The following is a 243090-nucleotide window of genomic DNA, read 5'->3' on the forward strand; positions in this document are numbered from 1 at the left end:
GGCACCAGGGTGACGCTGCCCCTGCCCCAGAGCAGCACCCGCAGCCCCAGCATCTGCTTTGTCCTATTTCTGTCCTCCTTCCAGAACTTTCCTGGCTAAATGCTGCTGCTGGTGGGATGATGTAACCCAGTGACTCCCAGGCTGGCATTCTGCGGGTGAGATTGATGGCAACGTCTCGTCGATAAATCCATACAGACCCCAAACCTGTGATGAACGTGCAGGAGGTAAAGGCAACGGTTAATATCTTCAAAATAGGCCCCAGAGCCTTCGAGTGCAGGCAAAAAGGAAAGAACGGTGACCCTTGTTAATCTTTTTATTGGCTCCAGCAGCTATTGGCACCTTTCGCTGGCCAGAAATTTGCAAGTCTTTGGGGAGCAATGATTTCACAGGCGGGGGCTCTGAGAGAGAGAAAAGAAATCCCTCTGCTCCTAAAATGGGACCATTCTTCCAGATGAAAATTGACATTTTGGTTTGAACTTCACGACCCCCAGTAATCACACTAATGGCCCTGGCTGGCCGGGGGCTGGCTGCGGCCAGGACGGACGGGCCGCGATGGATGGCTGGAAGCGGGCCGGGAGATGGGGACGGCTGAGGTGCTGACAGCCTGCTCCAGCTGGCCGGGGTGCTGTGGGTCATTGCTGACCTGCTCTGTGGACTCTCATCCGAATCAGGTTTGACCTCGGTTCCTGGCAAACCTTTGGGGAGGCAGCGGCTGGGAGAGCTTGGGGAGTGCTCTCGGCCATCCCGCACCAAGCCCCTGCCGCCCCTCCTCGCTCACTTTTTTAAGCAAACGCACGTCTCATGAACTCTTTCCTTGGAGGAAGGACGAATTGCTTGCTCCCTGCAGTAATCCCTAAAAACAAGAGGGAAGAAACCCAATACACCCTAAAGTCTCCCTGAGCAGCCCCAGGCAGGTAACGTTGACTTCCAGGCGGAACAAGAGGAATTAATGCTGCCTGGCACTTAGCACGTCCCTTCCCTGAAAGGCTTGGCAGATATTTTGGCTGGGTTATTTTCAGCCCCTCGGGGTGTTTTCCCTGGGAACATGGGAGGCTCTCGTCCCCCCTCTGGGGAACGGTCGCAGCCCTGGGCGGCTCAGGAGGGCCCAGACCGCGGCCAGGGCAGCTCCGCTCCTCCGGCACAGCCGAGACTCCTGGCAAAGCCAAGTCCTGGCATCAGGTAAAAAACCTGGGATGGAAATCACGGCGGGTGGCATGCTGTTGTTACTCACCTGCATCGCGTAGCTGGGGGAAGCGGCTGTAAGTAAGGACGCAGGAGGGTCCTTCTATTTTCTAAATACCTCATTTAGTAGGTTAATATTCTATGTTATTTTAGGCCGCTTTCTTCATGCATCTGCCGCCCAAGCCTGTGCAGATGTTTTAGGATTCTTTAATCCTGACAAAGGACTTAGCGTTAAGGAAAAATGGGTTACATAAAGATCCTTATCTCCTTAAGGAAAAAAAAAAAAAAAAGCATGTTTGGGGCATATTGTGTACAAAACAAGCCTAAAATAGAGGCAGAACATCCCTGGGCCACTTACCAGACGTGCAGGTTGGATGATCTGGGTCTCGCCTGCCCGGAGCAGGCACACGGGACAGGTCCTTGTGCAGGCACAGGGCTCTGGCGTGGTGTGGGGAGATGCCGAGCCCTGCTCAGGGTGACGGCACCTTTTCAGCAGCCCCACAGCAGGGCTGCAGGTCGCAAGGAGCACCAGGAGGGCACCATGGCCGTGCTCTGGGCTCTCCGGTGCCTGCAGCTGTACCACAACTCATCACACCGCTGCTCAGCTCTCTGCTGCGGACAGGACTGCGGGAGTTTGCTCAGAGAGAGCTGTTCTCCTCGCCGCTGAGGGCTGGAAAGGTGACCCCAACCTGTCTGTCTGCCCCAGCCCCGAGCTGCCCGAGGTTCCCGCCTGGCGTACAGTATTTCAGCCTGTAAAATTGACAAAGTTCTCGCATTTTCGTGACTCTCGTGATTGATCCAGCCCACGTAAATTACAAAAAGGAGTTGCAATCCTCTGGGGTCTGATGCAGAATATCAAAAGAGCACGGGCTCATGCTGCTTTAATTAAAACTTAGTTTAATTAAAAACCTTGAGAGCTTTATTAGACTCAGTAATTGATTTAATTTTCTTGTGGAATTCTATTACAAAACACTTCCAAGCACGCTGGCTTTGGGATCCCGGCCCCAGGACCGTCCTCCTCCCTGATCGGTGCCTCTGCCCTCTCCAAGGGATGGGGGACACACATATGAGGTCCTTGGCCAACAGAACCAAGCTTTTGGCTCTCGGGGGGCATTTCCACTCAGTGAGGGACAGTGGATGCACCACAGAGAAGCCTTTCTGGCCAGGACACGGGGAATCAAACTGTAAAATAATAATAATAATAAAAAAAAAGCAGCACACAATGATTGTCTGATCTATATTTATTTCATAACATCCAGAATTAATAGGATACAGGAGTTAAAGCAACCATGGCAACTGAATGCAGAAAGGGCTGTCCTTGTAAATAAATGAATTCATAAATAACTCACAAGTGCTGATATAGAAAGTCATGGGAATCTAATGCAATGCTAATGCAATTCAAGCCTTCCCTTTTTTGCATGCGGTATTATAATACGAGGTGCGCCATGCTTTGCTCTGTGCTACAAGTGTCATTCTTAAGATAATAGAACTTGCTAATTGTACCCGCAGCCAGGCTGTGATTGATGAGGGCTTTGGTTTTTTCTCTTCTCTGTGTTCTCACCAGCAAAGTGCTGTTAAGTTACGGGCTGGTCTGCTGGCGACAGACGAGGGAAGTTAGGGAGAAAGGAGTGCGATTTGCCCCGCTGTGCATCCCGAGCTGGGCATTGTGGGGTCCCCTCCCGGCTCTGCCAAGGCAGCGGTGCAGGCACTGGCATCAGGCAGTGGGGCTGCCACCTACGTGGCTTTTGGGGTGTTTATTGGGGTCACTTTACTTACCAGATCTGACTCTCATACCTTGAAAAATGCAGGCACACAGCTGAGAAATAGGTAAATATGGCCACCGAGCAGACTTCCGTGTTCCATTTTCAGAAGAAATGTTCCCAGCTTTTATTCCTCTGCTCCCTGCAGTGATAAAATGATATTTCTTATTGCAGGAGGTGCAGTTTGTCGTGGAGACCCACATTTCCCCAGTTTGGAGGTAATTATAAGGAGAGGGGCAGTGCTCCAATCTTACAGCAAAATCAGCTTTGACCATTGCAGTAGTTTTCCCCCATTTGGAAATATACTGTTATTAAATACGGATATAATTGAAGATGGTTTTGCCTTATAAATCCTTTGTTCCTTTTTTCCTGATCGTTTTTATTGATAAGGATGCCGCTGCTGTAATGATGCTGGAAAGTCATTTTCTCCTTTGCAGGACGTAGTCTGAACATAAGCAAGGTCAAAAAGACTCCCGACACGTGCTGAGCACCAGAAGTTTCTCTCAGCCTCCAGCAAGGCATTTCTCTGCGTCGGGGCCGAACTCTTCCTTGGACACCGTGGGCAGCCGGTGCCACTTCCCGTGAGAACGCAGCGGCAAAATCCAGCCGGACAGAGGGAGCAGTTCGCCCAACACGAATGCAAGAGTTTGTTTTACCCCCAGGAGCCAAAGAGGTGGAGATGGCTCAGGGGCCAGGGAGGATGCACGGGGTCCTTCCCTCCTGCACCCCGCTCCCATCTCACACCTTTGGTACTCCAGGAGGGACGGGACGGGACGGGACAGGACAGGACAGGACACCCCCACCACCGTGGGGCTGAGGACAGAGGTGAGCACCTGCTGTTGATGATGTTTGTTTGCTTCTTTGATTGTTTCCCTTCCCCTGCTTCTGCCCTGTGGCTCCTCCACAGGGACAGTGTGGTGGCCACACTCACCCCCCCAGTCCCTCTGTGCCCCCCTGGTCCCTCTGTGCCCCCCCGGTCCCTCTGCGCCCCCAGCCCTGCGGTGACAGCAGGGCCCAGGGCTGCTCCATGCAGGCTGCGGTGCTGTGCTGGGGTTTGGACTCATCCGGTCAGCTGGTGATTTCAAAACAGTAATCAGAAGGGGAAAAAAATAGGAAAAGAAAAGAACTCTTGCAATAATTTACCTTCCAACAGCGTGGACGCATTTTGTGCACCCTGATGGAAAGCACTGGAGGATTCCTGACGCAGTGGACCCCCTAGCGCTGGAAAAGCTGCCATCGCAGCTAATCCCGGCGAGTGGTGGGTTTGGGCACTGACTGATGCCCTGTAATGATGCTTAAGAAATACAGGCAAACTCCGCTTTCCATTGATCTCAGAAAAATGAATGCTGTCTCTAAATTTGACGTTTAGCCAATGCACGGAGTAGATGGCTCCATTGATTCGCATCGGAGGGACGGAGGCGGGGGGAGCTCGGGGAAACACACCTTTGGCAAGCGGAGGTTTGTCTCCGCTCTCTCCTGTCACTCTCCATCTTTCCCAAGCACCTGCCCTTTTCCAGAGGGGAACGGAGAGCAGGGGGCAGACAAGGGGGCTTTGGCATTTTTAAGCTTGAATGCAGGTGGGGGGAGATGGAAAACTGAGGCTTAAGCATCTGGAGAGGGACTTAAAAAGAACTGGCTGGGGTAACAGTGAGAGTCTGCCTGGGCATCTTGGGGTCATAGGTGTTTTTCCCTCACCATCTGTATTTCTCCAGGAAATTGTTGGGGAATGATGGAGTGGGAGCTGCTCTGCATCTTCTGGCTGCGGAGCTCGGCCTGAGCCCTCTCCCCAGGGCCCCGGGGCGGCCGGTAGCATGCAGCTGCTGGAGGTGCTGGCTGTGGCCCTGCAAACTCCCTGCCCCAAAGCCCTTCTGATCTAAGTGCTGGTGTGGTGCTGGGCGCCCACCTGGGGTGTCCGAATCCCTCTGAAAACAGTGCACCAGAGACCAGACCTGTCCCAGCTCTGCTGCTGACCCGGGGGCCAGGTTGCTGATGTTAAAATGACCTCAGAGCAGATCGATCCCGGCTCAGACCTGATGGATCTATGCAATGTGCTTAAGAGGACCCGCCCGCTACCACCATGATACGAACTGGGACACGTTATTAAGGAATCGAAACCCGAGGAGCTGAGATTCCCAGAGAAAATGTTTCCTTTGCCCTGAAATGCCACCCTCCTGCTTCTCGAGGAGACGCGGTGCCCTGAAAGGGCTTTGCATGCCCCCCAAGTGTGCCCACCAGCCCCCCGCTTCCCATGGGAGGTATGGGCTGGGTCTGGGACAATGCCGCACGCTTCCCCTAGGCCTAGCCTACTGATGAACAGAAGGCAGTACTGACACTTCTCTGCGAGAGTTTTCTGCATAATCGGCAGTTCTGACACCAGCCGGGTCGGGGCTAGCCAGCATGATGCAGCAACAAGCGTTGGCAGGAGGCCTGTCCCTGGCAAAGTGGCCAATTCTATTTTCATTTGTTTTAGAGACAGTTCCTCTCCCACCATATGTGTGCAGCTGGCTCCCGCCCCAGCCCCCGGAGGTCAGCAGGAATCTTTCCATGACTCCAGCGTCTCCAGAATAACCACTGCCTGTTCCCCGGCCGTGGGGGGGAAGCCGGGCTGGGAAAGCTGCGTGTTTCGCTACGTTATCCGGGCAGTTAAGTGTCCCCACTGCAGAACAATGCACATTTTCTTATGTGTATCAAATTTGGGGGGGTTCACTGGCATCCCACCCACACCAGCATGAGCCTTTCTCTTTGCATGCTGTTCCACGTGGCGGGGGAGCCCCCACGAGCTGTTTGTGGGGGCAGAGGGAAGGAGGCTGTCCCGAACCCCACCGAGCATCCCCCAGGCTCGCCTCCTGTTTATTGTCGTGAAGGCTCGTGGCAGCAGTGGGCAGACTGCTTATCATGCCAGAAAACATGCTGATGTGTCACGTATATTGAATACATCAACCGTTACTGTCTCACCATGCCTCACGTGAACCGTGTATCATTTATTTCTTTACAAACTGCAGACTGGTCCGGTTTTATATTTCACAAGTCACCTCTAAAATATATACGTATAAAAGTGTTACAGGAGCTAGGACTCCTGCAGGGAAACCACAGTGCACTGCAACCTCACCATCTGTGCTTGTCATTGGTACCTGGCACTGCTGTGCCCAGCTCTGCAGTGAGGAGGGAGAGGCGTGCTGCGGGCGGCTGTGTTCGTCGGGGCGTGCTGATGCATGGACTCCACTCCTTCCCTCTGCTCCCTCCGTTTACGCTGCTGCTGGACCCTGAATAACCCCACAAGCTCCGCAGCCCCGCTGCCCTGCCGGGGAGCCCGGGGCTCTGAGTGCCGCGGGGGTTGCACACCGGTAGGGCAGTGCTGCAGAAGTGGGAATCGGTTCCGCTTTCTGCCACTTATATTTTTATTTGATTAGTCTAATACACTGTGTTATTATTTACCACATGCAAATCTCTTCCAACTGATTAAAACTGGCATTTAAACTAAGAGATCAGATCTGGAAAGAAGTAATAAGGCAAAATTATTTCACAAGGATTTGCAGGGTGGATCGATTATGTTTAAAATTTAAGGTCCAGACTTGACCCTAAATCTCCTTTAAGGAAAAGGAAAGAATTAATTCCTCAGTTTGTTATATTTCAGCTTTACAGACCGGTTCAGCAAAACCCAAGGGAATTTGCACAAGATGCCGTTGGTTTTGGATGGTGTTTTTGGATGTGACAGGTTGCCAGCAGTGAATGCTGGCTTGAAAATATCCCGTTAACATGTTTATTATCTTTAAGACCTCTGAAACTATGGCTATCTATACGGCTATAGACTTACTGTGCAGGTAGTTGTTTCTGGGTCACTGAAGGGAACTTGTTAGCTACCTTTCTGGATATACTTTTCAGCATGCAGGTTTACAGATTTATGCTGGTAGCCAAACAGTACTAGGTGCTATACATATATAAATGTACACAGCACCCCTGTTTCAAAGAAAAGCTTTCAGAAATGTAAAGCTAGCCACTGGAGGCTATATTTTGCAGAAAGGGAAAAAAAGAGAGAGAGGAAGAATATTGCAATAATGAGTTAATTCCCACAGTAGCAATACGGGCATTGTTATTTTTTGTAAAACAGATGTAGAAAGGTTGCAGACCAAATAAGGGTCTGATTTTCAGAGGTCCAGGTATTTTACAGGGTTGAATACCTTACAGCCTCCTTCAAATGAACCTCTATATGAGAACCTCTCCATAAAACCTTGCTTACGCTTGCAAAAATCAAATGTTTAGCTCTCCACAAGTAATAGTATTGAAAGCTTTTTCTAGACAGGGGTCAGAAAGTGCAGATCCATTCTAAGTGCAAAAGGATGGAGCTAAAGGACATCTCGATATTAGAGGGTTGTTACTCCAGCTCCAGCCTAAACGACTTGACTGAGGCCAAAGTGTGAAGCGGTGCCAGCAAGCAGGACTGGAAGTCGCAGTCCCTTGCCTTGTGTTCAGAGCAAAAGATCACATTCACAAAATGAGCAAGAAATGTGGAGCGAATGTCTACATTGAACTGTTTCACCTCTTAAGTCATCTCAGATTGAAATGGGATTGACTCAGTGGACTAACGTTAAAGCCATGCATCCAGACAAGATCTATCCATGAGAGATGTTTTAGGTTTTTACTGAAAAGAAGTCTCCCCCAAAAATCGGGCTAAAAAGATGTTTCCATTATAAATGTTTGTGATAACTCGGCTGCTACTTTTTTCCCTCAGCCTAGCAAGCATTTCTTGCATTCTTGTCTTAGCACACTACCTTAGCGGCTCTTCATGTGCAGCACCATAGTAATTTATCATTACCCAGTCTCCAAATTATTCTAGTGTTGATTAAATTAGTAAATGCAATCACAATCTGAAGCAAGTTAATTGAGAGAATTTATTTGGCCCTGACAGTTTTATGCATGTTTGATTAAGTATTATAAGGTTTGTTTTTGATTTTGCATAATTTAACTTTAAATCCTGCACTGGGGGGGGGCATCAACTATTAATGACTGAAATAAACTCTTTTAAGATGCATATATTTATGATTTATTTCTAAACGCAATATCTTCCAGATTTTTTTTGTTCTGTTGCCAAAGTGACAAATATGTTTAAAGTAATATTTTGAGCAATTCGGTTCATGCTATAAATCTCATGAAATGTATACAATTCATTAAAAGTTTTGAAAGAAGTACAAGTTAGCATTTATATTGCAACAAGTGACATATAAATGTGTATGTTTGTCTTCGAAGCGTGCCATAAAATATATCAGCGCTGGCTGGCCGCTGTGACTAGTACTAATGGCCCGCTCTCTGGGCTGATGATAAGTTTCATCACAAATCTTCAACGCTGTCAACACAAAACTGTTCAATCAACAGGAATATGAGTTGTGTCTTTAGTAAAATTAGCACAGGCAAGAAATACAACCGAGAGCCCCGCTGGAGTGCTGTGGGCGGGTTCTCTTCGGGCTGCACCACAAGCATTTGCTTAGGACCTCACCTCTTTGAATGTCAAAGCTCCAATTCATGCCTGACCCGGGGACTGTATATTTTTTAAGATGATACACATTTATTTAAGCAGTGAAGTGGTCAATGTATTTCAGGCTGAATAGTGCCGCCTTGCTTTTTGTCATCCCGACCTAAGAAATGAAAAGGGTCGGTCTCAGCACTGATGTTGCGGTGTCACCCCCTTGTGCTTGTGTACGGGTTTTGGGTTGGGCAGTGGAGCTCTCTGGGTGTTCCTGGAGGCAATGGCAGACCTTGCCTGCCTGGAGCAGTTCCTGTGCGAAGCCCGGAGCCCCCTCTGCAGCGCTCGCATTCAGCAGCATCCCCATCGTTCTCCAAGCCAAGCTGGAAAGATCTAAGTACCCTCATAATGCTGTTGCTTGGGCTGAAATTCCCATCCCTGGCTCCCTGTTCCAGGCAATGGTGGAGCGAAATCAATGAAACGTGGCTCTCGTGCTAATCTTAGTCACCGAACAGATGTTCCCATTTCGTGCTACTGGGAAAATGCATCAGCTCCACACCTCCCCTTCTCCCTCCCGCCAGAAGGTACGTGGGAGAACAGAAACGGGCAATTTACGAGGAGAAAACCCCGCACCTCGCCTTGGCTGTAATTTTCCCTCGCTGTACATCCAGCACCTCGGGCCCCTCGTTGTGTTTGCGGAACAAAAATGCTCTGCGGGGCAGAGGCTGCTGCGAGCGAGCAGGGAGCGCCCAGAGCGGGGCGCGTGCGTCGGAGCCAGTTGGTGCGCTCGGAGGTATTTGGCCTCGTGCCTTCAACTGCCTGTGCAGCGCGGCACGGCTTATTGCTGGCAGATGGCTCGCGTTATTATTATTTAATGTTTTTCCACCGCGATAATGCCTAGATGGCAAGTGGGGCAGGGGGCCAATAAAAAAAAAATTAAAAAAAAAGTTTTGTGTTCTTTCCATTAGAGAAAGTAATTCCTAATTAAATCTAAAGGGAAACAAAAGGGAGGATGTGTTGTTTTTTTTTTTCCTTCTTTTTATTTCGCCTCTGACCTGTCCTCCCCCTGTGTGTGTTTTAGGAACTTTTGGTGTCTTTTTGGCGTCTTTTTGGCCTCCCCAGAAGCCTGGGTCGCTCACACCGTGACTAACAACCTGGCTCCTCCGCGCCTGCCCGAACCACCCCCGAGGGGCTCGGTGCTCCGGGGACAGCTCCGCCCCGTCCCGGTGCCCCCCCCCCCTCCCCGAGGCCTAGGCCCGGTCCCCGCGGCCTGAAGCCTGCCAGGCCTCGTTACCATGGCGACGCGCCGCCCTTCCCGCTTCCGCCTTGCGGGCGCTGCGTGATGACGCCATCACCGCGCGCCGCCCCGGCCGCTCCCTCCCCGTCGCCGTCGCCGCCGCCGCCGCCGCCGCGGGCCGGAACCGGAGCGCGGCCGCTCCCCGCACATGCGCAGTGCGGCGCCCGCCACTAGGCCCGGGCCCGCCGTCAGCCCGGGCCCGGGACGCTCGGGCTCGGCGGCCGCCGCCCGGCGGGAGGCCATGGGCACGGCGGTGAGTGCGGGACGGGGCGGCGGGGCAGGGCCGGGGGAAGCGGGGAGGCACCGGGGGGGGCACGGGGAGGCACCGGGGGAGGCCGCGGCCCCTTCCTGAGGCGCTGCCGGGGGATGCGGGGGTGTGCCGGTGTGCCCCGGCCTCTCGTTGTTGGTGGAGGAGGAGGAGGGCCGGGAGCCCGCCCGGCGGTCAGACCCCGAAGGTCCCCCGCTAAAAGCGGCCGCGGGGCCCCGGGCAGCGGCAGCGCGGCTCCTGCTGCCCGTACCGAAGTCCTTCGGGGCATGGGCAGGGGCAGGGTGCTGTGGGGCAGGAAGGCCCCAACGGAGCCCCCGAGCAGCGGGCGGCCTGCCGCCTTCCTCCCCTACGGGCTGGGCCCGCTCCTGGGCCCGTCCCGTTCTTAACCCTCGGCAGCGTGTGCTCGCCGCGGTGTTCGGTGTTGGCCTAGGTGAGCGCTTCCGCGATGAAAGGAGGCGACCTGCGGGGGTTCCTTCCCTGTAATTTTCTCGTACCTCTCTTTGTTTTTGGCACGGGCTAGGTGATTCTGTCCGACGTGCATCAGTAAGCTGCAATATATTGGTTACCGAGTACATCGTGCTTCTGAAAATCATTGTGAGGTTAAAAAATCACGCTTGGAGGCAGACCTTGCGATTCTGAACTTGTTAACGCACAAAATGAGCAAACTGCAACCTAATCTCTCCTTTTATCTTTTAGATCAACTCATGTGTAGGATGTTGTGGGTCTGTGAAGCGCCTTAGCCGTTTCTTTCCCTCCTCCTAGAAGGCCGGGGGTCTCAGGAAAGCCGCGCTTTTTTATCGCAAGAATTAAGTGGCACCCGGGAACAGCAGCGGATTATCGACCTGCTGGGTGGATGGCAGCGCCATTAGCAATGTAATACTTCAGAAAGTTTCCTATTTGCACAGCATCCCTCTGTTTGTGGCTGGCACGGTATTGGCGTTTCAGTTTATCTGAAGATACCAAGCTCCCAGAGGCTGTTTATTTATGTGGTGGGCACAGCAAATGTGAACCAGTCGCTGCTGTTCACACCAAATAAGTTCTGGAGCTGAGCAGTTCTCTCAGATTCACCTATTGAAGGTTTTGGCAGAGAGAACCTGAACTCCTCTTTAAAACTGATCAGACGCGAGGCCGGCGTGCTGAATTTGCCCCAGAAACCGTAGCTTATGCCCATGGGGGTTGTGCTCCGCTGCTCAGGCGTGGTCTCGCCGAGTGTTTTCTTGTGTTCGCACTGATTTCTCCGTGGCTGCTCAGGGAGTCAGGATAAGTAGCTGTGCCGGAGTTTGCTGGAAACGATAAGCTGCCTTCATGTCCCAGTAAAAGAGGTTGTAAGAAGAGGCGGTGTTACCAGAAATGCAATGCTCTAAGTCCCCAGTATATGAATTTTTAACTTATCTTGTTAGTTTATTCCTCCGAAAGCATCTCTGAAGACAGACACTGAGCAGCTGATGCACAGCACGTGGCAGGCATGCTCCGCTGCACGCTCCAGGCACAAAGCTGTTGTCCTTAAGCAGTGTTGGGTTAGCGTCTGACCGCCTTATATGCCTTGCAAAATACATCCGTGTAACATACTTCCGAGCTACCGAGCATTTCCTCTTCACCGGCAGGAAATTATGGCAAGGAGGCACTTAAATTACACGGGTCGTTTTGGTAGTTGAGAACAGACCTCAATTATCACAATTCCTTAATCATAAGTTAACTCTTACTCCTTTTCATTAGCTCGGTTTGTGTAGAGCCAACAGATTCCTTTTCTCTGTTACGGAAATTTTAGGTAATTAAACCTGGGACCTTGCAGAAGTGCTCAGAGCTGTTATTTCCACGCCTCTGTAATTTGAGGCAGGGAGCAGTGAAAAGATTTACTCAGTGGCACACGTTGCTGCAGAGAAGGTTTTTGTTATCAAACTACAGTTGCCTTTAGCCTTATCGTTTACTCTGTGATTAGTTTAGTTAGTAACAACAACAACAAAAAAACTGAATTAACTTTTAAATTGCTCTCATTTTAACAGTGATAGGATCTCTTGTTGAACAAAGGTCTGAGAGCCTGGGTGTGCGAGGAGGCTGGGGAAGTCCCTGTTGTTCTCCAGCATTATCTGATGAGTGCATTGTCATTTCATAATTCCCGGAATTTGGCACATCCTAAGCCTGGGGTGAAGCAGAGAGCAGCTAACAGGCTGCCGCTCATCACTCCGATAACAACAGTGGGCGTGTGGAAGGATGTTAAGATGGTAAATTCTAAACACTCCAGAAGATCAAGATATTTCATGTGTCTCTGCAGGTCACAACAGGAGAAATAAACTGTTGGGTATCTTTGAGGTGCTGGCTTGTCATTGGGTGCAAGGACACCGGGACCGCAAGGCTCATCTGAGCAGGGGAGGCGCATCCTGTAGAGTGTGAAAAACACGATTGCCTCATTGTTCGTGCGGGACCTTCCATTATTTTCGGTTTGTTTATTCGGTGAAGCTTTACCAGGATCTGCAGTGGGCAGAAATGTAGAAGCACGGCCGTGTCTGGGCCGTAGAACTCGCTTGCAAAAGCACTTGGAGAACTTCTTCAGAAACAAAACAACTGAAAACTGATCCAATGCAAACGCACACGTTAATATTACTTTTTGCGTTGGTGGGCTGTTGCAGGACTTCTGTCTGATTAAGAAGAGCCCTAATTAGCCAGGATAGTTCCGGAACAAAGCTCCCTTCTTTCCTCCATTGGCACTGTAAGGCTTGTAACAGGTTATAGCTGGTGCTGCTGCTTGGGTGCTTCTGGGGATCTGCCTGGGTGATGACAAACGGAATTGTGTTGCTGCATGTCTGTCTGGTGAGCTGTAAGGTGTTAGCAAGGTTGTTGTAAGCGAAGACGTGGAGTTGTGCAAGGCAGCTGTACGTAACCGCCGAGCTGCGGAGCGTCTGTCCTGCCGTGCGTCCCCCTGCTGGGGCTACTTAAACGTGTTTTCCTTCTCTGCCTTCCTGCAGGTCCCTTCCTTCCTGGAAACTCAGCAAAGAGTTAGCGTTCCCAGGCTGTTGGAGCTCTTCCGTGTTAACGGATGATATTTGCTATGTGCCCTGTAAGTCCTGCCCTGGGACTCGGTGAGCGGTGGGGTGCCCGATGCCTGTAATCCCCATTCCCCGCCGGGTCCGCTCGTTCCACGGCCCCCACACGACCTGCCTGCATTCGGCCTGTGGCCCGGTGAGGACCACTCACTTGGTGCGCACCAAGTACAACAATTTCGACATCTATCTGAAATCCCGATGGATGTACGGATTCATCCGTTTCCTGCTGTACTTCAGCTGCAGCCTGTTTACCTCCATCCTCTGGGTGGCACTCTCGATCTTGTTTTGCCTTCAGTACCTTGGCATCCGGATCTTTCTGCGTTTCCAGTACAAACTCTCCATCATCCTCCTCTTACTGGGGCGAAGGCGGGTAGACTTCAGCCTCCTGAATGAACTGCTCATCTACGGAATTCATGTGACCATGCTGCTAGTGGGGGGGCTGGGATGGTGCTTCATGGTATTTGTGGATATGTAAATAAACCAAGCGCATGTGGGCTAAGAAGGTGACTTTTCTTCTACCCCCAAATGTGTCAATTATCCTCTTTTCTTTTTTATATAAATTAATTTATTTATCAGTGCTACTTTTTATTGATAAATTAATGTACTTGTCTCTGGAACTTGTATTTTTTTTTTGAGGGTTAAGGTGCCATTTCGATTATCGAAGTGCAACACTTGATTGGGTGTTTTTTCTTTGCGTAGTGCAAGTTAATAGACACTTCTTCTTGTCCGTAGGCGCCTGCGTTTGCTGCTGTTCCTGTAAAAAAGCAGTGGTTTTTCTGGAGGGAAAGAAGCCAGATAACTTTGCGCCCCACGCTCTGAATTGGTCTTCACCCTTTTTAAAAAAAAAAATGTTCCTCCATGTCTCAGGCATGTAACGTGTATCCTGTCTGACCAGTGCTGTCCTTTCTCTGTGTAGTTTGCTTTTTGCATATTCCCAACTAAGAATACAGGGCCAAATTCAACAGACTGGTTTTGTTTCTTTGTTTTGTTTGGTTTTGTTTGTTTTTTTGTTTTTTTTTTTAAGTTTTATGCGAGACTTGCATTCAACACTGTATCGTTTTGTTCGCTTTACTGTGATTTGGATGGTTTTGTCCTTTTCAGGCAGTTAGGGCTGAGCAATTGGAGTCTTCCCCCCGGCAGAGCGAATCCACTGGAGTGAGGGGAGCAGAGTTCAGTGTCAGTGCTCTTGAAATTCCCAGTCGTAGCAAAGACGTTATCATCTTGCAGCGATTCTGGGAACCCTTTGCGGTGGTCCTTAGCGTTCAGATCTTGGTGGTTGGTTCTGTTTTTCCCTGGATTGACTAGCTGCGGTCTCCTCACAGAGGTGCTCCTGTCTTACGGAGCGCAGCGGGGTGAGGCTGGCTGACCTAGGAGAGCTTGAAAGCGTTGTGCTGTCTGCAGTGGCAGTGGTGGTTCTCCGCAGTTACAGAAAACCCCTACCTTTGTGGCAGTGCGCCTGGAGAGCTTTGCTAGCAGCCGAGGCAGAGAATTAAGCATTAAGCTTGGTTTTAATGGTCTCGGTCTAAGATCTCAGACTGTTCCTCTGCAGTCAGTTAAATAACTCTGTATTTACGGAGACCAGAACCTGTTCTAAAGTTCATTTTGATTCTGTTTTATATGGTTTGGTTTTGTTTCTTGTAATGGAATATTGCTCTTTTTCTTTAAAGAACTGCTAAAAACCAGTTGGTAAAAATGAGACCCTCCTTTTTTTCCCCCTGAAATCATTGGAGTCAATCGCAGTAGAATAAGCAAGACTGGAGGTACGTGACCGTTCCCTAACGATCTTCGCTTTGCCATAGGAGTGTGGGTGAGAACAAAGTCAGCGTGCGCCCAGGGGAGGCCACTCAATATTTCAGCCTGTGAGTGTTTTCAGTGCGCGTAGTGGAGCCTTTTGCTGACATACTTTGATTTGTAGGCTTACAGATGCAAAATAGGGAAGCTTCTGTCTGAAGCCCTAAGCTAAAGCAAAACCAGAAATTATCTCATTATCGAGCATTACGGATAATGCAGTCTGAACACACAGAGCTGAATAAATAATGGGCAACGCTGGCGTGAACTTTAGATTAGCCCCGTGAGAGCCAGAGGCTGTTCCTGCAGGAAGGACGTAGCGCAGCGCACGCCGCAAGCTGCGGTGTCTGGAAGTTTCCTCCTAACCTTGGAGCTCCCCAGGGCTCCGTGCTGGGACCACGCTGGGGACCACGGGACCTCGTGTCCTGCAGGTCCCAGCTGCAGCCCGCTCTGTGGGCAGAGGCAATTCCCAGCAGTTCCCAGTAATTCCCAGCCCGGTGCTTTCCTCCTCCCCAGTACGGCTGTCGGCCCGCAGCACCGTGCGGGCTGTGGGCATCCTGGGGTGGCTGCGCGAGGGAATTCCTGCAGGGAATTGCAGCCAGAGAGCAAACAGCCCCAGGAGGCACTGAGAGGGCAGCCAGGAGCCCAGCAGCAGCTCTCCCTCGCCCTCTGGGTCAAGCAGCACGGGCACCAGTTGAAGGTAGGACCGTGTTTCACCCTCTAATGATGGGTGAAAAGGTGACCCGCGGTGCCTGTGGGTGCTGCTGTGCTCCCCACCCGCACCTGCCCCAGCTGCTGGCTGCTCCCGCAGCAGCGACAGCCCAAACAAGATCAGCTTTGTCGCGTGGGCTTCCCGCCAGCCCTCTGCATCCCGATTTGATAGCGCATACCGAGGAACAAGTACAAATCCCCACCAAATCACAAAAAAAGGAGCGTTTGCCAAATCTTCAACTGTTCCTCGAGAGAGAGCTCGGGGAGAGGTTGCTTAGAAGACAGTGGGAAGCGATCGCCCGTTCTTCTGCAAACATAGCCAAACGTCTGCTGTCAGAACGCCCTGAATCTTGAGCGCGGCTGCGCACAAAGACAGACAACCTGAAGATTAAATAATTGAGGAGGAGACCTTGGAGGCAAGGTGAGGTTCAAAATACTCTCCTTCTTGGTCGTTACCAGCACTTGGACGCCTTGCAGCGCTCAGGCAGTCTGATACGACCAGCCTGCGGGGGGAAAGGAGCTCCCTTTGAAGTCACGCTGGCAAGGAAGAGGAGTTAATTTTCAAATGATTTGTTTTATGATGTAATAATTTGAACATTTTAGATCTACATGAGTAGAGCAGCATTTGGCACCTTTACGGCACTTTTCTTCAGAGCGTTTTCCAGCTAGAGCTAATTAAACCTCACAACATCCCCAGGAGATTGCGGAATAAGTAAGATCTTGGTAATGATTCAGAATTTAAATTCAGTGTTTTTGAGATATTTTTTTTTTAAAGCTTTTAGGATTGCTTTGCCAAAACATTTTTTTCTCAAGGAGTTGAGATTCTACAAGTTCCTTACAAGCTTAAGGGGAGCCAAGCCACAACAGGGTGGGAGGAAAAGGCAGAATAAATGTTAAGTATGTGCAAAGAACAAGCTGTTTATTTTCCCCATAATATTTTCATTGAGAAACCTGGCATTTTTAATAAAGAGGGGAAAAACATTTGCTATAATACGGCAAATAAGGAAACGGATGGGAGCTGGACTTTCTGCTTTTCAAGAGTCAGACAAATGGCTCGTAGTGCTCCTTGCCAGCAACGCCTAATGCGAAGCAGGTACTGGCAGCTGTGGGGAAGTTTGTGCTCTGTTGGGATTTTTTTTTACTCTTTCCAAACTCATTGATGCTGGAAGGGGTAGACCAGGCTCTGAAGTACGTTGTCTTCCCTGTCTAGCTATTTAAATGGCTACAACTTCAAAATCTTTTGGAATTTACATTTTAGCATTCCTTCACGCTGATGCCGTCCTGAACAGCGAGAGCAGCTAGTTTGTTCCCCCTCATGCTTTTTTGTTTGTTTGTTTTCTTGCTGCCGTGTTTGGGCTTTAAATATTGCTATTGTACTTACCGGCCTGAAAACGGCCTTAAGGGCACTTAGGAAAAATACCAGAAGTGCTGATCTGGGGGAGCGTGTCCCTCCCGGCCCCGCGCCAGCGCTGCCCTGCCCCTCGGGAGGGCTTCCCCAGCGCCTCCTGCCCACCGGAGCTCCCCAGGTGCCGAGCGCGGTGCGGGCAGGGAAATGCCGGTGTGTGCGGTGACAAAGCTGCCTCGGCCTCTCGTCTAGCCTGGGAATGCACAAACGAGACCCAAGTGTTGGAGCTTCACCTTGTTAACGCTTCACAATATGAAAACAGTTGGTGTTTTGGGTGCCTGTTAAATTCTGTATGGAACACGCCACCTACATTAAACTTATTTTTTTTATAACACGCTGATGGGTCGATTGTTTGTGGAGAAAAAGGAACAGTTCTGTGGTGCTGGTATCGTTCTGATGCGGGAGTAGCTGACATCCTCTTCCTCTCTGTGCTGGTGCAAAGGCAGCAGGAGCACGGCAGAGGAGAATCAGGCTCTCTGTGGTTATGGCTCAGAAACATAACTGAGGTGGGGAAAATGCTGCTTTTATCTCCTTGAAAGGGCGTTCACTGATGCGCTGGGAGGGCCGGGTACAGCCCAGATTTCTAGCTCCTAGGCTTTGGCTCTAGCAGGCAGCCTGTGTTTGCCCATCATGGGCGCTGGAGTGATTCGAAGGGCTGTCGCTTCTTGTTGGGGCGCACGTTGGTTACTCGCTGGAGGAGCTCCTTCCTCCGGTGCATGGCGCTGAGCCGCGGCGCAGAGCTGCGCTGCTTCAGAATGCAGCAGCGACGTTTCCTGGGGCAAGTAAAGAGCGGTCCTGCTCTGATGGACGTCGTAATTCCTATTGCTCTTACGTGGAAGGTACTACCGTGGTGTGCAGCAACGTAAAATCCATAAAACAGACGGGATTTGCTCACCGGTGACTGGCAAGGCACAGAGAGGGCCGTTGCGGATGGCACTGGGGCTCAACTCCTGGAGAGGAATTTGTGTGGCTAGAGCAGCCACGGCCCTCCGCGTGGAAGAGATGCTCCGAACCGAGCAGCTGAAGAATCACAGTGGAGGACTCGAAAGAAAGGGGAAGAAGGTTTGCAACACGGGATGGCTTGGGCAAGGATGGATGTATTCTCCTTTTTAGGACTGCATGAGGAGCAGTAAGCAGTGCTCAAAAATGTGCCTGGTGGCAGATGGCAACGTTGGTTGGGTGCTGTGGAGCGTCGTGCTCAACGACAGTAAAAGGCTCGGGGAAGTATTGTATAAGAATGCAATTTCTATTATTAATGTTGTATTTAAATACACGAGCCTTTGCCATCTCCTAGGGAAGGCCTTGTTTGCTCAGTCCCTACAGTGAGCACCTACCCGGGCACCTCGGGGCGCCCCCAACCCGAAGGGTCCGTGGGCAGCGGCCTCGGGGTTTCTTCACATGCAGGCTCTGTGCTGTGCCAGCACATTCCGCTTACTCCCTGAGCCTGCTCCAAAAGCTGAGCCTTTGCCTTCTGTCTGTACAGCTTCAGGATCAGGGTTGCATTTTGCAAAAAAGCAATTTCAGGCGGGATTCTGACACAATCTGTAGGCATACGTCTTGGAAAGGCACTGGAAGCCCCTGCCTTAAAGGGCCTTAGCTGGCTAAGAGCTCGTTGTAATTCTTCCCAGGGCTCTCCAAAGGCTGTGATTTTTTTTTTTTTCTTTCCCCTCTGTGGGGCAGGAGGAGGCAGCATTTATTCCCAGTCACAGAAAGCGGTGTGGCGCATTTACTTTCAGGAACTGCTTTGGCTGTTGTGGAGGCTCTAGCACACACAGATAGCGTGCTGTTCCAGGGAAGACGTTGCTGGAAAATATGAAGCCCTGTTATCTTTCCATGATTTGATTTAGCCAAACAAGGTTTCCATAGCTCCTGGACAGCTCTGCTGCCGGGAGGGGGAAAAAAAAAAAAAATTCTCATTTCTTCACCTGCCAACTCTCTGCACTAATTTTGTCTTCCTGCTTCAAAGCAGTCGTCGTGCCCAGAAAATGTCACTTCAAAGCGAAGTTTTGTCCGGTAATGAGTCAGTGAGAATTGCTCAGCGTAAGAGCTTGTGCAGCTCTCCAAACTGCGCCGGGGTGAGGCAGAGCCGCGCTGTCAGGGCCTGCTCTGAGCTCCCTGCTCGGGTGGCTGGGCTCCGCGCTGCTTTACCAGCTTCTCAGCACGGATAAAAGGAGCTTGCCCGCGTCTCCTCTTCCTTTCCCGAGCAGCGAATTCATCTGCGAGGGAAAACGAGCACCAGACTTGCCCTGGGGCTGTGCAAACTCTGCGCTGGCCCGAGCCGAGGTCTCAGAGAGCCTCTTTTTCCCTGCTGACCTCCAGCCCGCACTCCCGGGCCGCGGAGCGTGGTCAGAAGTGTGCGACGTTGGCCCAGCTGGGAAGTGTGCGAAAGGGAGCAGCTCCCGGAGCTCCCCGCCAGCGCCCGGCCGCGTGACGGAGCCTCCGAGGGCCGCATCCTGACCTTGGGCGCGCCAGGCTGGAGTAAATCAGAGCCGCTAAGGCGCGCGAAAGCCAACTTTCCCTTGCATGGAAAATGCCGTATATAACACCAAGAGACAAATACCAAAGGCCTTAGCTGGTTCTTTCAGAAAAATAAAAAATAAATCTCCCGTTGGCCCTGGTGAGAGTTTTGCCTGAGTAAGGACGTCGGGATTATGCATGCTAATTAAATGAACCACCCATCCCTTCAGATTCTGCTCTCTGCTGGGAATTCCCCTCTGAGTAACTTGCTCCCACTGAGGAAAGGAGTTGCATGAAAAATTTCCCAGATGGTGAATCCGTTAGAGAAAATCACAATCTGTTTGTGGCTTTTTCAAACAAAAAGAAAAAAAAAAGAGCACAGGAGACGCTGCGGAATAAATTTGCTGTTGCAAACCATTTGCTCAGTAATGGGGAGAATTTAGATGGGCGAAGAGGTTTTTTCATAGGAGCCTTATCTCCCTGCCTCGAAAAAGCGAGCAGCGGTTTGAAACAGAAATTACGGCGCTCTGTGTTTTAAAATCCTAATGCGACTGCTGCGACGATGCCTGCTCGGTTGTCCTGGCATCGAGGGGGGCTGAAGCTGCAGGGGGACAGTGGGGGGTGCACGCAGACCTTGGAAGGGCTGACTGCTGCTGTGTGCTTCATGGATGGTGTCCCTGCTGTCACAAAGGTGCCATTGTACACCTCTCCGCCACCAGCACCCCTGTCCTCAGGGACCCACGCGGCCCCGGGACCCGCTCACACCGAGCCACCCCGGGCAGGCAGAGGTGGCTCCGAGAGGTGCCGGGGGGACCCTCAGCCCCCCAGGGCCTTTGGGCTGGGGCAGGCGCCGTGGTCGTGGATGGGGGCACGTCGGGGTGCTGGGATCTGCTGGGGTCGGTCCTGCCGGCCCTGCCGCAAGGGGACAGCGGCTGGGGATGGAGGGGACCCGTGGGTGGCTGCGTGGGGACAGCTTGGACCCCTGCTGCCTCTGTCAGAGCCCAGGATGGCCCCTGGCTGTGCGCCGCCTGGCTCTGCGGCACCACGGGCACGTCTCACTTCAAATCTGCATTTCGTAAAAAAGCTCCAAGCCAAGAAAAATTCTTCCAAGGTTTTCTTTCTTTTTTTTTTTTCCTTCTTTTTTTTTTTTCATGTAAACTTCAAATGAAAGCTGCCGAATAGTTTCTTGGAAATGCGTTTGCTTGCAGCCGTGTGCGGTGTAGGCACTGCAACTTCCTTCTTTTCCCCGTGAAGCTGTGTCTGGAGGCAAACACGAAACCGGGCATTGTGCAACGCCGCGGGGCTGGGGGCGAGCGGGGAGCAGCCCACGTGGCTCAGACGCGCCGAGCCTTCCCCGCGAGGTTTCCGTAGCGAAGCCGATAGAAATTCTTGTTGAGGACATGTGGAATTACTCAGCCTGTGTCCTGTTAACAGCCCGATCCTTATTGCTAAGGGCTGCCCAAACGCGGCCTCTCAGTTTCGCCAGGTTCGGTTTAGGAGATTTGTGTGTCCTCGGGGTCTGTGAAACTTGCTGAGCCTCCAGAACCGCGGGTCCGTCCCGTTTCTGCGGGCACTGCGCGCCGCCCTCCCTTCCTCCAGACTCTCCTAACAAACCAGGCCGGCAGCGCTGATTTGCCGACAAATTTCCTATTTACTGTTCACCAGAGCATCAGTTGTGACAAATAAACAGAAGAAGGCAGCATTTCGCTGAGAGCATTTTATGTGCTGATTAAGAGGGCACACAAAGGGAGCTCCTCGGGGTCCAGGCGAAGCCGCTAGCACGGCAGATACCGCGGTGTGCCCGGGGGCTGCTCTGCGGGGCTCGGCGGTGCCAGCCAGGTCGTGATCGCAGCCAGGGCAGCTGGCGGTGTGGTTCTGAAACCTGGCTGCCCAAAGCCAGGGGCCCGCCTCTCTTTGTGAGAGCAAAAATGTTGGTTTCTGCAGAGATTGTTTAAATTACGCCTATATTCACACGTTATGAATGCCTTCAGAAGGAGATGAATGCGCTGCTTGGTTTCGAGAAAACAGGGTGATTTTTGTGATCGGTAGCAACGTGATAGCGATGTGCTACGATGAGGGCGAACAATTTTCACGCCTCAAGACCCATAAGTGCCTCCCCAGGAGGGCAGGAGGGGACTGATGCTGCTTTTTTCTTTCTTTGGGAACGTTGGGCGTGCACGAAAGGGCTAGAGGATTTGTGGAGTCTTCCTTTAAAGCATCAAACGTCAGCTAAGAAGTGAAGCAGGAACCGAGACCTGTAACCTGGTTATAGCTCGGGATAAACGTCTGGTTCCGCTGGAGTCAATGGCAAACCCTCAGTGCTTTCAGCGAGGTCGGAATTTCACCTTGCGTTCTCCTCGAACAAAACTGCCTGTTCTCGGGGAAATAAATAAAACATTTGAAAGCGATGCTCGTAAGGTCAAGTCGCAATGTGCGTACATACAGAAGGTGTACTCTGATTTGTGTCAGCGCGTACCGCAAGAAATATGAGGCCAAATCCTGAAGTCCCTCGCTGCAGGCCACCGCTGCGGGTTTTGCCCCAGGCTGGCTGTGCCGCCCTTGGAGCTCGCGGCTGGCATCAAAAAACCCGGCTGGCTCTGCACGGGTGGGACCCTCGGCAGGAAAAGGAGCTTGTTTTTTTACGTGTGAAAGGCAAACACAAGGGCTTGAATTCAGACCTGTGCACGCTGCACCGCCGTGGCGGGGTCCAAAAGCACACGGCGCGGTGGGAAGCCGAAGCCCTGGGGTGAACCCCTTGGGAGAAGGCACCGCGGTGGCGCGAGAGATGGGCAGGGGGGGGTTCGCTCGCCGGCCTCCCACGACCTTGAACATCTTCTGCATCCTTGCAGCACATGATTCGGGGGAGAAGGCAGGGGCGGGGGAGGCTGCACAGCACCGAAACGTTTGTTCAGCAATTGCCGCAAAAAGAAAACTCGCTTCAATCTGCAGAGATGCCAACTGAATTTTGTTTTGTTTTGGTATTTTGGAGGCGCGCCAGCAGCAGGATGTTGTGAAGTCTTCAGCAGCTACTGCCTGCTTGTTCCATACCAAGCATAACTTTGTATATATTTTTATCGGCAAACTCGGTCCCACGCATCGAGATGTGCAAACAAGAGCCCTGGCTGCAGGGCTGCTCTTGGGAGCGCTGGGGGAACAGAGCCATGTGCCCCGGCTGCTTGCTTAAGTCAGATTTTCAGGAGCTGGCCTGCAAAGGTATCTTTTTTTTTCCCTGCCAGCTGCCAGCTGCTGAGAGGAATAGCAAGTGGTTGGTTTGATTGGAGAGAGGGGAAAAAAAAAAAAAAAGAACAAGTTCAGCACCCGTTGGGGTCCCGGCTCCTCCTCCTCGATCCAGGGGAGACCTCAGCACGGTTGTGGCTGTGATTCTGGAAAGGTTGCGGCGAATTTAGGGTATTGCTTTTTTCCATTTCATGTGGGGATGAGGCGCGTTTCTGCTTCGTCAGCAGAAGGGGCTGTTCTCTCCCTTGCACAATGGAAAGCCGCTGGGTATAAATAGCCTTTCATGCCTGTCACCTCGGTGACTTTAACGGCGATGCCCTGATTTAAGCCCTGCTTCCAGAGGATGCTTCAGGTGTGCACCGTCCCCAGGGGCCTGAGCACATAGTTAAATTAAACGTGTGTTTAAGAGGCGACACGCTAAGCCCGTGTTTTAATGCTTTCCTGGGCTGGGACTGGCACGAGCCGGGGGAGAAGCGGGCCCGCTGCCTCTCTTTAAGCACTACAACTGTCGCCTTCACAAAGGATCAGCGCTCGGAGCAGGGAGACATCTTAAGAGTGTCTGACAAATATATGTACATGCGGGGACCGCGAGCCTTGAATTCCTAACACGGTGAGGCGTATCGAACATGACAGGGCGGCCCGGAGGACGGAGCCGGCGCTGTGCCTCCTGCCACGGCGGAGGGAAAGGCCCCAGGTCTCCCGTGGCGTGGGACGGGGACGGCGAGGACACGGGGTCGGAGCTCTCTGCCTTCTCCTCTCCTCGCCTCCTGCCTCCCCACGGAGAGCTTCAGAGGAAGCAGGAGCTCGCCGTGTGCCGGTTGTGTTGCAGCACCAGCATCACCCAGGTCGGGAGGTGCTGTCCGTGGAGTAGCAATGCTCTGGGGACAGCTCGGGCCACCGAGGACATAGGCTGAGAGGTGCAGAGTCCTGACCTGCCTCAGCCTCAGCAACGGGAATTTGGGGCCGGGCCGGGCTGGGTGAGAGCACCCTGAGGGGTGCCCAGGTCCCACCTCATCCTGTTTGCCCTGCCTGCACCCTGGTTTTCCCTTTGTTCCTCAGGGAAGCGTCAGAGGTGACTATGGATGCCTTTTTAAATGTTCGTCGTCACATTATCCATCAGATACATATTTACAATCATTCATTAAATTAGGATGTACGTTTCATTCTTCTTTCTTGGAATATTAATGCCTACTCCTGGCTGAAATGCCATATGAATATTCATTAAAAAATCAATCAATTCCTGTGCCAGGAATGATGTCATTTGAGCAATAACTGAGGCAGTAATCGAGCATGCTATGAAAAAACGATGAATGCCATCAGATCTAATGTTTATTGAACCTCGTGTGGGTAAATCACGTAGGGTTTTTTCCACGCTTCCCTGTGCGCAACCAGGCCCTCTGATTCCCTCGGTGCCGACCAGGAGCAGCAGCACCTCAAGCAGGTATGTGTTGTCCCGTGGTGATGGACAAGCCAGGGACCGGGCAGGACGTCGTGTCTCTGCTGAGCTTCCAAGGAGGAGTAGATCAGAATTAAATCCCCCTTTAACAGTGGGAAAAAAAAGCTCTCAAACTATTGTGGGAAATCTGGAGAATTAATAGGCTGAAGTCTTCTTTCCAGTAGGCCTCGGGCTGGTGGAGTTTTCTCACCACTCGCAGCATTGTCCAGAGAGAGAACAGAACAAAGAGTAACGCCGCGCTTCAGGAGCGATCACCGCTACTCGAAAATTTCTCAAATTGAGATTTTCCCTACAATAGTGAAGTGGCTGTGCCAACGTGCGGGCCCTGACTGCAGCTCCCGTGATAAGATCGTACTGTTTGTGTAGAAAACATTAGGAGTTTTGGCTTGGCTTCAGCAGCAGGAGTCGTTTTGGAAATCTTTTGCGTGCAGTGCACCAAGATTATAAGAGAGGTCATCTTTGGGATCTGCCGTTTTAAAAACCTCCGTCAGCTCTGCAGAACAAATGATGTGGAACGTTTATCCTGGGGAGAAGTTGGTGTGACTGAAACCAAATACCGTAACTCCCGGCTTCCCGGGAGGGCTTCACAGGAGCGGCCTTGCAGTGCCACGGGCAGCTGGGGAGCAGCGGCGAGATGAGGCCCGCAGGTAAATTTCAGCCTCTCTTGTTTTTCCAGGTGCCTGGGGTCTGTGCCCCGTTTTATGGTTGCTTGCAGCTGGCCGTCCCGGCAGAACGACCTCTGCCCGTATCGGTATGCAAATGGGAAGGCGCTGCACGATGCAGTGTGTTTTCTCCTGCCCTGCTTGTCTCAGTACAAAAGTACTGGCCAGCCCAGACCTGCTGCTTTAGCTCTCCACATGCCAACGTTACTAGATAAAATCTTTGGTGAGTGTCAGTGTTAGTGTGAGCCCGTTTCCAGGGGTGAAACAGCTTCTTCCCTGCAGCATCTGATGGGGACACCAAGCACGGGCCCCCTGGGCTTGCAGCCCGCCCTGAGCCAGGGGTGCTGTTTGCTCCTCCAGCACCCAAATACCGCCTGGGAGCTGCCGCTGCGACACGAGCGACTCGCTGTACCTGCCGCATCACAGGCGTTTCAAGCCCAAATGTTCTTCTGCAGAAAGGAACGGGGAACACAGACCAATTATACCAGTCTGTCATTTACGTGCTTAACTGGCAAAAATTAACCGCCTGACTTCACCCCGGGCAGTTTTACCTTCCTGCTGGTGATGGGGCTGTCTCCTGCAGCACGGACACAAACCCACCTGGCCAGCATTACTTGCCCCTCCAAATGCACCCCAAGCTGCCCGATTTTAAGCATTTTGGTTGTGTTGCTGTGCATCTAAATCGCAAAACGGTGAGGGATGGAAGGGAATCTTTAGGGAGAGGCTGAACACCCTGCAGTTAGTTGCTTAGTGGTCTCTTTTGGGCTTTTTAAGTTAATTGGAATTGCGGTTCAAGAAAGACATTGAAAAAGTGTTGGCTGTGTCAGCAACATGCTGCAGGGAGTTGGGGTGTGAGATACATCATCGGTGCTGCTCCGTGTCCCCAAAAGCCCCGAACTGGCAGCAAACACCCCTCTGCACTACACAGGGACACAGAGCCCAGCCCACATTCTGCTCCTTGCTCGAGCTTCGGACTCCTTAGAGCAAACAAATGACCCCAAATACAACACAACGCAGCAGGAGCCAGACCTGCCACGTATCACTGCGGTCAGCGGGCGGTTTGGCAAGGCACTCACGCTGTAGACATGTTGTCACACGTGTGGGGAGCAGAGAGCACAGCCAGACCTTAGGGCTTGTGGAGGAGAGGAGAGGACTTGTAGGGACGTCCTACAGCAAGCGGCGAGTGCTTCAGGATGGGTGAGATTGAATGCAGGAAGCTGCGTCCCAAAGAGATGCCCAGGCTTCGAGATGGGCCAGGAGGCGCGCGGGGAGCTCAGCAGAGCATCGCCAGAAGAGCTGGGGCTGGGAAACAAGCTGACGAGCTCAGTTCTTTCATTTAACTGAAGAGAAAGTTGAGCAGCTGGGTCCCTGGGCGTGGAAGAAGCATCTGAAAGCGAAGGTATTTTAATCTCGTGAATTGTGCCAAGTCAAATTAAATAAAATTTCTGAGCAGTAAAGGCAATTAACCATCAGGATCATTTACAAGAAGAGGTATCTATCCACAAACACTTTGCATCTTCAAGATGAAAGTAGATATTTTTCTGAAAAATTTGTTTTAATGCTGCTCCTGGGAGAGGAGCCTGCAGCCTGTGTACAGGGAGGTCGGGAGCTGCGGTGCTTCCTTCCAGCATCGGAGCCCAGGAAATTCAGCAAACCGAGGCATTCAGCCCCTGGTGTGTGAATTAATGCAGCCAAAGTGAAAATGCCTCCTGGGGCCAGGTTTTCTCTTCTCCTGTTTCACGGTCACTGTACCATTACGTAATGAACGGCTATTTAAAAGGCCAATGATACATTATTTTTGTTATTGTCATACCCTCGTCTCTTGGGAGGCCCAGAAAGGAAAGAAGCAATGCCAGGCACTTCTGGAGCAATTCTCATGACAGGAGCTCAAGGCTTTCTGCATGTACAAAGAAGTAAAGCCTTTTTACACACGACCTTGTACCGGCTTAGTCAGGACAATGCAGACCCCTTGGAGGCACTCCCAAATTCTGTTTATTTTAACTTATTCCTAATCATTTTAATGTAAAACAATAAGCCTGGCCGTAGTCCAAACAACCGCCGCTCGCAGCGTGCTGTGTATCACTGAGATGCCTGCGCCTTGCCTTGCTGCTCCGCAGAAGGAGCTTTATTTCTAAAAACCGACGACTCTTACAGTCCAATTCTCGCCGGGCAGAGCCTTGTTCCGCGAGCGACTTCTCTGTGTGAGTGGCGATGCAGGAGGAGGCCCTGCCCGGGAGCTGCAGGAGGCACCAGGCCACGCTGCCCACGCTCCCTGCCCGGCACCGCGCGGGCTGGAGGGCCCGGCCTTCACGCCGAGGAGGGACAACGCCGCGGGGAGGCTGGCAGGCAACCATCACTGCCCGGAGTGAGACCCCCGGTGCCCCCGGGGGGGAGATTCACTGCGGCGGGGTTGAAGCTTTCCCAGTGAGATCCGTGCCGGCAGGGCTCCCTGATGGGAGCGGGGCCTAGCTCCGGGGGGGGAAGCGAAATGAAGACACCACGGGGCAGTCGAGGAGCAAAAGACGAAGGCTGCAGAGCGGCCGGATGGATTCCTGTCATGGTCCCGGGTTGCCATTTAACCTCTTTATCTCCAGGTCCGAAGGGAGAGGCGGGCGTAGTGCCTAACTGCAGGCCCATTTCGAGCTTCGTGGCTGAGCGGGGTGTAACTGGGTGCCTGCACAGCTCCCCATGGCCAGAACCTGTGTGTCTTCCCACAGCAAACCCCCGGGATCCCACACTTTCCTCCCTTCGGGTGGCCGGGCTCTGCGCAGGGACGTGTAAGGCTGTCCCTGCTCTTGCAGGCTGGAGCAGGGCACCCGGCACTCATCACCCAGCCAAGCTCACCTGTCTGGTGTGGTGGGGAGAGGAACAGGCAAATCCCTCTGCCATAAACAAATAAAATATGTAAACAAGGGTTTCGGATACATTTTGCTTTGCCGTTTACTGCTATCCATGATGGTATGTTAATCCCCATGCACTTTGCACGGCTGTAATACAGCTGCTGTGTCCTCTCCTCTCGTATGAATACCAATTACGCTGAAGTGTTAGCTAAATGTACCATCAAAAGAAAGGTTTCTGGTAGCAAGTAATTTTCTCTCCTTTCCAGATTGCCTGGTAGTTCACAGTGCAAGACAAACACCGGTTGCACGTGTTGGACTAAGTAGATATCGCTTTTTCTACCCACAAAGCAAACTTGTGTCCCAGCTACAAGAATGCGTCCTGTTACGGCAACGGATCTGGTTTTCAGCCCTCTGAAGGTGTGAGGATTGGAAAGATCCTGTGGGTCTTGTTCATTATGGAGTTTGCTTGAAAGCCACACCTCTACAAAACGAGTTGGTTTTCCCTGGGTTTGTTCAGAGTCGTGGTGCAACACGATTTTGCCATAGGCTCCCTGGCAGCTCCAGGTGGGGTACCCAGGCAGCCCAGCTCCCTCGTGCAGGTGTTTAGAAGTAAAGCTGGGAAGCGCCATAAAGAGAATCTCAACTACCCTCAGTGTCCTTCCAGGCTGGGATTTGGAGAGGGAACAACATCTTCTCTAAAGCCTTGCAGTGGATGGCTAACGTTTAACATGAGAGCCGCAGCCAGGAAGGGTTAACGCAGATGTGCCGTGCTGCAGTTTTATTTCCTATGCTGCACTAACTACTGTTCAGATGGAAAAAAAATAAAACGTTAGCTTGTCTCCTGCAAGAATGTAAATGTTGGGTGTTTTATCAAGTGATTTCTTCAGCCCTCAAGCCGTTCTTCAATTTGAAATGCTTGATTAAAAAAAATGCAGGGAAGAGCGAGAAAGAAAGAAAATATTTTCGTCAGCCCAAGAACACTTTGCAGACATTACGGAAAATGTTGCCTATTTTGTTTCCTCTAGTCTCTGAACCAATCTTTTGCATTAAATTCAGCACAGTAGTAAATAAACATGTTTTCTCTAGCCCTGGAGCCATTCTGAGACATCAAATGGTACTTAAGAAATGTTTCTTTCTCCATCACAGAACGTTTTTAAAATGCCCATGGCTGAAGGGAGCAGCGGCGGTCTCCGGGCTGGCGCATTAGCAGGCTTCCTGCTCTCCTCCAATGCCAAGGGAAGGCCCTGGGCAAGCCGCATTTTCTGTCCCACGTAAGCACCCGGGGAAGGGCAGGACTTCCCCAGCCCCCCCTGGCTGCTCCGTGCCCCCGGGGTGGGCTGCGCGCCCCGTTTGCCCCCCGTGAGCCAGCGAGCGGGCGCCTGGGTGGGTGCAGACAGACCTGGAGCATCGCGGTGAGATCCCTCAATGAAGCACGGGGAAGAGGAGCGGGGAATGTCACGTTTAAGGGGCTAGGATTGCTTTATCTCCGAGCGCGGTATGGGGACATATTTCTCATGCATCATTTCTAAAAAAAAAACAATTTTATCTTGCGCAGCAAAGAAAATGTGTTTGTCCTGACCTGACACTGTTTTTTAAAGTGTCGAGTGCTAATGAAATTCCTCAGCCTTGAGCAGCTCTAAGGATCCGATGTTGATTTTTAAAATATGGGGATATTTCTTTGCAGATTTTAAGGCAGCCTCAAAATGATAAATGTGTGAGAGAAAAGAAACTTCCAGATTCAAAGAAGTTCTGACACAATCTTATATGCAAAGCAGACAGAAAGAGGCTCATACTTTAAAGAGGTTTTTGTTATTCCTTTGAAATTTATTTCGAAGGCATAGGGCTAACACTGCTCACTTTAATCATGCAAATAGGTTCACTGATTTTAATGCTTAGGGCTTAGAGAAGCAAGAAAACAAAACAAGACTTTTTAGGCTGTAGAGTGAAATTTGGAATGAAAATTTCCTCGTGTTCCCAAGTCTCGAGCAGTGCTACTTTGGATAATTCTGCTTTTCTTTGTGATGCTTCCAAGGCTTTTTGTGGCAGGGAAACGGCGCGGAGGAAAGGGGCAGAGCTGGAGGCAGCCGGCAGAGCCGAGGCCGTGCACACGGGGCCGGCCGGGCTCTAGCCCGCGATTGCAGTTAGAGGTCAGCGCAGGTGTCAGCTTACTGCGGACGCTGAAGTCTGGGCTGCGGGACTTTGTCAAAAACAAATTCCCCCGCGATTTATGGGGAGGCAGCATCCGTGCTCTCGTGCCAGCGCCGCAGCTCGCTCGCCCCTTCCCCAGCGAGAGCAGGTGCTGCACACGTTCACTCCAAGCCCCGTCCCTTGGGATGCTGGGGTCCTGCCAGTGCCCCCCGCCCGGGGGAGCCCCCCTGTGGGTCGTGCCCCCTCCGTGGGACGTTTGCGCAAGTGTTCATAGGAGCAGGGCCCAGACTGGGGAACGTGCCCAGGACCGACTGTGATAGCACAGGTAGGAGCAAATGAAAGCGGGAAGTCGTAGGTGGCAAGACAGACTTAATGACAAAAACAAACCAGATAAGGTGCTGGGAAACCACCGCGCTGGCTTTGGTGGTGGCAGCAAACGGGATTGCTGCAGACAGCGGGTAGTTCAGGGCTGCGACCTGGGGACACGTGCAGGTTGCGCCGTCCTGTCCTTCAGCGCGACCTCCGAGTGAGTCCTGCAGGATTTCCTCTCCGAGGGGACAGCGCTGGAGCTGGCCTGCACGTGGGAGCTGCGCTGGAGCATCCCAGCCACCGAGCACGGCCATGCGGCGCTTGGGGCGGCTCACGAGCTCCTGCCTGGTCCCCGATCCCCGATCCCAAAACCACAAATCTCAGGTGAGCGATGGGCACAGGCGAGGGGGCAGAGCAGCGAGTGCCCCCTGCACCGCAGCCCACCTTGTCACAGGAAACGGCCCTGTGAGCGCTGCCGGCAAGTGGGCTGTGCCGTGCTGCGCTGCGCAATGCACTGCAGTGCTGTGCTGTGCTGCGCTGTGCAATGCAGCGCAGTGCTGTGCTGCCCAGTGCCATGCAGTGCGGTACTGTGCTGTACCGTGCCGTGCCATGCTGGGCTGTGCTGTGCAGTCCTGTGCAGTGCCGTGCCATGCCATGCTGTGCAGTGCCGCGCTGTGCCGTGTAATGCAGTGCTGTGCAATGCAGGGCAGTGCAGTGCCGTGTAATGCAGTGCTGTGCAATGCAGGGCAGTGCAGTGCCGTGCTGTGCCATGCAATGCAGTGCCGTGCTGTGCTGTGCAATGCAGCGCAGTGCCGTGCCGTGCAGTGCCGTGCCATGCCATGCTGTGCAGTGGCGTGCTGTGCCGTGCAGTGCTGTGCCGTGCAATGCAGTGCTGTGCTGTGCTGTGCTGTGCAATGCAGTGCAGTGCCGTGCCGTGCCGTGCCGTGCCATGCCGTGCCGTGCCGTGCAGCACCTTTTCCAGTTTTTAATCCCGGTCCTCACACAACAGCGGGATCCCGCACAGCACCTCCACTCCGCCACACCAGCTCTGTGGGGGGGTCCCAGAACCACCCCCCCCACCCCCACCCCCCCACTCCCTTCACACTTTCCCCTTTTCCTTCCCCAAAACCACCTCCGGACGGGGCCTTCCCGAGGGGACCGCAGCCAGCACCGCGCCCCCCAACCCCCCCCCCCCTCATTCCCGGGACCGCGACCCCCCGGCACCCCACGGGCGGCGGAGCGGGGCCGGGTGCCCCCCCCTCACCCCCCCCCCGGTCCTCCCCCGCCCCCCCCCGGTCCTCCCCCGCCCCCCCCCCCGCCCCTCCCCTCCCCTCCCCCGGCGGGGCCGGCCCGGCGGGGCCGCCTGTGCGCGGCGCCCGGCGGCGCTGGGCGAGGCCGGGGCCGGCCGGGGCGAGGAGCGGCTGGAATCACTTCCTGCCGCCGCTAGGCCCCGGGCAGCGCCGCGCCGCGCGTCCATGGGGCCGGCGCCCCGCAGGTGAGCCCCCCCCCGCCCCCCCCGGCAGCCTTCCTCCTCCTCCTCCTCCTCCTCTTCCTCCTCTCCCTCCTCGCGGGGTTGGGGGGCGCGGCGTGTCCCCGTGGTGCTGGGGGGGGGGGCGCAGCCCTTTGGGACCCCCCCCCCCCCCACCACCACCACCACTCCTGTCCTCCTGGGGATGCGGTGTGGTGCGGGGACCTGGGGGGGGTTATAAGAGGTGGGGGGTTATGGGGGTGTGGGGGGGTCCCCACGCGTGTCCCGCTCCGTGTCCCCGTCCTGAGGGGGGGTGCACCCCTTGGGACCCCCCCTGCACCCACCGGGGATGCGGTGTACCGGAGGGTGTGTGTGTGTGTGGGGGGGGTTATAAGGGGTAAGGGGTTATGGGGGTGCGGGGGGGTCCCCACGCGTGTCCCGCTCCGTGGGCTGCGGGGGGGGGGGGGGGCGCGTTGGTGGTTGGCAGCCGGGGGGCTGCGGGCACACGGGGAGAGGGGGGAGAACTGGGGGGGGGGGGGGGCTGCGGAGGAGCAGAAAAACAAAAGCAAAAGGACGGCGGGGAAAAGCCGGGCCGGGTCCGAGCTCCGAGCCTGCCGTGCCATTGCCTCGCGTCCTGCGTAATCGACGCTCTCCGGCACGCCGCTGCACCTTCTCGAGCTGAAATATTAAACGGTAGTAGGAGGCGCGGGCGGCAAACAAACCGGGAGGCAGCGCCGCCTCCTCCCAGCGCCTGCCCTGGAGGATGGGGTCGCGTCGTGGGGGGCTTCCAGAGCCACGGCTTCCCGCAGGAACCGCCCGGGACACGCGGCTCGGGAAGCTCCCCGCTCCACGCGACGCTCCGACGAGAAAGAATAAAGCCAGACGCTTGCTGATTAGTTGAATTTATGTTGCTTGCCTTGCCTGGGACGGTCAGTACATGACCTCAAGGTGTGGATAATGGAGGTAATAATAGTCCGATCTGAAGTAAGCAGCAAATGTAAAATAATTAGGGATCTTGACCTCCTCCTTCTGAGAACAAATGTCCGTCTGCGGTGCGCCGAAGACAGCTGTGGCTGTCGTAGGTTCTTTTATTCTCCTGTAGAGGTCTTGTAATTAAGGCTTCTGGGAGCAAAGTTGAGATATTTGAACGTTAAAGGGTAGGGAGGGATTTCTCAAACTTAGAATTTCTGGGAGAAAACTTCCAGCGCTTGCTAAATAATTCAAACAGTTGGAGAGAAATCAGATTGCAGTAAGTGCATAAACGGGAGGTCTCCGCGTAGCTGCACGGGGCCCGCTGTGGCAAAGCGTGTCGCTTGTCTTTGGAAGAGCCTGGGCACTTGCACGGCTTTCCCAAGGACACCTGTGCTTCCAAACCCCGGTGTTCACGCTCTCTTTTAAACCAAACTTTTGCAGCTGCCAGAACCGAGCCTGCCTGGGAGCGCCCGCCCGGTGCCGCTGGGTTTTGCCGCCGAGGGCACCGGCACCGGGTGGGTTCCGGTGCTCCGGGCGCGGGGAGCTTCGTTTCCAGGCTCCTGCGTGGGCAAAGGGCCCTGCACACCACCTGGGGGTGGCCGTGGGGTGGTGTCCCCATCCTCGAGTTGCCCTCGCTGGGTTTTTACAGGTTTGGTTTGCTCAGAGCTCCTCCTTCCTTTCTCAGCCACCCTGCCCGTCACCGGGAGATGGGCACGGTTAAATAAGATCCCGTGTCGGGTGAACTCCAACAGCGGCTGCTTACACGAGTCCAGAGAACAGAAATCCTCTCGCCCTGCCCAAGCCCTTCTGCAAAGCTCAGGGGGGGTCGGGCCAAGACCTGGAGCTGCGGTGCTGAGCCACGCGGCTCGTGGTCAGCGGCACCGCTGCTGGGTGCACGGGGAAGGGCCAAAAAGCTCCCGCGAGGGCCTGCTCTTTGCAGGCCGGGAGGGGTTTGGGTTTGCTTCAGAGAAACCTCTGGACTTGTGTGTGCTTATCCGAGTCGGGATGCAAACCATCTCGCGCTGGAATGGAAATATTTATTTTAGACCGTCTTATTATAAAGTCAGATTTCCCTGCCAGGCCTTCTGGAGGGCTGGAGCTGGGCTGCGTACCTCTGCAGATATGTACTTTATTTGAAAGCTGGCTTTATTGACATAATAGCACTTAAATTGGTACATGGCTCTCGGATGCGATAGGCGGGCGTGTTATAAAGGATTGTGTGGAACCATTGGATTGTGGATAAACATAGCAAAACAACCCCGCAAAACGATGATGTGACTGTGCCGGTGGTTTGCTCTGTACAATGCCTGTGTTTAAAAATACCCAGGCCTGACAAAATGGGGTTAGAATGAGGCTTCAGCCTTAGGTCTGAGTTTTTCCCAGGTTTTATGAGCCAGGCGGATTTTTAGTGGGACCTGCAGCGGGGAAAACAGCGGGGCTGGGCTGAAAGGAGTGGGTCCCGGGGAGCCCCAGTGATGCTGAGGAGCGCGGGGCAGAAGAACTGAAGGGAAGGGCCGCACTTTAGTTGCTTTTTCTTTTCTTTTCTAATTTTATTTTACATTTCTTTGAGTCTAGTCGAATGAAATGAAAGAAGCAAAATGCAAACATTCCGCTGAAATATAAAAATAAAATAAAATTTTATCAGGAAAATAAACTGCATTGGAAGTTCCCCAGCGTACCTAACGGCCGGAGAGCTCCGCACCGTGCTGCAGCCAGCCCTGGGGTTGGGCCGGGGGCTTTTTGCCACCTGAGCATCCCTCGGGGTCTGCAGCACCTCGGGAGGTCGAGGCAGGGCCGATGGCCTCCCGCTCTCACCAGGCTTAAACAAGTTTGGATGGAAACACCTAAAGGGCGTGTGTGGCGCAGGGCTCTTCTTAATCGAGCCTGTGCAGAAATTGAGAAATAGGTTAAGCATGCTAAAGAGGGTGAGGCTGTTGGTTTTCTCTACCTGACTTTATTTGCGAAGTGACAGGAATTTTGACAGCCTTTGTGTCTTTTTTAGCAAATCAAGTGTCATGCCAGGTTTGCCTGTGGATGAGATCATTTGCAAAATATGCTTCCCAGCTTGCTTCAGGCATAATTCATTGTGTCAACTGCAATTGCTCATTTGCTAGGAACTGTGATTCATTAGCGATTTTTTTAAGTTCAACTTGTTTTTAAGCAAATGTTTGGAGGCAGAACAGAAAATTAAAAAAAAAAAAAAATACATTAAATCCTACAGCGTTTGTACCCACAAATGCTGCCGTTAAGGGAAAACTTGTTAACGTGACACGATCCCGGGCAGGGAGAAGCAGTCCCGGGGAGAGCTCGGCTGGGCGGCGTTGCGCTCCTTTTTGTCATGTGATGGCTCCTAAATGGGGACGGAGGTAATAAAAATCATCCTGCGGGGACAGCCTGTGCCGCGAGGAGCTGCGGGTGGATGGAGGGAGCTCGCCGGGCTCCCTTCCTCGGCCGGAGGGGTCTCGGTGGGCTGAAGCCCCCGGGGACAGCGGCGGGACGGGCGCCTGCAGCTGCTCGCAGGACTTGGGCCACGCGCGTGCCGAGCGCGGTCGTTTGTTCGGTGCGGTGACGGAGACCCTCCGAAGCTCGCCGCCCCTTGCAATGAAGATAAATAGCTCTTGGCACGGGCTCGGTGCTCCATGTGCTCCCAGCGCTGCTTGCAGGCAGCCTGCTTCTGCTTCAGCCTTCTGCAGGTCCTCGCATCAGACTTTTTTTTCTTTTTTAAATTTGCATGTCAAGTACATTTTTATGTTTTCGTTTCCTATCAAGGCAAATATTTCAGTGCATTTTTTCCCTTAGGTGGGTGGACGGGGCGGAGAAATCGCTGCCGCTGCTGCTTCAGCAGCCACCGGCTGCCCTCCAGCAACAAACCGGCGTGGGGGGGGGGCTGCATAAACGGGTACGGTTTTCAGAAAAAAAGACGGGTTTTCAAACTTCTGGGCGATTCCGATCTGTCCACTTAAACATAAGTAACTTGGCAGGTCCCACCCCATCCTGACGCAATGATTCTCTACGGGACAGTCTCGAAACGTGCTTTTTCCTCGCTCTCCCCTCCCGGCGAAGCTTCCTGACGTGCCGGGGTGGGGGGGGAGCGTGGGGTGGCTGCGTGCCCGGCGCTGCCGGCCGGCCGCCGAGCGCGGCGCCAGGAGCGGGCAGCAGCGGCGCGGCGGGGAGGTGGCCCCGTCGGGGTGGCCATATATAGGCACCGGGGCGAGATGCAGCGCCTCGCCTCGCCGTCACCCCGCCGAGATACGGCCGGCATCGGGGTCTGTGAATCGCGAGGGGAAAAAAGGAGAAAAATCCTCCTTCCTCGCGGCGTCCGATCTGGGGCGAGCGGGGCTCTTCGGGATCTGTCGGGCCGGGGGAGGAGACGGATGTGTTTCATCCCGGGGTGTCTGGAGCTGGAATTTCGGCGGCAGGTTGAGGAATAGCGTGTGCGAAGCGTTGCGGGTTAAATGTGACCGAGCTTGTGCTTCGTCAGGCTCGTGGGCCCGATGGCAGCGCAGTTGTGTGGAAAGGGTCCTGTGTTCCGGTGCCAGCGCTGGCTGGGCTCCACGAGCGCGTTCGTATCATGATATCCACTGGGGAAGCATATGGCAGCCTCGGTTATATATATTGTGTGGGGGTACATATTTCACATGCCAGTTCTCGCTGTCATAGGACAAACATTTACGCTCCGATTGTATGAGGCATTAGAAAAACAAGAGCAGGGTTGGAGAATACCATAATTTCCTGCAGAGATGTTGCAAAAGACGCTGTTTAGCGAAGATACAGCAGTGGCAAAACCGAGGAGCGATAATGTTCCGTCCTCAGTGCTTTCCAGCGTGCCAAGCTGTGAAGGGATTACGCTGCGCAGAGGTGCGAGGTGCAGGTGTGTAAACACGCGGCTGGCGTTTCAGGGCATCCCACGTGGAAGGCAGTGGCCTGACAGAGACGGGGAGAGAGGTTTTGCACACTTGGAGGTGGCTGGAAGGGCTCGGTTTGGGAGGGCAGAGGCAGCTGGGGCCGGGCAGCGTGGGGCGGGAGGCACCCACCCGCTGCCCCGGCACCCACGTGGCCCCGTGGGCACAGGCGTCTCACGGAGGTGCCGGGCTGAACCTTCACAGCCGGTGGGATCGGGGTGCCCACGAGCAGGGGCTCACCCTCCCCGTAGGTGTTTGTTCCCTGGAAAGCTTTCGGAGGGCTGCGCCAGCAGGAGCTGCCTTCGCAGGAGCAGATGTGAGCGGGGTGATGTGCCGTGGGTTACCTTTCGGGATCATGTTCTCACCGCAGACCCAGGTTTCTGTGGTTTGCTAACAGCCGTACGGAGGGTTTGAATGGCTCCGACTGATCTCAGCCCTCCTGACAAGTTTTGACAGACTCCGAAGTAAAAGGCTGCAAAGTAAGGCGATAGTTTTTGCAGCGTGTCTGAGCTGCCGGCCAGCCTCCCGGGCGGGGGCCGTGCCATTTGGTCCCTGCTCCGCACAAAGACAAAGTTGTGTGAAACTTCATCTGCCCGCTCTGCAGCTCCCTCCTCTTCGTACACACAGACGTCATGGGTGCATGCCTGCGCTTACCGGAACATCGCTGCTCAGCTTTAGCTGTCTTCCAGTTAAGAGTAAAGTTTGCGCGGGGGTTATAACCGCGTTCCTCACGTGTGAGCGCCGCCGTGGCCACGGTACCTGAGCCTGCAGAGCAGGGACGAAGCCATCCGTGCACAGGGCCGTAGAGAACGACAGCAGAAAAAAGCCCGTACCCCGGTCTGGTATATCACCGGGAATAAATCAGGTGAATTGACAAGTTTAAAATGCTTTTTTTTCCATAAAAGTGTGCCTACCTCCGGTCGTGCTGCCCGGGGCCTGCTAGGAGGCTGAGGCTGCCTGGGGAAGGGGCGCCTCGGGCGTGCGATTGTAGCGCTCAGTTTTTGACTCTTGTTTAAGCACAATCTCTGCTCTTAATGCATCATTAACACGGCTTTCTGCATTTCGTTCGTTTCCCATTACAGCCCGAAGTTCTGTCTGTTAATTTTTGTATGTTGATATTTTTGTTGTCAGCAGTTTTTTTTCTTTTTTGAAGCCTGTAAAACCATTAGTGTGAAAGCAGATTAAAAAGATACGTTACAATTAAAATGTTAATGAAATCTGCATCATACAACTTTTGAAACCATTTAGGCATTAATCTTTTTTTGGTCCTGTGTCCATTAACTCTGGCGATTCTTATTCTACACTGACCCCTGCTGAGAGAGCTGCGCTATAATTGGATTTTAAAAGAGTGGGGGAAGAAAAGGAGGGAGAGGGGGAAGCCTTTTAGAAAGCGGAAGCTGGGAAGTTCGCTTTGGCTCTCTGGGGGTGTCTGTAGGAATAAAAAGCCCACGAGATGCGGGGGTCCTGCTGCCCGCGGGGCTGTGCACGGTGAGGGCGTCGCGTCGGGTGGTGGTGAGTTTGCGAGGCCCCTGGAAGAAAGGCGCGTGAGAAGAGCAAATAATTCGCTGTATGGCTTTGTGTTTTCTCCCGTCCTCCAAAATGGTGTTTCTAGAGGTTGAGCGATAATTATTACTAATTATTTTTAATAGGTTTTCTGCAGTTTACACAATATTTGGATGGGGGCCAGTGCGCCCCCCCCCCCCCCGGCTCCGGGGTAGGCTAAAGAGAAGGGTTGACTAATTCTCGGGCCGTGCAGTGAGTCGAACAACGGGACTTCTTGACTCATCAGACAGCTCCTAGGAACCGTGCCATGGCTTCTCCAGGTCCATGGGCTGCGCCTGGCCGTTCGAGCCCTGCCAAGCCTCCAGCCCATCTAGAACACTCTGTGCTGCTCAGCCCGAGCCGTGCTCGCTTTCTGGGCGCCTTCTCTTGAAGGTTTCTGGCCGTTTTCCTTCTGTGCTAAGAGCTTCCCGTCGCCTGCACCTCTTGCAGGGTGTTGGGGAGGGTTGTGAGCGCGGATCTCCTGGCGAAAGCTTTCTCAGCGCCGGGACGGGGCATGGGCTTGGCAATAGGCTTGGCAATGGGCTGGGTGTGCCGCTGAATGAGGCGGTACCGTGAGGGGATCAGCCATGAAGTCAAAGGATGAGCGCGTCCCGATGAGGGAGCTGGCTGGCAGCCGAGGGGAGCGGCGTCCCAGCCCAGCTCGTGTCTGTGCTGCGAGCGCGGGTTCAGGGAAGCTACGTGGGAACTGGGAGGTCGCAGGGCAGCGGGCCTGCCCGTGCGGGGCAGGTGGTGGTGTGGTGCTGAGCAGGAGCCTCCTGAGCCCCCAAACCATCTGGAGCTGGGACTTCTGCAGGGCCGGAGGGAAAGCGGTGGTGACTGCTTGGGGCCGAGTTTGCGTCCTGTGGAGCCGTGAGCACCGAGCAGGTCCCCACAAGGAATCCCGCGTTGGACGGCGTTGGGTGATCCAGGGGCCGCCTTGAGCTCTGAGCTCGCTGTTCGCGTGCAGCAAAGGGCAGATTTTTAAGTGTTTTATCTCTCCTTTTGAAGTGGGTAAATAATTTATAACGTTGTTGTTCCGTGTCAAGTGGTTAGGCATCGCCTGAATTTATAACCTGAGAATTCAGGACAAGGATTCAAAGTCATCTCGTGTGACGCGAACCCGAGGGTAACGGAGCGTAGCTCCACCTCGGCGCAGCTCCGTGGGTCAAACGAGCTCGTGACGTCCTGCCGGCCGCGGGCGTGCACACGAGTGCAGCACCCATGGGCGAAGCCCGAGGCTCTTCTGCTGGTCGAGCAGGCTGCCTTTGGCAGGGAGGTGGCAGCGGGCTGTCCCGGTGTGTCCCTGGTGTATCCCAGCCAGTACAGCACCCCCAGGGCATGGGGCCGGCCCCGGGAGGCGCTGGGGGCCGCGGGGGTTTGCGCACCCCTTCCCCTGGGGCACGGGGGCTTCCCCTGCTCTCCCCTGCTCTCTCCCACCTCCGAGCGGTGGCTGGTGCCTGCGGGCAGGGAACAAAGGCGTCGCTGTTGGAAATCCCTGGCTCACTTCAGCGATGTGCAGTCGTAGGCCAAGGAGAGGGAGCAGAACAAAGCAACCCCAAATGTCCCCCCCCCCCCCCACGCGCGCTGCTGGCGCGGCGAGCGAGCGCGGCTTCTAGCGAGGTGGGCTTCTGCGCTGCAGACCTGAAAAGAAGCACGCCAGAATCAATACCCGAGCAGCCCAATAAAATCTGTGGAAATTTCATTTTGAGTCACTTCAAGAAATCCAATAACCCTCTTTTTCAGACAACTGTTTACTTCTTTCCTCTCTTTTTCCGTTGCGCAACTGTAAACATGTTACTTTGGCCTCAATCTGCATCTAGTGCTCCGGCTTTGCAGCGCAAGCAGCGAGCAGGATTGCGATACCTGCAGTCAGGGCAGAGCCGAGGCATCTCGGCTCGGCTCTGCGCCGGGTTTCGGACCCACCGGTGCTGGTGATGCTCCAGTTCCCAGCCTGCAATGCCAAGTTTGGCACGCAGGCCGTTTTATAACCTTACACAGCATTGTTGGGGTTTCTGTCCTGTAGCCCTGATGACTGATGGAACGGCCGGGGGGGCTTTTCCCTCGTGTTGCCCATTGTGCTCCCGCCCATCGTGGAGAGGAGCCAGGTGTGCCTGCTTCCAAGGCGTGTGTGCGCGCTTCCTCCTCAGTGGGCACTCCTGAAGAGAGTGGCTGCAAGTTCCCAGCCACTCGATATCTTCGTGAATATTTTCACAGTCAAATTTAGGAAGTTTCCTCGTGTAAGGAGCGATGCAGAGGGAGGGCTCGCGTCTGCTGCCTGGGAGCTGCCTGCACAGATAGATCCTTCTCTGCAGGCAGCCCAGAGCTGTTCAGCTTTTATCGAGGCTCCCAGATCTTACCCAGACCACCGGGTAAGGATCGCTCGCTGGACACCGGCTGAGCTCTGGGGCTCGCTTGTGGGCTGCATCTCGAGCAGAGCCTGCAGTGTGAGGCCGTCCGGCTCGGCCGTGCCCCCCGCCGCAGCCTCAGCAGAGCTCGGAGCATCATTTCTTCACGTGGCCACCAGCAAAGCAGGGAGGACCGCTGCAGCTGTACGTGTGCTCGGTGGTGCGGTGTCTGATGGTGCTTTTCGAAGTGATTTTTTCAAACGTCAGAAACATTCCGGTAGCATTTATTACCGTTTTGTAAGGTTTTAAGGTTTTAAATAGTGAAGGTCGTGACTTATTTAAACGGCCTTGAAAAACCAGTGCAGGCCTCCCACCTGCAAAAACTGCTCATTCCTCCCGTGTTGGTGAAGCAGTTTATGAGCTTCCCAACTGGTCTTGAGGCTTGCAGGGGGCAAACCCGTCGCCCACCCCACACTGTCTGCATCGATTCCCTTCCGCAGGCCAGCTGGAGCCGCCGCCGGGTGTGCAGCCCCAAAGCAGAGGTGAGAAACCCAGCAACACACCCTCAGCGCTGCGTTCTGCCCCGCCGTGTGCTGGAGACGTGGGTTGTGCTGGCGGGACGCTGGTGTTGCCCACTCTGCTCCCGAGGACGGCGGCTGGGATGCCCGCAGGGGCTTCGCCGTGCAGCCCGCCTCCCGCTGCCTCCCGCATCTCCTCGGTCGTGGGGCGAGATGGCTGGGTGGGACGCTGCCCGTCTCTGCTTAATTGAAGTTCACAGCTTTGATATTTGATGGTCTCGTGCAAGGCTTGTCCCAGGAACCCATCTGAACCCCTCCCACCTCTCGATTTTCGTTTGGGGAAGGTTGGCTCCGGTTTGAGCCGCTTGGCTGTAGCTGTAAGGCACGTTACGCGTGTAACACACCAGTCCGTTACCTTCCCACCCGCGTCCCCCATTTGGTGCAGGCAAGAGGGGAATGCTTCGTGCCCACATCCAGGAGCTGCCATGGGGCTGCTGGAGCAGGCGGCCTCCTCCCGGCCCTCCCCTCGTCACGGCCAGCTCCCGGCCCGATTAACACCAGCAGAGGCCTCGGCGGCACCCGGCGAGCTGCTGGGGGACTCGGGGGGCTGCCAGCAGGCAGCTCGGGGTCGGGAGCATCCCAGACAAAGTGTCAGGGGTTGTAGGGTCCCCATTTCCAGCGCCCGCAAGGGGCTCTGCGGCCTACTGGGGGTGTCACGGGCACGGAGCCGCGCTGCCGCCACCGGCCCGGTGCGGGGAGCGCGCCCGAGCTGATGCGGCGTGCCTAATTGTGTTACGGCTTAATTTGTGGCTCCTTGCTTAACTCGCGGAGAACATCAGAAGCTCTTGTGAAATCTAATGTGCTGTAGCATCGGCACAGGAAAAAGCTCTGCCTTCTGTGAAGCCAGACTGTTGCAGCGTAATTTGTTTTGTAAGATTTTGAAAGGCGGTGTTGCAATATGTAACAGTAGAATAGTGGGAAGATGGTCAGGTGGTTCTGAGGACTTCAACAGACAGATTTCATGTCTGTGTGTTTTTGCAACACCTTTCTATAAAGGGAAACATAATTTAAAATATGATTACTTAGTGTTGTAACAGTCTTCTCAAACGTTTTTGCATTATGCAGAGATCATTATCAGAGGCTGATATTAACTTGCAAAGAATATTATGCAAATCACTCTCCTGTTCTTCTAAAAAGAAATTTCCTTCATAATGCAAAGCGTGACAAAAAAAAATTGTGCAGAAGCTTTTGGCAAAATTACATTCAGAAGATGTAACAGTTTTTCTGCTTACTAGCACAATCCATTTGTGCCTTTCTGCTGGATTTTCTCAACTCAAGCTGATAAACTATGAATTTTAAAACCAGGGCAGGGTTGCGCGAGGGGGGGATATTGTACCTCGTGGGTTCGGGGAGGGAGGGGGAGAACTCGTGTGCTCAGGTCATTGCTTCAAGCCCCCGTGAATGGTCGCTGTGGGCTGTGGCAGTGATCGGCGTGGGGCTCGCGTGGCTCTGAGCGTCGAGCTGAGCATCAGGCTGCAGCCACCAGCGCACATCGAGGGCTCAGGCACATCGAACAGCACCAGATTCCCCAAATTCCAGCACAGCGCACGGCGTGGCAGCCTTGGCGGCCTGTCGCAGGCTGGAGCATCCCCAGCGAGGGGCAGTGGGAGGCGTCCACCTGCGGCCCGAGGGCTCGTCCTGCCCCGAGCCGCTCCAGCCCTGCCCGCTTCGTGTTTCTGGGCATCAGCACGTTCCTGCAGGAAACCCCAGCCCTTGCTGAAGTCACGGTGAATTGGCCGCCGACTTCATCCCTCCTCCATTATTTTTTTTGTTGGAAACTCCTTGTATCGGTTCAGAGCTGCTCCTGATGCAGAAACCAGACTCCACTGGGTCGTGCTATAGGTATCGGATGTTCTGCTGCTGTATGGATTGATTGACAAAAATAGACCCTAATGAATATTGTAACCAGCTCATATGGCTAAAATATTTACAGGCTGTGGATGGCAGTGGGTGCTGAAAAAGTTGATTCACTGCAGAACCCCGTTTTTCAGGCACTTCAGATCATTTTGAAAAACCGTAGCCTTTGTCCTGAAATTTCTTTAGGCATTTCTCAATACAAATGCGATTGAGAAAGGTCAGTAATATTCAGAGATATATATTGAATTATCCTGTCGTAAAACGGCAGAGTGAGTTTTCACCAGCATGGGAAATTTTCAGACTATTTTTTTTGTCTGGTTAGATAACTCAATATTTTAGAATCAAACCAAATTAGATAAATAAGCTGGAAGTCATAGTTAGCATTCATCAAGCAACTTAGGCTGGATGCTCAGGCACCGACCGACTCCACCTCTAGCTGCAGGGTTTCCCCGTTATGAGCGGGTGAATACTAATCCTTGTTCCTGCTCTGCTGCAGTGTGCAGAGGAGCAGATCCGTCGGGGCCTGTCCATCTTGGAAGGACGCGTGTGCGCCGATGCTCAGCTGGGTGCCGCCGCCTGTGCCGGGTAACACCGCTCAGGAGAACTTGTGGCACCCCAAAAGTGTCTGCGGGGTGCAGATGCTGCAGTGGTGAGGGGTGACAGGGGCAAGGGGTGGCAGCAGCTGGCCTGTGGTCGGCCCCGGGCATTTCCCTGCAGCCTGTTTGCTGAGTTTCGGGAAAGCAGTGTTTGGTTTGGGTCTTTTTTTGTTTTGTTTTCTTTTGTTTGGTTTGTGTAAAGGATGAATCAAAGCGGCGAGGTGTTTTGCTCTAACCGCGGTGGCAGGAAGGAATATCTGATCTTCGGGGTTTTCGTTTCCTGGATGTTTCCCCTCGCAGCGCGGGTTTGTCGGGGGAGCTCTGCGGAGCGCGTTTCTGCGAACCTCTTCCTGGTGTCCCCTTGAAAACGGTGACGCTGCCACGCACACGTCCAAGCACAGCTCCAAGCCTCCCCGTTTCTGCTCCAAGGCTCTTCTGCTGGCACGTGCTCATCCCGCGGTGCGGGTTGGGGGCTGGTGGGCAGCTGCCCTGCCAAGAGCCCCCATCCCTGCAGATCACGCAGGGCTGGAAGAAATGCTGCACGTGTCTGCTGCAGCTCGGGCAGGATCCGTCCCCAGGGCCGGAGCTGGGCTGGGGCGTTGATGCAGCACCCGTGCCCTCGTGCACGTGTTCGGTGCTGGGTTCGCCCAGACAGCAGGATAATCTGTCGCACCAGACCATTAATTTCCGTTTCCCAGTGTTCCCCTTGTATTTTCGGCCGGACGCAGGAGCCGTCCTTCTTCCTAAATTGCCGCGCTGTTGCCGTTCGCCACCAAGCAGCTGCCGGTGCTGCGCCACGGAGGCAGCAGGGATGCTCTGCGCAGCGTCTTTATCCAGGAATGTGGGCTGTAAATGGGGCAGAGGGAAGTTTGCTCCCCTGAACTGCTGCAGTTAGAGAATAAAACAACGCTCCTGCATATAAATGGCCGATTTTCCTTTTCTTTTGGAAAAGCCTGTAAATGGAAGCCTCGGGAATGCTACTTGGGGGAGGCTGGGGGTGGTGGCCACAACTCCCCGTCCTCATGTGCATCGCACCCGCTCTGGGTGCCCGGGGACGGAGGCAAGGGCTCAGGAAACCCTGCCCAGGAGATTTAAGCTAAAGGCAGAATTTTCTGGCCTCTAACTTACTTTTCTTATAGGTAAGCCTAAGCTCTGCGTGAAGGCTGCAGTAGAAAGAGGCAAGTTTCCTTGGGTTTGATGGTGTTTCCTAGAAGAGCATCGGCAGCACTGACCACCAAGTTCCCCCCTGTTGTTTTTCCCCACTTCCCAGTTAACCTGGCGTTAGATCGTGCACATCAGGAGCGTCCTCTGTCCCCTGCTGCTCTTCTGCAGGCTTTGTCCCCACCTGCCCCGCTGCTGCCCGGCCCCTGCCTTTCCCTGGTGCCCTTGGCTGGGGTGGAAGAACCTTGACTCAGAGCCTGGCATCAGCGGACGGCTGAGCTTCAGCCCAGAGAAACCAAAGCAGATATTGCAACCTTGAAGAATCTTGTAGGACTTAAAAGTTTTAATTAAAAATCTGGCTTGGTAGAGGGTATTTTGTTTTAGTATGAATGTCTTCATTTCTTTTGCAAAAGAATTAAATGAAACCCTTGGTATTTTTTTTTTTATTTCTGCATATTTATTCTTCAACTTGAAGCATTAGAAAATAATTGAGTAAAACAAAATCCACAAGGCTTCAAATTACCTCTAGCTTAATGTTTTATTTAAGAGGTTTGCTAACTGACATTCTTTATAATGAATTAGGTCACACGGCTCTAAAGAGTGTTGTGGGTTTTCTTTTTTACATTTCAATGTGAGCGCTTCCCCCATCGCGCGGCGCGGGCTGAGCTCCGTACAGGGCTGTGCGGCCGCGGCGTCGCCGCCGCTTTGTGGCTCCCGGTCTCCCCAGCGCGGAGAATCTCGCTCTAATTATTCTCAATCACACTGGTGCAAATGAATATATCCATGTTTGGAGGATTGAAACCGTGTTGTCATGGCAATCTCTGTAAGGTCATGAGAAACTCATTGATATTGTTCGCTGCCTCTCCCGGGAGACCTTGTCTACCTTTGCGAAACTATGGGTTTGGGTGTTTTGTCTAATAACTTTAAAGCATAATTTTGTCACAGTTTGGCTAAAAAGGACCCTCTGGTGAATAGCGTGCTTGTGTTCTGAGCGAGGCGGTTGTGGCCAGCCCGGGAGGGGCGTGTGGGAGGACAGTCACCGCACCGCCCCAAAACAAGCGCCGCGCTCCGCAGCGGGGCCCAGTGCCGGGCTGCCCAAATGGCCCCAGTTTGTACTGGGTGGCTGGGAGCACCACAGCTTGCAGGTGTCACTCGGTCCCCTTCTGTTGGGAAAGCCTTTGCTTATACACAGTTAAAAAAAAGAAAGAAAAAAGTGCTTTCTCGATTGCAGGAGGTGCAGCAGCAGCAGGAGCAAGCCCTCGCGGCCGCCCCTGGTGCGCTGGGTGCCAGCCCCGGTCCCCCGTGGCCACGGGTAACGTGGCAGGGCACGGGTCCGTGCGAGGACGGCGCTGGGGGATGCGGTCACTGCCGAGGAATGTGGGCAGAGAGACAAGCTTGGTGCTGGGCCGTAACGCCGCGAGTCACGCGTGCAGCGCGGCCGCTCCCAGCGCGCCGTGCGGGCGGGGGTCATTTAAAAAATATGTGGTCGGTAAACACGGGCAGAAGTGGCGCGAGCAGCAAAGCAGGGCTTCTGTCCCGCTGCCCGGGCAGAGCCCGAAGGAGATGATGGGGAAGTCGCAGGCTGCCTTTATTCGGGTTTTGAAAGGTAAAAAATAAAGGAGTGGAAAACAAAGTGCATTTGAGGGGGTGAGCAATGAGGCTTTAAAGGTACAAGGGTGAGTCTCTGCTTTTGTGAGCTGTCACAGGGGAGAGGTGCTAACTCTTAAATTTGGATTGAACTGAACTAAAAAGTTACCCAAAAAGTAGTTTCTTCTGTTTAATAACTTTTATGAAAACCTTTTGCATGCTTGGACTGCAGCAGCAGCTCAGATGACGTTACAGATGCCTTGGGTAACAGGCTGAATTAATTCACTAGAGCTGGCATTTTGCAAGTCTCGGTTGAAGTGATCCTTGTAGTTGTGGTTTTACGTTTCTGTGCGTCCAAGTTTTTGGTTAGAACCAAAAAAAAAGACAGAACTGATTGCTGTTGGTAGAGAGCCGCTGAAGCATTTTGATTTGCAACTAAACGCATGTGCGGGTTAAATGCAGAATTCTTTTGCTAGCCCAGAGAAGCTGTACACACACACACACACACACATCCATATTTAAAAAATATATATAATAAATAAAATAAAAAACACCCTGCACCAGCACCCCTTGTCCCGGGCCTTGCCTGCCCGTCACAGGGATGGATGGCTGCGACCTGACTTTGTGCAGAACTTTACAAGTCTCTCAGTTTAAAGGTCTTAAATTATAATCCTGGGTAATTGCTGTAGTTAAGGAAAGGTTTCGTGGTTCCAGGTGTAATTATGAGTTGGGTTTTAAAAAAAAAAAAAAAAACAACCACAGAGCAAGTGTAATTTAAAACTAAAGGCCTATTTACATTTTTAACAATTATTTTTAATGATCTCTTTTTTCCTGCCCGTGTAACTACAAGGGGACAGCAGCACGGGGGAGCAGAGGGCTCCTGCCTGCAGCACGGTCCCGTCCCTGCCTTCGGTGGGCTCCTGCTGCCGGCGCGAGCTTCCAGCAGCGCTTCTGCCTGCGGATCTAAGCTCTCCTCTCGCCCCTGGGGATAAGCTGCTTTTTTCCCCAGGAGAAAAGTGGCTTTTTGCGGGGTGACAGCTGAGCACCGCCTGCCAATTCCCCCGGCGCAGCCCGGCCGTGCTGCAGGGCTGGATGGAGATGCTGCCGCTGCGAGCGCCTGGGTCTGGCCCCGGCTCTCCCAGTGCTCGGCTTCAGGGGGGGTTTCAGCGGCACTGTGCTGCATCCGTCAGTGCCTCCAGGTCTTCGGGGCTTCCCGAGAAGTCCTCTGAACTTCCTCTGATCTGCTCTCGCTTTTATATTTAACACCTGAGAACGTGGCAAGGAAGCTGTGTGAGGGGCTCGGTGAGCCTGGCGAGGTTAACAACGGCACGCCGGAGCCTTTGATGCTCGGAAGGCAATTAATTGCAACTGCTGTAATGTTTGCCTTGTTTCCAAAACCTCAAATTATTCCTCGCATTGTCTTTTGTTGATCGTTTGCTCGACGAGCGTGTGCCTTTCTGCTTTAGTGACAGCAACATGCAAGTAAGCAGAATACCCAAATTTCTGAACAATGTCTTGTGGTGATTTCTTAATTTCCTGAGCGAGCACAAGGTTCTTGGGGTTTCATTCCTCTGCCAGAGAGTCTATATGCTCATGCAAAGTTCTTCATTGTAATAGGGGAAAAAATCAATTTGATTACTTTCATGTCAGCATGCATGTCTAATGGCTTAGAAGTTATTGCAGCCATAAAATATACAGTATCATTTCTCTCTCACTCTGAGATTTGACAGGATTAATATAGTCAGCATGAAATCTTAGTCATAAAGTCGACCATAAGTGATGGTAAAATTAGCTGCTGAAATCGTCTGCTTATGGAAAGCATCTTCTGTTTTTCCTTCTGGGAAAAAATACCAAGGGGCCGGCGTGTGAATCGGCACAGCGGCGCGCTGCGCTCGGGGCCCTGCTGCCTCCCGCCTCTGGGGCAGGCAGCGAGCGCCCACCGGTGCCGGCTCCTTTCTCTCGGCTGTTTTGGGTTGAAAAGCCGCCTTTCTGCGGACGGGTGGCGCGGCGGGGTCGGGGGGGAGCGGAGGTCGGGCTGAGCCAAGCTCTGCTTCACTGTGGCCTTTGGTGGGCACCATTTGTGCGGGCGAGGACGGCCTGGAGCCTCCTGCTCCCCCGTCGGGCCTGGCGGTGCCGAGCTCCCGCTGGCTGAAGGGCCGCGATGGCTGCATCCAGCCCACCTCAGAGCAGGGGCGAGCAGCTGGGGCCAGGCCGTCCTCCTGCAAATGGCTCAGGAATGGTTTGTTTCACCGCGTCCCGTTTCGGCTGCGCTGTGTGAGGTGCCCCGTAGCTGTTCTTCCAGCATATAAAGGTGGTTCCTGAAAGAAGTACGGAGCCGGGTGCGGATATCTTGGTTATCCACCTCAGAACGGGAGTCGGGGAGCCCTGGTGGGTTGGCTGAGCAAAGGGGACGTCTCCTGCCCCGCGAGGCCCTGCAGGGGCTGGGGCCTGTGCCGCTTGGTTTTAAAGCAGCTTGCTCCTTTGGTGACGGGAGCTGCACGTGCCCAGGGGATGGTGGTGCTCAGTGCCCCGTCCGTCCGTCTGTCCGTCCCTGCCACATGGCTCCCAGCAGCCTGTCAATCAGAAAGCACCGTGAAGCTGCCTGCCACCCTTTTTGGTGTAGAAGGGTCCCAACGAAGCATGCTTCTGCAATTGCTGTGCTCCCGTATCCTTTGCTTTGGGCAGAACATTGCCTGTCAGGGCTAAACTTAAACATTCCTTTAAAAAATGACTCTGCTGCACGCCAGCAGTACGCTCTGAAACGCAGCTAAAATGTAATTTTGCATTTCAGGGGAAGGGGCCTTCCCTCCACAGGGCGTGCAGTGCAGTGGGTCCCTGCGTGCCCAGCCCCTCTGCGGGGCTGAGGGTAGCAGCCAGCGGAGCCTGCAACAAGTTAAGCGTGGAGGCACTGCTCTGCTGCTGCTCCTGAGCCCTCCTGCCGCGACTATTTCTGTGTGTGCTTGTCACATACAGATTGACAGCCCCAGAGACTCCTCGTGGCGCTCACCGAAAGATGTAGGAAAGAGGAAACTGAGCCAAATTCTGGGTTGGTGCCTTTTTTTTTTAATGAAGTCAGGAGCTCGCTTTGTTAGCAGCACTAGGGTGTAGTTACCCTGTTCCTCCCGGAGCTCTTTTGAGTGCCAATTCAGCCCCCCTATGTCGTGATGCTGCTTTTTGTGGTGGTTCGGCACACCGGTGCTTACGTGTGGGACAGGGCAGAGCTGTGGCACGGTGGCCGTGGTCTGTCCCACGTGAGCACACGAAGGAAAGCACATAAGTTTTTACCGTGCCAGTCAAATTTCCGTCCTCCTTGCCACCAGAGTGGGGTATCGCGGCAGAAATCAAGGGTCAAGGGAGCCGCAAGGATCGCTAAGGCGCGCAAACTTGAAACCTCGTAAATTTTTTAATGCCAACATGTTCTGGGAGATCCGTTACGCCGAAGCATCAGCCGAAGCGTGGTGCAAGGAACGTGAAGCCACAGGGACCCGTGCTGCCTCTGCACGACAGGCAGCTGGCTGGGAGGAATTTTGGGGGCCCCGCTGCCCCCCGGGTGCTGCCTCCCCATCCTGCCGGGGGAAAGTCGCAGGGCTGCGCGGGATGTAGCTGCTATAACTCTTAAATTTTAATAATAGATTACCATTAGTATCAGCCTTATATAATGCACGCCTCATTATTGCTTACTCAGAATAATTTCTCAGCCTCCTTATAGAACCTTGGAACTTTATTTGCTGAGTATAAAATATGCAGAAATGCATGAATAGTTTTAAGACTTGGTACCCTAAACTAATACAGTGCGCTTTTTTTCCTGAACCGTGATTGAAGTCAAATTAACATATTTACCTTCAGTGCTCCCAGGAGTAGCATTAAAAAATTCAAGAGGTGATTCAGAATAGTCTCCGATTTACTATGTTTAAAGCTGGATTTCATTTCTCAATAAAACCATGCAAACATTTGACTCCCTTTCAGCTGCGCACTCTGCTTCCTCCCCATGCAGGTCCTTGGACTTATCAACAGATGGTAGCGGCGTTATTACCACCGCGTTCCCAAAAGGAAGCTTTTTATTTTATTTTATTGGCTTTTTAGGATGGGGGAGAGGGAAAAGCAGGGAGAGAGAATGAGAGTGGGAATGAGTTATAATAAATAACGCAGAACCGTAGCTGCTATTTTAATCTGGAATAGGGAAAGATATTTGAGCATAATTGTGTCTGGCTGCCTGTGAGCTCTAGTTCAATGTGTGGTGCTGGTTATGTTATCGTGCTCTGCCTCAGTTTATCTGTAGATGATAACTGTTTCCTAGGGCAAATCATGAACCTTAATTTTTCTTATATTTTGACATCTTCCCAAGAAAAAAAAAGAGCCCTGTAAACGCTGAGGTTTGAAATTGAACCAAGCTGTCTGCGTTGTTGCCCAGTGGCTTCTTTATTCTTCCCAATTACTGCCTGGGAGCTGTCCTGCCTGTGCCGTGATTTATTTCTAACGCAATAGGGTTCAGCCCGGGTCCTACAGAGGCAGAGCTCAGCGGTGCAAACCCCCATCCCGAATCCCCTGGCTGCTCCTGCCATCGCCTCCGCCGTGGGCTCCCTGAGGAAGCGCCATCGTTCCATACACCGGTGCCCGGGTGTTGCGGGGAAAACTCCCCGCGTGCCAGTTTTCCTGAGGAGCTGATGCGCTGGGGACAGGGCCCAGGACAAGCCGTGCACTCAGCCAGGGTGACTTCGAGGTCTTCTGGTGGAGCTGCTCTGGCTGGAGATGTTGTTTACCACGGGCTAGAGATACTGCGGCGGCTCTTTTTCCATGCCTGCTCCTAGATTAGGAAGTTATTTCAGCAGATGTCGTTTCCTAAGAAATGGGTTAATGCTTGGTGGTTAGAATGGTGTGGCAAAAAAGCTTATTTGTGTGAGGTTTTTGGCTAATTGCCTTGCAAGTATTACAGAGTGTTGCAGCACATTTCCTGGATTTCGCAATTGTGATGGTTCTGGTCTAACTGGCCAGAAAGATTTTAAAAATATAGAAATAAGTGGGAAAATAGAGGGAAATCACTTGCCGTGTTGTTGCAAAAAGCAGGAGGGCTTTGCGGTGACAAGCGTCCAGGTCTCCCAGTGAGGACTTGGCACTTGGGGTTGAGCAGAGCTCCACGTTTTAGGGTCTTGCTGGTGTCCCTCGGGGGGCAGAGCCGCAGGAAGGGGAGCTGAGCCCGGGGGGCAGCCCTGCCCCGTGGGGAGGTAGCTCATGGCTACCGACATGGCCAGAGCTGGTTCAATTTATTGCCGATTAAAAATCGAGTAGGATAGAGAGAAATAAAAGTAAAGCATCCTCCTGCCTTCTTCCCGGGCTCAGCTTCACCCTTCCTTCCCAGCTCCTCCTCCTCCTCTTCCCAGGAAAGCAGAACGGCGTTGGGTCGTGGCCCAGTTGGGCTGTGACCCAGGGGAAGGCTCCAGGTTTGCAGAGCGTCCTCTGCTCGGAGGGCAGGGGTGGAAAACCCCACGTCTGGGCTGAATCCGGCCACGTGGGGGGAGCGAGGAGGGCGGCACTGATGAGCCCCATATGTGCAGGGTCTGTGGGGACTTGGCCACAGGTTGGGAACCAGCACCGGCACCAGTCCCTGCGCTGTGCGAGGCTCGGGTTGGGTTCTGCCCAAGAAGCGGCACCGAGCGGGAACAAATGGACTTGGCTTCCTAAGCGTGGCATTTCAATGTTTTCCCAGGCAGGAAAAAAACATTTGCTTTTCATGCAAAACATATAAATCTTGGAAAAGTTCCCGAAGTTGCGTGTTTAACTGCTCACTTCTGTGCGTTTGTAGAATGGGAGTGTTTATTCCCCTGCCTAATGATTTTTCTTTTTTAAAAGGAGGTTGAAACGTTTGTGAGCAGGACGTTTTCGGAGACTGCTGGGGATGAGCGAGGCCAAAAGGAGAAGCAGGTTTAATGAGGGTTGCTTCACCTTGCTGCTGCACAGCTGCTGGGAGCGAAGCCCCCTCCCACAAGGACTAACGCCAAATGCCGTGTTTACTGGTGTGGTTTGGGGCTTTTTATGCTTGTTTTATGAATTCTATTGAAACGTACCTGGTTGCTAGCTTCCTTTTAAATCCCAGGTGTGCGTGTGTTGGCTTGGGTTTGGTTTGGATTTGTTTCAACGCCTGCAGTTTGCTCCCACCGAAGTCCCTCCCTGGGGTCAGCACAGATCTGGCTGCCTCCAGCCCGGCCCTGGCTGCGGGCACTTCTCTCACCCGTTTCTTATCACTGGACTCCCATCTGCTAAAGGCGCAGAGAATGGCTTCGTTAGAGCTTGATTAGAGCAGTTCCTGGTTTTATGAGCTGGGGGTGGCAGGGATGGTTTTAAGCTAAAAGAGGGGAGGTTTAGGTCAGATACTAGGAAGAAATTCTTTGCTATGAGGCGAGGCCCAGGCCGCCCTGAGGAGCTGTGGCTGCCCCGTTCCTGGCAGTGCCCGGGGCCAGGCTGGGGGGGCTTTGGGCAGCCTGGGCTGGTGGGGTCTTGCCCACGGCAGGGGTGGCACTGGCTGGGCTCACCCAAACCGTTCGGTGACTCCTGTCACCGTCCTCAGTGCACATTTTGGGGCTGGGTCCTGCAGTGGGTCCCGGCTGGGCTGGGTCAGGTTTGGGCTCCATGGGGGCGTGGAGCTCCCTGCGGCTTGGTGGGCGGACAGGACAAGGAGCCAGCTGGCACCGTCAGCGGCTGCTTTGCCACTGGGACCAGGCCGAGCTGGGCAGGACTGGGATGTACTGGGGCCTCGCTGCGGTACGATGGCCTGCGTGCGCCACACATGGCTGGGGCCAAGCTGGGAAGCAAGGCCTCACACCTCTCGAGGCCGCACACCTCTCGAGACCACACATCTCTCCGTGCAGACAAAAACTCCGCAAGGCACATCTCATGGCTCCCCTACGAGCACACCCTGAAGGCTCCGCTGCCATCACCAGCGGCCTTGCCGGGCCTGGCGGCGTCCGGTTCGCGCCTCGTGCCGCCTGCTGTCCCCCGGCCCGCAGGCAGCGCGGCCGCGCCGCCCCTCGGCATCCAGCCGTGAATCGGAGCACCTTTTTTTTTTTTTCTTTTTTCTTTTCTTTTTTTTTTTTTTTTACAAAACGAGATTCTCTCGCAGTTGCGAAAGAGCTTTGGGGAAATCTGGTTTTTGTGGTTAAGGATCTTAGTCTGATGCACCAGGAAAATTATGTGTAGCTTTTATTTGGCCCAAAGGATTCTTACAACATTATCCGTATTTCCTTTAATTTGTGGGATTTCTAGTAAATGGGCTTAAAAATAGGTCCGGGCAAAATGCCAGGGTACATATGAACAGCAAAAAAGCTCTGCACACTGAGCAGCTCGCTTTCACTTCTCTCTGTATGCCAGCTGTATTAACCGGGACAAAGGAGTAAACACTCACCTTTCGGGGTTAAATTTAATTACTTCTCTGGAATTCTTTGGAGCTAGATATTGCAGAAAAGATACTTTAGCTCTGTGGTAGAACAAATACGGTATTTTTCTTGAACTGGGAAGAAGCCTGGCGAGGCAGCAGGAAGAAGCGCTGGTGTCATACAGGAGCCTGGGGGTGGCAAAAGGCTCTGAGCCCGCCAGCGAGGGGATCTTGGGGTGCTGCAAGCGCAGCATGGGGCTGGGAGCAGAGCGTGGCAATGATGCGTGTGCTTTTGTAAGCTGGGGAAATCCAACCAGGGGGACTCTGTGGCTCGGATCCCTGTTTTCAGCCGAGGCAGCTGCCGGTTGCCTTTCTGCCTCTGGTGAGCTTCAGGTTGCTCTGTCTCAAGAGTCAGTCCCAGCTGAAGTGACTTAAAAGTGCATTTTTCCCTGAGGACAGCTACCCTTGGCAGCCCTTCCTTACGCCACGGTGTGCAGCTGGGGGCCCAGTGGTAAAAGAAAGGTGAGCACAGAGGTGGTTGATGGTATCGCTGGGCAGTGAGCCCTGGGCTGCCCTCCTCTGTCCTGCACATGGGTCTGGGTGCTTCCAAAAACGCCTTTTTGCAGAAGCAGTTTTTGCCCCACTTTTCTGGAACCTGGTTAGGTACATTTTAATGAAATTGTTGGGCATGGATCTGCAGAACTTCATTCAGAGTGCCGCGGTCGCTGCACTTCCTTGTTGTTAGCAGCAACTTGGGAGCAGAGGAGGAGGAGGAGGATGGGGAGGAAGGCTCTGGGCATCCCCAGGCAGCAGCCCTGGGTGCTGGGAGCAGCTTTGCCACAAGGTGTGGCAGGGCTGGGGGGATGCTTACAGGGCCGTGGGTGCTGGAGGTCTCCCAGAGCCACCCAGACGTGGTGCTGAGCACCCAGCTGTGGGCTTTGAGGCCGCTCCCCAGCCGTGAGGTGTCCGTCCGTAAGGGCTGTGTGTCCCTCCGCACCCGCACCGCCAGCAGCAGCCTGCAGCACTGCAGCACAAGTTAGATTTCAATCCGATTCTCCAAATTCGCCTCCTCGGGTTAAGATTTCCCGGCCGCCCTGGGGAGAAGGGCTGCTTTTGTTCCCTCAGAGCCCAAGGTCAAAGGAGCGGCTGCAGCACGGCTGGGTGGTAGATGCAGTTCTTGGGCGTGTGAGGCACAGGAAAACAGGGAAGCAAACACGGCACAAACCTGGGGCGAGCACCAGGCCCAGGGGACAACGGGACGGGTGGCGGGGTCGCTGCAGCCACATCCAGGCACACGGCGACGGGCCCAGCTCCGGCACGGCAGCCCTCGCTCAGAATAGGGTCATCCTGGCCCCGTGCTTATAAGCCGCTTTGGATTTTCTTCCTAAAAAATAATTGGATTGTTTTGGTTTTTTTTTTGTAATTTATTTTAATATTTTAATGGAGAGACAGCAAATTTAATATTTTCTGTCTTGGATGTGCTGTGATTTACATTTGATTTTAGGCATAATTAGAAATGCAAGTAGAGCGCTTTGTGTTTTACCTCTGCTTCAACTATTTATGGCATGATATGCAAATTAAGCAAGCTATGAATATTAAAGATTAGAGTATGTTACAAAGTATCACTGTCTTTAATGAGTTCAGTAATGGGCACAGGCTTCGTGCACACTTTAATATGGACGTATTTTATGTTGCGTACCGGCTCCGCTGCTCTGCAGCTATTTATGCCGTGTTTGGTTACATCCCGTGGGAGCGTGGCCATTATTTAAAACCTATCGAGCCCTGTATCAGCTGCAGGAGGTAGGTGCTATTTCCAAACGTGCCCATGACAAACGCTGCTGCGGCTGGAAAAGGGTGTTGATGGATTATTTCACAGAGCCCGTTTCGGTTCTCGTATAGGTCAATCCGTTTCATCTGCTGCAGTGTTGTAGATGGATCCGAGAATATGAAAGTGCTCGTCGACCTTTCAAGGTGCTCTGCAGCACCGGGAGGGAATCTTAAACATGCTTCAGCCAAAATGGAGCTGCTTCCTCTCAAACTGCGTGTGCCCGAAGAAATTAATTTTGCCATTCCTCCCCAATTAGACTTATTTGCATAGAATTATTTTTGGTTTATTGACACATCCGAAGTCATGTGAAGGAACATCTTAACTGCTGGTTAGCGCGGGGCTGGGCACTGGGGCTCCTCGGCTTAACCCTTCCTTGCTGTAGGAATCCGGGCGGTTCGCATGGGTGCTCCCCTAAAGTATGGGGAAAAGGGGAGAATTGGGGTCTGGGCGCTGCGGTGTGCGGGGCCGGTTCGTCCCCCAGTAATCTGGAGAACCATCGTGGAGGCTTTTTGTGGCCGGAGAACCGTGCGGCGGATCCCCCGTGGTGCCCAAGGACGATGGGGGGCGATTGGGGATGCTGTGGGATGCCGATCCCTCCATCGCTGATCCCAGAGCAGGGCTGGGGCGGGGGGAGCTGGGTGCACCCCAGGGAGCCGTGCGCTTCTCGCGTTGGAGGTATTTAAATTACAAATTTTGACGAGGAAGATTGTCAGCAGTATTCAAAACAGCGCTGGAATTCTTTTGAAACGCTGTCGAGCCGCGCCGCGGCGGTTGGGAAGTTTGGCACGCGAGAACTTGGCCCGGGAGTTGCTGCTTGGGTTTTTTTTTCCTTTAAAACTCAATTCATCTGTATGCAAGTGTCCCACATGCTTGGGGAAAAACCCAGGGCTCAGCTGGCCTGAGGCAGAGCTGCGTGCCAGCGAAGCTGCAGAAAGATAGGTCTGTAATATTGGGGGGCTTCCGTCTTGGTTAATGAGCATTAATAACGTCTTGTGCGTAAAGAAACAAGAAATTTTTAGTGCTTGCGTTTTCATTAAAAAAAAAAAAGAGCAACAACCCGAAGTGGGGTGTGGAGTCTGCTTGTGATGCCCAAGGTGGCTCTGGCTGGGAGGTGCCCGGGGCTCCCCGGGGCCGCTGCCCCAAGGCACGAGGCGGGCTGCAATCAGCGCCCCTACAAGCTTCATTAGCGGCTTCATGGGCTCACAGGAACCTTGTGGCACTCATGGAGGTGCAGCAAAGCGCAGGCATCGTGGGCTGCAGCGACCACCTCGCATCCCATCCTGCCAGTGACGGCGCCTCCAGCTTTGTCGGTGGCTTTGCCCCGTGCCCAGCAGCGCCGCTTCTCCAAAACATCCCGCGCAACCTCGTGTTTGCTGCTGTAAGCCTGCGAGTACAGAGTTAAATGGCTGCAGTATGTAACTTTCCTTATCTGCAAGCTTATATTTCCATTAAGGATCAAGCTCAGATGCAATTGTAGCTTCGCTTTATAGAGTACTAAAAGTTTAATGTGTAAATGTCTGCCTTCGCCAGAACTTTTTGGCAGTATCACTCCCCAGTGCTAAAATTCCTCCCAAAACATGGAGGTCCTGCTAGCTCCAGGGGCTCAGCTGCCCTCAAAGGGTTAATTTATATTATGCCTACTTTTTTTTTTTTTGAAAGCAGGGAGAATAAACTGTAGCCAAAAGTAAGAAGTCATTAATTTTGAGACAGAGATGTAAGCAAAGTTTCCTTCCCCTATGCAGTTTGGTAACGGTAGGCTATGCAGTAATTGAAAAGTAAAGGCAATTGAATTACAGGCTCCTGTCCAAACGGAGCGCGATTTTTTTTTTTTTTTACAACCTCCATTGCATCAGAACTAGGCAGTATTCCTGATGTTCTCATGTGTGTTAATGCTGACTCACAGACTAACTTGCACAAGAAAAAAAACACACAGGCAGCTCCACCATACTAGGTAATGAGCTCTAGCAAGAAGCAGCGTCTGATGTTTTGTAAGCTTTTCTTAATTGACCTTTTAAGATATTTACTTTATTTTAAGGCTTTCTGTTCCGTAGTGGCATGGTGGTAGGACTGAGTCATGCATGTTATATATTGCTAGCTCTGCTGTTGTGTGCGAGGAGTGAGGAGAATACGATTCAGCATGACACTTGTCTTTTTGATGCGTTACGGAGGTGAATTAGTGTTTGTGACGGGATGCAGGAAATGCACGGTTTTGCAGCAGGCGTGGTAACGGGGTGCTGCGTGCTTTCTGGTGCTTCAGGGGCTTGTAACTTTGGCTGGATCTTGAGGAGCTGTGTTAGGTTGTAAAAAAAAATGAAATTCTGCAAAATAGTTTTATTTTCTAACCATGTCTTTCTTTTACCCCTTTCCCTGTAGTAATCCGAAAAAGAAAAATTAGATGTTGCATTTTCTATTTTTGCATGTCCTTGCTTTGCGAGCTCTTAAAACCAGCGGTAGATAAGGAGGAAAAAAAAAAAAAAAAAGCTAATTAAAAAAATAATGGCAGCAACGCGCCTCGCCTTGGCCGAACCGCTGCGCTTGGGAGGCAGGAGCCTGCCCGGGTCCGTGACCTCGAGCGGCGGCGGCTCACGGAGGCTGCGAGTGACTCACCTTGCAGCAGGACGCATCCTGCAGCCCCGCTGCCAGCGCTGCAGCGGGAGGGAGCGCCGGGCGCTGCCGGGAGAAGCGCTCCCCGCGGGGACACGCTGCCACCGGCGCTGCCACCGCTCCCCCCGGGAGCAGCATCCCGAGCCGCCCGCTCCCCGCTTTCCGTGCGAACTTCCAGGAGCAGCCGGCTGTGCTGCGCCCGCCCTGCGCACGCCGCTTCTCTTACTTACCCAGCTTTGCACATTCCCTTTCTCCTGCCTTAATAACGGACCAGAAATAAGCTCGCTTCGCCGCTCGCCGCCGGCTGCCAGACTGAAGCCGGGGGCTGTTAGCTCGGGGCCCCGCTTGCCACTCGCAGCCGCTCGAACCCAGGCGCTTTGGAGCTGCGGGAGCCCCAGTGCCGCAGCACGGAGCCGGCTCGCCGTGCCTGGCACCCGAGCACCAAACTTAACCTTGGCTCCTTTCCCCTGCCACAGATGTGGCAGATGCTTTGCATCTGTGACCCCAGTCCCTTCCCCTCGTGTCCCTGCCCCAAACCGGGACTTCCAAAATGGGGGGGCATACCCCTTTTTTTTTTCTTTTTTTTTTTTGGGTGGGGGGGAGGATAAATACTTTTTTTTTTTTTTTTCTTCTGTGTCTCCTGCTGCAGGCACATCCTGGGAGGGGTGCGCAGCACCCGCCCAGCACGTTTTGTCCCCCCAGGAGTGGCAACAGCACGGCTCTGGCACTGAGCAGCACGCTTGTGCATGCTCCCCCTCGGGTAAAAAAGCGCATTCCCTCCTCACGAAAAGGGGGAAAACAGCCCCAAACCCTGCAGCCGGAGCCGGGCCGTCAGCGAGCATCCCTGCTGCCAGCAGAGACGGCCCCGCGCCATCGGCACCTCCCAGCTCCAGCCCCGGCAGCCTGAAGCCCAGGGGTGCGATTTTTAAAAATTTGATTATTATAATCATTTATTATTTTCCCTCCCTCTCCTCATTCACAGAAGAAAGGGAAGTTTCTTTTGACCCGTTGGGGCCCTCCAGGGCCGGACTTTTCAGCTGTTTTCTTGTGCTCCTGGGACGGCCGGGGCAGCCCTCTGCGGCGCTTTGTCCCCGGCCGCCGGAGGGTTTCTGCTGCCTTTGTCCTCCCGCAGTCCCGCTGCTGCCTCGGCCACCTCACCTCCCAGAAAGTTACGGGAGGGACCCTTTTTTAGGAACCCTTTTTGCCTTTTTTTTCTTTTTTTTGGTTGAGTCTGCGACTCCCCTTTCCCTGTTGGCTAAGGAAAAGACAATTTAAATAAATTATCTAATTATTTCTGATTACTCCCGTGGGAGATCTGATGCCAGCATCATATTCCAGGTCGATGCATTTTTCTTTGTTGTTGTCTAGCCCTGACATTTCAGGCCTTTGAGCAGAAAAATACTTCAGGACAGAGCAAACCTGCTTTTTTTTTTCCCCCCAAAGCATGTGAATGCAGAACCTGGAAACTCTCACAGAAGTTGTATCAAATGACAGCTGAATTTTTTATGAACTTCTTGTGACAAAGGCTGTGGCTTTACAGAAGTCATGCAGAAACGTACAAATTGTCCTGGTATATCTAACAGCTCACGTAAGAGGCTTCCATTAGAAAACAAAACGATGTTTTGTTTCGGTTGTCACATACCTTAAATAATTAGGAGGGGGTGGTTTGTTTGTTTTCGGTCTGGTTTTGTCCAAGGGTTCTGGGGTTGGGAGAAGTCTGATCACCCTACAGGGACTTGCTGCTTCACCCTCTCGCTGTGGTGATGGCTGGTTGCTGCTGGTTTTAGGGGATGCGAGGTGTGGTGGTGGGCAGCTTCTGCTTGGCTTCCAAGACGACATTATCTCATTTCTTGGTCTTATTTTGGTTACCCGTAGTCCTGCCACGAAGAGGTGAGGTAAAAGAGGAGGAAGAAACAAAAAACCACCACTCCTGGCCTGCAATTTAAGTCATCTGGGCTTCTGAAAGCTCTTTAGTGTTTGCTTGTGTTCTGGGTAGTGTTTCCAGACCAGACATCGGGTGGTGTCGCTGCTTTTACCATTATTTCTTCATTTGCCGGAGCCTTTCTCTGCCAGGGGCTGGCAGTGCGGGCGCTCACCTGGTGGGGTCCGGCTGGTTTGTGAGCAGAAACCTGCCGGGAGCAGGGGGGGAATGGAGAGAGCATCTTGCTTCAAACTCTGATGCTTCATGGCAAGTTTAAAATGAAATCTGCCAGTAATTTGCTAGGCTGGGGCACTGGTTTCATTGACTCGCCGGCGTAGACATATCCCGAACCAGCACAATTCTGGTTATTTTTGAGCCGTGGGTGCCTCCTGGCATGCCTGGCCTGTTCGTAGAGTAAATTCGAAGCAATGGTAATAATTCTTATCTGTTTTAAGTTAGTTCGTTCTGTGCCACCGGGGCTGACTCCCCTAAGCAAGCCTCCCCGTGGAGGCCGGACCTCAGAAGGAGGCTTGCTATGGGGCCGGCGTGGGCCGGGGGGGACTGGTGGGGGAGCAGGGACTCGCACCCCATGGAGACCTTTGCCCTGAGCTGCCAGAAAGGATCCCTCGCTTAAATGTCAGTTTTTGACTTAAAACCCCAAAACACGGCCTGCCCAAGCCCTGCCGGGCCTGGGGACCCGTGGGCACTGCTCTGAGGTGAGGCTGGATGGGGATGAGGCCGCCTTCGCTCCATGTCCCCTCCTGCCACCCCAGCTGATGTGACGAAAGCAGAAAGCGTAAAACACATGTAAAAATTCAGGAATTTTTACAGATCTGGAGTCAACCTGCGTTTGCTGGGGGAGGCTCAGTGACTTTTTGGACGAGTTGTCAGCGTCGTGGTTGGAGGAGGCCTTTGGGCTTGGCCATTGCGGTGTCTTCTCCAACCTCCTTGTGGCGATGTGTGGTCGCCTTGGCCACCTCCCCACGCCTTTACTTCCCTCATCGGCAAGAGGCAGAGGCGACCTGGGCCGAACTGGGAGCTCTGCCGGGCGGTGGCGGTGCTGGGGGACGTGGGGAAGTCACCGTGTTTGAGGGCGGGCACCCACATGGGGATGGGGGCGGCTCGCCGCGGTCCTGGGGGCACCGCTCGGTTCACCAGGCAGGTACCGGGGCAGCAAAGCGGAGATGTGGGCCAAAAATCTGGGGACGGACCAAGATGGAGTGCCACAGGCCGTGTCTGCACTTCTGTTGTCCTTGTCTAAGGGTGGCTCGATCTTTAATCTCTTAAATTCGAACTGCGTGTGACCATCTGAGCAGAGCCATTGAAACAAATCCTAGAGCAATAATTGAGATAAAAATGCTCTGGGCAGGAGATAAGTAAGCAAAGTAAGGCCCCACCCTCTTTCCCAGAAAATAGCACCAAACATGCTCAATAAATGCGAAGGTAATTTAAAATCTGAATCCAGGAGACAATGTGACTAGGATTTCATTACTTAAGCAAATGGATTTGCTTTTAGTGGATTCAGCCACAGACTGAAAGAAGCTTTCCCCAAGGGGTAAACATTTTTCCTGCATTTGAAAGGCTTTCTTGTATGTTCGGGGAGGGGGGGGGGGCTGGCGGGAGGTGGGCCATGCCTGTGGCTGCCCACAGAGCACCTTTATTTCTTTATTTCCTGCTGACCTGGGCATTCCTGCGCCCCTTTGGGGTGGCGGCAGGGGGATGCTGGGGCTCAGGGCAGGATTTTGGGGCGCTGGGGTGCGGGGTGGGGGTGCTGGGGTGCGGGGTGGGGGTGCTGGGGTGCGGGATGCTGTGCTCGCCGCCCCTTCCCCAGCCCGAGGAGTTACCAGCAGCAGTGCCAGCGCTGCAGACTGTTTGGAATAGTTTAAATGCTTTGACACTCTGGATGTACTAGATGGCAGGGGAGGCAGTTTACAGCGTAATTCATATGCAAAACTGCACTATAAATTTAAAACCTGTCTCAGTTGCCGTGGCACCACTAAGCATTTCATCAGCATACAGTACAGTATTTCTGCCATCTTTGTTTGCATTGCAGTGACTCATCAAAAGTCTGTCTTGTACCAACACTGAGAGCATTCCTCTGGCACTGATATTTCTCTGTTTTTAAAGCTTCGGTTTGAAACTGGCATTTACTTCAGGTCCCTAATCAAAGGGCTCTATTCATTGCAGAGAGCAGCCTGAATGTTAATCTGCATCCGGCCTATTCATTTAGATGCTGTGCACTGCCGTGGAGATTTGACTTGGTAAAAGCTTGAGCTACAGCAGATACAAACGGAGGGGCTGATACTATTTTTTTTTTTTTTCCCCCTGAGCAATCGCCGTCGCCGCACAGAGCGCAGCCGGCGGGGCGATAAGGAGGGGCCGGGGACCCTCCGGCGGGCGCTGGATGTGCGGTCTGTAAGGTACGTGCCCGCGCAGGCGGCGAGGGGACCGAGAAGTTCCTCGCTCGGAAGAATTTTTTTTTTAACCATGCAGATACAATTAAATTGGCTCTGAGCGCGTTCCCTTTTCTTCCTGTTACCCCGTGGCCTTGCAGATAGGACTCTTTTTTTTTTTTTCCCCCTTTTTTTTTTTTTTAATTCCCCAGCACTGGGAACAGAGCAGCTCTTTGTGGGTTATTCTCTTTTCGGAACAGATTTATTTATTTTTTTTGATCTTTCTCTGATGAACTTCTTTTTTTATTATTATTATTATTTTTAATGATGGTCTTGTGATCTTTCGGTACTAGTTAAACGTAGTTTTTGTTCAGCAGCGTTGAAGGCCGGGGGGGGGGGTGGATTTTAAATCTCCTGGACCGTGGCACGGAGCTCGCGGGGGGTGGATGGGGTGGGGGGGTCCTGGGCTATGGCTGCGTGCCGCTGAATACGCAGTGCTTTTGCTTCGCCGGAGTTTTAGTGCCCAGAATGCACTAAAATTAACCGCCTCGGCGTCGCGCAGGGCTCGCGCACCGGCTCCGCGTTCGGACAAGCCTTCCCCTGGGATGTGAGAGGCGGAATTGCCCCCGCCGCAGGAAGGTACCGGGGTGGGGGGACAGAAAGAGGGGGGGGGGGGGCTGTCCCAGGCTGTGCCGGGACCCCCAACCCCAGGGCACGTGTCCGGGGGGGTCCGGCGGCCGGTGGGCAGCTCCCGCAGCACCCGTCTGCCTGAATTTGGAGACGAGCGCCGTTTGGTTCGGGGTGATTCTGTCGGGAAGGGGGGTTGACTGTCGAAACGCTTCCTCTTTCTGGCGCAAATGGGAAGGTCGCTTTGTGGAGTGCTTTTTCATGGGAGCTGTTGCTCCGACAGAATCCTGTATTTGTTTCAGGCAAAATGGCACGGTGCTTTATAAATATCTTTTCTGTAGTTTCGACATCGCCGGTGGTTGTTGTTGTGTTTCTTATATAATGCTGCCCAAGGTCTGTCTATTTTACGTGTGCTTTACTGTTCTCTCCTCTCCCATTACGGTTCAGATTTTCCTGCATAAAGTAAACCCCGGGGGGAATAAATCAGTGGTGTTTATTTAAACAGACCACAACTTTAAGAAAATATTTGAATTTTGGAATATCCCTTGCCATCCTCCAATAGCATTTTCAGCATTGTTTAGAAACATCGATAAGTGATTTTATAAGCAATTGCTTTTCTGCATTGGCTCTAAGCTGAGTTCGGAGCCTTTGATGTGCGGCGAGGCTGGTTCCTCTGCTTCTGCGTGTGCCGGTGGACTGTCTAAAAACGCTGTTCCTTTCTCCCTGCCTTCTCCCTTTTTCAGATGTGCCCTACTTTGGATATCCCTGCATTGAATGTCTGAGGAGCTCCAGCTGATCCTGAGCCATGTCGCAGATGTTGCACATAGAGATTCCCAACTTCGGGAACACCGTTCTGGGCTGCCTGAACGAGCAGCGGCTGCTGGGGCTGTACTGCGATGTCTCCATCGTGGTGAAGGGCCAAGCCTTCAAGGCTCACCGGGCGGTGCTGGCCGCCAGCAGCCTCTACTTCCGAGACTTGTTCAGTGGGAACAGCAAAAACGCCTTCGAGCTGCCGGGGACGGTGCCCCCCGCTTGCTTCCAGCAGATCCTCTCCTTTTGCTACACCGGCAAGCTCACCATGGCTGCGAGCGAGCAGCTGGTGGTGATGTACACGGCGGGCTTCCTGCAGATCCAGCACATCGTGGAGAAAGGGACAGACTTGATGTTCAAGGTGAGCTCTCCCCACTGTGACTCTCAGACCGCCATGATCGAAGACCCCAGCTCGGAGCCGCAGAGCCCCTGCAACCAGCTGCAGTCGGCCTCGGCGCCCTACGTCATGTCCCCCTCCATGCCCATCCCGCTCCTCACCCGCGTCAAGCACGAGAACCTGGAGCTGCAGGCGGCCGCCGTGCCCAGCTTGGCAACCAAGCGACCCCTCGAGCCGGCCGCCCGGGACGGCGCGGGAGGCGGCGGCCCCGCCGCCGGCCCGCTGAAGCTGTCCCGCGTCTCCTACTATGGGGTGCCCAACCTGGCCACCCTCCTGCCCAACGTGCAGCAGGTGCAGTACTCGCAGGGGGAGCGGACCAGCCCCGGCGCCAGCAGCATTCCCACCACCGACAGCCCCACGTCCTACCACAACGAGGAGGACGAGGAAGACGACGAGGCGTACGACACCATGGTGGAGGAGCAGTACGGGCAGATGTACATCAAGTCCTCGGGAGGCTACTCTGGTAACGAACCGTCTCTGTCCTTTGGTTTTCTGCTCTCCCCAAGTTTTCGCTCGGTCCTTTTCCAGGCAGTGCAGGTAGCTGGGGGCTGTTGTCAGGCTGTTGGCTTCGGGCGCTTTGCTCGTTCACGTGCGTTGCAGAGCGCAGCGCCGGCGGTGGGCTCGGTGCCGGGGGACATCTGAGCTCAGCAGCCTGGGGCGGTGGAAGCCTCTGTCCTGGTATGGCGTGGGCAGGTCCCCCGGTGCCACCGCTCACGTGCCGTGTCCCCAGCTGGGACACTTTAGGTCAGAGGCTACGTCACCCAAACTGGGCTCGTCAGCCTCCAAGCAGGCCGTTGGTGAGCGCCGCGCAGTGGGCGCCTGTCCCCGCGGCCGATCCCCTGTGCTGTGGGGCACCCGTGGGGCACCCGTGGGGCGCCCGTGGAGGGCGGCATCAGCCCAAGGCAGCCTGGCTGGGCCGTGGGGTGTGAGGCACCCTCCCTCTGTCCTGGCCCTTTGAAATAAGTGGCAAGTGTGTTCTTCTGCCTTCCTCCGAACGTCATCGAATAAATCATCTTCACAGAAGATGCTCGTTAGGGATATCTGCAGAAAGGAAAGCAGGGAGGCTTTGCTCCCCCCTGCTTGCAGTAGCACCCGTTTCCTGTGCCAGAGCAGCCTGGCGCATTGTAGTCGAGCAGGGAAAAGCAAATTGATAACGTTTTATTTCTGTATTAGAACCGCTGTGCCCATAACTAACTGGAATCCCTCTCTTTCCCCTCTGGCTGGGTGAGGCTGCCGGTCCTGCTGCCCGGGCATGGTGCAGGGCTGGGGGGCGCGGGACCGAGGGGTGCCAGCGGCGGCGGCTCGGGTCTGTGTGTGCTTCCAGGACTGTCTGTGTGTGCTTCCAGGGCCGTCTCCACGGGCTGAGCGAGCCGCTGGGTCTGGTGGCCCCGAGCCTGGGGCCGCCTCTGCGTGCCGCTGCTTTGCTGTGATTGCTGGGCTAATTTTGCAAATATTGAACTCGTTTGTTGAGGAGCTGGCATGCTTTCCTCAAAGCCGTTTGGTTTTATTCTTAAGCAAGGGAAAAGACTTGACAAACGCCACCTTTTCCCCTGCCCAAAGCCTGCTTCGCCTGGTCCTGAGGCTTGGCGATGTCCCACCCCTTCCCAAAGAGCAGGAGCCCGAACTTCCCTCGGCACGTCCGCCTGCCAGGCAGCAAACAGATGAGCGGTAATTCCTAAACCCTATGCAAAAGGGGGAAGGCACGCTAGTGGCAGTGATGCTATTTCAAGATCACAAATATCTGCTGAGAAAACGAGCCTCTAAAGCCTCTCTGCTTTCTCCGCCGCGCTCTGAGCAGTGTCCACGCCACCCGTGCCGGGCAGATGGGGACAGGGTGTCCCGCGGCCGGGTGCCCGCTGGGCACGGGGCTGTGCCAGCAGCCGGCACTCCGACGCTGGTGTCGAGCCGAGCAGAATTAAGGCTGTTTTCCCGCATGCTGGTTTTGTTTTTATTTTGTTTTGTGTTTTCCCACTGTAGAGCACGCAGTGAGTAATATGGGCTTGTCCTCAGTGCTGAGCGCTTGGAGCATTATTCTTCAGAGAAATGGGATTATAGCCTTGTACGCTGTGTTTGCCTTTCTCTGTCATGGGGCCAGTTTATATAGCAGCAGAACAAAACCAATTCTGCAGGACGCCAGGAGGCTGTGGCAGGACAAAGCCGCGGGATGGAGCAGGAGGCAGCTATTACCCAGGCGGGCGATGGTGCCCGATTCTCGCTGCCGCGCCACCAGCGTGCTTCCAGCTGGAGAACTGCAAAGGCGAGCAGCTTTCTTGGGCGTCGCTGGCAGCGCTTCAGCCGTCCAGCCCTCACGTGGGAGCTGGTCGTCCCAGGGAAGGAAGGTTTTCCTGCCTGGCTCCTGCAGGGAGAAGCCTGGGACCGCTCGGATGCGCCAGGAGCTGGCACGAGGTGGGCAGCGCCCCAGCCGTGGCTCTGCCCCGCGCCGAGCAGCCCCGGCGAGGCTGCGCTATCCCACATTTCTGCTAAAATGTCTCTTCCGCACCAGCACATTTCAAGGGAGTTTCCTGTTTTAAATAAGCCAGCTATAGTATCAGGCTTCCTGGAAAACAGGGCACACAAAAAAGAGATTAAACAACAACAACAAAAAATCTAAGCTATTCCATTATGGCTGGGACTTGTACAGCTAACTGTGTTTTAATTACTCGGGATAAACTGTACCCTCAAAAGGTGCAGAATAACAACACCGTAAGATGGAAGAGAGCGAGCCAGCTAATCCTGCTGCTGGCATGTAGAGCCCGCAGCCTCACAAAGGCCTGGGGGAGGGGGGAGCCGCTTAAAACAGATTGCCAAGGTTTCCAGGAGCCCCATTTGTAAAAACAAAAACAAAGCCAGAGAAGAGCACAGCAGCTTAAGCCCTGAATTTCCGAGATTTTTTTTTTCCCCTCTCTTTCTGCACTTTCTCCCCGCCCAGCAGCAGCGGCGCTGGGCCTGGGTGCTGGTGCCGGCCCCAGCCGCGGGTTTCGCCCACGCCTGGCCGGGGCAGCACCAAGTCCCAACCGTGGGCTTTCTCATCTGTTCTTCTTCGCCCCCTTTTTGCATTCAGAAACGCTCTCCGAGGCTGGGATCCAAGAGGCGACGAGCACATCTCGACCTTGGCAAAGGGTGGTGGAAGGGGGAGCAGGAGAGAGCCTCGCGCAGCGACGGGGATCTTGCAGCAGCGGTGGCATGCACAGGAAAAAGCACAGGGCGTGCAGAAGGGGCTGCAGATAAATGCAAGGGCAAGTCCACACCTTAAGCATGGGTGGCGTGCCGCGTGGCTCCTGATCCCGTACGTTGGTCTGGACCTGGAGAACACAGGCCTGGAGGACGCTGGGGAGGCTGCTGAGGCTCCTAGCATCTGATCAGAGGAATGCACAACTCGGGGAAAATATTAAACAAAAGCAAAGTATTTTTATCCTTCTTAATTACAGCGCCGTGGGCCTGCTCTGAAGTGGGCTGCAGCAGGACTTGCAGATGCTTGGCGTGGTTTCTGCGTTCCTGTCAGTCAGCTTGCTGCTTAGCAGATGCCTTTAATTCGATTTTGACAGGCAGCGGCGAGGTTGCGCGAGGCGAGGGTCCCCCTTCCCTCCCGCTCGCCGAGCACTCCTTTGCAGGGGAGAAGAAATCTTTATGCAGCAAATCGCTGGGATGTAAAGGCTGGACTTGAAAGTTATGAAATCCCGAACTGACAAGAGCACGCTTCATTAAAAATTCATCTAAAATAGCCATTATAGAATAGTTGTGGTAATTAGCTGAGAGAATAGTTTTCTCTCCTGGCCTCTGATTCCTGACAGTAAGGAAAGAGGGCAAGAAACAACCCAGAATCTGTAATGAGCGGCTCCGGCGCAGGCTGCGAAGTATCCCAAACTGAGCTACGAAGAGAAACGCTGCAACAATTGAAGTCGCAGCCAGTAGCGAAGAACCCATTAACATCTCGCAGCCAGCTAATTGCGCTCGGAATAAAGTAGCTGGTGTTAGCTGTGGAGCCGGCGCGTGGCGCAGCCGGGAGCAGCACGGTCCAGGGGCCGGTCAGACACTGGTGCCGTGGGCAGGAGGATGCCCTGAGCAAAGGATTTGTGCGTTTTTTAGGAACCAAAGCGCTCCCAAGGGCATGCCCTGGGTGTTACCCAGAGTGCTTTTGCTCTGGCTTTGCGCGGGGGCTTCTCAGGGCTGCGAGCTGCGGGTGCGGAGGTGCTGGTGAGGGTGACAAACCTGCCCCCTGCCACAGGAGCACGTCCCCGGGCTGGGGACAGGGGACAGAGCCAGCCCCAGGGTCAGGCAGCCGCTGCCCTTTTTAGGCAGTGAACTGGTCCCGGTTTCCGCACCGTAAAGCACAGATGTTTAATTTTAGGCTGGCAGATGTTTCACTCCTGGCTGAGGTCTGCAGCAAGGCAAGATAGGGGTATTTATAAACCAGTAATATTTTTCCTATACTAATTCCAGATTACCTCCCTGTATAAATAGGTCACAAATCAAATCTCTGCATTCTAGCGCGCTGTTATAAATGTACCATTTGTAAAATGTAAACTGTCCCGGCTGGGTCTGCATCGCACACCCAGCCCACGCGTGCGGCCGGTGCGGGCAGGCACACCAGGCTCCGGGCAGCCGCTCCCCGCAGGGCCGCCGTGCCAGGGGGTGCTATTTTTAGGGTGGTGTATTTTGGGGGAAAATGGGCTAGCGGGATACAAACGTTGGTAAAGCACCGCCGTTTGGAAAGGAACTTCTCAGGAGAGAACGGGGGAAATTATCCAAGTGTTGGCGCAGAGCGGATGGAGGTGATTTGGTGGCAGTGGGCTCGCGACTTGTGGCTCTGTCATCTGGATTTTGGTGAGCTTTTGGTGAGGGTTCATCGCTCCAGTCTTTCTGCGTCTCAGATTCCCATCCCTAAACGAAAAGTTGCCGTTCCCTGCCCGCTGGTGTGGTTTATGTTCAGCGAATGGCCAAGAGGAGAGCGCAGGCTGGGAAGCGGGGGCTCGGGAGCGGTTCTGGGACGTGGCAGGGAGGGCACGAGCCAGGAGCAGACGCTGGGCGCCTGCTGCAGCCTCACCACGTTTCCCACCCCACACTGCTCATGACAAGCTGCAGCATCCCTACAAGTTTCAGAAGAAAGTGTGTATTTGAAAAAAAATAAAATCCCTCAGCGTCCGACGTGCGGCCGTCGCTGCTTCCTCTGCAGCGATTTCCTGCAGGCCGCGGGTAGGCTGCTTTCTTGGTCGAGGACAAAACTGCACCAAACAATCCTTCGCATTGTTTGCCCTTCCATTGAAAGGGAAGGAGCTGCTGCCCTCCGAAGATACACATTAATTAGAAGCGAATACTATCCTGTTCTTCCGCGCACAGAGGCCAAACAGACTTGCTTTCTTTGAGAACATGGGACCAAAGTGTCCCTTGTGTCCCGTGGCTTTACATAACTGTTCTGTGCGCGGCGATGGCTATCTGCTGGCTGGGGGAGCTGAAAGCCCTCAATCTTTGCTAATTTTTCTTTGGCGGCATTGAATTTGTGCTAATGCTTGAATCGAGACGAATTCCAAAAATCGGTTGTGCGCATGTTTAGTGAGGGGTTTGTAGACGGCAGGAGAGATGTGCCCAAATTATAATAGTGCGTTCAGGCGTGCTTGGTCTTTTCAGATCAGATTTTGGGTTGTTTTTGAGAAGTATTTGATTTCGCCAGAAGAAACGTTAACTTCTCCGTGGCTCCATGTGTGTAAGACGAACTGACTTCAAAAGCAAGGAGTGCTCGTGAGGCAGGATTGCCACCAGCTCTCCCCGGTGCGGGTTTCCGCGCGTCGCCGCTGTTTCCCTCAAAAGCCGCTTTTCCTTCAAGAAGCGGGTTTGGCACCTCATTCTTTGAAATTTCTCCAGGAAAAGTGCTGATGCAGCGCTTGTTCTCTTCCCTCCTGTGTGCCTCGTTATTGCTACGCTGGGCTCTGTGGTGCCCCAGCCTGGTTTTATGTGGAGCGGTTGCGTGCGGCGGGAGGTGGAGGAGGTGGGCCTGGCCTCGCCTGGTAACGCACCAAAGGAGCTCCGGTTCTTCAGCCGGGCCGAGCTGAGGAGGGCAGGGCCGCAGGGGTGCGGGGCACCACCGGGTGGGTGCTGTGGGGCGAAAGGAGCCCCCCAGCCCCGTCAGCCCCGTCAGCCCCTCAGCCCCCATGTGCCGCGATGGACGGCCGGCGCCACGCGGCACCCCTGCAGCTCTGCCTGCTCCTGGTGCTGCCAGCGGGTTTTACCCAACGCAGCCATCTGAAGGAACACCGGTGTGATCACAACAGCAACCCGTTGCTATTTCAGTCCCAAGCCTGACTTCTTTTTATTTTTTTATTTTTTTCAATTATAGAAGTATTAGCTCAGAAGTAGTGAGGACCTTCTGGCTGTCCCTTCTGCTCTGAAGTGTTTGTATTGATTGCAATTGCTTCCTCTGGAGACCTGCAGCCTTCATACCTGCAAAAAAAAAAAAAAAAATCACTGGAGGCCTCTAAAAACCTTCCTGAGCATCGGTATCTGCCCAGCTTCTCTTCAGCAGCCTAAGATCTGCTAGTTTGTAGGTGGTGATAAATATCTCGGGGAATTCTTACCTGAGTCATTAGTTTAAAAAAATAAATTAAAGTGTGGTTTCACACAAATAGGGCAGAGCATCTTGCTTCTGTTCGTGGTGGGGTTTTGTGGTGGTTTTCTGCTCGGCAGCGTGGACGCCGTGCGTGTGCAGAGAGGATTGGGAGCAGGCATGCTCTCCCTCTCAGCATTTATCACAATTATCGCAATTATCACAAGCCATGTGCGCCGACGTGGCCCCATTGTCACCTCTGCCTTGTGACCCGCTGGTTCAGGGTCGTGCATGCAAGACAGAAAGCTGTTGGCAGCTGTCGGCAGCCGCTTACCCCAGCAGCATGGTTTGCCTTTCTCCCATTGCTGCTGTTAAAGACCTTGGACATCCCAAGGTTGCTGGGACTTATCAGCAGAACAAGTGCTGTGTGTGGCCCATGGAATCTGAACGTGATGGAGTCTGGTTCGGTTTGTACGTGGCAGAGAAGCACGTGGGGGACGCTGGCCGGGAGCTTCCTGCGGTGCCTCCCAGGAGCTGCTCATCCTCTCCCCCTCCACATTTGTGTTTATTTCACGGGGGCCTTTGTGCTGCCGTAGTGCTTCTGTGGCCGGAACCAAGTGTCTGAAGGACGGCGGAGCTGGCTGTTTTTCTTCTTCCTGGTATAAATAGGATATTTGCACCCCTCTGCTTTTGGTTTGTTTGCTCTGTGCCGAATGGGATGCGCTCTGCCCATCCCCGTCGGGGCACACAGGTCCATCAGGTCTCCTGCCCGCAAACCCGCACGGCAGCAGGACGGAGCACGGCCACTTTGTGCGGGTAACGGGGCTGCGATGGTGAGGGGCACGGGCGTGAGGGTGTGCACGTGGGTTGTGCTGCTGCCATCGGTCCTGAGTCACACAAGGAAGCGCGGTGCGGGGCATAGGGAAGAGCCGTGCACCCCTCGCAGCCCCAGCGCAGGGTCTTGGTGCTGCAGGGAGGAGGGCGCCGACGGGTCCGGCCCCTGCGGTGGTGGCAGGGAGCAACTGGATACGGTGGGCACGTCCCAGCTGGAACACTGACCCTTTGTGCCGTTACTGCAGCAACAGGCCTGCAAAACCGGCCGGTTTATCTGCAGAGAGGAAGCACGGCCCACAGGGCGTCGCGGCTGCGGAGCACGTCGCCTCCTGAGGAGGGAACGTCTCGAGTTCAGAAACTCTTAATTGCTGGTCTTTCTTTTATCGGTATTCACGGGTATCGCAGCATAGAGCTGGACTTGATTTCGTGCACGGCGCTTGCCACGTTATCAGCCCTTCCTGGGGGGAAAGGACAGATCGCTGTACTGCTGGGATGAAACCCAGGAGCTGTAGCTGCTCCCAGCCTGTCCCGGTGCATCCGCAGTCCCTGTACGCCCGTGTCAGCCCTGTTCTGCTGGGATTTGTACTTTCAAGCATTTGCGTGGGCTTTCCAGCACCGGTGTTTGCTGATGGGCAGTGGTGGGCTCTGGAGGTGCTGCAGGGGTGGCAGCAGGGAAATGGCAGCCGTGTAACTGGGTCCTGCAGCCGCCGCTCAACGCCACTTTTTGGTCTGTTGGTTGGGGTCACGCTTTGTCGTGGCGAGGGAGGTGAGCTGGTGACTGTCCCTGGGGCGGTGTGTGCCTGCGAAGCCTGACCGTAACTTCAGCGGGGAAAACATCAGGAGAAGCAGTTACGGTACTGAGGTAGATATTTATGAAATCCGGGCAGTTTAGTGGCAGTGTTAGAGACCGCTGTTGGATTGCCATCCTCTTCTTCTGCGAGTGCTCGGGGAAGCCGGCGCTGCATGCTTCATTTCCAGACTGGCGGCAGGTGTGCAGAGCTGCCCACTTTCATAAATGATTAACCTAGAACCAGTTAAAGTGTAATTAGGCTCCAGGAGTCCCTCTCGCAGCATCCAGGCACAACCGCGAGGCTGCTGCCGCCCGTGGAGAGCCCGGTGGGCCTCCACATGGGGCTGCGGACCCGAGGCAGCGGCCGCTGGAGGGAGGGGTGACTCCAGGAGCTCTGTGAAAAGCTGAAACCTGACCTTCTCTTAACGTTGTGCCTGCCTAATTATCCGTGTTAATGTCTTTCCCTTTTAATTCTGAAGTTGCTCAAGAAAAGCCAGAGCAGATCCCGCTGGAGAACCGCTCCTGTGTCCTCATACGCCGGGATTTAGTTGCTCTCCCAGCCAGTCTTATCAGTCAAATTGGATACCGCTGCCACCCAAAACTCTACTCAGAGGGAGATCCTGGAGAGAAACTCGAGCTCGTTGCAGGTAATAAGGGGGGAACTTTCCTTGGCTTGGCAATTGCTGGAGATCACTGATACTTTTCTTCTTGAAATGCGTTCTTCATCTTGCGCCATTGCTGGAGCCGTGTGCTTTGTGTGCCCTTGCAGTGTCTTTCTGGATTATTCATCACCAATCATCTTTTTTAAAAAAAAAAAGTTCTAAGTTTCCTTTAATTTGCTGATAGAAAAATGTGTCATTAACAGGATTTATTCAATTGAATTAATTTAGCATTTTAATTGAATTCTGCAGCTTGTGTTCTTCCTGATTGGTGTGGGCTGCATTGCAATTGTATTTTGATTTAGATGCACAGATCTTAAAAAAAAAAAAAATCATCACACTATAAGATTTACAAAGCAATAGAAATTAAATCTGTGTCAGTGAACAAGCTTTGAAAAACCTGTCGAAGTTTTTTTTTTTTAAATGGGGGATGTTTTAAGCTGTCGTACGCTGCGGTTGGAAGGAGGAGAAGGAATCAATTTTGCTTGGTCCTTTCATGCATCTTTATTTTCGGGTTTGGGGGCAATTTACAGTCCCTGGAGAATTCAGGGCTGCTCTGTGAGGGACGTAGGGGCGTTGGGGTGGGAGGTGGTGCTCTTCAGCTTGCGGGGGTCCCCGTGCTGCAGGGCTGGGCACAGGGCAGGGCAGAGCGGCCGTGCTGCAGTGTCCGCATCAAATCTGGTGTGAAGAGCTACAGTCCCCTTCGGGAAGCACCCCCAGATCCTTTTTGCTGCCCCCACAGCGTGGCAGTTGCCTGTTTTCCCCCAGTGTAGCTGTGTGGGTGAGGTGCCCTGTGTGCCACGTCCCTTACCTGCAGCCTCATTTACACCTGCAAAGCTCTTGCCGTAAAAAGGAGGTACGGCAGCGCAATCAATCCAAACCAGCAGTCCCTTCCCTCTGGCCTCTTATCTCTGGGTGAGTAGCAGGGTTTTGTCTTCGGTTTGCAGAGGGAATCTTAATTTCAGGGATTGCCCAGAACGGCTCCTGTCTGATCAACGGTGGGTTTGCAGGGGCAGGCAGGAGTGAAAAGCACTCACCATAACGCAGCACAAAGCCACCAGTATTTATTTTGTATCTGGAATATTCATTTTGTACCCATTTACATTTTATGTGAGACTTCTTAAAAACATCAAGTGGTGCAGGTTATTTTCACAGTGCGAGCTGCAAATTGGCTCGAGGCAGCTCTGCTTGATTTACATTTTTCAATCTGGAAAAAAGTAGATTAATATCTCTAACTGATAGCGGCTGCCTGGGTTATTTTTTATTTATTAAAGTGAAGTTACCCTTGGTAGGGTCTGGCGTTCTCTCTGGCTCATGTGTTAAAATACTGCTACTGGGGGCAGAAAGGCGCCGCGGCTAAGTGCTGTCCCCAAGCCGGGGGGGCCGGACCCAGGGCTCGTGTAAACTCTCCGTTCCGAGCATTTTCCTTTGTCTCGGATTTTTCGTGCCATAACTGATTCTGCAAACTTCAGCAGCTTTCTCTGAGAGGGTCTTAAACCAGCCTTGCAGTGATCACAGTAAATCCGACGGGCAGATGCAGTGCGCGGAGCTGCTCTGAAACCCGCACTGGTGCTCGCTCGCCTTCTGCAAGCTTTTTTCCACGAAGGTCGGGCTCCAGCGCCCCCGGGCTCAGTGGGCACACTGCCCCATGCAGCAGCAGAACCGGGGCCCCCCCAGCCGGGGGTGCTGCCTTCCCCCAGCACAGCCACCCCCCTCTGCAGTTCTGCCTTCATCCCGGAGATTAAGGACAGTAATCTGAAGGCTGTGCTGGAAATCCAGGAGGTAATTTTATTCCTCCGGTGGATGTTTTTATATCTCGAGAGCGTAGGGTGTACTGGATCTTGCTATCGCCCGTTATTTAACCCTAATTAAAAGCAAGCCCCAGCCCCAAGCCCCAGTTTCCCCCTGCCCCCGGGGCAGTGTGCTCCTGTCCGCTGGGCGCTCGGTAGGGAAGGGGAAGGAAGCTGCAGGGTCTGCTGCCAAACCTCTGCACGGGTAAAGCCGCTTTGGCAGGGCTCCTCCAGCTGCCGGAGAACATCCTTAAAGCCCGTGTGTTTCGAAGTCAGCAGTTCTGTGCATTAGAAGCAAAAATTCCCAGCTCACCAGAAGTATCAAGAGGTTACGGGCTGGGATTTTTGGAAACGGTTAGATCTGTAGCTTAATGAGTGCTGCCTTCTGTGCTAGGTGGGTTTTTTGTTTTCAGTTTAGTTGTGTTCTTCGATCTTTCACTGGAGAAAAGAAAATGCCAAACGGTTTGGGGTTTTCTTCCTTCAGAAAGAATAGATAATCTGGTTGTATATATAGAATCACAGGATAAAGCCTTGTCCTGTGTGCCTTTGGAAAAAAAAAAAGAGAGAGAAAAATTCCACTCATTTGACTTCCACAGACCTCCTTCCTGCGTGGCTGAAATTGGGAATGCCACTACCTGGCTCTTGCCAAGACCCCCAGGGGCTGCGGTAGCGACCCCACCAGGCTTGCCCAGGCCCCTGCTGGCTGCACGCTCCCTTCTGGGCTGTGTTGGGGCTGTGACCGAGCAGCAAAGCAGAAATCCCGGGTCGAAGGCAGCCCCTGTCAGCAGCACTAGGACTTAACTTTGAATTCTCCCTCTCTTCCAGGCTCAGGTGTTTACATCACGCGGGGGCAGCTGATGAATTGCCACTTATGTGCCGGTGTCAAACACAAGGTCCTCCTGAGACGTCTTCTGGCCACGTTCTTTGATCGGTATGTCCTCTCGCAGCCCGTGCTCCCTCGAGGGATTCAGTTTATTTTCTGGTGGTTTAACTACGTTAGCAGATGATGTGTGAGCACGCCATCCTCTGTGTATGCCACGCTCCTTTCTCTGCTGTTTCTCAGCAATGCCTGAGCCTCGACACCAGGTTTTCCAATTCTGCGCCTTAAAATCTCGTAGCCTGGTGCCCCCTGCACAAACTAAGTAGAAGAGGCCGGTGTCTTTGTGCGGGGCTTCGGACGGCTGCTGGGCCCGGAGTCCCCAGCGTAAGGATCTTCCTTTGCCTCTCTTGCAGGAACACCCTTGCCAATAGCTGCGGAACTGGAATCCGGTCCTCCACCAGCGACCCTAGCAGGAAGCCCCTGGACAGCAGGGTCCTTAATGCAGTGAAATGTAAGGAGAGAGGTTTACTGCTGCTGTGTTGGAACAGCATGCCGGGAGCAAAGCCGAAACCTCAGCAGGGAAGGCCCTCTCTGTTGCGCTATAGGGGGAACTTATATGGTGAAATTAGGTTACAGGGAAATTAATTTTTCATGTCATTTTTTGGGTCTGATTTTTTTTTGTTGTTTGGCAGTATCTGAACAGAAAGCATTATTGCTGCTTAACTGTTTTGCTATGTTTCAAGACCAAAATTTCCCAGTTAATTATTGGGTGCTCTAAGAAGGAAATCAAAATCAAGCTTTTGGCATCAAGCGGAGCTTGATACTGCAGGACCAGGTCTCCGTGCCCTGGCTTTTATTGCCCTAGGGCTCAGGCTCGCATTCAAGTTCATCCGAGTGCAGGGATCTGCCCAGCACGCTGATTTGCAGGAGCAGAGCGTGCAGCTCGAATCCAGCCCCAACCTGCCCTCGGTGCAGCCCTGGGTGCCGCTCCCGGCCCAGCTGTGCCCTGGCCGTGTTTCGGTGCCCCGAGCTTCTGCTGCTGTTGGTCTTGAGCAATAAAGGGGTCCCTGGCTGGAGGGGTCCTCTGGCTGCTCTGGCCAGTGTAGCATGGGATAAGCTGCTCTCACCATCTCCCTGGCAATGTTTCTTCAGTTTTACAATTTTTTTTCTTGGATATGCTTTATAGACTTTTTTTTAAACGATTGAAGGGAGCCCTGCTGCAAATAATTTCCTCTTTAAAAGACTGCGTAAAGCAGCACTAGCTTCTGTTTTTAACGTTTGAACCCCAAACAAAGCCCTGCATCGTGCCGCGTGGCTCAGCAGGTCTGTCCGTAGAGCAGCTGGGCCGCCTTAGAGCTGGGGCCCGAAAGGTTCAGCTGTTCAAAATGAGCACCCCTTCCCCCGTCGTGCAGGTAAGGTCCCCGTGTTTCACGGCTTACACCGCGCTCTGACTTTGGAGCCAGTGTGGGGTGCCTGACGGATTGCCCTTCGCTTGGCGAGCTTGTGCCCAGCAGCCAGTGCTGATAAAAGAAAGTTGTGTTACTCGCACCGGGGTGGTTCAGTTATCTGCGGCAGAAACCCGTGGTTAAAGGTGACCACCGAGCTCCCCCTGCGTGCCGGGGCGCTGCCGACACGGCGCCGGCTGGAGCCGGAGCAGCGCGGTGCTGCGGGCGGCGCTGACGGTCGGCACAGCGGAGCCCATCCAGCGCGTGCTTGATATATGGTGGAAAGCAAATGTTCTCTCACCCTCGCTGGATTCTGGATAGTAAATCTTTATGTAAATATTGTGCTGGAAAATGAAACTCTAAGCTTTTTTTTTTTTTTTTTGAGAGAGAGAGATTTGGAAGATAAATCTTTTTCTCTCCCTGATTGTTGCTGTGCTGCTGAACTCCAGGGGCCTTCCAGCCACCCTCTGAGACCTGCAGCACGTGGAGGAAAGGGATAAACCAGCAGATGTTCACTACATGAAGAGAAAATCACTAGGCAGCGCTGTTGGCGCTTGCCCATTGCCTGTGCGTGGAGCTCTCCGAGAGCCCCCCGGCAGCCCGGGCAGGCAGCGTTTCAGCCAAGCTGTGCTCCCTGTTGAGGCTCAGAGGTCATTTTGGAGGTTGGAAAGGCTTCGTTGTCCAGTGACAGTGCCTGCAGCACGCTGTTGTGTGCAGGGCGTAAGATTTCTTGAGTTTTAGAAGCAGCCAGTGCACAAGCTGCAGCTGGTGGCTGTTTGTGAAGGCAGCACTTGGACCTTGCTCCACAGCGTCAGGAGCCTGACCCGCACGGAGAGCAGGGCTGCCCGAGGTGCTGCAGGGCTTGGCTAGGGAAAGTCCTGGCCCGTCCCCATGCACGTGGTGGCATGCTGAAGCTCACCCCTTCCCATTAGCCATGCAGTGCTGTGGTCCTCGGAGCCATTGATGAGTTTTCAAGAGCCTCCATTGCCCTCTTGTGCACCCCGTTCTCCTCTGGGCTTTCCCTGCTGGCGGCTGGGGCCGGTGGTCAGGAGCTTTGTGACGCCAGGGCTCTCCAGGTCCCCAGGGAGTGCTTGGTCTTTCTCCACCCCACCTCCTCCAGTCCCTTTGGGGTTTCTGTGCCTTCCCACTGCATCCCTTCCCAGCTATCCCTGGAGCTGAGGAGTCCTTTTCTGCGGGTCCCAGCTCCTCCGCCCGGGAGCACCCGCCGGCGATCGGCGCGTGTGCAGGTCGGGCGAGGCTGCAGTCTCTCGGCCTCATGGTGCTGCTTCTCTGACTCCTCAGCTCTGTGTATCCCTGTCTTTGCAGTGTATTGTCAGAATTTTGCCCCGAGCTTTAAGGAAAGCGAGATGAATGTTATAGCGGCCGATATGTGCACCAACGCCCGCCGGGTCCGCAAGCGCTGGCTCCCGAAGATTAAGTCCATGCTGCCGGAGGGGATGGAGATGTACCGCACGGTCATGGGCTCCACCACAAACAGTGTCCCCCTGGATCCCGAATTCCAGCCCAACTCTGCTCAGGTCTTTGAGCAGCGAATCTATGCAGAAAGGAGGAGCGATTCAGGAACTATAGTAGCTCTGAGAACTAACACGGTGAACGTAGATCTAAGCAATGGATCCAGCCAGTCCTTTGAACAGAGCGAGGATGCCGAAGGGGCTGGCTCTGTTATACAAGAGGCAGCTGCCACAGATGCTATGGCATCGGATACCCAAAGCACTCCGCAACCTTTTGAACAAGGTTCTGGCTCCTCCAGCCGGCCCGAAACTCCAGTGAGAAGACAAGATGGTACTTACGGAGGGACTTTATAAAGAGAGCAAACGTTTTGTGACCTATAAGGGATCTGTAATACTAAAGCTGCTTGCATGCATTACTAATACAAAACAAAAATGTGATCAAGCCACTTACCTACTGAACTGCTACTGTTGCCTGAAAAAAATGTGATTTTTATTCTGCTTGTATTTAAAATTTATGAAGGAAATAATCGCATTCGTTATACTGTAAACGACTAGGTCTGTGGCGACCTACTTAAAAAAAGAAAAAACTATTGGGCTCCTTTTTTGATATTCCTGAGGTTAGTCTATAAGATTGTAGCTTTTTCCTTTTTTTTTTCCTTTTTTTTTTTTTTTTAAGAAGGGGAGGAGAAAAGCTAGACACCCCCCCAACCACCCCCGCCATCACCACCCCATCCATTACTCAGCTCAGAAGTAAAGCCATCGTTAACCTTTTCCTTGAAAAGAGAGTTTCACCGTCGCTTCACAGGAAAGCAAGATGTGTTAGGGTACGAGTGGTTTGACTGGCAAGGATTTTCTCTCGCGGAACGGCTCTAGCCAAGTGGCACAGGGTGGGGGAAATTGTTCAACGCTTCTGTCGGTGGAAGGTCGGCGAAGGACCCGGCGCAGGGAGCGGGGGCTGCCCCCGCGTCCAGGCGTGCGTGCAGGGAGGATGCGTGGGCTGCAGGCTGAGCCCTGCCCTTTTTCCTTTGGTGTTGTTTCTCGATGCGGCTGGGTTCTGGGTTTCGTTCCTCTCGCTCTCCCGCCCCGAGCGGCTCCTTGTCTGCTTCTCCTTGCTCGGCGCCCCATGGGGGGGCTGCCAAAGCCGCCTCCCTTGGTGGCTGCCGTAGGCTGGGACCTCGCTGGGGCCAGCAGTCTGCTCTTCCGTCTTTAGCTGCAGTGTATTGGGTACAAAAAGGGTCGTTTTGTGTTTCTTTTTTTTTTTTAATTAGCTTTGTGCCCCTCCATGAAGTGGTCGCTGGGAGGAGGAGGTGTTTCGCCTCTGGCTCGTCCTCCAGACGGGCCCTCCTGGGAAGAAGCCCTGTGTGATTTATCCGCCTGCTTGTGGTTCAGAGCTGCTGTCCCCGGGCCGGGCTGCCTGCGGATACCCAGCTGGGCGAGGACGGATCCACGAGGGCACCCAGCCGTGCTGCGGGGCATCCCCCGAGGGATCCCGTTCCATCGTCCCCAAAGCCGCGGCTCGGTGCGGCCTCGCTGCCCGGCCCCATACACCCCAGCTTGGGATGGGGAAATATGGGGTGCCCGCGGGCACCAGGCTCGTGCGTGATGATGCTGAGGATGGGGGCAGCCATGTGAAAGCCAAGTATGGCTTTTTTTTTTTTATTATTATTATTTTTTATTTTTACTGTGACTAACAGGCCTGCTTTAAAGGTATTTACAGTTTGTCCTGTAATAAGTGTGGATCTCTGAACAAGTGCACAAATAGTCACTTTTGAAGGCTCCTGTGGCTGTGTTCTTCTGTTTCTTTCCTGCTTTGGTTCCTGAATCCAGACAGCGCTTTGCTCAGGGTTTTCTTCCGTCTTTGTGTTTGAGTTAGGGAAGGGGAGGGGTGAGAGGCTGACCCAGCCTTTGGCCGCGTGTTTTGTTTTCTTCGATACTTGAAGCTGTTTTTTTGCATCGTGATAACGAAGCTGTCCGGCACTTCGTGCGTTCCACTGCTCTTTGCCCTCAGACAAATGAACGCGGGGCTCCCCTCTGCCTCCCCCTCGCCCCGCGGTGTGGCCGGGCTCGGGGGGCAGCCGGTGCCCCCGGCCCCGTGCGGAGCCGGGCGCGATGCCGCAGGGCCGCGGGACCGGCACAGCCCGGGCCCTGTTTGCACTTTACCCACGTCAAACGAAACGCCCGCGGCCGTGGGCAGCGGGTGGGCAGCGGGAAGGGTTCTCCTCCCCTTCGGCACTTTGGGGCTCCCGGCCGGCTCAAGGTGTCCTGGACCAAACCAGCTCCCAGACGGGCGTCCCCGGGGGACAGCGGCAGCAGTACTTGAATGGCTTAGGACAGAGAATCTGAAGAGAGTCGAGTTGCACAGTGAAAATATATATTTTTATACCTAGCACAACTTCCTGTATATTTTTGGGGTTCTTTCTTTCATTTTTTCTTTCTTTTTTTTTTTTTCCTTTTTTCTTTTTTTTTTTTTTGATTTGGGTTTGTTTGTTTTATTAATTATTATTATTAGGAAGGCAAACTTCTAAAATGTGAAGGGCGTTGGGTTTTTCCTTATCTGGTAGATGAGGGCAAGCATTTTGCACTAATGTTTCCTGTGTGTGGAGGATTAATGATATGTTTGAAAATGTTATATGGATAATGATTGTATTCTTCCGAAAAACAAAACAAAAAAAGTAACCCCTTTAAAATACTGAATGTAACGTGAGAACAGAGCAGTCCATCGATTGTATGCGGCTTTCCTGAGTGCCTTAGAATTTTTTGATCATTTTTTTCCAAGGAAAACAAATTAAGAGAATCAGATCATAACCGACTCCTTCCTCCTCTTTGTTTACGACACTATATTAAATTATAGAACTTGGGGCTGCTTTATAATGTGAATAGGAAACTGCATTCATCTAGGTCTGATAGTGTAAAATCGAAGCATCAGTATTTATGGTATGTCTGCACCTTTATTCCTATGCTTGACTATTAGCAATATTACATGTATATTATATATCTAAAGTTATACCAAGCACCTTTAAAGAAATCGCAGCGTGAGCGTACGAGCTCCGCGCAGCCGTCGCGGCGCGTGGCCGCCGGCCCCCGTCCCCCCCCGTGGCACCGGGTGTCCCCGTGCCGTCCCCGTGCCGCCACTTGCCGAAGGGCTTGCATGGCCTTCGGCCTCGCTGCCACGCTCCTCATGCTTCGGCTGATGCTTGGGGACGGTGCTTGGCGGTGGCTCCGGTGCTGGTGGGCACGGGGGCGATGACGGCGGGGCAGGGCCAGCTCGTGGGGTGCCTGGGATGGGGGTCCCGTGGTCGGGGGGGCTCGCCGCGCACCGCTTCGCGCCTCCGAGCGCCGCATCGCGGGCGTGGTGCTCTGCGAAGGACTGGCGGCGCCTGTCCTCGGCCGCTTTACTGCTAAGGTTTTGTTCGATTGCTTATTTTTATGGAAATAACTCGCTGCGAGTGGAGAAGGGTGTATGGCCCATTAACCAACTGAAAACTAAGAGACAAGCCCTGTTTGCCTCTGCCGGCAGTAAATCCTAAACACAAAATTGAGAGTTCATAGCTGTCTTGGGCTCCAACTGCTGTTTCAAAGTGTTCCTGCTGTATAAATTTGTCATTTTGTCAGCGAGCAAGCTGCAAACGTGCGTATTACCCTGCCCGAGACAGCCGGGGCTTGCTGTAAGGTGGCTCTCAGAATGAGGGAGTTTTGTAGCAAACAAGCAGAAAGTGCCCCAGCAGCCGACAAACTGGATCCGCGAAGTCGAGCGCGCTCGAATTGGAAAAACCTTCAAGTGTTCTGACGAGTTTCTTCCACTGTAAGCGTTTTGCACACCATTGTGATTTTTATGTCAAAATAAAAGCCAAAACTTGCAATACTATTTTTAGCAGACAAAAAAATAAATAAATAAATAAATAAACAACTAAGTATAAATGTATAAAATATTTTTGACTTGAACATTTGGATGGCACTTGATTCAAATAGAACATTAATCCTTTGGACAGGATGTTTGGGAAAAAGGACTTAAAAGTACAAGGTTGTTTTTAAAGCGTCTTCATAGGGTATTAAGTAGTACTGTAATTCATGACTGTTAAAAATACTTTCTGTGCTGTAAGAAAAATCTCACAGTACCACTGAATTATGTTTCTCAACTGTCTCAGCCACGAAAGATGCTAGCTTTTTTTTTTTTTATCGTGCATTATTCACTAGTATTTATGTGCTCTTACTCTGTATAGTTAAGACTGTTATTTTGTAGCCATGGCTGACACGATATATCAGTAACTAAAAACAAAAAAAAGGATTAAGGACCCCCCCCCCAGTTGAAACTGTGCTCATAGCTGTTTTCATATGATGAAAAATCCATTAAAAAAAAAACAAACAACAAAAACGTGATCATTAATTGTAAAACGCTTTGTAAAATTCACATTTACAAAATAATAAAGTAAATTACAATTAAAAGCCTTCCTTCGCTCTGTTTGCTCTGTTTTCTGGAGGTCACTAATCGGCGATGGATGTTACCAGTGCTGCAGGTAGGGGATGCCCGGTGCAGGGGCGATGTCCGGTGCAGGGGCGATGCCCTAAATGCCTCGTACCGACGAGGAGGGTGCTGGCAGGGCATCCCATGGCCCTGGGACGGGTCCCTGGGGCACGATGCAACAGGTTTCTGGGGACTCAGGGGCAGCACGGGCTCCCCACGAGCCGCGGGACCCCCAGCTGGGTGTGACGGGGGGAGAAGGGACCAGGCTCGGCTTCGGGGTGTGGATGTGGAAGAGCGCCACGCGATGCCACCGCTGTCACTCGAGCGGTTCTCCCAGCATTTGGGGTTTCAGAGGGTCCTCCCCGCACTTCGCCTGGCCGGGCTGGCGGGTCTTCTGGCTTTGGGTTTGACACCCCCCACACATCACACGCTCCTCCTCGGCTGCTCTCTGGTTGTTGTGCTTTAAATCCCACCCGCAGCCCCGCAGCCGGATCCGGCCCTTGGTCAGGCTCAAGGGCTGGGGTCGAGAAGGATGCAGTGTCAGCCAGAACACGAGGCCCCTTTCATCTGCTGAGCACTGCTCATAAAGGAAGAAGACATTCGGCAGGCTCGAGGTAAAATGGGGTGGCACAGGGCGGGGGCAATGCACGAAACACCCCGGTGCACGGGGTCCCTGCTGAGCGGGGTGCTGGCGTGTCTGGGTGCCGTGGTACCCAGCGTGGGCACGGAGGATGCTTCGGCACGGGGGCCTGAGCATCGGGACGGGCAAGGAAAGCGCAGCTGGGGGCGAGCTGAGACCCCCACGCCAGCGAGGTGACCGAGGCAGTGGGATGAGCAGCAGCGGGGTGGGCTGACGGGGAGGTAATTCTGCTCGCTGTCGTTTTTGTCTTTTTTTTTTTTTCTTCCCCAACCAAATTGGCCATAAAATTGCTGAGAAGCTGCATTTCCTCTGCTTTGAGGAAAAAAAAAAAAAAAAAAAAAGGTGCCCCAAACCACTTGCATTTGGGGTTTCATTTAATCTCATCTTACTGAAAGGAAAAACACAGAAACTTGGATGCTCGTGCGCAGCACATACCGCCGTGTTATATAAACCATTTCAAACTGATTTATTCTAAATGAGTTGTTATAATCAGAATTTTCCTTATGAGCAGCTTTCTTGCAAACGTCAGTATTTCAGAAAAAAACCGTCATACGACTGCTCCAATATTTCAAACTGATTACTTATAAACACCATTTCTAAAATTAGGTCTTTGGTGTGCGGTATTGTCAGAGTGGGTGTATTATGATCTGCAGAGAGTATAAAAAGATAAATGAGTTATTTAACCAAGTAAACGACGTTGCTGTAGAAATGTGCAGAGGGAGAACGTGCGGGGGGAGGGCCGGCCCCGAAGCCAGGCAGCTCGAGTACCCTGGCAGCTCCGGCTGGGGCAGAGCCGGGGCGAGAGGAGGGAGATCTGTTGGCACTAATGGCACTTGCTGCGGTTGTGAGGTGCCCCACACGCCCCTCCTGCCCCGGGATGGGGTTTTGGCAGCGCCGGGTGCACCCCGTTGGTAGTGCCACGGGGCTACGGGAGCACCCAGATCCCCTTGGGTGCCGCAGAGGGACCAAAGTGGGGTGGCACGGGGAGCTGGGGGGGGTCCGTGGCTGGTTGCCGGAGCTGGGGGCAGCGGGAGAAGAAACCCGCGGCTCTGCTCTCGGCTGCTGCCCCTCCACCAGGAGAACAAACCGAGAGAAAGCTGCTCTGCTTGCAGCAGGCCCCGCTGGGCTGACGATGTGGGCTGCTTCTTGTTTTTTTTTTGGAGTTAAGCTTCTCTTCTCCAGCTGCCCCGGCTCCTGGCGGTGTGCGGCACTCAGGGCAGACGGCCCCGAGCACGGCCGGCAGCGCAGGCCGTGGCACACGGCCTTGGCTTTGCCATCGCTGCCCTCAGCTGCCGGGGAAAGAGGAGCGAGCAGGAGCCGAGCCTGGCCGCAGCAAGGCCCAACAGCGCTGGGGCTGTTAAAGTCCTGCCTTTATCAGCTTCACAGGACGCTGTAAGTACCACACAACCCCGACTGCGACACCTAGCCCGAAACAAACCCCGAAGAAGCGAGCCTGCCCCGGCTGCGTGGGGATGGTTTCGGATATGGCCCTGAATTTCCAACTCACCCAGGCCCAGCAGCGAGATCAGCCGGGGCCAAACCGCTCGGGACAGGCCCTGCCCCAAGGCTGCTGCCCCGGGGTGCGCACCCATGGGTGCTGGGGGTGCCCCCGCTGCCCCTCCGCAGCCTCACACATATGAAGGAAGGGCAAGATTTATGTCAGGGAGCGGCACCGAGCAGCTGCCATAAATCACGGCCGCGATCGCTGCCTGCATCAGCGGCTGAGGAACACTTCACGGCTTCTCTTATTTATATGCGTCTTTTGCACCGAGCCATTTTATAATAGACTGTGAAGCAGCACTCCAGCGCCGGCGATGGCTGATATATATCGTGCAGGACAGAAAATACAAATAAAGGGTGAAGGGTAGGAACTGCATCATTCCCAGCGCGCGCCGCCGTGCCCGTGCTGCTCGGCGGCGCTGACTCGGGTGCAGCGGCACTGAATTAAGCTCGCCCCTGGGCCCATAAATCAGCCCCCGAGCAGGGGCAGCGGGCGCTGTCTTTGGAGCGTTATTGCAGGGTACCTTAGGAGCGATAATAAAGCGGTGATGATAACGCCCCGGCCGTGGGTGACGGCTGGCGGTGGCCGTGGCGGGGCCGTGATGGATTTGATGCTCTCGGGGTTGCGCCGGAGCAGCGACAGGCAGCATCGCTGCGGCAATTAGCGGGTTCCTGGAGCGAAGCCGCCGCCAGCAGGCAGGTAATTAACGCAGGTAATTAACGTGAGGCCGCTCCCACAGTGCCCGTCCCACGGTGGGACGTGGGGTGGAGGCTGCGGGGTGAGCCCGAGGCTGACGGGGTTTGGGGCTCGCTCCCCCCGGCAGCAATCGGATCCGCTCAGTGCAATGCAGGGACAAAAGTTACATAAAAAAAAGGAAAAAATGCCAAGCCACAAACCGAGAGGACAGATAAATCTAGGAGGGGAATGTAATCTCACTCACCGGGCCCAAGCAGAAGTTACAATACATAAATTACGGCTCCTAAAAGCTTCTATAATTTCACTTCTGTTTGATTCGCCATAAAGCACCGCCATGCCCTCCGCATCGCGCCGCCTGATTGCACGTTGGTACCAAGGCACGGCTTGTGCTTAAAATAACATTACTGGAACAGGGATGGACAGGAGGATTCATCTGAATGGAAATCGATTTGATTAGAAAAGTAAACTGCCTGGAGCGTTTGAGCAGCACGTTGTGGGGCTGAATAATAATAATAATAATAATAATAATAATAATAATAATAATAATAATAATAATAATAATAATAATAAATCAGTGGCAGCACGGGGCCTGAAATGGTTTCATGAAATTGGACGGAGCTTTAATGGGGGGAAATGGAGGGCCGTGGCCTCAGGGGATGCCCAAAAGAGTGCCAGGGAGGCCAGCAAGGACGCGGGAGGCTGGTGGCACCCACACGGCCAGCAGGTGAGACCCCATTTAGTGGGTGAAGGGGCCTTTTCTCCGCACCAGCTGCTGTGCGCCGGGATGGCTGAGCCGCACACTTTGCTGAGCCGGGATATTTTATAAATAATCAATTGGTATTTAATTCCCATGTGATAACTGTCTTATTAAATCTAAATTTAATGTGTATTTGGGAAACCCTAATTTAAAGTGTTACTGCATGCACCATCTGGTGTGCTCTCTAAATACAAATGCAATAACATAATTCAGAATTACATCATAAAAGTAAGTTATAAGAGATTAAAATGCACAACTATGTTCTTCAGTCGAGGCAGCTTTTATGCTTTTTCTCCTGATTTAGACACAAATCACAGCCGAAACATCCCTGCCCTGATTAAGTGATTTTCTGCAGGGATTTTTTTTCTAATGGCAAACAGGAGCACACGGGAGGGAGGTGGGGGAGCAGGAGCAGGCTCTGGGCCCTGCCAGCATCAGAGGCACCTGAGGGTGGAAAGCTCTGTCTGGGGGGTGCCGGGTGGTTCGGGACCCCCCCAGGGGTTCCCAGCACCCCGGGGAGCTGCGTGTCCCCCCATCCCTTCTCGGGGTGTCCCAGCAGCCTGGCTTTTGTTTAAAAGCTGCTCAGACATAAACCGGAGTTAGGTGCATCAATGATCTTTTATAGCGGCAGTAAATCTAATATCTGTGCAAAAAACCCTATTTTCTCCCTACGTTGAATGAAACATGAGATTCCTTAATAGAGAGGGAAATTAAAATCTAGTTTTATTGCAGTTCCTGTAACTGGTATCTAAGCTATTAATAATCAATCCATTCTTGCTTAAAAGCTAGCATTTATCACACCGGCTAAGATGAGCTGACGGGCACTGGGGGGAAAGTACAATTGACTGCAATTACACTTTGAAAAATGTTATCTGTGCCACTGACCACTGGGGATAAATGATGAGGTTTCATTTGTTTCTCCGAGCTTGAGATTCTTTTTGCCAACTTTTCTCTCTGATTGTTGTTCCTGCCGCTTGCCCCTGGCTCGGCCGGGCGAGGAGCTGCCGGCGGCTGAACGCCTGCGGGAGCAGAGGGGAAGGGCTTTGGGGGACCCCAAAAGGGACCCTCGATGTGACACCCAGGGCCACGTGTCACCCTGGTGGTGGTGGTGGCACCTTGCACATTGGGCTCGTGGCCACAGTCCTGGGGGCTGTGGGGCTTTTAAGCCTCGGAAGGGAACTGAAGGGTCCCAAAGTGGTCGGGACAGGCAGCACCCTGCTCCCACCCCATGGGCAGGGGGACACTGCGCATGGGGACATCTCAACTCACTTTGTCCCCCGGGACACTGCACATGGGGACATCCCACCTGCCTCACCCCCAGGACAGGCAGCGATTGCTGCAGAGGGGACAGCGCTCACCCCAAGGGACACCCACGGGTGCTGCTCAGTCCAGGGGCTCCCAAAATTGGCCGGGGTCGGTGTCCACCCCACTGCCCCGTCCTGTTCTCAGGCCACCAGAAATCTTCTCCCCTTCCTCCCCTGGCACCACGTCCCTCCAGAGCCTCTCTCAAGCCCATGTTTCCCATTCTGCAACCCGACCCCACGCCATGGTTTATTTGTTTTATTTCTGCATTCTGCAACGGGGAGGAAGAGGCCGGTGAAGGAATTGATTTGCTTGATTTACTGGTATTAATGAAACATCTGACCGTAGATCTCCCGCAGCAATACCGCGTTCCCCGTGATAATTCTCCAGACTCCAAACTTTTCAAATGAGTTTTTGCAATTTAAAATTAATAATTGTTCTGTCTAGAACAAGGATAATTAAATGCCTGTTCATCCTCATTATTGTCAGCCTTGTGATTTGTTGTTTTCTCTGTAATAAAATTAACCGGTTTAACTAATGGGTGCCAAAACTTGATAATTAAAGCTGAGCAAATAATTTGCAACAAACAATTTCCCCGCTGGGTTCGGCGGGGCTCGTGGCAGGCGCGGGGTGGGCGGCGGGGCCGTGCGGGGCCCCGGGACACCTTGCGGCTCTTACAGTGGTCATTTCTTAGCCTTTCTAAGAAAAAAGATCCCCATAGCAGGCTTTTTCCTATGTTAGCATCAGTCCATCAGGCCAAGCTGTGCACGGTTGGCCATCGGTGGGGGTCCCAATAAATACCGGCTGCTCTTCAGCAGTGTCCGAAATGGGGTTGCACAAGGGAGTCCGAAAACAGCAACGGGGAGCAAAGAAATTAAAGCAAAAACCAAAGCCAGCCAAAGGGATTCGGTCAGACACCATCTCTGAACAAGAACAGCCTTTAAAATTACGGTTATTAGCCAGGTTTCATTCCGCAGGCAGTTAAAGAAGCTGTAGAAGGTGCCGCAATTAATTTCTAAGTTTATATCACACGTTACAACGCGAGGGGCCATTAACGAGGCGGTGACGTGAAATGCGATGTGCTTGGTGGCCGAGGCGTTTGTCTCTGCCTCCCGGCCCCGCTCCGGGGCTGGGCAGTGCCGTGGGACCGGGGCCGTGTGGGGCCGGGGGTGTGCGGGGCCGGGGGCTCCTTGGTGTTGGCACGGGGCTGGGGGGGGGCACCGGTGCCAAACCGATGTGCGGGGCGCGGGCGAGGAGCAAAGTTTTGGCCCCAGCTCCACGGCACGGCCAACAAGACTCAGATGGATACAAGGGGGATAGGAAATGTCTCCTACCTATAACTTTAAATTAAAAAAGCAATGTACTGTTTATTGGTTCCTGCAAGTGTCTCTGGAGCGGCAGGCTCATAAAGATCATATTACAGTACAAGCCATTATGCAAAGAGTTTACTATATATACATTTCTAAATGCTTCAGCAAACAGCAGCCTACTTACGAGCAGAGAAGGATAACTGGTTCGTTTGGGGTAACAAATGATCCTTGATTTGATTTTAAATGCAATGACAGCAAAATTTATTTCTTATTTAATCACTTGCCAGAGCTGTTGAGGATGGGATGGTATTAAACCACACAATGCAGCATATGACTACTGAATCAGTTGAAATAGGCATAAGAATATATTATGTTTATAGGACAGAAAAAGATTGTACAGCAATGCGTATAACTAGAATGGGTATTTTTGTCATTTATACAGTAGCTTATATCATTATTTCTTCCCGCTTCCAATTTTTCAGTAGTAAAAATACAGGGGATGTGATTCTCTTTGCATTACAGATAAACCATCTTGATTCTTTATTAAATATTTTTATTAATCTGAAGTACTACAAAGCATTTGAGCAGATAAATCAGGCTCCGAATAGTCATTTCCTCTCTGCTATGGCTCTATAAAGTGGATTCATTTATGAGCGCGCAATACCAGAAAAGAAGGTTTCCATATTCATTAATGTGCTCCCTTATGCTCCTATTTTTACACCCCCCCGCAGCGCGCCGAGGCTGCCCCTAAGGGGCCAGCAGCTCCCCCAGGTGAAGCGGGGGTGCCCTGCCCGCGGCGTGCCCGCTGCCAGAAGGGATTTCTGCACCGAGGCCGCTCTCCCTTGGTACGTGGGCACCCGTACCCAGACCCCGCGCCCATCACCAGCCACAATTCAGGGGATTGAGGCTCAGGACCCCCCCGCCCCCCGGCAGGCCCAGGACCACGTTTCATCGGCAGCGCTCAGCCCCAGCGGCTGCCGAGCCAGCAGCCGTCGGAGGAGGCTGCGGGAGGCGCCGAGGGATTCGACCTATTTAAAACACTGCCAGGTGTGCAAACAAGTTTATTCTATTGTAGCAGCGAGCGCATGAATCACGGGCGCTGCGGAAAGGTTACGGTGTCATTTAGGGCTCCCGGGGAGACGTGACATTTGGTGCCTGCCTGTGCCGAGGCCGATCCCCCCCGGGGAGCCCACGAGTCCCCGCTGGGACCCCGCGAAGCCGCTGCCCCGGGGCCGGCCTCATCCTGCCCCTCGCACCCTGGGGGCTTGGCGTGGCTTTGACATTTCCATGCGGCAGCTGCCTGGCAGCTGCGTGCTGTTTGGAAACGGGAGTCCCGGAGCGGGGCGAAACGCTGCATCCCTCCCAGCCCCGCGGCCCAGAGCATCCCCGCGGCGTCTGCTGGCCCTGGGGAGCTGCGAAGGGCCGAGCCCCCCTCCCACAGCCCCCTCCTGCCCTCCGACTGGAGCCGATAAGCATTGTAGGGAGACACAGGTGCTGTTTTTTCCCCCCTTCCCCATTTTTATCCCCCCGCAATAACCCATGATTGTGCTGGGTGAGGGCACAGGAGAGGTTTCCTGCGTGGCGTGGGGCTGCCCGTGGCAGCGCACTGGGACTGATGGTTCCCAGAGGTTCACCAGCAGCATCGGAGCCACCCCAACCAGCCCGGGTCCCAAATGGCTTCATCCAGGTCCAGTAAGGAGGTGGGAGAGGGGAGACCCCGCAGCACGGCCGGGCTGGGCAGCGCAGGGCTCTCACCCCGCTCCTGGTCCCGTGGGCAGGGCGCTGGAGCTGGACCCGGCTCAATCCTGCCCAAAGCCTCCTGGGCACCTGCTGGGGTCGGGCACGGGCACGGCTGGGGAGGCGCTGGAGGTCCCAGGTGAGGCTCGGTGCTTTATGGCAAATCGTCGTCGATGTACAGCGCCTCGCCTCGCTTCCAGGACATGCCCGGGCTGTTAAACCCCGACAGGAGGAAGCGGAAGAGTTTTTGCACCTTTGCACAACAATGCTCGAGAAGGAAATGAGCAGCCAGTGCTTGTAATTGAGATGGATGAAAAGGCGTCCGGCTTCCCCCAAAGCGTTTCAGGCAACATACTTGAGAAGAATATGAAGCGCGCCGCTCTCTAAAGATCGCCACGCTGCGGCTAAATTATTAATGACGAGGAATGATTTCATATTTAATCTAAAGACTATTAATTACACTGCAGAAGAGCAACACACCATCCTGAGAGCCCCTCTCGCCAGCTGAATAATTCAGCGGTGCCCCGTATTTTACCTCCACGTCAGGGCGGGCGGCGACGCCCTCCCGTGCAGCCCGGCGGTGTTTGGGGCTGGGGTGACAACCCGAGGGGACAACGGGGACGAGGACAAACCGTGGCCCTTGAACATCCCGGTCCCATGAGGGGTGCTGGGTGCGTGGGGCTGCCGTGGGGCCGCCGTGGGGCTGGGACACGGCCGTTCCCATGCCCGGTGGCAGCCCCGCCGTGCAGATGCCAAAGACAGATGTTTATTTGCCCGGGATTATTTGATGATCACTGTTACGGTGATCCAAGATGATCATTAAAAAGGGAAATGGGCTGTTTAATAATAATGCTCAGAGCACGCAGTGTGCCTCGCATTATGAGGGTGTTTAAGCATGAGCCCAATTAAGTCCCTCGCATCCCTACAGAATTACCCCGGTTGTGCAAACTATTAGCCAAACTCCAGGCTCCTCGCACTTGAAGGCAATCCCGGAGCCTGGCACTCTGCTAGAGACCCATTTCTATCCTGAAGCTAAATTAAAATCCTATTGTGCTGGTGCTGCTAATATTTCCTGCTCTTGTTTTCAACAATTAAATTGTGACATTCTGCCAAAGCCCGCGAGGAAAGTGGGAGAGGCTCGCGATGGGCTGGGAGGGGAAGCCACAGGTAACTGGTGGGGGGGAAGCAGAGGGAAATAAAAGGTTGTTTAAGGAAGAAACGACTATTTGGTCATGGCTTAAAAGTTGGTACTTACAAATTCCATGAATTTTAAAATAAAGACATTGTGAGATTTGAACTTTCCTCTGAGCACTCCCAAGCAGCAGTGCCTTAATACCTTCCCCGGCCATTAAGGAGCGGTGCTGGGGAGCAGCGAGCGCTAAGCACGGCGCTGATGGAGCAGTTACGCGCGGTAATGGAATTGTGTTTGGAGAGGCTGCAAAGCCAGGTATGGAGACCATACATAAACAAGGCCATTACCAGCCAGGGTAAGTGGTGATAGAATTTCATGAATATCCCCACAAAAAAAAAAGCTTTGTATATTTATAACAACCTACCGAGTCGTTCGGAGCACAGTCAGGGGCCTCTCAGAGTGATTCGGGAGCTGAATTGTACTCGGGGATGTTTCTCAGTGCGGGGGTGCCAGCCGCAGCCGCTGCAGGGGGAGCGCGATGGGACAGGAGCTGCGGGGTGCAGGGCGGGGGAGCAGGGCTGGTGCCGTGGGGCAGCCCCGGGGGCACCCAGGAGGAGCTCTTGCTCCCCTCTCTGCCCCAGGGAAGTTGTCAAGGGGCAAGAGGCAGAAGTTTCTTAGTCTTAGGAAAGGAGAAACCCAGGACCCATGGGTTTCGAAGCACCAGGACAGGGCTCAGGACCCGCACCGCTGGACGGGGAGCCCGTGATGCAGATCCCGTTCTAGGGACAGATCCCACTGCTTCCCACAGCTTCTTCCTGGCGTTCCCGGTCTGGGTCCCACGGCTTTCCCCAAGCAGGCTGCCCGAGGCCAGCAGGAGATGCGGGCACAAAGCCGGAGCCAGGGCGAGGAAGGGACGCGGGAGCCAGCGCTCCTCTGCGCCCATGGGAGCCCTGCAAGGAACCCGCGCTCTTACCCTCTGCAGGTTAGGAACAGGAAAGCAGCAACTCGAGCACATTTATTGCTTTCATTTAAATAAACGGTTACTTTAAACTTACAAAAACTTAACTCTGCAACTTTTGGCAGACCCGAGCCCAAGCCATGCTAGGTACGTAGCCTACACGAGCCTAACAAAATGCTAATTGCAATTCATAAATTATGTTGGGACGCCTGGGACTACTGAAGATCCTGGATGAAGTGTAGTGTTCAATTTATCCTGTGCATGTTACCGACAGTGCTGCCAGCCTCCTTCTTGTCCCCCTGTGTTGTTTTGTCATCTCTGTACTATCACCAATTCATCACAAAGGCACCTGAACTCTCCGATGTCCACCCACCGGGTGACTTTGTCTTCGCTACTCTATGACTTCTAAATTAAATTGTCAAAACACATTACCGGGAAAAATATTGTGAAGGGAAAGTTCTTTACCCTTTTATCCCGTCTTAGGAGAAAATCGGTTTGATTTGAAGAAAACATGTCTGCTTCATTATCCCTCCCGCTATCATATTTCTTCACTCAGCTGCAGCAGGAAAAGAGAGTCAATACGGAAGTCTTGGATGACATGATGGAGCATCCCGCAGGACTTGTCTCAATACATTCGGAGAGTGCCCAGAAATACTGGAGGGGGGAGGGGGGATGGTGGTAATTTTCACTCTCGTTTATTCCTCCCACTCTCAGACAATTTAGAAGAGATTACGGGCTTGCTGGAAGGTCCCTGGTGGAGACTTCCCTGCTCCTCCAGCACTGGGGGGTCTGGAACCAGCTCCTTGGGGGCCCTCCAGCAGAAATCAGCCCAGGGCTGAGCCCAGTGCATGTGGAGGAGTCCTTGGACATGTCACCCCCCCAGAGGACCAATTTCAGGCATGGCAGCAGCCCCAAAACTGCTCTGATTCGCACCAAAGGAGAGCCTCGGCAGTGTCGCCAGCTCCACCACGCTCCCCTTTGGTTCCTGCAGGAGCTGGCACCGGCGTTAGGCTGCTCCCCGGCTGCAGCCCAGCCAGACCCGGGCACTGCGGGGCTTCTTTTGGCTGTGGTGGGCTCGGTCCCCCCCTAGTCTGGGTCACTGTCCCCGCTGTCATGCAGGAATCCCTGGGCCAATGCCCGCAGTCACCGAATCCATGGGAGTTTTGCCGCTGTCTTCGTGTGGCTGGTATTGCCCTCGGTACTGCAGGAGATTCCTGCTGCTAGCTGCAATCACATAAAATAATTCATCCGGAGACATAAAACAATAGAAGCCATTTCTCAAAGGAAAAGAGATGTTGATTTCCACCTTTTCGCATTCACGCGCTCGTCTCTGGGCATAATGTATCAGTCATAGGAGGCAAGCAACACATTGTGCACTCATTCTTTTGGCTTTGGACAATATTAACATAATAAACATATATTGTTTATTTATTCTGCTATGGTGCAAGTAAAGGAGGTAATGCCCCACGTTTAAATGGGATATTTTTAAATGCTCGCATTTCCTTAGCCATTATGATGCATTAGCCATCAATAGTCAAATTGCCTTGTATTTGCAATTTTATGGCTACATTTTATCAAGCACACAGGAGCTGCATTCAAAGCAAGAAAATAAAGTATTCCACTTGTGTTAGGCAAGTACTGTTTTGATGCAAGATATGGCTGGCCAGCAGAAATCTTTTTTTTTTCATTTTCTTTCTGCAGCAGCTCCAGTTTCATCTCCAAATATTGCTTCGACTTGCAGTAAGGACGGCTAAGAGCCCCCCTGATGGCCGTGTAACATCCATGCCTTCTCCCTGCACTACGAGCTCACGGCTGAATTTGACCTGCCTGGAAATCACCGGCCGTTTCTTTGCCGTTTCGAAGCACCTCCTGACAAAACTGCGGGGCGACTGGCACGCCGCAGGGGCAGCCGTGCCGGTGTCACCGTGTCACCTTCCCAAATCGGCGCCCAGACTCCCAGCTCCGCTGGTGAAGCAGCGCAAGTTCCAGCGAGCAAACGACGCCGTTCACCACAAGCGGAGCCATTCAGGGATTTTCTCCTTGTCGTGGTCTCTCGGAGACCATCTCTGCGCGGTCGGGAGCCCTCCCTGTTGGTGGCACCACACAGTGGCTCACCGGGTCTTTCACCTAGCCCCATTATTGCCCGTTTCTCTCACCTAGCCCTGTTATTGCCCCTGATTCTCTCAGCTAGCCCCATTATTGCCCCTGATCCTCTTGCCTAGCCCCGTTATTGCCCGTGATTTTCTCCTCTAGCCCCGTTATTGCCCCTGATTCTCTCAGCTAGCCCCATCATTTCCCCTGATCCTCTCGCCTAGCCCCGTTATTGCCCCTGATCCTCTCGCCTAGCCCTGTTATTGCCCCTGATTTTCTCCCCTAGCCCCGTTATTGCCCCAGTTCTGTTTGTGCCTGGGTTTATTTCCCCCACCGGGCTCTCGCTGCCCCTCAGCCGGCTCCAGGCCGAGCAGCGTGCCGCCGCCACGACCCCATCCGTGCCGGCCCAGTATGGCTCGGTGCGTTCGTTCACCCAGGAGGTGGTGGAGTCCCCGCCCCTGGGGGTGTTCGAGGAAAGGTTGGATGTGGTGCTTGGGGACAGGGTTTAGTGGTGACATTGGTGGCAGGGGACGGTTGGAGCAGGTTATCCTGGAGGTGTTTTCCAACATTTATGACTGTGTGACACACAAATAAACCGCAGCGGTAGCTGGGGCGCCGTGTCCGCTCCCAGCTCCTTTTAGCAGGGTATTTAAAAGAAATAAAAAAAAATAATAATAATAAAAAAATCAGCCTGCCGGGGTGCTGGCAGGAGCTGGGCACCGAGCCCACTGCCGACCACGGGCACCGAGCCCCGGGCCCGGCCTCGCCCTGGGCCGCGGGGGGGCGCCGGAGCGGCCGGACTACAACTCCCAGCGCGCACCGCGGCGGGAGGACTACACTTCCCAGAGCGCTTCGGGGGGGGGGGGGAGGAGGCTCCGCGATTCCCACTGGGAAAACGAGACATTACTATTACTTTTAAAACCACAGCGAAACAGCAGAGACACCCCCTGGCGGCTCCCAGCATCCGCGGCTCCCACCGCGGCTTCCCCTTCATGAGAGGGGGGAAATAAACTACAACTCCCAGCACGCCCCGCGCCGCCTCCACCTCTCCTTCCGCTTCCGCCCGCCGCCTCCGTTGCGCCCCCGCCGTCCCCCTTCCCCCCCCCCCCCCCGTCCCCGGGCCGGGCCGGGCGGAGCGGGGCCTCCGAGCTCCCTGAGGCGGCCCCGGGCCCTGCATGGGCCGCCCGGCGCCATGTTCGTGCAGGAGGAGAAGATCTTCGCCGGGAAGGTGCTGAGGCTCCGCGTGTGCACCATGGAGGGCGCCGAGTGGCTGGAGGAGGTCCCCGAGGACACGACGGTGGAGAAGCTGAAGGAGCGCTGCCTCAAGCACGTAAGGAGCCGCCCCGCTTGGGGGGGGGGGGGCGAGGAGAAGTGGGGGGCTGGGGGGGGCTGTGAGAGGGGAGGGGGTTCCCCCAGCGCCCTCTGAGTGCCTTTAAAGTAACGCTGAGCTGGACTAGGCCGGGGGTTTTGTGCACCGCTGCCCCTCGTTGGCCATCTCTGCCAGCTTTCTCGGCCCCTGAATTGTGAGCAAGGTCCCCGCAGAAAGAAATCGCCGATCTGAGGGCTCTGTGCAGTGCTGAAGGACGGCTTGGTGCGGGGGAGACCTTTCCCACCTGCGGTTCCCCGCTGCAGCGTGCCCGCCCCAGCAGCCCCTCTCCGTGCGCTTTATGGGCCGCTGAGCACAGGCCGTAAGGCACAGGTGTGTCTGGCCTCTGAGGGCTTCCCCTCCGAGCCCCCTGCTTTGGTTCTTCTTCGCGTTTAACAAGCAGTTAAAATGGTAAGTGCGGTGGGAGCTTCCCTTTTCTGACACCATGCTCAGCGCTGCCTGCCCCTGGGTTGGCGCAGTAGCTGGTGGGGTTCTCTGCGGGGAGGTAACGGGCTTCTCTAGTGCTCTTCCTGTGCTCTGAGCACTAAGGCTTAATGGACGTGTCCAAAGGGTAAATTACCAGTCGCTGTCTGGAAGAGAAAACGCATAAAAATGCATAAAAATACGGTCTGTGAAAGGTGAGCTGGAAGACACAGGCTCTTTGTGCTCGCTCGCTCAACTCCCGCTTCTGTTCGTGGGCGCTAAATGGTAAAACCAGCGGTTGCAGGACTGTTAGGCCGAATTTCAGAGATCCGCCATGACTTTTAGTTTAAAGCAAAAACATCAAGCTGGACCCGTGACCGGGCCTGACCTCAGGCCTCCCTTCTGCAGCCATGTCCGGCAGCCTGGGTGGGCAGCCGCCGAGAGCCCCTTGGCTTCTCATTTCAAAAAGCAAATCCAGTCCCCGGGAGTGGAGCTTTATCAGCTGCATTCAGTAGTGATTTTTGTCTTCAAACCATTACAAAGATGTTAAGAAATGTTCTTTGTTGTAGTAAAACAACGCTACGGTACGAGAACATGCCCGTAATGTGTAGTGACTTGGCTGTTTGGAGACTAGCAGGTTTTATTTTTGGAAGGAGCGTGCTGTGAAGTGAAGGTGGCGGGCAGCCCAGGTGCCCTCTGCATCGTGCCCTCTGGCTGTTTGCTTTCAGCTACAACCCCGGGAAACTCCAGGTCACGGTACGCTTTGTTTTTCTGGAGCCCGAGCCTTTTTTAAGTGCTTTTTGATTTGGAGAGGAGAGCAGCTGCAAATGGATTTGCTTCGGTTGAGGTAGGTGGGATCCTCCGTGAGGCAAAATGAGGGTGCCCTGCTGAAAAGAGCTGAGCGTGGGGCTCCCCCCGCTGTAGTGTTCCTGGAAGAAGTCTCCTGCTCCTGTCTTGTCCCCTCTTCGGTGCAGCTGAGGGATTAAACAAAGGCTGCCAAAATAGGGTGGGGTAATGATTACATGCATATGTGCAGAGCTGAAAGGCCTTTAATTATCAGGAAACATAATTGAATAGATGCTTGCGTTGCAGTGCAAGTCAGGGCAGAAGACAATTGATAACTTGGCAAGACATTTGATTTCATTTTCTCAGCTGCTCCGTGCTAATGGTATGGATTTGCATAACCATTATGGATAATATGGAGTTTTATGGAGGGGAAAAATAGAAATGGAAAAATCATGTCTCCTGATCACGGGTGTGTTGCAGTGAATCTTGATAGCACCTTGAGATAATTTATGCAGCCATCTCTCACAAGATGCTGATTAATATATTCTCTAAAGTCCTTGAAATCCTCCCTGCAGGAGGCGGAGGAAGATAATATCCATAAGGGTGCCCACTTCTCAATTAGGAAGGTGGACGCTCTGTCCCTCTGACGTTCAAATGCTTACTGAGCTCTGAAGTGTCACTTTTGATGTATATTTTGCTGAATTTGGTGGGTGTTTTTGCTACGGATAAAAACCAGCGGGAGGGGTTTTTTTTTGCCTTATCTGTTGACCTGTAACAATGTAATGGCGATTACGTGCCATTAAACTGCTGCCTTCGGTGGCACTGCCTAGTCTGTGAATAAATAAATACCTGACAGCAAATTGCTTCCCTTCCTAGCTATTTTTTTTGAACTCGGGTTTCTTGGAGCGGTGACTTTTCTCAGCGTGAGGTCCCAGGCCGAGGTCCGTGTGCAGTGCAGCAGGCAGCATCGGGCCCCACGCTCTGTGGCCTCCTTCAAAAGCGCACCTGGGCGCACGGGTGCGAGCTGTCTGTATGCTTAAGCCCCACCTGTGGTTCTTGTGGCGTCGTGGGGCGAGCTTCTCGTGCTCCCGTGCTTCTGCTCCCCTTCTCCTGAAGCTGCCTCAGCGCTGCCCGCCTGGCTGTCGGGATGTGCTGAGGAGTCCCCGTGGAACAGAGGTGCGAGGTGCTCAGTGTGCAAAGGCACGGTGGGTTCGTGCCCCGGAGGCCTCCTCTGTGCGTGTTTTGAGGGAAGCGGATGGTTTAAGCCACCCAAGCTTAGTAGTAGGGAGGGGCAGTACTATTTTTGAATGTTTCTGTTAATAAAAGCAAAAAAAAAAAAAAAAGCAAGGAGAAAGCCTTGTGGTTGAGCAGGATTCCAAGCTCTGCAGAGAGCACTCAGCAGCACCGGGGCTTGCAAGCTCAGCCGTGGCTCAGGCATCTGCGAACAAAGGTTTCTCACCTGCCTGGCACAGCAGCCTGCTGTAAATTCCAGCGCTAAAAGGAAATGCAAATATTTACGCTGGAAGCAAAACCATGAAACAGCAGATCCCTTCCTTAAAACTCCTTTTGTACAAGAAGAAGCAGGAGAGCTCACCTTCCAGAGTGTGCTCACCTCTGCTGGTGGAGCAGCGCCCGTGGGGTGAGCCCTGGGGGCTTCCTCTCCCCCCTCCCTGCCCTTCCTGTGGGTTACTGCTCCTGTTCTGGGCAGGAAGATGTCTTCAGTTACGCTTTAAAGCATTGTATTTGATACAAAAATCCTGCGTTTTCTCAGATGTTCTCATGAAGCAAGGCTCCCCAGCGAGGTCTCATCGTTATTGGTGGAGGTTCGTGGTGGTTTGCTGAGAGCCAGCAGAGGCACTGCCTTCCGAGGAGGCCTTCCTGTTTCCAGGGCATGCTAAAATAGGCTAAGATATGCTAAATATTTCACTCAGCGTTCCCTTTGCTAGAGGTTCTGTTTGTGTATGCCTCACTGGTCTCTGCAGTTGTCACATACTGGTCAGGGGAACGGGAAATAGGAATAGGTGTCCCAAGGACTTCTCTTTTAAAAGAGCTTCCTTATGAATTCCTGGGGTGTTAGGGGTGACTGAGTGGTTACCTGCAACCTCTAGTTTTTCACATGCGCTTAGATGTTATTAGTAAATACTGTGATTGCATGCACAGCTTTGTGCGCCAGGGAGAAAATAAATAGTAGGTACGTGTCGTGTCCTCCTGCCCCCATCAGGGTGCCTCCCAGCTCCCGTTTTCAAGTTCTTCCTTTTGGAGTCCGACCCTAAGAATGTGTAAAAATACTATTTTGAGTTTGTTCGGAGAGATGTTCCACTGGTGTGCTTTTACGCCTTTTGGGTAACTTCTCAGATCAATTTCAGTAGCTGCTCCCAGTCCCTTCTAAGCCTTAATGCATTCTTTGGCGTTCATTCAGCAGTTAATATGCTGAGGGATTAGTAAGAAGCTCCTGTTAGACAAAGCAGGGCTCGAACGCCCTCACCTCCGTCCTGCTGAGGCATCAGAACCGTACCCGAGTTCAGATGAGGAGCTGAAGAGCCACGCTGAAAACAAGCGTGTTATCTTTGGAAAAAGAACAAGAACCTGAGTTCTCCAGCAGCTGCAGGCACACCAGGAAAAGCGATGACGGCCTCTAAAGATTCCTTTGAAGGAGGCTGGCGGCACGCGGTGTAGTTACCAGGACTAAGTGCCACGTTTGAAGTGCAGCACCGATGTCAGCGGGGTTTCTGGAATGGCTCTGTCACCTGAGGGGCGAACGCGGTGCTCTGCAGACAGGGCAGAAGTGGCTCCGTAGCAATGTGCTTTGAAAGAAGTGTCACCGAGAGCCATTTCCCGTGAGCGGGAGAGGTGAGGTCAGCGTTAAGTGGCCTATTTTGTGGTGAGAACAACAGCCTCAATTTCATGGGTTGGTAGGCGGTTATTTTTAATTCTGCCTTTCTGGAATTGCAGCCATTACGCTTGCTTTTTCCACTCAAACAAATTAGAAGTCTCTCAATGCGCTGATGTAATGCTCTTGAAGTCTCTCGCTGTGGATCCGTGAGCCACTCGTGTGTGAAGATGAGTCAGTTCAAGGTCTGTGCGCGCTCCCTGCTTCATTTCCTGCTGCAGCACCAAAATGCCAGGAAGTTTAAACGCTAACCCAAACTTTGTAAAGCTCTGCGGGGGCACGGGCGCTGGGAGGCTGATGCTTATTTAGGTAAGTAGCGTGGCATTTCAGCTTGGAGCTGTCTTAGAAGCCCAGATGAAAAAGGGGGGTCCTTTGCCTTGCTGCTGGGGTAGCACAGGTCCGTCAGGCTCAGTGACAGCAGAACTTCGGAGCTGTAGGCAGAACATGGATTTGGTACTGGGGAGCAGTTCTGTGGACCTGAATCTTTGTGCCAGGAAAGAGGTAGGGCGTTGTTTGTGCCTACGTGTGTGGATATACCTGGTGCAGTCACAGAACAAACCTCTGACAGTGCTCGTGTTGTAAGCTTTTGGGATTTGAGCTTGATTCTTGTAGTGAATTAATCGACGTGCAATTTAGAATTGTAACAAAATATAGAACAAAACGTTCATACGTGGAAAAAAATTAGCGTATGTTGGTAATTTCTGGCTGGGAGAAAAGTTGGGAATGTAACTTCGGTTCAGCACTTCCAGCAAGAGCCAAGGTTAGGGCTCCAGGAGCCCAGCCTGTTGATTTCGTTCTGCACCTCGAAACAGGGCGCAGACGCTGCCTCCTTCCCAGCTTGAGGTCAAGTGTACCGAATTCACTGCTGGCAGTGGCTTGCGTGCTCTGACAGTGCCTGTAAACAGTAATTACAAGATGAAGCAGAGAAGCTCTCTTCTCTTTCGACGCTAGTTACAAATGAGAAACCTGCTGCATTATTGCAGCTTCCCCTTCTGCAGAAGCACAGGGTGCTCACGGGAGATTTCCACTCCGGTGTCGTGCTCGTTGCTACCCCCGGACTTGGCGCTACCGTAGTGATCTGGTGAAGAACTGACGGAGCTGTGGGTCCTGGGGTATCCATGTTTGTTCCGAGTCTGCACGGGCCTGAGCATAGGACCAGGCACTCAAAATAAAGCGTGATGCAGATGTACTGTGCTGCAGAAGTATAAATCCACCTGTATAGACGGGCTCGGTGCCCTTGAAGGGTTTGTTTGGGGTGACGTGGATGTAACATGAAGTCTTTGACTGTTGTAGGGAAGTTTTTTAGAGTATCACAATCTGTTGAACTTAATGGCAGCTATTAACAGCATCGAGGAAGGCAGGCTGGAATCCTTCCTTTTGTTGATTATTCATCCCAGCCAGCAGCTTGGATATGCAGGCAGGAACCTACCACAGAGCATCGTCACAGCACGATTCAAGCCTCGGTTTCTTTAATAACACGTGTCCTGTGTGCTGGCCTCTAGCAGAGCGTGCCATTTCTTAAGGCGTTAAGAAGCTCATAACCGATGGCACCGTTTGTATGCGCAGAATCCTAAGTGCGCAGCGCCGTGATTCATGTAGAAGGCTTATTTCTGTCTCTGATCTTCAGTATTTATCTTCTGCAGTGTGTACCTGGGAGCTTGGAGGATCCAAAAACTGTGACGCATCATAAGTTGATACACGCTACTTCCGAGAAGGTGCTGACAGACACAAAAACAGTGTTGGAGGAAAACATTCAAGATAGAGGTAAGATTGTCTTTCTTATCCTACCAGCCTGGACATGGAAGACTGTTTAACTACTTGAATTCCAATTTTCTTTTTAATATCTACACTCTGCTTCAGCATAGGAAGCTAATTAGGTGGCAGGCAAAAGAAGGGGGGGGGAAAAATACCTTCCCCCGATAACGTACAATGAGCAGTTTGCTTTCCTTAACTGTTCCTTTCGAGTTACAAAACAACCCAAAAACTTCTTGGGGATTTTCTTGAGGTCTCCAGGTCAAGCAGAAGGATGTTTGCTGAAGCGTGTCCAAGTGTCCACAGTTTATATCTTATTCAGTCCTCTGCAAGTGTGGGGCAGAATTCCTCACACTGTAGTGTCGCTGACCACAGTAGCGTACGTGAGGTGTGTATGTGCTCCTGAACCTTAAAGGTGTGGAGGATTAATGTGAAACAAAAGATCTAAAGGTAAAAGCTGTCGGGATTGCTGGAGTCAGTTTTTACAGGACAGCTTAAGCTCCTGGTCCCTGCTGGAGATGACAGGCCGTGTTCCAGGAGGTGTGAGAAGCAGGGCTGCTGTAGAATGGAGCATTGTCTGAGCCAGAAGCTCTACAGCAGTAGTGTTCTGGTTTTGCCGGAGCTCACACGGGTTGGAGAGCTGTTCCTGGAATCGTGAGCAGCAGTTTGGTCTCTTTCTCTTCCAAGGCAGCGTCACCTATCGCCTCCAGAGCTGACCAGGAGTTGAGAGCTGCCGTCTTAGGCAGAGGCGAGGGGCAGCTTTTTTGCTGCTCGGTGGGGGGTTATTTCTAGGCAAGGCACCAGCTCCTCCGGAGCTTTGAATTGCAGCGTACGGCAGCGAAGCAGTACTGAGCTGTCATGCGAATGCCTCTCCGTTCCTCCTTCCCCTGCAATGTGCTCTGCCTTTTAAGTGCCCTGCTGCTGTCAGGGAGGCGAGATCGCAGCCGACAGCTGACTGCTGCTGGCTGGCTCCGCTTGCCGCTGCACAGGACAGCCAAAAGGCAGCACGTGGGTCCTTTCATGTTCTCGTCAGCTGGGTGAGGGAGGGTTAACAGCCCTCGCCAGCTGTTGCTCCTGGCTGTTCTGTGCTGAGCCAGACCAAGGAAACTTGTTGCACAAAGCAGGATTTGTTTGCTTTTTACCTGCTTAATGTGCTGGGCTAAAAACTGCTCTGTCTGGCTGAAGGACTGCAGATGCCGTGCAGGCCTGCTCTGGGCTCAGAGCGGTGCAATGACACAGACATCTTTATGTGTGGGGTAATAACTCAGGTGCTAGAAACTTCTAAACCATCATATGATTTCTAGAAAAAAGGGTGCCTTGAAAGGGGAAAGTATTAGTCCAAAAGCCTTAAGCAAGCTCATGCCTCGTGGTGTGGGTTATCTGGGACTGAAGACTTGTTTGCCCTTGAGGCTTGCCTCAGTTGGCTCAGTGATGCAGCCCCATGGTAGGCAGTGAATTGCTCTACATGCAAAGGTGAGCTTCGTCCTGGTACTGAAATTGGCTTCAAAGCTTGGCACTTGACTCCCTGCAGTTGAAGGAAGGCCCTAGGTTGGACCAAAAGCCGTGACATGGCCGGTCTCTACTGTTTCCTCCTCAGTGGAGGTGCTGATGCGTTGTTATTATGATGGGCTAATCACTCTACTATTAACGTAATCATACAAAACACCTGGAGCTTTTCCTACCCTTTCTTTAAGGGTATTGTGTGAGGAGGAGAAGCCAGTAACAAAGTGTAACTAATGATGGAGCATGTTTTGCGTTCAGCACGCTATGGAATAGCAAACGCCTAAGGGGGATGTGTAAAGCCCTGCAGTTTAAGTGAGAAAAAGGTCTGATGCTACAGTGGAATTAATACAGAATTAATCTCTAGGAAAACTTGAATTTGTGAGGTATCGTACAAGGACTGTTTTCACATTACTTTCTAATGTATTTTGGTATCATTCTCTTTCCAGATGTCTTGCTCTTAATCAAGAAGCGTGCACCACCTCCACTCCCCAAGATGGCAGATGTGTCAGCAGAGGAGAAAGTGAGTTTGAAATGATTTCTTGGTTTGGCCATTTTGATTAACTACTTTATTAATGAGCTACAGAAGGATTGTTGTGGTCTACTCTATTTGTTTTGTTTTACTCTTTAACTGGCAAATACAGCCAGCTAAACTCCAGGGAAATTATTTTGTCTTTCTTCCAAACTTTGGGGAAACTGATTTTACATTTTTAACTTGGATTGTGAGAACATTTGCCTCAGAATAAGACATGCAGGTGCATTCTGTGGAAGTGGGATAGACTTATCTTTGGGAAAAAAAATGTCTGGTAACTGTATAAGCATACTTCAGCAACTGCCTTTTCTCTTTTGAAAACTCCACAGAGATCTATTGATTGGCTTTCTGGCTGTCGTATGTCTTTAGCAATGAGTGGCTTATCACCCTCTAACCAGGTCCCTAGAGCTGAAGTGTTGGCCCCTTGCTACTCTTGTTTTGTTTTCTTCTCACAACATAATTGTTACTGAGGGTCAGTGATATCCAGGGTGACACCTAGACGTGAGTGGCGCTGCAGTTGACATTAGTGCATAAACACTTGAGCAATGCTTGTGCCTGACACTGTGAATTCCTAGGTCTCTCCACCCCCTCCTTGCAAAGCTTTGTGTTTTCTTGCTTTCTGTAGGTATTGGTGTTTGTCTCTGTATCCCTTCCTGTAGGTATTGGTGTATGTCTCTGTCTCCATTACGGTCTTGCTGTGCAGAACGTCACCGTAAGAACCTAAGATACAAGACTGGGAAATATTTATAGTTCGTACCCTGCTACGTTTTCTCCTGGTCTATAAGCATGTACTGAAAATCCAAGGCACCATATATCTCTGCATGATACTTGCAAGCAGTAAAGCACTTCCCCTGTGAAGCAGTTAAGTGTTAGTGTTGGTACATCTCCCAACAAACCATGGGTTTGAAGAGAGTGTGCTCTGAGCAGGCCATGTGGAGTAGCGTACAGTCCTGGGAATTGAGGCTTCCAGTTTCTCTCCATGTTTGGTGCATCACTTTCCCTCTTTGTGCTGGGATTTCCCCACTTGTTTAGATAACAGAAATAAATTTTTAAAAAGGACTGAAAGTGGGGCAACCCAACAGGTCCAGTTCTGCTCTATAATCGCAAAATGTTAGCGCTGTTAATCCGTTGTATTGCTAGACTGCTGTTTCTCATAGTTGCAAGTTGCAGAGCACTGCTTGATGCCTTGGTGAAGAATATGAAACTGCTCTCAGCTATACTATGTTCTTTGTTCTGTGGATAATGGGTTATGAAACCTGATCCTGTTTCCCATCCTTCAGAGGAAACAAGAGCAGAAAGCTCCTGATAAGGATGCTATTCTCAAAGCAACTGCAAATCTGCCCTCTCGCAATGTAGATCGCACTGTGGCACATCACAACATGAGGGATGTAAGTATTAGACCTTTTAACTCCTACGCTAATATCCAAGTAGGCTTTTATCTCGTATAACCTCTTCTTTTCCATATGAATGTGATTAGCCTTTCTCTGTAAGAGAAATTCAGGTGTGTATAAATGTATATTAAAGTAGATAGTACAACCTGTGTGTAAATCTTAAGTCATTTAGTGATTAAAACCATAATTCAGAACAGAGTGGCTTTCAAATGTTTTATGTGTCCATGGGAAAGCCTCAGTAAATACTTCTCGAGATCTGGCAGATGTGCAGTTAGGTTTCAGTCTTCCATAGTTCAGGTGTTTGCAATTTTTTTCCTCTTCCGCAGTTTTGAAGAGAGTCATAAATGTTGACTTCAGTAGTTGAGTGCTGTCTGTAGTATTTCTAGCTGTGTCTTCAGCAGTGTGGGGACTCTTTTTACACTTCTGTACAAGTAGGCGCACAATGCAGTGAACAGCACTCTGTACAAGGGGCCAGGCTATAGCAGAGATACTGACAACAGCCATGTTAACACTTAATGATGCCTGTTTTTTTTCCTGTCCGAGTGTTTTCACAGCTTCTTTTCTTGCAGTTCCAGACAGAGCTCCGGAAAATCTTAGTTTCTCTCATTGAAGTTGCACAGAAATTGCTAGCACTGAATCCAGATGCGGTTGAACTATTTAAGAAGGCAAATGGTATGAACACATCTTTATAGTTATTAGTTTTATCCTAGGAATTTGTTTTCTTACGTAGCAAAAGAGTAGCCTTGCAGAGTTAATTCCAGACATTAATGTAATAGAGCTAATAATAACTTTGTGGCAAAGATCTCAACTTGTGGTACAAGTTTTATAAAACGAAGGAATTTATAAGGTCCCTTTGAGATAGATGAGAAGTTTCATTTAAAACTAAAACCAGTAGCAGCGAAATGGTTGGAAAACTTTGCAAGACTTGGTAAAAAATAGTTGAAAATGCACACGGAGATGGTAAAGCGGGGAGAAATTTTAGCTGTAGGTTCAGCATGGGAAATGCCCTTGAGATTTGCTAGGACTGGATCCAGCTTTCTAGATGATTGATAAGCAAATCTTCAGTGAGTCTCCCATATATTTAATTATGTGAGCATATAGTCATGCAAAAGTTTGTCTGTTACTAGAGATCTTGAACAAATCTGGACAAAGTCTTTGTCCTGGAAGACTCTATCTGAGCCTGATTGAGCTGAGTGCAGCAAACTAAATGGTGAGATAGCAAATTCGGGGCAGAAACAAAAGCAGGGATGGAAGAGAGGAATGGGGTTTGAACTTAACACATGCCACTCCACTGAGAAAGGGTTGTATTTTAGCTCAAAGTCAGTCTGAACGTTGTTTTGTTTGTGTATATCTAGCCATGCTGGATGAGGATGAGGAAGACAGAGTGGATGAGATAGCTCTGCGGCAGCTTACAGAAATGGGGTTTCCAGAGAGCAGAGCTGTCAAAGCCCTTCGATTAAATCAGTAAGTGTACTGAGCACACTGCCTGTAAATTATTCGATACGGTTTTTAAAAAAAAGCATTTTTTTCAGAAGCCTCCTTATGTGGGTCACCTAAAACTAGGTTTGAACAAAGCAGTAGTTCAAAGAACACTTCTGTGCACAGGCAACGTGCAGGTGCAGATGGCCCAGGAAAGGGGAAACAGTGTTGTACTTGTTCTGGAAAGAATAGCTTGTCTGCAGTTCACAAGGCTGTCAGGCTGGCACTGTTTCTGAGTATTAAAGTCACATTTTCTACTTTAAAATTTTAGAGGGGAAAAAAGCAAGCCTAGCCCATCCAGATTGGTCTTTCAGCTGTAGCAAAAATACTTTCTGCTGATCTTTTAAAAACATTCCAAGAATATTATAAAGTCCAGATAGCAACTGTAGGAAAAGAGGAGGTAACACAGTTCTTCTCATGCTCTAAGATGAAACAGCTGTGCTGCCTCGTTTCTGAGAGGGGGTTTCTTAGGCCATTCGTAAAAAATTTCTAATGATAGAGAATCAACAAAATATTCCAGTCATTCTTTTCCAGCCTCTCTCCCTTTGGGCTTAGGAGGACTTTCCCCCGATGTCCTCCATCTTTCATGTTGTAAGTGAAAAGCCAAGTAGTCAAAGGCTTCCCTTTCTTAGAACATGTAATTACCGTGCAGTCAAATGAAATTGCACATTCAGGTACGCTGTCGTTATCTTTGCTTCCTGTGTATTCATTGGGAAGGCATGTGCTGGGTCTCCCTCAAGATCCCTTAGCTTGGGTACTTGCAGTCCAGCAGTTGGCTGGGTTATGATCGTGGCGTCCTGTTGGTCTCCCCGGAGGTGGCCGCTCCTTTGAGGGATCGCCGATTCCTTCTTGAGTCAGTAGAGGAAGAGATGAGTGGTACGCATCCTAGTGCAATTGCCTGCATTGAATTTTGCTCTCGCTCGAGATATATTGTGCACATGTTGTCCCACTTTCTTCTGTTGTTAATGGCATTCCTTTATCGCTAGAAGTCTGAGAGATCTCTGTAAGAAGCAACAAAGCAGCTTCTGTCTGAGCTGTGGTTCCATGTAAATTTGGAACACACTTTGCAGTTTTGTCAGCAGTTGCGAATAGTCAGTATTTGTCTGTTGTGCAATAAAGCAGATGATTTGGAGAATAAGGTGACTGCCTTAGAAATGCCTTTTAAAATCTGGGATGCAGCTGCCCAAATTGTACTTCTCTGAAGCCAGGATGACAGATGAGTGATGACTCTGGGGCCCTGAGTGCATGTAGAATTAAGGTGCTCCGAGGTTTGCTCCAAAACTGTATTTATGACAATTCAGATACTAATTAATCATTAAGTCAAGATACCACCAGGAATAAATGCAAAGGAAATTGTATGTGTAACACCACCTCTGGAGTGTTCCTCATCCCTTTTGTTTTAATTTTCTTTTCAGTATGTCGGTGACACAGGCCATGGAGTGGTTGATAGAACACGCGGATGACCCTGCAGTAGATGCTCCGCTGCCAGGCCAGACTCCATCAGAAGCCCCGGCCGAAGCTGGTGCATCCTCTGCTGAAGCAACTGCGGGTCCTAGTTCAGAAGCAGGTGGGGAAGAGGCCAAGGATGAGCTGACAGAAATATTCAAGAAGATCCGGAGGAAAAGAGAGTTTCGTCCAGACCCACGAGTACGTGGTGTCTCTCTTGCTATTTGTTAACTGTTAGAACTGAAAGGGACTGGGTTGGCATCACAGAATCCAAACAAATGCTCGTTTAATAAATGGAATGGGACAAGCGTGCAGATGTACGTTATGCTGGTGTGACAGTATTTTAGCGGAAGTCTGCAGGGGCTGCTTGAATTCAGGTTGCTGAAAGGGATATTACCACTACTGTCTCGGTTAACAGTATCTAAATTACTGACACTTTACACGTGAAAATTAGTCGATGCTACTGATATGACAGTCATAAAAAGCACTGTCTGGCATCAAGGAAGGGTTGCAGGACAGTATTGTCCTTTTTGCTGTAGAAAAGGACAGAAGAGCATTGTTGTATTTAGGGGATAAGGAAAAGTATCACCAGCAGTTAAGTCTTTAAGTCTTGCATCAAAGGCAGAAGTTATCATTTTTTCAGAGCACAATACTAGCTGAAGTGAAAATACGTGCTGTTATCACACTGTAAATTCACCAGGAGGTGCTCTTTAGAATCTGTCACTTCACTTTTACAGTAAATGTTTTTTGTGATCTTAGTTGCAAGCTGCAAAAGTAGGATTTGATGACCTGGGTACGATTTTTAAATGATTAAATGTTCTCATAACAATATCTAGGTACATTTGTCTAAATATGTAATGCTCTCTAGCAATATAATAAATCCCAGAAGTAAAACTTAAATTCAGTGAATAGAACTACAAATGCACGAGATCTTGGAGCTTGTGGAGCTTAATTTGTCAGTGAGAGATCAATCAAAGCCTTGTGACACAAGAGAAGTTTTAAAATGAGGTGTTTCCATCCTGTTCTCCTTCCCATACCAGCTACTCGCTCTTTGCCTTGCATTCAGCTTTCAGTAACGACAACAGGAACTACCTTCAGTCTCATTCTTAAGTGTCTTTATTATGGAAAAGGAATAAATCTTTGGATAGACAGTGTTTGAAAACTCTGTAGCTAAGATTGCTTAGTAGTCTGCAAATGGAAACAATGTTTTTTTTACCCCCAAAAAAATCTGGACAGAAGGTGGAGGATGTGATTGTTTTAAATATTTCACTTCTTCATTTGTTTTAAATATTGTATTTATGAAGCTGTGCAAATCTTACAGGCTGTCATTGCCCTGATGGAGATGGGATTTGATGAAAAAGAAGTGGTAGATGCACTCAGAGTAAACAACAACCAGCAAAATGCAGCCGTGAGTACAATGTCATTTGTTCCTTATTGCCATAATCATCTGTTCAACTGATTTTTTCCTCACTGATTGATGTTTTGATTTATCATAAAGCTCAGCTGCTACTGGAGATGAAATGAACCCTCTATTCTGTGCCTTTTTCAGTTAGATACATAGTAAGAATACAAAGGTTTTAGATTTTTTAGAGGAACTCAGCATGCATGAGCTTGAGGCTGATCTGGTTCATGTTGCATATGTGGATTTTCAAAAAGCTTTAGGGAAGCTCCTTCACCAGAGGCTTCAGAAGAGATTATGCTATTGTGTAGAAGGAAAAGGTATTCCCAATAAATAACTGACTAAAGGACAGGAATAAATCAGGCAAGAGATTCAGGCCACGCAGCATATGAACTAATGTTTGGCACCAATGCATTCCAGAATTGGTGGAATCCAAAAATAAGAAGGTTTTCGAAGATGGATTAGTGGGTATATTACGCAGAAAGGTGTGGACGCAGCTGGCAGTCAAGGAACCTTCTCAAGCATCCAGTGCTAGCTACTATCAGAGAGGATGTTGGGCCGCATGGCTCTTCCAGATGACCTAATGTGACCATGCTGATGGAGTTCCTATGAGGCCATGCATCTGCATGACACCATGCGTCTTTGCTGAGCTTTGAAACACACAAAGCTGGTATCATTTTATTACCATACCAGGCACTGCTGTTGTCCTCTTGAAAAGGTTGATTTCTGTCAGAGCAACACACAAATGAATAGTGATCTAGAGTGAAAAGAAATGTATAGTTCAATGCTTCTGTGAGAGGAAAAATATTTTATCATGCATTGTCAAATGCTTTGGCAGACTCATTTTAATGGAATCAACCATTAAATATGTTGTGTTTGGTGATTTCTTTCAGTGTGAATGGCTGCTAGGAGACAGAAAGCCTTCTCCAGAGGAACTAGATAAGGGAATCGACACCAATAGCCCTCTCTTCCAAGCCATCTTAGAAAATCCAGTGGTACAGTTAGGGTTAACAAACCCCAAAACTCTACTAGGTAAGTCCTGATAATTTGGGTTCCTGATAAATATACACTGTCTCTGCATTTCTTAGCAAATGAGAACAGAGACAGGATGATGACAGCACACATGGTGAGATGTGCACAGCTCTGTACCCTTTTCCTCGCTTTCAGCAGCTGTATTGTTCGCTTGCTTCATTTTGCAGCTCAGCTGTACCACCAGCAGAACTTGGGGCTGTCCCAGAAACGACACTAATTCCCTAGGCTGCTGGTTTACACTTGCTGAACTCAGAACTTCAATAGCTGCTGGCTGCAATGTTTTTGTGGATTTAGGAGACCTTTTGTGTGCTCCCTTTTGGCTATGGGAGAAAAAAATGGAATGTCTGTTTAGAACCCTGATGAGTTCACAGAAAAAAAAACACAAGGCTGTCTCCTGCTGTACAGCTTACTGTGAGCTGCAGCCTGATCATTGGAATGGAAGATAACTTGTGAAAGTGTAACCAAACAAGAAGTCAAAGCTAAGGCCTTGCTTATCAAAATCGAGATAGCGTTTGTGAAAATATATTTTTCCCTGTTTGTGGTAAAGCCCGTTTTCTTGGTCAAAAATGCGGTGAGCATGGCAAGTACTCGGCTGATGAACCTGATGGTGAAAAGTAAGTCTTTGTTGGATTGGTATGTCTGACACTGGACTAGAGTACAGAAGAGTGACATAGGCTCTATGTTGTGTTCATCAAATTTTGCGTTTTAGTGTTTGGCTTCAAAACTCATTTGAACACTTCCTTTGAAATAAAGGATGTGTGCGCAGCTCTGTCAGGAGAGCTTTTAAAAATACTTCTTTAAATGCAATCAGGAGAGTTTGCAGGTCTTTAAATAATTCAAGAGCAGAACCTTCCCACCCTCATTTCTGAACAAATGGTCTCTTCATTTCCAAAGAGGGTTCCACACTGCAGCTCAGAATATAAATAGAAAACGAAATGCCATTATATGTGCTTGTAAGGCTTGGATGAACATCAGAGGATACATCTGCAGATTGCTTATGTCACAGATTTTAACAATGTTTGCATTTAATTAGATATTTAAAGAATGTAGATAAATCTTTAGGTTTAAGCTCTTGAGTCTGTGTAAAAGAATACAGAGTGGTGAAAGGTGAGATCTGTACTTTATTCTGGGCTTTGCAGCAGGCATGGTGCGTGACCTTGAGCAAGGTATTAATGATGAGCCTTTCAGAGGTGCTTGGTGCTTATGGCTCGCACTAATGTCGTTAGAGCTTTGTAGACTAACACTTTGTACGTTCCTGGGAAAGCGAAGACACTGCCCCTCGTGCTGGTCTGCCAGACTCTTGTCACACTGACCTTTTGGTGACTCCTGAATAGATCAGATGTGCAACTGCTTTTTTAGTCCTGTTCCGTAATGACTGCTCCAAATGTCCAGTAGTCCAGCGCAGGGTCTGTCGTAAAGGTTATAAATTATTTCGTGGATCGTTCTTTTGCCAAAGTTGTGGCTTAGCTCTTGCACTAGATGCCTGGTTCCTTCAAAATAAGTAGAAGAGGGAAAATTGGCATGCAAAAAAAAAAAATCTTAGTGTAAAAACAGCTCCGTATAGAAAGAATAAAAATTGCTCTTAAGTATTTGGATCTCTGTCACTGTTCAAAAATAGAGGCAGTCGTTCTGCACAGACAGCCTTTCCCCTTCTGTCTGTGTCTAGGCAGGTAGGCCTGGCTGTTCCCCCTGTCCCCTGACATGCTCCCCGATGTCCTCAGCCCTCCAGATGGCAGGAAGGAGAGCGCACACACTGTTCAGAGGGAAGATGCTGCTTCCCTTCTGGCTCCAGGGGCCTCCGTGAAAAGATAGAGCCCTGAGATCTGGGGGCTGGCTCTGCTGCTCATTCCTAGGTAGCCTTTGCCATACCTACTTCTTATTTTGCTGGCTTAGTTTCCCCTTCTGAGATGTTATAAGAGTAACCAGAGTAAATGTTTGTGAAGTGTTTAGCTCTTCAAGCCCGTGTCCTTGAGGCTTTGTAAAATGGTTTATAATCCAGGCTGAGTATTTAATCAGCCTCTGCCCGCAATGAATTTGATGCAAAGGAGTGAGGGAAGTGTAACAGCCTGTAGCATCCCGGTCTGTGGAGATTTGGGAGTACGAATGGTAAGTGTATGATGTGTTCTCACCGTGGGGGGGGTGCTTGCCCACTGCGTTAGGTAAGTTTTAGCTATTTCTAACTCTCCTGTCGTTGAAGCATCCCAAACGTGGAGGCATCTGCTGACTACAAGCCTAAACACGTTGTGCTTTCCATCTCTTGGCAGCCTTCGAGGATATGCTTGAAAACCCCCTGAACAGCACTCAGTGGATGAATGATCCCGAAACGGGGCCTGTCATGCTACAGATCTCCCGAATCTTCCAGACGCTGAATCGCACGTAGAGGGGGATGCCAGTCCACTGTGCCACTTCCTTCTGTCCCTCGTGTCACCTTCTCCTCACAGGAGGGTGCATGGGTTGTTGGGGGGGGTGGGGGGTGGAAGGGGCAGGAGGGGGCAGATTCTGGCCGAGGGGGTGTCTCGCACGGGGTATGTAGTTAACGGCCAACTGCAATTAATTGCCTTGTGGATTTAGTGTTAGTGGAAGAGGTTTGAAGACTTGTTTATGTTTTTTCAGGTATTAGGTTAAAAATAAAGTATATCAAAAATAGGAAAAGGTTTTGTGAAAACAATTAAGAATCTGTTGGAAAGAAATACGATATTGCTTGTCAAAAAGGCCTGTGACAGTAGTTTTCTAGCCAGTTTTACTAGCGTCTGGCTAATGTTTACAAAAGGTCACTGACCACTAGCATAGGATATTAATCATCTCCATGCAGTATTAATTTATGGCTATATCAAATTATAAAACGCTTTTTAAAATTGATTCTTAGGAAACGTTTTTTAAAAGTCCAAATATTGGGAGAGCAAGCACATTTCTATCCAAACTTGTCTGTCTTGCATTATAATTTAAACAGAATAATTCATAGATGGAATTCTTTTAATAAATAGCATTACTTTTTCCTATTTATTTTCTGCGTTAGTGTTGTTCCAGTCCCGCAGCAGTTACACTTCTATGAGGTTCTCTGCCAGCTACGTTAAAGATGCAGTATCTCTTTCGCAACAGAACTTACTACACCGACCCTTGGATTCTCAAGTAGGCTGCAGTTCATCAGTTTACACTATGCCATATCGTAGCGCAAAGAGGATATCTTCACGTTGAATCTTTTCCATTTTTGTGTGCACGGTTTTGGAAAGGGGGACTTGTGACTTTGTTTCAAACGGTTTGCAAAAAAAAAAAAAGGCAACTAATTTGCATGGGTTTTCAGTGAACGGTGATCTGCAAAGACGCAGAAACACGTAGGTTTTTATCTTGTTTACCATATTTAAAAGCACGCTTAAAATTATCTACTTTGAGATGGAAGTGTTTCTTCTCGACTCTTTCACCTTGGAAATACCAAGAAAGTCAGGCTGTGTCTTTGCTAGTTTTGTCAGAAGATTGACTTAAGATTTCAGACAGCGGTTGTGAGCTTATTAAGGAGAGAACTCACCGGTGAATAGCCAGCTAGTCGTTGCGATTGGGCTACGCGGGTGTCACTTCTTTATACAGGCTGAACAAAAAATGTTTGTTTTCAAGTTAGTGAAACCTGGTTGATGTCTGTCATAATCCTTGCTGTGTCTTGCCTTGGAAAGGCAGGCGAGGCGAGACCTGCTCCTCCAAAGTGCAGTTCAATCAGGAGGAGACCTTATCCTTAAATAGCACAGAGGTGTCTGTCAAATAGATCCTAAATAACTCTGCTAGTCACCTTTATTTTACAACTGGTTTTGTGCAGTTATTTTATTTTTTTTAAACAAAAATGTAACAAGATGCAACCCGAAACCTTTGTAACAAGTTTTGGCCTGAACTTGGCATCTAATCTGTGCTATTATGCAGTCAAGGCACTGAAGTTGCCAATTTCACATAATTAGTATGAAGGGTGGGGAAACCAAAACAGCATGAGATTTTATCTCAGCTTACTATCCCAGGATTTTTTCATTTGTTATCTGTAAATTCATATTAAGCTTTACAGTTCACGACAGCAGAAATATTTACTTTTACATTTAGAATTTCTAAGATTTAGAGATGTTTGTTCAAATTGGACAGTAAAAACATTTTCCTGGATTCTTGCTAAGAACAGATTGACAGCATGACTTGAAGTTGTTACTTTGTCTTACAGTACTAAAAGCAAGGAACCTGATTCAGCAACCCAGTAAGTTCACAAATACTCGTGGCTAGTTGTGATTGAAGGTTGTAGCATAATGAAAGATGAGTTTTTAAAAGACAATGCTGGGAAAAGACTATCCTGTAGTTTGGGTGGGTTTTAGCTTCTGAATGAGTAAGCTAGAGGTTCAGAATTACTGAATAAATACTTGGGAAGCTGTCTTTTGCTCTTGGAATATCGTAAAGACTTGTCAAAAGACCATTTCTGTGCTGCTTTTGGTTTCGGTGGTACATGATCAGACTCTAGAGTGGCTGCAGAGCTTCCAGACAGACCAGGTGAGAATCCCCTGTCAGCTTTAAATTCTTCTAAACCCTTGGCCTCTGGTTTGCTAGCAAAACCTGGGTGAGTGGCCACATGGCAGGAGGACGCAACCCACGTTGCCTGCACTGGCACGGGAGGAGCTGCCCCTGGGACCGTCTGTTGGCTCTGCTGTGACAATGTGGAGGATGAGTTTGAACCAGCTGTCTAATTTTTAGGTGGTTGAAACTGAGTGTGCTCCTGATTTGCTGTCTGACCTCCTTCAGAGGAGCAGAGCGGCCACTTGTAAGGGTGGAAGTTCGCTGCTTGTGCATTTCTGCAGCGTGGTGCTGCCAGGAGCTGCTACTGAGCAGGTTCTTTCAATGTCAGTTCGGTAGGGGTGATAAAGGCCATCGGAGCTGCCTCCCTTGGTATGTCAGAACAGGATCAGTGCCACTGACCATCGTATAAGGAAAAAAGCATGAGTAAAATGAGGCACACGCACACATAAGAGACAGGATACCCAGCTCCAACAACATGACCTAACGTTGTAGCAACAGTTAGAAACTGTACAGATAAAGGAATACTGCATCTTTAAAATGCTCGAAGGCTTGAGAATGTGGTTGTTTCTGGCTTTTCTCATTTCAGAGCTTGGCAATTACACAGCTGAAGTGTTGGTGAGCGTGTTCTTCCAATCTGCCAAAGCAGCTTGTTGCTTGGTATGGCTGCTTGTCTTGTGAGAACTTAAGCTTCCACTGGGCAGTCCCTGAAAGAGGCCAGAACTTACGAGGTGTGGTGTTCACAGCAAGGCGTAAGAGTTGATCTAGAAGAAACAACTACCCCTTAGGTTAAACAAACCCTTTGAGGAATTGATCAAGTAATCAGTGTTGTCCTGTGAGTATGAAATAGTAGAGGGCTTAGGGAGCTGTGTGTCCTTGCAACGTGTGGGTGTATTGCTGCTTCATCAGTTAAAGGTGGGTTGAGGGAAGCTAAGTCCATTGTGCTTGCAAGAGTATCGACTGTAGCAATTTTTACGAAACCTGCAAAATACTGAAGGATCACTGCTATTTAGTCAGTGTGCATAGGCAGGTCTCCAGGCACAGCGTATGTGGTAGGAGTGCTGCCTGGGGGCGAATTGTCCTATTCTGTGGCTGAAGGCTAGAGGACTGGTGGATCTGGTCTGCAAGCCAGTGAGAGGTCCCTAAGCAATTTGGCATAGAAGTTTTTGTTAAAAATAAATTTTGTAAAAAAAGCTAATTTTGTGAGGAATAAGGATTTACAGGTTCAGGTCCTGTGCTTGTCTCTGGTGTTCAAGTTAAGACTAGCAAAGACATGTCATGCTTAAGTGTCTTATAACATGGTCAAGGGAATATTTGGAAGCCTGCAAAATCAAGGAAAAGTAAGGAATCGAGGAAGTGGGGTGCCAGGTGGCTCTTACAGTGCAGTGTCTGTTTCTTATAGTTTTAGCTCTTTGCCCCATACATTAATAAAGACAATCTTCTGCCTTTTGATATTACATGACTCTTGAAAGCTAGCTATTTATTTAAATATATGTAATTTATAATTTTGTCATCAAAACACTGATATTTTTAATAGAAATGTACTATATGGAAGTTTGTTCTCAGGGCTTCATGTTTATACTCTGTAGGGGGGATGCATTTAAAAGGATGTATTTGGAAAAAATGCCAGTGGCCACTTTGCAGCTTGGACCTTGGTTGGTCTTGACCTGAGAGACCAAGCTAGCGTAACGCTCCTGATAAACCTCTTGTGTTAGGTACAGTCCAAAGAATCTGCCAGTCTTTTTTCTCCGTGAGAGCAGTGGCATGAGTCTTCCTTTAAGATTGCTGCATCATCATATGGAAGTGGTCACACGAGATTACCCAGCCCCTTCACAGTTCGCTGATCTTTACACCTTTTCAAGAACGCTTCTGTTCTCCACGCAGCTGGAAAATTAACTTGCACTGTTTCTAAAGCAGTCATTGCACTTCTGCTCTTCTGGGGAAGTGTGAGGTTTGTTCCTGCAAGAACTCTGAAGCCTGCAGCTAATTGCTGCTGCTTGGCTGCTCGCAGCCTTTGTCACAGATGTGTCCCAGAACCTTGACCCCCATTTCGTTCCTCGCTGTCCTGGAACCAAGCTTGTCTTTTGGAGATTGATCTTCATATCCAAGAAATGCTTAAGTGGTTATTGAAATCCTTTTTAGTTGGGACTCATTTTTTTTCCACGTAACGATTCACGGGCTGAGGATCTTTAATGTATTTTGAAAGTTGTTTAAATAAGCATTGCACCAAATGAATGTATTGTGACACTGTCAGCAAATGTTGCCTGTAGAAGAGAGGAGAGGTTCCCAGGGATCTCAACTTCAGCAGCAATTTTCCTAAAGTATTGTGCACAGGATAGTGAGTGTTTCATCCAAGGTAGTAGCCCATTTTTCTACTTTTAATAAGTAGCATTTTTATTAACTGGCAGAAGAGCAGCACTTGCAGCTGGGTATTTCCATTCAACTGTAACTTGTTATGCTTTGAGGCATAAGCAAGCCACTGACTGTCCTCTCTGGGGCTGGTTATTTTTCTGAAGCATTTGTCTTGGCCCTTGTCGGAGTTCGGACGGTTGGTGAGCTTGGCCAGGGTTGCAACCCCAATGTTCCTGCAGAGGAAAAAGCAAGCAGTGTACTTTATGTCTACATGAATGTGTTGTCGTGGTGGTTGTGCTCATCTACATCCTAACATCTGGGTATAACTACAAATTTTTTTAAGGACCTCTTGCCCTAGATTTAAAGATCTTCAATGCAGATCCTGTTTGCAGCATGTGAACTTCAATAAATGTATTAAATTCTTTCTGAATTTGGATATAGTTTTATATCGTGCTCTGGGGAGAGGGAAGAAATTGGATCATGTTTTAAACAAAGCCCCACAAAACAGTGTCTTTGTTACAGCAGGTAACAGGGGCCTATAGAGATTTTTAATTTGCATATTTTTATCATAGTTAATGAACTGTACAAGAATGATTTGCTATCCAGCACTTACCACAAGGCAGCACCGGTAAAATTATATTGCAAGGTACTGACTTAACGTTTTTCATTTCACCTGTGTATAAAATAATTAGGTACAGCATACGATAATTTTTATATGGAGCTGACACTGATGTGTGGCATGCACAGCTGTTTCTAAGATGTAATGTTACTTTTATGAAGCTTAACTAGGGCAGACATCACTGAGCCTGTGAATTCAGCGTTCATTCTGGACACGTTCGCGTGGGTCAATGACTTCTCCCTGGCTGGGGAGACCAGCAGGCTTTGCTTTGATACAGGAGCCCTCCAGGCAGCGAGTAAGAAGTGCTACCGATTTGTTATCCTTCTGAACAGTCGCTGTTGTCTACTGAAACATGCCCCTAGAAGTTATTGAGGTCGTTAGCAAAGCCAGACCCATTCAAACTGGAACTGTTGCGTACCTTTAGCATGTGGAGAAAGCATCCCCACAAGCGAGACTAGAATGAATGCTGAGTCTTTAAGCCTGCTCACACATACACACTAAAGACACTGATGTTGTATGCTGTAAATTTATAATATATCTTAAAAATAAAGTTTTTTTTGATTTATTACAAGGTGTTCCGAAACATCATTTTCAGAAGTAGCAAAGGCTTATGAAAAATCTGGAGTCGGGTTCCTTGGAGACTGCTGGAGTTGTTTCTCAAGAAATAAGGTATTTTGTAGGGTTATAGATTAGCTATAACAGAACTTGAGGGACAAATCCTTGTTCAATAACTGTTTTTGCACCTGGAAACTATTTCTCCATTTCCCAGAACAAAGTTGCATTGGTAGGATTCATCGCAAGGGGCGACATGAAACGAGATTTTAGTGATCCCCTGTGGTGGACTGATGCTATTTAAGAAGGATTTGTCTTGAATGCGTTGACTGATAAATTGGAATTTGCTTTCTCAGTAAGGGAACTCTCATTAAGGAAAATAGTTTGAGCAAACAGCAGCTGGCACTGTGGTGGGATGCAGCAACTTGCACACGACTGTACCAAAACGCTGTTCGCGCTTATGTAGCAGCAGTGCTGCTGCTGGCTCTCTGGCAATGAACTTGGAAGCTCCTCTGAGCTTTGCCCACGTGTTTGTGGTTGCCTTGGAGGCAACTGATTAAGAGTGTAAATGTGTGAGGTTTTTTCTCCGAAGAATAAGGTGGGGTTATCAGCATTTTTACACAATGTTCAGGGCAAGGGAGAGCACCTGCCAGCAGCCTGTTTGTTTAGCGCATTTTCCAGCCACTTGTGAGGAGCTCAGAATAATTTTCATTATATCTTTTCATTATATCCCGTGAAAGATGGAGGATTACAGCGCGAGGCATCCAAGTCCTTGCTATTCAGTGCAGGTTTTTGAATGCAGTGTTATTAAATGCAGGTATTCTCTTGGTGCCAGGTGGCCACTGACTTAAATTTCCTTCAGTGCACAGATTAGCAGCAGGCTGCAGGACACTTCAGAGTCCCTCTCTCCAGTGATTTAAATTAAAACAAAAGCAAATAAAACTCTGCGAGCAGCTTGTGGTATATCATTAGATAATGGTACTTGTGTACCGAAACTGGTACAGCAGGTCTAGGCAGAAATCCACACCTTACAAAATTAAAAAGTGCCTGCTATCTCAGCGACGAGATGGGCTGTAATTGGCACAGTGTTCGCAGGAGATGAGCTGCGTGCCTTCAGCACGGAGAGGTGCCACCTGCATTCTTCCCCAGCGATAAAGGGGAACGCTCCTGCTGCCGTGGCCCGAGCGTTACCTCCAGCTCCCATCAAAGCCTCAGCCTGCACTACAAAGGAAAGGTAAGTACAGGCTGCACTTGGCTGTGGAAATCCAACTCATTAGTAATGTCTCGCCTTGCCAGCACCAACAGAATCGGTGTGGCAAGAGTTGTTCCAGTTTCCTCAGGGGCTGGTTGCTGTAGCTTCTCCCAGCAAGCTGTTCAGTGTCCTGGCTTTTTCGTTCCATGCACACGCTCTTCTCCCACGAACTGAAGGTCAGCAGGAGCACTAACCCTCAGGAAGCAGCAGGACGGTGTAGAACTACCTAGCTGGCTCCTCGAACATACCTGCCTGCTCTGGCTTCCAGCAGGGACAGAAGGAAGCAGCAGCTGCTGCCCGTGTGAGCTCTGGCAGCCTGGCAGCCCAGCGCGGTCAGATCAGGGCTGCAGCCCCCTCTGTACAGGATGCAGCAATCTGGTAACTTGTTCCATGCTTGATCCTGCTATTTCGTAGTGATCTTCCTGTAAGAGGGGAGTCTTCCAAAAGAACCTGCGGCTGTGGAAGCTGCTGAGGATGTCTTGCTACAGGGGTGGTAGGTTTGGGGCAGAATTAATGGAACTAATTCTTTTTTTTTTTTTTCTTTTCTGTTCTCCTAACTCAAAACCTGAACTTGAAATGCAAGACTTGCACTTGTCAGCTGAACTGTAGCTTCTGCAGTGTGGTCCTGGAAAATGGCTTGAAACAGGCAGGTCTCTGGCGTGCGTGTGTGCACGACAGCAGCGCTGGTGTAACGCTGCCAGGCGGGGTGACCTGAGAGCGCAGTGCCAGCCCTGGGTGTCCCGTGTCACCGGGAATCTGTCACTTGTGGAGGTGGGGGAGGGACGTCAGTAACTCGAGATGTCCTGCACCAAAATAAAACTGGAGAGGTGGCCAGCGCCTTCCCAGCGCCCTCAAACCCGGGGTGTAAACTTAGATGCCCAGCTGGGGAGCGGTGCCCAGACGACAGACCTGGGCTCAGTGGCGGGGGGTCCTGCACGGATCCTGCACCCAGGGCGCTGTACTGCCGCTTCCCGGGGCTGTCACGGGGAAGAGCTGCGATCTCCAGCAGGGTTTGTGAAATGCAGCCGGGCCGATGATGCCACCGGTGGTTGCACAAGGAGCACGTTGGGACGCAGCACGTGGGAGCGCTGGGCTGGTCGAGCTGGTTAAAGGCGAGGGCTCCGCGCCTGCCGCAGGCAGCGGCTGCCGAAGCTTTGCTCCTCGCGCTTGGCAAGCGCTGCTTGATCGTTTCCCCTGTTCTGGTTGTGCTGCACGGGTGTGAGCAGGGCGTCCTGAAGAAATTATTCATGGAAGACTTGTGGCGCTTATGCATGGTGCGGTTACGTGGCTTTTATGAGCTGTAGCCTGGGCATAAACCACACTTATGTTAAAGCCAGCCTCCGTGTGCCCTCTGCCGAAGGGCTGCTCTGCAGGGAACGCGGGCCCGGCAGTCTCGTGCCCGCGGCAGCTCCCACACGCCCAGGATTTGGTTGAATTATTCAGCTCCTCCTCGTCGCTGTGGCATGCAGCAGCCCTTGGAAGAGCGCAGCCCGCAGTGCCGCGCTGTAGCTGCTGGCTGTGACGTGCCGGCGCGCAGCCTCCTCAGTCTGTCCACCTTGCACGAAGGCCATGAGGGTTTGGGACATCTCCCTGGGGACATCTCCCTGGATTTCTTGGCATTGAGGGTCTGATTTTTGCTCCGTTCTGCATGGTCCTGGCAGAGGGGCAGCAGCCAGGCCGGCTGCAAGCCAGGCAGTGCAGGCTGCCAGCCCCGCACGGCCCCTCCCCGTGATGTGCAGGAAAAGGAAAATAGTTTGGGCTCTTCTAAATTACCCTGAGAAGGCCACCAGCCACCACTTTCCGAGCTGCTGGCTCTCCATCACAGCAGGCCCCTTCCATCTGTGTTTTCCCCCGTACTCGAGCTTGTTGCCAGGCTGCGTGCGATGAATCACGGGCTGCTCGGCGCACGGCAGCGCTTGGCTTCCTCCTCGCTCCCACCCGCAGACACTCTCCAAGGAGAGGGGAAAAAAGCGCAAAACCCCAAGAAATCTGTGCCCTGCATGATCCCACCATGCCCCTGCTCTGTGCAGAGGTGCCCTCTTTGCCCGTTTGGGTGTATTTGTGCGTGGTTTGCTTCCAGCCCGCCCGGACAGGGCGCTCCCCGTCCCGCAGCTCCGGGGTTCCCCGCTGCCGTCACTTCCTGATCCCAAGTCCATCACATTTCCGTGGGTTACCGCGGGCTGTATTTATAGCTTGCTGTGCTAAAAATAAAAGCCCTGGGCGTTCGGTTCCCTGATCCTGGGCTTGCGCCAGGGCCACACGGAGCCCCCCCCGGGAGGCGGCTGGGGGCAAGGGCTCAGCGCTGGCCCCGGGGCTGCTTTTGCGGGCGACTGGGGAGTTTCTTTCTTGACGGAGTTCATGGGGCTGTGGCATTTCTGGGATCAGTCGCTGCTCTCACTGACCGAGGCATCTCTTGCGGGACTCTCATCTCACTAAAAATATTTCAGTGTGTCATACTGGGCTAGATCTAACAACGCCTGTAAGCGGGAGATAACGAAGCGTCGGCGCTTCGTTGCGTAACAAATCCCTGCACGGCACTACCAAAATGCCCACGTTTGTGTCCAGATGCAGAGTGTGTGCCTGGGGTGATGCCTAAGCTCTCCTGTGTCTATGCACAGATAAAATTTCTCCCTGATTTTAACTAATTTCCAAGTTACTGGTTAAGTTTAACTAGTTTCTAACCTGGGCCGCTGGCTGGCCAGCAGACAGCACAATGGTTCGGTACCCAGCCAGGACGTCTCAGCACCGCGCTCAAGCACGAAGTGGAAAAGTGCATTAATTTACTGCTTTTCAAAAATAGCTCTGTCCTATGAAACAGCGGGGGAGCAGCTGATCGCGCTCTGCTGCCTCCTCTGTGTCCTTGTCCTGGGCACGGCCACTGCGGGCTGAAACGGTGCTCGGGGTGCAGCAGGAGGGGTGGCCCCGGGCCCCCTTGGCTTTAAGTCATTTTGCTTGGTGGTTATTTAAAGCCATTGCAAGAAAATTGGCAAAGATTATACAAAAAAGAGGCTGAAGCTGCCTCTCGCAGGCTGGGCTGTGATGGGGCCGGGCGGCACAGTCGATGTCCTGCTCCTCCGGCTGGGATCACTCCAGCAACGCGGCGCTCAGCACCGTTCACCAACAGCCCTCGTCCCCGTGCCGTGGCAGGGTCAGGGCATCAGCCGGAGCCGCATCCCCCTGCCCCTGGCTCCCAAACGCCTGCCCTGCGCTCCGGCACCAGGCAAAGCCGCTTCTAGGTGGGTTTCCTCCCCGCGGTTATTTTCTGATGCCCTGGGGGGGCTGCTCGGTGCCAGCCCCTGCGCTGGGGCTTTGGGGCCAGGCAGCTTTCGGCAGAGCAAAGCCAACGTGTGGAGGGCTCCAGGTCTCTCCCCATCGCCGTTACACCGACCTCCTGGAAATCACCAAACCCCGCACCCTGAGGGACCAGATGTTTCCCAGGATCCCCCCCCGGGGGGGTGGGGGGCTGAATGTTTTCCTTGGACAAAGCGTTCCGGCTTTAATGAGCAAAACCGACCGAGGAACATCTGCCCCCCAGCCCCTTCCTCGTCACTTCTGATGTCAGCGGCGCGGCTCCTGAGTCATCCCCCAGTTTCTGTGGCAACGGCAGCGATGCTGGGGAGCGGGGTGATGCTGGGGAGCGCGGCCGTGCTGCCCCTGCCCCTGCCCTGCCTGGGGAGCAGAGGGGGCCGAGCCCCCCGGCGCTGAGCCCCCGGCCCCACCATGGGCTCCCATGCTGCTGGCTGCCACCCAGAGCCCCCCAAAACCCCCACGGCTGTGAGGATGCTGGCAAACAGCACCGGTAAGTCAGCGCTGCCAGGGATTTAGCTGTCTGGGAGGGGGGCTTCTGGTGGGGTCTTACAGCATCCGTGTGGCTCTCCTGGTGGGGCGGGCAGCTGCACGCATGCACCCCCAGGAACGCAGGGTGTCCTTCGCAGCGTGACCCTCTCCGTGTGCTCCTGGCAGCCCCGGGGGTCTCGTGCCCCAAATCCCCAGAGCTGGGGGGGGTACAGGCTGCTCTCAGGGGGAGCACAGAGGCACGGAATGGGTCTGGGGTCTGCGCGGGGTCCGTGGGGGTGCCACCGGTGCCTGATGGCCGGGGTCAGCGGCACCGTGCAGTGGGGACAGCGGGGTCACGCACCCCGTGCTTAGACCCAGCCCTGCCTGCTCGGAGCCGCGCTGCACCCGGTAGGAAGTCTGTCTCCATAACCCCTGGCGCGTGCTAAATCCTTTGTACGTGATCAAAGGCACTACCTTGCTCTGGGTGTCTCCCCTGCGTGCCAGGCCTGGCAGCGGGGAGGGACGGGACGTGCACCCCAGGCTGTCGGCAGCCCTGCGGGGCCCCCAGCCCCTGCCCAGCGGCGCTGGCCTCAGCTCTGCTGCCGGTGCTGCCCTGGCTTTGTTTCCTGCTCGGTGCTGGAGTTTCACAGCCCTAAAGTTTTTCGTTGCAAACAGGACCTGGATCAGCAGGATTGAGACGTTCCCATCGCTGTGACTGGTTTGCGCGTTAGCGTAGTTCTCTGGCTACAGATTTTAAGAGCATTAATGTGCAACATGTGCAAGCTGGCAGGGACCCAAGGGCGTGAGGCGATTTCAGTGTTTGTTTTGGCACGACTCGAGGCGGGATGAGAGGGGCCGGGGCTGCCAGGTGAGGAGCTCGGCTGCGGCACGGGGCTGGCGGTGAGGTGCTGGCCACGGGAAGGGGCTCTGCAAGCCGGCCGCGAACCAGGAGCAGCGTCCTGTCAAAACAGCAGAAGTTAAAAATACTGAGGCAGAATGACTCAATGCATCGGGAAGCCCCCAGCGCCGCTGCGTTGTGAGCGTTGGCAGCTTTGTCACCGCTATGGCGTCCCCGAGGCGTGCCCCGACCTCGTGGCTGTGGCATGGCAGCAACCTGGACAAAAAATTGTTCATCCCCCGAGGAGGGGGCCTGCCTCCTCGGCGCTGCCTCGAGTGCGCTGCCTGGGCTGTGGGACCCAGCTCGGCTGCGCTGGGAGCTGGGGAGGACCGCCAGGGCTTGCGTGGGAGCTGGCGTGGCCCCGGGTGGGTGCCAGGCGGTGGGAGTCCAGCCTTGCGGTTGCTGCTGGGTGCTGGTGAGAGCAGGGTTTGGGGACAAGCAGGCTGCTGGTGATGCGGCACCGCTGGCGAAAACAAACCCAAAGTCACCCGGTGGGGGGCTCTGCCCCAGCCCGCGGGAGGGGTGATGGGTGCTGCGGGACCCTGCCCGGCTCCGACGGTGCTGGAGCGCGTGGGTGCGTTCTCCACCAGGCTCTCCTCTCGTGGGCGATGGTTCTGCGTCGCGTCCTGAAGTGAGGCCACCAGCGCTCGGTGCCGGCGTTCGCTGGGCCCGGTCGTGCTCGTGGCTTCACCATGTGGAGCGCAGCCAGCAGCAGGGCTGGGAGGCAGTGTAGTTATTATTTTTTTTAATATTTTATTCTGCCTTTCAGTTGTTCATTGCTTTCCAATAATGTTTAAGTAGTGGTGAAAAAGTTGGAGATACGTCTGTCTCTCTTTGCACAGTTACACATTCGCAGTAAATGGAGTTTTACTTTTCGAAAGTGTCCTCGGGAAAAAAAATCGTGTTTTAAAAGAAATCATCCGGGTAAAGCAAAGCAACGGTTCCCATCAAAATTGATTGCTGTCTGAACGCTACCCAAATACAACTGCTAATAAGGATTTAATGAATATAATGAATATGGGACCAGGTCTCTGCTTATCGAAGTCTGCCTGGAAAACCTGTTGGGCTGTAAATGGCATTGCCCCATCCTCCTAAAACTAGTCCTGGGACTTCATCTCTAACATGGTTTATTTTTCAAAACACCTATTATGAAAGCAGGCACCTAAATCCTCTGCCCTCGCTGCCCGAGCAGGACGTGCTGCCGATAGCGGCGAGCGGGGTGAGGGAGCCCCGCACGCCTGGCAGCTGGCAGCAGGCGCTCCGGCCTCCAGAGACACGCGGGCAAGGGCTTGTCACCCCTCCCTCTGCCGTCTCCCCCCGGCAATAAAGTCATTAATTAATGTTTGTTCAGCGCTGCGAAGATAGGCGCTGAGTACAGGTATTATTTTAAATTCAGGCGGAGCACAGCAGGCGGGAGGAGAGGCCCTGTCCGCAGGGACCAGGGCCACCAGCACCCCTGCCTCGTGTGCCCCCAGTCCCTGGGTCTCGCTGGGCACAGCAGGAGGAAACCTTGGCATTGTGGCCCGGCAGGTGGAGGCGCGAGATGGCCCTTCCCCTGCCATCGCTTGAAGCACATCGGGCATTTTACGGAAAGGGAGAAGAAAGCAAGCTGAATTAGCATTGCACCCCGTCAGCAACACAGCGCAACTACATGCACGTTGCCTTTAGAATAATACAAGTGAATGAAGGAAATGGGGTACCGCTGTCTGTGCTTAATTGGTTTTCTTTATTTACATGAAAAATATCGCTCGTTGCATGTGGTTCCCCGATGCACAAGTCTGTTGTAGTGCTCATTCTTCATGAGTTGCAGAACCGAATGTAAGTAATTACTGATAGCTGCAGTACGCTATGGAAACCGCTCCCGTGTTGTTGGTAATTGCACTGAGGTGACTGTTCTATTGCTAAGAATAATACTCAGCTCCCTCTTTCTAAAGGTTGAATACATGAAAAACTGTCATGGGGAACTATTTCGTAACAGGGACAGAAGCATTTTGAAGCTGGTAGAGCAGCGGCTGAGTTAGGAGCCTGCCCCTTCCCTCATTTCATCCTCACGTTACTCTACCCTGGCTTCATCCATTCATTCACGGGACACTTGAGATGCCTTTCTGACCACATCTCTTTTTACCTGGTGAATTTTGAGTAAGATACAACTTTCTTTAAAAAAAAACAAACCCTTGTGGCATGTGCTGGGACTCCTGGGTTTGAGGGGAGATGGAGAAGACAGCTCTTGGCCTCGCACGGCCAGCAGTCCTGGTGCAGCCCCGAGCCCAGCAGTGACCTCGAGCAGTGGCCTGGCTCTAAGTCGATTCTGGCAGGGCATATAAAGCGCTCAGCACCGGGGCAAACGAGGCCCTGCAGAGCTAAGCACAGGGAAGCAGATAGAGCCGCATTCACCATTAGCCCACGGCTGAAAATAGAGCCCCAAGAATGGAGCTGGGGGCCGCTTGGAATTTGCAAGGATAACGGGGGAAAAAAAACCCTGTTGATTTCTTCCATCCTCTTCTCTCGCTGCTCCTGAGATGGCAAGCGAGCAGCTGAAGCTCTTCCCGGCTGGAGCCACCCACCTTGCTACGCCGCGGCAGAGCAGGGGTGGATCAGCTCCCCCAGCAATGCTAATGAGCCGCGCTGGCAGCGGGAGCTCGGTCCCTGGGGGATGCGGGTTATAAACCAGCTGGAGGGGAGAGAGCGCGCAGCACAAACGAGACCAGCGTGGTTTCTCCTCGTTTGCTCGGCGGCTGTGCTGCCTGAAGCAAGCCGATCTTTATAGTGTTTATGCTCTGGGTATGGTAAGCCTTGCTTGATTGTGGGCAATCTTAAAGGAGTTGGTGGGGGAAAAGTATCTCTCTTCTGCTAATAACCGTGCTTTTCCTGGGGAAAGGAAGTGAAAGATGGGAAATTACCAACCTTTGGAAAGTGTGGTGAGCCCTATTAGGGGAAAGTAAGCTGAGCAGGAATCGGGCTATATGTGATACAGATGAGCTACCCAATGTGCCAAAATTCCCAAGTCGTAGTCCCTTGCCCTGCTGCTTTTTTTTGCTGATTTTAACGCTCAGAGCATTATCTGACTGGTAGCGACATTGGATGGAGTCTTCCCTCTCCATAAATAGCTACAGGGAGACAGCGAAGCATAGGCTTTCTGTGCAGCCTCCTGCAGATGCACGTTTTCCTTCTTCTGAAGGTGGTTTTTGTAATGGTGAGGGAGAATCCCAATTCACTGTTGGCCTTTCTAACCAGAGGGTGCTAATTAGCGCCACTGATGGGTTAGCTCTTGCTTTTTCTACATACCCAGGAAGTATCCCTGCCCTATACGTTCCCAGTGCACAGCACATTTATATTTCTACAGGCTATATATTATTTTACAATATAAACTTGGATCTGACGTCCTCAGGATGACAAAGAACTGATATTCTTATTTTACGTGTTGTCTCCCATATTGATAAATGAAACATGGTGGAAGAAACTGAAATCCCAGGCATTCCTCCAGTAAGGCTGAAAACAAGCACGTGGGTTTAGCTTTGTTGCATGTAATAGGTGTCACACTTGAATATGGTAATTTGTCAAAGGTATTACCTCCTAGTAATTAATCTCAGAGTTCTGCTGTAAGACAGGTCGTGCAGTATTTGTCGGTTCACGTGTACGCCCACTCTGAACGATTAAGAAATCCAGGAGAATGCTCTAATAGGAAAATTATTTTGTATAGAAAACCATTGTATTATTTTTTTCGAGAAGAAATGCCATAAAGGATGTTTTGTATGGAGTGCAAGAAAGAAACAAGTGGTATGCAAATTAAAGATGAATTTACTGCTATTGAATATAGAAGAGGTTTATTTTCTCATGAAAAGGAAACACGTTTAGCAATCTACTGGTGATCCTCCTACTTGAAATGTAGGCTTTTTACCTGCAGGACAATTTTGAGGGTGCTGATGTTGGTGGTGCTGAGCTCTGGCCAAACCACTTCATTATCAACTGCAAAGTTTCCCAAAACATCAATTTGAGTTTTTGCTTAAGGACACCCAAATGCCCTAAGTAACAGCTACAGGATATTACCATAGAGGAAGAAGCCACAGCACGTTTCACACTGGGACTGGAAAACAGTGATAAATAAATGCAAATCCAGAGGATAACACAATATAAATTAAAAGGGAAAAGAAGGTAGTACTAAGTCAGGGTCTTTAGTTCAACATCAGCCTGTAAAAGAATGGCATTCTCTTTGCCACTGGACTTCCCCTTATGCTTTTTCTCCACAGTGCTCATTTTCTTGAGCCAAATGTTTCTACTTTTTTACCCTGAGAGTTTCAGGGGTCTTGGTAATATTGGCTTTGCTTTGCCAAGGTAGTCTTCCACCATCTTAAAACATATTTTGTTTCTAAGTCATTCTGATAAGTTGAACAACTAGATCCATTCTTTATCTATAGCAAAAATATATCAGAGAAAAAAGTAGGACAATTTTCTCCCAGTGTGCACCTTTGCCCTCGGATACAGGTCACCTGCTCTAAGAGTCAAAGGGTCATTCTGTTTCTGCAGTGCGTTTAATGCCCAATCCACTACGTAAATGAAAACATTCTTCTTGAGTTTAAGGGGATTTGGATTGGGCCTTAATCTAAAAACAAAAGCAGCTTGTTATAATGATAGCGTCACAAATCAACAGCCTGTAAAAAGCTATTGAAAACCAAACTCTTCAGAGATTATAAAACAACTAGCAAGTTATTTGCAAGGGACATCTACTTTAATTGCATACAATCTTGCAATTAAGTAGGCTGGGATAACCTTTGAACATCAGATCATATTTCCTGATGACATGAAACAGATTGCCCTGCATTTGCATTACAAAAAGATATAGGGAAATAAATGTTGAATCTTAAGACAGACCTAAATTAATCTTTAAAATTTTTTGAAACGTTTATACAGTCTACCAGTTATGTGTAACAAAAAATAGTTTATGAGAATCATAACAAATAAAATTAGGAAGAATAAGGCCAGTCTGCTATCATTGTTGTGTGCCTAAGCTTATAATCACTTTTTCGTAAGAAGGATATTGAGGTAATTCATCGATCCAGTGCATGCGTTGAAGGCTCAACTCTCTTCATCAGGTAACTTCACTTTTGACATGAGCCCTGCTTCCAGTAATGCAACTTGTCAAGTCAGTCAACCTGAAGGATCTTGTTTTGATCACGAACCCACCACGCACCGTACAGGGATGCACTTGCTGGTTCCAGCAGTACCTATGAGCCTGCGGGCCTTCAGATGGTGGCTGGTAGACCACCAGCAGCAAAAGAACTCTAAGGAACTTGGGATAGTCTACCTGCACCCAAAAAGATAAACAAACAAACCTTTTTATACTTGTCAAACATTACTTGCTGCTTTCTATGTGTCATGACATAAACCAGGTGATCAAATTCTCCATTTGTTTTGAAATACACGGGATACATAAGCCGGTCTTCTGCATGGAAACCACCTTTGGCATCCTTTGATCGTGATCAGATATTAACAGATCAAGTCTTGGGGGAAATTGGTTGTAATGACCTGGAGAAAGGTATTGCTGATGATCAAACACTGGCAGTTCTGATGTTTTGTCAAGGGTGGCTGGCTGCCTGGCAAGAAAGATAGCATGAAGCAAATGTCCGATTTTACTACTGTGGAAGTTATTGTGTACCCAAAGGTTTTCCTGGTTAATGATTTACAGTCAGAAGACAGAAATTCTTGGGCATTCATATTCTTCCCTGCATGATAAAGGAGGCCCAACTGACAACTGCAAAACGTGGTGAGACAGCACCGAGAACAACACGGCTGTCAGAGCAAACACGCGAACAATGGGCTGCCTGTGGCAGGCCTCGAGCTCGACGTGAGTCACCCTAAAACCTCCGATTCTGCACTTTTGTCTGTTAACACGGCCTGCACGAGCCCTGCGTGCCCGTAGGATCGCAGGCGGGTGGCATGGGGCCTTCTGACACCTCTGTTGTGCAAACAGGGAGGGGAAGCGGCCTGGGCGGTTATGGCCGTCATCAAAGTTTTCAGCTGAAAGGCTCAGCTTGGGGACCGTCTCAGGGACCATCTTGGGGGCCGTCTCAGGGCCACCTCGGGGACCACCTCAGGGACCATCACAGCTCCACCACGCAGCACCCAGCTGCTCAGGAACCACAGCCAGGGCCAGGAGACCTCAACAAGAGCTGAGGCAGTACCGGGGTGGCGGCTGGAGCCCATTTCGTGAGGGGAAACCCCGGGGGCCGGGGCAGGCCCGGGGCCTTTCTTTGTGCTCTCCCTAGTGTGCAGACTCTTTTTTTTTAACACCGAGCGCTTGGCCGCGCACATCACCACGGGGCACCGAGCCCGTGAGGTGAAGGCCCCCGGGTGTGGGTGGGGGGCACCGTGCCGGGGCCGCCATCGCCCCGCGGAGCGCAGGCCGCGGCCCGCCGCGGGCCGGGCTCGCGGTCGCCATGGCGACGGTTGCCAAGCGAGGGCCGCGGGCGGCAGAACCGGCGGGGCGGCGGCGCCTGCGCAGTGGCCGCCCGCCGAGCGCGCGCGCGCACGCCGCCGCGGGCCGGGAGCGAGCGGGCGGGCAGGCGGGCGGGGGGGGGCACGGGAGCGCGCGCGGGGCGGGCGCATGCGCGCGCGCGCGGTCCCGAGCGTTGCCAGCCCCGGCCCGGCGGCGGCGGCGGCTGCTGCCTTCCTCCCCCTCCTCCTCCTCCTCCTCTTCTTCCTCCTCCTCCCCCGGCCCAGCCTTCCTCCTCCTCCTCTCCTCCTCCTCCTCCCCCCTCAGCCGCCGCCCCCCGAGGCGCCGCCGGGGCTCCGCTGGCTGAGGCGGCGGCCGCCGTGCCCGGGGATGAGGCGGCGGTAGCAAGGTGAGGCGGCGGGGCCTGCGGGGAGTCGGGGGGGTGGGGGGGGTGGGCTGCTGCCTTCCTCTCCCCCCCCCTCCTCCTCCTCCTCCTCAGGGTGGGGGCGGGGAGGCGGGCAGGGCCGCGGCGGGGAGGGGAGGGGGAGCCGCCGGTCCCCTGCCTTCCTCCTCCTCCTCCTCCTCCTCGTCCTCCTCCTCCTGCTGCTGCTGCTCCCCGTCCTCCCGGAGCATGGGCGTGAGGGAGCTGTGCTGCCTCTCCCGGGCCCGGCGGGGGACGGAGCCCCAGGTGCTGCCCCCGGGGTTGCGGAGCCGCCGGGGGGGGCGCCGAGCCCCCCGTCAGGCCCGCGGTCTTTTGTTGTCCTTCCAGATGGTGGATGCTGAGGTCGGCGCGGGCGGAGACGGCGCCAGGAGAAAAATGGATGCCCTGGCGGATAGCGCCGTGGAGATCGTCCCCTTGGAGCTCTATGATTCAGCCCGAGCAAAAATAGCTGCTAATCTACAGTGGATCTGCGCGAAAGCCTACGGAATAGGTGAGGTCGCCGCTGTCAGGAGGGCGTGCGCGGGTGTGCTCGCCGTCTCCGCTCTCCCCCCCCCCCCCCCCTTTCCAGGAGTAATCAAATTAAGCCGAAATCGCCTTTGTTTTAAATATCGATAACGTGACAGACCGTTCCCTTGTAACGTTACGTGTTTCCTGGTACCTCCACCAGGAATAATGGACCTGTGTGAGCCGCTCCGAATCAGCAAACCAGACAGCGAATGCTCACCAGTAACATTTACTGTGGTTATTGTTGTTATCGTTATTATTTATTATGAAAAATGCACATCTCGCAACGTTTAAATCCTCGTTTTAGCCACGTGGACTCTCAGTACTTGCAGGCCTCGAATCCCATCAGGTTGTGGAGGCTGTGGTGTGCTTCCTTGTCTAGTCATCTCTGCCAACAGATGCGAAGAGCTAGATGCTCTTTGTATGCTCGGCTAGGTGGTTTCTGTTTTGTTCTGCCAGGCTGCGTTACTGGTTTCAGAATGCACTAAAAACCAAGCCATTTATGATTGGAAAAAGTCTTTTATGTGAAAGAAACGTTGCATGAGCAGATACAGTTCGTCTGTGTTCTGTGGCAGCAAGGTGTGGGTGATGGAGGAGGAGTTCTTCCTTCCCAGATGTTGGTATAAACCATTACAGCCAAACGTGGAAAAAGAAAGAGTTCTGGAGTCACATTCGTACAGTATCTTCCTGGCATCTGTTGAAATTCGCTTTTTTGTTTGGAACCTGATCTACCTGTCTATTTTGAGTTATTGCTGCTGGGTGCCTCTTGTGTTTAAGTAGCTTCATTATGAAGGAATATGCTGGAGCGTTTGTTTTTGTTTATCCAAAACATATAACAAAAGCATCTGCAGAATCTTGTTTTGGAAAATGAGGTAGCCCTGTTAATCTAAGTCTAATTCGACAAACTCATAATATGCTTAATGGATTAGCTCTAGCTTATTTTGTGACAAGGCTGGAGAAAAGCAGTGCATTCATTCCTGCAGTTAAATATTACCCTTTTTGAAAGATTTTCTAAATTATTTTTCTTTAATATTACCAGCTCTGTTAGTGGTCTGACCACATTAATGACAGCGGGGAAAATAGAAAGAAAATTGTGCTTTTGTAACATTTAAAATTAGTGAAGGTATTTTAATACGAGCACCAAGAGACAAAAAATACGTTTATTAAATGAAGCTTAAAAATGTGGGGATTTGGGGAGGGTGTTAAGGAAATGTTGATAACTCTGAAGAAGTAAACAGGTGTTTCTTCTCATACGTATTTTGCAGTCGCTGCATTTGTTTGTAATGCTGTTGGTTAGAGAGAAAATAGATATTCAGGCCAGGAAGATGCACCGTTTATATCACGACTTGGTTTCAAATGGAAGCTAATCCTGAGTTAGGTTTGACTGGCATAGGTCCTGTGCTGCAGGGAAAACTTTGTGGCCTCGTGTTTCTGGGTAGTGTCTTCTGGGGCTCCGGACTCAGGGTTGTGACTGTAGGTCTTGGATCAGTGTGGTGGGAACAAATCTGTGTGTGCACTTGACAGCGTGGACTTGCATTGAGTAAAGTACTTGGCTTTCCTTTCTCAAAGAATTTTGAGAGAGAAACCCACCTGTCATGATGGCAGTGGTGTACGGAGGGCTGCAGCAGCATTTGCCAGATTTTCCGTTTGTATTTAGGCTTGTTCAGATTATACGTTAACAGAAATTAAATGCCTTGAGCACATATTTTTGCTGGGACTCTTGGGGTTGCGTTCGTGGTTAGCTCCAGTGCATACGTTTTGTTCTGTTTTGTGTGCGTGTATCTTTTCAGAACCGTGGCCCGTGGAAATTTGGTTTGATTTTTGAAATGGCTTCTGCAGTCGTCACATAGTAACCATTGCTTCTAGCATGGCATTGCAGAATACTTAGAAATTTATAAGCCTCTTTAATTCAGAGAGAGATGGGTTTAAAGAAGCTTTCTACATGATTACCATTTTGAGTAATATTTGAACTTAATATGTTACTTGTCATCTCTCTGTTTTTTTGTTGTTTTATCGTAATATATTGGATGTTCAGTGAGTGTTGGGCAGCTACCGAGCAATTGGGATTCCATTTTTCCAAGTATAAAATCTCACTGTGCAGATATTTTTTGGGGGGTCTTTTTGTTACATTAGGCTTAATTCTAGTCAGTTTGGTGAAAAAAGAAAGGCTCTCTGTTAATCATATTAAAGCGCTCTTTTATGTTCCGAAGTAATTCTTGTCTGATAGGGTTTCCATAACTGTCTTCAAGTGGCTGAGTAAAGAGTGTTTTTCTGAAATGTTAGATTTGGAATTGACGTTATGAGTTGACATAATTTTGTGCCTTCATCTTGCAAATGCTGGTTCATATCCTGGATTTCATTTTCACCTGAGTAGGGCTAAGCTCATGCTTAAGTGTGAAAGTGGTCAAGAACAGGAATTAGGTTCTAGTGTGGACTGTTGCTAATAATCATTCTTCACTATAGATTTTACCCAAAACTGTATTTTCTATTTACTGTTGCAGGATATTTGAATTTTCCATATCTAAGCTGGCATCTAAATAGAAAAATTCTTCATCCTTTGTGTTTTTCTTTTTCCCAAGGACAAATTGCTGAGGGCATACCTTACATAATTTGGATTTGAGGTCTTAGTTTGGGATTTGTTTCCTTTGATGATGTGTTCTTTCTTTTTTCTCTTCTGCCCGTGAAACGAGAATTTTGGTAGCCAAACAGCTGCGCGCAGCTACCTTCCCTCTTCAGCACAAAATACCGCTAGAGTGAGAACTCCCCTTTTTGAATAGGAATGGAGCTGAATGCTTTGTTTCTGGCAGCACGTGGCTCCTCCTGCCTGTCTCTGGTGGCTGCCTGGTTGTCACACATGGATTCCATGGGTGGATTTTACAACTGTTTGCCCGAATTATAGAAAAGAAAAGTGAGTGGAGCTGTGAAGGAAGGTGTTCCCCCATTTGCTGTCACCCCCCTCCCTTTCCCCAAATAAATCTGGGAGCATGTCACGGATCTCTGTAAAAATCTCTGGACAAGGATCTGGAAACCTGCACACCTGGAAGACTATAATGTCCATTCAGCTGAGAGGAAAATTGATTAGAACAGAATAACCTTTTCCATCAGCAATCTTTGATTAGAACCAAATGTCCACTTTAGGGAATTCTAGCAGCAGTGTGAAAACACAACTCTGAAGGGTTAAGTGGCCTAGGAGCACGGGTGCCACTGGGTTTCTGCGGTACCTGAGTTCACAGGGTGCTTCAGTCCCTTTGAAAACTTTGTTCTGACCTTGCAGAAGGGAGCGTAGGAGGCTTCGAGCAGCTCGGCAAGCCATCCTTGGGAGCGATCGCTCTTCCCCAGTCGGTCGGATGAAGCAGGTTGTGGAGCAGCAGCCGAGTCCCGCGCTGACTTCTTGTGCTGCACCTTGGGAAAATAGGCAGTGGCAACGGAGAACTTTGATTTCTCGGTGGATTGAGCTACGCCAGCATTAATTTACGCATAGAAATTGATTTCCATCATCGTGGTTGTGATAAAACTTAGATATGTAAGGAGCATAGCAAAGTGTTGTCTGCCTTGGTGTGTTGCATTTTGCTGTGAGCAAGTGTGTTGTTTCCAGCATTTCCATATCAAATGTTGCTGCTGCTTCATCACAGCTTGTAAAATTCAGGTTGTTCCAAATGAACCTGGTGGGCTTTGCTTATTTACACCTTTCCATGGCCTAGCATGCTTTACGTGGACTCCAGGCTTACTGCTAACAGGAGCCCGAGACGTTGAGCGAGATACAGGCAGGAGAGCCAAGTGTTAATGTAATCCATTGTAGAGGAAATGCAAGTTGTGGCTTTTCTTGTCTTTGAAGTACTTTAATACTTACCTGTTAAATAAGGTTTTACAGTACTGTAATAGCTACCCACAGTTGCCAGTTGGTAGGGGCACTGAGAAAATGTTTCCTGGGCTAAACTTGGCTAAGTAAACCCCTGTGTTCCCTGTTCCTATTCTGCCAGCTTTCTTCTCTGGTCTGTAATAAAAATATTTTTATGAAAGCTGTTGTGTTTTGCAAATATTCTAGTAGTTAAACGTTTTGTTTCTTTAATAATGCCTGTTTCATAAACACTGGATCTTACTTGTGTGAAGTTTACAAGGTGAAGAGTTCTGTAATTCTTTTCTTTTTTCTGTTTATCCACATTTGTGGCTTTCTGCCTGATCAAAAGATAGGATAATAAAAGCGCAGTCACTCTCACCAGCAGTACACAAACTCTTTCGCTTGTTTTTTTTCTACCCATTTTCCATAAATTTTTGTGTCTAATATTAGAGATCACTTCTGGAGTTTATAATAGAGTTCTGTAATGAGAACCAACAAAGAATGTTTTTGTTATAATGTACATGGTCTTAGTTGCTGGGAAAGTGTAGCGTCTGCTTTGTTCTGCAGCTTAGAGGACATCATGCAGCACTAAATAATTCTGTGAACAGATACTGATACTAATGAAATCTTACTCACAATTTGAATAAGCTTCGTTCTGTTTACCGTGATGCTTTGGCTCTCTTTCCATGTGAAACCAGTTCTTCATGCTTCTCGAGGTAAAGTCAGATCTGGCTGGCATCCACTTCTTCAGTTCAAGGGGTAAGACAAATTTGTTCGGGATTGCTTTATTTTTCTTTATCAAATTGTAATCAGCTAATCGTCTCTGAACGGGTGTTTGTAAGTGAGATGGTAAAGAAATGGTCCCTACCCTAAAGCAAGGAGGGGAGAGTCTGGAAATAATTGTCTTTCTCGCTGTTGTTACATGTGAAGTTATTTTTGTAATCCTGTAAACTACCTTGTATGCAGAATGATTTATACTTGGAACTGACAGGTTTTTTTGAGAGATTAGAATTCACCGACAGGGTACCAAAAGAATCGCTTAATGAGGAGTTATGCTGGCTTATTTTTGAGTGCTTCATCTTTTATAAAAATAGCCAGTACAGATATCTCTGCACTAGACTCAAGGGGACAAGAAGACCTAAGAGTTTTTGCTGCTGAAAGTTGGAGAAATGTTATTGTGTTTTTATAGGTGTTGGAGATAGCAATACTGGACGTCTTTGCTCTATGAGTCAACTGCACGCAACCATTTGCAACATTTGCATAAAATCAGTGTCCAGTCAGCTCAGGTACTGAATGTAACGTGGTGAATTCTTTGACAATTCTTAACAAAAACGTAGGACAAACTGAATTATTACGTATGCACTTTGACAGATCTGATTATCAGGTTGCATGCCATCTCATTTTGAAGTTGCTATAGAAACACTGGTAGTTTTTGTTATACTTCTTTCAAAAAGCTTGAAAATGCTTCTGTAAAGCTTGCATTGGAGTTGATGCTAATATTTTCCTAGAGGTAACTACTGAGAGAGCAGGTTAGGAAAAGCAGAAGGCATTTGCAAACTTTTTGGTAACACGCAGTAGTAACATACAAGTGGCTTCCTTGTGGAGTTAGGATGGTATTGGAGACTGCAATATAAGCAACGAAAGGACATGGTTTAATTATTTTGTTTTGTTTTGCTTTAGTAGAATTTGTTAAACTCTGCTCAAGCTGAACTTCTTGTAGCTGTATCTCAGGCATTTGCTCAGAATTAAATTTTTCCAGTTGATTTTCAGAATTTGAAAGCACAAATGCGTAGAAGCACAAGTTTTGGTGAACACACAGTGTTCTTACATCTAAGTACAGTTATAGGTCGTGAAAGTAAGGTGTTGAAAAAGATGCTTATGGAAACTGGGACTTGGAGAGGCTGGGACATTTTCTTCAAAAGGAGCATTGACACATTCAGCAGTGAGGCAAGCAAAAAGTGTGTGGCATGTTTGGAGATGGCGTTACTCCCCACGGCAGGGGTTGGGCAATCTGTCGGGGTGTCTGTGGCTACCTGTGGAGATGGAGATGAAATCAGCTACTAGAGGTGAAACCAGCGTTAGGTTAATTCTTGTTGGTGTTGAATTGTTCTAAAACTGACAGCGTATTTCTGAGACTTTGACAGTTGGGAATCTTGGCGCTTGTAAGGGGAGAACGAGCAGACCTGGGTGCTGCAAGTGATTGTTTTACGTGGCATTGTACTAGAGATAAGACTAATTAGCAGAGATGTGAAAGGCGGGTCTCCTGCATTGCACTTTTAGGTACAGATTTCAAATTTTGAAGATCAATCTCACAATTAAATCGCTTTTTGTTGGATGCTCCTGACTAGGAAGGCCGTGTTATCCCTAGCTTGAGCTGACTGCATGGCGGACAGGGCATCTGCAACTGCGATGCGTGCAAGTTCCTCAACACAGAGTTGCTTCTGTAGCATCCTTTTTGCATTACAGCCTTTTCTACCATTTATTTTTCGTTTGTCCCTGCCGTGTGGGTAATATGTTCATGTCCACAAGGAGAGTATGAAGTAAATCTGAATTAAATAGTAAAGCTAATAATTCCACTCTTCAGCACTGAAGTATTTATATCTGAAATTTTCAATGTGGCCTCTAGTTGGGATATCACTGTATTTGCAGTACTGTTCCCTGCTGTAACAGATAGGCATTGGTCTCCAAACTTAGCTAGCAGAAGTCTTGGATACACCAAGAATGTAGGAAATAAAGCTTGGCAAGTGCTTATGGTGAAATAAATTGCAAGTATTGGGCAATTAATGTTTATGAATAACTTTAAATGATCCTATTTAAATAATTAGTCCTGCTACTAGAAGTTGTTCTTTTCTCCCCTGTATCTTCAATCCTGGTCACGTTATACTCCATCCAGTCTGTGAGCAGTTACAGGAGATCGGAAACAGGAAGCCAGAGGGTTCTTCAGTGTAGAATGATTTGGGATCTCTTGTCTGGAAGTTCAGGCTAAAGAACAGTAGCCAAGATACAAGATGTGTATTTTTTTAAAGAAAGAAAGAACCTTGAGTGTATTTACGTCAGTGAGACATGGGATCTCATTGCTGAGAACTGGGTCAATTTATTGCTAGACAAGAATTTTAAAAATCTTTGCAAATATTGCTAGTTTAAACAAAAACTAGTGGGGGGGATTTCACTGCCTTTGTTAGGCAGGAAGCTGAGCGTCACGTTCCAGTAGTGTCTTCTGTTTTGATAAGGGTGGAAAAATCCCACCCCGATGGGTTGTGCCTGTTGTGTGTTAGTGGTGGAGAGAAAGCTTTTTGCCTTCATTAGCAACTGTGCAAATATAGATGCCTAACATTGCGTCACCATTTAAAAGGTAGTAAATAGGATCCTTTTCCCAACATTTGTGGTTTTTTTTGTTCTGTTTGGTTTGTTTTTCCTTCTCTTTGAAGTTCATCAGTTGAATGTCTTGAGGGAGAAGTCTTGGCAGCAGTTTTTATGATGCAAGTTAGACAGGGACTGTTGTATATTGTGCTCATCTGAGCACTTTTAAAAGCCTTTTTGAATTGTGCAAATCCTAATTTTTGTCTTTCTACTATTCTTCCAAATTTTATTTTACATATTATGGATTGTTGAGTCTTTAGGCTAACTTGATTTACCGTAGCACCAAACTGAAAACTGTCGGCCCTACAAGAGAGGGCAGCATACTATGTAAATTAACGTGCAGATGTGTGCCGCTGACACCTTTTATAGATGGATGTGGTCTGGATTTTGCATTATGTCAAAGACTGCACCCACAGTTCTTCCTGAACAGCAGTGTAACTAAATGCCACGGTAGGAAAAAGATAAATATAATCTGTTTGTACTATTGGCAAACGTGGAATTGCGCTACCACAATCGGAATACCAACCAATAACGCCTCTGTTTGCTGCTGCAATGGAAATAGTGACTTATTTTGTTGTAGTCCATAAAACAACCACCTGCCTTGTGGAGAAGGAACCTGCAGAAAAGCTGAAGAGAGCCGTTTGTTGCTCATGCCTTGGTGCCCAGGTAGCTGAGCTGCTGGGCCTTGGTGCAGGGATGGGATGGCTGGGCACGCAGCTCCAGCCAGCAGCTGCAGGCTGTCACCTCAATTCCCTGCTCGAGGTGCTCCGAGGAGCTGGGGGCACACCTTCCTACCAAAACCACCATGGCGAACAAGTACTGCACGTTTCAGGTGTTTAGAACTTGCATAGGTTTCAATTTTTTGATGTTTTTAATCATTTAAAACTTGGAGTGATGCTAATACTCTTACCAGAATGTACTTCGTCATAGGTTTTCTGTGAGCTGGTGTTCTATTATTCCCTTTTACAAATAATTTTACTGAAAAGCAATATGTCTTAGATTGCTAAAGGTGTATCTGCTTGTAATGAAGCTAAAATGTTGAATAATACAAGCTGCTTTGCATTTTGAGCTGTGGATCCTTCCCCAGTCATTAGAAATGGAAGCTCCTTTTCTCCTCCTGGAATTGGCAGCGGCCGTTAAATGGAATTACCTTTCAACAGCCTTTGATTTTTAGGTCAGGTTGACTAATGTTAAGGAGATTAAAAATATTTGCATTTACTACCTATTTCACTGAAAAATGGACAACCTTGTTAACAAATACCGCTTATGTGGTGCCTGTGAGGTTTTATTGTATTTCCTGCCGTCTTCGATATATAGTCTGTATAGCGCAGCATTCAGTGTCCCTTAAGGGAAAAATGTTCTTTTTAATAAACTTCAGAAAGCTTTCAATTTTGCAAAATAGGGGCAGTATTGTATGAGTAACTGCAAGGCCCTGTTAGGGCTGTTACGACAACACTGGTTTACTACGCAGTTTTATTTAAGTGAGGTTACTTCTAGCTCACGTAATTGGTAGCGTTCTGTCTCAGTTTCTCATTTTTATGAACACCAAGTGCTCCGCAGCATACCAATACTGCGTGGCTTGTTTTGTGGCCCAAAGATATGCTTTGGGTAGGAGTGTGTTCAACGGAGAAATTAATTTATGCTGGAAATGAGCTGAAAGTCAAAAAGTCGCCAAATTAGTAATTCTTCTAACTGTAGATGTACTTACTGAGATGAATTACTGAGGTGGCTTCAGGGGAAGACCTTCGCAGTGATTGGATGACGTAGGATCCAAATTCATGTCTGCAAATAATGAAATGTCTGCCTTCTATTAAAACAATGCACTCGAGGCTGGCAAGTATGTTTCCTGGAGTTGAAGACTGCTGTACTCACAGCCATTGCAAGATCCATAGCTTCCATTCTGATTATTGAACACGAGTAGAAGTGTTTATTTTGGGATTTACCTAATTTTAATTTGTTTTATACCCTTCCCCTGATACCAAGGTAGTATCGCTTGCAAGACCTTTTCCTTCCACCTCGGACTGTCACAGCCTGTTGGCATTTGCCTTGTGTCGTAGCGTGTCAGCCTTTAGCACTGACAGCGCTTCGGAAGGCAGCGGGTGGATCTGAGATGTGTTAGACCTACTTCGAGTGATGGCAATATCAGTTGTTGGTGCCTGCCTTTCCTGCCAGCCACCAGCAGCTGTGTAAGTCTTCATTAGGGATGGGAGCTGGTGTGCAGGGATGAAGCCTTCTGTTTTGTCAGTGCACGTAAGTTCTAGATTTGGTGTAAAATTCACGTTAAATCCAAATCCAAGTGGAATGGCTTTGCTTCAGAAGCTTTTGTTTGAAGACTGAAAATCTGCCATAATTTGCTTCAGTGCTCTCGTCTTCAAAAACACAATCAGCTATTGAAGACTTAGTTTGCCAAATATTTGTAAAAATGCTTTAGGTGCTAGATACTTTGGTCCTTTTATGAACTTTGGCACCTTAGAATTTCTATCTTTGTCCATTGATTAGCACCGAATCCAAAAACAGGTGGCTTGTTCTCTTTTTCGGTCTGAGAATGTTGAGCCAAGTGCTCTTGGTGACTGTTGCAGTTATTTAACTGCTGTGCCCAGCTGTTTGGGGATGTTGCTTGAAGTAGCTGTAAACTTTGCTTGGAAGGCATACATATTTTGTCAATCTGATACACGGAGCCTGCTAGCCTGTGATCTAAGTAAATAACTTAAAATTCAGGAAAAAATTAAAATGCCAATTGTATGCAGTAATTGGTAGAGGTAACAGTGCATTGTTGTGATTGAGCTGGGTCTTTCCCAAGGAACAGCTAGAGATGCACAGAGGGCAATGGACCCTCAGTCTGTGTTGAAGTGCTTCTGTGAAATGGGGCTCTAGTTATTTAGGAAAGTTACCAGGTAATGAGTAGGATTTTTTCTGAACTACATGTATGCTTTGCGTAGTCAAAATAAAGCAAAAAGACCTATTGAAAACCATTTGTGATATGGAGCTGCAGGCCTACTGCATTCAGTATCTTCAGCGCTTGATTTTCTCCTTTCATATGCTGCCTTTTGAACAAAAGGAAGAACTTTTTACTTCAGTCCCTACCTGGTGGCACTTACTGATGTCACTCGATGAAACTTTCTTTGTTTCAGACAATGTCCCGGAGGAGCTGAAGGACCCGTTTTACATAGATCAGTATGAGCAAGAACACATTAAACCACCCGTCATCAAGCTGCTGCTGTCCAGCGAGCTGTACTGTCGTGTCTGCAGCCTCATCCTGAAGGGGGATCAGGTGGCTGCTCTGCAGGGACACCAGTCAGTGATCCAGGCTCTGTCTCGAAAAGGGATTTACGTCATGGAGAGCGATGATACACCTGTGTCTGAATCTGACCTGGGCTGTGCACCAATCAAAATGGTTAGCTTAATTAAATCCACCTAATGATCTTTTTATTTAACACCATTTTAAATAGTTAAGGGAATGAAGAGCTTTTCATTTCTAGGTCACTAACCTTGTGATTTTTTCATTGTAAATACAGTTAGAGTATACAAAGTTTTTTCCTAAAGGATTTCATTTTTCAATACTTTCTGCATTCTTCCTTTAGAGTTCGCATATGGCAATGATTGATGCTCTCATGATGGCCTATACTGTAGAAATGATCAGCATTGAAAAGGTGGTCGCTAGTGTCAAGCGTTTCTCTACATTCAGTGCCTCGAAAGAACTGCCCTATGATTTGGAGGATGCAATGGTTTTCTGGATTAACAAGGTAAAATTTACTTCAAGATGTGTGTCTGTTCCTTATTGGCAACTTTCAAATTTTTCCAGAAGTTCTGATGATTGTCTCTCTTACCTGTGCTTTTCTATCGTCTTTTCCACTTCAGACAAAGAGAACTGCTTTTAATTATTTTGTAACTTGTTAACTGAAGTCCAGCTGTAGCTGGATGTAATGATCTGTAGCAGGAGGATGTTATTGATGGTATTTGATTCCTTATTATTGCAACCAATGAGACCAATTTTAATTTCATCTTCCTGTTTGGCTTCTCAAGGTTTTCATATGGATTGGAAAGAGAATCAGATTAGCAGGGAAATGCAATTTCTTTTTCGTAGGGTTGCTATGATAGAGCTGGTAAATTTTTCAAGGTGAACTTTAAAATAGAGAAGATAATTAAGAATTAAATTGGAAAACTCTAGGAATTGGGTTCTTTGTTTTCAGACAAGTTGCTGTGAGATTCTTTAGGTAAAGCACTGTTTCCTGTTAAACAAGAAGGTAGATTAATTCTGAGTAACTTTAATGCTATTTAACAGAAATCCTGAAACTTTTCAAAGGTAAAAGTTAAGTTTGTGGAAACCTTTTGAATGACAACAGAGCTGCATTCTAAAGAGAATGTATCCTTTGCAAACCCAGGTTTTCCTTTGATAATTTTAGAAAATATACACTTCTTTTTTTTTTTTTTACCAAATAGTTCTGAAAATATTTGTTTTCTTAGGTATCCAGTAGAAAAGTTATCTATTGTGTATTAATGAGATACATAATAAGCTAAGTTCATTCACCCATTTATATTTTTATCGATTTTATACGTTTATGCTTTTTTTTTTAACCTAAGCTTTGCCAGTCTTAGAGGGAAAGCTATTACAGCTACTGTTAATAAGGTAGTTGGTCTTGAAAACTAATGCTGCTGATGTCTCTGATACTGCTTGTGTGTGTAAATCTTATGTTGGTCTAAATATCCTTGTGATTCAAGGAGATCTATTTGAATTCAGAAGCAGATTTGTATGTCCGTGAGAAACTTTCACCACTGAAGGAGAAAACACAGAAGGTTCCCTTATTTACTTGTAATAAATTATTCTATAAGCTTTCTGTATTTTCAGAATGGATTGACCGCTAAATTGAGGAGAAGATGGAAAAAAACAACAACTTGTGGAAGGAAACATATTAAAATGTGTCTCAATATATCCTTTCTATGCTGTGCCCTTTTAGGTGAACCTTAAAATGAGAGAAATAACAGAGAAAGAGATTAAGTTAAAACAGCAATTAATGGAAAGTCCAGGGCATCAAAAGGTAAAACAAATTTATCTTCAGTCATAATTTTTTGTATTAGTGATTAATGGATTTAAATATAAACATGTCAGCATTTTCTTTGTCAGAAAACATGAGGCGTCCAGTCCTTGGAAAACCCGAGATTTTGTGCATGCAGTCTGTTCCGTGTGTACCACCAGAGCCCTTCCTTACCTTTCAGTCCCTGTAGTATCTTTTGACTTTCTTTTAAGTTTTAGTTCAACTAAAATAACTTGCTTCAGTTTAATGTTTTTAGAAAACTTCGCTTAGCTTTCAAAGCACAAAATATATAGCATATATTTTGAAAGCTTTTGGGGCATATTCGTTTTACATGAATTTATTGTCTAATGTAAATTCAGAGGCTTATTCAAGTTCTATCTAGTAAGCATACTCCTAGCATTCAGCTGTTATAGGTGTGTGTTTGTGATCTCCCTCCCCCCCACTTTGTCTTGAAGTTATATCACAATGCACTAACGCTGCAAAAACACAAAACACTTTCATTTCTGGAGAATGTAAAATAATATTTTTCTAAAATGTAACATACACCAGCTATCCATGCTTCCGATTTATGATTTAATAGAACCTTTAGAAAAGCTCTGCTGTGCTCTTCTCTCTTGTTGGCATTGCTGTGCAAAGAGGATAAATTTTAACGTGAACAAGGCACAATTACTTAACTTTCATGTTGGTGTCAAAGTTTATGTACTTTATATAAAACCATATCCTTCAATGATAAGGGACTTAAGAGCTGTTTAATTTACAAGTTGCTGTATGGTCTGAAGGATCCCTTTAACCTTCTATTGACTTTTGGGTCTCATTTTAATATTTTAAAATTAAGCTTCTAGACTACAGCCCCTCTAAAATATGAAAGTGTTTATTGCTGAAGTGCATTTAAGTACTGCTGCTTATAACTTGCATTGCTGATGTTCCTTTCCTATTCCTGCATTCCTTTCCTTGCTTCCTGAGCAGTCTCCTTCCAAATGGTATTGGAAATTAGTACCTGTAAGTGAACTACTTTTACACCAGTTGTCATCCACAAAATCATGGCTTTTTAAAATTTCTTCAGATTGTTTGCTTCCATTTACAATGCTTCTTATTCAGCCTTTAAAAAAAAAAAAAAAAGGAAACTTAAACCCTCTGTGTAAGCTTTTGGCTCATCAGGCTTAATTTTCATAACCTGACTTTTGCATACTGTACAGCATATAGCATAATCACTTTACAGCACTTCAGAATTATTTCCGTGGTGCAGGAGTGACGAATATGAAATACAAGCCAAAAACTAGGAAATTAACAATGGTGGAAATATCTGTATTTACTATTTTTATCGCAAGTAGGTAATTGATCACAGCACTAAGGTGATATCAAAGCTGGTCGGTTTAAATGGTTGCTTGATCTTTGAATCTATAGTTAAGATACGCAGATGTTTGCATTAGTTCATTTTGTAGTGCTCTTGCACTCCCATGGCAGGTAAATCTGTCCAAACCAGAACACCGTTATTCATTGAGATGAGGTTAGAAGATTTGACAAACCAGTTTGGGCCCATTACTACAGCCAGTGGAATTGTGTGGCGAAGTGAGGAAACTGAAGCTGGCGTAATGGGAGGAAAAACAGAAGTAACATTTTACATATCAAAACAAAATATTTTCTTTTTGATGTAGTGTGAAAATGAAAGTTTAAAATATATATATATATAGTGGGATTGATGTTATAGTATACAAACCTGCTTGCTTTTGGCTGAGCTTCCTGGGTTTGTTTGAACTTGCAGAGATTCTTCTTTCTTCCGGTGCTTTTCCTTGATACCTTTTCTCCTCCGCTTGCTGGATTTGGTGCTTTTCTGCCTGGGAAGATGAGAGCTGTTGTCTAAGTTGCAAATTCCAGAGAGCAGCACTGTTGGAAAAGGCAGGTGTGATCTGGCAGTCACCTATCCCACAGTCTCTGCCTTTCCCCAGAGAGCTCAGTCTCGCCCTTCTGGCTCACAATCCAGTACTTGTTTGAACTGAATCTATGGCCCATAGTAAAAACTTTAAATATCCGAAATAAAGGAAGTGTGAGTGGGGACCTGCTGGCTAATTAAACCTGCACCAGAGCCCTGTCTTCCAGCCTCATTTAATGACTCATGACAGTGTAACGAAGTGTTGCCCTAGTGCTTATCATGTAGGTTTGTGTGTGCCCAAAGATCACATCTGTATTGGAGGCCTACATTTGATAGCAATTCTAAATTTCATGGATTATGTTTTGTTCAAAGAGACAACTGGGTGAGAGTAGAAGAAATAGCTACAGGAGTGGAATTGACTTGCATGATACCATTGAGCAAGCTGGTGGTAAAGGAAGGAATAAATAGAAGTCATCTTTCTGCTAGTTCAGTACCCCTTAGATTATCCTGGTTTACTGGTGATTTTGCAGTCTCCTTAGTAGTTCTTACGCTGTGCCACCTCTCCCCTATTTTTTTTTCTTCTGTGATTTTTTTTTTTTCTTAGCATATGTAGTTATCTCTTTTTGGTTCAGCAGCACCTGTTTTTGTACTTCAATGCATACAGATGCCATTTATTTAATAAATAAATAAATCTCAAACCTCAGAATATACAGAATAATTTAGAATTGTCATTGTAACAGACTGAATGGTGAAGAGAATTGAGTAGGGCAAAAAAAAATTAAATGAAAAAAACCACCTTGATATTGTGTGTTTTCAAAGCTTAAATAAAGAAGAGGTACTTACAGATTTTAGATGTTATTTCTCGGTATTGACTGTGGTTGGTTTAAATTCCATTTAAATCTATTGGAAAGGAAGTATGTTTCTCCTTCAAATACAGGAGCAACTAACATTTAAAAAGAAGTTTCTGAAGTTTGTCTTTTAATTTGCTTACTTCGACTAAGTGGATAAATGATGAACCTTTTAAGCTAACCAGATCACCTTAGTGTGCATACTTATTTTATCAGACTTAATGACGGCTTTTCCAGTGCATAATGGATGTTGCTAATGCATTTGATTTGTTCCGTGTTTGAATAACCGCCATCGTGTATCTCACTATTTCTTTTTGCGTAAGCCTGATCTGATGCATGCCATATCGCACTGCATGCTGGAACCAGTGGAATATGCTCGTGTGGTACAGTATGATTCACATTCCATTACGTATTTGTGGAGTGCTCTAGGCTGGGGAAAAAGATAATTTGCACCTGGTAAAAGGAGAGGAAAAAGAGCATTAGCATGTAGACATAGCTTTTAGAGATACTTGCCAGGGAAACTTAACATAACATGTTTATGTATGTGGAAAGTAAATAAATGAAACAGGTTCTTATTACTCGGATTATAAGTGACCTTCATTCTTTCAAATAGAATTTTTCTCAGCCTATGCCATCCTCAATTGACGCATATGAATGAGTGTGTGTGTGTGTACAGAGAGCTCTCCCAGGTTGTCTTGGAAAGTGTATAATACCATTGGTAAAATCAAAATTCCTTCTCATCATTAAAAACACTCTATATTGGCTACTGCACTGGCGTAACATACAGCTATGTAGCGTAGTGGATGTTAAGTGATGTTAATGCCCTACAGTGTAAAAGGATTGTTTTCCAACACTGGAAGCCATTTCTGCAAGCAATGCAGTGTATTGTTCTTTTGCTTGCCGCATCATTTTGCTGCTGGGACTTGGATACGGCCTTCTAGTCTAGCACATAGATTCTTTGTTAAATATCAACAGCAAAACTCTTCTTGCAAAAATTGCAAGAAGCAATGCAAGATTTGTTCCTTAGCTGGTTGGCTTTAGATACTCATCAGGTATGCTCAAAGCTGTGTGAGGGGCAGGGGCTGGATGGCAGAAGAGTTTGATGTTGATCTAGAGTGAAATCGAGGAGAGTTTTGCCATTGATCTTTAAAAGCTCTTCTTGCAGAGCATTCTTGGAAAAAGCCATGGTTTTCTGCTTTACACATTAGTATTGTGTACTGGCTTGCCAGATATTCTGCATCTCTCCAAGAAAACTTTGCTCTCTGTGGACATGATGGCAAGTCTGAATGTGGGTAACACGTGAGAAATCGCTAGCTCATCTTAATTTCTTTTCCCCAAAGCTTTAAGTGTTTACATGTAGTTATCTGTGTCTCTTTCTTTGGATCTGCTGCGTTCATGCATCTGTGTGGAAGGGTTTTGGCTGAAATTGCTTGTAATAAATTAAAATGTGCGTATGAAGCTAAGAATTCAGCAGCACGGATTGCTTCCAGATATGAGGAGAATGTTTAAAGAGGAAGCACCGTGTTCTTCTGAATTGGCTTCCATTGAGAGAAGAGTATAATATAACCTCGTACACTGTTTTTGACTTAGATAAAGCAAAATGCTGTAAAGGATCCACCGTAAAGAGTTTACAGTACTGAACAAGAATTGCTGCTTTCCTAGGCATCACATGAACACTAGTTTTCTTTTTTAGGTGCGTTACCGAAGAGACCATCTTTCAAGCAGGCAACTACCTTACTTTCCTTTGCTTGAAGACTTGATGAAGGATGGTAGCGATGGTGCTGCTCTTTTAGCTGTGATACACTATTATTGTCCAGAGCAAATGAAACTGGATGGTATGTAATAAAGGTTTTTTAAATAAATAAATATTCTGAAGTCTTTGAAAGTTGAACTAGAAATGCATTATCAAATAAAAAAGCAGCACATCTACTAGGTGGTGATCTATACCAAATTAGGTTACGTATGAGATCTGTATAAAATCAATGTATTAAAAAACAAACACCTTTTTGATTTCTGATCTAGAATTGAATCTAGATTGAAAACAGGTTCTACTGCTCTTCAGTAATTGTCACTCGTCAGCATATTGAACATAATCTCTTCCCTAGAAAATATTTTCTTAATAATTCAATGCCCTTATTCTATTTAAATTCTGCAAGTCAATATTTTGTATTATTTTTTTAAATTCTTAGATATGTTGAGTCTTACAGAGATGCTGAATGGTTTAGAAAGAACCAGAACTGTAAATCCTAGGAGTAACCTTGTATTATTTACAAATCTGTTCTTATTTTTTAGTTTGTTATTATGTTTGTATTCTGTAGCCTGTTTACCTTTTCTGTGACTGTGATAGAATTATATATGGATTCTAAAATGAATGCGAAATTAATAATGTGTTGTGCTTTTCTTCCCCTCCCTCCTTTTCCTATCCCTCTGGTACTTAAAAGGTAGAGATGTCACTGCTAGCCAATAAATATTGAATGGTATATAAGCACTCTGAAGTTCCTGTACACAGTATTTCTGTTAATGGTGGATGGGGGGTTAATTCTCTGGGGTAGTGTCAAAACTATTCTTTCTCACCTTTCTAGATATTTGTTTGAAGGAGGTAACGTCAATTGCAGACAGCCTATATAATATTCAACTTTTGAGAGAATTCTCAAATGAGTATCTAAACAAATGCTTTTATCTCACATTGGAGGACATGTTATACGCTCCTTTGGTTTTAAAGGTAAGAAACATAATAAGGGTTATACTTTTAAATAAAACATAGGTAAGTCATTAGCATGTATTTTGTTATTGTGACGTGTACTTTTTTCTTTTTTTTCTAGCCTAACGTCATGGTATTCATTGCGGAACTCTTCTGGTGGTTTGAGAATGTCAAACCAGACTTTGTACAACCGAGAGATATTCAGGAAATAAAAGATGGTAAGTTTTTAATGTTTCATAAATATTAGCATGTTATTTAAAAATATTTACATTATAATGAAACTGTTGCACAGAGATGTTTCCTTTATAGTTTTGTTTCTACTTGAGCCTTCTGCTGGCTGGGGGTTCTTTGAAAGCAGTAAAAATGGAGGCAGGATTAGTCCTAGATCCACTTGTGGTTTGAGTTCTAAATTTTGGAATGACACTGGCAAAATAGATAGAATTTTTTCTCTAAAACCACTAATTATTTACTTCCTTTTCATTAAGGTCATTGTAAGATATATATTTTAAATGCAGGTTGTTATTTCAGGATTCATTTTAGTTTTGTGTTGTAAAGTTTTCACTTAAATGTACTGCAGTCTGAAATCTTTCTGTTCTGTTATTTCAATGGTTAGTAGAAGTTGTGTTAATGTTATAAATATATGCACAGTTAAAACAGTGTTGCAGCAGAAGAGCAGTCGTCCACCTGTTCCTATTTCCAATGCAACCAAGCGAAGTTTCATGGCTAGCCCTGCTAGTACAACTCCAGCAGACTTGCATCCCACAGCTCAGACAGGCTCTGAAGCTTGCAGCAGATACTACCTGCACCCGGAAGAACCTGACTACCTGTAAGTTTGTTTTCATGTTGTTGAGATTAATCTTCTGATTTATGCTTCCATTTGAGTAACATAGGAATTTTAGCTGTTAAATGTTCAGATTTTGCTACAAATTTTCTGCACGTAATGTGAATTCACTCAATTTGTAAAATATTCTCAAGCTCAAAGAAATGCTTGGCACTGTTATGTTCAATCTTTGGCAAATTCTACTAAACCTCACCACTAAATGTCACCGTTGTGTTATAGAAGAAATTCTTATTTCTGTTTTGAAGAAAACATGAAATGTGAAAATTGTCCAAGCATTTCATCTTTACTGACCATATTCTCTAAGCGGTAGTATGAAAAAAAAAACAACAAAAAACACTATGATCTAATATACAAGCAGGTCAATGACAAAGATTTTCAGCTGAACTAAGTTTGAGGGGAACTAGCAAGTTAATTCAGCCTTTACTTTGTCTCTAAAATGTAGCTTGTGTAACAGTACATTAAAGTCACTGTATTTAAAAATGTAAAAACACTTTGATTTCAAGTAATAGTTTACTTTTCCGTTGTTACATGTGAAAACCTTTATTTCTCTTTAGGTAACTTCTTTAACGTTAGAGTTAATTATATGTTCTTGTGTTTTAGAGGAGGAAAAGGGTTACCTATTACCAGTGTATCTTCCCCTACTGTATTGCTTTCTTCTCTTGTTATAGAAAAAAATTCTTGTACTAACAAGTTGTTGTTTTCCTGAATTAGTGGCAAAGGAGGAAGCCCTGCCTTTAGCCCTTCCCATCCACTGCTCCCTTTGAGACAAAAACAACAAAAATCTTTACAGGGAGAAGACAGCCCTGGTAAGTCTACCTTGAATTTACATTTCAACAGACAATTAGCATTCCTGTCAGTATAGTAACAAATGAAAAAAGATATTTTCTAAATAAATAGAATAAAATTTATTTTTGGTAGTATTTATACAGACACGGTTATAATTTGTGTTTTGTTTTCTGTGTTGGTTCTTTCTGTGTGTTTTCAAATGATTCGAATTTTAGCAAATTAAACACTTCCACGCTTGGAAACCCAAAAGTTGTGTGTGTGTATAAAAATGTATATATAGGAGTGTGTGTGTGTATATATGCACACACATTCAGTGTCACTTTTCATTGTATTAGGCTTTTATTTTCTTTGAATATTCCAGCAAATCTGTTTTCTGCTGCCATCTCTTGGTGGAACAATGTGTTATGTTTGCTATAAAAGAAAATGAAATTCCTATTTGAAAGACAGTTTCTGAAACATTAACTGTTTAAAAATATTTCAGGTCATCGACATCGTTCTAATTCTCTGACCCGTGTTGATGGGCAGCCACGAGGTTCAGTTCTTGCATGGCCAGAGAAGAAACCCAGGTAATGGGTGCTTTTAAGTATTACAATACTGTTTAATGGAAGAATACTGCCATACTGTGACAATTTCATTGCAGTAATATAGTATCATGTCCTGGATTTAGACTTGCCTTTTTTTTTTTTAAACTCCATTTTCACAGATGCCTGGATTTAGGTTTTGAACTGAAAATACTTTAAACATGATTTTCATTAAGCACTGTTAAAAATTTAAGTATCTGAAGTTGCTATTTACCATTGCTGGTCACTTTTTCTGCTGGTTACATTTTTTTTTAAGTGGAGCAAAAATTTTAGCTGCGTTTATTATAGTCCTTAATTCAACAATTTGTAACTTCTTGTGCATAAGCATCATGTTATTCTCTTTTCTAGGCCTCTGTCTCAGCCAACACCATTTGCTCTTCATCATTCTGCCAGTACTGATGTGGACCCTGGATCTGGTGATAGCATTAGTCTGGCTAGATCAATCAGCAAAGACAGTCTTGCTTCAAATATTGTTAATGTAACTCCCAAAAACCAGCCCCATCCTCCATCAATGAAAACTAATGGGAAGAGCTTGCTGAACAATGTTGAAATTGAGGATGAAGACGAAGAGCTTATTGCAATAATCAAATCTGAAGAAAGGCCAAACCGTGGTGATCTTGAATTGCAGAATGCGTCAGCCAGGGTACCCAGCATAGTTGCGACAGCGTGGTCTCCAAAAATAAATAGCGAGACTTTAGAAAGCAAACCAGACAGTTTTTACTTGGAGCCCTTAATGCCTGCAGTTCTAAAACCAGCAAAGGAAAAGCAGATAATCAATAAAGAGGATGAATGTGGGGAGGGGAAACAAAGGAGTTTTATAACAAAGAGATTAAATGAGGGACACTTGCCTTTGATCCGCAAGAAAACAAGCAGCAGTCATGGTGACCATGATCTCAATAGGACTTTTACTCCAATTTCTAGTTCGGATTTCACTTCAGTTGCAGACTCTGGTACTGCAGACTCAGTAGCACTGCTGGAGGCAGGGTTAGAAGCTTCCAGACCTTTGGCTAGTAGCAGTTTGGATCCTTCTGTTCAGGATCAGCCTACTGGAGGATTTTTTCTTCATGCTGCTAAATCTGATGATGACATAGCAAGTAAAGTCAACGTAAGTTACGTGAAAAGTCTTAATTCACATGTTCCAGATACTACGTGGACTATGGTGAGACAGGACTCTGATTCAGATCTCTTAGACATAGAAGACACTGAACAGGACTTGGTAGTCATAGATGACCATCCTATAGTCGCTAAATACATAGGCGAGGAAGAATCTGCAAAATTGCAGGAAGATATGAAGGTAAAAGAACATGAAGATAAGGATGATGCAAGTGGACGTTCCAGCCCATGTTTGAGTACAATTTCTCAAGTTAGCAGCGTGTCAATGGCTAGTGGGAGTGTCCGAATGACCAATTTCGCAGAACGAAAGCTTCAGAGGCTTAATAGCTACGAAACAAAGTCCAGCACAAGTAGTTCACAGAAGACCACGCCGGACGGGTCAGAAAGCTGTCCAGCACCACTGACCACGTGGAAACAGAAGCGAGAGCAAAGCCCCAACAGGCAAAATAAAGATAATGTTAATCTTTTGGCTTCTGAATTGGTGCAGCTTCATATGCAGTTGGAAGAGAAACGAAGAGCAATAGAAGCTCAGAAGAAGAAGATGGAAGCCTTATCAGCAAGGCAGCGACTAAAATTGGGCAAGGCAGCTTTCTTGCATGTTGTTAAAAAAGGGAAATCTCCTGATGTCCCACAACCGCTTAAACCAGAGCATTTTCCAAAAGAATATCCTCGGCACAATGGTGAAGATTTGGATGAAGTCTCTTTGGGTTCCAAGTCTGAGGATTTTTTTGTGAAGGAGGAGGAGAGAGAAGAAATGCTGAACGATGCTCAAGAAGTGGCAAAAGTGAAAATGCAAGAAAGCATAGCTTTTGTTGAGCAACATAAACCTAAAGACTCTGCTGCTATACATGAATTGGAAAAAAGTAAAATTATTTCTGCTGCCCTCCTAGAAGACAGTGTTACAGAAGTAGATATTAATGAATGTGATCTTTCTATTGAAAAACTGAATGAAACAATCAGCACGCTTCAGCAGGCTATATTAAAGATTTCTCAGCAACAGGAACTACTTATGAAATCTCCAACAGTGCCATCACCAGGAACCAGAAGTAACACTCAGGACCAAAAGGTAAAACCATCGATTCATTTTGTTGAGCCCCTCTCACCAACTGGAATGAACAATCTTCGTAAACCACCTCGATTTGGTCAAGGAAGGAGTCCTCGATCGGGAAGACCGTCTGATTTGAAAGTCCCTAAAGAGAGGCAACAAAATTCAGCACGTGTTAAAACTCCAACACAAAGTCTAGAAACCTTACCGCATTTAAGACCGTTCCCATCCAATAGCTTGTCAAAGACACCAACAGAAATAAGCTTGGAAAATAGTCCTGATCAGGGAAGTGTTTCTCAAGAAAAGTGTTTCTTTGATACCTATAGACTTCACGATGAGAGTAATCAACGGGCACTTGTTCTCTCCACCTCCAAAGATGAAAATATCATTTCGGAAATGAGCAAGGAGGTGAATAACAGCTTCAAAGAAACAGGGTTGAATTCTTCTGATGGCTCAGGAAAAGAAAATGTCCCAGTGGATGAGCCACTGAGAAGCAAGGCTAATCTCATTGAAGTAGATTTGTCTGACTTAAAAGCTCCAGATGAAGGAGAACTTGAGAACCAGGATAGCTCTACAGATATAATTAGTGAAGGTGATCAGAAGTCTGGTGTGGGATTTTTCTTCAAGGTAAATATGTTACCTTTGTATGTTTTGTTATTTGTACACGTTTGTCCAGCATTAGAATTTTTTTCCCACTTCATTCTTGCATCTTCTGAATATGTTTTGGTTGCAATACTATCACTTTAAAAAGAATGCATTTGAAAAGAGTTGCTTGCAGAGGAAAAAAAAAATGACCATCTATGAAATCAGTCTCCTGAAATTGAGAGCAATCTACTGTTAACTTTACTAGGAACCAGGGCTAACCTTGCTTTTCTTCTTTCCCTTTAGTTTTTTCTATGTGAGTAACGGACAAACATACACAGACAAACATGCAAACATTTTGTAAATACTCAGCACAAAAAATCACAGAATGTAATGAGAAGAATTTACCATTTTGAAATCCGAGCATTCTGTGAACCTGCATCAACTGAAAGAAAAAATTCTGACAGAACATGGGCAGGTTTCTAATCAGAGCTTGCTGAACAGGTTTTAAAGCTTATCGGGGAGCTGAGCATCTGAATTAGGGTTTTTGTTCATTTGCAACTGAGCTTCTCCGGTTTTTGAGTGGGCTAGCAGCCTAAAAAATCAAGGGCTCTAACGGGTAACTTAGTTGTATGACTGTAGATACAAGCAACAAATCAGATGCTCAAAGGCACTGTTGGAAGAAATTGTTGTCTTTCGTGCAGTTTTCGTTTTTGTCTTGTGATGGTGGTGTGTAGATCTCATTACAAAAATGTGTTAAATGTAAGTAATTTATCCCATTTTACACTCAACTCTGGCTTGGGAAAAGGCTTGTTAAGCTTTTGTTTTTAGAGTCTGGTGGTATTTCATATGTTGGTGGCTTGGATGTTTTTTTAAATATCACTTGTTCTAGTCCAGCACCAGTATCAAAACATTTAGTGTCTTTATTTGTGCTTAGCAATGGTTACTGTAAATATCTACGATGTGCTGGCATGACATTTCTTTTTAAATTTCTGGTTCAAAAAAGTCCAGGTAGGCAGTGTCAACCTCAGTGAATTTGACTTCTGATTTTGTATAGTATTATTCATATTGAATGACTTAAAGGTTAGCATTTATGCTGGGTTTATTTATGCTCCATCCTAGGCAACTTCGTAGTTCCGTGATACTTTGCAGTTTTGTGCTGGGTAAGCAAAATTAAAACAAGTCAGAGTAAGCTGAGACCATATCTTCTTTTCTTCTCATGGAGTTAAAGGAAAGCTTCATGTCAAAGTTCTCCTAAGCACTAAAAAATTCGAGGTGGTTTTCTTATGCTTGTCAATCGTAAAACTAAGGATTTCCAAAAGCATTAGCTTATGTTTTCCTAAAAATCTTTCTGGAATCCTCAGCAATTTTGTGATGTCCAGTTCAATGTATTTTCTTGTATTCTTTAAAGCCTTCTATCCTTATGAATCTTGCAGGATGAACAGAAAGCAGAAGATGAGTTGGCAAAAAAACGTGCAGCGTTCCTTTTAAAACAGCAGCGCAAAGCTGAGGAGGCTCGGATTCGGAAACAGCAGCTGGAGGCTGAAGTTGAGCAAAAAAGAGATGAAGCTCGGTAATAACATGTGGAAAGGGATACTACATCTCCTCTTTAAGATGAGGAAATTTTTTTTATGTTAAACATTGTGTTTGTTTTTCAGTCGCAAAGCTGAGGAGGACCGAATACGCAAAGAAGAAGAGAAAGCTCGTAGAGAACTGATCAAGCAAGAGTATCTAAGGAAAAAACAGCAACAAATCTTGGAGGAGCAGGGACTTGGAAAGCCCAAATCAAAGCCCAAGAAGCCCAGGCCAAAGTCAGTCCATCGTGAAGAATCTTACAGTGATTCAGGGACAAAGTGCTCTTCCACCCGTAAGAATTCTGAGTTTTGTTCTCAATGAGTCTGCAAATCTGCTTTAATAAAATGTTTCACATTTTATCTTCTGTTTTGCAGCTGATAATTTAAGCAGTGCTCAGTCTGGTTCCAGTCTTTCTTTGGCCTCAGCAGCAACAACCGAACCTGAAAGTGTACATTCCGGTGGCACACCATCTCAGAGGTAAAGATATTTGAAAATAAATAAGTGAAGGTTAAGCCTCTGTTATGAAATAGTGTTGGGATTCAGTGTTGTTTACTTCAGTTTGCCATCATAGAGGCACAACAATAATTAGGTGAATTCATGTTCTATTTTATGTGGCTGCCAAGTTTGATGGCCTGTACAAACTTGACATTTTGTTTTGCTTTTCCCTAAAAGAATAATAGAATCTTGCCTCTATAATCTGGCAGGCACAGTCTGACAATTCTGGGGAGGAGGAGGGACAATATTCTGTTCATTCAGGGCTAGTGACAATTTATTCAAGATTTGACAGGGGGTTGGAACTTGGTGTATCATAATTATTTTCCCTGTTACTCCCTGACAGAGTTGAATCAATGGAGTCCTTACCAATACTGAGCAGAAATCCTAGCAGAAACACAGAAAGAGACTGGGAGAACGCTTCAACAGCATCTTCCATTGCTTCAGTGGCAGAATACACAGGTGACTATTTGAGTGTTTGTTACAAATAGCAGGTCATAAAAAGTTCTGATATATTTGGTGTGATTTGTTACTTTTGGGAAGTTGTCACGCCTAATTTGTTCTGTTTAAAAGTAAGTTATTGGAGAAAAATGGTTACTTTTTTTACAGCTCTGATGAATAAAAATCATAAGCGTTGGGCAAAAAGTTTACTGATCTATCTTCCTTTAGGTCCAAAGTTATTTAAGGAACCCAGCAGCAAATCAAACAAACCGATTATTCACAATGCTATATCTCATTGCTGCCTTGCTGGAAAAGTGAATGAGCCACATAAGAACTCAATATTAGAGGTAAGCAATAAAATATAAAATCATCAATGCGCTCACAGTAAATTTTGTCCGCAATACTCCCTTTGTAATCCTACTGATGCACTGCAGTGAATACCATTTCCCAAAACGTACCTGTGAAATGAGAAATGTTGTCAGTAACTTGTCTAGTGTTTCAAAAATACTTTAACACTTATTTATCTATATGTGAAAGCTGAAAGCTGGGCATAAGGTGAGATTTTTCACTGAACAATCTTGTGTGTATGTTTGCTTATTTATTTTTAATGCAGGAACTTGAAAAATGCGATGCCAACCACTACATCATTTTGTTCCGTGATGCTGGCTGCCAGTTCAGAGCACTTTATTGCTACTATCCTGACACTGAAGAAATCTACAAGCTGACTGGAACAGGGCCAAAGAGCATCACCAAGAAAATGATTGACAAACTTTATAAATACAGTTCAGATAGAAAACAGTTTAATGTAATTCCAGCCAAAACCATGTCTGTCAGTGTGGATGCTCTTACTATTCATAACCACTTGTGGCAAGCCAAGCGACCTGCAGTGCCAAAGAAGACTCAGACTCGTAAATGACACTGAGCTCTTGGGGAGAAGATTGCTGAGTGGGATTGCAGCAAATGAAGACATTTCCCTACAGTTTGGTATGAAATGTGCAGAACCATAAACATTTTTTAAGAAGCTTCTAAACAGAAACCATGGATGCAAGTTATTAAGAATGAAGGAACATTGTCGGTGTTTTTTACAAATGATAAATCTGCTGTTACACCCAATGCTAACTACTGTGGCTTTCAACTGATGAGGGACTGTGCATGTAGCAAGATCTTTAACAAGTGGATTTCCTTTTACTTGAAGCTTTTCATCGGTACAAATTGGGAATTTAGTTCTGTTTCCTCTCCGCCTCATTCCCTCCTCCTTCCTGTCATTCTTAAAGTTGGCAAGCTCTGAACTTCAGTAGAAGATTGAACAGATCTTGGGTGAAGTGTTTTGGGTTTGGTTTGGTTTTTTAAACAGTCTTTAGGGAAATCTTCCTTTCAGACCCTTTTGAGGAACTGTTTAATACATCAAATTGTTGTACTGTATCTACTGCCAACGTAAGTCCAGCTCTCAGATTTCTGAAAAAAGCCCCAACTTGTGCTGCTCAGAACAGTTTTACTTGCAGTATCTGTTTAGGATAAGCATTGCAAGGATTGCAAAAGCCAGTCTTTTTTTAGAAATAAAAAAATAAAAAAAAATTGTTTGCAAATTTAAAGATTTCTGGAATACAATCATGAAGAGGCATACAGGTGCTACTGGCTGGAACATGCCTGACTGAAACTTGAGGCAAGCTGAATGGAGCACAGTTGTTATCGATTTCAGTTTCAGGTAGTGTCCTAAAGATTTGTTTGCTTTAATAAAAATGGATTCTGGTAGGTATAGAACATTTCCACTCTGAGCACGCTAATCCTGTACGATGGTGCACTTAATGATCACAAATTTTAATGTTTTTATTACATCATGAAATGTAATTCTACTTTCTTTGTCCTGTCTTTCTTCTGAATGAGCAGCATGCTCTAAAATGAAGAGTGTGTATGTTTTTTATTTTGGGTGATATATTAATATATTATTGATTTGTTTTTCTCATTTAAAAGCAATTTTTAAACAGAGACATTTGCATTTGTTTCAGAAGCCCAAATAAGTCGAATGGCTTGGATTTCTTTTCATGTTGAAATATTAAATCTTGAGTTATGACCTTAAAGATCTTTGTGTTTCAGCAGATTAAATTTTTGTCTGTGGTAACAGGGTATATTTGCAGTTCAGTTCCATTTAAAAAGAAAAACTCCCATTTCCATTTTTTGCCCGGGCTGGACTTCTGAGTAGCTTTCTGTAGCTATTTCATAACTTAATCTGCTAACGTGCGGCTGCTCCATCCGGTTGGACACTGCTACCTGAGGGTCATGGAGGTTCGTAACTTTGGTTTGCACATGTTTACTTTTATTTGAAGTGTTACTTGAAAATACCTGTTCGGTGCAGAAGGCACTACACCAATCCTAGAGATGAACTGAGCTCTAAAATACAATACAGTGTAATTATTAAACCTAGAGAGTAATGGAAGTTGCAACGAGTTATGTACATAAGGAGAAAATAGGGTACGTAATAAAGTGCTAACTAACTAGATAGAGCAAAGTGAAGGTCTTCCATTGCGGTCTCTCCATTTTTTCCCCTTCCAGTACTTCTTGACTAGGCTGCTGCAACTTTGTAAATTATGTTAGATAGTTTGCTGCTTGTAAATAATTAAAGGCTTTATGGTTTCTAAAGTGCTAAGTATTAAACACCATCGTGTGTGTAACTTTTGTTACCATGCTTTTCATGCTTGTGCTTTATTTCTCACTGTTTGATATTATATACCATATTTATTTTATGAAAGCACTGAAATTTAATAAAAATCATTAACTGATTTCCTTTTTATTTCACGTGTACCTTTGTTGTTGTGACACTTCATCCCGTCAAAGAACTAACATGCTTTAAAGATGTGCTATTCTGTGTTTAGTTACGCTCTTAGAAAGCTTCACCTGCAAGTAGCTCCAATAACTTGTCATAAACGAGAGCTTCGTTCTCCTGACCTTGATTGAAATGTGCAAGAATTTGACCAAAAGGCTTTTGGAAAATTGGAAATTTATTTAGTAGTCTTTTTATGTTTTTATTTCATCAGTCCTCAGGCTCTTGAATCTGGCTGGTAGGTTTTCTTTGATCTCTTCAGTATTCAGGTAGTGCCAGAACTTTAGAAGCACCAAGGGAATGTATTTTGCCAGACTTCTCGGTGTTACCTTGCTTGTGATTTTTATAGGCAGGTTGCCTGAATAAGCAGGCGATTTAAGCATCATAATGCATCTAGATATGTTGCACAAAAATCAAGTTTTCATTCTCAAAGCTATAATTTTTCCAATGTAGAAATAATTTTCTGTAACTGACTTTTTTCATACAAAAATAGTTTCGTAGTTTTTCAAAAAAAATTTAACATTATTTTTTTCAGTCTTCTGTATTTCATGCAGACTGAAATCTTGCTGCCTGTAGAAAGGACTGGACTACAAAAAGGTTGTGGCACCTCCAGTGTCCTGGGTCTCGTTGTGCTAGGTCATGTCCTTACTCTCCCTGCTGCAGTGTGGTTTCGTTTACTACTGGGAGCAACAGGAGGCAACGTCTGCTTGGAGAGGGAGAGGAGCTGGGAGCGCTTCATCTGTAGGCAGCGTCTAGTTCCGAGGATCACAGGGGAAGGAGAGAAGAGATGGAATTGTCTGACACTTACGTAGTCTGCAGAGCATAGTTACCAAAAAGTGTTAATCCTTAATAGCTTGGTAAGGAACGTGGTGCATTAATTCAGTCCAAAAGGCAGGAAGCTTGTTTGCAAAGGATATAACCTTGACTTCGTGGGTGTGCGTGCAGAGCAATGTAGGGAACCCGTAGCTTTGTGTAGGCAAACAGGCCCTGCTTTGTAGAAGGGAGAACAATTCATAGACTTAAAAACGTTTTGCACAATCTGTGGCTATAAATGTCAAATGTGTTCAGTGTCAGGCTGGGGTAAAATGTGAGTGCAGGACCATGACTATCTTTGTTAGCATTTTTTATGTCAAGTTTAACAAATTCTGAATATATAGGGTTTCTCATTGTTTCTAGTGAAATCACTTGTAATGCTTCACTTTAAATGACCAAAACTTTAAATGACTGAACTCCTTCCCAGGAGCTTTGGCAGGAGGGGAGGACGGGAGCTGGGATGTAGCTGCGGTACCAGCTTCTGCCTCCTGACAGAAGGGAAATAAATTGCAATAGCTTCCTGAAAGCAAGGGGCTTGTTTCCCTGAATCTTCAGAGACTTCTGTAGCACTCCATGGAAGGGGCTGCAGCTCCCTTGCTGCATTGCCTCTGAGCTAGGTAATCAGCACCGAGCAGCATCAATGTGGATCTGTCTTTTGACCTCTCTCAATTTCTTGCTTGTTTCTTTGTAATAAATACAAGAATGTACATCTTTAAAGTGCTTTTAAGTGCAATTTCTTTTTCTCAAACTTTCATACTTCAGTGTGCTGTGTATTTATTTACGGGTACTGTTTTGCTTTTGTGGTTAATGTGTCTGTGTCTCATCTTCATCATGCGCCCTGGTTCAAGCAAGAATAATCCAAGCTTTGAAAATATTTGCTTGTCTTGAAAACCTTTCTACGGTTCAACACTATGCTGTATTATTAGGAAGGTTGCACACACAAAAATAAACCTGCCTTTCCTCCCTGTTACATTAGGGAGATAGGGGTACCCAAACCGCTCCTCCCTTGGGAGTTGTCACTACTGCCACCACTGCTTTGGGGAGAGAGGAAGGGCAGAGAAACGTGAATGAGTTCTCAGGACCTGAGTTTTCCATTCACCTCTGACCCAAGTGGCAGCACAAAACACTCAACAATCCCCTACCAGCACCCCTTAAACAAACCCAGCGACCAAGATGCGGCGTCTTCACTCCCAACCTGCTGCCCTTGGGGTTGGGGATCCAGCGTACCTCCTGACACCAGGATCACACCTGGGCTCTTATTTCCTCCACCTTAAATTAGTATAACCAATCTCTCATCATGGCTATGTATGAAGCTGCTATTCATGCTACGCTTACCTAATTAAGCACCTCTGTTATTTAGAGTTTTACGTTCATTTTTTTTAGCAGTTCAGCAAGGCGTGGGTGGTTGGGGTGTCCCAGTGTGATTGAAGAAGGCGATGGTGGGGAGAAGCTGCCAGGTACTAAACGGCACTAAGTGTCCCCAAACGCCTGCGGGGGATTTAGCGGGCAAGGCGGCAGGCAGTGCCTGAACTCCAGGAGCTGAGATGGAGCTGCTGCTCCGGGGCACTCAAAGGAAACCACTCGGCAGTGAGGTGCAAAGAGGGGTTTTGGGGGACTGATTTCGTACCCGTTCTACTGCTGTGCAGAACTGAGACATCTGTGAGGTGTTCTGTGGGGGAGGTGTTTTGCGTGTGCTCCTGAAGACTTTTATATAACGCTCTTCAGGACGCTTTGAAATAATTTGAGCTATTCCTGTGGTTGACGAGTATATTTTTTTTAGAGGTCTAAAAATGCATCTTTCGGTACATTAAAGCCAAAAGAACTGAATTCTTGTTCTCTCTTTCATCGATCAGATGTTCTTTTGTTGAATCATACATATATATATATATATGTATATATTTATGAAGAATGAGTATTAAAAACGGGAGAAAAAAGTTGAATTCATCTCACCTTTAATTACCTTTAATTTTTTTCTTGTGTTACCTATTTGTTACGAGACCTAAATTTTCTGTGGCTGGCGATTCTGATCCTGGCTTTAGTTTTAACACATTCTTGCAGCACCCAGGTGCGTGGATGTGACAGATCCTACGAGGGGCTCCACAGGCAGCCGTCAGCGCTCACAACACGAAGGCAATTTAATCCCAATTAAATCCACCTCTGTCGTGGGCTTCAGAAACTCCAAGATGGAAACAGTGAGCCTCGACTTGCTGTCTGACAGAAGCGCATGGCATCCAGGCTTTATCTCAGGCAAACTCTCAGGGCAAATATACAAGAAGTGCAGCGAGAACGGGACCCGGATTTTGTGAGTTGCAAGAGGAACGCACATGTAATAAAATGTGCGTACCTTGCACGTGCCGCATCTGAAATTTTGCTGTTTTCTTTGGATCGCAATTCAGAGAATGTCCCTTGTTTGTTCTAAAATAAATCAACTTTCAAATTACATCTTGGTGCTGAAATACTGGCTTACACAGTAACGTCTAATAAATTCTCTGAACTTGTTCAGAAATAACATTTATTATAATAGGGGGACAAAAACTCTGGGGAAAGCTTTTTAAACTGATGTATGCAGCAGGGATGATTAAAAATTCAATATACAGCATTTGTTAAATTCAAATGAGCCCCTTGAAAGAATGGTTTGAAGCTTAGAAAAACCCTAGAATTAGCACAGCATTACATGAAAATCTTACTGAAGAGCGAACTTATTTCCTTTGGATGTATGTCTTTCAGGGAATACCTCTATTAAAACTGAATTTACACTAAAGTGAAATAGCTTTCATGGTTTTAGTTTGCTTTTTTGCTTCTTGATAACATTACCATTACTGTTTCTTTCTAATGTATATTTTAGTGCTCTAGATTTTTCCTGTCTGAAAGAAGTTTTCAGTGTTAAACTAATTTTTCTCAACTATGGCAAAGTTTTAAAATTAATTTTGGTTACTTGGCGGTATTGTTTCCTCTTCTTCTCCTTCTGTGCCTGTTGCTGTGGGACGTGAAGCGAGGCGAGGAATTGCTGAGACGAGAGCTCCGGGCAGGCCGAGGAGCGCGGTGCTCGGGAGAGCTCCCACCCCCTGCTGGAAAGGGCAGAAGCGATGAAGTTGGAAGCTTCTGCGTGATCTGCAGTCCTTCAAAACGCAGCTCTGCCTGGCTGCTGTTGCTTCCCAGCTGGAACAACGGGGAGCAAAGTGGGCCCCCCCCAGGACACCACCCCCATGGGATTGCTCAGCAGCTTTCCGGAGCAGCCTGGGCTGCTTTGGTGCTGGTGGAAACAACCCCGGGCACCGGCTCCTCTGCTGGTTGTGACCGTCACAGTGCAGCTGTACTGGAAGCCATTTCACCAACTTTTTGTTTAAAGACAACAATTAAGATATAATTTTAACAGGGAGCTGCAGTGCTGCTTTCCTCCTTGACCAGGAAGAGTTTACAACAGGGTGACTTGATGGCTTCGCTGAATTTCTCCTTTGTACATGTTTGTTAATCCTCAAATTACCTTCAGTATTTGTGTCTTTCCCTGTAGTAGCAAATAAATATATTGTAATTTTTGCAGTATTTTTCTAGAATGTCTTAAAAAAATAATAATCTGAAACCACCAGGCAGGACAGCACTTTCTATTGTTGCTGCATGCAGCTCTTTTATTTTAATTTGTCTTTACAGAAATGTGAAGCATCTTCACAATAATTGTACAAAAACATCTCCAGTTGGCTGTCTACAGTGCATCCCAGAAGAACATGTCACAAAATTAGGTCTCAGAGAGGGAAAGAAGTGATTTTTATCTGCCGTGGCTGATAAAAACCCATGCACGAGCTGACCTTGAGAGATGACAGGTCCCTCACTCGGGAAATAAAAACATGTTTATATAGGCTGAAGTAGAAAGGGGGTTAACGGGAGATAAATATATCCTAACATTTGTTTGAATACTTGGTTTTGCTTTAATGCACGATATATGGATTTAGTCCATATTTAGAGGATGAAGCTGTTAGTGGACGTGTAACATGCAACGGGGTTGTTTGCCAGTAAACCTGAAATACCGCACCCACCCGGCTCTCGCCTATTTCTGTGTTCCCAGGGCCTTTTGTGTCCGCGTCAAAGCACAAATATTTCCTTTAGAAAGCTACATTTTCCTAAGTTTATTCCCTAACACTGGGAGCAATAGCAGGGCATTTCCTCTCCCACAGAAGCTGCAGGAGGGCCGAGCTGCACGCGCTCTGGGGTGCCCGCGCTGCTCCAGGGACCCCGGGTGGCCCCAGGATTTAGGATTGCTTTCTGACACCCCAGGTGGGGGTAAAGCCCACAGCACCTGCTCTGCGTTTGGTTATCGTTTCCAGCTGGCCTTTATCCAAAACTGTGCCACCTGTGACAACCTGCAGGGACTGGGCTGGCTGTTCCCGGGCTGATCCCTCGGCACGTGGTCATGAATAGTTAAGCCATTTTTTTTGCTAGGTAAACTGGAAAAAAAAATGAGAATAACCACCTGATTTTTTATATATATATATATATATATTTATCATGTATATATATATATATACATATATATATATATATATTTGTATCGTGGTGAGTTATGGCTTAGCCACTGGGTTTAAGCAAAACTGGCATGCCATCACACCGTGCACCCTACCTCCTGCTTCTTGCTGCTTCTGCAGCACCCGCCGCACACCAGAGCACGCAAACCCCACTGAAGAGTGCGACTTTGTCAGCGCTTGCCCCTCTACGACAGCCCTTTTATAAGCAGAAACAACTCTTTTTGATGCATCAGTGTTTCCAGGACCGTTACAAAAATAAATATTCCTGTTTTTACATTAGTATTGTAACCGAGTCTAAAGAATTAGAAAAAAATTAAACATTTGTTCTTAGACTTGCATTGACCACAGGTAAGTATCTACAGGATTTATTTTTTTTTTTAAACATCCCATTAGAATGTCAGCTATAAATTTACACCATAGAAATAACGTATGCAAAATGAGTAGGATTTATACACGCAGCTTTTTCTCTTTAAATACACGTATTTATACATTAAACAGAAGCATTGGTGGCACGCAGGCACAGCGAGGGCGGCTGTCTCGGCACGCTCACGAAGCCCCTGCAGCCTCCCCCGCCGTGCTAGGAGGGTTTAAGGAGGGTTGACGTGGCTGAACCTGGGGCCGTGGGGCTGTGGGTGCCCCACATAGCTCCGCTGAGCCGACCGGAGGCGTTTGGCCCCGCGCACACCGCAGCCGGACACAGGACGGGCCCTTCGAGGGGGTCGGCACGTGGAGCATCGCATCACCCACGCCGAGTTTTGGTTCCGTAGCTCTGCTTTGCTCTGCTGTCCCCAGGGGCTAAGCAGGGCTGGAAACTCTTGGGGCTCTTCCCTAGGCTCACCCAACCGCACCGCTTCTGGCGGTGGCAGAGCGTCGCGAGGCTCACGTGGCGCAGCCCCCCCCCCTCGCGCTTCTGTCCCCCCCCAGCTGCTCTTGCCGTTCTGCCTGCAAAAACCTTTTTCAGATTTTTTGGCATGACAAGGTACAAACGGAAATAAATAAAACGTGTGTCTGCCAGAGCCAACAAGATAAAAAAAAATAGTTAAAAACAAACAAACAAATAAAAAAAAAAAAGTAAAAAGCATCGGAAATGGTTCTGTTTGTGCCCATGTCTAAGCGCAGGGGAAGGGGCAGGGCTGCCTGGCTGCAGGTCGTGCAGGGCCTCGTGGCCAGCAAACCGGCAAAAATTAGGATTACAACAAGACCAAGCCCAGAGCCTGTCCAACCATCAGCATGCAGAAGCCCTACTGACTACCAGCTGGCCTTTTTTTTTTTTTTTTTCCTCCTCCCAAAGGCCTCTAACAGCTTCCACAGGGCTGGAATTTTCCTCCTTTTTCAGGTGCCACAAAGGTCTGGCCTGGCTCAACCCACTTTGCGAGGTGCCGCAGTTTTTAACAGGTTTTTTTTTGTAAACAGCTTTTATTGTGTGTCATGGAGAAGGACTGGCAGATGGTAACGGCAAAAGCCCACCCGCCTGGCAGCGACTGGGATGCTGCCGGGATGGCACGGCCACATTGTGCTTTACAGGCTTCTCATCCAAAAAAAAAAAAATTAAAAAAAAAAAATCACATTTAAGTTTTAACATATGAATGTAAAAGTATATAAAGTTACCAGCTCGGTATTTTACTTGGCAGTCAAAGAAAACCTTTACACGTCGACATTGTAAAGTGTGCAAAAATAGATGGAAAATACATCTCGTGTTCTGCTGCAGAGGTCTGTGCCGCTCAGCCGGGGCGGGCGGGCGGCAGCGCGGTGCCGCGGCGAGGCCGGGCCGTGCGTCCACGCACCGCCACCGCGGGCAGGAGCCGCTGGCATGCGGGGTCTGGTTACAAACAGCACTGCGAGGACCTGGGAAGGGGGGGGGGCGAGGGGAAGGGGCAGCATGGGGACACATCCCTGCCCTCGGTGCCTTTGGTGCTGAGCCCCAGGAGCAGTGGCCGGTGCCAGCATCGCGCGCCCTGCCAAGAGCCACCGCGACACCCGGCGTGGCAGCCGCTGCAGCCAGGGTTTGGCTACGCCTGGGCACGTGCGACAAGGCCCGTGGCAGACGTCTGGCACGGCTTTGGGTCCGTTTTTGTCTTTTTGGTGTGGTTTGGTTTCTGGAGATGCCGCCAGGGCGCTGCAGGGGGCTGCAACGACCTGCCCCGTCCTCCCCAGCGCCTCCGCGCAGCTCCCGGCAGCACCCAGCAAGCCGACAGGGGGAACGCTGGGGTGAAAAAGCCACATTTTGGGTATCCCTCGGGGATGTCTGGCAAAAGAGGAGCAGGGTGAGCACAGGGTGGCTTCTCTTGTATCAGCGGTGCCCCAAAAATTGCGAACGACCTGCATCCTCCTGCTGAGCAGCCTCAGTTGTGGTTTCAGACACATCCCACCAGCACCAGCGAAGACGTTCTCACTAGTTGCGGTATTCATAGAAAATGTTAAAAACACCCACGCGGGTGACTGCCAGCTGGCCGTCTGTCCCGTCCCTCCGGGGCGTTTCTCAGCCAGGCTGGGCATTGCCCGGCTCCAGCGCGGGGCAGCAGCCTTCCTTCCTTCCTTCTTTCCTTCCCTTCCCTTCCTTTCCCTTCGCCCCCGGGCCCCGGGGCTGTGCTCAGAGCTGGGTCTCGTCCCGCGTCTCGGGGTTGCAGGGGCCCAGCTTGTTGCTGCAGCTGCTCTTGCGGCTGTGCCCGTCGTTGGCCACGTGCGCCAGCGGGTCCGAGCGGATCAGGTACCTGCGGGGCAGAAACCGGGCACGCTGCAGGGCTGCACCTCAGCCCCGTGCGTGGAGACCCCCCCCCCAATTTGGGGGTTGGCCTGGGGGGTTGGTGGGTGGCACCTACACGATGTCGTTGAGCTCCAGCCGCGTGTCCGGGGGAGGATTGATCAGGACGTAGGACAAGGTGTTCTGGTGGTCGTTCATCTCGTCTGCCAGGGGAGGGAAGGGGATGGTGAGGGCGAGCGGGGCCGGCACCGTGCCCTGGTGGCCGTGCCAACGGGCGCCCCGATGGATGCCCCAGCGGACATCCCAATGGACACCCCAGAGGACAACCTGACAGCCCCGGCTCCCACAGCCCCCTGCAGCATCCCCAGCCCAGCGGGGTCACAGCCGGTCCCCACGACAGCACGTGGGTCCCTTTGCGGGGCCGTGCCACTGCGCCCGGCGAGCACCAGGAACACTGACACCACCTCCTCCCGTGCCCCGCAGCCACTCCCCAGCCAGGGGACTCGCAGACTCTTCGCTTAAAAATCCCCCCCAAAAGGAATAAGTAAAGGTGTCTTACCTTGTTTTAGTGCAAAAGAAGGAAAGACGTTAGTTTTGCCGCGTTAAGTACAGCGCAACGCCTCCAAGCACCTGCTCAGGGCACCTCAACCCCCCCCCCCCCCTCCACCCCCAGCCCCAGGGCCGCGACAACGGTTTGCCACCTCCTTCCCTCGCCGCACTGCTGAATTTATCACCCTCCAGCAAGAGCGCTACGCTCAGCCATCGCTCCCTGCTCCTGCCCGGGGGACACCGCTGCCGTGGCGCCTCCCAGCCACCGATGCCCTTTGGGGACGGCCCTAAGGCACGGAGCCGCCGCGACGCCTGCCCGAGCACGCGGGGCCCTTCGCTACCAAACAAGATCATGGGGGGGGGGGGGGGAGCAGGCACCAGGGAGGGGCAGGGGACACAAGTAGCAGCGGGAGCACAGCGAGGGCGTGCGATGGACAGGACGAAGGGGATGGCGGGGGACAGACGGGCGCGGGGGTGGCGGGATGAGCGCGGCGGGACACGGGCTCGCTGCAAGGCTGCTCACCGGGACGCCGGCACGGGTGGCTCTGCGTGACCCCCCCCACCCCACCCCCCCGAGCAGCACTGGGGGGGGGGGCATTGGGACACATCGAGCTCCATGGGGCGCGTGCTCGGTGGTGCACGGTGGGTGAGGAGCAGCTTGGGTCCAGGCTGCAACCTCCGGCACAGGGCGGGCAGGGGGATGTGGGAAGGGTCTGTGCATGGACCCCCTCCCTGCCCCCCTTCCTGCTTTTTGCTGCTCATCCCCTCCCCAGGGGCCACCTTTGCTGCTCTCATCGGTCCCACCACCGCTGAGAGCCCTCGGCCGTCCCAGTGCCCAGCCTTACAGCGAGGCGGGGACGGGGAATGGCGATGCTGGGGCGCACACAGAGCTCGGGACCCGCGGGGTGCGCCGTGACGGGGGTCCCCAGGGCACCGCAGGTTCTCCTGCGCCATGGAAGCACCTTTTCCTTCCCCCCCCCCCCCCCATGCAGCGCTGCCAAACCCACCATGTATATTGCCACAGTGTCCCTTGCACCCAGGCAGGGCTCGGCCCATCGGCACCCTCAGGTAGGTTTTTTTTTTGGGGGGTAGGGGGGATCTGCAGCTCCTGCTCCCACGCTAGCGATGCGCCCGCTGCAGACGGGTGCTGGTGGGGGTGGCTCCCGGTGGGCTCCCGGTGCCAGGACCCCGCAGCGCGGCTCACGGAGCCAAAACGCTGCCGAGGGAGGGGGGGGGAAAAGCAGCGAGGTCTGAGCTCCGCAGAGCAGCTGGCAATATACCGAGTTGGAGCGGGGCTTCCATGAGCCACGGCTGGGCTGGTTCTCTGGTGATGGACGCGGTTGATAGGAAAATGCCAACTTTTCACCTTAAGCATGGGCTAGCGAAGCCTAAAATATGGATCGGTTGGGCTGTGGCTGACCTCTAGGCTCTCCCGAGCCCCGCCGCACGAAGCCGTGTGCCGAGCACGAGACCCGAGCACGAGAGCCGAGTGCCGAGCCGCCCACAGCAGGGCTGGGCCCACACGGCTGCCCCGCGACCCTTCCCTCCCAGCCCCGAGCTGGGCCTGGGGGGACTGCTGGGACCTGTGGGCTGCCAAACACGGTGTTCTCCCAAACACAAACCTGGGATGAAGCAGGGCTTTCCAAACCCTACAGAGCCATGGAGCTCACAGCGAGATGCAGGCAGCACGGAGGCGAGCGGCCGCACTCTGCCGTCCCGCTCCATCCCCAGCGCACATGGCGCTGGTTTGCCCACCAGGAGCCCAAAATCCCCTCCTAGAAATGCCTCTGGCTTTACAGATCAACGCCAACTTGCAGAGCAATGCAAGGAGGTGGCTGTTAATGACAGCTGCGGGCTGTGACTTCCTTGCACGAATTCGGCTAGGGAAATTGTGCTCTTTGTCTCCTGACTCCACAGAGCCTTGCGTCTGCCCCGCAGCTGCAGGACGGTCTTTGGTTTTCCACCTCCACCCAACAAATGAGCGTGTGAAAGGCTCGAATATCTAAGGTGAAAAACGGCAAGGGTGTGGATTGGGCTTAGCTGGCATGATCTTGTTGGACGCTGTACGCCGTGAGTCACGCGTGACTCCCAGGGAAAGAGCATTACCTTGCAAATATCCCAGGTTTACCCGATTCATCACATCACTGGCTGTTAAATTTGCTACATCCTCTACAGAACATACAGGGAAAGGCACAGACATAAACAGAGAGAGAGAGAGAGGTCAGCAAGCCATGATTCGGCAAATATTAGAGACGAGCTCCTGCACTTCAGCAATTAAATGAGCAAAAGACCAAGGCAGGGGAGAGCAGGCACAGCAAGGTGTTCTTCCAAAAACGCCACGGCGTCCAGGCTGGCAGGCGACACGTCGTGTCCCTGCGCTGTCCCGGGGTGGCCGGGGAGCTTTCCATCCCCACCGACGGCCCTTCCCTGCCGTGCTCTCTGCGGGGCCGGGGGTGCTGGAGCTGCGTGGAGCTGCCCGCCTGCAGCAGCGTTCCAGGCAGCGAGTGCCATCAGCCGCGCTGCAGGCCCTGAAGCAGAGCCGAAGGGAGCTGGGAGGCTCCCGGGATGAGCCGCAGGAGCTCCGGGGACCACTTAGGGACACAGAGAGGCGAACGCTACGCTGCGAGCTGCACGCGGCCCTGTCCCCACTGCTCCCGCACGCCCCGTGTCCAGCAGCCCTGGGGTGGGGAGGCGCCCAGCGCTCAGCACCCAGTGCCCAGCACCCAGTGCCCAGCACCCAGCGCTGCAGAGCCCCACAGTCATTCACTTCGCCTGCGGGCTGCAAGGATCAGCCAGCGGCGGGCAGCAAAACCCCGGGGGGGGCCCCGGGTCGGCGCCGTGCACGGGGGCCTGGCCGTGGCGATGGAAGCTCGTCCAGCATGGAGCAGACAGGCAGCAGCACAGGATGGCTCGAAGGAAAGAGAGGACGAAACGAACCAAGAAAGCCGCGGGGTGAGGGCTTCGTCGGGACCGGGGGCCGGGGACCCGCCCGGGGAGGCAGACAGGCTCCAGCAGCGGCGCTGGGCGGCAGACCCCACGAGGAAGGCGGCTGCACAGAGGGACCCTGCGCGCTGACGACACCACGAAGCCGCACGCACAGCGACACACACTGCGGTCACACGCAATGAAGCAAAGCCCTCGGCCCTGCCGCTACCGAAACCCCCTCTGCGGACGCTTGGTGAAGGGTGAGGAGCCAACACCGACACCGGGGCCCTGCACCAGCCCACCGGGGGTCACTTCTCCCTGTGGCGCTACGGGGCGGGACTCTCGGGTTTTGCTGATTTAAGGGCAGTGGGTTTGGTGTCTCCTTAACGCCATTTCTGCCGGGCCAAACGCTGAGCCAACCTGGGCTCTGTGTTACAGGCTGCCCAGTGACCCCCCATCCATCCGCAGGCTCAGATCCCCGCCGGGGCTGTCCTGGGAATGGTGGTCACCGCCCGGAGCAGCGCAGGGCGTGCAGGAGGAGGGCTGGCAGCTGACCAGAAGTGCGCCCACCCCAAGGGACAGGACTGCAAATGGAGACGGGCCCCGGCATCATCCATGGGGCTCGGGCACGCTGGAGTTACCTGCGGAGCCCACGGGGCGCGTTGCTGCAGGGAAGCGCGACCGAGCGGCACTTACCGTACCCGGTGGTGGGCAGGCCCAGGTGCTTCATGCGGTTTTTGACGAGCTCCGACAGCTCCTGCCTCTCCGAGCGCCGGTACAGGCTGAGCCGCTGCTGGCTGATCCACTCGGCCGTCTTGCTGGAGTGCTTGTTGCCCTTCCTGCTCAGCCGGCGCGCCCACTGCATGCTCTTGCGCCGCAGCAGCGGGTGCTCGGACTGGTCGCTGGAGCACGAGTTCCTGTGGTGGCTCGTCTTGATGCCCCAGTGCTCCTTCACGTCCTTCGTGTCCTCGCAGTCCTCAACATTGATGGAGATCTGTGACTGGAAGCCCGGCAGGTGACGGGGGGAGCAGGGTGACGGAGCACCCAGGGGCACGTGCGGGGGCTGCTGCCTCCCGGCCCACCCCACACCACGGGACCCGTCCTCGGGACGGAGCCTGCCTCGGGAACGGCTGCTTCTTAGCACCCTGGCCATGCAAGAAGAGCCAGTCCTGTCTCTTGACAGGGTAGGACGTCTCCGGTGGGCTGGGATCCCACCTCCATGCTCCTCCAGCACATCATCTCGGTGCTGCTAAAGCTGCACGGGCAGCAGGTGTGGGGTAAGCACTCCAGAACACCACCGGCCATGGGGCATAATGGGTGCCTGCTAGCTAATCTCCACTAGCACAATTCTCTCTTGGCTGCCCAAGTGGCAGAATTGCCCTCGTCTTCCTCTCCGACATCTTGCAGCAGATGCGCTGCCACATCTGACACAGAAAGCCCCGCTGGTAAGCACTAATTTTCGAATAAAGTGGATTAAAGCACCTCTAAGAACGAACAGGATCGTATTTAATTAAATGTCAGCATCCAGCTCCCTGCAGCTGCTTCTACAAAGCTCAAAACCAAAGGTATTCACAGTGGGGCCAGGCTCGCTCCTGCTCCCCGTGCTGTGTAATTACACCTCCCGGCTGCCGGGGCCGTGCCGGAGCCGCAGGAGGGGCTCAAGGCGAGGGGAGGGCTCCAGGTGCACACAAACCAGCCCCAACATTGCCCACGGAGCAGCGCCCATGCTGCGGGGGGCCTGGCAGAGGAGCTGATAATCCCAAGGGAATTCCCCACCACCGACCTAGCGCCCAAAGACTGGGAGCAAACGGTACTCACCTGCGCTCTGATGTCGTGGGGCTGCAATTGGGGAAAAAAGAGGGGAAAGACGGGTCAGCACAGGAAATGGGCATCCCCACTGTGCAGCATCCCCTGGCCCCTGGGAATTTAATGACATGACGTGCTGGATTGCTGATAAAGGCCACCCCTGCTCGCCTGCAGGCACCTCTTTGAGATGCTTCTCTTTTAGATAGGAGCATTTGCACCGAGCTGGCCCCAGGAGCCAGAAAACGCCCCCAAGTTGTGGATGGGGCCGGGAACACCCCCAGCCCCTTCCTGCACACGCTGCCCCTTGCCTCGGAGGTGGCGAACATGTGCGACTCCGTGCGGTAGATGCCGATGGGAATCTCCGCGCTGGAGGAGCAGAGCTTCTGGAAGAGGCGGCCGTACGTCCGGATCCACAGGTCGTCCTCCGTGATCTTCATCTGAGCAGCAGAGCACAAACAGCGACCGCCGTCAGCGCCTGGGGCTGCGTCTGGGCTTCCCCCAGGCACAGCAGTCCCAGACCCTAAAGGAAGCCCCAAAAAGATCAGGGGCAGCTCCCGTCCGAAAGGAGGACGTACGGCTGTGGGGCTTGGGACGTGGCTCAGAGGTGGACATGGCAGTGTTAGGAGGTGGTTGGACTTGGGGATCTTACGGGTCCATTCCAACCTGAATGATCCTGTGGTTGTATGACTTCGGGGCTCTGGGAGCCCTGAGATTGCCCACACGCGATGCTGGGAGCGATGAGCTGCCCCTTTTTGCTCCATTTTGCCCCCCACCCCGCTCCCCCAGAAGGGGACCCCCCCATGCCCGCACGCGCAGCCTTGGCGCCTACCGCGCAGAGGTAGCCGGAGCCCGGCGTGGTGTCGAGGCCCAGCAGCAGCCTGGTGATGGTGATCATGTAGTCCTTCACGAACGACTGCGGGGAGACGTTTGGGCAGGAAGGCGGGGAAAAGGTTTGCAGGGGCACTCGCAGGGGGACGCGCTGCCCCCCGCCGCCGGGCTCCCGCGGCGCTCACCTGGTAGAGCAGCGTGTCCAGCATGCTGATGCTGAAGACCCGGCCGGCCGCGAAGGGCAGGCGGAACATGAAGGCCAGGTTGGAGCCGTTCTCGCGCTCTTTCTGGAAGCAGAAGGGGTCTGGGGAGCGCCCTCGGTGCGATTTTGTTCCCGTCCTCCCGGGGCATTTAGAGAAGCAAAACCCCACGGCCTCCCCCACGCGCAGTGCGAATGGGAGGACACCAGCTGAGTGACTCCGGAGGTGCCAGCAGGGAGGCGGGGAAGCATCCCTCATACTGGGTGAAAGAGGGATTTTCTCCATGGAAACGTGTGAGACATCATCACCGGTTTGTTTTTTTTTTTGGACACGGGCTGGATGTGGTGCTTTGATGTGCCTCAGTGTGTGGTTTAGGGGCATTTCCCCCTTGCCAGAAGACCTCAGCACAGTCACTGCGCTGCAGTCAGAGCCACTGCTCAGCATCCCTGCACCCAGCACTGCCTTCCCAGGAAGCAAAGCCTTTCCCTTACCTTTTCTAGCTTGGAAAGGGCTAACGAGTAACTGTCCTTCGCTCTGAACTGCATGAACCTCATGTTGGAGGGGTGGGTCAGCTCCGTGATGATGCTGAGGCTGGGAAAGAGCCTGCGATGGGAAGAGACCTGAGGTCCAGCGGCCGCCTCAGAAGCGGGGGACTGCCCGCACGTACAGCCCGAGGAAAACCCAAACCTCCCCCATGCCCTTCTGAGATCAGAAATAGTGGGAGAGATTTGTGTCTTCCCAGCGCCGCTGTGACCTCTCCCCGCAGCACCTGTACCCCCTGGGCTCGGCCGTGGCTGCCCCCCCCAACCTGAACATGGTCTGGACGTTGACGATCGTCTTGGCATCGGCCATGTAGTCCTCCTCCGCGCTCATCGTGCTCTCCTTGTCCACCACCACCAGGTTGTCGGCGTAGATGATGCCGCACTGCAGCAAGCTGTCCAGGCTGGGCAGTCCCCAAAGAGAAGAGCGCGGGGTCAGCCCTTGGGAAGGACACAGGGAGGCAGCGCGCTGCGACGCGCACCCAGCCGCCTCCTCGCCACCAGCACCCAGCTACCGGCCACAACCCAGCTACCGGTTGCTCCACAACCCGAGAAACCCACGGCGGGGTCGGCTCTGAGGCACCCGACCCATGGGACGGGAGGGTGAGGGGCTGGGAGCACATCTTCCCCCCCAGCATGCAGGTGTCAGGACTGGGTAAATGCAGTGCCTTTAGACAGCAATGCCATTAACAACGGCCACGGGCAGAAACACCTACTTATCGATCGTGCCTTCCATGTAGTAAACCATGGGGAAACAGCAGATGGCTTCCAGAAAGTGGTGCTCTGGCCTGCAGGGAGAGCAACAGAAAGCAAGGGGGTCAGCAGCTGCATGGAGTAAGGGGCCGCGCACAGCACCGCGCACAGCACCGTGCACAGCGGTGTCCCCACCGCCGGCCGAGGGGCACCCTGGCAGTGCCGCTGCCTCCCCTGCCCCACTGCCCGGTCCCCACGCGGTGTGAAATGCCCCAGGTATTACAGGGAAGGGCTCGGTGCAATGGAAAGCATCTGCGGAGAAGTACTTGCTTGTTGTCCAGAAGCAACACAATCGGGTTTAACTCTTTGCGGGACCGGTAGTACGCACGAAGGGGGACAATGAAGTTATACAGTCCGTTGCCAGCGGTCTCTGCCGACACGATGATCAGCTTGTTCTTAAACCCATAGGCCTTGGCGTCTTCGAAGCTGTTGTGCTTGCAGCCCTGCGGGGAGGGGAGGCAGCTCGGGGACCCGTGGCAGCCCCCGGCCATCACCCACCTCAGCCCCAGCGCTGCCACTCACCTTGTCCAGCCTCAGGCAGCAGAACGGGGCCTTCTCGGGTAAAAGGTGGCACAGGGTTGGGGAGCTCCCGATGTAGGGGGAGTTCGGTGGGTAGCCTTTCACGTACCTGCAGCAGAGAAAAATTGCAGCACTCAGACACTTGGAAAAACCTTTAGAGTTATAGACCCAGGACTCATACACATCACTGGCAAATGTTTTGCAAAACTCTCCTGCATCAGATAGGAATGTCCAAAAAGACACATACTTAGGAACGATTTTTGTTTTGCAAAGGGTCCTGAGATTGCAAATAGGCAATGTTCCCAGCACAGGCAGAGAACACAGCAGGTAGGAGCAGCAAGCATGGCTCAAGGGAGACAGGACAGTGAACTCCAGGAGAGGAGGGGGACGCTAAGCCATACAAAGAAGCAAAGACCTCCAGGCCCATTTTTAGATTTGGTTTTGGTTAACAACTCGTAACGTGCATTTCTGATCAAACCACAAGCAGCAATTTTCATTTAAAGATGGGCACAAATTAAAAAGCGTCTGTGCCTCTCTGCAATGAGGGATGGCGCGACCGAATGCGGGCAACTCACTCCACCACTGCCGAGCCCTCCTCGTCCGACTGCGTCATCTCGTCTTCCGACTGGTCGCTGAGCAGGTCGCAGGGCAGCAGGGACGAGGTGTCGGCCAGCTCGAGGACGGGCGCGATGCTGGGCCGGCGGTTGCCCGAGCCGTTCTCCGCCGGCAGCGCCAGCTTGCTGCTGTTGGCGGGGCGGCACTCGGTGTTCTGCAGGTCCATGGCCACTGTACCTGGACGCGGCGGGGAAGGAAGCACAGCGCGCTCTATGAGGAGGGGAAGGAGCTGAGACAGCACAGCATTGAGCCCGTCAGCCCTGGGGGGACCACGCACCCCGCCCACCCAAGACCTTCAAGGTGAACCAGAGAAGCTGGATGCCCCCATGCTCCAGCACCTCCTAAAAACCAGATGTATTTATGGATTATTAATCATGGCCATCAAGGTTTTGGCCTCAGTTGGAAACCCCAGCCAAGGCTGTCATCTGAATCTTCACCAAATAGTTACTTTCAGATGGGTGTGAAAGCCGGGAGCTCCACAGCAAGCCAAGCACGGGGCTGGGTGCCCTCCTCCCCCAGTAGCCGTGGGGCTGGGCCCGCTCGCACTTGGGCAATTTCTCTCTCATTGCACTTTCTGAAAAAGTCCCTCTGCGAACAAGCCACCTAACGAGAACATTGACGAGCGCTGCTCAGCAAAGCGCTCTGTGGCTTGCTGTGGGATAATCACGCAAATTGCTGCTCATGAATATAAATGCATAAATTATTTGCCTGAAGTACAATGTGCTATTGCAGCGCAGCCTCTCCGGACAACCCCACAACTTGGTCTTCCCAGCTGCAGGCTGGGAGCAATGACTCATGGCATTTTTTTATTTGAGAAACTGCACCACTCGCTGCAGAGCAAACCACGCTGCTCATCGGGTTGTGAATCATAAACATGATTTAAGAGGAGGCCAACAGCATTCATTCTTCCAGCCAGGACGTGGGGGATTTCTGCAGACAAATATCCTTAATGGTAATGGGTATCACAAGCTCTAATGGTGATTTTTTTTTGGGCTTGCTGAGAGCACCCAGGATGCTAGGAGCAGGGACCTGTGTGTATTTTGCTGGTGGGGTGATCTGGGAGGGGGTGGAGAAGGGGGCCCCGTGGACTCACCCATGCTGGCGATGATGCTGTGCACGGGCAGGCGGGAGGGGCCGTCGTAGGTGCCCCTGCCCGCAAAGCCCTTCTTCTTCTGCTTCTCCTCCTGCTTGAAGATGAAGGCAGAGTTCTCCTCCTTGGTGATGTTGATGTAGAAGCAGGTGTCGGACGCAGCCATGATGTGCCGCGGGCCGGGGTTCAGCAGGATGCTCTTGTTCTCCTCCCTCCGGATGCCGATCAGGCAGACGCCGTACCTGTGATGGGAGCGTGGTGCGGGCATTCAAAGCCAGAGAAAAGCCTCTCCAAGGGCCTCGTCCCTGCAGAAGGGACCTCAAAGCACCCTCCAGCCCCGGTGCTGCTCCCAGCACCTTGTCCCTGACCCCAGCTCTGCCTGCCACCCCCCAGTCCTCACTTCTTGTGCGCGTGGAAGGCGGCGTAGGTGAAGCTTTTCCCCTCGTACTCCATGAAGAACTTGCTGTCGCCCATGCGGATGTGGTAGACCTCATTGCCTGAGCAGCGCCCGTACATCCTCTGCCACTGCTCTGGGGACTCCTGGCCCTCCCTGCAAGCACAGAGCCGCGTGCCGGGACGGGGCCGCAGCCGGCACAGCGCCATCCTGCTCTGCGGGAGCACCCAGGGGTGCTGAGGCTGCCACCCGGTCCAACAGCAGGGAGGTGGCGGTGATGAGCTGTCAGCGCTTCCAGGCTGAGGCTGAGCTCATTTAGATCTCTGACTTTAAGTGCCTTTTTATTTAATGAGGGCTCCCAGGGGAGCGGCGGAGGCAGGGCTGAGAGCCAGTGTTGGCAAACAGCTCAGAGCATGGGGCGAGAAGCTCTGGGAAGGATGTTTTGTAACTCTTTGATTTCACTTTAACAAAGCACAGCAAGTCCTGGCTCTGCTAAGGGGCAAGGGGCCCGCGCCAGGGCCCACCTAGCTGCTTCCAGCTGCACTTTATACAAACCCGCAAAACAACCTGCAGGCTCCAGCCTTGCGGTTTGTAAATCAAGCTTCCTGCCAGCGGGATCAGCTCGGTACAAACAAGATGTTTTACTCCTGGCCTCCAGCAAGGCAATCTGCACAGGAACAACCAGGCTGTGCGCCCCGGGGCTGCCGCCGAAGGCAGTGCCCCCAGTACCTCCCACCACTAATCTCTGGCTGGAAGAAGAAGACTCCGGGCTGCGACTCGGGTGGTATTTTGCCAAGACAGGAGCCCCGGGGGTGCAGACACGGCGCTGCCTGTGCCGTGGGTGCCCGGTCCCCCCACCCCACATGGGCAGCACTCACTGGCCTCGGGAGGTGTGCACCAGCAGCGTGATGAGCGTGGAGGTGGCGGGGCAGACGCAGTTGAGTGCCAGCATGGCGTACTTGCACTCCTCCTCGCAGACGACGTGATCTGCAAGGAAGCGGAGGGGCCGTCAGGGCACCGGCTGCCTCTGCTTGCATCACCCGGGGGTCTCGGGGTGCAAACCCAAGCAGCTCACGGTGCCTTGTGCCGTGCTGAGGAGGGCAGAGAGGTGTCGGGGTCTGAAAAGCACACTGTGGTGGCGGAAGGGGACAGGGGAACATGCTGGCCCTGTAGACGGGATGGGAACCCACGGCCCTCCCTCCATACAGGCACCTCCCTCCGCTCCTTTGAACCCCTGGTCTGCAAACCTGCCCCTTGTGGGCTCTGAGGACATGGGCTCCCCCCTGGAAGCATCAGCTGGTCCGAAAAAGCTGTTCCTCCAGCTCATGGAGGACAGCCCCGCAGACTCACCGGCAAACTTCACGTGAAACTTGTTCTCCGGCTTTAAGATCTGAACATAGAGAGGGCAATTTGGAGCAAAATCTTTCACAGCCCAGGCTCTCAGGATGGTCTGGTGGTCCTAACAGAAGAGCAAAGCACGGGCTAGCTCCTGGCAGCTTATTTCCCCCAAAGCTTCCGTGGCTAGGACGAACTACAAAGCAGCTTACCGCCGCCGTGCGGTCCACCTCGTTTCGGCTGCTGAGGATGAAGCAGGCTTCTCCGTTGTCCATCCTGCAAACAGAGAGCAGCGCCCGTGCACCACCCAGCCCGGCCACGCCGGGAGCCTGCAGGCACCACCCGGGGCGCCCGCAGAGATGTCAGCGTGGCCATCGTCACCCAGCCAGTGGCACTGCTGGGGACGCGTGTGGCTGAATTACACAGTGCTTGCAGCCGTCCTGCATCCCCCCGAGGAGTATTTCATGTTTAGGGATTAGTGGGCAGCACAGGCAGCAGCCGAGCGTCCCCGGCAGCAGCGTTTCAGCCCCAGCCCAGTACCCCCCCGTGGCTGCCTGCAATCCCCCTGTCCCGCTGCTCACTTGGCTCTCATGAGGTCCTGGTCCTTCAGCGCGGAGCCCTGGAGGTAGATGACCCGCTGCGACCACAGCGGGATCTGCAGGACCCGCCGCACCTGGATATCCATCTCCGTGGGGCACAGTATCACCACGTAGTAGTCCTGAAAGAGAGAGAGGCTCGTGTCACCTTGTGGGCTGGCGTCCCGCACGCCTGAAGACAGAAGTGAGCAGGAGTTTTAAAACTGAATGTATGGAATGAAGGCTGAGCATTGGTAATGAAGTGTAGGTGAGTTTTGCAAAGGAAATGCCAATCTGAAGCAGCTCTGCAGTGCTGGCGCCCCATGGAAACGGAAAGGCGCAGTCATATGCTAGGAGATCACTAATTAAGCGGGGATATTCCAGTCAGGTAAATCCCCCGGGGTTTTGCAGTTACACACTCTGTTCCTGTGTAAGACTCCATCCACTGGAGACATCCTTACAGAAGTCCACCCAGGCTTCCCCACACATACACAGAGCTGTAAGAGGCCTGCCCACAAAACCAGGGCAGATCAGGCAAAACAAGAGCCGGGCTCAGCCGGTGCGGCCCGGCCATGCCCAGCACCCCTGAAGCCCAGCACGGGCAAAACACAGCAGCAGTGAGCACGGGCACGGGCCCGGCCCTGACCTGCAGGCGCGGGTGGGCGTAGAACTCGTTGAGGAAGTCCATGAGGAGGTCGATCTTGAGGGAGCTGACGCACAGCACAACGTGCTTCTCCGTCTGGGCCCGGTGACGGCTGTAGTTGCCTCCCGACTTCTGCCGCTCCATCCACAGGTACACGAGCTCCTCGAACTGCAAGCAAAAGCCGAGGGCTGATGTCCGAGCAGCAGGGCGGGGAGGCAGGCCGGGGGGCTTTGCTGCCTCCCAGACACGGTCCGTGGGGTGGCTGATGGCAGCGGGCAGCTGGAGAGCCCTGGGGACGCGGGGAACGTCCCCGTGTCCAGCCCAGGCTCGGTGTCCTGCCTCCCCGGCCCCGGCTCTGACCTGCAGCGGCAGCACGACCAGGGCGACGCAGATCATGATGACGACGAGGAGCTGGGAAGGCCAGATCTTTGGTGTCACGTCTCCGTAGCCCACCGTGGAAAAGGTGACGATGCAGAAGTAGAAGGACTTGAAGAGGGAGAGCTTCTCACCTGCTCTTTCTAAATGCTGGATGCCGCAGGTGCTGCAGGGAGAAAGCACAGGTCCCTCGGGCACCCGCACCAGGCAAACAGCAGCGCTCCCTGCCTGCAGCCTGGCGCTGCCCTTTGCTCTGCGAAGGCAGCAGGGGGCCTTCGAAGGTGACTTCCACTTCTGTCCTCAGGGGAAATTTGCCTGCAATATGCTGCCTGCATCAGAAGTGCATTTACAGCACCAATAAAAAGGATTCGGCTCACGGCACGAACAGATTAAGGAGTTAGTTTGACGTGGCTGCTCATCAAAACCACGGTGGGAAGCCGAGGTGCTGGGGGACACATTGCGATAAAGCACGGACAGCACTGAGCATCGCAGGGGCCACAGCGGGCAGGAGGTGCCGCAGGCGAGGAGCCCGCTGAGCTCAGAAATTGCATTAGCCGCTCATCTGAGAAGATTGCCTTCGCTGTCAGAGACTCACGAGCCCAAAAGCTTCATTTCCTCTCCTCTCAGCAACTGAATTGATATTATATGCTTCAAATGCAGAGCAAGGGGACGGGAGGAAAGCTCCAGAAGCCTGATTCAGAGCTAAGCACCCACCCGGAGCAGGGCTCCTTTCGGAAACCTGCCCCTGCTGTTGGCCAAGCACAGGGTAAGGGCCCTGTTAATTAGCTGGGCCTACAAACGAGCTGCTCAGAGGCGCGGTGGCGGGGGTTCGGTGACACGAGGCGCGACACTCACCCCGTGAAAACGAGACAGAGCAGGGTGCAGATCAGGATGAGCACCTGGTTGAACATCGCTGACTGGGTCCGCTGGATGGCTCGGTGCAGGTCGTTCTGGGGACGGGACAGGAGCCTCAGCAGCTCTCACGAGCCGAGAGGCCGCAGGAGCACAGCCACAGCCCCTGCAGCTGCCTGCAGGCTCCAGAAACGTGCCATCCTCGGCAGGGTTGGGCACTTCTGTGCAGAGCCACGATGCTTGGCCCAGGGCCGGGCTGTGCCACGGGGCCGGGGGCAGGCAGAGCAGGTGGGCATCCCCTGCTCACGCACCGAAGGGACCCGATCCGCAGCCCAGCCTCACCAGGAGGCGGCTGGCCAAGCCTCAACCCCACAAACTTCACCCCAGCACCTGAAACTCTGCCCCAAATCTGCCCCAGGGCACCCTGATGCCGGGTTGCGGCACGGCCGGCTGCCAGGGCTCAGGCAGGACAGCTTCATGTGCTTTTAGTTCCTACGGCAGAGGAGCTAGGATGCCCAGCAGGGACACGGCTGGTCACTTACTATCATGTTTTCCAGGGCGTACTTGGCAAGCCAGCAGTTCAGAAAAACGGGGATGAACAAATTCCGCAGAGGAGGCCAGAATATCTAGAAAAGCAAGAGTTTCTCGCAGGCTGACTTGCAAAGGACTCAGAGCAACCGAGTTCTTTACCAAAAATAACTGCCAGCGTTAAATGCTGCTTGGCCAGACACCTGCTTTTCTATATTTCACCACCAAAACCGCAGTATGTGTTAAAGTTGCTTTAAGTGACCCCGGGGACTACACACCGTGATAATGAAGGGCACTGTGTTGATCATCTCGAGGATGAAAGAAATGCGGAAAATCTGTTCCCAGATGTTCCCCTGAGGAATCAAAAGTAACAACAACTAATTAAAAAGCTTGAAAGTATGCCAAAGGCCAATTAAGACGCTCCCAGTGCCCAGGTCCCTGCTAGATGTGAGAAGGACGCTAGCGCAGGCAGGGTGATGCCGCGCTTTGCCTGCGAGTCGCGGTGCTGGTGCCAGACAAAACTTCCCAAAACGCCCGGTTCTCTCCCAGGCGGGTGGCACCTCTGTCGGTGGCTGTCCCTGACAAAAGCTGGGGTCAGCAACGCTTCGTGTAAGGACTGAAGGCAGCAACGAACACAAACCTCTGACTCAAACAACGTGGGGGACGCCGGGGCTGAGCCTTTTCTGCCCCCAGGGCCAGGAACCAGCCACCGATGGGCCGGAGCCAGAGAAATATCTCCACCAGCCACACAAAACCATGAAAAACTCTCCCGAGGACTGCGAGGAGATGCCGTTTGCTAAGGTCCCTACCCTTGGCCAGCTCAAGGAGCCAGCTCGCCCCCGTCCCCGGTGTGCCCCGGGGCGGTGCCCGCTGGCAGCAGCGGGACGGGCACACGAAGGACAAGCGGCCGCAGTGACCACAACCTCGCGGCGCGGTGCTCACCTTGTAGCTGAGATAGATGAGCAGCATGGTCTCCAGGAAGCTGATCAGAGCTATGCTGACCTGCGGAGACAGACAGCAGGCGCTGCTCAGGGTGCGCTCCTGCAGCCGCCCCCAGCGGCGGTGGCTGCCGCACACCTCAGCCTCAGCCTCCTTTTCCTGCACCCGTCTGGTGCGTCGGCGGGCGCCCAGCACCGTTACCTCTGCGTGGCCGGCCACTCACCTGAACAGCCCACAGTGGCAGTTTTCTATCCACCCAGAAGATATGTGACCTGCAAAGAACATGCCAGATGGATCCGAACCGTAGCTTAATTAGCAGCGCTTTTACTTCTCACTGCCTGCCAACCCGAGGCCATCTCTGACTTCATCCAAGGCAGGCTCGTTACTGGTGTTGCTCCATGCAGAGCCTGAAGCCGGGTCTGACAGTCCCCAAGCTCCTGTGAGCCCTCCCAGCACAGCTCCGGTCCCACCAGCAGCCCCAGGCCCTTCCCAGCCCGCTCCTCACTGGGAGGCTCCGCGCCCACCGCCTGCGTCCCCGCTGTCACGGCAGAGCCAGACCCAGCGCCGCGAGCATCCCACAGCTCACCAGTTTATCTTCGTGGACTGGTTGAAGAGCGTGTAGTTCTGCTTTTCGCATTCCCAGCTGGAATAGAAACATAAACCAGGAGAGAGCCGTCAGTGGGACAGTGGAAGGACAGAAGGACGGACAAGAGGTGCGGGCTTTGGCTCCCCAGCTCAGGGGATGCCATCTCCAATCTGTCCTGACACCGGGAGAGGTCCTAGGACAACATCCTATGGGGTCAGGCTCATTCTGGTCCCCATTCTGGTGATTTCTGCAGGACCCTAACTCGCTCCGGCAGTGTTGAACACTTCACTGCTCCCATGCCGAGGTCTCGCCCTGCCCTGCTGGCGAGGGATGTGCTCCCACCAGCCAGCATCTGCTTTACCACAGGCACACCCAAAGGGGCTGATGTCCCCCAGCTAACGGGGAGGCTTCCCCAAATCGCAGCTGTGTTAAACCTCGCAAGGCTGCCTGTCCATGTCGCTCTTAATTCTCACAGGGCTGCAACCACTTTTGGGCAGTGCAGATGTCCTTGGCCGTCTGCAACCTTTCCAAAGAGAAAATTAAACTGCTAACTCTCATAGAGCGCCCTAGCCCTTTGAAAAAAAAAAAAAAATCAGCATGTGAGATAAACAAAGCAAGGACATATTAAAAACAGGGCTATGCCGAAACCCAGAGCAGAGCTGCTAGATGGAATCATCTGTCACCTCGGGGATCTAAGTGGCAAAACGCATTTCATTCCCAAACTCTTAAATGGGATTTAGCAGAAGTGTCTTCAAGGGCGTCGCTATTCAGAAAACACCTGCCTGGCCATGCACTGAAGCCACGAGCACGTGCCTGGGCCGGCAGGCAGGGTGGGCTCTGCGCCCCAGTTTTTGGAGCCCCAGCCGCAGGCAGCCCGCAGCAGAGCCGCCCCAGCGCGGTGGCACCACTTCTGCTCGGGCTCTCGGTGCAGAAACTGCCCCTGCACCGACCTTGGATTTTTCCACCACCTTTGCCCCGTGCATTGTGCAGGGCCAGCACGCCTGCATGCCTTTATTTGAAACAGCGAGAGAAGCACTCGGGGACCAACAGTTTTGCTAAACCACCTGTTGGTACAGGGAGAGAGAGGACGGAGTGAGAAAAACCACCTATGCCTCTGGGTGCGCGCACCGGGGGGAGTGAGCGCCCGGCGCCAGCTCTCACCACTGACCGGGGGGGGGCTTGGTGCCGTGGTGGCACCGTGGTGGCACCATGGTGGCGGTGGCACTCACCAGCCTATGCCCTCCTCCGGGTTGTCGAGCAGGACGCGGACGATGTAGAGCAGGCAGGTGAGCAGCTTCAGCGAGAAGTTGAAGAGCCGGATCCTCAGACCTGCGGCGGAGGGGGCACGGCGTGGGCATGGCAGCGCCCCACGGCACGGCCCCACGGCACGGCCCCACGGCACGGCCCCACGGCACAGCACCATGGCACAGCACCACGGCACAGCACCATGGCACAGCACCACGGCACAGCGTGTGCAGAGGAGGAGGAGCAGACGCAGCAGCACTGCGCTGCTGGGACATCCCTCGTGGGGTTCAGCATGAGCCCCCCCCTGCACAGCCACCCCCGGGGCACCCACGCTTTGCCCACCCGTGTCGGGTGTAGCGCAGCATTACAGACATAAATACTGGAGAGACAGCTGCTCACCAGCCCCAGTGGATGCAGGACAAATCGGGGAGCTGCTGGGCTGTATCCCCCTCGTTAACCATCACCCACGAAAAGCACGGGACGGGCAGGGCCTGTGCAGCGTGCAGGAGGGGCGCCGAGCAAATCCGCTCCATCCACGCTCCCTCCGCAGCCGGTTTATCGGGTTATTACTCAAAGTGCAAGTGAGGAATTCATCACATTTTCATTAAAAACTTCCCCGCGGGCACCCTGTTGTGCCACGCTCCAGCTTTTTAACGAGCCGGCAGGATGCAGGGAGGAAAGGAAAATGTGAGCTAATAAATTAACGAGCGGGCTCCCTCCGGACAGCTGATGAGAAAACAGCTTCCAACACCATTAGTCAAGGGACAGCTCATCTGCAGGGCCGAAGGGAGGATAGGGGAGTTCCAGGGGGCTATGGGGACCCCCAGCTCCAGCTGGGGACAGGGCAGGGGGTGGCAGCAGCCCCGGGCTGGGCACCACAACCTGGCTCAGCACCGGGGCCGGACGGGGCCGGCTGCCAGCAGATGGCAATGGCTTCTCGTCCCCACCTCCGCGCGGGCGGGGAGCACTCACTCGACCGCTGGTTTTTGATGAAGAAGAGCTTCAGGCGCTCCTTGAAGGTGTTCTCATTCACGTAGAACTCCACCTGCACCCTGCGGGGACAGCGCCCGTGGGGCTGGTCAGTGAGGGGGGCACGGGCAGGACCCCTGGCACCCAGCCCTGGCCCCTGCAAGCTGGGTCCCCCCCGAGCCGCCCCCAGCAGTCCCAGTGCCCCCAGGGCGGCCCAGCACCCACCGGTGGCATCCCAGTGCCCCACAGCATGGCTGCAGCTTGGGTGAAGGGCTCTGCTCTCATTCAGGTGCACCAGGCTGGAGCCTGGGGGGCAAACGCCTCCCCTGCCATGCACCCTGCAGCTCTCCTCACCCCTGTATCCCCCCAGCTCCGTCCCCCTGCCCGCTCGCAGGGCTGCAGCCAGCCAGGGCCATGTCCCACGCCCCGGCCTTACCCGTGCTGGAGCAACACTCGGCAGCGAAGCTGTTAAGAACCAAATCTGATCTAAAAGGAGGAAAATTCCCCGTGTTGCTAAGAAACCGCATTTGGCCATTCCAGAAGAAGCCAGGAGCTGCCAGCCAGCCCCGAGCATCCCTTGGTGGCTGGTGGCACTGGGGTGAGGCGAGGGACAGCCACCACCGGGGGCTTCTCCCAGACAGGGTCGGAGCCAGGAGGAACAAGGGACCAAGCCAACCCCGCTCACTCCGGCCCCGCTGGGCACGGCTGCTCCCATCCCAGACGCGTCTCCCCCACCACAGCTCCCCCTTGCATGCCCAAAGCCAGAACCCAGCCCCGAATCACTCCCGTGGGCAGGGCTACAAGTCACACTGCCTGCTCAGTGCGGCCCGGCAGGGATCGGTTCCCGATGCTCTGCTTTAGGTTCCCGGCAGGACAGGGTCCGTTCTTCAACGCCACAGCTGATAACGGGGCCAAGTGCCAAGATTTAGCCATTTCCCCTCTCTCGCTCTATTTGCTAAGCCCCTGAAATGCTGCTATTATTACTGGTTTTTAATTGCTTGGAGGTCACCAAGGCACGTTGCCAGGCGAGGCGCAGACCACGGGGACCAAACCACGGTGTCAGACCCCGAGACCCCCCGCCCCGTGCCTTCCACCTCTGCGGCCCCCGTGCCCACGTGGCGCAGGCTGCAGCCGAACACGGCCCCGAGGACGTGATTTATTGGGCAGCAGCTGCCAGGCTCATGTGGTAGACGGGAAAACAAACCTTCGCCGTGTGTGAACACTGAGCTGAGAGGGCAGGGAACTGGGGAAGGCGCAGGAGCCCCCCCACTGTTGGGACCCCGTGCTGTGATGCTGGCATTTAGCAGCCGGCCTCGCTCGCAGGAGCGTGGCATCCCTTCGAGAGCTGCTTGTCAGGTTGGAGAGGCAGGCTTTTACTTCACAAGCTTCTTATGCACAAAAAGCAAGAGCACGGAGAGAAAACCTTTGCCTCAGGCATGATAGTTGGGATAATATTTTATAAGGGCTATCAAACTTTCAGTTGCCAAATGTGTCCCTCTGGCCCCGGAGCAACGCAAACCCCAACACCTGCACCCCGCAGCGGCCGGGATGGCAGCAGAACCTCAGGGGCTGGCAGCGGGGGATGAGGAACTTTGCAAGCAAAGCTCAGACACACATTTACATTAACCTTTTCCAAAGCCAGACTTTGCAAATAATTCAGCTGTGCCAGGGCATAAATCAGGCAGCTCGCGATGCTGCACGCACGAGGTAATTGCTCCTTCTCCGTGTTAAAAACATCCCCAAAATGCCCAGAGCGGGGGGACCTCGGGGACACCGCTCAGCTCCCCGCCATGAGCAGCACAAATCCCTGGGGGCAGCCAGATGGTTAGCTGCTCTCTAGCACTGCAGCCCACCGCAGGACTGTGAATATAAACGCTGGTGGATAAAAGAAGTGAATGATTAGGAGAGATCTCTCCGATGACGAAGTAGCCATACACCTCCCAGTAAAAATGGCAACGGGAAGAGGCAGCACTGGGAAAGCAGCTGAAATGGATCCGGGGGGAGGTGGGTGCTGGCTGCTGCCACGGGGCAGGCAGAGGATGGGAAGGAGACTTTGTGTGCAGGCCCCCACCGCTGCTGGGTCTGGCAGCCCCGGTGCGAGCAGCGCGGGGCCGGGCCAGGCACCGGCCGAGCCGCGCGTCCCACGGCGAGCAAGAGGTGCCTTTACCGGGCAGCAGTCACCAGAAAGCACAACGGATCCTTCTCCACTTCCAGCCAAGAGAAGGCGATCAGATCATTCAGAGCACATCCTTTAATTTCCCCGTCAAGAATTTAGCTTAAAATAAAAATCGGTGTGCCCGCGGCACACCCCGGCTGCGCTACCACGCCGCTCGCAGCCCCGATTCTGCGTCCCCGCTGCCTGGCTCACCCAAGCTGCTCTCCCCGGAGCCCGGCTGGGCCCACAGCACCCAGCGAGGAGCCCCAGCCCCCCAGGACCCCTGTCTGCAGGGTTTGCACCAGATCGTGCCCTCCCAGCACCCAGCAGCTCCGCGGGGCCGTGCCCTGGGGGGGCGGCAGCAGCTCAGCCGCGCCAGCCGCCCCGATAAGCATCGAGGTACAAGTTTGGTTACAAGCCCTCGCTTGGCAGTGTAATTACTGCTATTATGCACTTCATAATGCCTGAGCAATTTCATTTTCTTCGCCCGGTTATTTACTGTGCTTTATTAATCTAAGATTAGAGACAATTTGTTCTAAGACGATGAGATCCCGAAAAAAAAGACACAATAATTTGTTCTGAAAAGCGCAGGGTACGAGACCGAAACGGGCACAGCCCTGCTCAACGGCGTTACAACAGGCGAGGAGGAGCCCGGCCAGCCGCCAGCCCCCACCCGCACCCCCCCTGGCCCCACGCGCCCCCCACCCCACCACCAACCCACCCGTGACGGCGACAAGCACGGCTCCACGCCGGGGCTCACCGTGGGGGGCCGGGGCCGTACCCCGAGCTCCTCATCCCCATGGGGCCCGGGGGGCGCGGTGGGCGCAGCGGCTCCTCTCCGGCCCCGCAGCTGACAGCTGCCTGAAAACCGAGCCGGCCCCGAGAACAGGTGCCCAGCAGGGTCCCAGGGCCCAGCGCCGCCTGGATGCTGCCCAAAATCTCGCCGCTGCCCCGCTGCTCCCCGAGGAGGGGTTTACGTGCATGGGATGCTTTTGCTCTGTTTCACAAGGATCAAAACATTTTGCCGTGAGAAATGCATCTTCGAATAAGCGTGGCTCTTGAAAGGGAGGAAAAAGTATCAGCACCTCTCTGCGCCTCCTCTCCTTGCTCCCATGCTGCAGCTGGCTGGGGAGCACCGTTCTCACCCAGGGAATTTCTCAAGACAGGAGGAGGCGAGCAGCACATGTGGGGGCACCGGGAGCCACCACGGGGAGCTGACGGGGACAGTGGAGGGGACAGCCAGCGCTGCACACCTGGGGCTGGGAGAGGCAGTGGTGCTCGCGCAGGACAGACGGACACGAGCTCTGCCACGAGCACGGTGCGAGCATGGGAAGGGGAGATGGGCGCACGTCTGCACATCAGGTGCATGTATCAGGTGCATATATATAGCACCTGGGCGCCTGCCAGAGCGAGACGCGCGGCGCAGGCTGCCCCCGCGCTCCATCAGCGGTAATTGAACAATTGCTCGGAGTAGGGGGGGGCACCGCGGCTCCGCACCGCCCGCACGGCTCAGCCCCGGGAGCAGGCAAGGCAGCGGCTTCGAAACGGGGCCCAGCGTGCTCACCCGGCGCCGCGGTTAAGTGTGCCTCCCCGTGAACATCTCAGCTTCTCTGGGGGCTGCCACACACCCCCCAGCATTTCTCACGACACCAGCTTCTGCGGGAAACCTCTGGAGCGCGGTTAAGCAGGGCAGCACAGCACTCCATGCTGCAGAGGAGCTCCGATGGCCACGAGACGCCGATGCCCCAGCACCGGCAGATGCCCGGTGCCACTCCTGAGGCACAGCACGCATGGCAAAGCCACTGAGAGATAGAGCCCCCAAGGGACATGGCACACTGAGCTCCAGGACTGGCTCAGAAAGGGGCTTCCTCAAAATTTCCTCCATTCACCATGGGAATAAACTGGGAAAAAAAAAGGTATCTCCTGTTTTATTACAGGAGATTTGTGCTTTGTGCCCAAGGGAATGAAGCGATATTGCCAATCTCTCCATGGCAAATTAAACACAGCTGGACTCGGATAATGCCACCCTGGCTCCAACAGGGAACACTACAGATTTTTTAAGATTCTGGTAAAAAGCAGGCTCCAAGCAGCTGCTTCTGGAAAGGCGCTGCCCACGAGCAAGGGCAGCTGCACCTCGTGAGGCTGGTCCTCCCAGCCACCCATCGCTGCCCCATCCACCAGCTCCACAAATGTCTCCGTGCCGCCAGGTGGAATGGCTCAGCCCCTACCCATGCTGCAGAAAAGTGTACCAATAGAGCAGAGATCTGCTGCTGAACTTATTTTCCTCCTTGTTGTTCACTGGGGAGGCTGCTGGGGAATTGGAGTTTTATGTTGCAAGAGCTGACCGGCTTGTGGTGCCCTGGAGGACGCTGCGGTTCCTCTCCAGGTGATAACTCCAGGTGGTGAGGAAGGGGATTTTCCTCCTCACACACCCGGGCAGCACGAGCCCAGGCGGGGACACACTCATCCCTGCATCGACCACACGGGGAACCCAGCCCCACGCTGCCCCGCAGCCGCACCGTTGCTCTCAATAATAAATAAAAAAAAGATGAAAAACCAGAAAGAGAAAAAGCAACAGAATAACATGCTGTGCTTTGTTTGCCTTATTTGTTTTGCAACATTGGAGATTGACACTCAGGAATCTGCTCCGATAATTGCTTCTTCTGATGACTCTGGATTGTTTAATTAGAGTCTGCGCACGGAGCTCGTCGCTAATGGGCAATCACCAGTTTGCTGCCAAGATATCACTCCTTCCCCAGGAAGGAGCCGAGCAGATATTGCTCCCCGTGGCGGGACCCATTTCGGTGTCAGGAAGCTTTGCAGGCACTGCCCGCCACCCTTGGTGCCAAGAGCAGCCAAGGAAGGAGCTGGGGCAGCCCGGAGCACCCTGAGCACCGCTCGTGGCAGCACGTCCTGCTCGCGCCGCTCCCGACACGACATGCAGGCATGCACGGCACTTACTGCGAGAAGGAGGAATCCACGCTGAAATCCTCGGCGTGGGGCCTACGGGGCGAGAGCATCACAAGGGGCGAGGTCAGTGTCCAACAAATGGCACGGCGGCCAGCCAGCGCCGGGGAAAGCTGGCACCGAGCCCTGGGACCTCTCGGGGACACCCTGGGGTCCCTTGTCGGGCACCTGGGGATGCTTGGGTGGCTTTGTGGGCACCCGGCTCTTCTACGGGCTCAGCTCCACAAATAAAAACCTTTACGTATGCTCTCTGGGTTTTCTTTGATGAGGCTCTGCTCTGTCTCGAATCAATTTCACACTTTGTGCAAAGAATTTACATTCTGGAAGGTGCCGCCCGGGGTGCTGCTGGGCGCCTGGCACCGTGGGATCCCTGCGCACCTTCAGAGAGCTGAGCTTGCGCTCACGGTCGGTGATGAGAAAAACGAAAACAAACCAAAAACAAAAGAACACAAAGGAACAATGACGGTGACATGGGGTGTCAATGGCATGGCGGGAGAGAGCATAAAGATGGGCAAGAGCATGGGGCACTGCAGAAGGTACCAGCTTCACGCCCCACCGTGCCCCTGCAGGTCCCAGCAGAGCCCACCCCAGCTGAAGGAAATCCCCCAGCGGCTGCCCCAAGCTGGGGAGCAGCCCCACAGCCCCACACAGCACTGCCCTGCTGCCATCCGTGGGCAATAACCCTTCCCCGGGCTGAAATAACGCACAGCAGCGCGGTGCTGGGCAATACAGCCAGGAAGGAAAGAATCCCCCGTGCCAAAATGATGCCCCTTTCAGTAGGGGATGGACGTGACCCCGTGGGAGCCCCCACACAGTCAGTGCCCTCCTGCCTTCTGGGGGAGGCAGCCTTGTTTCACCTGATCAGGGCAAGCAGGCACTACCGCCAAAGAAAAAGGGGCAGGTACAGCTTGGGGAGATTTTCTTTTATTTCGCCTCACGCTTTATGAGCCCACAGCGCTCTAGTACAGTCCAAACAATATAAAAGCAATAAATCCTCGTTTCAATTAAAACGCGAGTCCAACAGAAAGCTAATTCACTCCCCAGCTACCCAGCAAACAGAGAAGCCTCCCTGCCGCATATTGACTTTGCTGTTCTGCCTCCGCTGTTATCTGTGTGCCGGCTGCCCCACGAGGGCTCGCGGATGTCCGAGCAGGCAGGCAGCGAGAAGCCGAGGTGTGAGGCTGGAGCCCTCCCTCACCACACAGCACAAAGGCAGAGCAGCCCCCCCAAACCCCCGGGATGCAGACCCGGCCCTCCCCAGCCCCGCTCCCTGCCCTGCAGCTTCTCACCCCCACCTGAGGCTCTCGTGCCACCCGTCCCAGCAGAGACGGACCCCAGGGCTTGAGGACAAACATCCCCGAGCTCCTCCAGCTGCAGAGCGCAGGCGAGGAGAGCGCAGGAAGGCGCCCAGCCAGCCCCGCTCCCCTCGCATAAAATCGGATTAACACAGTGGCAGGGGCTGCTCCAGCCCCCCCCCGCACGCGCTGGGTTTTGCACAGGACGTGTCCGTGCCTCGCAGACACGTTATGGGCAAGAAACAGCAAATGAATTGGTTTTCTCCTAATACACCGGCAGCTGGCGGCCGGCTGGTGAGAGGCTGGCACAAAGAGGGGGTTGCTCCAGACCCCGCTCCCCACGGCAGGGGACGAAGGCTCCCGAGCAGCACCTGGCCACGGGGCACTGAGTCGCACCGGGCTCTGCTGGCCATGGAGCCCCGGGCTCCCCCAGGGAGCTGCAGCTCCCCGAAAGGCACCGCAAAAAGGGGCTCAGAGGGACGGGCAGCCCCCAGAGCTGAAGCACTGCAATGAGAACCCAGCAGCAGGTGCTCGCGGCAGCCAAAGCAAAGCACCTCTTTGTCCAGCTCACAGAGCAAGAAGCAACCCCGAGGTGTTACACTGAAACTTTCCCTCTCCCCACCAGGCACCCGAATTCACAAAAACCGTCTAATTGCTGAGAAAATACGTAAAATAATTTTTAAGGAAAACTAAACCCCACTCCAATTCTCACCTGAAAAAGGGTTGTTTTCCACACATCAAAAACTTAACAGAAAGCTGGCGGGCTCAGCTTACTACAGGAGGGCCGGGCCCGCGTTCTGCAGGGAGCGGGACGGACAGGAGGACCCACAGGGCGCAGCACTGCTTCTCCGGGCAATGTGTTTTAATGTGTTTTAAGCAACGTACTTCAAGTTCACCTGTTTATTTCCTCCAGATCAGCCTTCCCGAGCGTCGCTGCACCCCTCTCCTGCCCATACCCTGGCGAGCCCCAGCCGGGAGGCAGCCAGCAGGGTGCTCACCCCCGGCTCCCTGCAGGCTGGTGGCAGAGGCACTCCTACAGTGACAGCAGAGACAGAGCAAAGAAAGGAACTTCGCTGCCGCAGACAGCTCTGTCATCTGCTCCTGGAGCTGCAGCCCCTCGCAGAGGGCAGGGCTTTACTGGGAGGGGAAGAGACAATGGCACGTTTATTATTAGAACAAAGGCAACCGAGGAACCTTGCTTGTGTACAGGAGCGAGCGAGCACCTGCCCGCCCATGCTGCACCGCAGCTGCTCGGCACTGTCCTGCTCCAGCTGCACACCCGAGGCTGCGGCACCTCGAGGGAGCGTGGAGGCATTCAGCTCCCCTGCCTCTCGCGGGTAGTTTGGGGCGAAATGCCTACACTGTGTGTACGGTGCTTGAAGATGGAGGAGACGGGGGAAAGGCACAGCTTTGCCGGGCGCACGCAGCGCCTGCGCTCAGCTCACTCAGGTCTCTTCCCCCCAGCCAGTTCCCAGCGCATTCTCTGCCATCTTGCAGTTTTCTGGGAGGTATTTTGGTAAACGATGGGTATTAAAATTCACTTCTGGTTGTGAACTTCCTATCATTTCCAAGCAAAGAGCCCCCGCCTCGACTAGGAGCCCCTGGACGACCCCAGGGCACCAGTGGTCGCCCGCCAGCACCACACTCAGCTTCAGGCTGCTCAGTTATCACCTGCCAAGCTCAGAGGCATCTCGAGGTCGGCGGCTAAGGGAACCCCCAGCTTGGACAGGTCTGTCCTCCTGGGGAGGAGACGGGGCAAGGCAGGGGGACGAATGTGAACTATGTGAGGTAACTGCTGGGGAAGGCTTCCCAAAGCGCCTCTAAGAGAGGAGATGCACCACGGTTCTTACCATACTGACAGTGAGAAACTAATCCACAAAAATAGCCCGATGTGAGAAGGACAGATGGGAGGAGACGAAAAAGGAAAGCAAAGAGGGGGAGAAAGAGTGAGAAAGAGGAAGGGAGAAGCGAGCGGAGCAGGCACACGTCTGGCCACCAACACGTGCGGGATGGGACGGAGCAGCCCCGGTGGCTCCGCGGCTCACAGCGTGCTCAGAGCCCGGGCAAGGCAGCTGCATCGCAGGGGCTGGGATGGGGATTGCATTACGAGCCACTTGCAGCCGGTGCCCAGCGGCTGCTGGTGCTGCCAGCCCTGCCCTTGCAGAAATGCTTGGCTCGCGCGCGTGCCAAGCCCACTGGGCAAAGATGCCCTGAGAGGCGCGGGTGGCTCCTAATGCACGTCTCCCTGCCTTCCCTGATGGGCTGAGCGGTTCCCTGCGGCCCTGCTGAGCCCCGGGGAGGCAGTGCTGCACCCCAGCTCCACGTGTCCCCGCTTGCTGCAGCCCTGTGCCACCTGCAGTGGGGCTGGCAGTGGGGACAGCTTGTGCCACCCGCAGGGATGCTCCCCCGGCAGTGCTCAGGGTCTGTCCTGCTCACTCGCACCGTACCGGGCAGGTCAGCCTCCTCCTCCGCAGCAATGCTGTGCCCCCACGCCCCGCCGGGCCCTGATGGGTATGAGACCAAAAATAAACAGGGCAAAAACCCAAGCGCACGTTTCGAGCGTGGGCGTCCTTAGGCTTGGCACCGCATCCACATCTCAGTGCCTATATAGGGCACGGCGCCGTGCGGGAGGAGCGTGCCGGGGATGAGCCCAGCAGGACCTGCAGGGACCGGGAGCACAAACACAGACCAAAACACGTCCAAACCCTGCAGGAGGGAGTCGGGAGCTGAGCCCTCGGCAGGACACGGCGACCTGGGGACCAAACAGGGATGGTGAGCACTACCACGGAGCAGCTCTAGGGTGAGCGCAGGAACCAGGCAGCCCCAAGCCCACCTGGCTTGAGCCAGTGACAGTCGCAGGCTGTGTTTACAACCCCTCTGCTCGGCGCGACTGCTGGCAGCTGGCAGCTCCCTGTGCCGCCAGCCGGGACCCGGGGCTGCTGCCTCTCTGCCAGGACCAACGGCGCGCTCACAGCCCGGTGCTGCTCGGGATCTAAGCCATCGGGCACCGCGCCCGTTTCTGCAACGGGACTCCGCTGGGGCCCGTTCAGTGCCACACCGCTGGGACGGCAGAGCAATCACCTGCCCTGTGGAGGAAGGAGATGCCCAAGCAAAATGCACACACCAGCTCCTCCCGACAACAGTCTCCAAGGTGGAGAGGGGTGCCAAGCCCCCCCAGTCCCTACGCTGGGCACATCCCAGCCCCTTGCCCTGCTCTGCCATGCACAACCCTCAGCAGAGCATCCCAGCGGTGCACAGGAGAACAACCCGAGCACAAAGAGGTGCTGCGGGATCCCCGGGATGCTGAGCACGAGGCAGATCCCAGATGGAGGACACCCCCGGTGTGCTCGCTGTGCTGGGGCAGGCTGTGGAGATGCCCCGTGCCCAGCTCTGTGGGACATCCCCACCGCTCCCCTTTAGGGCAAAGCCCTTCCAGATTCCCAGGCAAAACCCTAGGGAGCCAGCCAGGCTCTTTTTCAGGTCACCTCCGTGACGGCTCGCAGCAGCACAGCCCGCAGCACTACGGCTTTCTGCACGCCCAGCGCTGCGGGGGCACAGCTCAGCGCCGCCCGCACCGCCTGGCACCGCCGGTCCCGGCCCCCAGAGGAGCAGGGCAGGAGCCGTGCCCGGCACAGATGCAAAAACACTCCACTAAGCACACGGTCTGGGTGCCTCCCGCCCCAGCACTGCTCCGTTTCTGGTAGAAGGTTCTGAGAAGTGGGGCTCAGCCCCTGGTAGCGGAGAGCTGGGGCTGCCGGGGGCAGATTTTTGCCATGGCAAAGGCAGCGCTCAAACAGCTGGACACAGGCAGACACAGAGACACACAGACCCTCCAGCACAGCCCCTCCAAGAGCTCCCTGCTGGGGGCCACAGCCAAATAGCATCAGCAGACGAGCCAAGGAGGGACCACAGAGGTGGGCAAGCCCTGGGAAGGGCCCTCTGTCCCCTCTGCAGACAGCCCTTTTTTCCCCAGAATCGCCTCACCTGAGGCTGGTGCACAAGCAACACGCGGCTTTTATTGAAGCAAAACCAAAAGAAATTTGGAAAAATATCACTTTTGGCTTCTTGCCTTCCCCCGGGGTGGGGGGGTGGGGGTTCAGCCTGGCAACACATTCAGCTGCAGGTGGAACTTGCACCCGGCGCTTGTTCCCGAGACCTGCCATGGAGACCATCGCCGAGCAACCCGGCTGTTAAACGGAGCGGTTTTCATGGTCCCAGCAGCCCGACCGGGCCCTTGCGCAGCTCTGCTCGTGTCTGGGCATCAGGCGACAAACACACACCCAGCAAGAGCTGTTTGTCAACGCCTGGCGGCCCCCTGGGAGAACACGCATCGATTGCTTAGGAATTACATTTTCAAACACGTCTGGGAGGTTTTCTCGCTCTCTGAAGCGCTCGGCATCCAAGAAGCCTTGGGTTAAACTCTCCCACCAGCGTGCTGCTATTTCTCACCGGGTTGCTGCTCAGTTCCCTGTAACATGGCTGAAGGCGAAGCCCCACTTCTTGGTGCCAAAAATACCGCAACCGCCAGACGAGGAGAGGCTGGGGGCGGTGGGACCGCGGAGCCTGCAGAGGAGAGGTGAGGGAAGGAGCTAATTGCTGCCTTCAGCTACCCGACGGGAGGCTGCGGGGCGAGAGGCAGCCAGACTCCTCTCCGCGTGGTGAAAGGACAGGAGGGAGCAGTCACACGACGCAGCAAGGGAAATTTTGACTAGATATAAAGAAAAAATATTCACCCTCAGAGTGATTAAGCACCGCGATAGGCAGGCAGAGAGGCTGAGAAAGCTCCGTCCTGGGAGGTTTCCAAAACTTGGCCGGATCGGTCCTGAGCAACCTGATCCAACCTCGGCCTTCGTCCCTTGAGCAGCGGGTTGGAGCGCAGGCCTCCCACCGCCCCTTCCAACCTGAACTAGTCCACAATTCTCATTTTCTCCCCCAAACCTTAGCAGCCTCATTCGGTTTCAAACAACAGCACCTGGTGGTCCTGCAGCCTGAGTTCAGGACTCGTGCAGCGTGCTTGTGCAGTGCCCAGAGCACCTGGGGAGCTCGCCCTGGGCCGCGCCAAAGCTCTGCGGAGCTCCGTGCCCGACCTCTGCGCCATCCGGGGCAGGAGGACCGCTGCTGGGCCCTGGCCCTCCCGGCTTTTTGGGCAGATCTTCAAACCCGGAGCCGTTACGGGTATGTTTACAGTCCCTTAAGAATATCAGTTTGCCCCGGGATGCATAGTGGCCAGAATTTCCCCTACTTCCCAGCAGAGCTGCATAAACAGGACACAAATATCTTGTAAAAATATTAAAAAAAAAAAAAGTCCGCATGTCCGGTGATACAGAGAGATCAACAGCACACGGAACGAGATCCGAGCACGGAGATTTACATATCCTCACGGCTGCCAGCAGCTGCCTCCCAAAGACAGAGCCCTCAGCCTGCAACACCGCAGCGCTCTACGGAGAGCACAGCGGAGAATTTGGCTTCCCTGTGATTTTGTCCCACCTTTATGCCTCCCCCTCCCTGAGTCCCCCCCAGCACCAGTCCCCCCTCATTTGGGAATGAAGCCGTCTCTCCCAGAGCTGCCCAGCTGGCCCCAGCCCGCTCACACCGGTCCCCCCGGGCCAGCCCCGTGCGCCCTTTGGTGGCCTCATGGTGCGCAATGTTGGGGCTGCGGAGTGCTCTGCTCCCAGATCCCTCCCCAAATCCTTTTCTCTCGTTGTGACCGAGAACCCCTGAAAGCTTTGAGGCGCTGCAGTGACTGAGAGACAGAGCAAGAGGCAAATAAAGTAGGTGAGAACAAAATTCCCTGGCTTCAGCCGTCTGGAGAGCTGCTTTGCATCCCCGGGAACATCCTGTAACTCACATCTTCTTCCACCGCCACCTTGCAATTTCACCCCAAACTCCCAGCAACAATCATTACTGCTAACTCAGTAACGCTGCTTCTGTCTGGCTTTGGAGGAGACGAAGCGTCTCAGACGTATTCATAATTTCAGAAGCAATCTTCCTTCCTTTGTTGCCTGCATACGCAGTGCAATACAAGTGCACAAATCTCGCTCATAACAGCCAACTCAATTACCAAGGAGCAGCGCAGGAGAGCTCAGCAGTCAAGGAATTCGGGCTCAGCTGGCTGCCAGAGGAGCACAGAAGTGTTGCCATCAACTTCACCTCTCACCAGCAGTGTCCATGGCACAACCGGTTCCTTACAACAGGACTGCAGCAAAACCCGTGACTTCCAGGGAAACCCAGGGTCCTGGGGTCAACGCTGGGTCTTTATGAAGCCCTGAGGTGCCCTGTTGTGCTCCGCACACTCGGCCTTCTGGCAACTGGTCCACTGCAAGCTGCAGCTCTGTGACTTTGGGAGCTGTTGTCCCCGTGCCCCTGGATCCAGCGCTGCCTTGCAGCGTCCCCCTCGTGCCACGCTCCCTGCCAAGGCGCGCGGAGGGGCCAGCCCTGGGCATGGAGCTGTGGCCCCACGGTCCTGGGCAGGAACCCCCCTGTGTTTAACCGTAGCTGATTAGCAGGGGTTGGGATGATTTCGTTCGAGTCCCCCAGCTGCAGGAGCGAGCCTTGTCCCAGCCCCGGCACGTCTGGGTTTGAGAGGCCTGGCGCCGTGCTGAGGGGCACATCGCAGCGCATGCAGGGGCGCCGGGAAGCGCACGGTGCCCGGGTGGGCCAGCCTGCCCTGCTGGTCAGAAGGAAGGCATAAAACCAGAGAAGGCACCCCGGGGAGCACAGACTGAGGTCGCCTGTCGAAGCGCGATGACACCCCCAAAATCAGGGACGTGGTTCCCGTGTACCCGCACGACGCCCAGCTGCAGCCTCCCGCACGTTTGCAGCTTTCGGACGCGCCAGCCCCAGCCTCACGAAGTCAGAAGGCAGCAAGCCCACCCAAAAATCACCGCCGGTGCCATCTGGAGAGCTGGCACATCGCGCCCGGGCAGAGACCTGCACTCCGAGCAATGTGGGCACAGCGGGACTCTGCCTCCCGGGCCCAGTGCCCAAAGCAGGCACCGGGCCCAGCGCGGCGCCGGGGGGGGGTCAGTGGCGCTGCCAGCCCTGCCTGTGCCCCCTCCCAAGGGGCTGCATCTCCTAATCCTTGCTTGTTGCTACCTCTGCCAGCCCACCACGGGGCTACGGGAGGATGCTGCAGCCGAGGCAGTTAATTCCTTCCAGTCTAACGCCAAGCAAGTAAAATTTGCTGTGAGCAGGGGCCTTCCTGCTGTGCTAATTTGCACTGGAAACCAGAGCTAGAAACAGCACCAAATCACATCCTGGGAGACACACAGCACACAACCACAGGTGAGGCAATTTTTGCTGAGAGGGAAGAGAGCACGGATGGGCTGAAATGTTGAAGAGATGGATAAAAAAAATAAAAAGAAAAAAAAGAAAAAAAAAGAATAAACAGAACGAGAACTGAATTACTGACATATGCATCCTCGTTATAATGAGGGGACCCAGCTTCTTCTGAAACACTGTGCAATGTAAATCGTTTTTATCCTCCTAAAAAATAGCACGTTTCTGCCTGTACATATCGGTTGTGTGCTTGCAGAAAGAGGCTGCAGCATTTCCTATGGCAGCTTTTTTTTTTTTTTTTCCCTAGTTGTAAATAAATTATTCCTCAGAAGGGGGATCAAGCATCTTTTCTCCCAACTGCAAACATGGTGCTTCTGCACAGTGCGTGCTGTGGTGTAGGCAGTGTAAGTAAGCTTCAGTCTTGTACCGCACAGATAAGGTGCAATACAAGTTAACAGTGTCATGTAGCAGCCCTACAGTCGTAGGGCTGCCATTCACACACGCTTATGGCATATTAAAAAAACATGGAACACTTATAAAAAATGTAAAGGAACTGGCTTTCTTCTGCTCCAGCTACCTATTTCATAATACAACTTTCGAGCTGCTGTGGCTCTTTAACATCGCTCGCAGAAGGATTTCATCTGCCACCCCTCCGGCCCCCAGTGGCACTAATCCTTTCCCCCTTATTCGAAAGACAAACCGTGCTGCCTCCCCCACCCCAAAACCCACGCACCACTGCAGTCCTGCAATACCTTTGTCCGACATCGCTCCCCAGGGATCCCATCCTCCGAGCCGGTAACAAGGGGCTCACCCCGTGGACATCCTCGGCCGTTGCCGGTGGGACGGTTTTCACGTGCGAGTTGCTCTCGGAAGGGGAATTCTTCAGCTTGGCTCTCGCCATCCTGCGAGCCTCAGCTGCTCCGAGACTCCCTCCTCTTTCCCCCCTGAACTCTCCCGTACATAGCAATCCTCACCGCATTCAGTTCAGAGCCGTCGGCACGTACCATCTCCTTCCTCCTTCCCTCTCCCCACTCGCAGCAGCCCAGTGGAACAATCCTGCCCTGTGCATTTATTTTGGTAGTGAGGGGAGTCAAGGCAAACTCTCTGGCCTTGCTGCTGCAACCAAGTCGGTGCAAAACGACCGGGGAAACATTCACAATGCGGAAAGCTCTGAAATGGCTTTGTTCAGCAAATAACGCAATTGCCTTGGCAGCCGCCTTTAAAAAACAGATGATTGCATTACTCTTATCACCACAAGCTGGGCAGGGGACGAGGGATTATTTTTTCCCCCCATCCCTGTTTTTCAGTAGCGACACGAGGGGGAGGAAGCTATTTTATCTTACCCCTCTGTGTAAAGAGCAGCGTGTGTGGACTGGATGCCAGGGAACGGACGCAGCGTGCTTGGCTCGCAGACACAAAGCAGCAGAGCAAGGTTCCTCCTAAACGTACCCGCGGCGAGCTGAGCGGGGGGAACCCCCCGCTGCGTCCCTCTGAGCGGGCAGCGGGCACCCAGCGCGCCCACCCTGCCCACCCGGAGGTGCTCAGGCAGCGCCCAGAAAGGTGCTGTGCCAGCTCAGCGTGGCTTTCCCTCCCCAGGCGAGAGCCCGAGCTGCTGCTCCTTGAACTCGCTTGGCATCCATTTCTCCAGACATCAAACAGAGCAGGGAAATCTTCATGGCCAGGGGAGCCCCTGCCGAGAGAGAAATCCATCCGTCCCCCCGTGCAGGGCTGGAAAGAGGGGGTCATGCATCTCGTCCTCTTTCTGGGGGTGCCACCAGCCCATCGCTGCTCCTACTCATCTCACGCTTGACGGGTGCTCTCCACAAAAAGCATCTTCCAGCCGGCCTCGGCGGTGCCAGAGCTCATGGGGACGGCGCCACAGCACCACGGACAGAGGTGCCCCAACACCGCCCCATGGAGAGCCCCCAAACCACCCCACAGAGCACCCCAAAACTGGCCGGCCACCTCCTTTCTCTGCCGTGCCAGGGGCCCATTGAGCCCATGCTCTGCTGGCAGCTCTCCTCCCCGCTGTCGGTGCCTCGAGGGGCCTCGTCCCGGGACACAGAGGCAGTCCCGGGCTGGTGGGGAAGAGAAACCAAGTCCCTGCCTCCTGTTAACAAAACCCACGTTCGCCTGCTCGGCGAGTAATTTCTTAATGGGACTTCTCCGTAAGACGTATTTTATTTCAGCATTTTGAAATGTAAAATGGATAAAAAACCGCAACCCATTTACTAATGTGCCAGCTTTCAGCGCACATTTAATTTCTCCTTTTGCCTCAAAATGATTCATCAGATCAATGCGCCCGGTTCCTCACCGAGCCGCTCCTGCCCGCCTCGGGGCTTGCTTCAGCCCCCCCCAGCCCCTGCCCCGGACCCACCGCATCGCTCTGCTTTGTGCCCTCCTGGCCAAGAAGGGCCAGGGGCTGGGGCAGCAGGACAACTCCTGTCCTATAGGTAACTGTAGGTTCTGCTCCGCGTGGTGCCCCCAGCTCCAGAGGAATATTACGTTCAGCATCGAGGTTTGATGGGAAAAGTGGCTTAGGCTGAATTTCTAACCCCGGCACTGATGCATCAAGCATGGGGATACAGAGGTATTATTAGGGAAAGGCTTGGGGAATTTTAGCAGAAAATTGAAGCCCTCCTGTCACACTTTTGTTGTATAGGAGGTGACAAAAAGCACGCAGCCGAGCCCCTTGAGACACTCAGCTCCTGCCTGTGGGAGCCTCTACCTGAAGACACCTCTTCCATTAAGCACTTAACACAAGCCAAGGCACGAAAACCAGGAGAGAGAGGAGCGATCCAACGCAGGGTCACAAGAAACAGGACGCAGGGCTGCTGTTCTGACCCGCCGCTTCCCTTCCGAGGCAGGAAAGAGGCCGTCCGAAGCCGAAAAAACCTCCCGGAGGCTGCCAGGTCCTCCAGAGCCGGTCAGGGCTGTGCGCTGTTCTTCAGGCTGCAGCACAGGAAGCCAAGCTGCTGGCGAGGGGAAAAAAAAATCAAAGAAGCACTTGGCTGCCAGGTCGCTGGTGGAGCACGATGCTGTCTGTAAGAGGGGAAGGGCTCGCACTGAGTGCTGCAGCTCGGAAAGCGAAGGTCTGTTACTCAGCAAAAGACGGTTAAGACTAATTGCAGGTCCCCTGTGCTGCTGATGCCAGTTTATGGCTGTTAGAGGCTTACCCAGAATTCAGACAACGCAACAGCCAAAAGGCAGCACTCAATATATAATGAGCGGTGTCCAGAATGCCCGTTCTTGCTGGGAAGTTGCATGTTCCTAGAAAGAGCAATGGCTGTAAGATGCGGCCCAAAGCACACGGTACGAGAAGGCAAAGGACACCCCCAAGCACGGGACCGCGGAGAAGGAAAGCCACCGAAACACAGCCCCGGTAACTTCACGGGCCGAACCAGAATTCCTCCGGCCCAGAAATATTTGCCCGGTTAAACGAGTGCCAAACATCCGGCTGCAAGCCAGGAAGCCAGGGTTTAATTTTAGTTTGAGAACCCATTACAAACTGCTGAGCTCTCATTCCGGGGCCTGCATTATGCAGAGACCACTGCTGTGCCAGGGTCTAGGGAAATGGCTCGGAATTGCTCAGCAGCAGTTGCAGTCATAATAATATTTCTTAAGATATGATTTTAAAAAAGCAGCAGATTTTTCCTTAGTCTTAATTGAATCCACAGCAACTGTCTCATTAGATATTTCCCTTTTATCCAGGTAGCTTTCAGTCCCAACTGCCAAAACTCCTTTTACGCACCGGTTCAACATATTAATAATAAAGCATGATCTAGCTTATTGTAAGTAGCTGATGAAACGGGAAGGTGGGTTTTTTTTCAAATTCTTCTGGCAAGTAAACCCATTATACTCAGACAAGACCTAAAAGTGTTAGCATGACAGGCTTCTGCAAGAAAAGACGGTTTAATACCTTTAAGAACCTGGAGAAGTCACCCTGAAAGGCACGCACTCCATGTAGGAAGACTTCAGGCAACCACAAAAGGTAACTCGGTCGTGTAGGGTGCGCATTTTGCCAGAAAACCCCTGTGCTCACGGCTGCAGCAGCACCGCACCGGAGAGACGCCAGCACCCATAGCCCTGCTGCTGCCAGCAGGGCTACAGGGAAATGAAGACTAATTAAGGCTCGTTACCGGATCACTGGCAAACCCCCAAGTTCTGGGGAGCGCTGGGAGCTGCTCCAGGACCACCCCTGCTGGCCCAGGCTGCCCAGCTCCGCACCGGGCCGCATCCTGCCCTCGCAGGGCAGCCGTCACCGCTTCGTGCCACGACTCCGAGGAAAAGCAAGGTCCCACGCAATTTTAACCATCACAAACTCTTCAGCAGATGCAGCGCTACTAAAATTTCAAGGGCCCTACAAGTTTAACAGCATGACATTAGCACTTTAGTAAACTTCAGAACACCCCTAATACTTGACAACCATTACGAATTTCCCCGGCCAAGCCATTTGCTGAAGTGTTTTTCAAGAAGACAACCCAGGCCGGATCCGCCCGTTAGTCACCGGGGAATGCCCTACATTTCCACAATGCATTTTGCAAACAGCATTTCAAAACCTGCCAGTGCCTCAAGGCTAGTGCACAGCCCTGCAAAGCCAGTGGCTCCGCAAGGCTCCTGCAGCCAGCCTGGCGTGGAGAGGCATGAAGAAGAGCTGCTAAACACCGGCAGAGGCACCTCTCTTCAACTGAGCTGGCTGCAAATGTCAGTATTTTTCAGGAGATTTAAAGATTTTTTTTTTCTATTTACCATTTTTTTTTCCTCTTTTCCAAAGGGAAATTAAAATTGCAGAAGACTGAGGTTTGGCTTCCTCACTAGAATATCTTTTTCCTCTGACATTTGTTACAGTTAAAACAACAAATTTGTCAAAAAGAAAAAAATGTGTTGATGCTCCCTTTTCTTTCTCTGCGTGGGACGCATCCCTTCCATCTCCGTGGGGTGCCAGCGCTTCTCATCCTCCCAGCGCCGCGGTGCAGGCAGCGAGCCCAGAGGCTCCCCGGGAGCACCCGAGCTGCTCACCATGTGCAACACTGACCCAAGCAATTCTTTTCCAAACAAGCCAGATCCTCCTGCCCGTATTTTTGTCCATCCAACAGCAGATGGAGTTGCGGTTAACGGTAGGGCTGAAGCCAAAGAGCCTCAGTTCCTTTTACAGTCGAAAATACGATACCAATACATTGATTACTTCAGAATTGCAGAGAGATTAGAATATACACGAGATGCCTGGGAATCTTCCCTGAACAGCGAGGACGTGCTTGTCTATTGATAATCAGGCTTAGAAAATACTGCCTATATTGATCCTGGATCGATCTGAAAACCTCTCTCCATGTCCCTTCCATCAGTGAGGGGTGGAAGCCCATCCGGCACAGCACGGGAGCGGGAGCCCAGCGCCCAGCTGCTGCGGGGAGCCAGCAGGTCCTTCTGGGCAAGGAGCGCGCCACGAGCACCGGGGTTCAGGAGAGAAATAACCCAAACGTGCTGCAGGGGCTGGGGGAAAGGCAGGGGCTGGCTGGAGGCTCCAAGCCAGCACCCAGGGATGCCAAGGGCGAGGCCACCACGGCGCCTGGCAATTCAACGCACCTGGGACGTGGTTTGCAGCTAAGCACGTGTGAAGCCCCGCACCTGGCACACGGCAGCTCCCAACCTTCCCTCTCTTCCCGGGGCAGCAGATTGCCAGAGGCACTGGGGGGGTTTCCCAGGACTTTGGCTTTCTTTGCAGTGACCCCGTGTCTTGGCAGCCTCATAAAGAGATCCAGCAATGGGCTGCACGCAGCAGGAGGAAGCATTTCAATGACTCTCCCCCCCGCGTTCGCTGTGCACAGAGGCGTTATTATTCTCCATTTGCATTACTGTCACACCGAGAGGTCCCAGCCAAAACAAGCCTCGGCTCTCCTGGGTTCGGCACAAGCACAGAGCAGCAAGCTAGGCCCCTGCAAGCCTGAACTCTGACCAGAGTTGGGGTGCAAGGGGGAACACGTGGCAGGACAGAGAAGGGGGATGAAAACCCCTTCCCAGGAGCTTGCTCAGAAATTTTGGCCTCTTTGAGCCCTCCAGCTAAGAAGCCAGTAAGTATTTCAATGTCACTGCTCCCCACACGAGGATTTTCAGTGCCAGGAGCTGCGAATCCCAAACCAGGCTTGGAGCGACCGGAGAGGCAAGGTGCAGGGGAGTGATGCTCACGGGGGGATCAGGGCAAAGCAGCTCTCTCTGCAGTGCCCGCGCACCAACCCCTAAAGCACAAGCAAGTGAACGGGGTGTGCCCAGTCTCGCAGCCATTTCCACCAGCTTCTGGCCCCTCCACGCACTGCCTTGGCAGGGTTAATTCCTGTGCACAACAGGACCCTGAGAAGTTCCCTGAGAAGCAGCTGGATGGATCTATACCACTGCGAGCTCTCCTTTTGTATCCGGGACTCTTTCCTGACATTTGTCTTTTTAAAAGCAACGCCATTCATATGAAAAGTTGATTACTTCCACTTGTTATAATTATTCTCACAAATAAAATCCAGCTATTCCCCCCTCTGTGAGTATGGGGGATAATGGTCCTTACCCTTCCCAGCAAAGCGTTTAAGTACCCAGCCTGAGAAGCTCTGTTCAGAGCGCTAAGTGTTATTATTAAACTGTCATTAAAAGCATTTCAGGAGAAGTTCATAAAACCGCAGGGATTTCGGTCGTCGCAGCAGCTGCCGGGAGGGCAGTTCAGCTCAGCGGATACTGCCAAAAGCGCCAGCCGTGCGACAAGACCCCGTTGCCTTCAGCAGCCTCTGCTGGGGCACCTGCACCTTGGGCAGTGCCAGGGTAAGCTGTAAGCCCCTTACCCGCGCTGTGCCCAGGGATCAGCCCCCACCGGGACGGGCCGGGTAAGGGGGGGCACCCAAAAGAGCCCGGCCAGAGAGCCCAGAGCAGCAGCGTGCCACTGTCCACCACATCCCCTGGCAGCTGCCCGAGCCTTCGGTACCGCAGCAGACACCGGACGCTCGAAGGCGCACAGGAGATTAGCGTGACCGTGCAGGCTGCTTTTTTCTTCACTCGCTCCCCCCATTTAGTCCCGGCAGTGCAACCAGCCAAGGCGATTGCAGAGCCCCGGGAGCAGCTTCCAGCAGGGGCTCTCGGCCTGGCGGGGTCTGCTCAGCGGAGCTGGGAGACTTCTGTGATAAACTGGAGCGCTGCGGTTTCGGGGAAGAACGCTTCAGAAACGGAGGGGAGCATATTTAGCAGCAGCAAGAGGGCTGGAAATAGAAGGAAGCCTTTGAAGAGCCTGGCTGCTGGATATGGATGGGAAAACTACGTACAGCAAGAAAACGCGCGCCGAGCTGGCAGGCAAGCTGCAAGCCCAGAGGGGGACGGTGTGTCTGATTGCAGAAGAGCCTTTGATTTCACTTCTCTTCCCCACTTCTCCACGTTAACATTTCCAACGCTAACAATCCCCAAATGTTCACATGTACAACGGGGGAGAGCATCTCCCCTGAACGCCCAGGGCTCCAGCAGGGCCCAGCACCATGCAGCCGGGCTCCGCGGCTCCGTGCCAGGGGCTGCGGGTCCCTGGCCCCAGGTCCCTCGTCCCTCTGACTGTGGTGCCCGCAGAGCCAGGGCTTACGTAACAGCGGGGACGTGAGCGCCGCGTGTGCCGAATCCCAAAACTGTCATTGCAGCCTTTACAAACCCATTTTTACCTCCCTAAGTGTGGCTCGTCAGCGACGAGCATGAAAGCTGCAAAACCAGCATGTTAACTCGGGACTGCTCGGCGGAGCCTTTCGGAAGAAGAAATAGAGCAGACATGAAGAGATGCTGAATAAATATCCCTACCAAGCCGTGACGCCTCCGGCACTGGGTTCCTATTTCTTGGTGCATTTTACATGCTCAGGAGCGGAGCAATGAGGCCCCAGAGCCTGACAGTGATCTCTTCCCAATTTTCTTGACAAAGCTGATGCCAGGTTAAAACGGCCAGGGGAAAAAGGGCACGTATCTGTATACCTGTCACAGCTCCTGGAGTCAGTGAGGAAATTAAAAGCCCTGGGGTAAAATCTAAATATATATCTGCAAGCAAGCACGAAAACTCTCCGGCTAGCGCAGAGCAACCCGGCACGGCTGAGTCCCTTTTCCAGGCGAGCACGTAACAAGGCTGCTACCAACCAACCTCTCAGGGTTTAAATGGGAGCAGTGACGAATCCGATACCATCGGGGCTGCACGGCGGTGCTCGTGGCGAGCGATCCCCGCGTGGCACGGGCGGCACGACAGCTGCGGACCCGCTCCCCCTGCACTGCCTGCCATTAGCAGCAACCCGCTGCCTGCCGGCCGTAACGAACTTTGCACTGTTGGTGTTTGTTACCCCGAGCATTTGCGTGGTGCCTTTTCCCCATGAACCAGGGAATGCCTCGCAAACACTGCTCGGTGCGGCTCGGTGCAGCAGGGACGCAGACGTCCCTGTGGCCGGGGTGGGTGCGTGGCATGGGGTGGGCTTGCAGGACACGGAGCTGCTAACACGCACCACAGAGACTTTCAAAATGACAAAGTGGCTCCCAATTTGCAATTTTAAAGGACTCTGAGCCTTTTCTGCATGAGTTTTTTTCCCCAGAAACTTTGTAATTAAACTATTAAAATTCTAATGAAATGACCTTTAAACCGTAAAACAGTATTTACTGACAAAATGGCTCCAAGGTTCTGCTTAAAATGTGGGGAATTTTGGCATCTAGAAGCTTTCCTTAAAGTTTTTTTTTTTTTTTTTTTTTAAAGATGAATCTTCAAAGGAGAAATTTAGGCCTTAGGGCTCTCCATCAGCTCTGCCAACTGTGTCTCACGGTAATAAAAACTTCCTCTGTCCCCAGGGCCGCTGGATCATTTGACGTACCATTTGCCATACATTTCCAGTATCTGTCACCATTCGTTTTTCTAATACATTATATAAGATGGAGAAAACTGCAAGTCCCTACAAAAACAGATTCACGATGCGCTGCAGAAATGAGGCATGAACTCCGTGGAGTTTCTGACAGCCTCGTCGGGCTGTGTGGGAAGGACAGGAACAGGGTTTGTACCAGACCAGTGACCTCCAAGTACATTTCTTATTTTAAATTCAGTGAGGAAGTTCTGCTTACCAGCAAACAGCGTGCTGTAGCTGAGCTCTGCCACGAGCCAGGCATCACTCAACGTCCAGGCGACGTGCAATGACAAGACTCGTGCTGTGCCCAGGTACCATCAGGGGGCACAAGCAGGCTCCCTCTATTCACACCCACAGCCAAGAGCAGGGATCAGCACCAGGACATGGAAAGGAGAAGAAATATTCCCTGTGTGCTGTTCGGCCATGAGAACCACCAGCACGAACAGAGTTCCTAAAGCCTTACACACAGCACTGATGGGATGGAGACAGTCTTTGGCTATCGCTGCATTTGGCATGTTCTGGCAAAAAGCGAGTAAAACAGGTGGAGCGCTGCATGAGGAACCATGCACCTGACATGAGAGGCCCCTGGAGCCCCCCCTGCACAACCCCTGAAGTTCTCCCCGAGGAGCCGAGCGCTGCCTTCTGCCGAGGAGCGCGAGCTGAGCGACAGCCGTGGGCAGCAGCCAGCCAGGAGGCTCCACGCTGCTGCTCGTCTGCTGGCGGCTTCTGCTCAACCCCATAACCAAGTCCTGCACGGGGACAGGGATGGGGACGGGGACGTCCCTGCCAGGGGCTGGTCTGACAGCAGGTGCTGCCTCGCGGACACCTCATCTTCGCTGCATACATTTAGAGTAAAAAGCACACGTAAAAAGATAAAATTCTTGGCCTATTCTCATATCTCGTATAAGGACACGCGTAAATAAAAAGCAACAGACCCCCATTTTTTAAACAGTGCCTCCACAAAGATTTAGCTGCAAACTGTTATTTCTCAGCATCCCTCCACTTACACTCGTTCTCGGCAGGCAGAAGCTTTTAGGAAGAAAGACTGTTTAATAAACAGACATCTACAACATACGTCTCTGATCTTGCAGTCTCATCATCTGGAAATGAGTCCATTAAAGCAAGTGAGAAACTCTCTGGTCATTAAGTTTGTTTAATGTGATCAAGATTAAATTATATCATGAGTTTGTTAACATCTGAACCAGCCCTTTCAGTTGTTCTCCCTTCTCTCCCTAAGACCTGGCAGTGGGAAACAGAGCAGCTTAGAGAGGAAAAAGGCCTTAGAAGGTGTCTTAATAGTTAAAACTCCTAAAAGTTGCTCAAGAAAAGCAGCCACCAGGTCCCAAAGCCGATTTCTGTGCCCTCCCACGCTCACTAACGCACCCGACCAGCAGCAGCACCCGCTGTGCTCTCTTAAATCATTCGAAGCGAACATGGGCACACCAAAAAGCACCCACGGTGCTGGAAAAGGGCATGGGACTCATCCAAACGTGCGTTTCATCTCATTCTATCCTCATTCTAAAGATTCCCCTGCAGCAGAGACGATAAGGGCCCTCCTTTGCCTCCTCCCTCCCCAAAAGCCCGGCGGGGCCGTGTTCCGCTCCGCTGGCTCTGGAGGACGGTCCCTCCGATCTGAGCCGCGCACAGAACCAGGCGGCAAAGCAGCCCGTGGGGATGGGAGTAGCAGCATTCGGCAGGGCAAATCCATGCGTGGCATGGTGCCACTTGCTTCAGCGAAGTTACACGCTGAACAAAATTTGTGCCTGAAATCCTAAGCTGGAATGCCTGCCTGCGGCACAGCGCATCCCCAGCTCTGGAAAAAACAACGCGCATCGCAGGAGAAGACGACGCTTCCCTGTAGAGCACAGAGGCAGAACAGCTTCTCTGTGCAAAGGATCTCCCTGGATGCACCTAACCAACCCCCTGGGGCACGGTGCAAATGCCAGGACGGATTCCTGCCTTGACCCTGAACTGAGCACCAGCTCCGCAGCCGCAGCATGGGCAGCGTGTGTCCTTTGGCACCGTCCTGCTGCTGCAGCCTGCACCCCGGCTCCACGCCTGCCGTCCCTGCCACGAGCCACCAGAATGGCCCTGGGCACCCAAGAGGGAGCCATTGGGTTCAGTTTTCTCAAGGATTTGATAGCTGGGCTTTGCTCTTTTTCACAGCTTTTTGTTTTTCTGCCTGTTTTTATCTCACACCATTGGGAAGCATCTGTCCTTCGTACATGCGCAATGTGCTCTGTGCACGTCCGTGAGCAGAAATCTTTGTAGCACCACTTTTGACCCTGGAAGGCAGCTCTGAACGTTTCTTAGCCACAAAGCATTGCATCCGGCATTAAAACGCATTTACAAGCAAAGTTCCTAGTAAGAAAGAAATATCTCCCATTAGAGACCATAACAAGAGCAGGCCAGAAATTGTTTTTCCTCTCAGTTTTAGCCCAATGGCTGCTGGCAATAAACCTCTCCATCAGCACTGGGCCGTTCTAAGTGCAGATGCTGTGGGAAGTCCGAGCAAAGTGACAATATTGAGCGCTAAAAGCACTTTGGAGAAAGACGAAGAGGAGCAATTGTTGGATGCCAGCGGTGAACGAGGCTCATGAGACCTCACGGCTCTTCGTGCCGCCGTCCCTCTGCCACGCAGCACTCTCAGTGACCCAGCAGGTCATCAGCTCCTGCAGCAGAGCTTTCCAGCTCACAGCCACACCTGTACGACGGCTCGGCAACGGTGGCACGAGGGATCAGCCCCAGAGGGATTCTCTGAATTCTTCCTCTGCATGGGGAAACCTCGCGGTGCCAATTTGGCGAACTGGAACTGAAGACACGTATGTAGGCAGTGATGAACTTGAGGCAAGAGGGGATGAGAAGGTGCACAGCAAAGACAAACGTCCCCTTTCCTGCTTGCATGCCGGCTGGTGGGCGAGCACATTCATGCACGTATGTGTGCGTGAGCGTGTCAGGAAGTGTATGTCACCGCGCCAGAGAGGCGGCGCTGCTCCGGATGACTAGAAAGACCAATCCAAAGTCATCCGAAGTGGGAACTGAAGTGTCAGAGAAGGCCTCCACTCTCAACAGCGTGGGCGTAATTGCATCAAACTGTAATGAAGCGAGCCCGTCTTCAAAATCCAAGCTTGGGAACAGTGACTAAATAGCTTCACCGAATAAATGTCTTTCCAGGGACCAGCTGTAACTTCTTGCTGAGAAATATGAGCACCTCCTAATACCCTTTCCTCTAGCCCTGAACAAACAATGTGACTGTGCATTATAAATACCAAGCTAAATTAGTACACTAGCATGCATTGCAATTATTTCAATTAAGCTCTCTTCTAATAACCAATTACTACCCATTTTATTAAATTAGAAATTTTTCAAGCAATACTCCCGTACGGAGCTATTAGCCCTGAGGTAATTACACACTTCACACTTTGACACGTGGACACTGGGTGGATGAGTTTCTTTAGGGCTGTGCAGCTCTCCCCAGCCCCAGTCCCTCAATCACACCCGGAGCCTGTCTGAAAGGAAAAGTTTAGACAGTGTAGAAAGCATTTTAGCTTTGAAAAAATGTATTTAGCATCTGTCTGCAGAAGAGCTCTCTGTTTAAGCTTTGTCGCACACACACCAAGCAGCACGCTGCGTGCAGCGAGAAGGACAGTTTCCAATTAAATAGCTCGTGGTGATTTATTAAGGCGTTCAGAAGTGCTGCAGCACGGTCTGGCCCGACGCTGACGTCCTAACAGCCAGAGATCTGAGATCCTTCCTTGAAGGCGCGAGCTGCCGGCTGCCCCACGGGGAGCCACAGAGCTCACGTTGGTGTCAGCCACCAGCGGCAGCACCGCCCGAGCCTCAGCTGCCTCCTGCACCAGGGATGGAGCTGGGTGAAGCTGGGAGCAAGGAAAAACAAGGAGAGGAGCTGGCCCCATGGCAAGGGGCCGGTGCCTGGCATGGCCACCGATGTGCCGCGTCCTGGCCGTGCCGCTGCCACCTGCCCGCCTGCCGGCGCGGGGCTCCCACGTGAAGCGCTCGCTCCACCAGTCCCAGGGGCGGAAAAACAGCCGCTTTTGGCAAAGGCCTCCCTTCCTCGTAAACATTGAGCTGTTTGATTTTTTTATTTTTTTTTCCTGCTTTATGACAGGATAGCACATTTCTCAGCGATGTCACTCCTGCCCACAGAATGGCAAGGTCTCAAGCTGACATTTGCTGAGCATCTTCACCACCTGCTCCCCAGAAACGCCCCTCTCCTCGACAGAGGAAACGTTCTCCTCGGCAGCTCCTGCCACCGGGGAGCTGCGCCTTGTGCTTGGCACCCTGCAAGCAATGCCTGGCCTGCTGGGGCACCGAGCCCGTGGCCATGGCTCGCAGAGGGCCAGCAGGGCCACAGCAGCAGCACAGCATCGGGAAGCCCTGCTCCTGAATTAACCCCCTGCATCAACCCAAGGTCAGGAACCGAGTGCAGCAAGGACCGACGAAAGCAATGACTTTGCTAGCAGCCACCACCAGAGCCCAGGGACAGCCGCGAGACACACAGAACAGCTCTGCGACCGCCCTACCCGCGGCCCAGAGGGGAAACTCGCAGCCCAGACAGCAATCACTCCCTGCCTGAAGGTAGCTGCTACGTTCGCCAAGCAATAATCCTGCTCCTGCTCGAGCCTGCGTGGGTTGCAGGAGGAGCAGTCACTGATCTAAGCACAGCCGCTGGAGCGCAGTCGCTCCCTGCGCGCCCCCGCGGATCCCTGCCCAAGGGCACTGCAAAGCCGGGGCCTTCGACGCGTGGCGCCGCGGGTGACAGTCACACGTGGCAGCAGTGCCAGCAGAGCATCGCGGCACGCACGCAGGTGAAATCCCCACCCAAACAGCATCTCCTTAACAAAACCCAACATGACTGAATTCCCAGCGGCGTCGGTCTTTCTTTGAATTCCCAGGATCTTCAGTCGCAGAAGATGGGAGGGTTTAACCCAACCTAAAAATGACTTTTTTTTTAACTCCTACTATTGTAACAGGCAGCATCAGTTATCAGCGTTAGAGGGAGGGCCCGGGGTTCCCATCGCAGCCGTCTGAGAACTAGAAACAAATACCCAACGTGCGAAGAAAAGCAGGAGGCGCAGGAGGAAGGGGGAGCACAAGCTCAACTTCCACACTTAACTCCAAGAGCTTCAGCAACCACAGCCAGGACGACAACAGCACCAGGCTCCCCCTGCACGCCACAGACAGCGAGTTCAACCCACCTCTGCCAGCTGTGTGCGAAGCCGCAGCCAGACGCTAGAAGACAGATGACAGTGACACGTTCTGGAGGGAATAATAAAATCACAGTTTTACCGGGGGCCCGGGGAGCTCGGTCCGACAGGAGTCGTGTTTGTGCTGTCCTCAAGAGGGCTCTGCCACGGTGTTATGAAAGAACAGCAGCAAAAGTCATTTGTGACAAAGAAAGCGTTGACACGAGCAGACATGACCTAGGGCCCGGCACACAGGTGCCCCACGAGCCCCCTGGGGGCTCCCCAGGGGAGCCCCCCTGCCACCCAAAGCAGCTTGCTCCCTTTTCTGCCTCACTGAGTGAGCAACCGGCTGCGTGCTCCCCTTCTCTCACCGCACTTAAGTCTTTCACCCTTGAAGCAAATCACTTCTTCGGTATCTACGCTCTCCCGCTGACCCCACGCGCCGTGAGCCCAGCCTCCTGCACAACCTCTCCTCCCTGCGGCCGTGCCTGAGCTCCCCAAGCCATGGCTCTTGCACACCACGGGCGCACACTTGCACACCCACACAACGGCCACAAAAAAAGCAGGCAGGGAAAAGCAACGACGGCATCTGCTCAGGGAGAGGGCGAGAGCGAGCAGCACTCTGTCTCAAGAGGGAGCCTGTTCAAGGGGAAAAAGTCCAGGCAGGTTTCCACTGGCTTTTTCCTGGGCACCTGGGTGCAGAAAAACCCATCTAACTGCAGAGACTTCGGTTCCCAAACTAGTGGGCTTTGAGCATTTCGGGACTAAACACCTAGCAACTGTTTTGGAAGGTGGCACGATCCCGAAGCTTCCATCCATAAAACACCACCTCCGTGTCCTGTTTGGCAGTGAAACCCCACGGCCCCGGGGGGCCCCAGAGAAAGCTGATGGAAGGGGAGCCATCGGTGTGGTCTGCCTTCCTGCAGGACACAAGCACGGACCATGCACCAGAGGCCCCACGGCAAGCCCAAGGGGGGCAAAGTGACTCGGAGCTCCTGCGGTTCTTCCAGAGAGTTGCAGATGGCCCTTGCAGGGCACATCTGTCATCCGCAATGAATGGTCTGAGGTAATCTTTAGAACGGAAAATAACGCTTCAGGATGCTTGAAAGCTAACATAACTGGTGCAGAGCATTGCTTGATCCAACATCACAGGCTTCCTGCTTGAAGGAGAGGTTTTATGAGTCAGAGATCTGGAGATCATGCCTTTTTTTTTTACTTTAATCCTCTAGTCAAGCACTCAGGTTCACAACCTATCTGCCCCCCCAACACTTAAGCCCAGTATTTCAACTCTGTCACCACCAGCTCCTTCATTATCAAGTATTTATCATCTAGAAACATTCAAGGGGTGATGCTGAAATGCACCCAGGGGACCTGCGGCCCGGGGAGCCTCCTCCCCCAGCTGTACAGGGGAGATGTGAGGACACGAAGTAAGGTGCTGGGGCGGGGACACCGAGGTGCTGCCTCCCTGGGGACTGTCAGCCCCGTAGGAGCGGTGTTCTCCTGCTGGCTGGGCTTTGATCAGCCCCCTGCGGTAGCACAGGCAGCTGTGCTCGCTGTAACAGCGGCTAAATGCTCCCAAAAAGAAAGGAAAGAAGGTAATGACAGCACACAAAACTCAACATCATGTTTTATACAAAGTGAGAGGCACCAGTATATCCTTAGCTCCAAACCCTCTGACAGGTAAGAAGGAATGTAAGACAAGCTGTCTCCTACCGATGTAATCCAGCCAGTAACAAAACGATGCCAGAAGAAACCTCCGGTTCCAGTGGCTCCTGGGCTGGTGCTGCTCAGCCTCGAAGTGCCCGGCCCTGCAAAGCCCTCCTGTGCCTACTGCGGCCAGCACAGCCCAACAGGTAGCTCGGAGAATTTGCACGGTGCCTGCACAACCCATTAACTGAGCTGCCAGGAAAGAGGAACGTGAAGCATTTTCTTTGCAAATTAATACCCATAGTTTTTGCTACAGATCCAAGCTGGTGCCGACGGAGCAGAGGCAAATGCAGCATGGCAAGGAAATCTGCACTAGCTGCAGGGTTTCAGCAGGCAATGTGTTCACTTCCCTGTTGATAAGCAGAGCTGAAAATAGTAGATTATAAAATTAACCCTGAGTGGAACGTCTCAGAAAGAGAGAGTTCAAATTGCGGTCCCTTATTTCTCTCTAAACCCGTTTGCTGCACAAAATGAGGTCTCTGAGATGCTGCGCCTTACACGGGGATTTTCTGACCAATTTATTTAGGATCTGCTTCTGATCCGTTTTACCGTGACCGTGCCGAGGTCTGCGAGAGGGGCCGGGCTGGCTGCAGGAGGCCGCGGCTCCAGCACCCGTCTCCCCAAGCAGGCGGTGCAGAGGGAAAGGAACGAGCACCACCTTCAGAATGGCAGTGAATTATTTCCCTCGGGAACAAAGATGCAACTGTGACTTAAAGTGGTGGGAAAACACAGCAGAAAAAATGCAATGCGTTCTCTGCAATTACAGCTACGGCTGCCAAGCTGTTTCTCGTGCTGTCATTGCAGCAGATGTGACAACCACGGTCTCGGTCTGACCTCCCAACCCCCCCAAAGCCGGAGGCAGCCCTCCCATTAATTCCTGCAGGCACAGGGGTTTGCCGAGATGACAAATATCATCATTGCTTTGTCAGGTCCATGGGCACAGACTCATATTCTTGATGCCTCCCTGGTGCAAAAGGGAGCCAGGTCCCATGTAGATCTGTGCCGAGATCTTACACACAGCCAAGCTTCTCTCACTGGCTTGTGTGTGATTTCTGCTCTTTACCAGCATGTTCGAGTGGCTGCCAGGCAGAGCCCAGGAGCTCCAGGAAGCAGCAAGCAGGAAGGCAATTCTGCCCTAACAACTCAAAGGGAGCAAAAATCCTCCTTTTGTCAGCGTGGTTCTTTGTCCTGCAGGGAGCCTGATGCTCCCCTGACTGCGTGCCCAGGTCCCTGCTCTTCCCCTCTGCTCCAGCACGCAGCGGGAGCTGGGGGACGGATCCTCAGCTGGGGTGACACTGCCTGCACCACGCCACGCCGCCCAGCCCAGCCGCCCCCGGGGAGCTCTGCTCCCTGCACTCCCAACAAATTGAATGGAAACCAAGCTGAAAGTAAATAAGCCGGAGAAAATACACCAGGGAGGGTTGGAAATTGGAGCCCTTAGTGTTAAGTTGTGCTAAATAACTGAAAATCAATGTTGTGCTTCCCTTTCATCATGGCACAGCTGTACGTACTGCATCACTCCTGGGACACCTCCGCTCATTCCACGAGGCTGCTATGTGCACTCGCTTTTATTGCCAGCAAGGGCCCGTTGCTGACAGTAAAAGCAATATCCCTGAAAAGAGTAATGACATTTTGTTTATAAAATAATAGATATAATTGTAAGAGAAGTGCGTTTCTTCTCTTACTCTATTACTTTCATAACTTTACTAATATTCCTGCTGATGTCCAGGGGTTCTTGCCTTAAGATGAATACTCAGCGGTACATCAATAGGTGCAAGGAAACCTCAATTCAAAAAAACCCTGAGCAGCACATCGGCTAAGACACCCCATTAGCAATCATCACTACAGCCTTTCAGAACAACTGAAAAAGCAAGCCGCAATTAAGAAGGCCATATATCATTAAAAAAAAACCATCTACAAACAGAGGGAAAGCCATATCTGTTTGATAAAGCCGCCCCAGGCTCCCAACATGCTCTGCCCTCCCACGCATCCCACCAGGAGCTGGGCTGAGGACCCCACGGCAATGCTCTTTGGCGTTGCCTGTGTGAAGGGCGAGGAGCTGCTGCAGCCCCCCCTGCAGCCCCCTGCTGCAGAGGACCCGCTGCCCAGGGCCAAGGTGCCGAAGGGGACCGGCGGCAGATTTAAGCCCGCTAACGCCCTGCCCTGGGATGTGTTTGTGGGCACCGCTGTCAGCTCTCCCAGCCGGGGGCCAAATGCACCTCCCCCCGGGCGGCTGGTGGCCCAGGGTGCCCCTGCCCGCTGGCTGGGAGCTGGCAGCAGCCCCACGAGGCGTGCAGTGCGTCCAGCCCCCTGACAGCTCAGGCGGCACCTGGGGACTGAACTGGGTCTGATCCGCAGCCCCGGCTGGCACAGCAGGGCTGCAGGCGTGATGGCACATTGGCATTTTCTCTGGGAGCAGCTTCACCACCCACCCGGCCTTTTCTAGCAAGGCAACAGGGGCTGGCTCGGGGAGAAGTGTTATGGCCACGGGCTGCCTGAGCTTCCACGAGTCTGTACCTTCCTGAGTAGCACCAGGCCAAGGCTTTCTGACAAAGCATTGGCTCAGGAAAACAGCTTAATCCCATTAATACAAGTTTTGATTTTGCTTTGCCAGGTGGCAAAAGCAGAGAAGATGCAATTCAATTCGAGTGGTCACACAGGCACTTGCACATTTCGGGTTTGGATCCCAGCATCTTCCCCCGAGTTATTTATTGCTCAATTTGGAGCAGGGCTCGGGCATCACAAGTGAGACTGAGTCACCCCTTGTGAGATTCTGCACACAGGGCTGGTGAAAATAGGGTCTTAACAGTGACTTATTGATGTACCTGGGTACCAGGCGATAAATATTTCTTTCTCAAGCAAGTGGTCAAACTTCTGGCAAATGGAGAGCCTCAGCCAGAGGAGTTTTGTGGCAGAGGGGGGCAGCAGAGCTGGATCTCCTAAATCCAAGCACAAACCTTTACCACTTAGTACAGCCAGTACAGCCTGAACTGACACTGCAGGCCAAAACCTAAAATATTGACCATTACCTCACCATCACAGAAATAAATGTCCTTAGCTTCTGGACACAAATGGAGATTTTTCAATTACTATCCACATTTTCCAAATAAAATGAGAGGAATTACCCATTAAATCAAATGGCAATGAAGTGGGGATTCAGCTGCAGATATATTCAAGGAACCTGACAGAAAGTCACCAAACTGGGCTCATTTTCATTAATGTAATGATGCATCCGATGAGGATGTCACTTTGAGCATGTTAGCATGAAACTACAAGGATAAGATTCTACAAATGTGATATTTCAGCACTACTGCTTGCTTTTGCCTTGTATAATCTAACCTGCCACCTCTTAACAGAGGGAGAAGCTTTCAAAATCTATCTAACTTGGAAGCAGAAATTTAAAAGAATTTGCACTAGTTGCTAAAACCTTCTCTTTTCCTGGTTATGCAACACATGAAAAATCTTTGATTTGAAAGAGAGACGTTAAAAATTTTATAGAGATGTTGCTGAATTCTTCTGCACAAGCAGCTCTTCCAAGCTTCCTCACCCATCAAAATGATTCTTTGCTGATAATTAGTCTCAGAAAATGCACTTAATCAAAGTGATATCCATTAATTCTTGCTACTGTAAATAGGACTGTGGCTTGTGATGGTGATGATTTTCTGGAAAGTATTCAGACTATCTAAATTAGGCTACAATAAGTTCCTAATGGTGCTGCTCTGAGATACTGTTTAATTTTATTTATGGGCTTTTTTTTTTTTATTCATGCCCCAACCCAGTTGTCAACGCTGCCCAAGAAAAGAGAACACAAGAGATCAAAAACTGCTGTAGTCAGGGCAGCAAAGATCAAAGGGATGCCACAGCTTGCGGTACGAAACAATATTTATCAATTCAGCAGATGTGCTTTCTCAGCTGCCTTTAATCAGCAAACACCGGGATCACTTCGGAACAGAAGCCCTCCTTGCTGGAGAAGCCCCGGCTTGCGGCACCGGTGGGGTCCTACCTTCGGCTCCTTCTCCCTTCCACCAGCAGCCCTTGGCCTTGCTCCTACACACACATGGTTACAGAGGATTCCCATAATCCGAAGAGTCGTGTGCCAAGTGGGTGAAAGGGTAACCAGGCAAAAGCAGGATTCGTTCCCCCATTTCTACACCTTCTTTTTGTTGCAGGCCCGACACCACAAGCTCTGGCTTTACTGCTCTGTTCCAGTGGCTCTGAATGACTTTCACGACAGCAAAACACGAGTGAGATAAGACGTGCAGCACTGCCGTCCCAGAGGAGAACCAATCTCTTTATCTTTGACATTGACAAAACCTTCTAAAAAGAGGGAAAAAAAACTTCTAAACTAGACAGGACTTGGAAAAGGTGAGTGAGGCAACTCCTATGATCCCAAAGAGAAGTGTCCCCAGCGAAATTACCTCCCAGTCCCCATTAGACAGATTTCTGCCTTGAGACAGCAGTTTGTATCCTCTGGAAATGTAGAACTGAATGGCAGTTAATCCTGTTTCTATAAACTAAATGACCTGCCTTGCAAAAATGCCAAGCGCAGCATTTAAATACAGCTGCACTGCATTTAAGCACAGCTAAGCCCCAAGTCTTCCAGATGCCTCACGGCAGCGAGTTCCAAACACGAATAAGAAGACGTTGGAAGGAGCATTTCCATTTGAGAATTCTAGATTTGCTTGTCATTAGGCTTTTCACTCCCTATTGCACAAATCCACTTACCTCCCCCACTGCTCTTCTAGACGGTCTTTTCCTATTTGTTTCCTGGCTGATTTATTAACATCCTCCACACAACACTTAAAGTATTATTTTAATTTTCCCGTCAATCGGTCTACCTGCCAAAGGATAAACCTTACTTGGTTAGATTGACTATCTTCACCTTTCACAGTCCAAAAATAGAAGTAAAATAGGCACCATGTTTTCCACCTGCCTATTCACTGATTAGTTCTTTCAGTTCTGTGGGTTGTCTGGACACGATCTCTCCTCCTGCCACACCACATCTCTCTAATTACCCACTTGTTCCAGCAAGCTCTCATCAAGCTCCAGCAATCTCCTCAAGCTCCAGCATTACCTCATTCTTTTACCTCGGATCAGGGTTGGTGTCTCCTCAGCATCCTCTCTGATGAGGATGGATTAATAAATATACCACAGTCATCTCAGTGCTGTAGCAAAGCACTTCAAAGCACATCTCCGAGCTGCTCGGTATTTATAAGCACAGCATAGCCTAAAAGGCTGTCTGCTTTTCTTCTGCCGGCCTAAATCAGCCACTGATTCAGTTGGTTTGGAACAGATTAACCTACTAGTCACAGCTTCTCTGGAGGGTTTGCTTCACCTCTAAGGTCCCAAAACCACTATGGACTTGGACAGAAACGGAGGCCGAGCGGTGACACTGCCAAAAACCCTCAGCAGTGGCTCACCGAACTCCCAGTGGGGTCAAGCAGACCACATGCAAGCAGCAGAGGTGTGCACGTAGATTTGCACTTCCAAACACTGTGAAGTTGCTATTTTCTAAATGAAGGGAAAGCCAAACAGGTAAACATAACGGCCCACATAGGCAGTGAAACAAAGACACCTTGAGAAACAAGGCTAATTTGCCAAAATAACCCACACTAAATATCCACAGTATCTCCACACTAAAATTAAAGAGATTCTGAATCAGAAACATTCAAATCTAGATGAAAAGGAAAACTAAGGGTTATGACAGTGAAACACAGAAGAAACACAATCTGTGATTGCTATCTTCTGCATTTCTGTTCCATTAAAATACTTACATATGAAAACTACTGAAATGCTGAACTTCAAACTTATTCTAATGAACCGTATCATAACCACTCTGAAATTCAGATATTTTCTACAGCAGGAATTTCCAAACAACCTGTCACTTGATACCATAAGACTATATTAACATTTAAGTGCCTGTTAGGGAAATCTGAGCTTTAAAAGCATAAGGATCACAGACTCATTTTTGAGAAAGACCAGTTTTTATGCAGCTATAAAAGTTAGGAGTGCTTATTTAGAACATTTGTAAATCCCACATTCTCAAACCCAAATTCATATATATTTTGCCTGACATTTATGCATGAAATAATGAGACTACCTTTTAACACAGACGCACAAAAGCTTTGTTTCAGGTCTACCAGATACACAGCAGCTACCCAAAAGCTAACTCAGCAGCAACGGAAGGGGTATTTTCAACACAGGTTACAGCTCTCCCCGTTCACATCGTGCAGTCAGTTGATGGGAAAAGATGACAATCTTTTTGATTCCCCACTGGCACTGTAGTTCCTTGATTTTTATCATATGAACACACTTGAAAGGACAGTTATTCTTGTTGTTCTCCATGTGATTGCTCCTCTTAACGGAATTCACTTGCCACTCATGACATTCCTCCTCTCGCTTTAGCTCAGTCAACCTAGCAATAAGCCCCCGCCAGCCAGGAAGGAACAGCAGGCTTCGTGCTCAAGCCACAAAGCCCATTTCCCTAGACAGCCCAGGAAAGGGAGAGTTGTGCCTCATCCACAGCAGCTCTTTCGAGTCAATCTGCTCCTATCGGCATTCCCTGCCGCAAAGACAGCCTCTGAGAACAGGCTGGCTGAGCTTTACTTCTCAAATAAACGTCCGCACTCACGCACACGGCTTAACGGGGAGTTTCACCAGCCCCTCACCTCGCCATCTGTCCGCTATCCATCTCCCAGAGAGCAACCCCTTGCATCCTCGCCATCCCTTAACAGAACTCCCAGGGACGGCAGACTGCCCGGCAGACCCTCAAGTCTCCACGTCTGCTGCCCCGGTACCCCCACAACTCCGTGCCCAACATGCCCCCGCGCCCCCCACCCGAGCCGTGCCCCCGCACACCGCAGCGCCAGCTGCCCGGGACGAGCCCGCAGGCCCACCCTCCTCCTCCTCCTCCTCCTCCTGCCCCCCCGGCTCCTCCAAGCCCACCCCAGCACCCCGATGCACCCAACGCCTCCCGGCGCCCACCCCCGGCCGCCGCCAGCACCGCGGAGAGCTCCGCGCCCGGCGCGCTCAGCACCGCGGAGAGCTCTGCGGGGCCCCGCGATGCGACCCCCGGCCGCAGGTACGTGTGTCCCCCCCCGGGGACGTGTGTGCCCCCCCGGGGACGTGGCTCCCCCCCACCCATGATATCTGACCCCCCCAGGAACGTGTGTGTCCCCCCCCCGGGTACTTGTCCTCCACCCCGGTACACGAGTCCCCCCCGGGTCCGTGTCCCCCCCCCCCCCCAGCCCGTGGCCGAGCCCCCCGAACCTGTCGTCGCTCTGGAAGGACTGGTCGCCCAGCAGCAGGTCGCGGAAGCGGTAGCGGGGCGGCAGGGGCAGCACCTCGGACTCCAGCTCCGTCATCTTCAGGGCGGCGATGTCCAGGATGAGCCCGCTCCTGCGGCCCCCGCAGCCGCCGGGCGACGAGAGCCTGCGGGAGACGGGGGGGCAGCGGCGGTGAGATTGGGGGGCGGGGGGGGGGGGGGTTCCCTGCCCTGCACTGCCCGGCCCGGCCCTGCCCTGCCCGCCCCCCCCCCCCCGGCACCTCCTCCCACCCCCCCGCAGCCCCGCACGCACCGCCCGTGCATTTACATTGCGGGGCCGGCGGCGGCGCCCCCCCGGCAGAGCGCCCCCCCCGGGGGCATGGGGGCGCCCGCGGGGCTCCGCCGGCCTCGGGCGTGGGGAGGGGGCAGAGCTCGGCCGCCCCCCCCCCCGGCTCGGCTCGGTTCGCTGCGCAGGGCAGCGCAAGGAGAGGAGCCACTGGAAATGGCAAGGGGAAATAAAGACAGCTCGCAGGGGAGCTCTACAGCTGAGAGCCGGATCCTCCCCCTCCGCTTCCCCCCCCCCCCCCCCCAAGGAAAAAGAAGTGAGGATGGTGGAGAGGCAAGGAGACGGCTCCCCGGCAGTGCTGGGAGCAGAAGCACAACCTCCTCTCCAGGCTGCCGGCACTTAAATCACCCGGACAGTCCCGGTATTAAATGAGAAACCGCGAAGGCTGATGACTCAGTCATCCGTCCAGCCGCCAAGTGTCATGGCCGAGAGGATATATCACCGGGCCCTCGGCGTGCTCACGCCTCTGATCAGAGGCGCGGGGGATCGCGGAGCCTGGGAGAGATCCAGAGCGGTTGTTCAGACAAAGAGGGCTTTGGACGGTCACCTACCCGCAGCCTGTTCCTGCCACACAGCAAAGAGACGAAGCTCAGCCAGCGCTCAGACTGGCATTCGAGGTGGCTAAGAGCTTGTCTTTGCTCTCCTTTGTCAAACCACACTCACCAAACAGAACACGGGTGCTACACCGCTCCCCACGTCCACTAGAGCTGCTAATTAGAGCTGATGGGAGTTAAGCTCATTTCACAAGGCAACGAAGCCATTCAATCCTGTAGAGCCAACGTACAGGCACACAAGGCAAGATCCCTGGTCCTGAGCCTCTGGGTCCTGATTTCAATTTCAAATTAATCTGCGCCATGAGAGTCACTCCAATTTCACAGGCCCTTTTTGGAAAGCAGGATGGAGGGGGAGAGCTCAGAAGAGGGAATGTGGCACCTCTGCAGCAAGACGATTCTTCGCCCTCACACGTAAGCTTGAGGTGAGAGGCATGCAAACAGCTGAAAGGGTCCAACTCCTGCCAGGGGCACTTCCAAGGGGCTCACCCCAAGCCTCTCCAAGACTCACTCCTACCACCTTCCCATCGCTTGGCCTCCGGCACATAGTGTACAAGCTCATACAGGGGGGAAAAGGGGAAAAAAAAAAAAATAAAAGCTTCAAATAGCTTAACAGTAGATTATCAACAGACATCTAACTTCTTGCTGCAGGCTGCAGAGATCCGAGGCTCCCCAGATCACCTCCTACCTCTAACAACTCAACCCCCATATGCAACTCCCCAGCTGACCAGGTTCCGAAGTCCTGAGCAGCTGCTGGTCGTAACTTTCTGGAAGAGCAACCAGCGTGCAATATTTCTGCTGAACACAGCCCCAGAAGACAGCCCAGCTCGCTCCCAGCACTTCAGATGATTTTCACTAGGTTTTTTGCTACTTAATTCTACACCCCCAGAGCTTTTCGGTTCCTTTTAGCTACCATATGCACACTGCAGCCGAGGCTCTGTGCTGAGTAATGCATCTGTGCGGGGCCTTGGGCTTCAGGGAGGTTATTCTAAGATAAAAATTGATCTGAAACTTTGTCTTTAAGAGAAATCAGACCAAATTCCTGTCAACTCAAGGACTCCCTCTGGATCAATTGATATAAGCACAGAAGTTAGCTGTCCATCTCTAGCTCACATTGCAAAAGAGGATCTAACACTAATCTAATCACAAAGCCACAATTAAGTCTTTCCCCTTGGAGCTCAACCATAGCTATGTCAAAAGCCTACTTTCCCCAGGCCACCCCCAGCAAAGCGCAGGTCCAGCTGAGACTTATTGTTGCTGTGAGGCCAGGACAGCAACCTAAGCTTGGACTTTCAAGGAGAGAAAAAATAAGAATAAATAAGAAAAAGCATTATTATACTTATATACTTATTATACTGCATGCTTTAAAATGGGGAGCCAGGTGCTGACTCCAATTGTGGGCAATTGTATTTGCATTTGAAGTGGACTGTTACGCACAGTAATTGCCTTTGATTATTAGGTGCCTGTTTAAAGGAGCGAGCATGCTGCTTCCTTTCCCGGAGGAAAGGCAGAAAGCTAAGGCTGCTCAGCTCTGGACACACCGACTGCCATGTGGAAAGGGCACCTTTATGCAGAGCTGCCATCGCGTCCTTCCTGACGCACGCAGGGTGCGGGTAGGCAGGGCTGCCGTGACCCTGCACCCACTGAAAGCTAAGGGCACACTTATCTGTGCACGGCCATCCTCTTCAAACGTCAAGCCTTTGTTTGATTGTTTCTTTAACATCACACTTTTTAAACCAAATTAATCCATCTCTTTTGGCCTCAGACCATGCATCAAATTCATGAAGCAAAGCAAATATTTGCCAATGTACTTTATTACTTCTAAGAAACTGTAATAAAATCCAGCGATACAGTATCTTTGGAAACACAATTTCTGCTATGTATTTGCTTCTGAGTTTGTTCTCACATCCACAGTAACACCTACATTTTGCATACATTCCTTGTTTATTCTCACGTATAGAATCATTCAGAATTTTTAAAGTTTGGCACATTTCTTTATTCTGGCTTCAGATGAAGGTTGGGTAAGGCAAGTATTGCATGCACCTATTTGATAAAGACGTCTTTCTTACACACTGACTTTAAGATGTGTTGCAAATCAATGTTTCAGAAAAAAAAAGTGCTACTGCAGTGCACACAGATTTCCTTACATCGGTACAGAGAATTTGCAACCCTCCTCTCCGCCCAAACATTGGGATTCTGAGCTATAGAAATGCCACAGCAACACAGACAGTTCTTCCAAGCAATAGTGGTATAAAATAAAAAATTCATGAACAAGCTTGCTTATTGCATAGTCTTCAAATACTACTGAAAAAAAAAAAAAATCCCAAAGTGGTTTATAGCTAAATACAGGACTGCAGCTTTATTTTTATCTTGCCTTTCCTTCCTTCCTCCAGAGCCACGTACAACTAAAAATGCACGCTGTAATCAGCATATGGAAACCTCAACACTATTCCACTTCATCGCTACGACACCGTCTCTCCCCCAGCTTGGCCGGCTCCCCACAGCAAGCAGCGCGCCGCGAGGGGGACACCCTACTGCTCCGCGTATTGGGAACACAGAAGCTGGGATCAAGCCGAGCGTGATCCACCCGAAACCTCCCTGTCGCTCTCTTCTACCACTAAACTGCAGCCTGATACAGTCACTGTGCCATTTTAGCAAGCACAACTGCCCCTTGGAGCATGCTCCACCAGGTCTCAGAGCTGCACCAGCCTTGGTTTTCTTCGGTAAGCGTTCTCATGCACGGGCTGGTCGCGATCTCCTTCCTTCTTCCCTCACTCTATTTCCCCACAGGGCACACAGGGAATCTTTGCTGCTGGCAGTGCGGTCCCCAGAGACCGAAGGCACACGGAAGAGAGCAGTGACAGCCCAGGTGCCCGCCTGCACCAGCTGCAGCTGTGCCCAGCCACCTGCCCTGCGGAGCTCATCGAATGTGGTTCTGGTCCTTAGCACCCAGAGACAGCCTTGCCTCAGAGGACACCCCACAGGCTGGTAGCTTGTTGCAGCGCGTTTTAGGATTTTACCACTATTTTTGACTGCATACGTCAATGATGAGGATGGACACAACCCAAGTTCCTCTGATGCTTCCTCGCATGCTGCGCAGGACATGCTTGGCAGCCAGCCCGTGCCATCTCTCACCCTCGGAGCAGGAGCTCTTCTCTGAGCCCTGAGCTCCCCCTCCAGAAGGCGAGTCCCATCCCCTTCTCTTCCCCCGCAGCAAGAAGAACAAGGTCCCACAAGAGCACGTGGGTTTCCAAGCTCCTGGCCCACCCCCAGCCCTGGTCCCATCAGCTGCTGCCTGTGAACAGAGCCCTGCAGGAAATTCTGCCCTTTCGTTTTCTATATTTATTAAAATATATATAATCATCATTTATTTGCTTCTCCTCCCACAGCTCTTATGGTTACCGGGTTACAGTTGTCATTACCCCTTCTTCTCTTTTTTTTTTTTTTTTCCCTTCTGAGTGACATCCCTGTGGGGTCTCCTAACGGCCCGAGCGCGTAGGGAGAGGCAGGCGCTGCCTCCGGAGCTGGGCTGCGCCCCTCTGCTGCTGCTGCACGCGTGGGCGCCGCTCTCTTGGCCAGGAGCTGAGTGCCCTTCTGCAAGGGGCCATGCTGGGGAAGAGCGCACACAGGACACAAGGCTTTTCCCCCCAAAACACGTTTTAAACATCTCTTCTGTCTTCTAAACACAAGTCTCATAGCCAAGAGGTAAGCGATTGCAATCAGAACGCCTCCCAGCCTTAAAAATAATCCACGAGGAGCAAAAGTGCTGCAGGATGCACGAACGGAGCCTTCCCCAGCACGCCCTCATGAAACACCACTTGAAAGGAGCGTTCATGGAGGGCAACTCCACAGACCAAGCGTGGGGGCAGCAGCGATGAACTGGTGAGCTTGCAGTGCCACTCCATGATCATGTACGAAGAAGAGCTCAAACGACAGGCACTGAGGACCCAGGCGCTACAGCCCTCAGCTTGACACAGAGAAAGGGAATCGGGAGAAGATGGGGGCAATCTGTTTGCCTCTATAAGACCATTTTCTTCGTAAACATTTCTGTGTCTACAAGCAAACACCTTCCACATCATTTAATTTTTATCAGCTTCTTGTTGCTTGTACGATGGTCACACTTCTTGATTCAAAAAGGGTTTTAAGTGCTCCAAAGGATATGAAGAGGCCCCTCATAATGTCCGTGCCACTGCTCCAGCTGCTCTTGGCAGCCTTGTCCCAGGCCACGCTCAGTGGGTACGGCGGGTGCAGAACATCCCCACACACATGCAAGATATGAAGTGCTCGGTCTCCCAAATTTAACTCTTCCATCCGCGTTTGCATCCCCCTGGACAGCCGCACTGTCCACGGCAGGGGCTGCAGTTGCTCAAAACTTCTACATAAAACTGCTCAGACCTCTGACGAATCCATCTATTGCTTCGCTTTCAACAAGCAGAGGCAATTTAGCTCCACAGGCCTTGCAGAAAATTTAGCATGTTGTGTATTTCACTTTGAAAACTAACAGGAAGCGTGAGTCAGTGCACAACTCCGCAAGCGTTCTCCCCGCTGGCAATGCTATTTTCTAGAAGATAAAAGTATAAATTGTACCTTCCAGGTCCAGAGTCGTTTTTCTTATTAGACAACCCTGTATTAGCAATTCAGTGCCACATATCCCCATTCCCTTCTGGCCTGATGCACACGTACAGTTTGTACCGCAGGGTAAAACTCCCCGCAGCCGAAGCCCCGCCGAGAGGGCTTGTCACCCCTCTGTCCCAGCAGAAACACGCCGCCCATCGGGCACACGAGTGGCACAAGCCGGCACCAAGCTCCGCTGGCCCAGCCCCGGCGCCTGCAGCGATTGCTCCTGGCAGAGGTAAACACGTCGGGCTGATGCCCCAGGAGACTGCAAAGCCGAAATAGCGCCGGGGGAAAGGAGGAGGGGAGCAGAGCCCGCACACCCCGCGCACCGCTGCTGGCAGGCAAGCAGAGCGGCTCCCTCCTCCGCAAGCCTGGCCTGGGGCTGCCACGGCAGTGGAGCGAGACCGAGGCATAGAAACAGGTTTCAACTCGTGACATGCATCTAGTTACACCTACCATCTGGGGGGATTGAAGCCCCCTAGACACAAACAGTGTAGGCGAGGACAGGCAGGACACCCCAGCCCGGTGCTGCCCGCGGCCACCCGTCCTGCCCAGCCCTTCCCGGCACCTCAGCCACGAGCAGCCTGTGCAGGAAGGACAGATCTGAAACGCTCCCAGCCTGCGAGCCGAGGTCGCTAACCCTGCCGGGAAGCTGCTGGCCCGGCGATCTCCGGGGCTATTTATGGATTTCACCATTAGAGTGGATTTTCCCCTCACAAGCTGCAGCCGAAGAGCAGGTTTCCCCGAGTTCAGCCCTTCCCAGCAAGGACTGCAGCCTTTGTCCTTACCACGACGTTGGGTCTGCAAGGCGGCCTGGAAGCACGTGCAAGCTCACTTAAAAGCAGAATCACTCCCAAAGTTCAAGAAGCCAAGAGACAAGGACGGCCGCTGCTGGGAGTAAGGAGCTGTCCCTCCCTCACGCTCCCACGCCACGAGGCCCCTCGGCGCCGCCGGGGATTTCCAAGCCCCGCACACCGGGCTCCCTGAAATCACCGGGCCTTCAACGACAGGATGCTGTCACGGGCAGGGACAAGCGGCTCACGATTCACTCCAAACAACCACAACGAAAATTAAACCGAATCAGATTATTAAACTAAAAAGAGAGCAATGCACTTGTCACAGCCCCCTGCTCTGTTCCCGGAGCCACTAGCCAACCCTCTGCTATTCCCTGTGTAAGAAGGGGAATATAATTCCTACCGGCAACACCACAAGCCTCTGCACCTCAGCGACTCCTCTGCTCACCTCCTTTAGCTGTCGCTTTTCTCAATGTGGCCATGCTCGCTGCCCAGCCCCAGGGCAGCCCATATGTCCCCGAGCTGGAGATGCCGTAAGGAACCTCGCCCACAGGTCTCTGTCCCCTTTTTCCAAGGTTTGAGGTCTTTTCAGATGCTCTAAAAACCCTCCTGGCTGCAGGACTGCTCCGGGCCCAGGGTCTGCAGCCTGCTCCCACACCTCTCAGCCTGAGCGCTCCTCGGCCTCCCGATCTCGCCGTGCTGTGTCCCTTCCCGTGTCACCCTTCCCGTGTCACCCTTCCCGTGTCACCCTTCCCGTGTCACCCTTCCCACGACACCCAGCAGCTGTCCCTGGGGACCCTGCTCCAGCTGCTGACATCGTGAGGAAGCCCAGAAAGCCAAGTGGGTCTTGGCCACTTCCAGCTCTCCCAGGCAGACGCTTCTCATCCCCCACAGATCCTACCGCTCCATCGCAGGCTCCATCCTGCCAGCACGCCCCTTTGCAGGTGCAGGCAGACCTTCTCCCTCCAGCCTGGGGCACAGAAAAGCTTTCCTCCAGCCAAACTGAGCCTTGACAGTCCTTTACCCTCTTGCTGTTGCCCAATCTTTTATTTATTTATTTTTTCCTGGGGCTTCCCTTCCCCACGCGGAGCTTACCTGGGACCGACTTCATCCACCCCACCTTGGGAGCCAGCCAAAAGCCTCATCTCGGCAGACGCCTGGCTGCAGGCAGGAGAAAGCTACCTGCTCCCAGCTGCCATCAGGGTGAGCAAGGAGAGCCCCTCCAGGCAGAGCTCGTTACTCCCCGGGATCGTTATTCTCAGGAACCAAGGGCACACCAGGTATCCCACAGCACAGGATCCTCTCACTCGCCCTTCTGCCCCCAGCTCTTACATGCCCTCCCAAATCTGCCAGTGCCCAATACTTTTCAGGCTCGTATTAAAAAAAAAAAAAAAGAAAAGAAAAAAGAAAAAAAAAAAAAAAGGCTGCAAAATCAGGACACTGCTAATTCTTGCTAATGATCTGCTGGGAAAAGCCTCCCTTCTGCTATCAGCAGCCAGGAACAAAGCACAGAGAAGAAACTTCTCGGCACTCCAGACCCCTGCAGAATGCTCCCTTCTACTGAGAGCAGAAAATAATAGAGAGGCGTGGGAGGAGGAAGAGTCTTTTCACATTGCTCGGGGATACAAAGGCTTACAGGAATAAACCCCGAGAGGCAGGCTTGTCAACCTGCCTGCCAGACCAGGGCTGTAATGGGGCAAAGGGGGGGATGTCTCCTGGTTTAGGAGGCAGGAAACAAACAGAAGGGCAACATGAAGCAAACGTTGTTTGTGGGGTCCCACAAGGCTCGCTGCTATTCCGCGAATTCAGAAGTGATGGCGATGAATCCAAATTATCCAGTACGGCCAAACCTGGACCTGACTGTGAAGAGCTGCAGGAGGATCTTACAGTACTGCGCGACCTGATGATAAAATACCGATGAAAATTAGCATCAATAAATGCCAACTAATCCCAAACGGGAAGGAAAGGGACAACGGATTCCTGCACAGGCACTAAAAGGTCTAGCAAATGAGCAGCCAGAAAAGAGCCAAAGTCACTGCAGATAATACCACAGTCGGCAGCAGCCTGGCAGTGGTGGTCGGAGAAGACAAGCAGAACCTGAGCAGAGGCTGTTGGGCTGCAGGCAAACCCGCAGCGGAGCCGCGCACGGTTCTGGTTCCCCTCCTCGGAGATGATGTGGCTCAGAGAAGGGCGACAGAGAGGAGTACGGGGATGTAAAGCACTTTGTACAAGGAGAGACTAAACAGATCAGGAGGAGCCTTATGCCTGGAAAGAGATGCGATGAAAGGGAGGCGAGATCAGACAGAGCGACCAAGGAGCACATCACAGGAGCTGCAGGAGCCCCGGGCAATTACAGGGCAGCAGGCTCAAGCAGAAAGCAGCGTGCTTTCACACAGACCAACCGCTTCAGAGAAGCCACATCCTCTGGTGGAGGCAGAAAGTAATGGGTTTAAGAGGGACCAAGCAGGTCCCCGGGGAGGCATCTGTCCCTGCGGCTCTGCACAGCCGTGGGACACGGCCTCAGCCCCAGCAGCGTAACCGGGGGCTGTGCTGTGCCTGCCCCAAGCGCCTGCCACCAGCCGCAGGACACAGGGACCAGAGGCGCCTGGGTTCACCCCAGTACCGCCACTTGTCTGTTTTTATTCACAAGAAGGATGAATGAGATATTCCACAGTCCGGCACAGTTTGGCAGGGACGCAAGAGAAATATTAACAAGGCTCCAAAATAAATTGAGTGCGGCACTTGGGAACCATGCGTGGAGGTCAGGAAGAGGTCTCCGCTGGAGAGCTGGGAGGATCCAAATAGATGCTGCAAATATTTCTGCAGAGCAGAAAAAGCCTTGAACACAGGCAATGACCTACTTTGCTGCCCTCCAGTGAAGGGTGACACAGCCATGCTAGAACCCAATGGCATTTTCTAATTGAACTAAATAGCAGGGACATTCCAGAAACCCCTCTCTAGAGACAGATGGGTCCTGCGGGATGCTCTCCTGTGGTGGTTTTAGCAGCACCACCTGCTGACAGACGTGCCCAGCCCTGGACTTCAGGCTCCTGCACGCTGTCCCATCCTAGGCAGCTGAGGAAAACAAGAGCAGAATTCCTTCTTATCTCTGCTACATAAACACTGAAAATACGTGGTGTTTGGCCCTGGAGTTTTACGGCTCCCTATTGCAATTTCTCCTGGAACAGGGAGGCCAAGATCCCCACAGCCACAACGGTTGTTGCAATCCACAAGGTTGGCTTTTTGGAAGCTGATAAACGTCTAAGCTAGTAATCCAGCCTGGCAGAGCTGGTCATTAATTAGCTACGGTCTGGTTCAGTGCGAGCTCTGCCAAGGAAGCATCTTGCCACTCATTTCCAGGAAGTGGAAAGAGAGCCACAGGCTGCCAGCTACGGGGACCACTCCTCTGCTGAACCGAGCCAGGTCACTCGGCAGACCCAGTGTGGGGCAGGAGAAGCCGTGGGAGAGCCATCCTGCACCTGGAGCAGTGCGCGCATTGAGCCTGAGCCCAGTTTTAGTCAATGTCTTTCTGTTGCCTTCACATCCTTCGTGGACTCAGATCAGCCCTCGCATCGAGACGAAGCCCTGGAGAGCCAAGGACAGCGGGCGCTCGGCTGGCCTGGCCCCAGCAGAGGCTCTTGCCAGAGAGGCAGGCGATGCCTCCAGGCAGTTTTTGCTGCCGCTGCTTTCAGCCTGGCTGCGACTTCCAGGACAGCAAGCACGATCCTGGCTGCCAGCCCGGTGGGACTGGGGGCAGACCCCGCTGCGGCACAGCCCCCATTGAGACCAAGCCCCCTCCATGAGCACAGAGCAGAAAGCGGCTGCCTCTCTCCACCCAGGAGACCCGGGAGCCAGGGCAGCAGCACAGAGGCACAGCGGAAGCATGAAGGACCAACACGCTGCCCCGTAACGGGGACAGTCACGACAGCCCCCAAGCAGCCTTCAGGGCGAACAAACCCAGCAGTGAAGCGCACCCCACGGCACAGGGGAGCCCAGGGACTGGTCCCACGGTGCCACACCAGCAGCACGAACGGGCCCCCCGGCTGCAGCTCTCCAGCCCCCAGCTGCAGCCTCTCCAGGGCTCGCCCTGGTGCTGCCGGTGCTGCTGTGCCCCGCGGATCCCACTGGGAGCAGATCCCAACGCCGTGGCGAGGTGCCCAGCCGGCACGGGACGGGCGGCGCACAGACAGCGCTCCTGGAGGAGGCTTCAAAAACAGACACGAGAAAAGCCACGTACGTCTGAGGCACGGCCGCGGTCCTCCTAAACGGCTTCTCCAGGTATCACCGTGCATGTCTTCTCGGTTCGCCTTTTTCTTCTGAAACAAGCCATGGTGACGGGAGGCAGCGGGTGGAAAAGCCACGTCTGCTCTTGCACGTCTGCTTCTCTCGCAGGCCCCCTCGCTTGTGCAGGGTATTTTCGCGTGAGCCCTTCCATATGGCCTCTCATCCATCACTGCTCCTTGCCAGAGTGCCCTTACATGGGCAAGGCGGAGGAAGCAGAGCTTCTGGCCAGGAGGAAATCCTGTATTCCCCTAAGTGACAGCCTAGCTCCTTGTACAAACATTTACCCATGTTTCCCATGAGGTAGGAAAGTAAAATTTAGGCTATGTGTACCCTAAGTGCCAGAAATGTGTATTTGTTCTCCAAACATTCCTTTAAGTGCTTTTATGGTTAACCCCTTGCTCTCCGACAGCTTTCAGGATGATTGTCCCCTTACAACGAGGACCAGCAGAGAGCACACAGACACTTACACCCACACCTGCACACTCAGGTGACCAAGGAGATGGAGTTTATCTCCACCAGCTTCCAAGTCACCCCTAGATTTGCAGAGCAAGGGGACAACAGAGGCATCAACCCATTTTAATGGGGCCAGCCCAGCTGACGTCCCATTGAACACGCATGTTAGGCAGAAGGCACATTTAACGTGCTACACGTCTTTGCCGCTCAGCTCTACCGCGGCTCTCACATCACATCCCCCGCACACACCTCTGGTGCCGGGTCTGCTCGTCTGCCACCACCCCACAGCCGCACGCACCCAGGCACACGAAGCGGGGCCAGGAACCCACACGGGGGTCCTGGTGTGTGCCAGGCACGCTGTGCTCAGCAGGCACAAACCCTGCACCAAGCAGGGAGCCTCCCCCTGCCTCAGCTGGACAGAGGAGGAGCCCCAGGAGGCGAGGAGGAAGGTCTCGCCCCGGCACAGGCGGAGGTGCTGAGCACAGGCGATCACCCACCGCAGCGATGCACGCCCCCAGCCCCAGGGGGAAACCAAGCAGCAGAGCAGCTAGCAGGCCCCCAGACCACCCAGAGGGTGGGATGGTGCTTGTTGCTCCGGCGCGTTTCTCTTTGCACTGTTTACAGTGAACGTTTCCTTCTCCTTCAGCACTGCAAGCCTACGTTAGAGATCCAGGCTGCACCAGAGCTTGGGAAATGGGCAGCTGCAGGAAACTGCCAAGTCCCGCGGGCTCGAGGCAGCTCGTTTAGTACCTCTGGAAGGGCAGCAAAGGCCCGTGCCCAGCAAGCAGGCGAGAGGAGCCACGGAAAGCAATGGCATTTCAACCTCTTCAGAGCCAGAGGGGGTTAGAAACACACGGAGCTGTGTAATCATAATTAAAACCCCAAGCTCTTCTATTCAGCTTGAGAAAGACAAAGGGGAGGACCTTTGGACAAGGATTTTGTTGTGTTAGATGAGGATAAATTCCACTGAGCAGTATTGCAGAACAAGTAGAAAGGAGCAATAGCTCTGCTGTCCGAGCTCGTGGTTGTCCCGGGTCGTTGGCCCCCACCAGCCGCCTCCCCTGACTGCTCTCTGCGCACACATGGACGCATTTGGTAACCTTATCGAGGACACTGTGTCTGCAAACACACCGAGTACGGGTGAAAAACGAAGAAACAGGTTTAGGTGAAGGTACTACGGCCCCGTGGCTGCCCCAGCACGCCCAAGGCTCCCAGACAGACAGACAGACAGACGGACTTCCAAGCGGTGCTTTGGGGAGTTGGGTGGTCCTGGTCCTGAGGCTCCGCAGTGCCTGGGCTGCATCGGGCACCGTGCCTCTGCAGAGAGGACAGCAGGGGGAGAAGTGATGGGGGACTCACCCCCAGCAACTCAAGGACGTTACTGATTGCCCAGCCAGCGGCAATGTTCTGAAGTTAGAGAGTTCACTGACTACACTGCTCCATCTTTTTCTATCTCGTCTTTCAGGAATAAAAGAGGGTCTGCCCAAATCAGTGAGAAGATGTAAACATTAAAAAAAAAACAAAACAAAACAAAAAAAACCAACCACACCACTACAGTTGTCCAGCTCTGGGCACAAACCCAGCCAAGGTCCTCATCTGCCAAGAGAGAACCGATGCACACACTTGATTTGCTCGGTGAAGCTGACATTTGCTGAGTGTGACAGTCAGAAGAGCCGCACCAGTAAATGCAATCAGACTGTCGACAATATAACGGAGTTACCGGGAAAAGCTGGGAGACTCCGGCAACAAGCACATGTCCCCTTGTAAGAAAAGTGTCTGCCCCTGCCCAGGCACAAGACAGGCTCCTCCTAGGCACACCGGGGAGCAGCTCTTCGCTGCTGCACCGCAGCCCCTGCCTGGCCCCGCACCCCGTAACTTTGGCCAAGGACCACACGGGGACAGAGCATGGCCAGGATGCGACCCTTCCGCAGGCCTCAGCCCGGGCTCGGTTCAGGGCTCAGCTGAGGCAGCTCCCCCAAATCCGTGCCCAGCCTGCGCACCTCGGGGCCCCTCCGTGTGGGGCAGCAGTGACAGGGGCCTCCGGGCACCGCCGCCCCCAGCAGCCTCCCACTGCCCCCTTCCTGGGGCGATGGCACCCAGAGGGGGATGTGGGGTGGGGTAGGGGGGGGCTGAAAACGTCCCGCACAAACTTTCATAGGATCACAGCAGGGAGGGGGCCTGCCGGAGCCCCGACGGGTCCTGGCGGTGCCCCCTTCCCTTCCCCTTCCCCTTTTCCTTCCCCTCTCCCTTCCCTTTCTCTACCCCTTCCTTTCCCCTTCCCCTTCCCCTTTTCCTTCCGCACTCCTTTCCCTTTCTCTTCCCCTTCCTTTTCTCTTTCTCTTCCCCTTCCCCTTCCTTTTCCCTTTCTCTTCCCCTTCCTCTTCCCTCTCTCTTCCCATTTCCCTTCCCCTTCCCTTTCTCTGTCCCTTCCCCTTCCCCTTCCCTCCCGACCCCGCGGCCCCCGACCCCACCTGTGGGCGCTGCCATCGTCGTAGAGGAAGGTGCTGTTGGTGTAGCACTCGGAGCACCCCGGGGCGCCTCCGGCCGCCCTGCCCTCCGCCGGCCGGTAGCTGCCGGGCAGGCTCCGCTCCTCGCCCGCGAGCGGCATGGGGGCAGCGGCTCGGAGCAGGGCATGGGCGCCCGGTGCCGCTCCCGGTGCCGCTCCCGGTGCCGCTCCCGGTGCCCGCCGCCCATCACGGCGAGCCCCGCCGCCGCCGCAGCCCGCGGGAGCTCCGCATCTCGGCCCCGGGGGCTGCGGGGCCGGGAGGGTGGGAGGGAGAAACGGAGGGAGGAGGCTGCCGGGGGGGCGGGAGCGGCCCGGGGGGGGGGCTTGTCTGAAGCGTGGGGGCTCGGCACGGCACGGCACGGCTCGGTTCGGCAGTGCTCAGCACGGCACGGCACGGCTCGGCTCGGCTTGGTTCGGCAGTGCTCAGCACGGCTCGGCTCGGTTCGGCACGCCTCCCCCGGTGCTGCCCGCCGAGGCTGGCTGTGGCACGGCTCGGCACGGCTCGGTTCGGCAGTGCTCAGCACGGCTCGGCACGGCTCGGTTCGGCACGGCCGCTGCACCGCGCCGCCACCTGCCGGCCGCGCCCGGCCCCGCCGCCCGCCCCGGGGGTGTGTTTTGGGGGGGGGGGGGGGGGGGCTGCGTGGTTTTGGTCGATTGTATTTTTGTTTTTTTGGCCGCCAGAGCCGCGTCAATATTTGTGCTGCGCGCTGGAAGCGAACGGCCGAGCCGTGCGGAGCCGTGCGGAGCCGTGCGGAGCCGTGCGGAGCGGCCGGGCACTGATCTCCCGGGGGGGCCCCGCTGCAATAACACGGAGCCGCCCCCGGGCGGGGAAGGGCCTGGAAACGAGCCGGGAGCCGCCGGGAAGGGGTTAAGGGGAGCCCGGGGGAGCCCTCTGTCCCCGTCCCCTGGGCGTTCAGCCCCGCGCGATGCGGTGCCACGCGTGATGCGGTGCCACGCGTGATGCGGTGCCACGCGATGCGGTGCCACGCGTGATGCGGTGCCACGCGTGATGCGGTGCCACGCGTGATGCGGTGCCACGCGTGATGCGGTGCCACGCGATGCGGTGCCACGCGTGATGCGGTGCCACGCGTGATGCGGTGCCACGCGATGCGGTGCCACGCGTGATGCGGTGCCACATGTTGCAGTGCCACGCGATGCGGTGCCACGCGTGATGCGGTGCCACACACGACGCCATGGCCGAGCCAATCCCCGTGGGCAGGGGAGCAGCTCTGCCCCAGCCCAGGCGCACTCAGCCGTGTCGGTTTCTTGCTTTATTTCTCTCCCAGGCCCCGCGCTGTAGTGCAGGCGTCGGGGTGCTCGCCGCGGGACCAAAACGCGGTGTGCCGTGCAGCAGAGGTGACCAGGTGCCCCCCCCCCCCCACCCAGCCAAGCATCGTTTATTGCAAAATAAACCCTCGCAAAGAAAACCAGCGGCCTTGCAACGCTCCTCCTCCCGCGCTCACCCCAAATGCCAACAGCCACATAGACCAGACCCAGGGGAGGGGGACACTGGCCAGGAGCACGCCGTGCCCCGAGGGCTGGCAGCCACCAGCTGGTGATGTGGCAGCACACGGAGCCCCTTCGCTGCAGCCCCCCAGCTCCAGGCGAGCCCGCTCAGATGCTTCGGGGTTTACCCATCTCGCCGGGAGCGGAGACTTTGTTTCTCTTGCAGCATGCCTTCCTCCTCCTCTCTCTCCATATGGGCTCTCCTACACTAGGAGGCATTTGAGAGAAAAGCAATTAATGCTGCCTGTGCGATCCTTCCGTGTGATGCTTCCCGGCCCATCATGCTTTTAAGAAGGAAAGTTATTCTTCATTCACTAATTGCCTCGCATTATCGGGTGCAAAATGTTAACGTGCAGCTCTGCGAGGAGAGGGGGCGGGTGGCACAGCAGCGTATTGACATGCGAGGTGATAACACAGGTGTGGAGGAGGAATTATTTAAAACGTTACGGGGGGGGGGGGGTGGATTGTAAGGAAAAAGAAGTGAAAAAAAATGAACGAGAAAGAGCCAGAAGAGGAAACCCATCCCCACCCGAGTGCTGCAGCCCAAGCAGCGAGGCTGGTGCAGAGCCACGTCTGCAAGGAGCTGCGGCCATGAGCAGAGGCCACGCGCTGGGGGACACCACTGCCACCACTGCCTGTCCCTGGGGGGCACCTGGCTGCTTGGGGTGCCCCCAGTCCCGGCACTGCCCCCAGCACCACCACTCCTGGCTCCTTCTCCTGCTGAGGGGGTGCAAGGGGAACCTCCGGAACAAATCATTTCTCAGCCTGGAATTAAAGGAATAAAAACAAAATACTGCCCCCATTGCTTCCAACACAGGAGTTTAAAGGAAGAAAACCCTCCTGGGGGCACGTACGGTCAGCACCAACCACACACATGCGCAATCTGAAGGGAGAGGGGGAGACAAGGATTTCATGCTCCTGGCTTGAACCAAGGGCAAAGGCAGCAGCCTGGGTGCTGAGCCCAGGCTGTCCAGATGAGGTGTGGGCAGCGGGGACGGCCGGGCTGGTGGTGGGAGAGGGAGAAGATGTCCTGCCGCAGCCTGAAGCTGTTTGTGAGCTCCTGGCCAGGAGTCACGTCTCGGCGGTGTCTGTGCACATTAATGGGGCGCTGGGGCTGTCTGGGCACACAGAGGAAGCAAACAGCTACCGGGGAAGCTCTCCTCGCTCAGGCACGGATTGCTTTCAGCTACAAGGTTGCCCCACTTTGTACGGACGTTTTAATTACAGTTGGCACAAGGAAGGGCAGCCATCCCCACGAACAGGCACCAGCTGCCCTCACCCGTGCTCCCGGGCCTGGGGATGCTGCGGCCACTGCGTGGGAAACTCCGACCCGGTGGGCGCAGGGACCCCTTCGCTCTCCGTGTGAGAGGGCTGGGCCGGAGCTCACTGAGCTGAACCCCAAGGGCATCGAGGTGCAGCACCATGCCTGGTGAGACGCTCAGCCTTCAGGAGGGTGTCCGTGGGTGCTGGGACCGCCAGCATCCCTCTCCCTCGGCGCACCCACACACCGCCACGCTCCACGCTCAGCCTCCCCCCCTCCTCCGGACCAGGATGTGTCTGACTGCGGCTCCCAGACCTTACAATCCTGCCTCTTCCCACGGCCTCAGGAGCCTGCTTTCACCCCGTGTTTTCTCCCCTGGAGCCACACTGCCACACGGAGCGCCTCTTCCTTTGCGCTGCGGAAAGCGAGGCAGGCTGCGTGCCGCTGAGCGCTCCCGCTCCTCCCTGCAGCCTTTCCCCTGCCGCTGGGCAGCATTTGTGGCTCTCGGCTCCCCAGTTCTCAGCAGTGCCACAGAGATGCTGCTCTTCCCCTCTGCCAGCACCTCTCCGAGGTTAATGGCAGTAAGATTCACTTATCTGTGGAAACACATTCAGCTCCCAGCTCGCAATGCCCTGGGATAAAGCTTGCACCTTCCCAGCAGCCGTGGATAACACCACCACGATTGCTCATTAAAGGATGGCAGACGCTCGGCCCCTCCACGGCATCCCCTCCCCAGGGCACAGGGGGGCACAGGGGGGCACAGCCCCCCAGTCTGGCTGCCCGGGGAGGGGCTCGGCTCTGGCGCTTTGTGTCTGGAGGAGCAATAAATAAGTCTGTGGGAGGCGGCGGCGGCGGGGATGAGTCAGAGGCACGAAGGAGAGAAAGTCATTTTCTGAGGAACGAATTAACGAAGTCCGGCATGCCTCGGTGCTCCGGAGCCAAATAAATATCTTGTCAGAGGGTGTCCTGATGTGCCCAAACTCCCTGATAACCCCTGCCCTGAGGGCACTTGGCCACGGCTGGGGGGCTGCAGCCCCATCCCCATCCCCGGGGCACCCTCAGTTCCACGCAGCAGGCGCCGTCCAGCACCACGCAGGCACTGCAGGATATGGAGAGGAAGCACTGGGGCATGGCCAGAGCCCCAGGAGCCTGCATTCAGCCCCCTCACTTTGCATTTTTGGGTACAGCACACACGGAACGAAGGAAGGCCCCGACACTGCCAGCGCCGCTGCAGCTGCAGAGCAGCCGCGCAGACACGGACCACGCAGCCCAGCTTGTTCCTCACTGCAAACACTGTCAGAGCGTGGGCCGAACTCAGTCAAAGCCAAGCTTCATTCAAGGCTCCAAATGTTTCACATGTTCCACACCTCATACAAATTTCACATGAAACCTGGATTCTCCAGGGACGAATACAGCACGCCTCTAACTTCAGGGAATGGAAGGGGAAGGCGTAACCTGCATGGCGTGCTGTGAAAATCAGCAACAAGTGGAAAACTTCTGGTCTACAGCAAAATAGGTGACTTTTCTGCCAAGTTGACATCTTGGCAGAGAGACAACCAACGCAGCCAAGGGGCTGGGAGCCCTGCAGCCCCCAGTTCAACGTTTTTCACAAGCTAACGCTCTCTCGATCCAGCTTATATTTAGCTCCGTATTTCTGACGCCGGCTGCAGCACTTAGAGAATGCACAGAGGGTTTGAGCTGTCTTTATCAAAGAATATAGTGGTAGCTGGTTGTCAAAGCTGTCATTAAACTCAAAAAGTAATAATCAAACATACACATACAAAAAGATGGAGCTCTGTAATTCCAAGACTGATGTATGCAAAGAAAGAATGAATGCTAGGAACTTGGCTATAAAACATGTTTTTAATGCAGACAACTGAGCCATTACATAGGAAAAAAAGACACCCTCATTTGTACGCCAGGAGTGGCCGATCTAATATGTCAGCACTCCAGTTTGTTGTTTTGTTTTTAAGTTTTCTACCTCCATTTAACACCCTAAGGAACATTAAATATCAAAAAACAAATGAAATACACGCTGTGTAAGAGTATTTCTATAAACCTTCTCTTCCATCACCTCCCAAGCTTCGTGGAGAATTTAGGGTGAAGAATTGCTTGCAGGATCTGAATCATATCTTTAAGCAAAAACATTGCTATTAGGTGACTAAGACCAAAACGATTGTCTTCCGTTATTTATTGCAACTGACGCTGTTACTAAAAACCAGACATGTCCCTTTCCAGCCCCTTGCGCTATCTGCTCTGCGTGCACTGGCGAAACACAGCAAAAGCAAGAAATTGGCTGGACACCACCCCAGGGGAGTTGTCCCAGCAAGGGGAGCGGGTCCTGCCCTGTGTGCCCCAAACCGCTGTCACTGGGGGCTCAGCATCACCCCGGGCAAGGGCCACAGCCTTCTCTCTCCTGGCCACAAACACACACATGGGACCTCGCTCCCACAGCCTCATTGCATTACGCATGGAAGCTTTGTATTTTTCCCTCTTTATTCTATTAATTTTAGCCCAAGAGGAACTGGTGCCACCTGCAGCGCATGGGACGTTAACCTGGGTGCCAGAAAGCAGATGGAAACCCTGGCTCAGCAGCAAGCAGAGGACAGGCCCAGGTGAAGGTGGCTCCTGGCAGCCCCTCCAGGCACAGACATCCTTGGCCCCTCTCCCCAGCACCCTGCACTAGAGCAGGGGAAGACAGGGCAGAAACTCCTGGTTCCCTGAGAAACTGCAGAAAGAGGCTGAGAAGAACAGCCTGCCTACACATGGCTCACACACACAGGATCTGGCATGCCTCTGGAGCCAGACCAGCCAAGCGAAGGGCTTAAAGCCTGCCTGTATGAATCAAATCGGTTTTCGGGAAGGTTTTGGGTGGATGGCAGCCGGGATGATGGCTCTGCAGGGAAGGGCAGCACATGGCACAGAGTGACTACATGGGGACATGTGGCAGACAGAGCCTGGGCTCTTATATTTGAGCAAATGTGCGTCTGAAATCCAGTTTTCATTGATTTTCCCAAAAAAAATCTCTGTCCGCCCTCCCTCGCCTGCACCACCACTCGAGAACTGTGCGTCATCCAAAGCCTTTGCATGCTCAAGAAGCAGACTCAGGCAGAGAAGAAGCAAAATAGGCTTTGCTCCCCCTTCCCAAATGTTCAAGCACCAGGAGGGAAGCCAGGAGACTCAGAAAGATGTTTCAGGAATCTTTGGGCACGGCCACTCCCTGCAGCACGTCACACCGGGCGCCCTGCGGCGGGACAAGGACGGGCACACATTGGGCTCTGACCTCCCGTATCTCAGGAGCCTGGGGTCCCTTCCTCTCCAAACATCAAATCCAAATCCCAGCCATCCTTTTCTCTAAATGCTTGCCGTTCAGATGATAGGTCAAGTTGTCTACAGTGGTGTCAGTGCATCCCTGCTCCTGTTACGAGGTTTGCTTGGATATAAAATAAGGAAAACATGAAAATCTCTTACATGAAGCAAGCTACAACCCCATGCCTCAGGAAAACCCATTTTCCTGGACATTCCCCTAATTCACACCCACCAGATT

General features: G+C 52.0%; 6 protein-coding genes across 37 annotated transcripts; 5 read left to right on the forward strand and 1 right to left on the reverse strand.

Moving 5' to 3' along the window:
• The first annotated feature begins 9810 nt into the window (after positions 1-9810).
• Positions 9811-13532, forward strand: TMEM250 (transmembrane protein 250). The gene is made up of 3 exons (XM_083807792.1): positions 9811-9950; positions 10662-10838; positions 12929-13532. The coding sequence occupies exon 3, from the start codon at positions 13062-13064 to the stop codon at positions 13479-13481; it is 420 nt and encodes a 139-aa protein (XP_083663918.1). The 5' UTR covers positions 9811-9950; positions 10662-10838; positions 12929-13061; the 3' UTR covers positions 13482-13532.
• Positions 9812-82764, forward strand: NACC2 (NACC family member 2). 9 transcript variants are annotated; one of them, XM_083807783.1, is made up of 7 exons: positions 31373-31514; positions 61934-62166; positions 63510-64436; positions 72615-72782; positions 75410-75515; positions 75818-75915; positions 78176-82764. In XM_083807783.1, the coding sequence occupies exons 3-7, from the start codon at positions 63572-63574 to the stop codon at positions 78673-78675; spliced, it is 1737 nt and encodes a 578-aa protein (XP_083663909.1). In that variant the 5' UTR covers positions 31373-31514; positions 61934-62166; positions 63510-63571; the 3' UTR covers positions 78676-82764. The 9 variants fall into 9 exon arrangements, with proteins under 9 accessions (XP_083663915.1, XP_083663908.1, XP_083663909.1 ...); XM_083807788.1 differs by lacking the exon at positions 61934-62166 and adding an exon at positions 44550-46046 and having other exon boundaries at positions 31381-31514; XM_083807784.1 differs by having other exon boundaries at positions 31385-31514; positions 62077-62166.
• Positions 82765-95824: 13060 nt separating this feature from the next.
• On the forward strand, positions 95825-118972 carry UBAC1 (UBA domain containing 1). Its single transcript, XM_083807791.1, has 10 exons — positions 95825-96237; positions 102016-102136; positions 104074-104147; positions 105437-105544; positions 106117-106219; positions 106903-107011; positions 108442-108673; positions 109794-109880; positions 110765-110903; positions 113168-118972. Exons 1-10 carry the CDS (start codon positions 96100-96102, stop codon positions 113281-113283), a joined length of 1227 nt encoding a protein of 408 aa, XP_083663917.1. The 5' UTR covers positions 95825-96099; the 3' UTR covers positions 113284-118972.
• Positions 118973-123048: 4076 nt separating this feature from the next.
• On the forward strand, positions 123049-160142 carry CAMSAP1 (calmodulin regulated spectrin associated protein 1). Of its 5 annotated transcripts, none has more exons than XM_083807760.1 (19): positions 123049-124007; positions 132083-132245; positions 142589-142851; positions 143039-143200; positions 144413-144493; positions 145457-145489; positions 148902-149043; positions 149791-149930; positions 150031-150127; positions 150558-150735; positions 151462-151556; positions 152018-152102; positions 152466-154902; positions 156294-156430; positions 156516-156724; positions 156807-156909; positions 157271-157386; positions 157594-157712; positions 157979-160142. In XM_083807760.1, exons 2-19 carry the CDS (start codon positions 132083-132085, stop codon positions 158279-158281), a joined length of 4863 nt encoding a protein of 1620 aa, XP_083663886.1. In that variant the 5' UTR covers positions 123049-124007; the 3' UTR covers positions 158282-160142. The 5 variants fall into 5 exon arrangements, with proteins under 5 accessions (XP_083663886.1, XP_083663885.1, XP_083663887.1 ...); XM_083807759.1 differs by lacking the exon at positions 123049-124007 and adding an exon at positions 131513-131722; XM_083807757.1 differs by lacking the exon at positions 123049-124007 and adding an exon at positions 131856-132001.
• A 4453-nt stretch (positions 160143-164595) lies between these two features.
• On the reverse strand, positions 164596-237355 carry KCNT1 (potassium sodium-activated channel subfamily T member 1). 20 transcript variants are annotated; one of them, XM_083807771.1, is made up of 32 exons: positions 236742-237355; positions 223231-223392; positions 186483-186562; positions 185495-185594; positions 184266-184322; positions 183903-183951; positions 183683-183742; positions 183019-183093; positions 182755-182838; positions 182216-182310; positions 181346-181526; positions 180989-181153; positions 180349-180485; positions 179980-180043; positions 179783-179891; positions 179311-179419; positions 178439-178588; positions 178042-178280; positions 176909-177125; positions 176337-176442; positions 176081-176257; positions 175778-175842; positions 175331-175465; positions 175014-175125; positions 174508-174609; positions 174324-174407; positions 173803-173931; positions 173507-173527; positions 172385-172688; positions 170870-170932; positions 168333-168417; positions 164596-168224 (listed from the first exon to the last, which is right to left on the reverse strand). In XM_083807771.1, the coding sequence occupies exons 1-32, from the start codon at positions 236876-236878 to the stop codon at positions 168104-168106; spliced, it is 3774 nt and encodes a 1257-aa protein (XP_083663897.1). In that variant the 5' UTR covers positions 236879-237355; the 3' UTR covers positions 164596-168103. The 20 variants fall into 20 exon arrangements, 19 of the variants coding, with proteins under 19 accessions (XP_083663897.1, XP_083663895.1, XP_083663899.1 ...); XM_083807769.1 differs by lacking the exons at positions 223231-223392; positions 236742-237355 and adding exons at positions 191596-191637; positions 200927-202727 and having other exon boundaries at positions 175778-175849; positions 176085-176257; XM_083807773.1 differs by lacking the exons at positions 170870-170932; positions 223231-223392; positions 236742-237355 and adding exons at positions 191596-191637; positions 200927-202727.
• LOC310885129 (uncharacterized protein) lies at positions 231285-236707 on the forward strand (the record flags this gene model as incomplete). The annotated part of the gene is made up of 3 exons (XM_083808074.1): positions 231285-231371; positions 232837-233811; positions 234917-236707. The coding sequence occupies 3 exons, from the start codon at positions 231285-231287 to the stop codon at positions 235115-235117; spliced, it is 1263 nt and encodes a 420-aa protein (XP_083664200.1). The 3' UTR covers positions 235118-236707.
• Positions 237356-243090: the final 5735 nt, after the last annotated feature.

This window comes from Anser anser (genome assembly GCF_964211835.1).
Source record: "Anser anser genome assembly, chromosome: 21".
In the NCBI taxonomy this organism is placed as follows: Eukaryota; Metazoa; Chordata; class Aves; order Anseriformes; family Anatidae; genus Anser; species Anser anser.

Excerpts from the sequence above, each read along its gene's own strand:
- TMEM250 (XM_083807792.1), top strand. The coding sequence starts at position 13,062 with ATGCCTGTAATCCCCATTCCCCGCCGGGTCCGCTCGTTCCACGGCCCC.
- NACC2 (XM_083807789.1), top strand. The coding sequence starts at position 63,572 with ATGTCGCAGATGTTGCACATAGAGATTCCCAACTTCGGGAACACCGTT. Across the intron at positions 64,437-72,614 it reads GTCCTCGGGAGGCTACTCTG|TTGCTCAAGAAAAGCCAGAG; the intron begins GTAACGAACCGT and ends TTAATTCTGAAG. Across the intron at positions 75,916-78,175 it reads GGTCCTTAATGCAGTGAAAT|TGTATTGTCAGAATTTTGCC; the intron begins GTAAGGAGAGAG and ends CTGTCTTTGCAG.
- UBAC1 (XM_083807791.1), top strand. The coding sequence starts at position 96,100 with ATGTTCGTGCAGGAGGAGAAGATCTTCGCCGGGAAGGTGCTGAGGCTC. Across the intron at positions 102,137-104,073 it reads GGAAAACATTCAAGATAGAG|ATGTCTTGCTCTTAATCAAG; the intron begins GTAAGATTGTCT and ends TTCTCTTTCCAG. Across the intron at positions 105,545-106,116 it reads CACATCACAACATGAGGGAT|TTCCAGACAGAGCTCCGGAA; the intron begins GTAAGTATTAGA and ends CTTTTCTTGCAG.
- CAMSAP1 (XM_083807757.1), top strand. The coding sequence starts at position 131,945 with ATGGGCGTGAGGGAGCTGTGCTGCCTCTCCCGGGCCCGGCGGGGGACG. Across the intron at positions 144,494-145,456 it reads AAAGTCCAGGGCATCAAAAG|TCTCCTTCCAAATGGTATTG; the intron begins GTAAAACAAATT and ends CTTCCTGAGCAG. Across the intron at positions 156,725-156,806 it reads GACAAAGTGCTCTTCCACCC|CTGATAATTTAAGCAGTGCT; the intron begins GTAAGAATTCTG and ends TCTGTTTTGCAG.
- KCNT1 (XM_083807762.1), bottom strand. The coding sequence starts at position 187,194 with ATGGGAGCAGCCGTGCCCAGCGGGGCCGGAGTGAGCGGGGTTGGCTTG. Across the intron at positions 182,311-182,754 it reads ACGCCCTGGAAAACATGATA|AACGACCTGCACCGAGCCAT; the intron begins GTAAGTGACCAG and ends TCCCGTCCCCAG. Across the intron at positions 168,418-172,384 it reads CCTGCCCACCACCGGGTACG|ACGAGATGAACGACCACCAG; the intron begins GTAAGTGCCGCT and ends CTCCCCTGGCAG.